Source organism: Castanea sativa, chromosome 4 (genome assembly GCF_040712315.1).
Source record: "Castanea sativa cultivar Marrone di Chiusa Pesio chromosome 4, ASM4071231v1".
Taxonomy (NCBI): Eukaryota; Viridiplantae; Streptophyta; class Magnoliopsida; order Fagales; family Fagaceae; genus Castanea; species Castanea sativa.
The window spans coordinates 1968473-2256830 of record NC_134016.1 but is presented as its reverse complement, the minus strand read 5'-3'; the positions used below and the strand labels follow the sequence as shown (position 1 = coordinate 2256830).

The 288358-nt window shown below is 34.4% G+C and overlaps 20 protein-coding genes and 3 pseudogenes across 22 annotated transcripts; 13 read left to right on the top strand and 10 right to left on the bottom strand.

Moving 5' to 3' along the window:
* LOC142631443 (mogroside I-E synthase-like) overlaps positions 1 to 2614 on the top strand; it is a 3408-nt pseudogene extending 794 nt beyond the window's left edge.
* An 8967-nt stretch (positions 2615 to 11581) lies between these two features.
* LOC142630363 (mogroside I-E synthase-like) lies at positions 11582 to 14111 on the top strand (annotated as a pseudogene).
* Positions 14112 to 18336: 4225 nt separating this feature from the next.
* Positions 18337 to 23205, top strand: LOC142630498 (mogroside I-E synthase-like). The gene is made up of 2 exons (XM_075804495.1): positions 18337 to 19024; positions 22217 to 23205. Exons 1-2 carry the CDS (start codon positions 18374 to 18376, stop codon positions 22934 to 22936), a joined length of 1371 nt encoding a protein of 456 aa, XP_075660610.1. The 5' UTR covers positions 18337 to 18373; the 3' UTR covers positions 22937 to 23205.
* A 3282-nt stretch (positions 23206 to 26487) lies between these two features.
* LOC142631442 (uncharacterized) lies at positions 26488 to 27524 on the top strand. Its single transcript, XM_075805617.1, has 2 exons — positions 26488 to 27136; positions 27256 to 27524. The coding sequence occupies exons 1-2, from the start codon at positions 26488 to 26490 to the stop codon at positions 27522 to 27524; spliced, it is 918 nt and encodes a 305-aa protein (XP_075661732.1).
* Positions 27525 to 28690: 1166 nt separating this feature from the next.
* On the bottom strand, positions 28691 to 35780 carry LOC142630497 (ion channel CASTOR-like; annotated as a pseudogene).
* Positions 35781 to 48632: 12852 nt separating this feature from the next.
* Positions 48633 to 51197, top strand: LOC142630781 (mogroside I-E synthase-like). The gene is made up of 2 exons (XM_075804833.1): positions 48633 to 49365; positions 50394 to 51197. The coding sequence occupies exons 1-2, from the start codon at positions 48733 to 48735 to the stop codon at positions 51114 to 51116; spliced, it is 1356 nt and encodes a 451-aa protein (XP_075660948.1). The 5' UTR covers positions 48633 to 48732; the 3' UTR covers positions 51117 to 51197.
* Positions 51198 to 58071: 6874 nt separating this feature from the next.
* LOC142630796 (mogroside I-E synthase-like) lies at positions 58072 to 60781 on the top strand. Its single transcript, XM_075804847.1, has 2 exons — positions 58072 to 58756; positions 59920 to 60781. Exons 1-2 carry the CDS (start codon positions 58109 to 58111, stop codon positions 60637 to 60639), a joined length of 1368 nt encoding a protein of 455 aa, XP_075660962.1. The 5' UTR covers positions 58072 to 58108; the 3' UTR covers positions 60640 to 60781.
* An 8658-nt stretch (positions 60782 to 69439) lies between these two features.
* On the top strand, positions 69440 to 71916 carry LOC142631315 (mogroside I-E synthase-like). The gene is made up of 2 exons (XM_075805463.1): positions 69440 to 70156; positions 71006 to 71916. Exons 1-2 carry the CDS (start codon positions 69515 to 69517, stop codon positions 71723 to 71725), a joined length of 1362 nt encoding a protein of 453 aa, XP_075661578.1. The 5' UTR covers positions 69440 to 69514; the 3' UTR covers positions 71726 to 71916.
* Positions 71917 to 84189: 12273 nt separating this feature from the next.
* LOC142631314 (uncharacterized) lies at positions 84190 to 159298 on the bottom strand. Of its 2 annotated transcripts, none has more exons than XM_075805461.1 (15): positions 159149 to 159298; positions 157299 to 157938; positions 156873 to 157185; positions 155907 to 156053; positions 155710 to 155798; positions 155444 to 155551; positions 154049 to 154175; positions 153488 to 153552; positions 153227 to 153401; positions 152759 to 152953; positions 152589 to 152636; positions 151321 to 151476; positions 151123 to 151205; positions 150010 to 150125; positions 84190 to 84588 (listed from the first exon to the last, which is right to left on the bottom strand). In XM_075805461.1, exons 2-15 carry the CDS (start codon positions 157892 to 157894, stop codon positions 84500 to 84502), a joined length of 2307 nt encoding a protein of 768 aa, XP_075661576.1. In that variant the 5' UTR covers positions 157895 to 157938; positions 159149 to 159298; the 3' UTR covers positions 84190 to 84499. The 2 variants fall into 2 exon arrangements, with proteins under 2 accessions (XP_075661576.1, XP_075661577.1); XM_075805462.1 differs by lacking the exon at positions 84190 to 84588 and adding an exon at positions 148986 to 149407.
* LOC142631316 (uncharacterized) lies at positions 85286 to 89968 on the bottom strand. The gene is made up of 8 exons (XM_075805464.1): positions 89342 to 89968; positions 88703 to 88767; positions 88442 to 88616; positions 87974 to 88168; positions 87808 to 87864; positions 86489 to 86644; positions 86292 to 86374; positions 85286 to 85581 (listed from the first exon to the last, which is right to left on the bottom strand). The coding sequence occupies exons 1-8, from the start codon at positions 89378 to 89380 to the stop codon at positions 85536 to 85538; spliced, it is 816 nt and encodes a 271-aa protein (XP_075661579.1). The 5' UTR covers positions 89381 to 89968; the 3' UTR covers positions 85286 to 85535.
* Positions 95968 to 97897, top strand: LOC142630740 (mogroside I-E synthase-like). Its single transcript, XM_075804781.1, has 2 exons — positions 95968 to 96689; positions 97550 to 97897. The coding sequence occupies exons 1-2, from the start codon at positions 96048 to 96050 to the stop codon at positions 97895 to 97897; spliced, it is 990 nt and encodes a 329-aa protein (XP_075660896.1). The 5' UTR covers positions 95968 to 96047.
* LOC142630203 (uncharacterized) lies at positions 114777 to 117604 on the bottom strand. The gene is made up of 4 exons (XM_075804164.1): positions 117106 to 117604; positions 116909 to 116991; positions 115771 to 115886; positions 114777 to 115167 (listed from the first exon to the last, which is right to left on the bottom strand). The coding sequence occupies exons 1-4, from the start codon at positions 117268 to 117270 to the stop codon at positions 115151 to 115153; spliced, it is 381 nt and encodes a 126-aa protein (XP_075660279.1). The 5' UTR covers positions 117271 to 117604; the 3' UTR covers positions 114777 to 115150.
* Positions 128317 to 130872, top strand: LOC142631895 (mogroside I-E synthase-like). The gene is made up of 2 exons (XM_075806242.1): positions 128317 to 129042; positions 130123 to 130872. The coding sequence occupies exons 1-2, from the start codon at positions 128401 to 128403 to the stop codon at positions 130840 to 130842; spliced, it is 1362 nt and encodes a 453-aa protein (XP_075662357.1). The 5' UTR covers positions 128317 to 128400; the 3' UTR covers positions 130843 to 130872.
* A 4731-nt stretch (positions 159299 to 164029) lies between the features above and the next one.
* Positions 164030 to 176161, bottom strand: LOC142631290 (integrin-linked protein kinase 1-like). Of its 2 annotated transcripts, XM_075805429.1 has the most exons (12): positions 175426 to 176161; positions 174578 to 174652; positions 174384 to 174488; positions 173426 to 173511; positions 171666 to 171786; positions 170906 to 170985; positions 170615 to 170677; positions 170387 to 170502; positions 168428 to 168513; positions 167912 to 168036; positions 165628 to 165759; positions 164030 to 164347 (listed from the first exon to the last, which is right to left on the bottom strand). In XM_075805429.1, the coding sequence occupies exons 1-12, from the start codon at positions 175882 to 175884 to the stop codon at positions 164341 to 164343; spliced, it is 1455 nt and encodes a 484-aa protein (XP_075661544.1). In that variant the 5' UTR covers positions 175885 to 176161; the 3' UTR covers positions 164030 to 164340. The 2 variants fall into 2 exon arrangements, with proteins under 2 accessions (XP_075661544.1, XP_075661543.1); XM_075805428.1 differs by lacking the exon at positions 164030 to 164347 and having other exon boundaries at positions 165585 to 165759.
* A 2806-nt stretch (positions 176162 to 178967) lies between these two features.
* Positions 178968 to 183705, top strand: LOC142631441 (geranylgeranyl pyrophosphate synthase, chloroplastic-like). The gene is made up of 2 exons (XM_075805616.1): positions 178968 to 179046; positions 183188 to 183705. Exons 1-2 carry the CDS (start codon positions 178968 to 178970, stop codon positions 183703 to 183705), a joined length of 597 nt encoding a protein of 198 aa, XP_075661731.1.
* A 16466-nt stretch (positions 183706 to 200171) lies between these two features.
* On the top strand, positions 200172 to 214272 carry LOC142632107 (acetolactate synthase small subunit 1, chloroplastic-like). The gene is made up of 12 exons (XM_075806525.1): positions 200172 to 200468; positions 201334 to 201547; positions 203060 to 203143; positions 203273 to 203341; positions 204049 to 204132; positions 204249 to 204395; positions 205332 to 205418; positions 206468 to 206572; positions 206679 to 206801; positions 207393 to 207545; positions 213442 to 213507; positions 213837 to 214272. Exons 1-12 carry the CDS (start codon positions 200215 to 200217, stop codon positions 213918 to 213920), a joined length of 1470 nt encoding a protein of 489 aa, XP_075662640.1. The 5' UTR covers positions 200172 to 200214; the 3' UTR covers positions 213921 to 214272.
* Positions 214273 to 215542: 1270 nt separating this feature from the next.
* Positions 215543 to 216376, bottom strand: LOC142631440 (2-alkenal reductase (NADP(+)-dependent)-like). Its single transcript, XM_075805615.1, has 4 exons — positions 216353 to 216376; positions 216162 to 216244; positions 215825 to 215921; positions 215543 to 215683 (listed from the first exon to the last, which is right to left on the bottom strand). The coding sequence occupies exons 1-4, from the start codon at positions 216374 to 216376 to the stop codon at positions 215543 to 215545; spliced, it is 345 nt and encodes a 114-aa protein (XP_075661730.1).
* Positions 216377 to 221893: 5517 nt separating this feature from the next.
* On the top strand, positions 221894 to 225150 carry LOC142632106 (G-type lectin S-receptor-like serine/threonine-protein kinase RKS1). The gene is made up of 6 exons (XM_075806524.1): positions 221894 to 223247; positions 223369 to 223673; positions 223851 to 224061; positions 224192 to 224429; positions 224517 to 224667; positions 224746 to 225150. Exons 1-6 carry the CDS (start codon positions 221969 to 221971, stop codon positions 225046 to 225048), a joined length of 2487 nt encoding a protein of 828 aa, XP_075662639.1. The 5' UTR covers positions 221894 to 221968; the 3' UTR covers positions 225049 to 225150.
* Positions 225151 to 226308: 1158 nt separating this feature from the next.
* LOC142632109 (2-alkenal reductase (NADP(+)-dependent)-like) lies at positions 226309 to 231058 on the bottom strand. The gene is made up of 5 exons (XM_075806526.1): positions 230697 to 231058; positions 229407 to 229584; positions 228421 to 228587; positions 227459 to 227541; positions 226309 to 226902 (listed from the first exon to the last, which is right to left on the bottom strand). Exons 1-5 carry the CDS (start codon positions 230946 to 230948, stop codon positions 226524 to 226526), a joined length of 1059 nt encoding a protein of 352 aa, XP_075662641.1. The 5' UTR covers positions 230949 to 231058; the 3' UTR covers positions 226309 to 226523.
* A 5345-nt stretch (positions 231059 to 236403) lies between these two features.
* On the bottom strand, positions 236404 to 240172 carry LOC142631889 (2-alkenal reductase (NADP(+)-dependent)-like). The gene is made up of 5 exons (XM_075806234.1): positions 239918 to 240172; positions 238710 to 238887; positions 238225 to 238391; positions 237341 to 237423; positions 236404 to 236874 (listed from the first exon to the last, which is right to left on the bottom strand). The coding sequence occupies exons 1-5, from the start codon at positions 240170 to 240172 to the stop codon at positions 236496 to 236498; spliced, it is 1062 nt and encodes a 353-aa protein (XP_075662349.1). The 3' UTR covers positions 236404 to 236495.
* Positions 240173 to 252661: 12489 nt separating this feature from the next.
* On the top strand, positions 252662 to 258391 carry LOC142630747 (2-alkenal reductase (NADP(+)-dependent)-like). The gene is made up of 5 exons (XM_075804788.1): positions 252662 to 253024; positions 255209 to 255386; positions 256063 to 256229; positions 257060 to 257142; positions 257694 to 258391. Exons 1-5 carry the CDS (start codon positions 252767 to 252769, stop codon positions 258070 to 258072), a joined length of 1065 nt encoding a protein of 354 aa, XP_075660903.1. The 5' UTR covers positions 252662 to 252766; the 3' UTR covers positions 258073 to 258391.
* A 1882-nt stretch (positions 258392 to 260273) lies between these two features.
* LOC142632100 (2-alkenal reductase (NADP(+)-dependent)-like) lies at positions 260274 to 264345 on the bottom strand. Its single transcript, XM_075806519.1, has 5 exons — positions 264000 to 264345; positions 262991 to 263168; positions 262117 to 262283; positions 261280 to 261362; positions 260274 to 260935 (listed from the first exon to the last, which is right to left on the bottom strand). Exons 1-5 carry the CDS (start codon positions 264246 to 264248, stop codon positions 260557 to 260559), a joined length of 1056 nt encoding a protein of 351 aa, XP_075662634.1. The 5' UTR covers positions 264249 to 264345; the 3' UTR covers positions 260274 to 260556.
* A 10540-nt stretch (positions 264346 to 274885) lies between these two features.
* Positions 274886 to 276974, bottom strand: LOC142633121 (2-alkenal reductase (NADP(+)-dependent)-like). Its single transcript, XM_075807390.1, has 4 exons — positions 276950 to 276974; positions 276554 to 276720; positions 275656 to 275737; positions 274886 to 275308 (listed from the first exon to the last, which is right to left on the bottom strand). Exons 2-4 carry the CDS (start codon positions 276716 to 276718, stop codon positions 274929 to 274931), a joined length of 627 nt encoding a protein of 208 aa, XP_075663505.1. The 5' UTR covers positions 276719 to 276720; positions 276950 to 276974; the 3' UTR covers positions 274886 to 274928.
* Positions 276975 to 288358: the final 11384 nt, after the last annotated feature.

Here is a 288358-nt window from a genome sequence, read left to right as displayed (position 1 = left end):
GTGTGCATTCATGTTCTCTAACTCAATACCACCAAGAGTTTTATGGTTGAATTAGCATCTCCAAATGTTTTAAATAGATACATTTAAGATTCAGATTCCACCACTCAAAACTATTGATTGAAAAAATCTATAAATACAATGAGAAAATAGATTATTATTAGAAGAGAAAGGAGCATTTACAAAAGATAGTTACTTATATATTTTTGGAAGCGTATTCTAGTTTAAAGGCTCTTAAAGATAATGAATAATATAATGTTAAGAAAATTGAATGTTTTACAAACCAAAAAAAAAAAAAAAAAAAAAAAAAAAAGATATTAACATTTTAAATATGTATTCCTACTTTTTTTTTTTTTTTAATATTTGAAAGTGGCAATTACCAAGCCTGTATAATAAAAAGGAAAAGATACCATATTTTAGTAAATTAAATCTAAAATTCATTCACAATGTTATCAGTCCATGTAAAGTGGTAAAAAATTATATTATTGTCACACTAGTTGTGTAAATTTATAGGGATAATATTTATTTTGCTTTTATATTATAAAAAATAAGTAAATGATGGTTATTATGTAATAAAAAATTAAAAATATTTTTAAAAAAACTGATATTTTAATAAAATATAACGTAAGATCGATAACATAATGTAAAGTATTTAAAAAAAATAAATGTGTAAGTAAAACAGAATAAATTCTTATGTTAAATAGAGAAATATTTTTTGCAAAATGCAACTATTATTCGTAAGATTTTTTTTTTATAGGAATCTTTTTTTTTTATAGGAATCTTTTTTTTTTTAAAGAGTTTCAACCTATGGCGTCCGCTCCTAATGATAACTCTTTATCATCAAACCAAGACACCAATCAGTTTTTGATGTAGGCGAGGATTGAATCTCAGATCTCTTATACAACCATTAGAGACTTTACCAGTTGAGTTAACTAGAACCCACTTATTTATAGATTTTTTCAATCAATAGTTTTGAGTGGTGGAATCTGAATCTTAAATGTATCTATTTAAAACATTTGGAGATGCTAATTCAGCTGTAAAACTCTTGGTGGTATTGAGTTAGAGAACATGAATGCACACTTTTTTTTTTGTCTCTTTGTTCTGTTTTGTCATCCATAAATAAAAGAAAGTTTTTCATGTAGTATAGTTATTTCTATATTTTCTTATATTATATTGTATTTATTAAGGCATATAAAAGTGACTTTTTATATATAGTTTATTTTAAATAAATTGATTTGTATACATTTTTATTTTTTTATTTTATAAAAATGTTATAATATTTTAATGTTTAATATTGTCTAATTTATTTAACCATTGATTTAAAATATTTAAGGAATGTTAACCGTGCTTAACATAATTTAAAATATAATTACACATGACTTAACCAAATAAAATATTGGCCTTGAATCCTATAAAATTGACTCGATGAAATTTTTAATATATAGGAAAATTTGATATATATATATATATATATATATATATATATACACACACACACACGTGCAGGGTTTATTTGTGATATTTTTATTTTGTTGAAATTCAAAACTTTTTGCTGAAAGTATTATAGATAAAGATAAAAGTTAACTAAAATAGTATAATAACACTCATTAATAGTACTACAAAATGCAGTAAAACTCATAAATAGTAGCAAAAATAAGCTAAATAGTAAAATAAGCTTACTTTTTAATTTGGAGTCAAATGTGTCTTTTAAGCATAAATTATACAGGTATTTGTGTTTATAAGTGTTCATTTCGTCCAATAAAAATAATGGAAGGATAAAAGAATGCTATCCACTTCATCATCATCATCCTATTTATTATTTTCAATATTTTTTATCTTATATTTTATTACACATATATGCTTCTACTTTCTAAATACCTTTAGCTAATATTTAGGTAATAAATTGGATGACAAGCCGGTGGCCTTTTAAAACAATTGGACCAGCTATTCCATTAATGTATTTAGACAAGCGATTGGAAGATGACAAAGAATATGGCCTTAACCTCTTCAAGCCCGATATGGACTCATGCATGAAATGGCTAGACACAAAGAAAATTGGCTCGGTTGTTTATATATCATTGGAAGCACGGCAGCCCTTGGAGAAGAGCAAATGGTGGAGATAACGTCCGGCCTAAAGAATAGCAGTTGCTACTTTTTGTGGGTTGTTAGAGAATCCGAAAGGAAAAAGCTTCCTAGTAATTTTTTACAAGAAATAACAGAGAAGGGGCTAGTTGTGAGTTGGTGCCCTCAACTAGAAGTATTGGCTCACAAGGCCATTGGATGCTTCATGACTCATTGTGGATGGAACTCGACACTTGAAGCGTTGAGCTTAGGAGTACCAATGATTGCGATGCTACAATGGATGGATCAAACAACTAATGCAAAGTACATTATGGACGTGTGGAAGGTAGGGGTTAGGATTAAAGTGGATGAAAAAGGCATTATTACCAAAGAAGAAATAGAACTATGCATAAGGGAGGTAATTGGGGGAGATAGAGGAAAGGAGATGAAAAGGAATTTAATGAAATGGATGGAATTGGCTAAAGAGGCAGTTGATAAAGATGGAAGTTCAGATAAGAATATAGAGGAATTTGTGGCAAAAATTTCACATTTGTAATGTTAATGTAAGCAGCAACTCTTCAATCAAATAATGTGAAGAAGAAATGCATGATTTGCACTAAAACTTCTTTTAAAGTTATGTGATTACACCATTTTAGAGGTGGCAAAATTGGACACAACTCGCAAACCCGACATGACATGAAATTAGCAAGTTATGAGTTGAGGCTTAATAAGTTCGTTTCATATTTGGGTTGACATGACTGACCCGTTTAATAAACATGTTAGGTTAGTGTTCAACATTGTATGTTCGTTTAGACCCTTAAATTAGATTGTTTAACCTAATTAATTAACCAAGTAATTACTTAGATTAATTTTCAGATTTAGGTTAAACACAAATATATCATATCATGTAAAGATGCAAAAAGTAAATAACACCACGATATGATGACCTAGGAAAACCGATAAAACTAATCATTTCAAGGTAAAAACTTGAGGAGGATTTGACCTGACTATCCTCAAAGTAAACCAAATCCACTATAAGAGAATCGAAGTTTTTACAAAAAATTTAACCATAAATCTAATGCTACCTTATGTAGTAACTTACTGACACGACCACATGTAAATTCTGAATCTAAGGACTCTTTCTCTTTTTGGATTAACAGCAACACAAGCACACCCTTACTTGAGACTTTGAGATTTCACTCAAAGGTTTCAGATCACCTTTTCTTGTTGATCTTGATGTAGCAACTAATTCTAGCAATCCTTGATTGAAATTTAAGCTCCGATAGAATCTTGTATAGTTAGAAGATACAAAATCTCTCAAATCTCATAAAAAGAAACACAAGTCTTCCAAAAGTCCTCCAAAATGTAGTTAGGGTTTTCTTTTATATACTAGAAGTATTTCATTTGAAACCCAAAACATTTATGCAGAGTTTAGGCCGAAATAAAATTCTGCAGAAATTTCATATCTGCGATTTTCAATTGGTCAGATTTCACTGAATTTGAACTCTCCTTTCTGCAGCTTAAATGTTCTTGTATTTTGACATGTAGTACCATGAGCATTGTCTAATAAACTCTATAAACTCTATAGACTCTAAGATCTATACCTAAACAAGTTTGTGCTCAGGATTTGCCAATTGTTCTAATCTTTTAGAACCTAACAAACATTTAGATTCTGTTTGACCCGTCTGACCTGTTTAATTAACAATCTGTTTGTTTCGATGTAAAATACTTGAAAAAGTAAAATATTTTACATGTAAAACATTTGCAGGAAAATATTTTCATTTTACCGTGTTTGACTGTGTACATAAAAATGTTGTGTAAAATATTTTCCAGTACTTGGCACAATGTAAAATGGACAGAAAAAATTATTAAAATATTTTTCTTTATTAACTTCCAAAAAATACATAGAGATGGAGGGAGCATCAAAAAGTCTACAAGGACTACAAAAAAGACTATCTTAAAACCATTGTGATTGAGGACAAAACTTTTTTGGTTTACAAGGACTACAAAAAGGACTACCTTGAATCCTGAAAGTCAAGTTCAACACTGGAAGTAGAAAAACAAAACAAAACAAAAATAATATACCAAAAATTCCCGAAATCTCTAATCAAAATGAAACATAAACACCCCAATCACTTAATAGAAACTCATGCCCACACCAACAAATGGTGAACTTTGAAGAGAAAGGCTTTGAGGCTTCTTTTTGTTGTTTAAAATGCCGTTTTTTTCTTCCTCTGCAACGATGCAGAATTCCTAAAATTGTAATAACTTAAAAATTTTTAAAATGAATGTATAGAATCATGGATGATTGCAAAAGAAAAGAAAGTGCAAAATACTCAACAGAGTTATCACAAAAATCGTTGTTGGCATATTTCTCACAACCAACCACCACCACAACACAGCCACCACAACAACCCACAAACCATCTTAGCTACCCACCCTCTGCCACCACGAAGCACCACCATGACCCACAATCTGTCCTTACCATCCACGGCAGCCCACAAAAGTAGCCACACTGGACCCAAACGGAACAAAAACCTAGGTTGATCGGTAACCCACTCGGCAACAAAGGGAAAAAAATTAAAACTAAGAACCTGTGGATGAGTTGATGACAGTGGAGGTGGTGAAGAAATGGTGGAGCTGACAACAACAATGGAGGATTACAGGGGGGGAAAAAAAACTCAAGTGAAGCTAGTGATGGGTAGCGCCAGCGAAGGGAGGAGCCGGTGATGGGTGGGGCCTAAGGTGAAGCCAATGATAGGTGGGAGAGAAGGACCATGGTGGACTCAGTTTTGGAGAAAAAACTGATAGTGTGAGAGTGAGAGAGATAGGTAGAGTATCGGGCTAAGAGAGAGAATAAAATGTAAAATGTTTTACCAATATTTCAAGTGTAAAATATTTTACACAAATTTGCCTTGGTTATTTTTGTTGACTAAAAATATTTTACTTTTGACTAAATATTTTACTGAAAAACAAACACGGTAAGATGTGAAAATATTTTCCTAAAAATATTTTACTTTGAAACAAACAGAACATAAATGACGTTTTACCAATATACCCTTCAAACTTAGGTATATAAACTTATTAGTTATTGTGGTTTTTTTTCTTTGACATATTGTGATTGATTATTTGTAATATTGGGATATACTTTAGTTTAAATGATTATTTGTGATGTAGTTACTCGTTAGTTTTGAATTTTATTTTTAAAATATTTATTTGTTTTTTTTTTCATTTTGATAAATTCTAATAAACAAGTCGACACGACTGACTCATTTAATAAATGGGTCGTGTTAAGGTTGAGAAATTTTGACCCGTTTAATAAATATGTCAGGTTAGTGTTGACCTATATAATAAGAAATTCATGAGTTAATGTGACACGAATCCGACACGTGAATACGAATTGCCACCCCTACACCATTTATTAAGGACATACGTTGGATCATCTTCTTTTTCTTTTTTCTTTTTTTTGTAAACTTCTTGTAACAAAACAATAACTTGATATTAAAATAAATAAAGGATTTTGTGAATGAAATTTCCCTGCAATAGGTACCTACCCAAAAACAAATAAAGCAAAGGACTTGAGCTAATCCAGAAAATGTGTTAACTGACAATGAGACATTTAAGGTTATTACATCTACGGAATGAATCATTCGACTTACCTATGCCAATTAACAATACAATGTGTAAAATATCGTATCACATTCTTTGTTGACTTACCTACAAATTTTTGCAATTATCATTTCACATTTGTGGTATACGCACTCCATATACACAATGTATATAATATGAATACCATGAATGTAGGGTTTGTTTTTTGGGAATGTGATACTATCATGATCCCAAATTATTTTAATCATATCAATTAAAATACAACAAAATATGATTTAAGTTACAAAAAAAAAATCTAAATTGAAACAAAATCAATCAAATTAAGACACAAAAGTAAAAATTAGAACAGAACCTGTCAAGGTAAAGGTACGAAAATTATGTTCTCTATAAGAATATTCAAGTTCTTAAGTTCTTTATGGTTACCAATAATTCAAAGCATATGTTTTTCTATTTGACATGTCCCCTCTATAATAGAGTAACCCAACTAAATCGTTGTATGACTTAAATTTGAAAAATCTAGATCAACCCTTATGCTATGTGTTTAATTAACAAATTAATTATTACTTATTTGGAGGTGCTTCACAAGGCTCTCAGGGGATCTATCACACCTCCGGCAACTATACTAAATATCATATTCTCATGCCTCTTGTTGCTTCAAGACTTCAAGTTTGTACAGCTCACGCACATTTGACAAAATGGAAATAAACCAACCCATCTCTTGTCACAATATGCCAAAATCTTAGAAAAATTTGTAATTTGAATTGAAAATAATTCTTCACCTATTGAGTCTGTTTTGACTCAAGATGTATTTTTTTTTTTTTCACATTAATGAAATTGTAGCATTTCTTATCAAAAAAGGTGTCAGGGTAAAATATTGGAGTCTTGTTATTGGAATTTGGATGTTCATAACTTAATAAAATATTAATCTATCTCAATAATTCACTGCCTATTAATAACACAATGAAAGTCAAAAGTTGATATAACTCTATGTACACTACAACAAATTGTATTTTCAGTGACGAAAAAATTCGTCACTAGAAGTCCAGTTTTTCATCACTAAGGACTTTTAGCAAGGAAATTTACTAATTAGCAATGAAACTCATTTCGTTGCTGAAACACCGTTGCTAAAAGTCCTGGCGACAAAAAATTTCGTAACTAAAAGTCCGATTTGTTTTTTTTTTTTTAACTTTTAGCTACGAAAACGTTTTATCGCTAAATGTTTTCCTTGCTAAAAACACTATTCAGTGACAAAAATATTTCGTCACTAAAAACACTTTAGTTTATTAAATCATATTTAGTGACGAACAATTTCGTCACTAAAACTATTTTCGGATACATATAGTGACGAAAAAATTCGTCATTAAAACTATTTTTAAGAAAATCCAGGCACATATGGTGACGAAAATTTTCGTTACTAAAACCATTTCTTACAAAATTCTGCTACATTTAGCGATGAAATATGACATCACTAAAACAATTTTTTGTTGCTATAATTGTAACGAAAAAATTCGTCGCTAAAACTTATTTTTTGTTTATATTTTTTCATGGCTTTGATTTTAACCTGTAACCTGTCATTACATTATTAAAACCTCACATTTGAATAACACATTTATTTCAACAACACATTTACAAAAAAAAGATCCATAGATTAATTAAGCTTGTGCCAAAGTTTTCCTCCGCTGGTGCCCATTTTTTAGATCACAATAGTGATGATCTTTATTTTTCGTCACTAAATGTTATAATTTTTTTTTCATTATTATGAAGAAATTCATATTTTATCGCTAAAGCTGTATTTTTAGCGACGAAAAATATTTCCTCACTAATTTTCGTCACTAAAAATACATTTTATTGTAGTGCACATATTGCATAAAAAATTATTTAAAAAAATAAAGAAAATTAAATATCAGTAATACACCATTGTTATAAATATTTTTTAACAAACTTGTAAGAAACCCCAATCTTCCATTTATTGACATTTGTATTTTTTTTTTTAAATAGTAAAAAAGGAATTGCGAAAATAATGTGAACATGATGCATGTAACTATTGCATGTTTATTAAGCGCACTAGCAATGGGGATGTAAAAACCCCCCCAGTTGCTATTTTAGCAACTAAAACCCAGAAATAGAGCTCCATCAGGGTATGAGAATCCCAAATCTTTAGCATCTGTGAATAGTCAGGTTGTGTATATATATCCAACCTGACTGTTAACGGTTGTAAACATTAAATATAAATATTTTATTTTCTATCTCCTACTTTAATATCTTTCCTTTTCTCTCACACTGACTCCCTCTCTCCTTTTCTCTCATGCTCTGTCTCATCTTTCTCTGGCTCCAATTTCCTCTCCATGGGCTCCGATTTAGAAATCCTCTCCATAGCACTCCAGATTCAAATTTCCTCCCCATAAAATTTTTTGAATCTCACGCTTTCCTTGTCATCTCAAACAATGCTTGATCTTCCACAAACTCCATGGCGGCGGGGCGGCTTTTGATTGGCGGCAAACGGTGGGTTGGTTGGGAGTGGTGGTTGGGTGGTTGAGAGTTTTTTTGTTGATATGGGTGGGTGGTGGGTTTGTGGACTTTTGTTCTGGGTTTTCATGTGGGTTTTTTAGTGGACTTTTGTGGGTTTTCCGCCATGGGTTCGTTGCCGGTGTGTGTGCTTGCTGTGGGTGTGCTCGCCGTGGGCCTGGGATTTGCTTGCTATGAGTTTGGGTTTTTCTTGCCACGGGTCTAGAGCTCGTTGTGGATTTTTTTTTTTTTTTTTTTTTTTGGTGCTGAGTTTTGCACACAATCATGATTTTGGTGGTTGTTCACAGTGGTGGGGTGGGTTTTGATGTGAGATAAGCAAAATGTGGGTTTTGGTGGTTGTTGATGTTTGTGGTGGATGGTGATGGTAAGTCTTTTTTTGTGGTGGTGAGTTGCAGTGGTGGTGGTGGTGGCGGTGGCTGAGTTTTGGTGGTGGTTTGTGACTGAGTTTTGCTAATCCTTGGTGGTGGCTGAGTTTTGGAAGAGAAAAGAAAAACATAATTTTTTAGGCAAAAATGGGCTTTTACCTTTTTAGCGAAAAAAAAAAAAAAAAAAAAAAACATGTTGCCCCATTTCCCAAACTAATTAAGGAAATGCCCCTCTTTTGAAACTTAATTTTCTTAAAATCGAGTTAATCCCTATAATGGTATTTTAAGGAGCCTATAGTGATGTTTTAAGGAGCCTATAGTGGCGTTTTGGAACTCAATCTCCATGAAATCGAGTTATAGGTAAAAAAAAAAAAAAAAAAACTTGCATGGAACTCGAGTTCATGGAGCTCGAGTTCTAAAACGTCACTATAAGTTCTTAAAATGTCACTATAGGCTCCTTAAAATGCCGCTATAGGGCTCCAATTTTTTTTTTTTTGAAACTCGATTTTAAGAAAATCAAGTTTCAGAAGAGGGATATTTTCATAATTAGTTTGGGAAATGGGGCAACATGATGATTTTTTTTCGCAAAAGGGCAAAAGCCCATTTTCCCCTAATTTTTTTATATTATTTGATAGTGTAGTTTATATTATTTTAATAAATTGTGAAATCTCGAATATGTGTAAAAAAAAACAAGAGCTGTTTAGACTCTCAAATTATAAAAAACGGCTCTATCTTAAACTAAGTATGGAATAGAGTAAATGCGAGTGAACAAACAATCTAACTACTCTGGGCCATATTCATCAAAACACAGCTGTAAAATGAAAGCTAAAAGAGTAGAGAAAAAGAATGCAAATACAACATAACATGCCAATGTGTTATCGAAGAGGAAACTGAAGAACTCGGCAAAGAACTTCGCCCTCCAAGCGGTAAATCGATCTACTAGAGAATAAGTTGGAGTACATGAATAACAAAAGACCCTCCAAGCCTAGTATGCCCCATGTACTCGAGTCCTCCAAGCTCCTGCTACCAACTGACTTCGCCAAGCCTTGTCTTCTCTAGCTCTCCAAATCACACAATTCAGCTCGATTGCATCCGCCAAACATATAACTTCTTCCAATGCTTCCCAGCAGCACCAAAACCTTACTTTATACTCAGAATGGGTGTAGTAAGTATTTGGGCTATCAACCTCTCAAGGATTTGGATATGGAGAGGTAGGAGTCGATGAAAACCACAATGGATTGTGTAAAGAATTGTGGGTATGACAATCTTTAACTCTCAAGGGTTTGTGGCTAGAGTTTTCTCTCTAAAAAGCACTCCTCTCAATATGTTGGTAATGATGGTATATATAGTATGTGTGTGTGTGAGAGGATGTAATGGAGCAGATATGAGAAAATAGCAAAACAGACTATTTCGTGGGTATCTTACAAGAAGGCCTTACCCACGAGATACTCGTGAAAACTAGCTGTCACCATCTATCATGACTCTTCGCATTCCAGTCATATGCAGAGCACATGCTTCACTTCACGGGAAGGCTACTCGAGAGATACCTGCGAAAACTTCTTTGGTCTTCAATGTTGCATTGTGTCTTCACACTCCCTCTCACACACAACTTTTACAAATAAATCCCACATAAAATACAGGGTACAAAAGATTGAACAAAATTACAATCAAATTTGGCATGGAATTAAAGTCAACACAAAATAATTGTAAATCACAACTTTACAAATTGTATCTAATGAATAGAAATTGAGATATTAGGTAAGTTGTAAAATGGAATTGTAAAATAGATAAAGTAATTTTTGAGGATGCAAAATAGAACTTTTTTACATCCCCGAATGCTAATGCTCTAAGTAGTATTATGCTTACTAACCATTCCCACCGACATGACTATCTCATATCTCATTTACTATTTTTCATTGAATTTTTGGTCTTATCTTCTGTTGGTTGTTTTTCCTTTATTTTTTATGGATAAACTTTAAGCCTATTGGGTTTAGAGGCATTGGCTTAGGTATAAACTCATTTATAACATATTATATAGACTTTTCTCAAACAATTAAATTTATATAATACAACATGTAAAAATATATATACTATTAAATTCATTAAGTAGCAATAAGTTCAAAATGTACTTTCATTTCTTAGCCTAAATTGAAACTGTATCTAGCATGTTATTGACTCCACTGTTTCGAACACTACTTTATTATTATCCTTAAATTTTTTATTGTTGTGAAATTTATTATAAATTATGTTTCGACTCAGACTTCTTTTTTTTTTCTTTTTTTTTGAGAATCTGTTTCGACTCAGACTTATTGATCAATTATCACTTCTACATTTTTAAAGTAAATTAAATGAATATGAAAAAATGTAATCTTACTCTAACTAATCAATTTAAGATCTATTATCATCCCAAAATTTAGAGGGAAAATGATTACATGAATAGTAGCACGTAAAATGTACCTTTTTTCTAGAGTGACAAATATTGACCATTTATTTTTTTTTACAATATATACTTTACATAATACTATTTATGAAAATAAATAGTTATCCAGTTTAGAAACAAGACTTTGATATTGATATTACTATAGTCGGCAAGTACCTATAGACATGTCGGTTATATACGTGAGGGACGCATTGCGTCTTTACACTCAAATTCCTACCTTATCTATGTGTCAATTTTTTATTAGATTTCATTCCCTTCATGATAAACTCGAATAAAAGAAGTTGACAAAGGATATAGATTTGGACGCAAGGATGGGTATCCCAACGTTCCTCTATAAAATCATGACAATTCTGAGCCTCTGGACACTAATTTATAAGGGTTTTTTTTTTTTTTTCTGCATAATTTATAAGTAATATATGTACAATCAAAAGTGATATGTGGGCCACTGACAGCATTGATTGGTCCTACACTTAATCACTGACAGCATTGAACCATATATGCACTACGACATTTTTAGTTCTTCACAGTGAAGCATTTCTTGTCCAATTCAACTTCTTCAGAGCGTTGAGAGCATTAGAAGAAAATGGAAAGGAAAATTCATATCCTGGTGATTCCTTATATCCTACAAGGTCACATAAACCCAATGCTGCAATTCTCAAAACGCCTAGCTTCATAGGGTCCTAGAGTCACATTTATCGCTACTAGTCGTATTAGCAAGTCTATACAAGCCCATAAAAGCAGCTCTATCAACTTTGAGATCATCTCTGATGCATGGCTATGAGGAAGCCCAAGATTTGGAAACCATATATGAAAAACTCAAGCGTTTCAAGTCTAAAGTCTCACAAAACTTACCAAAGCTCATTGAGAAACATAATAGCTCCAAATGCCCTCCAAAGTTTCTTGTGTATGACTCAGTTCTGCCATGGGCTTTAAACGTAGCTCGACAATCTGGACTAGATGGATCTCCATTCTTTCACCCAATCATGTGTGGTTAATGGCATCTATTACCATGCACATCAAGGAACACTTCAGATGCCCTTAGAAGAAGGGTCTTCAATATCATTGCCCTCGATGCCATCACTAGGGATCAATGATATGCCTACCTGGCTTTGACCCAGATGTGTTAGACCTTGTGGTGAATCAATTCTCAAATTTCCAAGAAGCGAATTGGCTCTTGTGCAACACTTTCGACAAGTTGGAAGATGAGGTAGTTTCAATAATCCATCTTTGTCATATATTCAATTTTCTTCTTCTTTTTTTTGTTTTAGAAGAGTACATATATTTAAGATGCTATACTTAATTTACACTTTCACATTACCAAAAAAAAAAATGTCCGGTGAACGTGTGCATTAAGTTATCTATTTTTGAAAATATTTTATGAAAAATTGAAAAAGTTATAAAAAAAATTTTAATTCCTGACAAAAAAATTTTCAAAAAAATTGTAGAAATACTTATTTAAAATATTAATATCTCTATTTATTTTGGGGATGAAACATTCCATTTTCTTGACATATAATTCATTAACTTTAACAGCCTTTAATGAATGTGCTTCCAAAAATCTACAAGGAAATATCTTGTGTAAAAGCCCCTTTGCTTTCTTAAAAAAAATTCATTTTCTCATTTTGTATTTGTAGGTTTCTCTTTTCTTTTTCTCTTTTTTTTTTCAAAAAATCGATAGTGGTGGGTGATAATTAAGATTTAAATCTTGCATGTTTTTATTAAAAACATCATATGCTTATTGAGCCAAGTGATAATTAAGATTTGAATTTTGATGTCTTTATTAAAAACTTTAGGATATATATATATATATATGACATTTTTTTCTTTTTCAATTATAAGAGATGATGTTATGATTTGTATAAATTTTATATTTTCTAAAAATATTATTATATTTTAATGTGTAATGTTTAGTTTTTTTTTTTTTAAAACCTTTCTCACAAAAAAAACTTTTGATTTAAAATATTTTAGGAATTTCAATCATGATTATTATAATTTAAAATATAATTACATATGACTTAATCAAAATAAAATATTGATCTCGAATCATAAAAAACTGACCTGAATAAAAATTTTTATATATAGGAAAATAATATGTATATGTAATAAATTATGTGATAATATATATTTGAGAAACTTATGTGATATATATATGGTGTAGTTTTGTGTCTCTTTAAGTATAGATTATAGTGTTTATGCTTGTGTGTGATCTTTTTTGTCCAATAAAAATTATGGAAGTATAAAAGAATGATATTCTCTCCATCTTTAGTATATCATTGAACCATGATGGTATGATATGAGTACTTCATCGTCTTCGTAATTATTATTAATAATTTTTTTTACCTGATCCTATTACGTACACATATATGCATCTGCTCTCTAAATTCTTATAGGTAATAAATTGGATGGCAAGCCAATGGCCTTTTAAAACAATTGGACCAGCAATTCCATTAATGTATTTAGACAAGCGATTGGAGGATGACAAAGAATATGGCCTTAACCTTTTCAAGCCCGATATGGACATTTGCATGAAATGGTAAGACACAAAAGAAATTGGCTCAGTCGTTTATATATCATTTGGAAGCATGGCAACTCTTGGAGAAGAGCAAATGGAAGAGATAACTTGGAGCCTAAAGAATAGCAATTGCTACTTTTTGTGGGTTGTTAGAGAATCTGAAGAGAAAAAGCTTCCCAATAATTTTTTACTAGAAACAGCAGAGAAGGGACTAATTATGAGGTGGTGCCCTCAACTAGAAGTATTGGCTCACAAGGCCATTGGATGCTTCATGACTCATTGTGGATGGAACTCGACACTTGAGGCATTGAGCTTAGGAGTGCCAATGATTGCGATTCCACAGTGGTCGGATCAAACGACTAATGCAAAGAATATTATGGATGTGTGGAAGGTAGGAATTAGGGTTAAAGTGGATAAAAAAGGCATTGGTACCAAAGAAGAAATAGAGCTATGCATAAGGGAAGTAATTAAGGGAGAGAGAGGAAAAGAGATGAAAAGGAATTCAATGAAATGGAAGGAATTGGCTAAAGAGGCAGTTGACGAAGAGGGAAGTTCAGATAAGAATATAGAGGAGTTTGTGACAAAACTTTCACATTCCTAATGTTACCTAATGTTAATGTAAGTAGTAACTCTTCATTCAAATTGGTTTATAAGAAATGTATGGTTTGCAGTATAACTTCTTTTAAAGTCGTGTGATTGCACTCTTAATTAAGGACATACGTTGGATCATCTTTTTTCTGTGTAATCTTCTTGTAACAAAAACGATACAACATTTAAGAGTCCTGCGAATCCATGTATCAAATGTTAAACAATAACCTGATTTTAAAATGTAAAAAATTATTTTTTTCAAAAACCCCACATTATGCAAAATGGACCAAAAACAAAAATAAAAAAGATTTTGTGAATGTGGCTGCCCTGTAATACGCACCTCGCCAAGAACAAAATAAAACGAAGGACCCATAAGCTAATTCAAACATATCAAGTTATTTGAACTATAGATTAAATTATGCATTTGTTGACTTACCTATACCAATCAAGACAGTCAATCTTGTACCGGAGGCTGTACTGGTTTGACCAATAAAACGATATATTTCAATACCGATCAATAACGGTGTACCGTTTCGGATTTACCGTTCTATTTTGACGAGATCAAAAGAATAGGATGTTAGGTTTGTCACAAGTTGGATATATAGATAAGGTTCTAGAACGGTTTAGCATGCAAAACTCCAAGAAATGATTACTTCATTTTAGACATGGAGTTCCTCTGTCTGATGACCAAAGGCCTAAGACTCAAGAGGAAGAAAATATGATGAGACAAGTTCCTTATGCTGCTACCGTAGGAAGTCTCATGTATGTCATGCTTTGTACTAGACCAGATATTTGTTATTCAGTTGGCATGGTCAGCCGATATCAATCAAATCCAAGACCAAAACATTGGCAAGCTGTAAAGCATATTCTTAAGTATCTACGGAGAACGAGAGATTATATGCTTATTTACCATTGTGAGGATTTGATTCCCATTGGCTATACAGATTCAGATTTTGAGTCGGATCTAGATTTCAGAAAATCCACGTCGGGCTATGTTTTCACCTTGGGAGGTGGAGCCATAAGTTGGAGGAGTGTTAAGTAATCTTGTATTGTTGACTCCACCATGGAAACCGAGTATGTTACTGCTTGTGAAGCAGTAAAAAATACTGTTTGGCTTAAGAAATTCCTTTCTGATCTTGGTGTTGTGAGAATTGAGCAAGTTTCCATTACATTGTTCTACGACAATAGTGGAGCGATTGCACAATCCAAGGATCCAAGAAATCATAAGAAAGGAAAGCACATAGAAAGAAAATATCACATTATTCGAGACATTGTTGCTTGTGGAGATGTGGTTGTAGCAAAGATTGATGGTGCAAAGAATCTAGCGGATCCCTTTACCAAAGCCTTGCCCCAAAGGACTTTCGAATCACATTTGAAAAAGATGGGAGTTAGGCTAGTGCACAATAGTCTTTAGACCAAGTAGGAGATTGTTAGGATTAGTGCCCTTAAATCCTATTGTATGATACTATATATATTATTATTTATAACATTATGTATGACTTAATGTTGTATCTAATGAAGTTGTTTTATTATTATCTAAAAATAATGGTAATATGAATATTGGGACATTATGATATAGTCCATGAGATACGTTGTATGTGATTTATGTGATTTACTCACAGAAGATGTAAATCACAAGTTCCTTGTAAACTCAAAACGTAGTTCGTAGTCAGTGGTGAAAATTTGGCATTTCATCTGCAAAGACTATAACATATCAACTAAGATGATTTGTTATGATCATGGAAATGGATATTTCTAGTTGGTATGTTGATATGTTTTAAGAGTTAAAACATATTGAACTAAACCGTGTGAGATTTATTATTCTTCCAATGACTGTTAAATGAATAATAAACTCACGACTTATATTTGCATGAACTCTTAATCTTGAGAGAATAATGGACTTGATCATGAAGTGTAGGTTGTTTTGATATATCAAGAGTGAGATCTATAGTATCAGTCAAAATCTCAGTATGTTGAGCAACCACATTTAGTATTAATGGAACATATATTCTTAAGATGGAATTTATTGTCTCTTAACGGAGATACAAAATATTCCCTTGAGATAAGTTTAATGGGTTTGTTATTCAGAAAGTTAAGCCTAACCACTTTAGTAAGGAGTTACTAAAGTATTTATATTTTTGGAATTGGATTTCATAAATATATAATGAATTACATTAACGGATTAAACCAAGTACTCAAGGATAAGATGTAGTGATTTACAAAGTGACAGTCTACATTCATAACTTTGTGTTACTACGAATATTTTATGAACGGGTTGCATGCACAATAAAGTCTTGAGATATAATTATAGATAAGGCCTAGAGTGCAACTATATTTATATAATGGTATTAAATATAGTTAATGGTAACTTTGGACTTGTCAAGAGTTGACAGAAAAGTCCAAGACCCATTGGAGCTAGTATCTTATTAGTCCCTTTTGGTTCCACTCCAAGCCACACACTTAAGCCCAATTAAAAAGGCCCAAAAGGCCAGCCCAATTAGATAATCAATTAGACACAAAGGGAGAAATATACAGAATTTTCTAAAGAGAATTTGTAAGAACACTATTGCGAAATAGTGTAAGAAGTGTTAGACACTCCTTGACATTCTCCCTTTGGAACTGATTGAGAAACCACACATCTTGGGCGTTAGTGGAATTGGAGTGAAGATTGAAACTGTTCCCGAGTGCTTCTGATCTTTGGAAAATTTTGAAATTCACCGCTCCAAAGTATACTCTCATGTTCTCAAATTCTGAAACTTGTATAGTACATGTTAACTTTTATGAATGAAGTAAATTCGTTATTTTTTCGCTGCGTACATGCATATTTCCATCAATGGTATTTTTTTTAAAGTTTGTGTCGTTAGAGGTTGTTCAGAAAATTTCTATACTACTTTTATGGAAGATATAAAGAGTTTTTTTTTTAAAAAGGAAGCTACTTTTATCTTTTTTATAAATTTTTTTTTAAGAAAATATAGAGAATACAGTTAACAAATGATATAAGCATTTGTTAACAGATTAGTTTTAGAAATGTTTTATGAAAGAAGAAAAATACAATTAATTTTTTTGATAACTTTATATATTTCCTATGGAAGTAATATTAAAATTTTCCTAAAAATAGTTCATTAATAAATGTTCTAGGAGCATTCGTTAACTAGACCCATATATATACACACAAAATGTTAAAATTCAGGTAAAACAATAAAATTATTTCAGTATAATATCTTAAGTTTTTCAATTAAATCCAAATATATGATTTTGGGACTTGTAATTAACTACCTATAGTAAGAAAGTGCATTGGTCATATAGTCAATAAAACATAAAATTGTGCTCGTGTAGCACTTAAGAAGCTATAAATAGTTTTAACCCAAATTGTAATAACTGATTGAAATCCAATATTCAACACGCTAAAAATAAAACCAGGCTGAAATCCAACAACAATTTAAATTTATATAAGTAATATATATTCATGCAGGTAAACATATTCTAGAAGGAAAGTATTTCCAGGCTATGATATGTTTCTGTATAATAATTGGATTTTTTTTTTTTAAGTGCATGGTTTGATCTAACAACAAAATATATATATATATATATATATATATTACTAACTTTTATGACTTCTATTTGAAATTATTTTTATTTGCTAAATACTTCTATTTGAAATTCTCGTTTTAACCATTGAAATTTCTTTCGTTTTAGCACACAAATGTGCAAAAAAGGCAAGTCCAACAGAGTTCTTTTTTTGGTAAAAAAAATGAGTGGAGGGAATCAACTAATGTGGCTTTCTTACCTAAAACGTGACTATAGTAACACCCTATTTATTTTTAGTCGATACCTTATACTCTCGATCTATGAAAAACTCACTTATTATTTTTTTGACCGTTTAAAATGAAAATGAAATATAAAGAATACCAATACACAACTCGTTGTTGAGGCACGAATCTCACCTGCTAAGCTACCTGAACGCTGGCAGAGTTTCACAAGCTAGTTCCAATTTTCAAGTGATCCATAAATAGATGCTATGACATGGCTTCAGAAAGCTGCCCCACTCGTAATTATCAAAATCAACTAATCAAACAGGTTACATGTACAATTACGTCATGCATTCTTTTTATAATGTCAATCACCAATCTCTAAAAATATATGCAAACCAATATTTCAAACCTACCGGCTAGGCTACCAGTCAACTTTGAAGCATCATAATATAAATATCCCTCCTTGTTTATTGCTTTTCTAAGTTCTAACAAATACTTTTGTGTGTTCATTGAGTGAGAGAAAATGGAGAGAGAACATGGAGCTACTCTTACCCATATTGTTGTACTCCCTTACCCTTTACAAGGTCACATAAACCCAATGCTCCAATTCTCCAAACGCTTAGCCACAAAGGGTCTCAAGGTGACCCTACTTACCCCCAAGTCCATTGTCAAGTCCATGAAAGGCCAAGCCAGCTCAGTCACATTTGAGCCCATTGATGATGATGATGACGACTCTGGGGAGCTTATAACAGCAGAAACAATGGAAGCGTATGACGAGCGCTTTAAAGCCATGTTTTCACATGGTTTAGAAGGCCTTATTGAGAAAAATAACAGCTATGGATATGCTACTAAATTAGTTGTCTATGATTGCATTTTGCCATGGGCACTAGACATAGCAAAACAACATGGTATAGGTGCAGCTCCGTTTATAACTCAATCATGCACAATTGCTGCCATCTTTTACAACTTGTATCAGGAGAGATTTACGCTTCCTCTACAAGAGCCTGAAGTGTCTTTGCCTTCACTACCGCTGCTAAGGATCGATGACATGCCATCCTTCATTTCCCAGCCGGGATTATACCCATTTCTACTAAAAGTTTGCCTGGAAATGTACCATAATTTCCATGAAGTGAATTGGGTATTTTGTAACTCATTTGATAAGTTGGAAGAGGAGGTAAGTTCGTTCTTTAATTCCAGCATATGTATCTTTTAATTTGCAAGTGCAAACATTCAAAACACAAAATTTTATTTTTTTTTTATACATTAGAAATGGTTGAGAGGGATTTGAACTTGGAGATTTCTCTCAATTAGAAATACCATAATATGTGCCATTTGAACTAAAAGTCATTGGCCAATGCATTCAGTACACATAATTATAGGAAAACGGAGATATATGCATCATAATAATTCCTACCAAGCGAAAAGGTTAGTCTAGTTAGATTGACATTCTTATTATGGGGGTGACATGCAATTTTTGACAATAATTCAGTATTTATCTCTTGAAAATGAAGTTTTAATTATTGTTAGAGAGTAAATATAATTGAAGGACATCAAGGGAAATCGAAACCATGAAGATGATTTTTTTTTTTTTTTCTTTTTGAATTGCTACCATGACAATGACACACACACAATAGGATTTTAACCTATTCAACCAATAGGATAATTTTTTGATATATTTATCATCAATTCCAGAGAATAAATGGTTTTTAAAGAAACAATAAATGTTACATTGTGATATATTGTATCAATTTATGATAAAGAAAGCAATGTCACCTATATATATAAAATTCATCTTTTAATTGTTTTTTATTAAAAGTAGGTGGTTAGAGATGTACTACATAAAAAAAAACAAATTTAAAAAATGTCAACGGATTTTAACCTATTCAACCTAGCTACCAATTAATTTTTTGATATATTTATCATCAATTCCAGAAAATAAATGGTTTTTAAGAAATAATAAATGTTACTTTAATTGTGATATATTGTATCAATTTATTATAAAGAAAGCAAAGTCACCTGACTATATAAAACTCATCTTTTCATTGTTTTTTATTAAAAGCAGGTGGTTAGAGATGTACTATATAAAAAAAGAAAATGTCAACGGATGTACTTAAGTAATTGTTAATAAACCATTTTAAGAAAGTTTTTATGGAAAAACAAAAACAAAAACAAAACAATTAATGTTTTGACAGCATTTTCTATTTCTCATAATAGTGATGTCAAAACTTTTCTAAAATGGATTGTTAATCATTACCCTAAAAATATAATCCATATAAAAATTAAGTTTAATTTCATAATCAAATTAGGAGTGTACAGTTTTTAGACCCCTTAAACACCAATAGATTAACCTAGTTATTTAGCCAAGTGATTAACTTAGGTAAATTATTCAGATCTAAGTTAATACCAGTAAATCATATCATTGACAAATGCGGAAAATAAAGAACACAACGATATGATAACCTAGAAAAACCAAATCAGTAAAAAACCTGGGGAGGATTTAACCTAACTATCCTCAAGATATAATAGATCCACTATGAAAGAATTGAAGTTTTACAACAGCGACTTAAACCACTAACATCCTATTGCTAACTCGAGTAGAAAACTTACTACCACGACCACATCCACAGACTATTTCTTTCTCAGATCCACAACATTCACAAGTACACCACTTGTATATCTTTAAGCTCTTTATGCAGCAACTGAAACGATATTCACAAAGCTCTCGACATCAATCTCGATCTTGATAACCCTAAGTGTGTATGAAGACAAACACCTCTAGATCTCACAAGATATTCACACACACAACATAAACAACATAAAAACGTGGTTAGGATTTTTCTATTTATATGAAACATAAAACATAAAACCCTACAAGTCAAACGGGCTTGGGCTGAGTTGGAAAATTATGCAGAAAAACAATCTGCATGAGTTTCGATCGATCAAGTCTAACTTTCAATCGATCGAGCCTAACAGAAATTGAACAGTAATTTCTGCAATTACTCGATTCCAACTTTACACATACATCACTTTGAGCAGCCTAAATCTAGACTTTACGTTTTGATCAAGGGAGTCGATACCATACCGTACCGGCCGGTATGGCCGGAATATTCCTTACCGGAGCTTAAAACGGTACAGAAACACGTGTTTCGTTTCGGTTCAAATACCGGTGATACCAAGTTGTTCCGGCTATACCGGACGAAATATCATGCTTCGGCCGAAAAAATCATACCGGACCGGAACATGACTTTCAGATCAAAAAGAGAAAAATTTTCAGATCCAGTACATCTCTTCTTTCAGTAACATATTAACTTACAGTCTCTCACTATGCTGCTGCCGCCACGAGAAAGTCATCGCCACGTTGCTGGAATCCCATTTTGCCAATCTTCTTCTCCTCCCCCTTCTTCTTCTTCGTTAAATAACCCAAGCCTCCTTCTTCAGTTCTTGGCTTTTGTTTTGTTTTAGATGGTCTTTTCAGTTTCTTTTGTTTTGTGTTTTTTGTTTTATGTGCTTAACAGCTTTCCCCCACTTTACTTCTAACTTCAGCAGGTCAACCCTTTATTATTATTATTATTAATTTATTTGAATAAAATAATTTATATTTTTTTATTGTTTTGCGTGTTTAACACCCACTCACGTGAAGAATTCGATCTTATCTTCCTTTCATTAAGTTTTTTTATTTATTTCTTATTTATGTATTTTATTTTTAACTTCAACTACGGTACACCAATTACCAAATATATCAATTTCTAATGAATTTATTATTATTATAATAATAATTAATAAAACCTACTACCATGTGTCATCTAAAAAAACTTTGTACTATTAACAATAATAATTAAAAATAATATCAATGTATAATGAATTTTAAAAGATAGTAAAACTTAAGGATCAAAGATATTAAAATGAGTTTTTTATTTTTTTTAAAAGATATTTAAATGAGATGTTTTATAATTTATAAATACTTTTAATAAATTGTGTGCACTTTAACTTTTACTAACATATTTTTTACACTCAATCATTACTAAATTTGAACTCTTTATAAAATAGCGGTTATCCCGAAACGGTACACCGGTACTAATCGGTACCGAAATATTTCGTTCCACCGGCCAAACCGGTACAGTCTTCGGTACAAAATTGACTCCCTTGGTTTTGATCATGATTTGCCAACATTACATATTGAAGTTCTAAAACATTTAAATCCTAAATCCTTAGAACCTAACAGGGAGGGGGAAAAAAATCACAACAAAAGAAAACAAATGATGATTTTATTTTCGATCAACTGTTTTCCAATGAACTTGGGTTCGAGATGTCTAGGTGTAATTTATTCAAATCTATATGCTGTGAATGTTTTGGTGAATTCCATCAGGTGGTGAGCTGGATTTCAAGCCAATGGCCAATCAAGAACATAGGACCAACAATTCCATCAATGTACTTAGACAAGAGGTTGAAGGACGACAAGAATTACAATCTGAGCCTCTTCAAACCAAATGTTGATGCTTGCATGAAATGGCTGGACTCGAAGGATACTGGCACAGTTGTTTATGTATCTTTTGGAAGCATGGCTGCCTTAGGAGAAGAGCAAATGGAAGAACTAGCATTGGGCCTAAAGAGGAGTAATAGGTATTTCTTGTGGGTAGTTAGAGAGTCAGAAACAGAGAAACTTCCTACCAAATTTATAGAGGAGACAACTGAGAGAGGTTTGGTGGTGACATGGTGCCCTCAATTAGAAGTTTTGTCTCATAAGGCTATCGGCTGCTTCATGACTCACTGTGGTTGGAACTCAACGCTTGAAGCACTAAGCTTGGGCGTGCCAATGGTGGTCATGCCACAATGGAGTGACCAAGCCACCAACTCTAAGTTTGTCATGGATGTGTGGAAGGTCGGAATTAGGGTTAAGGTAGATGACAAAGGGGTGGTCACAAGAGAAGAAATTGAACTATGTATTAATGAAGTTATGGGAGAAAAAGGGGAGGAGATGAAAAGGAACACATTGAAATGGAAGAAATTAGCTAATGAGGCTTTGGATGAAGGTGGAAGCTCTGATAAGAACATCGAGGAGTTTATGGCAAAAATTGTACAAATTTGATGTTATGTAAAACAAGGTCATTGTTGGAAACCATGAAAGATGGCTTCTCAACCCCATTATTATTTCCCCACCACAAAACTCACATGCCTCCCAAAATGCTCACTTATTTAGGAGACCGGCAATAGACAAAAGCTTTAGTCATATGAGCAAACATTCCATTTGGGGTTTTGGGGTTGTATTTTGATAGATCTGTGGTTTGTACTTTAATGGCATTACTTGATTTGATTTGTATTAATTTTCTGGGTGTATATTCTTCATGTTTGTGAATTGTGAGAAATTAATACCATATTTTAATCATTTTTTTCTTGTTTTGGGAGGAGAGAGACATAAAATGGTGTAAAAAGACTTATTTACCCTACTTTTTTAATAGAGATGGGTAATAGAAACTAAACGGAAGTAAACTCAGATGGATAAAATATCAAAAATGAAACCACGGGTGAGTAAGTTAAATTAGAGCTAAATCATAGGTGGGTAATCTATAATTATCCCATGTTTTAATTAAAAAATGTAAAATAATTATTTTAATATTAAAATTAAAAATACACCATTTTAATATTTTGCGCTCGCATTACCTATATTTATTGGTCCTTTCATCCCTTTGAAATTCACAAGCAACTTAGACAATTATTTGAAATATCATAATGAATAGTGGCGACGAAATTGCCGACCGACTTAGCGATGATATTGCCGACCGGCTTCGTAACCTGCCGGAAAATGTTCTCCTTGAGATTCTCACCTCTCTCTCCCTCAAAGAATGTATTGCTAGTAGCATTCGTTCTTTAACATGGAGGACACTCTGGACTGAATTACCCAGTATAGATTTTGATGACAGAATTCTTTCAAGCATTGAAGGTTACGAGCTTCACGATATTGTATGGAGTATATTAAAAGCTCGAAGTGAAGCACACAATCTATCTTCTTACGCTCTACCTGTTCATCGATTGAGACTTTCTTGGATTCAAGATTGTCTTCCAATGGACGTTGTTCGTTGCAGAGACGGAGCTATTCTTGGACTTGGGGGGGCAGTGGCCCCCCCCAGATTTTCAAAAAAATTTTTTAGTATATATATAGCATATTATTTTTAGCAATTTTCTTCAATAAAAATTATATTTTGCCCCCCTCTTATAATATTATTGATATTTTCAAATGCTTAAAAAAAAAAATAGCCCAGTAACAAAAATTAAGCCCAAACAACTTCTCAAAACAAACGTAAGCAAAAAAAAAATCAAAAATCAAAAATCAAAAATCAAAAATCAAAGCCGGTTCTAATTAGATATCTACCTAGGCTAGGAGTGGGAAACACCCCCACTTACCTCACACATATAATAAAAGGAAAAAAAGAGAAGGAGATTTCTAACTCTAAGCCATTTAAAAAAAAGAAAAAAAAAAGAAAACCTAACTAACTTACGGCTGAACACAAAGGAGAGGAATTTGGCAGCCAGCGGCAGAAGCAAAGGTATCCTCTCATGTCTCATCTCATATTGAATCCTTGTTTGAGATGATTTACTTTTTGTAATGTGTTGATTGTTGACACTTGATATTGTTGTGGCTTGTAAGTTGTAAAGAAAACTTAAAAGAGAAGTAGAGAACACAGAGCAACTAAGCGCAGGGACTAGAGAGGGAAGTTAGCAGTCAGGAAAGCTGGCCTGGAGGCTGGAGCCTGGAGCCTGGGAGTTGGGACGGAGACGGAAAAACTCTAAACAGAGAGTAAAGAGAGAGTTATAAGAGAGGTAAAATTATTACTCACCTTATTTTTCATATTTGTCTTTTGCCATACTTTATATTCTTTTATACATGAAAAGCTCTATCTGACCATTGACAAACACAATTACACAACCCCACACGCCACATCAACTCCCATCATTAATGTTTTGTAATTTTTTTTTTTAAAGTTTTGTTTTTAGCAATAGCATGTGGCTGTGATGCTTTGTCATTTGTGATTTTTTTCTTCATCTGACAATTGACAAACATACTTAGGCAACCCCACACGCAACATCAACTCTCACCATTAATGTTTTGTAATTTTTTTTTTTTTTTAAAGTTTTGTTTTTAGCAATTGGATGTGGCTGTCATGTTTTGTTATTTGTAATTTTTTTTTTTTAGTTTTGTCTTTAGTGTTTTTGTCTATTAGTTAGTGTCTTTTAAAACATTAAAGTTAAGTAAATAATTAAAAAGATTATTTGTAATTTTAAAATTTATTGGGCCATTGTTGAATGTTTGTGTGCATAGTATTTGTCTATTGTGTGTAATGATTATAGATTATTGACCATATAATAATATAATAATTTCAAATTATATTTTATTTGTAGATTATGAAAAAGTCAACTACCATATTTGATTTTTTCAAAAGAAAAGCTTCAAATAGTTTAGAAGCTAATACTAGCGATGCAACATTGCCAACCACTAATGTTGAGGAAAATCCTGATGCCCCAATTGAGGAAAATCTCAACATCCCAATTGAGGAAAATCTCGATGTCCCAATTGAGGAAAATCTGATGAGCACTTGTTGAGGAAAATCTTGATGTCCATTTTGAGGAAAATTCTCAAACAAAATTTCAAAAGGTTGATATGAGTTCGTTGCAATTAGAACGTGATCTGGATTGCGTAGACAAATATATACTTATCATGTTGATCAACGAGATGAGATCCGGCGACGTTACATTACGTTGGGTCCATACCGACCTCGTTTTAAAAAAATTTTAAAATCTAAGAAGGGTCGAAGCTTTCAAGGTTCTTGGTATGAAGATGATCGCTTTAAGCCATGGCTTGAATATTCTCCTAAAAAAGATGCCGCTTTTTGTCTACTCCGCTTTCTCTTTCATAAGCCAAGCTTGGGCATGATGGACAAAATGCATTCACAGTTAACGGATTTAAGAATTGGAAGAAAGTGAGAAATGGTGAAAGTTTGTTCTTTTAGTCTTCATATGGGGAAAGATCTTAACTCCACTCATAGATTTGCCCATAAAGCGTGCTAGGATTTGATGAACCAGTCTGACTTACATAGATAGGGTAGTGGGCAATTTCACTTCGGAACAAATTGTAAATAATCGAGTACGATTGAAGGCTTCAATTGATGTTGTTCGACATCTTGCCTTGCAAGCTATTGCTTTTAGAGGTCGAGATGAAAGCTCTACTTCAACCAATCGGGGAAACTTTCTTACGACATTGGATTTGATGGTGAGCTATAATAATAATGTTGTTGAAATAATGGCAAAAGCTCCAAAAAATGCCACCTACACATCACCTCAAATTCAAAAAGAAATTCTACATGTTATTTCAACCCCGAGTGAAGAAGGCAATTAGGGAAGAAATTGGTGATGCAAAGTTTTGCATATTGGTTGATGAAGCTCGTGATGAGTCCATGAAAGAGCAAATGGCTGTAGTTTTAAGATATGTTGATACAAGCGGCTTTGTGCGAGAACGATTTTATGGGATTGTTCATGTTGTTGACACTATGATGACCCTTAAAAAGGAGATATATTATTTGCTCTCTAATCGGTTGCTTAGATATCCAAAACATTTGGGGGCAAGGATATGATGGTGCAAGCAACATGCGGGGTGAGTGGAATGGATTACAAGCTTTGATTTTGAATGATTGTCCATATGCTTACTACATTCATTGTTTTGCACATCGTTTACAATTGGCATTAGTAGGAGCATCGAAAACGGTTGTCCCTCTTAATAGATTTTTTAATAAATTGATTTTGGTTATCAATAATATTCGTGCTTCATGCAAACGTATTGAGCAATTAAAAATTGCTAGAGCTTCTGACATTGCATATTTGATTGATATTGAAGATCTTGAGTCTGGGAAAGGACTTAATCAGATGGTCACTTTACAGCGACCTGGAGATACTCGTTGGGGTTCGCATTATAAATCGGTTTCTAACTTGATAAAGTTGTTTAGTCCAACATGTGAAGTTCTACTGAAAATCATGGATGAAGGAAATTCTTCACAAAAAGTAGAAGCAGAGTCTGCTTATGAGGTATTAATTTCATTTGAATTTGTCTTCATCTTGCATTTTGTTAATGAAACTATGGGAATCACTGATAAACTTTGTCAAGCTTTGCAAAACCAATCACAAGACATTTTAAATGCTATGCATTTAGTTTCATCCACTAAAAAGCTTATTCAACAATTTAGAGATGAGAAATGGGATGACTTACTAGCTCTTGTGATATCATTTTGTAAGAAACGTGGTATAGATATCACGATATGAATGCTCGTTATGTTGCAAGATTTGGTCGATCTCGTCATCAACAAGAGGACTTTAAAAATGAGCATTATTATAAAGTAGATATTTTTAATGCGGGAATAGATTCTCAATTACGGGAACTAAATCATCGGTTTAGCGAGCATGCCATGGAGTTACTTACGCTTAGCTCGGCTCTAGACCCTCGAGAGGCATATGAATCTTTTCGAGTTAGTGATATTTGTTCATTGGTAGATAAATTTTATCCAATAGACTTCACGGATGATGAAAAGAATGATTTGAAAAAGGAACTTGATCTTTATAAGTATGATGTAGTTCGGCATTCGGGGTTCAAGAATTTGAAAAATATTTCGAATTGTGTCAATGGATGGTGAGAACTAGAAAATCGAAATCTATCCGCTTATTTGTAGAGTGGTCAAGCTTGTGCTTACTCTTCCCGTTTCTACCGCAACTACGGAAGCGAGCATTTTCAGCTATGAATGTCATCAAAACTGACCTTCGCAACAAAATGGAAGATGAGTTTTTGTTAGACGCTATGATGTTATTCATTGAAAGGGACATTGCTGCGACAATTAGTACGGATTCAATCATAGATGATTTCGAAGATTTAAAAAGACGGCGAGTTCCATTTTCATAAATAATTGCATTGTAATATCTTTAAAAAAAAAATTCTGTATTTTTCTTTGTTGATGGTTTATTAAATGAATGTTTATTTGGAGTTTCATTTTTTTTTTTATACTTCTGCCCCCCCTAACTCCAAGTCCTGGCTCCGTCCCTGGTTCGTTGGATTTCTATGTTGGTAGGAGATAAAATCAAAGAACCTGATGTTTGTATAGAAACAAGATTCCTCTTGGTCAATTGCCTCTTTTCCTGTAGAATTGAAACTCTCGTGTGTTTGAAATTGAAGGGCTTAACTGTACTTGATACAACAACGAATCTTTTTGTGTTTCCAAGTCTTAAGGTTTTGGAATTAATTAACGTTATCTACAGTGAAGAAGATTCTCTCTCTACAATCCTTTCATCTTGCACGGTAGTCGAAGATTTGAAACTTCAAATTGGAGTTCAACCGTTGGAAAGTCTCACGAGTTATCTTCTCCATAAGTACACTGAAACACTTTCAGTGCAGACTTCTTTCCAATGGACCAACTTGTGAATTTAAGATAGAATCCCCGGCTCTTAAGTTTTGTAATTTTCGAGGACGGTTGGACAAGAAATTTGAATGGAACAGTTTTCAGAGGTTACTGAATCAAGAACTTCAAATTGAGACAAATCACAATGTGAAAGTGAAAGAATATGTCAACAGGATATACTGCTTCTTAGAACCTCTTGTTGGTGTCAACTTATTAGCATTAAATTTGGATACGACATTTGTGAGTTTGAATCTTTAATTATATTTCAATTTGTTCTAGTTTTTTCTTTTTAAAGGGTGAAAATGCTATATATATATTCTTGTATGTATTAGCTACACTGTAAGGCATACAATCAAGAAGTTATAATTTTAGATCAACTATCATTGGTGAAATTCTTTGGTGGGCTCAGTTCAACCTACAATCTATATGCTATACGGAAGTTTCTTGCACGGGTTCCAAGATTAAAGCTTCTTTATTTTGCGCTGGCGGACAGATCACCATTTTATGACAAAAGTGACGGTTTTTTGGAGGATGAAGTTCCCGAGTGGAAAATGCCAAATCTTGCCACCTTATCCAACAAATACGCGCGCCAACATTATCCAACAAATTCTATACAAGTATTGGAAAAAGGTTGTAGAATATTTGAAATCTGATCTGATAATTGAGTCCATTGTTGGTCTAGAAATAATGCCAAAACATCCAAAGTATAGAAAGCATTGAGATAGGTGATATTAGGAACAAAATTTGAAGAGCTAAGTTTAAAGCTGATGGATAAGCAGACAGGTATAACCGTATAAGTAGAACTGATCATCATAATCAGAATAACTCATTACTAAAATGGAGCACTCTAATAGGAAATATTAAAGTAGAAGAAAAAATGCAAAAGAGGTAACGATTTTAATAAGGTTCACTAAGTTCCATTAGAAGATCAAATTTTAAGGAAACTACCTGAATGTCATGAATTAATAGTAATGTGGCAAGAGATCTGGAATCGGCTTGAATTGCAGAATCTTCCACAGATTCATCAGCCAGAATCAATATCTGTGAAGACCAGAAACTACATCAAAATACTGTAAACTTAATTAATGATTCTCACAGCCTGATTTACTGCATTAAGAAGGTAAAATTATGGCACTGTTAGGAGAGGTATGCCGTAGACCACTGACATGGTTTCATTAATCCAATGAGTTCTTTCCCATGGGAGATCCTGTTGGTGGTGCCAATACTTCCACAAGAATCACAAGTCCTCAATCTCATTAACTATGAAAATTTTTCCTGAATGCCACCCTAGTGCAAATGTTTATAAAGGAGAAGCTAAAATTTAATGCTACTTACAGAATCAAAAGATTGCAGGGGAAGGCTTTCTAAATGACGCTGTATTACAGCATTTCCCTCGCAATGAACCAAGGATATATTCACCAATCGGTTTATGCCAAGTTCACCATCAGTAAGCTTCTTCTCCCTCTCCTTTTCAAGAACATCATTGAACATCCAAAGCTATGAACCAGGTGCTAGAAATGCATCCAATACCTTAAAACATTGATGAATAAATGAAAGTTGAGCATTTCAATTGTTCTACCAAAGCAGATATAGCAAGTGAAGACAGGGAAAGCTAGAAAAAATTAATTTACAAGTGTCCTGGTTACGAAGATTAAAATAAAAAAACTTTAAAAAGAAAAAAAGTTTTTGACATGACTACCACCATTTCATTTATACCAAGAACTGGGCCCAAGAAGTATTGGGAGCATGATTTTCATGTTACATTACCATAATCATATCCTCCATATCTCGTCGCCAACCACATAAAAGTATTTTTTTTGTAGATTTTGGAACAAAAAAATCTGGGTAGACTTCCTCTCCAAACCTGCAGCATTCAGGCCAAAAGAAGATGGAATTAGGGGCTTCAGTAGAAAGAACTTACCACAATCATATCATCAATGTCCCTCCTCCATCCACAAAGGAGAATCTTCTGCGACTTTCTTGCTGGTAGGGCAATGTTTTTGAATGATGCTTCTTTGATCTGAACGATCAGATTGATCATACTTTTGTAAGTTTTAATTATGGTATGCCTCGTTCCCTCAAACTCCATGGTAAGCATCATTCCAATGTGCACAAATTAGAAGATCTTTTATTTATTGTTTATTTTATATTTATTTATATTAGTTTGATTGGCCTACCTGTGACTTATTAACTTTAATTTAAAAGGAAAATACAAATCATGCTCTCGTATTAGGTTGAAGTTATGACTTCACCCTCCACCAGTTGTCAGTTAAGAGAGAGATGTCATTTGGTCCCAAAAACATTAAACTTGTCTATTTCCTCCTGTATTTAATTTGTCAAATCATATTTAGTAAAATGGAAATGACTACCTTTGCATTAACAATGGGCACCATTGCCAAAGTACAGTTGTGTATACGATACACAATCAAGGCATACATAGGTTGACAGATCCCACAGCATTGCACATCACTTAAGGCTTAAGAGATCAAGTAGGGACAACCCACATGATTATAAAATTTAATTGGTCAAGTAGACGGGCTTGTTTAAACCTTCAAGTGCATTCAAAAGCTCTTTATTTCCTATTAGGTGGTACACCTATCTAATTTGGTTAGGTTATTGTGATGGTATAAGCATTAGCACCTCAATTTTATGGAATCTAACAACAAAAACGGACAATTTTTTTTTAATTGATAAGTTACACACATATCTAGTGGGTTTTGAGCTCAAAACCTTACCCACAGTCAACTCTTGCAAAAAGAGGAAGTGTCATTTGAACTAGAGCTCATTGGCAACAAACAAACAGGCACAACGTATAAATGATAAAACATCTTATTGAAGCTACAATTATATTGTTGCAATAATTATCTTTCTTGCATGTACACTGAACGTTTATGTCTGGGAAATCCTCTTTAGAGGAAAAGATCAGCCAATAACCAAAGACTGAAGTTTGTGAGGGAGAAATAAATTTTTTAATCAATATAATTTGAACCTAACATCTAGCCAAATGCAAGTAACACTCAAATTTTCAATGAAAAAATATTAGCAAAGCTATTCCAGTGCAGTCCAATGGACAATTTCACTTGGAACACTAGAAAAGCATATAGTTCAATAAAATAGAAAATACTGCAATATGCTGAAGCAGATCTGTATTTCCCCAAGAGATTATTGATCATTGGCTTCTTGTAATGTTGACTACTAAATCAACTATATAGCCTATATTTGCTCCTAGCCAAGACATAGAAACGTTTTCCTAATTCCGACAGTTACTTTTTTCTAAGTCTATTTGTTGCTTCCTTTCCCTTTTCAATTGAAGGGTCTGAATATCACTTGATGTGGACAAAAAGTAATCAAAGTATTTCTTTTTCTTGTGTGCATATGCATGGTAAGTGGAGTAAACTAAGTCTCCCACAACAAAATACCCCAACTATGCCACTAAACAAAAACAATTAAAACAAACTAGCAGAATATCAAGCAATTTATTTGAAATCTATATGTTCCAAGGAAAATATAAGTACCGTAGGCAGTGCTGCTGGAGAATAGGTGTCATCATCCTCAGCTATAACAAGAACTTCATCACCTTCTTGTAGGACATAGGAATCCTCAGGATTAAGAACAATTTTACCACCATATGATGCAACCTTGACTCCACAAGGAATGGCATCAGGAAAACTAATTAAGACATCCTCAAATTGCATGCCATCCAACTGTGGCCATCTCTTGATGAAGAACTCACAATTTTCAAACCCAAGAATATCTTCCCAGATCTGCCACAGACAACAACCCATAAGGGGAAAAAAGTACAGATATCCCATACAAGTGGTTAAATGAATCTTTATTATAGAACTTGATTTGCATAATATGATGATACAGGGCAGTAAATGAAACTCAAATAACTAGTAATATAAAAAAGAAATACTAAATTAACATTAAGAAACTATCAAAATAATGTTAAAGAGTATAGAGTAATGGAAATTAACCTGTGCAAATCCTGGCTGCCGAGCACATTGAATCATCAAACGACCAATTACATCATGAGCCACAACAGTTTGTACAAGATCTCCGCCAACAAGTTTAACAAGAACCTCATTGTCAAGATCACTAAGTTCCACAACTATGTGTCCTCTAAGCCCTTCCTTAACTCCAGTTAGACTTAAAACTGTTCTAAGTGCACGAGCATCACTCTGTATCAGATCAAATGTGAGTTAATAGCAATTTAACCTTATCTCATATCAACTATTAAAAATATCAATGTTGTCACTCAAGGAGACCTGGTCGGCATTTCCATCTTCAGCAAGGACAATGATTGCACGGGCCTTGGAGACAGATACCTATGAAGCAAAAGTTGTCAGCAAAATTAATGAAGTTTACATTGGTCTTATCATCAGGTAGCTCTTATCCAACAAAGAATAATTAGCTCAATGAGGATGCAGTACATTGTACATCTGAAATTAAAACAGCTGCTATGTAAAAATAACTGCTCAACAGACTCGACACTGGGGGTAGAGAAGCTAAAATCACAGAGTTGTAAAAAAGTTTGTGAAATAATTAATTTATATTTTCAAATTGACTTTCAGCTTTTGGGCTTTTTTTTGGTGGGTGAGGGGGTGGGGGTGGAGCAGTTATACTTATCTATTCAATTTAGGCAGACCTTTTTCAGGTCAGCTAGAATCAGAGGGCTCCCACTTCGGCATATCACTGATGTTCCTTTAAAATTGAATTCCATCTTAGCAATGTCAAGTTCCATTTCCTCTCTGTCTCGCTCAGCCATCACAACAACAATTCCTCCTCCCAAACTCTCATTGGCTATAGCAAGTTGATTAAGTAGTGATCCCTGAGTGCACAATGGCATCATTAGCAATGGGAAAATTAAAATATAAGCGTAGAAAGAAAGAAAGAAAGAAAAAAAAAATTGTTTTGATAAGCATAAAATTTTTCTATAAAAAAGTATATTTTTAACTATTTGATCTTATATGAAGCAAAGAAACAGAGTGAGATGTCTTCATACAATGAGCTGGTGGAATCCAAATCTTACCAATTTATCACTCCACCCAAGTATCAAAGTGTGGATTTTTTGACCACCTCACTTCTTCCTTTCCTCAATGAGTCAAGCTTCTCAGAAATAGCATCAGAAACAAGTCCAAGCATCATTGCAAATATTATCATCCCACCAAAGCTAATGGAAACTGAAACTAGTTTCCAACCAATACCTTCAGAGTCAGCATGGTTGCCAGAATCAGCTACATATGTCCAAGATAACCAAAGTCATTCTGCTAAGCTACCATCGGTCACTCCATAGAGTGCCAACCCCCCAAGACATATAAGTAATAGAGTTGCAACTAACAAAGCCAACGGCTTAGCATATGGGTGTACTGATAAAAACAAATCCACCCAATATGCTAGTTGTTTGTTAAGAGAAACTTCTTCTGAAATATTGTCCAATAATCTTGATTTAGAGACATAATCAACATACTTGAAAATCAGAAAAGGGACGGATAAAAGTGAGAGAGAGAATGAGAGCTAAAATTTTCAAGTTTGTGCTTGGAATACTATCAATCTCTTGTTCAATGGAGTTGGTAGCACCTATAGAGATATTGCATTTGGAGATCTGGTCCTGCAAGCAGAAACTAGTTCCAATCATTAAGATTTTACTTTATAAATAACACACAAAATTAATAGGTCCCAGCCAAAACATAGACAACAAATTCAAGTCACTGCTTACCCAAAAACAAATCATGCAGAAGTATTTTTAAACAAGATCGCAGACCATTGAATAGTAATAGCTCCTTCAGGCTTTATCACAAACATACAAATTAATCTTAAGCAGGTGTGAAATTTGATCGCTTAATAATCCAAGATTATGCAATGCCAACCTAGGCTTATTCAGGTCTTACCAAATGAAGTAATCATCGTGAGAAAATAAAACCATGACAAAACACTAAAAGGTAGAAAAAGTTTTTAAAGGCATTATGGTATCACAAATGATTTTGTTTTAAAGCAGTAACTACTGGATTAGGTTACTTGGGATATACGTTTGGCTCATGAACAAGTCCAAGCATGGCTCTACATATGAACAAAACTTAAATCTGTTAGCTAAGCCTGACCTCAAGCTCAACCTAAATTCTATCCAACTCCAACTTTAACAATATAAGAGCACGTAAAAACTTCACTCAGTCCAGCTCACCATGCTTGCACGTGCCTAAATTCATGCCTAGGAGGCACGGACACTTCGTTTAAGGTGTCACATCTGTGCTGTACCCATTTCATACCGGTGTCGTACCAGCCATTTCATGTTATAATTTTTCAGAATTTGCTCGTGTCACTGTGTTGTACCTGTGTCCATACCCGTACCTGTACCCGTGTCTGTCTCCTTGCTTCCTTTAGATCAAGTATTTTCACAAGCACCCGTTGGTATTGAACCCATGACCTCACCCTCCAACCAATATAATGGAAGAAGGAAGTGTTGGTTGAGCTATAGCTAATTTATGAAATGAATTAAAACGACAACCTTAGTTCCAAATTTTTTAGGGTCAGCTATGCATCCTCAACAAATTATTAATTGTTGGCCACATTTTTTTTTTTTTTACCACCATTCTATTCTATCTGAAGTCATAGTCTTTGTTACTGCCTTAATCGACCCATCCTTTTTAGCTAGTTCTATGAAATGCATTAAAAACCGCTTCAACTAAAACAAACAATACAACCCATCATAATAGTATAAGCAACAAAAATAGAAATACAAGCCAAACCAGCTTTTAATTTAAAATAAAAATAAAAATGATTAAAGTTTGAAACAAACTTTAATGTACCTGAAGCTCATTGACTTGGTTCTGTAATGAGAAATTCTTGTGCAGCAATGAAGAAAACACTGTTATCAAAACCTACACTCACACACATTCAAATATGCAATTGAGAGAGAGATATTCAGAAAATTTAAAAACTATATAAGAAAAATTAACAAAAAATTAATTAAAAAATCAAAATGATAACACTAAAATTTCATTTCAATGTTAGAGAGAGAGAGAGAGAAGTACCGCTACTGAGACCGCCATGTGCCACCGATTTTTCAAGTCCCGTACCGAAGCCCCGATAATTTTACTCACTTTCTTCACCGCCGAAACGTCCTCAATTTTCGCCGAAACGGCCGAAACTTCTGGCTTCGGCCCCGAAACGGCGCTGCTGGCCTCGTCGGAAACCTTATTCCTCTGGCTCCGTTCAGATACGTCGACTCTCCGGCGAGTCCTTGCATACTTGAAATCCCGATACGGCGTCGGTGCGGTTTCCGAAACGTCTCAAAACGACGGCGTTTTGGGATGAGCAGGAGGAGGAGGAGGGCAATAAGGGAAGGAGTTTCTGGGGTTTGAGGTGAATCTGCGAGGGTATTTTGGGTATTTCGGTGGAGTGGGAAAAAACCAGTCTCTGCTGGTGGAAGGGGGAAGAGTGTCTGAGTCTAGGGACATGATGGGGATTATTGAAAAATATTGAGGGCTTTTTCGGAACTTAAAATTTTGAATTTTTTTGAGGGTGTGTTTTCTGCCGGAGGATATTTGGCTTTTAACCTAAAAAGGGAGGACAAATCGCTAAGTTAACATAAGTTTAAACTCGAGATGTGAGTGAAACTTGAGTTTTAGAGACTCACTTTAAGCCGCTTTGTACTTGATGAGCTGGACAGAAAACGTCACATAGATCTCGAGTCTTAAAAACTCAAGTTCTGCTAAATAGAAAATCAAGTCTCTAAGACTCAATTTTCTGAGTAGAAACCATTTTTTGAGACATAGATCTCGAGTATCTAATTAAAGTTTACCTAGATCTCGAGTCTTATAGACTCGAGTTTTGCTGGGCAAAATATAAAATGCACACTCATATATCAGGTCACAATACCCACACTCAGCTGACTTTGCTTTCACTCTCTCACCCACACTCAGCTTCACTTTGCTCTCACTCTCTCACCCACACTCAGCCTCATACTCCTCACTGCCTCACTCACCCATAACTCTCATACTCTCACTCACCACATTGCCTCTCTCACTGCTCTCCCCTCTCAACAAATTCAGGTAAGGGTTTTTTGAGGACTTTGTCATTGTAGTTGGGTATTATTTGTTATTGGGTGTGGGTTAAAGAGTTTGACTATTTATTTTGTAGATAGTTAACATAACTTAGTTAAGATACCAATATTGTGAATTATAGAACTTTGTTTTGTTAGTGTTAATTTTTTGAGTATTTATTTACATGGTTTTTGTTATCATGATTCATCATTTGTAGGCTCTTATTTTTATCATGATCTTACAAGGGTTTTAACTTTATTCATCATTGTTTTGGGTACGAAATGGGTAGTGAATGAATTGTAATGAAATGAGTATGTAGTTCATGCCCTTTAAATGGGTATATGGGTATAAAATGGATATGTAATGAAATGTGTGACTTACTCATGCCCTTCGAATGAATTGTAATGAAATGGGTATGTAATATATTCCCTTTGAATGTGTAATGAAATGGCTTTTTTTGTATTGGGTGTGAAATGGGTAAGTAAATATGATTAGATAATTTTGGCTTTTTTTTGTTGTATTGGGTATGAAATAAGTAGTCATAGCATGACAGAAAAATGATTTGGCTATGAAATGTGTAACGAATGTGTAATGAAATTTATGTCCTTTGAATGAATTGAAATTTGTACTTTGTGTAGTTTGACTAGATAAAATGTTTTTTAACTAACATAATTACTTTACTCGAACAGGTTCACAATGACTGTAATTGATATAATCTCATACCATAGTGGTCCGCTTAAGAATGTCAATACGGACAAGGAATTTCCATTTGAAGGGCCGGGTATAAATAGACATGGCAAAACAGGCAGGGTCGGGTCAGGGTCAATCGGGTTTGCGGGTCAATCGGGTTACGGGTTGGGTCGGGTTGACCCATATTTTTCAAACAAATTTTTTTTTTTTCAACTACTAAAACAAATCAATGACAAGGTGTTTAGAGAGAATGAATAAAATCAATTAAGTAAATGAATTGCACTTAATGCCACTTGTTAATATCCTTCCAATTCTAACAGTTTTGAGCATAACAAAAATTATTTATTGTCATAAATTCATGATGGAAAAAGTCTTCAATGTTAATAGTTCATTGTTAAAATGTATATAATTACAAGTTTACATCTTCAAAAAGAGATAGATCTTAAAACAAACAAAACAAGTAAGCTAGCAAAATAGCAAGTTATCGGTCTTCTTAAGTGCACATGTTCCTGTTGCATTTAAAATAATAGTAAAGTTAGATTACTTATAAAAATAAACTAAAGAAAAAAAGATTTAAAATTTTTTTTGCTAATGTGTGCCCTTAGAAATAAACTAAACAATAATTATTTATTTTTGGAAAAAAATTTCTCGGGAATTGAAAAAGTATTGACAGCTTTTTCAAATCCCGAGAAAATTTTACAATAAATAGATGGCTTAGTGTGCCCTTAGGGCACACATTAATCGGTCTCATTTAAAAATAAATATAACATATTAAGTAAAGAAGAATAAGTAAATATTTTATAAAAATTACACTTCAATCTCAATCTACTCAACGTTGGTAGCAAATTCAACACTGCAAATATTCATACTTGCAAATTGTAACTCAAGTTGACAATTTTGTAACTTAATGTACTATGAAAGCAAATCAATAAAAAATTAAAATTGTATAATTATGACTATAAAAAATGAGAACTGAAAGACAGAGAGTCAAGTTGAAGAAGTACTGAACTGAGGAAGAGGAATTTCAGGTTTGTAAACTTGTATTGTGATTTGTGAATTTTTTCATTTGTTTAATTTTTTGGCTTTGGAAAATCCAGACTACAGCTAGGTAGCAAGCATTGACCAATGACCATTGAATGAGATTTTTTTTTTTTTGAATGGTTGTGATTCATACAGCCAAAGCCTTGTCAATGTTGTCACTGACTCATTGCGTAATGTGTTGCGTTGGACGGATGGACCTCTTGGTGTAAGGCAAAGGTGCTGTGCAACCTGTGCTTGTGAGTTGTCAATTGTCATGACATGACAATTGATTCAATATTTTATTAGTTTATAATTATATTTATATGAAGTATTTAGGTGCTTTCTTTTATGTACCTAGTATCAGTATAATTTAAATATTTTTTTAGCGAACTTTTTTAACAGGTCGGGTCGGGTCGAGTTGACCCGCAAAAAAATCGGATCAAGTCACAGGTCAACCCATTTTTGCTTCGGGTTAAAAAAATCGAGTTCAGTTCAGGTCAGGTATTTTTCGGGTCGAGTCAAAAAATTCTGACCCGTATTGCCATGTCTAGGTATAAACATGGAGTTCACCCAATTTGATCGTAGGTTGAAAACCCTTGATAAATTGAAGATGACAGTTATAGAAGAATTGTGTGTGAATCATGCTATGCACAAAATACAAATTACTTATCGTATGCCACTTGAAGTCTTAAAGAACCAGATTAATTACAAATATATGGCGATAAAAGTAGACAAACATGTAAAGATCATGTTTGAAAAGTTGGAGATAATATCCGAAGTAAATGGTATTGAGTTGTATATACAATTGGAGCCACGTGCAGAAGTTGGTATTGAGGAATTCCAACAAACAACCATAAGTTTACAGGTTATAGTTTTGGATGCTCAATATGAGTATTCTACACATGTAGAGAATGATTTTCATGATGATGATGATGACGACTACGCCGATGATGACTATGTTGATGAGACTTCCATTAACGGGGAAGATATTGTCGATAGAGATGGGTATGAGGAGAGGATTGAATGAGGGGACTTTTTGGACTTTGAGAGAGACATTGATGACGATGAGACATTTGACGGCAATGAACTTGAAGCAGACAATGTTATTAGTGTCGAAAACATTACGAACACAATCCCTGCTTACGCACCTCCTGTCTTGTCATTTTCTACAAATACTTGGGCAAATATGGTTGATCCTAATCATATTGAGATACCATTTGTGTCTACTTGGAGAGAATTGATGAATTTGTGCAAAGGGTTGACTTTTGCCAATAAAGTGGAGGTGAAGTGTGCATTAACAATTTGTGCCCTCAAGGAAAACGGACATTTTATAATTAGTAGGTCAACAAAGGTCAAACTTTGTGTGAAATGCGTGGATGAGTCATGCAAGTGGTATGTCTGCGCAGTCATGAAGACCGCTTTCCATAGACTATGGATGGGCACCGTGTATGTGGGTCCTCACACTTGTATACGGATTGGGGTGTGAAATGATGGTAGAATAATGAATTGTAGTTTTATTGTATCAGACATCCTTAAGAAGTTACGTGAGGATCACACTACCCTAATTAAGCATCTTAAATCTATGATAGAGGAGAAATATGATGGTCATAAGCCTTCTTACTACAAGGTATGAGATGTGAAACAAAAAGCAATTGGGAAGATATTTGGGAATTGAGAAGAGTCCTACCAAAGGTTGCAAAAGTTGTTGATGGCATATATTGATCAGGACCTAAAAACCCAGGTGTTCTATCTTACCAAACCCATCAATGTAGATGACACCATATATTTGCATTATGTATTTTGTTCTTTCGGTCCACACATTGATGGATTCAGATATTGCAAGCCGGTTATCAATATTGATGGGATCCATCTATATGGTAAATATCAAGGAAAGTTGTTGGTCGCAATGGCAACCGACACTAACAATAAGGTATTCCCTCTCGCCTTTGCTGTTGTGGATTATGAGTCAGGGTCCAGTTGGAGGTGGTTTTTGCAATGCCTCAGAGATACGATTGGCGATGTGATACTTGACGAAGGCATTTGCATAATTTATGATCTACATCTTGGTATAAAAAACGTCATTGCAAACTGGCCTAAAGGGGATGATGGAAGAACGCGGGTATTTCATAGATATTGCCTTCGACATGTTGCTAACAACTTCAACACAAATTTTTAGAACTCGACTCTAAAGTTAGCAGCGTTGAAAGTAGGATATGCTACTCAGACAGTTAAATTTAATACCATAATGGAGTCTATTAAGCAGGTGAAAATTAAGGCTATTAGGAATAAGAATAAGACGATAGGGAAGGATGGCAAGGAAAACGATTATCTTCCATGCACATACCTAATGAGCGAGTTTGTGGATATGTGGACCCAGTCACATGATGGTGGGAAACTTTTTGGGGTAATGACAACCAATATATCAAAGTGCTTCAATGGTGTACTGAAAGGTGCACGGGGCCTTCCTATTGCCGCATTGGTTGAGTTCACTTGGTCCAAACTTGTTGAATATTTCCACGACCAGCACAAAGAAATTACTCATGATTTGTTGGAGGGTAATAAATGGAGTACATATGCCTTCTCCACGTGGTCCGAAAATAGGCGTAAATCTGAGAAACACTATTTTAGGGCATTTAGCAATGAAATATGATATATCAAGTAGTTACTTCACTCAACGTGTGTAGCACTGGAGGGGGAAACCACAGTTACGAAGTTTGTTTACGGGAAAGAACATGCAGTTGTGGGAAATGGCAAAACATTAAGATCATGTGTTCACATGCAATTAGAGTATGTGATGCGCACAAGATTGATTCGACCACACGTATTCACCCATGTTATTGTTTGGAGTATGCCCTTAACACTTACTCACATGAATTTACGGTTCCTAAATTAAAGTCATTGTGGAGGGATCTCATGGGGCCAAAGTGGTTGCCTAATCCAGCATTGTTGCGGGCCAAAGGTCGACCAGTGAAGTCAAGAATAAGGAATGAGATGGATGGAGTGAGGAATAAGGATTGAGTGCCAGGAAGGCAGAGGGAGGACGCAGATTTGATAGAGAGTCAACCCAAGTAGACATGTGGACTGTGTCATGCTTCCGGACATAATCGCAGAACATGTCAGCAGTCCCATGGCACTTCCACAAGCGGTCATGTTCCAAACTAGGTAGGTGAGAGATGGCAAAAAGTTCTAGATCGGTTAAATAGTTGTTGTTCATTCTATGTTTACCTAATATTTACTATCTTGCCTCCTAACGTGATTAGTCTACGTTTTTCAGGCATGCTTCCATGGATGACATTTTTATTGTGCTAACCACCGATCTTAGGAAAATTAACTACGTTGTATCAGCACAATTAACTTCTTAGTTTTTGGCTGAATGTACTTGTAATTTTGTATCCAATGTACCTCTTTGAAGATTGTCATTTGAGTAGTATGATTAGAATTGCAAATTAAGCGTGGTTGGACATATTTAGAATGTTGATATATTGAGAATGCCTTTTGCTATGATTTAAGTACATTTATATTGTAAAACTATGCTTATGCAGAGAGTGTAACAGTTTCTATAGTTTAGTGCTTATTGAGAATGCCTTTTGATGTAATTTAAGTGCATTTACATTCTCAGCTTCTCAACATCTGAAATCACGTTTGTGGATTACATTCTCAGCTTCTAAATGAGTGTTTTTGGATTATGATGCATCTAGCTAGCTTGCATGTCCAGGGGAAAAAAATTCCTAGTGAAACTCGAGTTTCATAGACTTAAGTTTCACTAGTTTTTGTAGAACTCGAGTATATAAAACTCGAGTTCCACTAGTGTGAACGCACAAAAAACAGAGCATGCTCTCTACCTGAAACAGAGGATGCTTGCTTTCTAGAAAAAAAATTTCCCAGTGAAACTTAAGTTTCATAGACTTAAGTTCCACTAGTTTTTGTAGAACTTGAGTGTATAAAACTCGAGTTCCACTAGTGTGAACACTCAAAAAACAGAGCATGCTCTCTACCAAAATGTAAACATATTTAAAAATATAGCAACTAAAAATACATTTTTACCACCGACATACACAAAGTGAAAAACATCATAAGTGCCAACCTTACACAATGGACCTACCTATTTTACACAATGTAGCCTATGGTATTTGATCATCATTGTCATCATAACTTGGGAAGAAGTTTTGTGGTCATAATAACCTAGCAATTCATCCTGTGTTTTGTGGAATTCTTTCAATAAATCAGATGAAAGGATTTTACTAGTTCAGATGGAGTGTTAATAAGAATTTATTAGCACAAAACAACTACAAATGGTAGAAATAGGAAGATATGCATACAAGCATAAATGCCTTTGTATGCTATTTAGGTTCTCTGTTTTATTTACCAACTGGCATTTTATCATTGAATAGAGCATATCCCAAAATCAGAACAACAACTTTTCAGGACTAATATTAATGTAAGCAACATCGTCATTGTAAAAATGGACATATTCAGATTCATGTAAGGAAAATTCTAGAAGAACATAAACTTGTCGATCATTACATGAGTGTATCACACAATGAATAAAAGGAAAAGTAAGCCAACTGCTATTTGAACCACCCTCTGCAAGTTGGCTTGGTGGCTACTGTCTACCAATTGTGGAAGCATAGGAATGGTATTCTACATGCAAGGAAAATATGTACTGAAGAGCAACTTATTAGCATTATTAAAAAAAGGATGCTAAAAGAATGGAAAGCAAGAAGAAGTACAACTATAACTTAGGATTAAATAGAGTACTCTGCTGTAATTGGGGATTCAATCTGGCCTTACTCTTTTCGGTCCCTTGATTTTTTATTCATTTGAGTTAAGCTGAGTGGTACCAAGTTTGTACAATTGACTCTAGATAGTTGAGTTTTACTTGCCTAAAGTAGTTGTTGCTAGATGGGTTAAGCCTGTTGTGGCTTTATGCTTTTCTCAAACATTGCTATGCTTTGTTTATTGTTTAGCAGTTCTGGCTCTACAGTTTGTGTTCTGCTGAATCTCAAGCTTACTGCTCTTGAATCAATGTTTTTGATTTGTTAAATAAAATTCTAACTGATCCATCTACCCAAAATATATATAATGTTGACAAAATCAATTGTAAGTTTCCATTTAATTGCAAAATGACATCACATAATTCTATTTTTTCAACAAGCAAAGATTTTTATCCATTCCCAAAACCTAACTAATTCCTGTAATATGTAAATGCATATCCAAGCACAAACACTTGTTAATAGTACTTCAAAACATGTTCTTGCCAATTGGATAATCTGTAAAGTAATTAGCCCCAAAAAATGAAGAAGATCTAATAAATATAAGCATTGGGCCGACACTACTTGCAATAAGCAATTCGTTTTCTTCTTTAATTTAATCCACATTTACAGTTTCACCAACCAAAAAAAAAAAAAAAATTGTAGCACATTGATAAATATTGTGCTCCCTATTTTTCTTTACTGTCCCTCAGATAATTTTTTTTTTCCTTCTTTAATTGGAACAATCAAGATCGTTCTATAATATAATTTTTCATTATGGGCATTTCATTCAAAAATTCAAAGCTTAAAAATCCTTTTACTTTCTTATCCTACAATTTCTTCCTAACTAAACATTCTCTATAGTCATTCAAATTCAACAAAACCTTCGACAAAAAGCATATCATCTTAAAGTCCATATACAAGTATCATGTTGGAACATCAACCCATACAAGCTCAAAATCTCTCACACACCCATACTCCTATTAAGTTAATGCAAAAAACAACACAGGAAAAAGAATCAAGATATTCAATTCAATCTTCAATGTTAAGACCCCAAAACACTCTTCTTCTTCTTCTTCTTTTTTGGCTTTCCCAACAACCAAACAAAATAGGGAAGTAAAATCAGACAAATACGACAATGAAAAAAGCAAGACAAGTTGAAACTCATGAAACCCATATTCCAAAAAGTGATTTTTGTTGCTATCAGAGAGATGAACTTAACACCCAAAATTGAAAACATTAAACCCATTTTACAAAATTTAAATTAGTTGTTTTCAAAGAGCTGAACTAAACACCCCAAAATTGAGTTTTGAAAACAAAAGGCAAAGCAATTCCAAATCACAAAGTGGGGAAAGAAATAATAGAACCCTTTTGGTTTTGGGAATGGCTCAATGGGTTTGGGGCGCTTGAGTGCGCTCTTAAGGACTGGAATCCTAGGCGGAACTAGCGAAGAAAAAGAAAAAGAATTAGTGGACTCGAAGACGAACTTGAATGAAGATCATTGACCAACACATACCTTAAAGGAGCGTCTCCATTAGAGTGACTGAGAGTCTCCGATGAAACAATGTCTGAATATGTGGCCGTCGGTGCCTGAAGGACGAGAGTGTTTGAAGGAGTGTTTGAGGGTGTGAGTGAGTGATTTGGGTGGGTTTCAGTGTCTGAAGGAGGACAAATTTGGGTGTGTGAGAGTGAGAGAAACTGATTTGGGTTTGAAAGCTTGAGAGTGAGGAGTGTCTAAGAGTGAGAGCTTGAGAGTGAGTGTCCAAGTGAGGCCAGATTTTTGGTTTTAAGTGGTCAGAAAACATGTTTTTGAAACTCAGTGGAAGGGAGTTTAATAAATACATGGATTAGAAATCGAGGATTAAAAACTCGAGTTTGTAAAGCGAGTTTTATAAACTCGATATCCACATGGAAAAACTTTATCCACATCATTTTATGAAAAATCCCGAAATCGAGTTTTAGAAACTTGAATTTTAGACTGATCTCGAGTTTTAGAAACTTGAGATGTTAGTTTCCCACTTTCTTTTAAAACCGGGCAACTAACGAAATTGTTACTTTAGTAAGGTTATTTGGAAAAAAAAATTATTTTTTGCCGTTTTGGGTTGTGTTTGCTACTTTCTAAAAGTTCTTTTTATAACGATGTTTTACGTGTTGGAATTTGAAAGCGACTGGTATTAAAATATATAACACAGTTTATTAAATCATGCCATTGCCACATGGGTTTGCCGCTGGTGGGTGTGCTTGTTGTGGGCTTGAAATTTGCTTGCCGTGGGTTTGGGTTTTTCTCACCATGGGTCTGGTGCTCATTGTGGAATTTTTTTTTTGGTGCTACGTTTTGCTCATAGTCATGATTTTGATGGTTGTTCACGGTGGTGGGGTGGGTTTTGATGTGGGATAAACAAAATGTGGGTTTTGGTGGTTGTTGATGTTTGTGGTGGATGGTGATGGTAATGGTGATGGTAAGTCTTTTTTTTGTTGTGGTGGTGGTGGTGGTGGTGGTTGAGTTTTGGTGGTGGTTTGTGATTGAGTTTTGGTGATCGTTGGTGGTGGCCAAGTTTTGGAAGAGAAGAGAAAAACATAATTTTAATAAGTTGTATCTAAAAATAGAAACTGAAATGTGAGTTAAATTGTAAAATAGGATTGAAAAATAGATTGAGGATGCAAATTAGAACTTTTGATGCTCTAAGTAGTTCTATGTTTACTAACTAATCCCACCGACGTGACTATCTCATATCTCATTTACTATTTTTCCTGGAATTTTTGGTCTTATCTTGTGTTTTGTTTTTCCTTTATTTTTTATGGATAAACTTAAGCCTATTGGGTTTAGCGGCATTGGTTTAGGTATAAACTCATTTATAACATATTATATAGACTTTTCTCAAACAATTAAATTTATATAATATAACATGTAAATAATATATATACCATTAAATTCATTAAGTAGCAATAAGTTCAAAACGTTACACCAATATAGAGTAGTACGTACTTTCATTTCTTAGCCTAATTTGAAACTGTATCTAGTATGGTATTAACTCCACTGTAACGAATATTAATTTATTATCATCCTTAAATTTTTTATTGTTGTGAAATTTATTATGAATTATGTTTCGGCTTAGACTTTTTTTTTTTTTTTTGAGAATCTATTTCGACTCAGACTTATTGATCAATAATCACGTCTACATTTTTAAAGCAAATTAAATGAATATGAAAAATTGTAATCTAACTCTAACTAATCAATTTAAGATCTATTATCGTCCCAAAATTTAGAAGGAAAATTATTAATTTACGTGAATAGTAGCACGTAAAATGTACTGCTTTTTCTAAAGTGACAAATATTGACCACTTTTTTTTACAATATATACTTTACATAATACTATTTATGAAAATAAATAGTTATCCAGTTTAGAAACAAGACTTTGACGTTATAGTCGGCATGTACATATAGAGGGCGTTTGGATCCACGTTTTGTAACTGCGTTTTGCGTTTGCGTTTAAAAACTGCTGGGACCCACGCTACAGTAGACAAAACGAAAAACGCAGAGATGAAAATAGCTGAAGAAAAAACGCAAGCTTTTTTCTTCGGTGCGCACCAAAACGATCATCCAAGAAGGTTCGCCGGCGTCGGACTGGGTTCTTTTTAAGGCTGTACAGGCACCGCCCGCCACCGACGAAACCGGCCGGAGCTGAACCGATCCGGCCACCTCAAACCTCCACCGCAGGTGTTAGGCACGGTGGTTGGCAGCGATTTTCAAGCACCAAAGTCGGCCGGTACGGTTGTCGGCAAAGATTTTTGAATTCCGGTGAACACCGAACCGCACCGATTTGCTTATATATGTACAAAACTTGAGATTTCTACCCCTTCAAGTCGGATCTAAGATTTCCATCCCCACCCACAACACAAAACCCACCGGCGATTTCAACTTTTTATCTTCAAGCACCTCTCGTTTTTGCCGCCACCCGTGTCGATCTTCAAGTTGTTGTCTCTACCTCCATTGCTTGGTGGTCGATTACTCGATTAGACTTCGCAGGTGAGTCAATCGATGGTTAGTCCCAAGAATCTTGAGTTTGTTTGGGTTTTAATATTTGGATCTGTAATGGGTTTGATAGACTTCGCAGGTGGACACCGACCACCGCGCCGACTGGAACCTCCACCGGCGTCGGACTAGATTGTCTTCCTCTGTGGATTTCTCTGTTGGGCGTGGGCTTCTCTTCTTGAAGACAAGCGTTAGCGTAGGCGAGGAGTGAAAAAAAAAAAAATTTCATCTGCGTTTTTCAACTGAGCTACAGTACCCGTATCAAAAAATAATCATCTACGTTTTTTCACTTATTTTCTACAGTGTTTTCAGTTTTCAGTTTCAGCAAAATAAGTTCTATCCAAACAGACCCATAAACAAGATTGGGATGCAATTTCACCGTCCAATTCGCCCAAGTTTCTCACTATTTTTAAAAAAAATTTTTTTTTGGGTAAACTACGTATTTGGTCCCTATTCTATACACCATATTTTAATTTGATCTCTAATCTTTTAATTGTGTCAATTTGGTCCTTAACCTTTCTTTACCGTGTCAATTTAATCCTTACAGTTATCTTTTAGATGAAAATTAATGACATGTCTAATTGCCAAAATAAAAAATTAGCTTTTGTTGATGTGATAATAAACTAAAATTTTATTTTGACTATTTGCTATATAAACAATTTTCATCTAATATATAATGGCAAAGACTAAATTGACACAATATTAAAAGATTAAGGACCAAATTGACACAATTGAAAGGTTAAAGACCAAATTGAAATATGGTGTAAAGGTTAAGAACTAAATATGTAATTTACCTAACTTTTTTTTACCTTACTTTTTAATTTTCTCATTTTTTATATTTAATGATTAAGATTTAAAGTTATTTTTCACAACTTTAAATATCATTGTATCTGATCTCAATCCATTTCATCTTACACCAAAATAGATATTTTGATTATGTGTGCGTTTGAGTAGCAAACACGGCAGATATTTTGTGATTTTTTTGGATCTTATGCACTGTTTACAGACTTATAAATACAAAAAACGCAGTAAAAAACCATTGATTTAAGTTTCACAAGTACTATTTATAATTTAAAAATTATTTTATTACAATATTTTTAGTAATAAATTTTTAATTTTAAGGCTGAGTTTGGATACGGATGAAAATTATTGCGTCCGCGTCTATGCGTTTTTTTTTTTTTTTTTTTTTCTTCTGCTGATGCACGATTCAGGGGACAGCGGTTACTGTTCATGCACTGTGCATGAACAGTAGCCGATTTTGTTGACTTTTCAGCACCTCTGTGGGTCCCCGTGTACTGTTCATGAGACCCACAAACTTCACTTTTTAAATTTTTTAAAATTAAAAATGGGACCCACGGTACTATTCATATATTTAAAAATTATTTTAGTATAGTGTTTTCAGTTTTCAATTTTTAATTTTCAGCAATAAGCTGTATCCAAACGGACCCTAAGCATAAACAAGCGTATCTGCGAGTATGCATTACGTCTTACACACAAATTCGTGCCTTATTTATGTGTCAATTTTTTATTAGATTTTATTCCTTTCACGATAAACTCGAATAAAAGTTGGGCATCCCAACGTTTATAGATTTGGACGCAAGTATGGGTATCCCAACGTTCCTCTATAAAATCATGACAATTCTGAGTCTCTGACACTAATTTATCAGCTTTTTTTTTCTTTTTTTTTTTCTGCATAATTTATAAGTAATATATGTAAAATCAAAAGTGATATGTGGGCCACGTTCACTCTCAATGATACAAACATACAAGACACTTACCAATGTCAGTTTGATTAGTCCGTCACCTAATCACTGACAGCATTGAACAATATATGTACTACGACCTTTTAGTTCTTCACAGTGAAGCATTTCTTCTCCAATTGAACTTCTTCAGAGTGTTGAGAGCATTAGGGTAAGATGGGGAGGAAAATTCATATCTTGGTGATTCCTTATCCCTTACAAGGTCACTTAAACCCAATGCTGCAATTCTCAAAACGCCTAGCTTCAAAGGGTCCTAGAGTCACATTTATCGCTACAAGTCGTATTAGCAAGTCTATACAAGCCCGTGAAAGCAGCTCTATCAACTTTGAGACCATCTCTGATGGCTCTGAGGAAGCCCAAGATTTGGAAACCGTATGTGAAAAACTCAAGCGTTTCAAGTCTAAAGTCTCACAAAACTTACCAAAGCTCATTGAGAAACATAATAGCTCCAAATACCCTCCAAAGTTTCTTGTGTATGACTCAGTTCTGCCATGGGCTTTAAACATAGCTCGACAATCTGGACTAGATGGAGCTCCATTTTTCACTCAGTCATGTGTTGTTAATGCCATCTATTACCATGCACATCAAGGAACACTTCAGATGCCCTTAGAAGAAGGGACTTCAATATCATTGCCCTCGATGCCATCACTAGGGATCAATGATATGCCTACGTTTCTTTCTGATCCGGGCTCGGACCCAGATGTGTTAGACCTTGTGGTGAATCAATTCTCAAATTTCAAGGAAGCGAATTGGCTCTTGTGCAACACTTTCGACAAGTTGGAAGAGGAGGTAGGTTCAATAATCCATCTATGTCATATATTCAATTTTCTTCTTCTTAAGATGCTGTACTTAATTTCCACTTTCACATTAAAAAAAAAAATGTAGGAATACTTATTGAAGATATTAATATCTCTATTTTTTTTTTGGGTGAAACATTCCATTTTCTTGACATATAATTCATTAGCTTTAACAGCCTTTAATGAATATGCTTCCAAAAATCTACAAGGAAATATCTTGTGTAAAAGCCCCTTTTCTTTCTTAAAAACAATTTGTTTTCTCATTTTGTATTTGTCGGTTTCTCTTTTCTTTTTTTTTCATAAAATCGATAGTGGTGGGTGATAATTAAGATTTAAATCTTGCATGTTTTTATTAAAAACATCAGGAGATGCATATTGAGCCAGGTGATAATTAAGATTTGAATTTTGATGTCTTTATTAAAAACTTTAGATAAATATATGACATTTTTTTCTTTTTCAATTATAAGAGACGATATTATGATTTGTATAAGTTTTATATTTTCTAAAAATATTATTATATTTTAATGTGTAATGTTTAGTTTAAAAAAAAAAAAACTTTCTCATAAAAAACATTTGATTTAAAATATTTAAGGAATTTTAATCACGATTATTATAATTTAAAATATAATTACATATGACTTGATCAAAATAAAATATTGATATCGAATCATATAAAACTGACTTGTTTAAACATTTTTATATATAGGAAAATAATATGTATATGTAATAAATTATGTGATATATATATATATATATATTTATAGTTTCTCATATATGGTGTAGTTGTGTGTCTCTTTTAAGTATAGATTATGGTGTTTTATGCTTGTGTGTGGTCGTTTTTTGTCCAATAATAATTATGGAAGTATAAAAGAATGATATTCTCTCCATCTTTAGTATATCATTGAACCATGATGGTATGATATAAGAAAACTACATCGTCTTCGTAATTAATATTAATAATTTTTTTTACCTGATTTTATTACGTACACATATATACTTCTGCTTTCTAAATTCATATAGGTAATAAATTGGATGGCAAGCCAATGTCCTTTTAAAACAATTGGACCGGCTATTCCATCAATGTATTTAGACAAGCGATTGGAGGATGACAAAGAATATGGCCTTAATCTTTTCAAGCCCAATATGGACATTTGCATGAAATGGTTAGACACAAAAGAAATTGGCTCAGTCGTTTATACATCATTTGGAAGCATGGCAACCCTTGGAGAAGAGCAAATGGAGGAGATAATATGGGGCCTAAAGAATAGCAATTGCTACTTTTTGTGGGTTGTTAGAGAATCTGAAGAGAAAAAGCTTCCCAATAATTTTTTATTGGAAACAGCAGAGAAAGGACTAATTGTGAGTTGGTGCCCTCAACTAGAAGTATTGGCTCACAAGGCGATTGGATGCTTCATGACTCATTGTGGATGGAACTCGACACTTGAGGCATTGAGCTTAGGAGTGCCAATGATTGCGATGCCACAATGGTCGGATCAAACAACTAATGCAAAGAACATTATGGATGTGTGGAAGGTAGGAATTAGGGTTAAAGTGGATGAAAAAGGCATTGGTACCAAAGAAGAAATAGAGCTATGCATAAGGGAAGTAATTGAGGGAGAGAGAGGAAAAGAGATGAAAAGGAATTCAATGAAATGGAAGGAATTGGCTAAAGAGGCAGTCGACGAAGGTGGAAGTTCAGATAAGAATATAGCGGAGTTTGTGACAAAACTTTCACATTCCTAATGTTACCTAATGTTAATGTAAGTAGTAACTCTTCATTCAGATAATGGTTTATAAGAAATGTATGGTTTGCACTATAACTTCTTTTAAAATCCTGTGAAACCATGTATCAAATGTTAAACAATGACCTGATTTAAAAATTATAAATTTTTTTTTTTTTCAAAAACCCCACCTTATGCAAAATGGACCAAAAAAAAAATTTTGAATGTAGCTGCCCTGTAATACGCACCACGCCAAGAACAAAATAAAACAGAGGACCTATAAGCTAATTCAGACATATCAGGTTACTTGAACTACGGGTTAAATCATGCGTTTGTTGACCTACCTATACCAACAATACAACGTCTCCTCAAATTATTGGAAAATTATCGTTTCACATTTTTTGGTATACACACCTTGTGTAAAATGTAAATACAATGGGTATGAAGTGTGTTTATCAGGAGCGTGAAGCATTCATGGTCCCAAATTATTTTAATCATGTCAGTGAAAATACAAAACAAAAATATTTAATTTAATTTAATTTACCATAGAAAAGAAAATCTTAATTGAAGCAAAATCAATCGAATTAAGACACCGCACCAATCAAGCTTAGGTACAAAAATTATGTTCACTACTTTAAGAATATTTATGTTCTCTATGGTTGGTAAAAACCATAAATCAAAGAATAGGGTTTTCTATTTGACCTATCCCCTCTATGATAGAATAGCCCAACTAAATCATTGTATGCCATAAACTTGAAAAATCTAGATAAGACCCCTATGCTATGTGTTTAATTAACAAATTAATTATTACTTAATACTATAGGTAATAATAATTCACCAATCAAAGGGGTCATGATAATATAATGATATAAAAATATTAGAACTTTTTAATTGGAATTTTGATTTTGATCATTTAATAAAATATTATTCTATCTTGACAATATTCACAGTCTATTGATAAGACAATGAAAGTCAAAAGTTGATTTAACTCTGTGTACATATTGTAATACTCTAATTTTGTTTTTATGATTATCACTATATCTTGTCATTTTTTAATATATAGTTGAGGTACTATATGTATGTACACAGTAAGATAAGAGTAGGCAATTTTGTGGTGCTACAAATAGGTGAGAAAATTAAAGTTTTAGTGCATACAATTTGGTGTGGCAATTAAAAAAAAAAGAAAAAAAATAGGAAGATGTTTTATGGGCTTATTGGAGATTAAAGAGATAAGCTCAAGTGGGTTTTAAACTCCAGCCCACTATCCCACCAAGCTCACATCTCTAATGCGTTAAAATATAAGGTGGAGGAAAAGATAAATTAGGATTTTCATTAGAAAGGTTTGTTAGTAAAAAGTGGATGCCAAAGAAAATTTGAGAGGGAGAGAGAAAGGTGGCATAATAGAAGAAGGAGGTAAAATTGTTTAGGGGCACAAGGTTTGGCTACAAAAATAAGGTGAAAACCCCATCTTAATATTACTATACTATTTATAAACCTTGATATATATTTATGGTTTTGACAACGTGGTAAGATTAAGTCATGTCAATTCAATTACAATGGAAATATGTTTATATATTAGTGTTATTCAAATAAAGATATGATGGTTATACTCTTATGTTTATGGTAGTGTTGTAATTTATATTGGGTACCCATTGAATTTGAGGACTTTGAGTTTAACAAGAAATGATATATATATTAGATTAAATTGCTAGCAGTACACAATTTCACTAGGCTGCCCACGCTTAGCATTTTAGAACAAAATCTTAGAATTTCAATCTTAAATATGAATATGGCTTTAACGTTTGGGGTTATATATATTAGGACAACTTTATCATTTTCTTTGGATGTATATACATATATTATAGGATGGCTTTAAGTTGTTTCGTTGGGATATATATATATATATATATAATCATAGTTTTAGGCCACTGTATGTAATCCATGAATTAAGTCATGGATCAAGATATTATTAATGGAGATGGCCTTCACGTGTTCAGCAGAGTTATATAATTAAATCCTAGGTTGCCCACTATGTGCCTCTAGAACAAGCCATGGATTACAAATCTCTGTTCATGTATATGGCTCTTATATTTTCATTGGGGTTTTATATATATTAGGACAACTTTATCGTTTTCTTTGGATGTATATACATATATTATAGGATGGCTGTAAGTTGTTTCGTTGGGATATATATGTAATCTTAGTTTTGGGCCACCGTGTGTAATCCATGAATTAAGTCATGGATCAAGATATTAATGGAGATGGCCTTCACGTGTTCAGCAGAGTTATATAATTAAATCCTAGGTTGCTCACTATGTGTCTCTAGAACAAGCCATGGATTACAAATCTCTATTCATGTATATGGCTCTTACATTTTCATTGGGGTTTTATATTAAATCCTAGGTCAATGATATTTTTGGCTACTGCCTTCCTTATGGCAATATGAGTTTCGATTAATGCAAGGGAATATTATTAGTTAGAGAAACTTTAATTTAGTGTTAAAAGTGTTATTAGTTCAGCAAAGTATTTTCCTAGTGAGCCAGTTTGTATAATTTGATAAGTTTTATATTTTGTGGAGAATATTAAGTGATTTTCATAATTGATTATAGGTGCTATTTAAGAGTATTTTGAGACTATTTGGAGGGTGTTTCAGCTAGACTTTCAGAGTGATTCAAGTGCTGTAAGTAATTATACATAATATGCACAAGTTTTGTTCATTAGGTTCTTAGAAGTTAAATATTTTCAAAAGTTATATTTTTTTAACCTTACATTTTTAAAAGTTTATCAAAAAACATTTTTACACTATTGCAAGAGAAATTTTGACTTTTAAATAATGTTTTAAAGAGAAACTTTGAATTCTAAATAACGTTTTGAACATCCGAATCTCATTTAAAAGATGAGTTCTAAACTAAACTATTTTCATAAAATAATTGAGTTTCAAAGTAAGTTTTTTAAAAATGTTCTTGTTCTTTAAATTTCTTAAAACCAAGTCATTTCAAAGTCATATTCCTTTTCTCCAAATGGTATTTAAAATGTTTCTTTTAACAAATTGAATTTTCAGACTTCCTCGACAATTGTAAAAATATTTATATGACTCCTCAGTTTCTATTCGTTCCCCAAGAGAGCCAAGCATCCTTTGATTTATGTTCTATTCGATATTGTGATTTTCGATATGCCTCTATATTTGAAATAATTGTTAATATCAAGTAAATTATTATATTTTGTATAAACTTTGTTTTTGTGATATGTGACTCAAAATAAGTGTTTTTAGAATTGATCAGATCTGTGTAAATTCGCTAACAGGATTGTATGTGAGAATATGTATTGATCCCTCACCAACAGGGGTTAGATGTTGGTATCAGCTTACAGGATTGTATGTGAGAATTAATATGTGATGTGTATATGTGACATTGTGCTCTGATCAATTTTATGCATGTGTTTTCTAATGATTGTGAGATGTGATTATATATGTATTAAGTGATTCATTATATATTTTGGAATAATTATTTTGATATAATTGAATGAGTTTGTGAAAAATTAAAATACTCATGCTTTGCTTGACTCTATTCCGTTGTATATTCTGTATAATTACTTACTAGATGTGTGACTCACCCCATCAATTACTATATTCAGATTAAAGTGTAGTTGAGAATATAGAACCCTTGGATCGCTTTGTAAGGTGCAAGGTAAAGCGTGAAAGTTGTAGGCGACTTCAGTATTACTTGAAGACTCATAGAATTTTAGTTACCTTTGTTTTGGTAATTCACGTTTTATATAGTGAAGATTGTTTCCAATTTGTGGAGTTTTGAAAAGATTATTAGTTATTTTTGCATTTTTGCTTTAGACTTCATAGTATTTTGGAGATTATTATAAATTGTGAACTTTAGTTATTCCAAGAGATTTATCAGTAGCATTGTTTATTTGGAGCTTACTGAACTATGTTTAAATAAATTTTTTTTTTTTGAGCTAGGTAAGGTTAGCAAGTTAGTCATGCATCTAAATTCATGTTTCATGGATTTGGGTCATGACACATATTGTATATAAACTTATTTTTTTAAAAAAATAAAGAAAGAAAAAATATCAATAATATACCATTGTTATTAATATTTAATTTTTTTTTTAATAAACCCCAATTTTAATTAACTCTATGTCTACTTAATATGAAGTTGTAATAAAAATTTATAATCCTAGAGGACAAATTATTAACTTAAAAAGAAAAGAGAAAAAAAGAACAGGACCTAAAAAATATAATTTAAAATCGACTAATACAAAATATAAGATATTTTATAAGGGAAAATGCTGTCTGATTTGGACATGTGAGTCAGGAGACATACAATTACTCTTGTCGATTTGGACATGTGAGTCATGTGGCATAGAATTACTCGTCCCAGGAATATAGTGAATGTTTGGTAAAAATTATTTTCGTCAATTTATTTTATAATTTAAGTTATTTTTATTATTATTTATAAGCTTTATTATACTTTTTAGTATTATTTATAAATTTTATTGTACTATTATAACTAACTTTTATTTTTATTTATAACATTTTTAATAAAAATATTTCAATTTTAATAAAATAAATTAGTCCAAACAGACAATAAAAGGTAACGTGGTTTATCTGAATTTGGCTACTCATGAAATTATATACTATTCTAAATCCTTTGTACTATTCATTTTGTTAGTACATACGTTTACGTAAGCAATGATGTCATCAAATGTATTTTTTTTTTGGGGTAAACGTCATCAAATGTTTGGAAAATTACAAAAATGAAAAAGCAATTTGATCTCATCATTCATCTATGCTAAGTACATTAAAAAATTAAAAAAAAAAAAAATTTTTGTGCCACGTAAAATGACGATATTGGCCACAACTCGTCACATGAGTATAAGAATTACTCAAAAAAAATTAACATTTCTTTCATAACTTGCACCATGCCGAATCGTAAGTAATAAAATTGTGAACTTATCATTTTACTTTTACTATTCACAAAGGAATTTATCATTTTACTTTTACTACTCAAAGCTATTGGAGCAAAAATTGAAACAAAGTTTCTCCCTAAGCTAATTTGGAGAGTAACTCTTTAAATTTCTCATAATTTTTTTTTTGTGTGAATTTTGAAAATCTAACCATTAAATTTCATGTTTTTTATGTTCTTAACATGCATATCAAATTTCGTTCAAATCGAATATTATTTACTATTTGATCAATTAACTTATTTTATATATATAACTTTAGATTAGAAAAACTTGAAATTATAACATTTATTTAATGACATAGCAATTGATCTTTGATTTTCTTGAAATTTTGTAAGCATTAAGGATGTAACAAGAACATGCAATCTAACAGTTAGATTTTAAAAATTCACACTCAATATAAATAAATATGATGAGTTTGTAGAGTTTCTCTCCAAATTAGTTTGGAGAGAAACTTTGTGTGGACCTTTTTTTTTTTATTTTTTTTTGGTGTCCCTAGCCTTTTATAATTTATTTTCTTAATACCTACAAGTCACGTGTACAAAAGTAAGTTGATGAAGTGGTATTTTTTTTAATAGGTGTTTTCCTTGGAGGTTGTTCAGAAAATTTCTGTACTACTTTTATGGAAGATATAAAGAGTTTTAAAATAATAGCTATTTTTTTCTTTTCTTATAATTTAAAAAAAAAATATATATATATATATATTTATATATATATATATATATATAGAATGGTATACATTAAATAGATGATATAAGCATTTGTTAATAGATTAGTTTTAGAAATGTTTTATGAAAAAAGAAAAATACAATTAATTTTTTTGATAATTTATATATTTCTTATGAAAGTAATATTAAAAGTTTTCTATAAAATAATTTATTAATAAATACCTTAAGAGCATTCATTAACTAGACTCATATATAAGCACACAAAATGTTAAAATTTAGGTAAAACCATAAAATTATTTAGGTATAATATATTAAGTTTTTCAATTAAATCCAAATATGTGATTTTGGGACTTGTAATTAACTACTTATAGTAAGAAAGTGCATTGGTCATATAGTCAATAAAACATAAAATTGTGCTCGTGTAGCACTTAAGAAGCTATAAATAGGTTTTACCCAAATTGTAATAACTGATTGAAATCCAATATTCAACACGCTAAAAATAAAATCTTGCTGAAATCCAACAACAATTTAAATTTATATAAGTAATATATATTCAACAGGTAAACATATTGAAGAAGGAAAGTATTTCCAGGCTATGATATGTTTCTGTATAATAATTGGATTTTTTTTTAAGTGCATGGTTTGATCTAACAACGATATATATATATTACTAAATTTTTTGACTTCTATTTGAGTTTTTTTTTTTTTTTGTTGCTAAGTACTTCTATTTGAAATTCTCATTTTAAACATTGAAATTTCTTTGGTTTTAGCAGCTAAATGTGCAAAAAAGGCAAGTCCAACAGAGTTTCTTTTTTTTTTTTGGTAAAAAAACAAAATGGGTAAAGGGGGGCGATGAGTGTGACTTCCTTACCTGAACGTGACTATAGTAGCATCTTACCTATTCCCAGGAGAGACCACATATTCTGGATTTATGAAAAACTCACTTATTATTTTTTGGACTGTTTGAAATAGAAATGAAATATAAGAAGTACCAACACACAGCTCGTTGTTAAAGCGCGAATCCCATTCTTGAGACTTGGTCCAATATCTAACCTACTAAGCTACCCGAACGTTGGTAGAGTTTCACAAGCTAGTTTCTATTTCCAAGTGATCCATATATAGTTGCAATGACATGGCTTTAGAAAGCTACCCCACTCGTGATTATCAAAATCAACTAATTAAACAGGTTACATATTTAATTACGTCATGCATTCTTTTTATAATGTCTATCACCAATCTCTAAAAAAATATGCAAACCAATATTTCAAACCTACCAGTCAACTTTGAAGCATCATAATATAAATATCACTCCTTGTAGATTGCTTTTCTAAGTTCTAACAAATACTTTTGTGTGTTCATTGAGTGAGAGAAAATGGAGAGAGAACAAGGAGCTACTCTTACCCATATTGTTGTGCTCCCTTGCCCTTTACAAGGTCACATAAATCCAATGCTCCAATTCTCCAAACGCTTAGCCTCAAAGGGTCTCAAGGTGACCCTACTCACCCCCAAGTCCATTGTCAAGTCCATGAAAGGCCAAGCCACCTCAGTTACATTTGAGCCCATTGATGATGATGATGACTCTGGGGAGCTTATAACAGCAGAAACAATGGAAGCGTATGGCGAGCGCTTTAAAGCCATGTTTTCACATGGTTTAGAAGGCCTTATTGAGAAAAACAAGAGCTATGGATATGCTACTAAATTAGTTGTCTATGATTCCATTTTGCCATGGGCAGTAGACATAGCAAAACAACATGGTATTGGTGCAGCTCCGTTTATAACTCAATCATGCACAATTGCTGCCATCTATTACAATTTGTATCAGGAGAGATTTACGCTTCCTCTTCAAGAGCCTGAAGTGTCATTGCCTTCACTACCGCTGCTAAGGATGGATGACATGCCGACCTTCATTTCCCAGCCGGGATTATACCCATCTCTACTAAGAGTTTGCCTGGAAATGTACCATAATCTCCATGAAGTGAATTGGGTATTTTGTAACTCATTTGATAAGTTGGAAGAGGAGGTAATTTCGTTCTTTAATTCCAGCATATGTATCTTTTAATTTGCAAGTGCAAACATTCAAAACACAAATTTTTATTTTTATTTTTATTTTTATACATTTTAAATGGTAGAGAGGGATTTTAACTTGGAGATTTCTCTCAATTAGAAATACCATAATATATGTCATTTGAACTAAAAGTCATTTGGCCATTCATTTAGTACACATAATTATAAGTACACGGAGATATATACATCATAATAATTCCTACCAAGCCAAAAGGTTAGTCTAGTTAGATTGACATTCTTATTTTGGGGTAACTTGCAATTTTTGACAAAAATTCAGTATTCATCTCTTGAAAATGAAGTTTTGATTATTGTTAGAGAGTAAATATGATTGAAGCACATCAAGGGAAATTGAAACCATGAAGATGATTTTTTTTTTCTTTCGGAATTGCCACCATGACAATGGCACACACGCCATAGGATTTTAACCTATTCAACCAAGCTACCAATTAATTTAAAAACCATTTATTGTTTGGAATTGATGATAAATATATCAAAAAATTAATTGGGAGCTTGGTTGAATAGGTTAAAATCCATTGACATTTCCTTTTTTTGATTGTACATCTCTAACCACCTACTTTTAATAAAAAAAAAACAATGAAAAGATGAGTTTCATATATTCAGGTAACATTGCTTCCTTTATCATAAATTGATACAATATATCACAAAGTAACATTTATTATTTCTTTAAAAACCATTTATTGTTTGGAATTGATGATGTCAACAGATGTCCTTAAGTAATTGTTAATAAACCATTTTAAAAAGTTTTTATAGGAAAAAAAAGCAATTAATATTTTGACAGCATTTTTTATTTCTCATAATAGTGATGTCAAAATTTTCCTAAAATGAATTGTTAATCATAATCCAAAGGGCAACCGTTAATATAACTCATATAAAAATTAAATTTAACTTCAGAATCAAATCTCTCTCTCTCTCAACAAAAAAAAAAAAACTTCATAATCAAATTGGGAGGAAAAATAAAAGTATAACAAATCACAACAAAAGAAAACAAATGATGATTTTATTTTCGATCAATTGTTTTCCAATGAACTTGTGTTCGAGATGTTTAGGTGTAATTTATTCAAATCTATATGTTGTGAATGTTTTCGTGAATTCCATCAGGTGGTGAGCTGGATTTCAAGCCAATGGCCAATCAAGAACATAGGACCAACAGTTCCATCAATGTACTTAGACAAGAGGTTGAAGGACGACAAGAATTACAATCTGAGCCTCTTCAAACCAAGTGTTGATGCTTGCATGAAATGGCTGGACTCGAAGGATACTGGAACAGTTGTTTATGTATCTTTTGGAAGCTTGGCTGCCTTAGGAGAAGAGCAAATGGAAGAACTGGCATTGGGCCTAAAGAGGAGTGATAGGTATTTCTTGTGGGTAGTTAGAGAGTCAGAAACAAAGAAACTTCCTACAAAATTTATAGAGGAGACAACTGAGAGAGGTTTGGTGGTGACATGGTGCCCTCAATTAGAAGTTTTGTCTCATAAGGCTGTTGGCTGCTTCATGACTCACTGTGGTTGGAACTCGACGCTCGAAGCACTAAGCTTGGGTGTGCCGATGGTGGTCATGCCACAATGGAGTGACCAAACCACCAACTCTAAGTGTGTCATGGATGTGTGGAAGGTCGGAATTAGGGTTAAGGTAGATGACAAAGGGATGGTCACAAGAGAAGAAATTGAACTATGTATTAATGAAGTTATGGGAGAAAAAAGGGAGGAGATGAAAAGGAATGCATTGAAATGGAAGAAATTAGCTAATGAGGCTTTGGATGAAGGTGGAAGCTCTGATAAGAACATCGAGGAGTTTGTGGCAAAAATTGTACAAATTTGATGTTATGTAAAACAAGGTCATTGTTGGAAACCATGAAAGATGGCTTCTCAATATTCATGTAGGTTTACATCACTCGTATTCCTTTAATGTTGTGTTTTGATTAATGAAAAAGTTTTGAATAAATACTTTCTCAAAAAAAAAAAAAAAAGTGAAGGTGAAATAAGAAAATTAATTTATAATAGAAGGTCATCAATCGTAGGATCCAATTTTTCCGAATGTCAACCAATTGCCCACAAAAATCACTAAAAGGTCGGTTTTCTTTTATCAAAATTATTAGCTTGTTGTAGGACAGATGATATTCCGGAAATTTTGTTGTCGATCTACTCTAAAACGAATCTAAATCATATCTTAAAGAATATTAGCTACACATAGTCTTCAAGAATTTTTTTAGGAGGTGAGTAAGAAGATGAATCTTGTGGTCTATGTGATTTCTGTTTTACAAATAGTTCATACTAGCAAGAAAAAAAAAAGTACTATGTCCATAATATTTTTACAATATTTTCACAAAAAATCTTAGATGGTAAAATGTTATTCATTATAAGTTAAACCAACTATTGGAATTACTTTTTTTGCCCATCATTAATAGTAAGTAACAATCTACTATTTAAAATTTGTTACGAAAGTATTGTAAAAATATTGTAAATATAGTATTTCTTATAAAAGATAAATTTTAAGTTCATTTGACACATTGTTTCTTAATACAATGAACACACTAATTATTGCTAGTAAGATTAAATCTTGGAAATTATTTATTATTTCTAAATACAATAAATAGTTAGGTTTTAAAAGTTTAGAACAATTGACAAATCGTGAACACAAATTTGTCTAGATATAAATCCTAGAGTCTATAGGTATTATTACACAATGCTCAAGATGATACAAGTCAAGATTCAAGAATATACAAGCTGCAGAAAGAAGAGTTTAGAAACTGCCTAGTTCAACCGATTGAAAGACAGGCTCGATTGATTGAGAGGCGTATCTGCAAAATTTTAATTAAACCCAAACAACAATTCAAAAAAAAAAAAAGGATTAGGGTCTTAGATCTACTTCTTCTAATATATAAAGGAAACCCTAAGCATGTTTTTGTAAGGCTTTTCAGAGAGAGAATAGTGTGACTTTTTTTGTATCTAGGCTTTTGTACCAAATAGCTCTCTAAAGTCTTCAATCGGTGTTATTCCTTAAAGAATCTCAAGATCCGGTGTTGTAGAAGTTGTTGCATACAAGATCAACATCTAAGGAGATCCAAAACTTTTGAGTGGAGTCTCAAAGTCACAAGTGTGGGTGCTTATATTGCAAAGGCCTAATAGAGAAGGAGTCTGTGGATTCAAAGCTTGCACATAGTTGTGTCAGTAAATTTCGATTCTCTATAGTGGATTTGCTTTTTACCTTGAGGTTAGCTAGATTAAATCCTCCCCAAGTTTTTTACCGATTTGGTTTTCTTGAGTGACCATATCATTGTGTTCTTTATTTTCCGCTGCTTTACATGATATGACTTTATTGTTTTAACATAGATCTGAATAATAAACCTAGGTATTCACTTGGCTAAATAACTAGGTTAAACAACTTGTATTAAGGGGTCTAAAAACGTACAATATTAAGTATTATTGTTAACTGAATTGCAAGTGAGATCTAAATATAATAAAATTGGGTTAATCACAAGTTTGGTTCCTAATCTTTACACTATGTCTCAATTTGATCCTAACTTTTTAAATGGGTCAAAATAGTCTTTACCATTAAGTGGATGAAAAAAAAAAAAAGTAACATGTGATATTAAAATATTAATTTTAGTGCCATCTAGAATTCCATGAAAGATGCCAAGTGGCCTAAATTATAAAAAAAAAAATTAAAAATTAAAACTAAAATAAAATAAAATAAAAACATTTGAGATCTAAAATTCAACTTGGCATGAAAGTCCTGGTTAACTTAATGAATCCATCCCAAATTAGTCGGTGTCACAGCAATTAAGAAAATAATCAAAACCCCCAATCCAAAGGCCTAATGTTGAATTTTAGTCACTGATTTAACAACATTGAAGAAATGGATTTGCCTCAGTATTGAGTTGAGAAAGAAATTAAACAAAGTGCTAGGGAATGGGAGATTGTTGAAGAAATTTTTACGCTCTGTTTGTTTCAGCATAAATGTTTTCTAGAAAATGATTCATTTTCCAAAAAACATTTTCTAGAAAACTGTATCATTTTCCAGTGTTTGGTAATGATCTCGAAAATGAGCTTGAGAATGTTTTCTGGTGTTTAGTATACAAATTTTTATTTTTATTTTTTATATTTCTTTTGTAATTTAAAACATGTGTATTATGGAAACCAACTAATGTAATCAATATAAATAAAATAAAATAAAATAACCAAGAATGAATTTGGTTTTCATCTTTTACTTCATTCATTCTTTCTTCTCTTTTTTATTTTTTATAATTTTTAGCACTTTTATGTGCAAAGAAGAACTACCTAAAATCCATCAAACCAAAAATTTTTAGAGAAAAAAATAAAATCAAGTTTGAAATTCAAAGTAAAGAATTGGGATTTTGGTAGAGAGGAATGAAATAATTCCCGCTGCAAATATGTTCTCATTTGCAAGTTGATAGAAAGGAATGAAATAATTACTGAGCAATGAGGGGAAAAAAAATCTAACCAGAGAACTGTGTTATAAAGGAGAAGAGAAACATGGAGAGAGAGAGAGAGAGAGAGAGAGAGAGAGAGATCTATAGAGAGGGGAGACTAGAGTTGGTGATAGTGAGGGTGTGAGGAAAGAAAAAGAAAAGGGAAGAGAGAAAGAGTAAGAGAGTGTATCGTGAGAGAGATTGTTTTCCAAAAAAAAATTTTGGAAAACAACCTATAGAAAACAAGCCTTATTTTTATTAGGATTTTCCATTGACTAAAAACAGTTTTCCGTTGACTAGTTTTTTTTGTGCTACCAAACACAGGAAAATGTGGAAAACTATCTTTATAGAAAGTTTTCCAGCGAAACAAACAGAGCATTAGTTAGTCCTTACCATCAAGAACGTGAATTTTGTCATTAAACTTACTCACTTGCACTATTCTCCTCTTTTCTCTTACAAACTTCTTTTTGGCCAACCTAATCTATTTATAAGAGGATTCTCCTCTTTGAATTGAACTTGTTTTGTAGTTCAAAAATATACTCATTAATGAAAGGTAACTTCTCTTAAAAATAAAGTCATAAATGTCAAATAACAAATTCCATTTTCAATTAAAAAAGAAAACTCTTAAAATTTAGGATTTTTTTCTTTTTGCGTTGATTTTTTATTTCCTAAAATTTAGCATTTTTTAATTCATTTTTCATCGTATTAAAAGAAAACATCTCATTTTAAAAAATAAAAAAACTAATAAAAATTACCGTTGCTGCTTATATCTAAAATTTATAATTTTTATATGTTTGAAAAATAAAAATATATATTTCAAAATTATAGTTGATACAAATTATTAATCTTTACTCAAAATAGAAGAGCCCTATATAAACGCCTGAAGACACGATGCTTTCTGACTTTCTTATTTCAAAATTGATTGCTTAGTCCTTTTATTTTTTATTTTTTTTATTACATATGTGCATTTATAATTTCTTTTATTTAATTATTTTATTACATATGTGCATTTAGGAAGGTGCAATATGAGGGAGGGTTGGAGAATTTTTTCAGCCCAATTTGATTTTTATCCAACCCTACCCTTCACATATGTAGAAGCACATGCATATGGATCGAGTTGGTTTGCCAACAATGCCAAGTTGCTCTTAAATATTTCATATATACCGTGTAAAAAAATGATCTTTGCCAACTTTTAAATTATTATGCTCCATATAACATACTTAATTATATTCCCAATTTATTTAAACTATTTCTAAAAAAATAACAAAAATCATACTAAAAATTTAAGACAAACGTAATAAAATAAGCTTATATATGTATGTGTTAGATCAAGTGATTTCATTTCATGGCTACTACCATTCATTATTTTTTGGGTAAAGTGCAGATTTGATCTCTATTCTTTATATTATATGTCAATTTGGTCTCTAACCTTTCAATTGTATTAATTTGGTCCCTAACTTTTTTAGTGTCATGTCAATTTAGTCATTCTGTTATCTCTTGGATGGAAAAAATTGATTTGTCAAACCGAATAATATAAAATTACTTTCTAAGCCACATCATCTACCAATTGCCACGTCATATTAAAAAAACACAAACTAAAATGTTCACACAGGTGAGTCATCTTTCCTTCTTTTTTGTAATTGTCTTACTTTTTTTTTTTTTTTTGTTGAATATAATTGTCTTACCTTCTTCACACTTCACTTCACTATTGTATTCCTTACACATCTCCTCTTATTTACCCAGAAACAAAGATCTTCTTAGTTGGTCGTAAAAAAAATTAGGTTTAGAGTGTTCAAGCTTTTATTTTAGGAAGGTCAATTAAAAAAACAAATGGCTAGCTTAGGGTGTTCATTTGAACCCCTAGACACTACCTAGCACCGCCATTGGCTACACATGTATTTCATTGATCCCAAAAATTAAAAAACCCAAAAAAAGAAAAACAAACGCACAATATAAACCTATCAACTTATGCAATGTAGTATAAAAAATTATTTCAAAAATATTAACAAAGAGGCTCAAAAAGATTCATCTGTATATAATTTCGGAGACCCAAAATGGTTTTATCCCTCACAGACTAATTACATATTTTATTTAGATAGCTTTAATTTGAAACCCTAAAAACATATGAAAAATAAACATAAGATGGATTCCACACAAATCAACATGGGCTCTTCTTGTAATTCCTTACGCAACATGGACTCCTCATGCAACTCCCCATCATGCAATGTGGGTTGTTACCTTTGGTCATGATAAAACTTTTTTTTTTTTTTAATACAAAAAAGAAATTCTATTCTAGCATAATCTAAATGTATATATGTGTGAAGTTTTTTCTTGAAGATTTAAATTACAGCTCTTACCTCTCACACCGTATAAACACTTATATTTGTAGAGTAACCATCGCACCAAAGATGCGTGGTGATCATGATAAAACTAAATAGTTGAATATTAACCTATTGAGGCAACGTTTTTTTTCACACAACCCAAAATTGATTATCTCCAATACTGCACTTTCACTCACCTAGTAGCCTAAAATATATGGAACCAACTATTTCTTATGTGAAATTATATTTTCTTAATCTATTTTGGGTAGTGGAAAAATTAGAAATTGGTAGTAGAAGTGGATTTTTCGGAAAGGACGAAGTCGCAACAAAGATATTTGATTGGTAGATTTTTGCCCATGATCCATGAGGAATTAGCAATGTTTTATTCACAAAACATAAAATTCAATTTCCGTAAATGTTTTCTTCAAAATATTTTATGAACCTCCAATCTCACATTCATTGGTATATGTATTTTAAATGACACTGCCACCCTTCTCACACTTTTTTTTTTCCTACCAAAAAATGTTAAAATGCAAATTGCACATTTTAAATTTAACTAAAATTCATATCAGTGCTCAAATTCTACTATCATTCAGGCTGCGTTTGTTTAGGCTGAAATGCATTTCAGAAAATTGTTTTGCATCATGTTGTGTGTTTGGTAGGAACAGAAAATTTGGTCAAACGGAAATTATTTTACAATATGATCGAAAATAACCCTTCTTTGGTGGATAATACTTTCTGTTCTTCTTTTACCTTCAAATATCATTTTCCAGAAAACAGAGAGAGAGAGAGAGAGAGAGAGAGAGAGAGAGAGAGAGAGAGAGCTTGCGCCATCAAGCTCAGACCACTGCCCCAAGCCCAGACGCGCCGTCGAGCTCGCGCTAGTGAGATCGAGTCGCGAGATAGCTACTACCTCTAGATTGAACCACCACCCATCCCTGTCGTCGCTACCGCCTCTAGATCGAACCACCGATCTCGTCGCCCAAAGCCCCAAGCTCGAACTGCCGTCCTCCAGGCCAAATCGAATCTCTCTCTTTCCCGATCTATTTCTCTTTCCCTCAATCTCTCAATCTTGCTCTCTTTGATCTCTGATTTTTTTGTTGTTGTTGTGGTGGAGTGGGTGGTGGTGTTTTGGTGGTTTTTGTGTTGTGTGGTGCTGGTGTGTGGGTGGTGGTGGATTATCTGTGGGTGCTGGTGTGTGGGTGTCAGTGGATTTTCTGATATAAAATTTGTTTGAAAGCCGAGCAAATGTGAGAAATTAGCAGAAAATTTGCATTTTCAGAATGTTATTAAACACTTGAAATTATTTTCTAATATAATTTTTAAAATGCAACCAAATACTAGAAATTATTTTCCTCTCTCGAAAATATTTTCACCTGAAATTATTTTACATTAAAACAAACGCAGCCTCAATTGAATACTTTAAGTTTCCAATTTAATCAATTCAGGCTTTCTATCATTTTCCGTTACAAAATTTTCAAAGTATGCAATTAACTAATGAAAAAAATTCTATAAAATATTTTTATTAATTTTATAGATTTTTTCATGTGAAAATAATTTTTTTTAATAGAATTTTTTTTAACAAAATTGGACAGAAGACCTAAATTGAATAAATTTTAAACTTAAAAAACTCAATTGAATAAAGAAAAAAAAAAGTTATAGGATTGAAATGAATTTCAACCATATTTTAATAATGCAATTTGCATTTTAGCAAAAAAAAAGTAACAATTAAATTTTGAAAAGTACCTATGATCACGATTTTTGTAACTATAGTATATGGCAATTAACTGGTCTATGTCTAAAAATTGATAAATCACATCACATCACACAAATAATGACATCATATGAATCTACATAATCATTTATAGTCCCATAGGACAAATAATTACTTAAACTACCTATCAAGATCTAAGACTAAAACTTTAAATAAATAGAAATGTAAATAAAATATAAAAAATATTTTACTTATAATAGACCAATTCAACAAGCACATGGATTTTCTTTAGCTCCTTTAATATTTTTAGTGTAATGTGAGTCATGTCGCATAAAGAAAATCCATTTACTTTTTTACATTTAAAAAGATATTACAATCATGAGTTTGTCGGGCGTCTGATTTTAGGGATGTGACATAAGGGCGTTTGGATTCAATTGATCTGGGCTGCGTTTTGCATTTCAGCATTTTCAGCTTTTTTTTTTTTTTTTTCAGCCGTAGTTGTTGACCAAGTTTTTTGTGAACAGTACATCCGTGCACTGTTCACGAACTCATAAATTTTATTTTTTAGCAATTTTTTCATTAAAAATAGGTCCCGCGATATTATTCATACATTTTAAAATTATTTTACTACAGTGTTTTCAATTTTCAATTTTCAGCAATAAATTTCATACATAATTTTGTCTCTTGTCTGTCTTTCTATCTCTCTGCACCAATTTCTTGACCCACATATCACGTATGTTTTACCTAAGCAATGATGTCGTCGAATGCTATTGGCTAGTCACAAGTTTTTAGTTTATTCCCTCAGCGCCTACGTAACAGGAGACACATTCAAAAGTTGATCAATTATTGCTCGTGTCCAATAAAAGGGCAAATTATAAGTTTTTTTTTTTTTTTTTTAAAGGAAGTGTGCTAAAATATACGTATACTTTGAAACAAAATAAAAATATACGAGAAACAGTGAGGTTTTAAAAAATTGTGCATAAAAGTTAAAAGCTCAATTTCTAAGCTGATGCCAAGCTAATGTAGAAAAAAATATATTCCCTCCGTCTCAATTTGCTTGTCCTGTTTGAAAAGTCAAAATTTTTAAGAGAACATTATTTATTTTCTTGTCTGTCTTATAAAAATATATAAGTTTACAAAACTATCCTTAAATAAGTTTATCAGTTTTTTTTTAAAAGAGTTATTCTTAATCAGGCAATTAAAAAGGTGCCACACTTATTAATTTTTTTAAATATTTGTTAGTTTTCTTCTTCAAATAGTTTTGAAAATAATGTAGGGGTATAATAAGAATATTAGTAAATTAATTAATTTTATTTTTAGAAACATGACAATATTTTGAGACATCCCAAAATGCAATAGAAGACAAACAAATTGGGACGGAGGGGTAGGTTTTTTCAGTGTTGTTATCTTAGAGAGATACACTTAACCCAAAAGGTTCAAGTTTAATGAGTTTGAGCTTAACTATATTATATTAGCCACACATTTTTTTTTATCGGTATCTAGTATGGAACTTTGTTTACACGTGTATACTCAATAGAGAGTTGATTAGTAAACCACAAGATAAAATAAAATTAAAACAATAAAATTTAATTAAAGAAAAAATATGATTGGGTTGGTAAAATAAATTATATTGAGGAAAACAACAATTTTTTAAAACACTAATTTTTATGGTAGTCTTAGCAATATTTTTATGGCTTTTTTTAGAGAAATATTTTTATGGTTTTAGAGTTTTTGTTGTTGTGTTTTCTATTGATTTTTCATTAATCTAGATAATTGCTTAATTCTGTATAATATTTTGATTTAGCATAGACTTGTGTATTCTCACTATTAATTATTTGAAATCTTCGGAAAAAATTCCAAATACCACATCACTATGAACTATTTAGCCATTGAAATTTCTTAGGTTTTAGTTGCCAACTGTGGAAAAAGGATAGTTCAACGGAGGTTGCCAACCTAGTTCCAACTTCCAAGTGTCTACTCTAGTTACATGCTTTGACTTAGCTTCAGAAATTAAGTCCCAATGCTCATGTAGTTTAGGATTAATCAAACTAATCTTACCTACTTAATTACGTCATCCATGCATTTTATGTATCGCCATTAATGTCTATAAATACGTAACTCATATCTTAAACGTTCCAATCAACATTGAAGCATCATAATCTCCTTGTTTCTTTGCTTATAACAAGTCCTTTTTTGTTCATTGAGTGAGACAAAAGCAAGCTTAAGAAAATGGAGAGAGAACAAGGACCTACTCTTACCCATGTTGTTGTACTCTCTTTCCCTATACAAGGCCACATAAACCCAATGCTCCAATTCTCCAAACGCCTAGCTTCAAAGGGTCTCAAGGTGACCCTACTTTCCACCAACTCCATCGTCAAATCCATGGAAGTTCAAGCCAGCTCTGTCACAATTGAGCCGATTGCTGATGACTCTGGGGAGTATCCAACAGTAGAAACCATGGAAGCGTATACCGAGCGCTTCAAAATCATGTTTTCACGTAGTTTGGAAGACCTTATTGAGAGAAATAAAAGCACTGGATATGCTACTAAATTAGTTGTCTATGATAGCTTTTTGCCTTGGGCATTAGAGGTAGCAAAACAACATGGTGTTGGTGGAGCTCCGTTTATAACTCAATCATGCACAATTGCTGCCATCTTTTACCACTTGTTTCAGGGGAGAATTACACTTCCTCTACAAGTTTCTGAAGTATCATTGCCTTCGCTGCCACTGCTAAGGATCGATGACATGCCGTCCTTCATTTCTCAGCCAGATTTATATCCATTTCTACTAAGACTTTGCGTGGATGAATTCCATAATTTCCATGAAGTGAATTGGGTATTTTGCAGCTCTTTTGATAAGTTGGAAGAGGAGGTAAGTTTGTTCTATAATTTCACCAAATATATCTTTTAATTTGCTTGCGTGCAAACATTCATAACACAATTTTTTTTCAAAAAACATTTTAAATGACAGGGGGATACAAACTTGGAAATCTCTCTCCATTAGAAATACTAGGATATATGTCCTTTGATTTAAAGGTCATTGGTTCATGCATTCAATATACATAATTATAGATGCATGGAGATATATACATCATATTTAATAGATCCTACCAAGCCAACTAGTTAATTGAGCTAGACTGACATTCTTACGGGGTAGCAATTGTTTGACAAAAAATTGAGTATTCAATTCTTCAAAACAAAGTTTTGATTATTGTTAAAAGAGTAAATTCGGTTGAACCGTATCTATGGAAATTGCTACTGTGACGATGATTTTTTCTTTGTGAATTGCTACCATGACCATGATTTTTTTTTTTTTTTTTCCATTAGATATATGAAGAAAAGATATATATATATATATATATATATAGACACACATCAAAAAAAAAAAAAAAAAGTCACCAATTAATTTTTTGATAGATGATCAAGATACTAAATGGTTTTTAGATAAGCAATAAATGTTTCTTGAGAAATATTCTATCCATGTATGATAAAGAAGGTAATGTCATTTGCACATTTAAAACTCATATTTTCATTTTTTTTAATTTATTAAATACCGGTGGTTAGGGATACATATTCAAAGTGGGAAGAAAAATGAAAAGATATAAATACACATGACGAATTTATTTTCGATCAATTGTTTTCCAATGAACTTGTGTTCAAGATGTTTAGGTGTAATTTATTGAAATCTATATGTTGTGAATGTTTTGGTGAATTCCATCAGGTGGTGAGCTGGATTTCAAGCCAATGGCCAATCAAGAACATAGGACCAACAATTCCATCAATGTACTTAGACAAGAGGTTGAAGGACGACAAGAATTACGATCTGAACCTCTTCAAACCAAATGTTGATGCTTGCATGAAATGGCTGGATTTGAAGGAAACTGGCACAGTTGTTTATGTATCTTTTGGAAGCTTGGCTGCCTTAGGAGAAGAGCAAATGAAAGAACTAGCATTGGGCCTAAAGAGGAGTAATAAGTATTTCTTGTGGGTAGTTAGAGAGACGGAAACAAAGAAACTTCCTACCAACTTTATAGAGGAGACAACTGAGAGAGGTTTGGTGGTGACATGGTGCCCTCAATTAGAAGTTTTGTCTCATAAGGCTATCGGCTGCTTCGTGACTCACTGTGGTTGGAACTCGACGCTTGAAGCACTGAGCTTGGGTGTGCCACTGGTGGCCATGCCACAATGGACTGACCAAACCACCAACTCTAAGTTTGTCATGGATGTGTGGAAGATCGGGATTAGGGTTAAGGTGGATGACAAAGGCATGGTCACAAGAGAAGAAATTGAGCTCTGTATTAATGAGGTTATGGGAGAAAAGAGGGAGGAGATGAAAAGGCATGCAATAAAATGGAAGAAATTAGCTATTGAGGCTTTGGATGAAGGTGAAAGCTCTGATAAGAACATCGATGAGTTTGTAGAAAAAATTACGCACACCTAAGGTTATGTAAAACAAGGTCATTCTTGGAAATCTCAAAAGATAGCTTTTATATATGAGTGCCAATTATGTCTGAATGAGGCGTAAAACCCCAGTTTTACACCCATCAATCACATTGCATCACATTAATTGATTGCAAACCAAAGAATAAAACTGAGCACACATTATCTTGCCTCTAAAAATTCATATACCAAAACTGTAATGATTTATTCTTTTATGAATGAATATTCATTTCAAAAAAAATAATAATAATCAACCGTTGGTGGTGACTTCTTCAGCTTCTTTGTGCCTTCGATAACATCACCGTTGCTAACATCAATACAGATTGTTCATTGTTTTGTTGGTTTTTTTTCATTATAATGAGATTTTTAATTGGGTGTTGACATGGCATTATATTAGGTTTATGCCACATCCAGACAAAATTTAAACTCTTTATATATTTCTGTAGATTTACATCATTTGCATTCATGTGTTGCATTCATGTAATTTTGTGTTTTCATTAATGAGAAAGTTTTGAATAAAGTATATTTCAAAATTACCAGAATCTGATAGTTGTTTAATTTTTTTTTCGAAAGTATTAACTTGTTGTTGGAGATGATATTATGAAAGTTTTACTGTCTATTCTAAATACGCATCATATCCTAATAAATATCAACTATACACGTATTGTATTGATCACAAAAATTAGGAGAAATTACATTTTATCATCCTAAATTATGCACCAAGTTACACTTTGTACTCTAAATTATTCAAATGCACACTTTGCACCCTAAACTATCACGCTTATCACACTTTGCACCCCAATGTTACTTTTGCTTTTATGTTTAATGAAATCTAATGTCGCAGAAGCTTGAATAAAGCACACACGATACTCTCTTAATGGAACAGAAACTAAATTATTAGCTTCTGATAATAAATCTCGAATCTATGAGGGGTTTCCTTGAATCCATAAAGAGATAAAGTGGAATCCCCTAGAAAAAGAATTTGACAAAAAGTCTGTGTTTATTGATAATAGTCTAATTTTCCTCTAACGGCTACAAAACATATAAATATTGAGAAAAACATCTAAAACCCTAATTCGCAGTAATTGCGCGATTAGGTGACAAAATACCGAAATTTACCAAAAATGGAAAAATTGAGTTAAATATGAAATCATAAACTACTGAACTTAAGGATCATCTCAAAATAAGTAGATCCTTATTCTAACTTTTGAGATAAAAGTTATTAAGGAAACAAAAATTATTATAAACGGCAAAATCGAAATTTTTCAGGGCCTAAATGAAGAAATTCGTCATTTTTAAGGGATACCTTGTGGCAAAGCAATGACTATGGCTAAAAAGACCGTTTTGTTTTAGCCTGTCAAATTTCATGCGATTCCGACTCTGTCGCCCAAATAATTTCTACTAGTACTTTTTTGGCTTACGTGATTTTAGGCACGCTTAGGACTCAAAAAAGGCCATGGCAGATTATTCTACATTAGAATCCTACTACACATGACAAGCACATGCATCTTGCTTTGGTGGAACAAATTTAAAAGACAAAAACAGCTTTCTTCCAAATCAATTAAAGCAAAAGCCAATTTTTTTCCAAATCTCTCTTCCTGTCTAAAGTGCTTACCAGCCCTCTTCAAATTCAGATTCTTGTAAACCCTAAATCCCCAGTTTGAAAACTACTTTTTACTCCACCACTGCTCCACCATCTCTCCATCATCCCTCCACCACCGCGACACCATCCCTCCGCCATCCCAAATCGGAACCTCGTACTCTCTCACTCTCTCACTTATCATACTCTCTCACTCTATCACTTTTAACTGAAAAAAAAAAAAACTTGAAACCTGAAATTTTTTTCCCCAAATTGAAACCCCACTTAGTCTCTTGTGTATTTTGAGCAAGGAAGAAGTGTTTTCTTAGGTAATTTTTAGTCTCATTCAATTCACTCTCTTGCTTCATTGCATGTGTGTCTTGTGTCTTCAGTTTCACTATCTTGCTTCATTGGTTAATGTATGATCCTATTTATAATGGTTGGGTTGTGTGATGGGTCTGGATGGGTATATTATTGACAAAAAGTGGATTGGGACCAGTAGGTAGACCTTGACTGTTGGGTCACTTTTTTGGAATTGTTAATTATGAGTGAGTGTTTTTTTTTTAAGGAAATATTGTATAGAATAGTTTTTTTTTTTTTTTTGAATTGTTGTATTGAATATTTTACCTTCAATTGGTCCCCACTTGACGTAAGTGTATGTGATAGGCTAAGAATGTATTGATCTTTTGTGAAAAATTAACCAATTAATTAGCCAAGTTAATTAATTAATTCAATTAACATGCAAAATGCATAGTAACACAAACAAATCACCAACTAAGTTAAATGCCGCGGAAAATAAAGTTAACATGGTGATTTGTTTATGAATGGGAAAACCTCCAAGTCAAAAACCTCACCGGGTGATTGTAAGGTCACCACTCCCAAAAATCTACTATTATCACAACAAGTAGTTATAAGTAAAGGAATCTCAGTACCTTATATCAACTTATAGTTGAACCCTTACCCCAATACACAATTAGACTTGTTCTACAGTGACAATCTCTCATTTTCAATGCACAACTCCCAATATATGACTAACCAATCGATGCGCAGATCCCAGTACATGGCTTACTCATTTGCACAAATCTAAGTACATGACTAACAACACCAACTTGAGAAGGATATTGGCTACAAAGTTCTTCAATTCATCAACAAAATGAAGGTCATAAAGCTCTTTGGTTACAAAATCCTATGACGTACAAACACAACAGCTTCTTCAAGAGAAAGATGAACTATGGTATATGTCTCCGGTCACAATATGCTTGATCAAAAACCATTGACTAACACTTGCCTAACTTTTAACGGCTTTTGAAATAATCCTTATATATGTTTAGGGTTGTGAAAAAAGAAAGTCCAAACAAGAATACACGGATATGTGTGAAATCAGATCTGAATAAATGAAAACCCAAATAAAACTGATTTTTGTAAATCTCGATAAATAGGTTATCTATTGAGCAGTTGTCAAGCATTGGGCTGAAGATCCCTTTTAAACCTTGATAGATGCTATCTGTAGAGTTTTAAAATACAGCACTTCTTCACTTGTTTCTTGGACAGATTTGCATGGCTTCAATACTTAGACTTGAACTCTTGTTCTTTGAAGTATTAAACATGAAGGGGATAAAAATAGGAGACGGGTATTTCCATTGAACTTGAAGGGATGGATAGTATGAAGACGGATCAACATCGTAAGTAACGCGAATATGGCGGTCCAATTTGCTGAGTATCCGTCATATATGAATTAATTGCAGATCCCTGGTTTCGTGTCACGTGATATGTTTGAGTCGACTTTTGCTTTATCTCCACGCAAGCGTGTACCCTTGGACTTCTTGCGACACACGTTTGAGAAGACTCCTATATGGAAAGGAACTTGAGAAGGAAGTTATATCCTAAAAGGAAATGCAATTCTACCCAATATAAATACCCCAGAAACCCTAGATACTAAGGTACGCACATTTAATTTAACTTTGGCACTCTAGGGTTAAAAAGAGATTCTAACTTGACCTTCGGAGGGTTTTTGGCCAACACCACACCGGTGCTTTCCTTTAGGTCTCTTTGTTTTCTATTTGCAGGTGTTGACTCGAGTTGGAGAGTGCTCGCAGCTTACTGGTGATTTTTTCGGCATCATCTTGATTAAGGCTGCCCAATTCATCTTGATTAAAGACGTCCTCTACAAAAGAGGGTTCTCTCGACCATATCTAAGATGCCTTGGCCGTGAGGAAGCAGACTATGTGATGAGGGAAGTTCATGAAGGAATTTGTGGAAACCACTCGGGATCAAGGTCTCTGGTGCACAAGCTACTTCGAACGGGATACTACTGGCCGACAATGCAAAAGGATGCTCATATGTACGTTAGAGCCTGCGATAAGTGTCAACGGTTTGGCAATCTCATTTGACGGCCAACGGAGGAACTCACACCTATGACGACTTTATGGTCGTTCGCACAATGGGGATTGGACATCATGGGTCCATTTTCGATAGCGATAAGATAACTGAAGTTCTTGGTGGTTGGTATTGACTACTTCACAATGTGGGTGGATGCAGAAGCTCTTGCTACTATCACGGAGAAAAACATTCGCAACTTTGTATGGAGGAGTATTATCTGCCGATATGGGATCCCAAGAGTGCTCGTTTCAGACAATGGGAAGCAATTCGACAACGATGCATTCCGAGACTTTTGTTCTTAGCTAGGAATCAAGAATCACTACTCGTCACCCCCCACCCATAGGCCAACGGACAGGTTGAAGTCACGAACCGGTCCTTGTTAAAGATTATCAAGACCCGGCTTGAGGGGGCAAAGGGAATATGGTCGGACGAACTACCAAGTGTACTATGGCCATACAGGACAACAACAAGGACGCCAACAGGAGAGACACCGTTTAGATTGGCGTATGGTGCTGAGGCCCTCATACTGGCAAAAGTGGGATTAACGAGCTACCGCGTGGAAAGCTATGACGAGAGCAAGAATAATGAAGCATTGCATCTAGAGCTTGATCTTGTAGATGAAGTCAGGGCAGCAGCAGCACAGAGACTGGCGCGGTACCAAGACATGATGGCAAAATACTACAACTCCAAGGTCCGGCATCGGGTCTTCAAGGTGGGAGATCTGGTATTACGAAAAGTGCTCGGCTCTACGAAGGATGCATCCCTGGGAAAGTTGGGTCCTAACTGGGAAGGCCCGTACAGAATTATCTCCTGGCATAGGAAAGGAACGTACTACTTGGAGACGTTAAACGGAAGGAAATTGGGTCATCCCTAGAACACGGAGCACCTGAAGAAGTACTACCAGTAGTACAGCAGTCATAAAACAATATCTACTGCCTTATGTTCAGTTTAATTTTAAACAGTCATAGTTTTTACTTTTTAGAACTTAAGTTTTCTTTTCCATTAACAATTTGGTCTGTTGAACTGATATGAGAGGAATTTTTATTTAAAAATATGAAATGCATCCTGTTGAAAAACTCTACTAGTCCAAAAAGTGGACGGTTCATCCAACGGATGACACCCTACAAGTCCACAAAGTGGACGGATCATCCAAAAGATGAAACCCTACAAGTCCACCAAATGGACGGATCATCCAATGGATGAATAACCACAAGTCCACAAAGTGGACGAATCACCCAACGGATGAAAATTCTACTAGTCCACAAAGAGGATGGATCATCCAAAGGATGAAAATTCTACTAGTCCACAAAGTGGACGGATCATCCAACGGATGAAAATTCTAAAGTCCACAAAGTGGACGGATCATCCAAAGGATGAAAATTCTTCAAGTCCATAAAGTGGACGGTTCATCCAACGGATGAAAATTCTAATAGTCCATAAAGTGGACGGATCATCCCGAAGGATGAGAGTTAACGATCATAAATTGGATAAAGACGGAAACTGACGTCCAAAGTCCACAAAGTGGACGGGTTTCAAAAATACATCTGAAAGTCCAGCCTAAACAAAGGACGGACATCTAAAGTTCTTCGCAGAAGACGGGTTATTTAAATAAGATAAACATGCACATAATATGCGACGGATAAAAGAAACCAAGCAAGAAATAAAAGATTCGATAAGTGAAATTATACAATTATAAATGATGGTTCAACGTAGTTCACTTACGACGGTAAGAATTTTTACAGATAAAAAATAATAATAATAAAAAAAAACTATTCATTCTTCGGAGAGTTCTCAATTGTCTGGCCGTCGTTTGGTTGACTTGGAGGAAGAGCTTCACCTTCGTCAGCTGGAGCAGTGACGGCAAACACTTCGTCTGTGCTTTCTGAACGGACAGACTGTGCAAGTGTTTGCCCTTGAGCATCAATTGAAATATGGGATACATCCAAATCTGGATACGACGACTTCACCTGACGGATGGCGTCGTCGAATCCGTCTGCAAAGGAGCTCCCAAGCTCTGTCAGAAGGAGGTCAGAGTCGCGATATTCCTGGACGGCTATCTCCTTTGCATTATGGAGTTTAGCCTTTGTGTCCGTCAACTCCTTCTCCTTGTCCTTCAAAATTTCGCGCAAGTGCTCGTTCTCCTTCTCCACCTCACCTCTGACCTGCTCCGAGCATTTGAGCTTTCTGTCCACATTGATCTTGTAGGTCTTTAGCTCGTGAAGCTCATCCTCCATCATCTTATTTTTCTTCCTTAGACGGTCCATTGCCGTCTCGTGATTGACGCAACGGCCCATTAGTCCTTTCATCATCAGCATGGCCTGAAACAAAGTACAACACCGTGAAAATGACGGATAGGCATGAAAATAACAAAGTAAGACAGATTTAAAAATACCTGTGCAATATTGAAGAGCCCCGTCTCTCCCATCGCCTCCGTCGCATGGTTGCCGAGGTCTTCATAGTCGTCAGCCGTCAGGATGGACGAAAGTTTGCCCAGGGCATCGCTTGAGTCTTCCCTGAAAAGAACGGGTGCTTTCTCCTCGGTGGGAGCTGGACCCTTCATCAAGCCTTTGCCCTTTCCGTGCCTGACGGGTGCCTTCTCAGCCTCCAACGCCACGACGGGCTCTGGTGTGGTCCTCTGCTTCTTAGGAGGACGGTCCACCTTCTCTTGTTAAGGACGTTTAGACGGAAGGGATGGAACCGTCCCCTTAGCTTGGCCACCTTCTAGCTTTTTCTTGGCTGCATGCTATTTGATGAAGGCTCTCCTCTTGGCAGCGTCCATCTCTGCAAATCAAAGACGGGCATAAATAAAAGCAAAATGACGACGCTAAAAGGAGACGGATATAAATACAGCTAACTTACGTTTTCTAACTCTTGTATCGTAACGACGGGCGGCGGACAAAGGATCAGGACCGTCACAATACCAGTGTAGAGTATTGAGGGTAACGAGTTGAGCCCAAGTCCTCTCTTGCAGTTTTGTCTTGTTAAAAATTTTCTCCAGAAAACTCCACTGCTCCAAGTTAACTTGTGGACGGTCCCGAGCTGCAACAAAAGACGATTAGACCTTAAAGAATAAACCAACTTCAAAGATTAACTGGACGGAAACAAAAGGAATGCATACCCGACGAAGGCATTATGCCCCATGTGGTGTCGACGGGCATGTAAGTTCTATCCCCTGGACGACACATCCATTCGTCCCCTTCCAAAAAGAAATAACGACTCTTCCAGTCTCTATTTGAGTTTGGAGTATCACAGACGAGCCTCAATAATAGGCTTCTAGCCACAAAACTATATATCCCCTTGGATTTGACAATCTCTGTTGGACGATAGCAGTGGAAGAATTCTTCCACCGTCAACCTTTGGGCACCATCAGACATTGCCCCATACAAAACTTCTACCCCAATGAACACCCTCCAGGCGTTTGGGGAGATTTGGGTGACGGACAGGCCAAGGTACTGAAGAAGACGACGGTGGAGAGAACTTAAGGGAAATCTGAGCCCCGCCTTTAAGGCTTGCTCATAGACGGTATAACCTAAGACATCGACGGATCTAAAGAAAGCGCATATATGTAAGACAATGAAATAAAAAGAAAGACAGAGAAGGGTTTGGAGTACATACCGGATCGAGATGGCTTCTAGTGAGAGACGACGGATAGATTAGCTGAACGACAAGAGTGTACGGTAGTTATGACGGTTGCGCTCTGCTCACAAATTTTTGATAGGAAGAGAAAATGAAGGGAGAAATGGCTGGCTTTTATAGAATGAGGGGCACGGAATACGAAGCGACGCCTTGTTTTGGGGAAACAACCAATCCACAAGGACCACGTGTCCTTCGCCAGAAATGCAGGCCACGTGTTCTCCGTCATGGTATATTAAGACCGTCCCATCTCACTACCTTGCTTTATGAGTCATTCCATGAATCTGTCAGATTTCATAGACGGATCCAAGGACTGAAGGAGGCAACTGAAGGGGATAAAAATAGGAGACGGGTATTTCCATTGAACTTAAAGAGATGGATAGTATGAAGACGGATCGACATCGTAAGTAACGCGAATATGACGGTCCAATTTGCTGAGTATCCGTCATATATGAATTAATTGCAGATCCCTGGTTGCGTGTCACGCGATATGTTTGAGTCGACTTTTGCTTTATCTCCACGCAAGCGTGTACCCTTGGACTTCTTGCGACACACGTTTGAGAAGACTCCTATATGGAAAGGAACTTGAAAAGGAAGTTATATCCTAAAAGGAAATGCAATTCTACCCAATATAAATACCCCAGAAACCCTAGATACTAAGGTACGCACATTTAATTTAACTCTGGCATTCTAGGGTTAAAAAGAGATTCTAACTTGACCTTCGGAGGGTTTTTGGCCGACACCACACCGGTGCTCTCCTTTAGGTCTTTTTGTTTTCTGTTTGCAGGTGTTGACTCGAGTTGGAGAGTACTCGCAGCTTACTGGTGATTTTTTCGGCATCATCAAAACATATCCTAAATCTACCCAATTACAAATAAAGTGCGTTTTATTATAGAATTAGCAAATTCTAAATGACATATATTCTTAATATGATTCACATGTGTCCTAACAGTATGGAATTATGTTTACTAATGAATGTTGGGACTAGTAGTTAGGGATTTTACTATTTGGTAGCTTTTTGAATTTTTTTAATTATGGATGGGTGTGTGTTTTTTTTAACACTTTTGTATAGAATATTATTATGGAGCTATTTGGTAAGGTGTTTTGAGTAACAGTTTTCAGTGTTTAAACAACATTATACATATTTTTACACACTTTTTCACTCACACGTATTTTCAAAAAATACAAACAACGTTACTAGAACAACATTACTGAACGGCCCTTATGTGTTTGTATTGACTTAGCTGTTCTCTTCAATTAGAGCATTCTCATCAAGTGTGTCAAATGCCAAATATTTGGCATTTGACACACCAAACTTTAAAAAACCACTTTCATCAAGTGTTTTAAATGCTCTAATTTTTGACATTGATGAACAATGCAATCTCAAATTTGAGACTACACTCTTTACAAATTGTAAAACTTATATTATTTTTTTATTCAGGTGGGGCCTATTTTCTTTTAAAGAAAGAATAAAAATTGAATGAAGTTGTAAAAAAATGAATAAAAATATTAAAGAAAGAATATTTAAATGAAATTGTAAAAAAAAAAAATAGAATGTTTGATGTTTGGTATGTTGTAAAATGAAGTGTTAAAATTGTAAAAATAGTATTTTGAAATAGTAAATGCTAAAATGAATCAATCAATATATATATATATATATATATATATATATATATATATATATATATATATAAAAGCTGAGATTGAGCGAAGGTCTAAGCTTTTGCCAAGTGGCACTTCCTATGAAATTTCTCTACAATTATCCAACTCTTCCATTAATTGACTGAGTTTACACTACAACTCTCTCTCTTCTTCATGTCTTTTAGTATACCAAATGTTTCAATCTTTTTATAATAATAAAAAAAAAGGATACTAATAACTAATGAGATTGAGATAGATAATCTTCTAGCATTTCTGTTGCCTAAATTACACAAATTCATATATTTTATTTACTATAATCATTATTATTTTATTTTATTCTATGGGAATCCTTTTTATTTTATGGTGATGAATTTACATACAAACATCTCATAAACAAAGTCTCCTATTGTCTTTTTTTTTTTTTTTTGGTACGGCAAGTTTTTACGTTAGTTATATAAAAAGTTTCTACTTTTATGATTGGGTAGATGCATTAATCACAACTTGCCTCCAAAATGATGTTTTGGTTTTCGCCTTTTTGTTTTCAAATTATGTACATTATCAATACTCTGCTATAATAATTAATGTAGGATTTTCTAAACCTTTGACTCCCCAACCTCTCTCTCATGCTTTGCCTTCCCCTCTCAACTTTGACTATATGCATCCATTCTCTTTCTTTCTCTCTTAAAAAAACTCTCTCCATACTCACAATTTTTTAAAACACCAGGCCAATGGAAGAAACCTATTGCTCTTGTGATCTTTTGTTGTACCAGTGGCTATTTATTGCACATTAAGTGGCCTTGACATGTATGAGTTCAAGCTATCTTTTGTTACTTTCAAAAATTTATTTCTTCACTTACAATCAGTAGGGTTAAGATCGTGAGATTCTGTATTTTGTTATTTTCTTTTATAGGTTGTGTTATTGTGTATATCGATTTCCAAAAGATACTTGAAGTCTAGAACTGAGAAGTCAATAATTGTTTATTTAGCGTAAAAGTCTCATTGTCATTGTCCTTTCAAGATTGTTTAATCTTAACATATGGCTTGAGTAGACTGGTCTTTTCAAAATAAACAAAAACTAAACCTACTGCAAATTATAAATTGGATTATAGGGATCAAGCAGTAATCATCTAGGGTGGAGGTTTTTTTTTTTTTTTTTATATATAAATATAAGATAGAAATTCTACTCTAGCCAAATCTAAGTGTATATGTGTGTGAAACTTTCTCTTGGAGACTTGAACCTCGGCCCTTGCCCCCCATACCCCATATCCCACAAGTACTTATAATTGTGGAGTGACCATCACACCAAAAGTGTGCAGTGGTAGGGTGGAGGGGATTTAGTCAATGACAATTGAATTTGCAGAGGAAAAACAACACGACTATTCAATCCGCATTCTTTAGACTCCAAAACTTCTTTCTCGAGTAAATCTCTTCATATTTCAATAAAGAAATACATATTGAATTTTTTCCTACAATAAATTAAGTTTTGGGTTAATGGTTTTTTTTTTTTTTTTGAGTTTTGGTTTAATGATGATTGTATAATGATCTATATGTTGTGTGTGCTTTCTTTTCTATGAATTTCAATAATGTATAAAGCATTGCAATATTATCCGTGCATCGCACGGGCAACTTACTAGTTTTTACAATTGTTGATGAGAATGCTCTTAGTCCCCACACTGTATAGAATATATTTTGTCCCACTTGTTATATTGAAAGCATATTTTTGACTAAAATTAAAATATAATGCAGAAAAAAAAAATACAGCCAAAACACGGAAGAGAGTGATTATACGACATGTATAGGACTTCAGACATGTATAGGACTTCAGCCAGTAGTATGCTCTTCCAACAATATCATTGAGTCTTTCGTCGATCTGCACATAACAACCATATATGGGACAAATAAATTAAAACAAAAATAATTAGCACTTTTAGCCTTCTTCAAAAAGTACCCTCTTTTTTCCATGGGTAGACATCCACTGGAAATCAAATCAATTTATCAAGTTTGTCAAACAATTATTCAGCCAAAAAATGTAATTTCTCCCAAAAATTAAAAACACAAAAGAAATCAGATACTATAGAACTATCTACCTATACAATAGTATACAAAATTATTTCAAAAGTATTAACATAGAGACTCAAACAGATCCTTTTGTATATAATTTTAGAGATCAAAAAATGAGTGTATCCCTCAAAAACTAATTACAGATAGCTTTTAGATAGCTTTTGAAACCCTAAAATATATGAAAAATAAACAGAAGGGAAGTCAAGGCTATACATTGCTTGAACTCAATATGAGGAAGGCATATGAAAGCAGTGGCAATGCCATGTTATGGTTTGGGTGTTCATTTGAAAAACCAGACTTTGAAAAAAAATTAAATTATATATAATATTTTTTAAATATATATTTACCAACAAGTATAAACACAATTACAAAAATCAATAAGTTGAGTAACAACAAAAATAATGTTGTGCACACAACAAAAATGTAACAAAAAAAATTGACTTGATTTAAATTGTTAATAGAGTTGTACCATGGACACAATAAAATTTAAAGTATTAAGAAAAATGGTCCGGTCAATGTGTGTCCTAAGAGCACACATTAAAACATTCATTTTTGAAAATATTTTCTCGGGAATTGAAAAAACTGTCAATACTTTTTCAATTCTTGAAATTTTTTTTTTCAAAAATAATTAATTATTGTATGCCCTTAGGGCACACATTAGCAAAATCCTAAAAAAAATATTATTTTTCACTTTATAAATTCAAAAGATCATATTTTTTACATTAAGACCTTGCGGATGACAAAAATGTTAAACTTATCCTAATCAGATGTTGGATTAGTCAATTCCACAATCCAATTGTTAAAATGACCAAAATGGCCTTTGACTGGTAAATTTTGACCTAATTAACCAAAGGTCAAGTAACTTCAAAATCGCACCCAATCATCAAAATTCATCATTCAACATCAAAACAAATATTTCCCAATCACTTTTCCCAAGTTTGACCCAGTCTAACTTGTAAGCTCAACATTAATTTAAAATCTTGAGACTGATTTCAAATACCACCACTTTAAAACATAACCATTGAAATTTCTTTCGGTTTTAGCAGCCAAATGTACAAAAAATATATATAACGTCAACAACCCTGATAATTATCTCAAGAACTATATTTGCCATTGAGTTACAAGGCTCTAAATTTAAGTTACTACACAACCATAGATCTAATATAAGAGAGGGTTTTCTTTTTCTCATTTCAAGTTCAAAAAAATAGCTAGGATACCCTAGAAGGCCCCAGCATTGTTCTGTGTGTACATATATTGTCTCTATCTATCAGGATGTACTTTTACTATACTAGCAAGCATGTCTTTTGCATCAGACTGCTACAACAGTCTTAAAAACCTTTTTTACAGGAGGAAAAAAAATAGCGACTTCCAAAATAATTATCCATTGGAACTTGAAGCAAAAGGAATTTGGTTCGGAACCATTTTAGAAGTGAGATTTGACAGCATCTATCAGGATCTACAATAGGAAATCAAACTAGAACATCACCCTCTAAAAGCCCCGTCTTCAGCTAAATTTGCATCTTCTGCCCTACTACCCAGCTTGACAATGTCTTCTACAAGAATTTTCCCATCTGTTGCAATGAAGTTGACAATAATTCAGTTACTCTCTTTAATAATGCACCTTTAATTGATCAGAAGCTTTCTTCCTTTTTATTTTTAAATTCACATGTAAATGGAACAAGCCAGATAGCGAATACTGCATAATTACCCTGGATAAAATTATATGCTACAGAGGGGGAAATCAAAAGGCTGAGGGAAGAGTTCTTTTTTTTTTTTTTTTGGTCATTGGTACACACATTTTGTAACCATGCATTTGCTGGGAGTCGAACCCAGTCTATTGCTTGGAAGGCAATTATACTAACCACTAGATGGGGGAAGAGTTCATTTTTTAATGTGTAAAAGTGTTATCTTCAAAACTGATAACCAGTAAAAGAGAAACTTAAAAACGTGCATATGTTGAAACTTGTAAAAAATATTATGCAATAAAGGACTCATGTTCTTCCTTGGAACTCTATTATTACCTGTAAAATAAGGTTATTTGGAGAATTCACGATGCACAAGAACAGTTGATAATCTTTATAAATTAATTATACACATCATAGAACATTACAAATTAAGAGAGGATAAGAAACTGACCTCCATCTTTGGAAAGATTGCTAATGAGTTCTTGGACACACTCTTTGCCCATTGTATCCTTCAAGTACATAGCGGCAGATGCAACCTCCTCCGGAGTTACTTTCCCATCATAATCCCTGCACAAATGCAACATTAATACCATTTGACTACTTGAAGTACCCATATTAAGACAAGATTTGCTCCTTTGAACCCATATTAAGATACGGTGGATTCAAACCCTGACTCTCCTCTTTAGGAGACACCAGGCATTAGCAATGCAAATGAGCTATAAGGACTATGAAGATGCAACAAACTTCTCCCAGATGTCCATATGGAAGTAGTCTGTCACATAAGCAGCTTATCTGATGCAAACAGGTAAATGAAGATAGAGAAAAGGTGAAAGCTACCACCGTAGAAATGCCTTGGAGGTTGAAGTGATGTTTATAAGTCTGGGGTCAAAAGTTGCAATCAAGTTTTAGCTTTAGGGATATTAGAATGAGTCAATGTAAAAGCTCTTCAGAAAATTTATAATAATACTTCTTTCTACTTTAAAAATAATACTAATTCCAAGCAATATCACTTTATTCTCTTGTATTTCTTAAAATCTTTTTCCTCTCTCTCTGTGTCTCAAGCCCAAACTAATTGGCAGTCTCTCTTGAATACATCCTGTGTACTAGAGTTCTGCCCCATTTGCGCTCTTTCAATAATCAATAAATAAATATTAAACAACCACAATGATTTACTTACAACAACTCCGGTTATAAACCTTACCATCTACGAAATCAAAATGTTGTTTGAACCTCTGCCTATGACCTAATAGGAGTTATACATCTTGACTGACAAAATCAAATTACCTTCGCAACCAAACCTCCATTCTTAATCTGAACTCAATGACCTTCATTGCCATATAAAAATCAAAACTCATTAAGAACCATAAGCTTAGCCACAATACCCACAAACTTTCTGTTTCTGAATTAGCCTTTGGTATGCTGCCAATATCCACATACAAGGTTCTACCTCTGGAACTTTACCCACTTGATTGATATGAGACCATATCAATTACTACTAGACAACTTCTCAAGTACCACAGGAAATCTTCATTGTTTGTACACATGGAAAAGAACAACAATGGAAGCATTATCAATAAACTATTACAAACCTGTCCGGTAGTCGCCAACGATCACCGATTTTGGCATCCACATCATCAATTTCCTGTTCAAGATTTTGGAGCATAACATCAACCTAAGTATACAAACAATACAGATAGTTAGTATCATGTTGTGTGCACTGGTAATGCTTATACCAGGAACTGAAGAACACAAGTAAAAAAAATACTTGGAACTGAAATATTCTTACTCTCTCTATGAGTGCTGATGAAACCTCTTCACCTTCAGCCACTTCATCGGCATTAACACTTTCTTCTCGGGCAGCCGCAGCAGCCCTATATGCCTTCATAACATCTTTTTCACCATCAGTAGTCTCTTTCTCTACCATGCTATTATAAAGTTCTATCTGAAACATTAAGGCAATCACATATGACTATGTTAGCAAAAGATAAATAACAATCCTAGGATACATAATCATCTGCATGCACTAATATATGGACAAATATACATGACAGAGCTGGCTATAATAAAGAGCATTAGGTGGTGAATCGTTCAGGTTATCAGAATCAAACAATAAAAGATCATATGTCCCTATCCATAACAAAATTCATATCCACCATTCCACCCTATGAACAAAGATAAGAAAGAAAAACATCATATTACTCAACTACAGATAAATTTAGTTTTTTCCTTTTCGCAAGTCAAGAGATAAATTGATTTTACAAACATTTTAGGCATGCGATACAGAATACAGGTTAACTTGTAAAAAAAAACATATACAGGATTGAAACAAATAACAAAAAGCAATCAAGGTATTGCAAACATTAAACGAGCAAGACATTGAGGAAGAGAAGCATGTCAATAGAGCTCTATGGTTGCTCCTTATGGATAAACAAGCCTAGAGTTTATTTTTTCCCTTGTAGACAATGCTATACAGAATACAGGATTACTTTTTTTTTTTTAAAAAAACATAAATACATATATATACACACACACACATGATTGAACAAATAAAGAAAAGCAATCAAAGGTATTGCAAACATTGAACGAGCAAGACATTGAGGAAGAGAAGCATGTCAATAGTCCGAACTAGAAATATAACTGCTCCTTATGGATGGATAGAACAAGTCCTAGAGTTTTTCTTTCCTTTTCTGTTTTTTTCTTTCGTTTTAACTGCATTCTCCTCTATGTGCAACATCCTTAATAACTACCATGAATGAAACTTTGAAGCCAACATAATAAACAAAAGTGCAGAAAAGATGCTAATATTGATCGAGTTCCACATCATAGATATTCAAAGTTTAAAATAAATAAATACCTCCTTATTGAGGAAGAGAAGCATGTCAATAGTCAGAACTAGAAGTATAATTGCTCCTTATGGATAGATAAAACAAAGACTAGAGTTTTTCTTTCCTTTTCTGTTTTCTTCTTTCATTTTAACATTCTCCTCTATGTGCAACATCCTTAATAACTACCATGAATGAAACTTTGAAGCCAACATAATACACAAAAGTGCAGAAAAGATGTTAATCTTGATCAAGTTCCACAAAGTTTAAAATAAATAAATACCTCCTTATTGACAAGGCTCAGAAACTCTCCACGTTCTCTACTTACTGACTGGAAAAACAGAAAAGGGATGAAACAAATTACAGGTCAACAATACTAGAAAATGTTTAGAAAATAAATTGAAAAACAGTATTTTAACAACTCAAAGCACTTAATTCACGGTCCTTACAGATGCAGAAGCCAAAACAGCCAATGCACGACTGAGTTCACAGAGGTGCTCTTGTTTTTCTAATGTTCTTTCTCTTGCTTGTTCGTGTGCTTCTCTTGCTGTTGGACCAGTCATCTCTTTCAGTGCCAGGTCCTCTTGGCTAGCTTTAGATTTCTTCATTCTGGCTTGCCCTTCTTCCTCTTTCTCTTCCTCCTCCTATAATTCAAGTTAACACAAATCAAGTAATTCAAGATGAGTACTTGAGGCTCAAGAAATTGCTAAGGATTAATCCTCGAGACAGAAGTCTTGTTGTGCACTAGACACCATTTTATTCAGATACTACGCATATTACTGAAAGTTAAATAACCATTTTCTTATTCCTAAATGATTTAGTTAATCTATTACTTATTTTATGGTTCACAAAACCCTAGACAATCACCAAAACTAGCTCATATGAGCATGTGGAGAAAAACATTAACAAAAATCAACCTTGATTAGCTCTTCCTGCATCTCAAGATATTCCAGTTTCCTCCTCCTTCCTGACACAGAATCTTCAGATGGCAAAGCTGTAACACCAACCGTATCTGTAACCTCATCTGGCAGAGAAGAGATTGTAGCTTGGGGAGCTTCCTCTAGCTTCAACTTCCCTGACACAACGAAAGCCCTACATATGTATGAACAAAATATAGATTTCCTAGAGTACAGAATGCAAAGAGGGTGTGCAGATTAAATGGTGAGGCTTCAAATTACCTGGAAAGGATCAAAAGAGAAGATGGCAGAGAATGATTGAGAGACAAATCCAACCAATCACAAAGCTGCATGGAGAAGTTAAATATTCATACAATAATTAAGGGGTGTTTGGTAGAGTAGTTTGAATTATGTTGTTTGGGTGTTTTTGATATACGTGTGGGTGAAAAAGTGTATAGAAATGTATGTAATGTTGTTTAAAATGTGTGAAAATGTGTTATAACATACCTGCCAAACAGACCCTAATAAACTGAACAAAAATATGTTTGATATAATTCAAATCAGTTCATAAGAAGAAAAAGAGCTACTATCTACTTTTGATGACTGGAAATGCTTTTTGAGGATCATGCAGACCTATTACAACCATTTGCTTCAAAAAAAACTTAGCTACTTCAACACAACTATGCAAACTCCCCTGCTTTTCTTTTCTTTCAATACACAACAGCAGAGGGAGTGGGGAAACTTAGTAAACCTTTTTGATAATTCAATTGCTACAACAAGTGGGGGTAGGGTAATTCAAAACCCTGGCTCTCCTTATAAAGTAGATCAGGGAATGTCACTAAGCTACAAGGCTCTTGGTGCATTTAGTATTACTAATATCACCTAACAGTGTAAACATAATTCAGACTCAAGTTTGCAAACCTTACACAACACTTCAGTGACTAAGTAGGAGAATGGCATTATCAATATCTTTCCTCCCAGGAACAAACGCAGTCTGAAAAGGAGAGACCAGGTCAGCCAGGAAAGGCCTTATTCTTGCAACTAATATCTTAGACACTAGCTTGTAAATTGTGTTACAAAGGCTTATTGGCCGGTAGTTGTTGAAGGACTCTAAATTATTGCACTTGGGAACTAAGGTTATAAGAGTTTGGTTCAGATATTCTGGCATCTTGCTGGTTACGAAAATCCGCTTCACTTCATCTCTAACCGATGCCCCAACCAATAACCAAAATCGCTAGAAAAATCCCAGGTGGAGACCAGGGCTTCAAAAGCCTTTAAAGACCACAGACCGGACGCGATTTCCTCATCAGAGACAGTACCCACCAGCTTGGCACCATCCTCTTCGCTAATCCGAGCTTTCCAAAAAGGAGGATTCCAGGCAGCAAGAACAGACTGGTTATGACTAGTTGAAAATAACTCAACATATCTCTGTCTAATATAATCAGCTATCTCCTGTTCTTCATGAATCCAATTCCCTACTTGATCTTTTATACAAGTTATACGGTTTCTCCTCCTACAGACAAGGGCCGATGTATGATAAAATCTTGTATTTCTATCCCCTTCAACAAGCCAGGTAATACGTGATTTCATAGCCCAAAATTCTTCTTCTAGTTTAGAAACCTCAGCAAATTCAGCTCTCAGAACTGTATCCAAATCCACCAAAAAATTATTTGGGTTGGAAGCGAGAGCAACCTGGACGCCTTTAGTTCTAGCCACCACTCTCTTCTTACGCTGGAATAGATTCCCAAACACATTCTTATTCTAGGCCCTCGCTTTCTCAGTAAAATGGGTAATTGCCCGAGATAGCTCGTTTGGTCTCATCCAAGCTTCTCTGACCACCTCTGGGAAGGAAGGGTGAGATAACCACATTGGTTGGAGCCTAAATGGCCGGGGGATCATGATGCCAAGCCTACTATCCAGGCACATCAGGATTGGGTTGTGGTCTGATTGTGATCTTTCGAGACGATTAACAGAAGCTTCCGGGTAAAGCCCATACCAGTCAGCATTTACAAAGACCCTGTCAATTCTCTCTTGAATAAGGTGAGCTAGGGGCCTATGATTTGACCAAGTGAACCTAGCACCAGAAAACCCAATAACGATCATGCGGCACGAATCTAAGCATTCTTGAAACTGGATAGCTCTACTGACATTAATGGGTCTTCCCCCAAACTTGTCTTCTCCCATAAGCACTTCGTTAAAATCTCTAGCAATCATCCACGGCTGCCTTAGGAGAAGAGCAAATGGAAGAACTGGCATTGGGCCTAAAGAGGAGTAATAGGTATTTCTTGTGGGTAGTTAGAGAGTCAGAAACAAAGAAACTTCCTACAAAATTTATAGAGGAGACAACTGAGAGAGGTTTGGTGTTGACATGGTGCCCTCAATTAGAAGTTTTGTCTCGTAAGGCTGTCAGCTGCTTCATGACTCACTGTGGTTGGAACTCGACGCTCGAAGCACTAAGCTTGGGCATGCCAATGGTGGTCATGCCACAATGGAGTGACCAAGCCACCAACTCTAAGTGTGTCATGGATGTGTGGAAGGTCGGAATTAGGGTTAAGGTAGATGACAAAGGAATGGTCACAAGAGAAGAGATTGAATTATGTATTAATGAAGTTATGGGAGAAAAAAGGGAGGAGATGAAAAGGAATGCATTGAAATGGAAGAAATTAGCTAATGAGGCTTTGGATGAAGGTGGAAGTTCTGATAAGAACATCGAGGAGTTTGTGGCAAAAATTGTACAAATTTGATGTTATGTAAAACAAGGTCATTGTTGGAAACCATGAAAGGTGGCTCCTCAATATTCATGTAGGTTTACATCACTCGTATTCATTTAATGTTGTGTTTTGTTTAATGAAAAAGTTTTGAATAAATATTTTCTCAAAAAAAGTGAAGTGAAATAAGAAAATTAATTTATAATAGAAGGTCATCAATCGTAGGATCCAATTTTTTCAAATGTCAACCAATTGCCCACAAAAATCACTAGAATTTGTCAACCAAGGTCAGTTTTCTTTTATCAAAATTATTAGCTTGTGTAAACACAAATTTCTCAATTGAAGAAAAATCAAACAAATTGAAAAAAAATGAGTTCTACAAATATATTTTTTGTATTAATCAAGTAATAAGTACAATCTCTGTTTTGACTCTTTTACAAAAAGTGCTCCTCTGATTCTATCTTCTTTATGGTCTTGACTCAAACGCCAAATTTTCTTCAATTTGGTTGAAAGATGGATCAAATGGTCTTCATAACGAATCTCTGGCTTTGAGCTTGTTAGAGATTTGTTGTCATTCAAGTTCTTCAAGCCCTTCGAATGTTCTTCAAGTGTTCTTCAAGTTCTTCAAAGATTCTTGAGATAAAATTTCTCCAGAGCTTGGGCCTCTTGAAAAACTTCGTCTCCTCCTAAAATGAGAGAGGATGTCCTCTATTTATAGTGATTTTAGAGGATAAGCTCCACTTTGAGTTGATATACTTGAAAGTATGTAGTAGACTTTTGATTGGCCCAAATTCTTCTTAAAGATAATTATCTCTATTTATCTATATCATATTTTGATAAAGATAATAATCAACAAAGATAAATCATTATCTCTATTTAGTTTATTTTAATAAAGATAATTATCCATAAATTTTGAATAGGAAGTTTATCTTTATCTTGTGGGCCAAATGACATGTGGCAAATTTTGATATGCCAGTGTGATGTCAATTTGGATGACACATGTCATTATCTAATTTAATTAATTTAATGACATTAATTTGGAATTTGCCACTAAATTTTAATGTGGCATTTTATAATTGGCTTAAAATTTTGCCTCTTACAGCTTGTTATAGGACAGATGATATTCCGGAAATTTTGTTGTCAATCTACTCTAAAATAAATCTAAATCATATCTTAAAGAATATCAGCTACACACAGTCTTCAAGAATTTTTTTAGGAGGTGAGTAAGAAGATGAATCTTGTGGTCTAGGTCATTTCTGTTTTACAAATAGTTCATACTAGCAAGAAAAAAAAATGAAAAGTACTATGTCCATAATATTTTTACAATATTTTCATAAAAAATCTTAGATGATAAATTGCTATTCGTTCTAATTTAAACCAACTATTGGAATTACTGTTTTTGCCCATCATTAACAGCAAGTAACAATCTACTATTTAAAATTTGTTATAAAAGTATTATAAAAATATTGTGAACATAGCATTTCTTATAAAATAAATAAATTTTAAGTTCATTTAACACATTGTTTCTTAATAAAATTAACATACTAATTATTGCTACTAAGATTAAATCTTGGAAATTATTTATTATTTCTAAATACAATAAATATATTAAGTATTATTGTTAAGTGAATTGCAAGTGAGATCTAAATATAATAAAATTGGGTAAATCACAAGTTTGGTTCCTAATCTTTACACTATGTCTCAATTTGATCCTAACTTTTTAAATGTGTCATTTTAGTCCATCACTCTTCAATAGCATGTCAAAATAGTCCTTACCATTAAGTGAGTGTTTGGATTTAGCTAAAACACTCACTTACATCTGAGTTTGTGTTTTTGTGTGGGCCCCGTACACTGTTCACGGTATCCGCATGTATTTTTTCCAACAAAAACAACTTTAAAATTGTGTCCCATGATACTAGTCACACATTTAAAAATTATTTTGCTACAATATTTTCAATTTTCAATAATAAAAACGGTACCCAAACAAACCCTAAGTAGTTTATGAAAAATAAAACTGACATGTTATATTAAAATATTAATTTTAGTGCCATCTAGAATTCTATGTAAGATGCCAAGTGGCCTAAATTATTTTAAAAAAAATTAAAATCAAAACTAAAATAAAATAAGAACATTTGAGATCTAAAATTCAACTAGGCATGGAAGGCCTGGTTAACTTAATCAAACCATCCCAAATTAGACGGTGTCACAGCAATTAAGAAAATAATCAAAATAAAGGCCCAATGTTGAATTTTGGTTATTTATTTAACAACATTGAAGAAATGGATTTGCCTCAGTATTGAGTTTGTGGAGAAAGAAATTAAACAGAGTGCTAGGCAATGTGACATTGTTGAAGAAGTCCTTAGTCCTTTACCATCAAGAACGTGGATTTTGTCATTAAACTTACTCACTTGTACTGATCTCCTCTTTTTTCTTACAAACTTCTTTTTGGCCTACCTAATCTATCTATACTATTTATAAGAGGATTCTCCTCTTTTAATTGGACTTTTTTTGTAGTTCAAAAATACACTCATTAATGAAAGGTAACTTCTCTTAAAAATAGAGCCATAAATGTCAGATAACAAATTCCATTTTTAAGAGCGGTGCTACGTCCACAACATTTTTACGACTTACAACAAATCATAGGTAATTAGTTGTTACTGGTTCAAATTTGAACCTAATACTAAGATTACTTTTTTACCCCAATAATAACAACCCGCCACTTATGATTTGTTGTAAAAATATTGTTGACATATCATTTCTCCATTTTCAATTAAAAAACAGAACTATTAAAATTTAGGATTTTTTTCCTTTCACGTTCATCTTTTTATTTCCTAAAATTTAGCATTTTTTTAATTCATTTTTTATCCTACTAAAAGTAAAACACCCCATTTAAAAAATAAAAAACTAAGGTTACTCCTAAAAAAAGTAATAGAAATTATCATTACTGCTTATCTCTAAAGTTTGTCATTTTTATTTTTTTGAAAAATAAAATATATATTTCAAAATTATAATTGATACAAATTATTAACCTTTATCCAAAAAAATAAAATAAAAACCCTAAATATATATATATATATATATATATATATATATATATATATATATATATATTATCAAAGCCCTAAATAGAATTGTTACACCTTAAATAAGTAATTGTTAATGCAGAATAAAGGACTACAGAGCAAAAATCAAATTGAATTATAAAAATAAGTCTGGTGTTACAACTTGTGTCACAACTCGCTTATGTGACGAGTTGTGGTTGGTAGAGAGGGGTCCCCACATGTAAATAATCATTTATAGTCCCATAGGACAAATAATTACTTAAACTACCGATTTAGATCTAAGACTAAAACTTTAAATAAATAGAAATGTAAATAAAAAAATAAAAAATATTTTACTTATAAAAGACCAATTCAACAAGCACATGGATTTTCTTTAGCTCCTTTAATATTTTTAGTGTAATGTGAGTCATGTCGCATAAGCCTAAAAATATTTAAAGGAGCTAAACTGCTAAAGACAATCCATTTACTTTTTTTACATTTAAATAAGAGTAAAATCATGGGTCGGTCGGGCGTCCGATTTTAGGGATGTGACATATATAGAAGTAGAATATACATAATTTTGTCTCTTGTCTGTGTTTCTTGCCCCCACATGTCACGTGTGTTTTACCTAAGCAATGATGTCGATCGTCGAATGCTATTGGCTAATCACAAGTTTATTCCCTCAGCGCCTACGTAACAGGAGACACATTCAAAAGTTTGATCAATTATTGTTAGTGTTGCCTAGTTTACTGAGAGATTCTTACATAATACACGATGATTTGATATTAAATTTTTTTTATTTTATATAATATTATCATAATTTAAAATTACAAAATATTTTATATTTTTTTATTTTTATTTTTTTAAATAATATAATATTATATTTTTGTATTAAAATTATATTAATATAAGATTATAATAACTTAATATTACAACGTAATATAATATAACATCATGACGAACTAAATACCATCTAAAAGGAAAAATTATAAGTTTTTAAGTGTTTGTTTGAGAACAGTTTATTTAGTTTTTTACTAGTACTTTAAAAAAATTTGAAAATGCGAGAAAATGCAATAAAAAATATATATAGTCTTTTCAGTGTTGTTATCCTAGAGAGACACACACAACCCAATAAGTTCTAGTCTAATGGGTTTAAGCTTAATTATATCATATTAACCACTCATTTTTTTATTAATATCTAACATGAGACTTTACTTATACTTATATACTCAATAGAGTTGATTAGTAAACCACAAGATAAAATAAAATTAAAACAATAAAATTTAATTAAAGTAAAAATATGATTGGGTTGGTAAAATAATTTATATTGAGGAAAACAACAATATTTTAATGGTAGTCTTAGCAATATTTTTATGGTTTTAGAGTTTTTGTTGTTGTGTTTTCTATTGATTTTTCAATCTAGATAATTGCTTAATTCCGAATAATATTTTGTTTTAGCATAGACTTGTGTATTCTCACTATTAATTATTTGAAATCTTCGGAAAAAATTCCAAACACCACATCACTATGAACTATTTAGCCATTGAAATTTCTTAGGTTTTAGTTGTCAAATATATGTGGAAAAAGGATAGTTCAACGGAGGTTGCCAAGGTAGTTCCAACTTCAAGGTGTCTACTCTAGTTTACCTGCTTTGACTTAGCTTTAGAAAGTCCCAATGCTCATGTAGTTTAGGATTAATCAAGCAGATCTTACATACTTAATTACGTCATCCATGCAGTTTATGTATCACCATTAATGTCTATATATATGTAACTCATATCTTAAACATACCAATCAACAGCATCATAATCTCCTTGTTTCTTGCTTATAACAAGTCTTTTTTTGTTCATTGAGTGAGACAAAAGCAAGCTTAAGAAAATGGAGAGAGAACAAGGAGCTACTCTTACCCATGTTGTTGTACTCTCTTTCCCTATACAAGGCCACATAAACCCAATGCTCCAATTCTCCAAACGCCTAGCTTCAAAGGGTCTCAAGGTGACCCTACTTTCCACCAAGTCCATCGTCAAATCCATGGAAGGTCAAGCCAGCTCTGTCACAATTGAGCCGATTGCTGATGACTCTGGGGAGTATCCAACAGTAGAAACCATGGAAGCGTATACCGAGCGCTTCAAAGTCATGTTTTCACATAGTTTGGAAGACCTTATTGAGAGAAATAAAAGCATTGGATATGCTACTAAATTAGTTGTCTATGATAGCATTTTGCCTTGGGCACTAGAGGTAGCAAAACAACATGGTGTTGGTGGAGCTCCGTTTATAACTCAATCATGCACAATTGCTGCCATCTTTTACCACTTGTTTCAGGGGAGAATTACGCTTCCTCTACAAGTTTCTGAAGTATCATTGCCTTCGCTGCCACTGCTAAGGATCGATGACATGCCGTCCTTCATTTCTCAGCCAGATTCATATCCACTTCTACTAAGACTTTGCGTGGATGAGTTCCATAATTTCCATGAAGTGAATTGGGTATTTTGCAGCTCTTTTGATAAGTTGGAAGAGGAGGTAAGTTTGTTCTATAATTTCACCAAATATATCTTTTAATTTGCTTGCGTGCAAACATTCATAACACAATTTTTTTTCAATATACATTTTAAATGACAGAGGGGGATACAAACTTGAAAATCTCTCTCCATTAGAAATGCTAGGATATATGTCCTTTGATTTAAAGGTCATTGGTTCATGCATTCAATATACATAATTATAGGTACATGGAGATATATACATCATATTTAATAGATCCTACCAAGCCAACTAGTTAATCGAGCTAGACTGACATTCTTACGGGAAAGCAATTGTTTGACAAAAAATTGAGTATTCAATTCTTCAAAACAAAGTTTTGATTATTGTTAAAAGAGTAAATTCGGTTGAAGCGTATCTATGGAAATTGCTACTGTGTCGATGATTTTTTCTTTCTGAATTGCTACCATGACCATGATTTTTTTTTTTTCATTAGATATATGAAGAAAAGATATATATATATATATATATATATATACACACACACACACACACAAAATAGGTTTTTAACTATCCAACCAAGTCACCAATTAATTTTTTGATAGATGATCAAGATACTAAATGGTTTTTAGATAAACAATAAATGTTTCTTGAGAAATATTCTATCCATGTATGATAAAGAAGGTAATGTCATTTGCACATTTGAAACTCATATTTTCGTTGTTTTTTATTAAATACCGGTGGTTAGGGATGCATATTCAAAGTGGGAAGAAAAATGAAAAGATATAAATACACATGCTGAATTTATTTTCGATCAATTGTTTTCCAATGAACTTGTGTTCAAGATGTTTAGGTGTAATTTATTGAAATCTATATGTTGTGAATGTTTCGGTGAATTCCATCAGGTGGTGAGCTGGATTTCAAGCCAATGGCCAATCAAGAACATAGGACCAACAATTCCATCAATGTACTTAGACAAGAGGTTGAAGGACGACAAGAATTACGATCTGAGCCTCTTCAAACCAAATGTTGATGCTTGCATGAAATGGCTGGATTTGAAGGATACTGGCACAGTTGTTTATGTATCTTTTGGAAGCTTGGCTGCCTTAGGAGAAGAGCAAATGGAAGAAGTAGCATTGGGCCTAAAGAGGAGTAATAAGTATTTCTTGTGGGTAGTTATAGAGACGGAAACAAAGAAACTTCCTACCAACTTTATAGAGGAGACAACTGGTGGCCATGCCACAATGGACTGACCAAACCACCAACTCTAAGTTTGTCATGGATGTGTGGAAGATCGGGATTAGGGTTAAGGTGGATGACAAAGGCATGGTCACAAGAGAAGAAATTGAGCTCTGTATTAATGAGGTTATGGGAGAAAAGAGGGAGGAGATGAAAAGGCATGCAATAAAATGGAAGAAATTAGCTATTGAGGCTTTGGATGAAGGTGGAAGCTCTGATAAGAACATCGATGAGTTTGTAGAAAAAATTACGCACACCTAAGGTTATGTAAAACAAGGTCATTCTTGGAAATCTCAAAAGATAGCTTTTATATATGAGTGCCAATTATGTCTGAATGAGGCGTAAAACCCCAGTTTTACGCCCATCAATCACATTGCATCACATTAATTGATTGCAAACTAAAGAATAAAACTGAGCACACATTATCTTGCCTCTAAAAATTCATATACCAAAACTGTAATGATTTATTCTTTTATGAATGAATATTCATTTCAAAAAAAAAAAAAAAAAATCACCGTTGGTGGTGACTTCTTCAGCTTCTTTGTGCCTTCAATAACATCACCGTTGCTAACATCAATACAGATTGTTCATTGTTTTGTTGGTTTTTTTTTCATTATAATGAGATTTTTAATTGGGTGTTGACATGGCATTATATTAGGTTTATGCCACATCCAGACAAAATTTAAACTCTTTATATATTTCTGTAGATTTACATCATTTGCATTCATGTGTTGCATTTATGTAATTTTGTGTTTTCATTAATGAGAAAGTTTTGAATAAAGTATATTTCAAAATTACCAGAATCTGATAGTTGTTTAATTTTTTTTTTTTTTTCGAAAGTATTAACTTGTTGTTGGAGATGATATTATGAAAGTTTTACTGTCTATTCTAAATACGCATCATATCCTAATAAATATCAACTATACACGTATTGTATTGATCCCAAAAATTAGGAGAAATTACATTTTATCATTCTAAATTATGCACCAAGTTACACTTTGTACTCTAAATTATTCAAATGCACACTTTGCACCCTAAACTATCACGCTTATCACACTTTGCACCCCAATGTTACTTTTGCTTTTATGTTTAATGAAATCTAATGTCGCAGAAGCTTGAATAAAGCACACACGATACTCTCTTAATGGAACAGAAACTAAATTATTAGCTTCTGATAATAAATCTCGAATCTATGAGGGGTTTCCTTGAATCCATAAAGAGATAAAGTGGAATCCCCTAGAAAAAGAATTTGACAAAAAGTCTGTGTTTATTGATAATAGTCTAATTTTCCTCTGACGGCTACAAAACATATAAATATTGAGAAAAACATCTAAAACCCTAATTCGCAGTAATTACGTGATTAGGTGACAAAATACCGAAATTTACCAAAAATGGAAAAATTGAGTTAAATATGAAATCATAAACTACTGAACTTAAGGATCATCTCAAAATAAGCAGATCCTTATTCTAACTTTTGAGATAAAAGTTATTAAGGAAACAAAAATTATTATAAACGGCAAAATCGAAATTTTTCAGGGCCTAAATGAAGAAATTCGTCATTTTTAAGGGATACCTTGTGGCAAAGCAATGACTATGGCTCAAAAGACCGTTTTGTTTTAACCTGCCAAATTTCATGCGATTCCGACTCTGTCGCCCAAATAATTTCTACTAGTGCTTTTTTGGCTTACGTGATTTTAGGCACGCTTAGGACTCAAAAAAAGCCATGGCAGATTATTCTACATTAGAATCCTACTACACATGACAAGCACATGCATCTTGCTTTGGTGGAATAAATTTAAATGACAAAAACAGCCTTCTTCCAAATCAATTAAAACAAAAGCCAATTTTTTTCCAAATCTCTCTTCCTGTCTAAAGTGCTTACCAGCCCTCTTCAAATTCAGATTCTTGTAAACCCTAAATCCCCAGTTTGAAAACTACTTTTTACTCCACCACTGCTCCACCATCTCTCCGTCATCCCTCCACCACCGCGACACCATCCCTCCGCCATCCCAAATCGGAACCTCGTACTCTCTCACTCTCTCACTTATCATACTCTCTCACTCTATCACTTTTAACTGAAGAAAAAAAAAAACTTGAAACCTGAAATTTTTTTCCCCAAATTGAAACCCCACTTAGTCTCTTGTGTATTTTGAGCAAGGAAGAAGTGTTTTCTTAGGTAATTTTTAGTCTCATTCAATTCACTCTCTTGCTTCATTGCATGTGTGTCTTGCTTCATTGCATGTGTGTCTTGTGTCTTCAGTTTCACTATCTCGCTTCATTGGTTAATGTATGATCCTATTTATAATGGTTGGGTTGTGTGATGGGTCTGGATGGGTATATTATTGACAAAAAGTGGATTGGGACCAGTAGGTAGAGCTTGACTGTTGGGTCACTTTTTTGGAATTGTTAATTATAAGTGAGTGTTTTTTTTTAAGGAAATATTGTATAGAATAGTTTTTTTTTTTTTGAATTGTTGTATTGAATATTTTACCTTCAATTGGTCCCCACCTGACGTAAGTGTATGTGATAGGCTAAGAATGTATTGATTTTTTGTGAAAAATTAACCAATTAATTAGCCAAGTTAATTAATTAATTCAATTAACATGCAAAATGCATGGTAACACAAACAAATCACCAACTAAGTTAAATGCCGCGGAAAATAAAGTTAACATGGTGATTTGTTTATGAATGGGAAAACCTCCAAGTCAAAAACCCCACCGAGTGATTTTAAGGTCACCACTCCCAAAAATCTACTATTATCACAACAAGTAGTTATAAGTAAAGGAATCTCAGTACCTTATACTAACCTATAGTTGAACCCTTATCCCAATACACAATTGGATTTGTTCTGTAGTGACAATCTCTCATTTTCAATGCACAACTCTCAATATGTGACTAACCAATCGATGCGCAGATCCCAGTACATGGCTTACTCATTTGCACAAATCTAAGTACATGACTAACAACACCAACTTGAGAAGGATGTTGGCTACAAAGTTCTTCAATTCATCAACAAAATGAAGGTCATAAAGCTCTTTGGTTACAAAATCCTACGGCGTACAAACACAGCAGCTTCTTCAAGAGAAATATGAACTATGGTATATGTCTCCGGTCACAATATGCTTGATCAAAAACCATTGACTAACACTTGCCTAACTTTTAACGGCTTTTGAAATAATCCTTATATATGTTTAGGGTTGTGACAAAAGAAAGTTCAAACAAGAATACACGGATATGTGTGAAATCAGATCTGAATAAATGAAAACCCAAATAAAACTGATTTTTGTAAATCTCGATAAATAGGTTATCTATTGAGCAGCTGTCAAGCATTGGGCTGAAGATCCCTTTTAAACCTTGATAGATGCTATCTGTAGAGTTTTAAAATACAGCACTTCTTCACTTGTTTCTTGGACAGATTTGCATGGCTTCAATACTTAGACTTGAACTCTTGTTCTTTGAAATATTAAACATGAAGGGGATAAAAATAGGAGACGGGTATTTCCATTAAACTTGAAGGGACGGATAGTATGAAGACGGATCAACATCGTAAGTAACACGAATATGACGGTCCAATTTGCTGAGTATCCGTCATATATGAATTAATTGCAGATCCCTGGTTGCGTGTCACGCGATATGTTTAAATCGACTTTTGCTTTATCTCCACGCAAGCGTGTATACTTGGACTTCTTGTGGCATACGTTTGAGAAGACTCCTATATGGGAAGGAACTTGAAAAGGAAGTTGTATCCTAAAAGGAAAGGTAATTCTACCCAATATAAATACCCCAGAAACCCTAGATGTGAAGGTATGCACATTTAATTTAACTCTGGCACTCTAGGGTTAAAAAGAGATTCGAACTTGACCTTCGGAGGGTTTTTGGCCGGCACCACACCGGTGCTCTCCTTTAGGTCTCTTTGTTTTCTGTTTGCAGGTGTTGGCTCGAGTTGGAGAGTGCTCGCAGCTTACTGGTGATTTTTTCGGCATCATCAGTTGGCGCCGTCTGTGGGGAAGACTATTTAGCCTTTGCTCCATTCCTAAGACAAAAAGTTGCATGGTACTCACCAGATCGATGGCGACAACCAACAATCAAGGCGAAGAGCTGCATGCTACAGCACTAGAAAGGCAAGTCCAAACGCTTGTTACGGCTGTGGAGCGCCTCACTAAGCAAAACCATGATTTAGAAGAGCAATTGCGACAAGGGAATGCACATCAGAGTGCACCAGAGGAAGACCAGGAAGTCGCGAGCCCGGAAGGGAGGAATGTTGTATGGCCTGAAGGTAGCATTGCACCAACTAGACCGGAGCGGCCGGAGGCAAACCCTCCGTCCGTCTCCGACTCCCTACCACCTCACATCGCGGCTGAGATGCAGCAGATGAGGGAACGTATGGACATGATGATGAGCGCCTTGAGGGGACGAATATCTAGCGACTTGGATGACCTAGTCCACAGAACAGATTCGCCATTCACAACACCCGTGACTTCGTGCCCCCTTCCTGCAAAATTTCGCATGCCGAACATCGAGAACTATGACGGATCCAAGGACCCTTTGGATCACTTGGAATCTTTCAAGACCTTGATGCACCTCTAGGGCGTACCGGACGAAGTCATGTGCAGGGCTTTCCTCACCACATTGAAAGGACCTGCGAGGGACTGGTACAGTAGGCTAGCGCCTAATTCCATCAGCACTTTTAAGGAACTAGGCGCACAGTTTGTCTCCCACTTCATTGGGAGTCACCGACATAAGAAATCCACTGCATGCTTGTTGAACATCAGGCAGCGAGAGGGAGAGACCTTGAGATCATACCTCGACCGGTTCAACAGAGAATCTCTCCAGATAGACGAGGCCAATGACAAGATACTCGTGGCAGCATTTACGAACGGGCTACCGAAGGGTAAGTTCCTATTCTCTTTATATAAGAATGACCCAAAGACTATGTCCGACGTGTATTACAGGGCGACAAAGTATATGAATGCGGAGGACGCCTTGCTCTCTAGAGAAGACAAGCCCAAAAAGAGGGAACGGCCGGAAGATATGCAACCCGACAAGGGGCACAAAAGGGTAAGAACCGTAGAACGACGGGAGGATCGACGACCCAAGCCGTCTACAGGAAGGTTTACAAACTTCACCCCCTCACAGCCCCAATTGACCAGGTGTTGATGCAGATTAAGGATGAAGGAACTTTGACGTTCCCTGGTAAGCTAAAGGGAGATCCTAATAAGAGGCCAAAAGACAAGTACTGTCGCTTTCATAGCGATCATGGTCACGATACGGCGGACTGCTATGACTTGAAACAGCAAATTGAAGCCCTCATTAGGCAGGGAAGATTGCAGAGGTTCGTCAGGAAGGAGAGAATGGATCAAAACCATGAACAAAATCCCCGATGGGAAAACGAACGTCCCAGACCACCGGTAGCAGATATACGGATGATAATAGGGGGTAGTACTTCAGCAGGGTCGTCTAAAAAGGCCAGAAAGACCTACTTACGGACGGTACAAAGCGTCTAGTCGACGGGCTCTTTACCAAAAGGAACGTGATGGAACAGCTCCCGCATCGAGTTTTCGGAAGAAGAGGCCCGGCGCCTTTACCACCCCCACGACGACGCGCTCGTGGTTAGCATACAGGCAAGGGACTTCAATATCCACCAAGTTTTGGTGGACAACGGGAGCTTAGCGGATATCCTTTACTACCCCGCATTCCAGCAGATGGGGATTGCTAAAGAGCGCCTGATCCCGACAAGCACGCCCCTCGTTGGCTTCGGAGGAACCCGGGTCTATCTTCTAGGGTCCATCACGTTGGCGGTGACGGTAGGAGATTACCCGTAGCAAATAATCAAGGATATTTCTTTTCTCGTGGTTGATTGCTCCTCAGCGTATAACGCCATACTCAGACGACCCACTCTCAATGCGTGGAAGGCCGTCACCTCTACCTACCATTTGATGATCAAGTTTCCCACCAAATACGGAGTTGGAAAACTGCGCGAAAATCAGGTGGTTGCACGAGAATGTTACGTTGCCATGATGGAGATGGATGACCATGTACAGGCAATGAGCATCGAGGAACAGAGAACAGTAGTAGAACTCGTGGAGGAGTTGGAGGAGGTACGGCTGGATGATTCTAGGCCAAATCGGACCACCAGGATCGGAACCTCAGTCGACCAAATGGTTCGACATGCGCTTCTGCTATTCCTTAAAGAGAACCAAGACGTGTTTGCATGGAGCCATGACGACATGCCGGGAATAGACCCAACCATCATGGTTCACAAATTGAACGTATCACCTTCTTTCTCTCCAGTTCGACAAAAGAAGCGTGTGTTCGCCCCCGAACGGGATCGAGCCGTAGCAGAGGAAGTGCAGAAGCTGCGAGAAGCAAACTTCATAAGGGAGGTGTACTACCCTGATTGGCTGTCAAATGTGGTGATGGTCAAGAAATCAAACGGGAAGTAGAGAATGTGTGTTGACTTCATGGATCTGAATAGAGCATGTCCAAAAGACAGTTACCCGCTCCCGCGCATTGACGCCTTAGTAGATTCCACCGCAAGACATGAATTGTTGAGCTTCATGGACGCCTTCTCAGGGTATAATCAAATTAAACTGGAGAAAACAGATCAAGAGAAGACATCATTTGTGACGAGCCAAGGGCTTTATTGCTACAAGGCGATGCCGTTCGGGCTCAAGAACGCAGGAGCCACATACCAACGACTAATGAACAAAATGTTCGCGCACCAAATTGGCCAGAACGTCCAGGTTTATGTGGATGATATGTTGGTGAAAAGCGCAAAGGTGTCTGATCATCTGAGCGACCTCCAGGAGACCTTCAACAGTCTTCGAGCGTATAAAATGAAGCTGAATCCAAGCAAATGCGCATTCAGAGTAACCACTGGAAAATTCTTAGGATTCATGGTGTCACAGCGGGGCATTGAAGTCAACCCAGAGAAAGTCAAAGCGATTATGGAACTGTCTCCTCCGAGGACTGTGAAGGAAGTGCAAAGCTTGACAGGGAAGATAGCAGCCTTAAATAGGTTCGTATCAAGAGCGACGGACAAGTGTCTCCCTTTCTTCAGAACGCTAAGGAGATCTTTCAAATGGACGGATGAATGCCAAAGGGCATTCGAAGAATTGAAGGCATATCTTTCTGCCCCACCATTGCTTAGTCCGTCCACGCCAAGAGAGGAACTGTTCCTGTACCTTGCCGTCTCATCAGCAGTAGTGAGCGCAGCTCTCATCAGAGAAGAAGGAAAGATACAAAAGCCTGTGTACTTTATCAGCCGGGCGCTGAGAGGAGCAGAAGAAAGATACCCGCGGATGGAAAAACTAGCTTTCGCACTTGTAACTGCAGCTCGAAAGCTGAAACCATATTTTCAAGCACATACCATAAAAGTCTTGACGGATCAGCCCTTGCGGAGAGCAATAAGCAATCCTGAAATTGCAGGACGGATGGCTTTGTGGGCTATCGAGCTGAGTGAATACGACATCCAATACCAGCCACGAATAGCTGTAAAAGGGACAGATACTGGCAGACTTTATTGTGGAATTCACTGCAGTTGAGGAGCAGGGGGCAGAAGAGACGCCCGAATGGAGAATTCACACGGACGGATCATCTAACAAGCATGTAGGAGGAATAGGGGTTGTACTCTACACCCCGGAAGGAGATATGATTGAATGCATGATCCGTCTGGAATTCCCCACTACAAATAACGAAGCAGAGTTTGAGGCCCTGGTGGCAGGATTGGAGCTCGCAATAGCGGCCAGGGCTAGAAAGGCAACAGTCTACTCCGATTCTCAAATCGTAGCCAGTCAAATTAACGGGAGTTATGATTGTAGGAATGAGCGAATGAAAAGGTACCTCGGGGAAGTGAAGGGTCGAATGAGTGGCCTCCAATTCACAGTAGTTCAGATCCCAAGAGAAGAGAACCAAGAGGCGGATCGACTCGCGAAGGCTGCTTCGGCCGAACCTATGGCCGTCCCAGAACAGGTATTGTCATTCGTCCAACATTCGTCGCTACTAGATAATGTTCGAACGCAGGAAGTAAGCACTAAAGACGATTGGACGGTTCCAATTGTGACGTACCTCAAGGATGGCAAGCTGCCAGATAGCAAAGAAGACACAAGGAAATTAAAGGTTAAGGCCGCCCGATTCATCCTGATTAAAGACGTCCTCTACAAAAGAGGGTTCTCTCGACCATATCTAAGATGTCTTGGCCGTGAGGAAGCAGACTATGTGATGAGGGAAGTTCATGAAAGAATTTGTGGAAACCACTCGGGATCAAGGTCTCTGGTGCACAAGCTACTTCAAACGGGATACTACTGGCCGACAATGCAAAATGATGCCCATATGTACGTTAGAGCCTGCGATAAGTGTCAACGGTTTGGCAATCTCATTAGACGGCCAACGGAGGAACTCACACCTATGACGACTCTATGGACGTTCGCACAATGGGGATTGGACATCATGGGTCCATTTTCGATAGCGGTAAGATAACTGAAGTTCTTGGTGGTTGGTATTGACTACTTCACCAAGTGGGTGGAAGCAGAAGCTCTTGCTACTATCACGGAGAAAAACATTCGCAACTTTGTATGGAGGAGTATTATCTGCCGATATGGGATCCCAAGAGTGCTCGTTTCAGACAATGGGAAGCAATTCGACAACGATGCATTCCGAGACTTTTGTTCTCAGCTAGGAATCAAGAATCACTACTCGTCACCCGCCCACCCACAGGCCAACGGACAGGTTGAAGTCACGAACCGGTCCTTGTTAAAGATTATCAAGACCCGGCTCGAGGGGGCAAAGGGAATATGGTCAGACGGACTACCAAGTGTACTATGGGCATACAGGACAACAGTAAGGACGCCAACAGGAGAGACACCGTTTCGATTGGCGTATGGTGCTGAGGCCCTCATACTGGCAAAAGTGGGATTAACGAGCTACCGCGTGGAAAGCTATGATGAGAGCAAGAATAATGAAGCATTGCGTCTAGAGCTTGATCTTGCAGATGAAGTCAGGGCAGCAGCAGCACAGAGACTGGCGCGGTACCAAGACATGATGGCAAAATACTACAACTCCAAGGTTCGGCACCGGGTCTTCAAGGTGGGAGATCTGGTATTACGAAAAGTGCTCGGCTCTACGAAGGATGCATCCCTGGGAAAGCTGGGTCCTAACTGGGAAGGCCCGTACAAAATTATCTCCTGGCATAGGAAAGGAACGTACTACTTGGAGACGTTAGACGGAAGGAAATTGGGCCATCCCTGGAACACGGAGCACCTGAAGAAGTACTACCAGTAGTACAGCAGTCATAAGACAATATCTACCGCCTTATTTTCAGTTTAATTTTAAACAGTCATAGTTTTTACTTTTTAGAACTCAAGTTTTCTTTTCCATTAACAATTTGGTCTGTTGAACTGATATGAGAGGAATTTTTATTTAAAAATATGAAATGCATGCTGTTGAAAAACTCTACTAGTCCAAAAAGTGGACGGTTCATCCAACGGATGACACCCTACAAGTCCACAAAGTGGACGGATCATCCAAAGGATGAAACCCTACAAGTCCACCAAATGGATGGATCATCCAATGGATGAATAACCACAAGTCCACAAAGTGGACGAATCATCCAAAGGATGAAAATTCTACTAGTCCACAAAGAGGACGGATCATCCAAAGGATGAAAATTCTACTAGTCCACAAAGTGGACGGATCATCCAACGGATAAAAATTCTACTAGTCCACAAAGTGGATGGATCATCCAACGGATGAAAATTCTAAAGTCCACAAAGTGGACGGATCATCCAAAGGATGAAAATTCTTCAAGTCCATAAAGTGGACGGTTCATCCAACGGATGAAAATTCTAATAGTCCACAAAGTGGACGGATCATCCCGAAGGATGAAAGTTAACGATCATAAATTGGATAAAGACGGAAACTGACGTCCAAAGTCTACAAAGTGGATGGGTTTCAAAAATACATCTGAAAGTCCAGCCTAAATAAAGTACGGACATCTAAAGTTCTTCGCAGAAGACGGGTTATTTAAATAAGATAAACATGCACATAATATGCGACGGATAAAAAGCAACCAAGCAAGAAATAAAAGATTCGATAAGTGAAATTATACAATTATAAACGACGGTTCAACGTAGTTCACTTACAACGGTAAGAATTTTTACAGATAAAAAATAATAATAATAATAATAATAATAAGAAAAACTATTCATTCTTCGAAGAGTTCTCAATCGCCTGGCCGTCGTTTGGTTGACTCGGAGGAAGAGCTTCACCTTCGTCAGCTGGAGCAGTGACGGTAAACACTTCGTCTGTGCTTTCTGAACGGACGGACTGTGCAAGTGTTTGCCCTTGAGCATCAATTGAAATATGGGATACATCCAGATCTGGATACGACGACTTCACCTGACGGATGGCGTCGTCGAATCCGTCTGCGAAGGAGCTCCCAAGCTCTGTCAGAAGGAGTTCGGAGTCTCGATATTCCTGGACGGCTATCTCCTTTGCATTATGGAGTTTAGTCTTTGTGTCCATCAACTCTTTCTCTTTGTCCTTCAAAATTTCGCGCAAGTGCTCGTTCTCCTTCTCCACCTCAACTCTGACCTGCTCCGAGCATTTGAGCTTTCTATCCACATTGATCTTGTAGGTCTTTAGCTCGTGAAGCTCATCCTCCATCGCCTTATTTTTCTTCCTTAGACGGTCCATTGCCGTCTCGTGATTGACGCAACGGCCCATTAGTCCTTTCATCATCAACATGGCCTGAAACAAAGTACAACACCGTGAAAATGACGGATAGGCATGACAATAACGAAGTAAGACGGATTTAAAAATACCTGCGCAATATTGAAGAGCCCCGTCTCTCCCATTGCCTCCGTCGCATGGTTGCTGAGGTCTTCATAGTCGTCAGCCGTCAGGATGGACGAAAGTTTTCCCAAGGCATAGCTTGAGTCTTCCCTGAAAAGGACGGGTGCTTTCTCCCCGGTGGGAGCTGGACCCTTCATCAAGCCTTTGCCCTTTCCGTGCCTGACGGGTGCCTTCTCAGCCTCCAACGCCACGACGGGCTCTGGTGTGGTCCTCTGCTTCTTAGGAGGACGGTCCACCTTCTCTTGTTGAGGATGTTTAGACGGAAGGGATGGAACCGTCCCCTTAGCTTGGCCACCTTCTAGCTTTTTCTTGGCTGCTTGCTATTTGATGAAGGCTCTCCTCTTGGCAGCGTCCATCTCTGCAAATCAAAGACAGGCATAAATAAAAGCAAAATGACGACGCTAAAAGGAGACGGATATAAATACAGCTAACTTACGTTTTCTAACTCTTGTATCGTAACGACGGGCGGTGGACGAAGGATCAGGACCGTCACAATACCAGTGTAGAGTATCGAGGGTGACGAGTTGAGCCCAAGTCCTCTCTTGCAGTTTTGTCTTGTTAAAAATTTTCTCCAGAATACTCCACTGCTCCAAGTTAACTTATGGACGGTCCTGAGCTGCAACAAAAGACGGTTAGACCTTAAAGAATAAACCAACTTCAAAGATTAACTGGACGGAAACAAAAGGAATACATACCCGACGGAGGCATTATGCCCCATGTGGTGTCGACGGGCATGTAAGTTCTATCCCCTGGACGACACATCCATTCGTCCCCTTCCAAAAAGAAATAACAACTCTTCCAGTCTCTATTTGAGTTTGGAGTATCACAGACGAGCCTCAATAATGGGCTTCTAGCCGCAAAACTATACATCCCCTTGGATTTGACGATCTCTGTTGGACGATAGCAGTGGAAGAATTCTTCCACCGTCAACCTACGGGCACCGTCAGACATTGCCCCGTACAAAACTTCTACCCCAATGAACACCCTCCAGGCGTTTGGGGAGATTTGGGTGACGGACAGGCCAAGGTACTGAAGAAGACGACGGTGGAGAGAACTTAAGGGAAATCTGAGCCCCGCCTTTAAGGCTTGCTCATAGACGGTATAACCTAAGACATCGATGGATCTAAAGAAAGCGCATATATGTAAGACAATGAAATAAAAAGAAAGACGGAGAAGGGTTTGGAGTACATACCGGATCGAGATGGCTTCTAGTGAGAGACGACGGATAGATTAGCTGAACGACAAGAGTGTACGGTAGTTATGATGGTTGCGCTCTGCTCACAAATTTTTGATAGGAAGAGAAAATGAAGGGAGAAATGGCTGGCTTTTATAGAATGAGGGGCACGGAATACGAAGCGACGCCTTGTTTTGGGGAAACAACCAATCCACAAGGACCACGTGTCCTTCGCCAGAAATGCAGGCCACGTGTTCTCCGTCATGGTATATTAAGACCGTCCCATCTCACTACCTTGCTTTATGAGTCATTCCATGAATCTATCAGATTTCATAGACGGATCCAAGGACTGAAGGGGGCAATTGAAGGGGATAAAAATAGGAGACGGGTATTTCCATTGAACTTAAAGGGACGGATAGTATGAAGACGGATCGACATCGTAAGTAACGCGAATATGACAGTCCAATTTGCTGAGTATCCGTCATATATGAATTAATTGCAGATCCCTGGTTGCGTGTCACGCGATATGTTTGAGTCGACTTTTGCTTTATCTCCACGCAAGCGTGTACCCTTGGACTTCTTGCGACACACGTTTGAGAAGACTCCTATATGGAAAGGAACTTGAAAAGGAAGTTATATCTTAAAAGGAAATGCAATTCTACCCAATATAAATACCCCAGAAACCCTAGATACTAAGGTACGCACATTTAATTTAACTCTGGCATTCTAGGGTTAAAAAGAGATTCTAACTTGACCTTCGAAGGGTTTTTGGCCGACACCACACCGGTGCTTTCCTTTAGGTCTCTTTGTTTTCTGTTTGCAGGTGTTGACTCGAGTTGGAGAGTGCTCGCAGCTTACTGGTGATTTTTTCGGCATCATCAAAACATATCCTAAATCTACCCAATTACAAATAAAGTGTGTTTTATTATAGAATTAGCAAATTCTAAATGACATATATTCTTAATATGATTCACATGTGTCCTAATAGTATGGAATTATGTTTACTAATGAATGTTGGGACTAGTAGTTAGGGATTTTACTATTTGGTAGCTTTTTGAATTTTTTTAATTATGGATGGGTATGTGTTTTTTTTAACACTTTTGTATAGAATATTATTATGGAGCTATTTGGTAAGGTGTTTTGAGTAACAGTTTTCAGTGTTTAAACAACATTATACATATTTTTACACACTTTTTTACTCACACGTATTTTCAAAAAATACAAACAACGTTACTAGAACAACATTACTGAATGGCCCTTATGTGTTTGTATTGACTTAGCTGTTCTCTTCAATTAGAGCATTCCCATCAAGTGTGTCAAATGCCAAATATTTGGCATTTGACACACCAAACTTTAAAAAACCACTTTCATCAAGTGTTTTAAATGCTCTAATATTTGACATTGATGAACAATGCAATCTCAAATTTGAGACTACACTCTTTACAAATTGTAAAACTTATATTATTTTTTTATTCAGGTGGGGCCTATTTCCTTTTAAAGAAAGAATAAAAATTGAATGAAGTTGTAAAAAAATGAATAAAAATATTAAAGAAAGAATATTTAAATGAAATTGTAAAATAAAAAAAAAATAGAATGTTTGATGTTTGGTATGTTGTAAAATGAAGTGTTAAAATTGTAAAAATAGTATTTTGAAATAGTAAATGCTAAAATGAATCAATCAATATATATATATAAAAGCTGAGATTGAGCGAAGGTCTAAGCTTTTGCCAAGTGGCACTTCCTATGAAATTTCTCTACAATTATCCAACTCTCCCATTAATTGACTGAGTTTACACCACAACTCTCTCTCTTCTTCATGTCTTTTAGTATACCAAATGTTTCAATCTTTTTATAAAAAAAAAAAAAAAAAAAGGATACTAATAACTAATGAGATTGAGATAGATAATCTTCTAGCATTTCTGTTGCCTAAATTACACAAATTCATATATTTTATTTACTATAATCATTATTATTTTATTTTATTCTATGGGAATCCTTTTTATTTTATGGTGATGAATTTACATACAAACATCTCATAAACAAAGTCTCCTATTGTCTTTTTTTTTTTTTTTTTGGTACGGCAAGTTTTTACGTTAGTTATATAAAAAGTTTCTACTTTTATGATTGGGTAGATGCATTAATCACAACTTGCCTCCAAAATGATGTTTTGGTTTTCGCCTTTTTGTTTTCAAATTATGTACATTATCAATACTCTGCTATAATAATTAATGTAGGATTTTCTAAACCTTTGACTCCCCAACCTCTCTCTCACGCTTTGTCTTCCCCTCTCAACTTTGACTATATGCATCCATTCTCTTTCTTTCTCTCTTAAAAAAACTCTCTCCATACTCACAATTTTTTAAAACACCAGGCCAATGGAAGAAACCTATTGCTCTTGTGATCTTTTGTTGTACCAGTGGCTATCTATTGCACATTAAGTGGCCTTGACATGTATGAGTTCAAGCTATCTTTTGTTACTTTCAAAAATTTATTTCTTCACTTACAATCAGTAGGGTTAAGATCGTGAGATTCTGTATTTTGTTATTTTCTTTTATAGGTTGTGTTATTGTGTATATCGATTTCCAAAAGATACTTGAAGTCTAGAACTGAGAAGTCAATAATTGTTTATTTAGCGTAAAAGTCTCATTGTCATTGTCCTTTCAAGATTGTTTAATCTTAACATATGGCTTGAGTAGACTGGTCTTTTCAAAATAAACAAAAGCTAAACCTACTGCAAATTATAAATTGGATTATAGGGATCAAGCAGTAATCATCTAGGGTGGAGGTTTTTTTTTTTTATATATATAAATATAAGATAGAAATTCTACTCTAGCCAAATCTAAGTGTATATGTGTGTGAAACTTTCTCTTGGAGACTTGAACCTCGGCCCTTGCCCCCCATACCCCATATCCCAAAAGTGACCATCACACCAAAAGTGTGCAGTGATAGGGTGGAGGGGATTTAGTCAATGGCAATTGAATTTGCAGAGGAAAAACAACACGACTATTCAATCCGCATTCTTTAGACTCCAAAACTTCTTTCTCGAGTAAGTCTCTTGATATTTCAATAAAGAAATACATATTGAATTTTTTCCTACAATAAATTAAGTTTTGGGTTAATGGTTTTTTTTTTTTTTTGAGTTTTGGTTTAATGATGATTGTATAATGATCTATATGTTGTGTGTGCTTTCTTTTCTATGAATTTCAATAATGTATAAAACATTGCAATATTATCCGTGCATCGCACGGGTAACTTACTAGTTTTTATAATTGTTGATGAGAATGCTCTTAGTCCCCACACTGTATAGAATATATTTTGTCCCACTTGTTATATTGAAAGCATGTTTTTGACTAAAATTAAAATATAATGCAGAAAAAAAAAAATACAGCCAAAACACGGAAGAGAGTGATTATACGACATGTATAGGACTTCAGACATGTATAGGACTTCAGCCAGTAGTATGCTCTTCCAACAATATCACTGAGTCTTTCGTCGATCTGCACATAACAACCATATATGGGACAAATAAATTAAAACAAAAATAATTAGCACTTTTAGCCTTCTTCAAAAAGTACCCTCTTTTTTCCATGGGTAGACATCCACTGGAAATCAAATCAATTTATCAAGTTTGTCAAACAATTATTCAGCCAAAAAATGTAATTTCTCCCAAAAATTAAAAACACAAAAGAAATCACGTACTATAGAACTATCTACCTATACAATAGTATACAAAATTATTTCAAAAGTATTAACATAGAGACTCAAACAGATCCTTTTGTATATAATTTTAGAGATCAAAAAATGAGTGTATCCCTCAAAAACTAATTACAGATAGCTTTTAGATAGCTTTTGAAACCCTAAAATATATGAAAAATAAACAGAAGGGAAGTCAAGGCTATACATTGCTTGAACTCAATATGAGGAAGGCATATGCAAGCAGTGGCAACGCCATGTTATGGTTTGGGTGTTCATTTGAAAAACCAGACTTTGAAAAAAAATTAAATTATATATAATATTTTTTAAATATATATTTACCAACAAGTATAAACACAATTACAAAAATCAATAAGTTGAGTAACAACAAAAATAATGTTGTGCACACAACAAAAATGTAACAAAAAAAATTGACTTGATTTAAATTGTTAATAGAGTTGTACCATGGACACAATAAAATTTAAAGTATTAAGAAAAATGGTCCGGTCAATGTGTGTCCTAAGAGCACACATTAAAACATTCATTTTTTAAAACATTTTCTCGAGAATTGAAAAAACTGTCAATACTTTTTCAATTCTTGAAATTTTTTTTTTCAAAAATAATTAATTATTGTATGCCCTTAGGGCACACATTAGCAAAATCCTAAAATAAATATTAATTTTCACTTTATAAATTCAAAAGATCATATTTTTTACATTAAGACCTTGCGGATGACAAAAGTGTTAAACTTATCCTAATCAGATGTGGGATTAGTCAATTCCACAATCCAATTGTTAAAATGACCAAAATGGCCTTTGACTGGTAAATTTTGACCTAATTAACCAAAGGTCAAGTAACTTCAAAATCGCACCCAATCATCAAAATTCATCCTTCTACATCAAAACGAATATTTCCCAATCACTTTTCCCAAGTTTGACCCAGTCTAACTTGTAAGCTCAACATTAATTTAAAATCTTGAGACTGATTTCAAATACCACCACTTTAAAACATAACCATTGAAATTTCTTTCGGTTTTAGCAGCCAAATGTACAAAAAATATATATAACGTCAACAACCCTGATAATTATCTCAAGAACTATATTTGCCATTGAGTTACAAGGCTCTAAATTTAAGTTACTACACAACCATAGATCTAATATAAGAGAGGGGTTTTCTTTTTCTCATTTCAAGTTCAAAAAAATAGCTAGGATACCCTAGAAGGCCCCAGCATTGTTCTGTGTGTACATATATTGTCTCTATCTATCAGGATGTACTTTTACTATACTAGCAAGCATGTCTTTTGCATCAGACTGCTACAACAGTCTTAAAAACCTTTTTTACATGAGGAAAAAAAATAGCGACTTCCAAAATAATTATCCATTGGAACTTGAAGCAAAAGGAATTTGGTTCAGAACCATTTTAGAAGTGAGATTTGATAGCATATATCAGCATCTACAATAGGAAATCAAACTAGAACATCACCCTCTAAAAGCCCCGTCTTCAGCTAAATGTGCATCTTCTGCCCTACTACCCAGCTTGACAATGTCTTCTACAAGAATTTCCCATCTGTTGCAATGAAGTTGACAATAATTCAGTTACTCTCTTTAATAATGCACCTTTAATTGATCAGAAGCTTTCTTCCTTTTTATTTTTAAACTCACATGTAAATGGAACAAGCCAGATAGTGAATACTGCATAATTACCCTGGACAAAATGATCTCTCTCCTAAACTCGCTCCTCAAAAGGATAAAATTATATGCTACAGAGGGGGAAATCAAAAGGCTGAGGGAAGAGTTCTTTTTTTTTTTTTTTTGGTCATTGGTACACACATTTTGTAACCATGCATTTGCTGGGAGTCGAACCCAGTCTATTGCTTGGAAGGCAATTGTACTAACCACTAGATGGGGGAAGAGTTCATTTTTTAATGTGTAAAAGTGTTATCTTCAAAACTGTTAACCAGTAAAAGAAAAACTTAAAAACATGCATATGTTGAAACTTGTAAAAAATATTATGCAATAAAGGACTCATGTTCTTCCTTGGAACTCTATTATTACCTGTAAAATAAGGTTATTTGGAGAATTCACGATGCACAAAAACAGTTGATAATCTTTATAAATTAATTATACACTTCATAGAACATCACAAATTAAGAGAGGGTAAGAAACTGACCTCCATCTTTGGAAAGATTGCTAATGAGTACTTGGACACCCTCTTTGCCCAATGTATCCTTCAAGTACATAGCGGCAGATGCAACCTCCTCCAGAGTTACTTTCCCATCATAATCCCTGCACAAATGCAACATTAATACCATTCGACTACTTGAAGTACCCATATTAAGACAAGATTTGCTCCTTTGAACCCATATTAAGATACGGTGGATTCAAACCCTGACTCTCCTCTTTAGGAGACACCAGGCATTAGCAATGCAAATGAGCTATAAGGACTATGAAGATGCAACAAACTTCTCCCAGATGTCCATATGGAAGTAGTCTGTCACATAAGCAGCTTATCTGATGCAAACAGGTAAATGAAGATAGAGAAAAGGTGAAAGCTACCACGGTAGAAATGCCTTGGAGGTTGAAGTGATGTTTATAAGTCTGGGGTCAAAAGTTGCAATCAAGTTTTAGCTTTAGGGATATTAGAATGAGTCAATGTAAAAGCTCTTCGGAAAATTTATAATAATACTTCTTTCTACTTTAAAAATAATACTAATTCCAAGCAATATCACTTTATTCTCTTGTATTTCTTAAAATCTTTTTCCTCTCTCTCTCTGTCTCAAGCCCAAACTAATTGACAGTCTCTCTTGAATACATCCTGTGTACTAGAGTTATGCCCCATTTGCGCTCTTTCAATAATCAATAAATAAATATTAAACAACCACAATGATTTACTTACAACAACTCCGGTTATAAACCTTACCATCTACAAAATCAAAATGTTGTTTGAACCTCTGCCTATGACCTAATAGGAGTTATACATCTTGACTGATAAAATCAAATTACCTTCGCAACCAAACTTCCATTCTTAATCTGAACTCAATGACCTTCATTGCCATATAAAAATCAAAACTCATTAAGAACCATAAGCTTAGCCACAATACCCACAAACTTTCTGTTTCTGAATTAGCCTTTGGTATGCGACCAATATCCACATACAAGGTTCTACCTCTGGAACTTTACCCACTTGATTGATATAAGACCATATCAATTACTACTAGACAACTTCTCAAGTACCACAGGAAATCTTCATTATTTGTACACATGGAAAAGAACAACAATGGAAGCATTATCAATAAACAATTACAAACCTGTCCGGTAGTCGCCAACGATCACCGATTTTGGCATCCACATCATCAATTTCCTGTTCAAGATTTTGGAGCATAACATCAACCTAAGTATACAAACAATACAGATAGTTAGTATCATGTTGTGTGCACTGGTAATGCTTATACCAGGAACTGAAGAACACAAGTAAAAAAAATACTTGGAACTGAAATATTCTTACTCTCTCTATGAGTGCTGATGAAACCTCTTCACCTTCAGCCACTTCATTGGCATTATCACTTTCTTCTCGGGCAGCCGCAGCAGCCCTATATGCCTTCATAACATCTTTTTCACCATCAGTAGTCTCTTTCTCTACCATGCTATTATAAAGTTCTATCAGAAACATTAAGGCAATCACATATGACTATGTTAGCAAAAGATAAATAACAATCCTAGGATACATAATCATCTGCAAGCACTAATATATGGACAAATATACATGACAGAGCTGGCTATAATAAAGAGCATTAGGTGGTGAATCGTTCAGGTTATCAGAATCAAACAATAAAAGATCATATGACCCTATCCATAACAAAATTCATATCCACCATTCCACCCTATGAACAAAGAAAATAAAGAAAAACATCAATTTACTCAATTACAGAGAAATTTAGTTTTTTCCTTTTTGCAAGTCAAGAGATAAATTGATTTTACAAACATTTTAGGCATGCTATACAGAATACAGGTTAACTTGTAAAAAAAAACATATATAGGATTGAAACAAATAACAAAAAGCAATCAAGGTATTGCAAACATTAAACAAGCAAGACAATGAGGAAGAGAAGCATGTCAATAGAGCACTATGGTTGCTCCTTATGGATAAACAAGCCTAGAGTTTTTTTTTTCCCTTGTAGACAATGCTATACAGAATACAGGATTACTTTTTTTATAAAAAAAAACATAAATACATATATATACACACACACACATGATTGAACAAATAAAGAAAAGCAATCAAAGGTATTGCAATCATTGAACGAGCAAGACATTGAGGAAGAGAAGCATGTCAATAGTCCGAACTAGAAATATAACTGCTCCTTATGGATAGATAGAACAAGTCCTAGAGTTTTTCTTTCGTTTTCTGTTTTTTTCTTTCGTTTTAACCGCATTCTCCTCTATGTGCAACATCCTTAATAACTACCATGAATGAAACTTTGAAGCCAACATAATAAACAAAAGTGCAGAAAAGATGCTAATATTGATCGAGTTCCACATCATAGATATTCAAAGTTTAAAATAAATAAATACCTCCTTATTGAGGAAGAGAAGCATGTCAATAGTCAGAACTAGAAGTATAATTGCTCCTTATGGATAGATAAAACAAAGACTAGAGTTTTTCTTTCCTTTTCTGTTTTCTTCTTTCATTTTAACATTCTCCTCCATGTGCAACATCCTTAATAACTACCATGAATGAAACTTTGAAGCCAACATAATACACAAAAGTGGAAAAGATGTTAATCTTGATCAAGTTCCACAAAGTTTAAAAATAATAAAATACCTCCTTATTGACAAGGCTCAGAAACTCTCCACGTTCTCTACTTACTGACTGGAAAAACAGAAAAGGGATGAAACAAATTACAGGTCAACAATACTAGAAAATGTTTAGAAAATAAATTGAAAAACAGTATTTTAACAACTCAAAGCATTTAATTCACGGTCCTTACAGATGCAGAAGCCAAAACAGCCAATGCACGACTGAGTTCACAGAGGTGCTCTTGTTTTTCTAATGTTCTTTCTCTTGCTTGTTCGTGTGCTTCTCTTGCTGTTGGACCAGTCATCTCTTTCAGTGCCAGGTCCTCTTGACTAGCTTTAGATTCCTTCATTCTGGCTTGCTCTTCTTCCTCTTTCTCTTCCTCCTCCTATAATTCAAGTTAATACAAATCAAGTAATTCAAGATAAGTACTTGAGGCTCAAGAAATTGCTAAGGATTAATCCTCGAGACAGAAGTCTTGTTGTGCACTAGACACCATTTTATTCAGATACTACGCATATTACTGAAAGTTAAATGACCATTTTCTTATTCCTAAATGATTTAGTTAATCTATTACTTATTTTATGGTTCACAAAACCCTAGACAATCACCAAAACTAGCTCATGTGAGCATGTGGAGAAAAATATTTAAAAAAATCAATCTTGATTAGCTCTTCCTGCATCTCAAGATATTCCAGTTTCCTCCTCCTTCCTGACACAGAATCTTCAGATGGCAAAGCTGTAACACCAACCGTATCTGTAACCTCATCTGGCAGAGAAGAGATTGTAGCTTGGGGAGCTTCCTCTAGCTTCAACTTCCCGGACACAACGAAAGCCCTACAGATGTATGAACAAAATATAGATGTCCTAGAGTACAGAATGCAAAGAGGGTGAGCAGATTAAGTGGTTAGGCTTCAAATTACCTGGAAAGGATCAAAAGAGAAGATGGCAGAGAATGATTGAGAGACAAATCCAACCAATCACGAAGCTGCATGGAGAAGTTAAATATTCATACAATAATTAAGGGGTGTTTGGTAGAGTAGTTTGAGTTATGTTGTTTGGGTGTTTTTGATATACGTGTGGGTGAAAAAGTGTATACAAATGTATGTAATGTTGTTTAAAATGTGTGAAAATGTGTTATAACATACCTACCAAACAGACCCTAATAAACTGAACAAAAATATGTTTGATAAAATTCAAATCAGTTTATAAGAAGAAAAGAGCTACTATCTACTTTGGATGACTGGAAATGCTTTTTGAGGATCATGCAGACCTATTACAACCATTTGCTTCAAAAAAAACTTAGCTACTTCAACACAACTATGCAAACTCCCCTGCTTTTCTTTTCTTTCAATACACAACAGCAGAGGGAGTGGGGAAACTTAGTAAACCTTTTTGATAATTCAATTGCTACAACAAGTGGGGGTAGGGTAATTCAAAACCCTGGCTCCCCTTATAAAGTAGATCAGGGAATGCCACTGAGCTACAAGGCTCTTGGCGCATTTAGTGTTACTAATATCACCTAACAGTGTAAACATAATTCAGACTCAAGTTTGCACACCTTACACAACCCTTCAGTGACTAAGTAGGAGAATGGCATTATCAATATCTTTCCTCCCAGGAACAACCGCGGTCTGAAAAGGAGAGACCAGTTCAGCCAGGAAAGGCCTTATTCTTGCAACTAATATCTTAGACACTAGCTTGTAAATTGTGTTACAAAGGCTTATGGGCCGGTAGTTGTTGAAGGACACTAAATTATTGCACTTGGGAACAAAGGTTATAAGAGTTAGGTTCAGATATTCTGGCATCTTGCTGGTTACGAAAATCCGCTTCACTTCATCTCTAACCGATGCCCCAACCAATAACCAAAATCGCTAGAAAAATCCCAGGTGGAGACCAGGGCTTCAAAAGCCTTTAAAGACCACAGACCGGACGCGATTTCCTCATCAGAGACAGTACCCACCAGCTTGGCACCATCCTCTTCGCTAATCCGAGCTTTCCAAAAAGGAGGATTCCAGGCAGCAAGAACAGACTGGTTATGACTAGTTGAAAATAACTCAACATATCTCTGTCTAATATAATCAGCTATCTCCTGTTCTTCATGAATCCAATTCCCTACTTGATCTTTTATACAAGTTATACGGTTTCTCCTCCTACAGACAAGGGCCGATGTATGATAAAATCTTGTATTTCTATCCCCTTCAACATGCCAGGTAATATGCGATTTCATAGCCCAAAATTCTTCTTCTAGTTTAGAAACCTCAGCAAATTCAGCTCTCAGAACTCTATCCAGTCAATTCTCTCTTGAATAAGGTGAGCCAGGGGCCTATGATTTGACCAAGTGAACCTAGCACCAGAAAACCCAATAACGATCATGCGGCACGAATCTAAGCATTCTTGAAACCGGATAGCCCTACTGACATTAACGGGTCTTCCCCCAAACTTGTCTTCTCCCATGAGCACTTCGTTAAAATCTCCAGCAATCATCCATGGCCGCCTTAGGAGAAGAGCAAATGGAAGAACTGGCATTGGGCCTAAAGAGGAGTAATAGGTATTTCTTGTGGGTAGTTAGAGAGTCAGAAACAAATAAACTTCCTACAAAATTTATAGAGGAGACAACTGAGAAAGGTTTGGTCGTGACATGGTGCCATCAACTAGAAGTTTTGTCTCATAAGGCTATCGGCTGCTTCATGACTCACTGTGGTTGGAACTCGACGCTCGAAGCACTAAGCTTCTTGGGCGTGCCAATGGTGGTCATGCCACAATGGAGTGACCAAGCCACCAACTCTAAGTGTGTCATGGATGTGTGGAAGGTCGGAACTAGGGTTAAGGTAGATGACAAAGGGATGGTCACAAGAGAAGAGATTGCATTATGTATTAATGAAGTTATGGGAGAAAAAAGGGAGGAGATGAAAAGGAATGCATTGAAACGGAAGAAATTAGCTAACGAGGCTTTGGATGAAGGTGGAAGTTCTGATAAGAACATCGAGGAGTTTGTGGCAAAAATTGTACAAATTTGATGTTATGTAAAACAAGTTCATTGTTGGAAACCATGAAAGGTGGCTCCTCAATATTCATGTAGGTTTACATCACTCGTATTCATTTAATGTTGTGTTTTGTTTAATGAAAAAGTTTTAAATAAATATTTTCTCAAAAAAAAAGTGAAGTGAAATAAGAAAATTAATTTATAATAGAAGGTCATCAATCGTAGGATCCAATTATTTCAAATGTCAACCAATTGCCCACAAAAATCACTAGAATTTGTCAACCGAGGTCAGTTTTCTTTTATCAAAATTATTAGCTTGTTATAGGACAGATGATATTCCGGAAATTTGGTTGTCAATCTACTCTAAAATAAATCTAAATCATATCTTAAAGAATATCAGCTACACACAGTCTTCAAGAATTTTTTTAGGAGGTGAGTAAGAAGATGAATCTTGTGGTCTAGGTGATTTTTGTTTTACAAATAGTTCATACTAGCAAGAAAAAAAAATGAAAAGTACTATGTCCATAATATTTTTACAATATTTTCATAAAAAATCTTAGATGATAAATTGCTATTCGTTCTAATTTAAACCAACTATTGGAATTACTTTTTTTGTCCATCATTAATAGCAAGTAACAATCTACTATTTAAAATTTGTTATGAAAGTATTATAAAAATATTGTAAACATAGCATTTCTTATAAAATAAATAAATTTTAAGTTCATTTAACACATTGTTTCTTAATAAAATAAACATACTAATTATTACTACTAAGATTAAATCTTGGAAATTATTTATTATTTCTAAATACAATAAATATATTAAGTATTATTGTTAAGTGAATTGCAAGTGAGATCTAAATATAATAAAATTGGGTAAATTACAAGTTTGTTTCCTAATCTTTACACTATGTCTCAATTTGATCCTAACTTTTTAAATGTGTCATTTTAGTCCATCACTCTTCAATATCATGTCAAAATAGTCCTTACCATTAAGTGAGTGTTTGGATTTAGCTGAAACACTCACTTACATCTGAGTTTGCGTTTTTGTGTGGGTCCCGTACACTGTTCACGGTATTCGCATGTACTTTTTTCAACAAAAATAACTTTAAAACTGGGTCTCATGATACTAGTCACACATTTAAAAATTATTTTGTTACAGTGTTTTCAGTTTTCAATAATAAAAGCAGTACTCAAACAGACCCTAAGTAGTAGATGAAAAATAAAACTGACATGTGATATTAAAATATAATTTTAGTGCCATCTAGAATTCTATGTAAGATGCCAAGTGGCCTAAATTATTTAAAAAAAATTAAAATCAAAACTAAAATAAAATAAAAACATTTGAGATCCAAGATTCAACTAGGCATGGAAGGCCTGGTTAACTTAATCAATCCATCCCAAATTAGACGGTGTCACAGCAATTAAGAAAATAATCAAAATCCAAAGGCCCAATGTTGAATTTTGGTTATTTATTTAACAACATTGAAGAAATGGATTTGCCTCAGTATTGAGTTTGTGGAGAAAGAAATTAAACAGAGTGCTAGGCAATGCGACATTGTTGAAGAAGTCCTTAGTCCTTTACCATCAAGAACGTGGATTTTGTCATTAAACTTACTCACTTGTACTGATCTCCTCTTTTTTCTTACAAACTTCTTTTTGGCCTACCTAATCTATCTATACTATTTATAAGAGGATTCTCTTCTTTAAATTGGATGTTTTTTTGTAGTTCAAAAATACACTTATTAATGAAAGGTAACTTCTCTTAGAAATAGAGTCATAAATGTTAGATAACAAATTCCATTTTCAAGAGAGGTGTTACGTTCACAACATTTTTACGACATTTTTACAACAAATCATAAGTGATTAGTTGTTACTGGTTCAAATTTGAACCTAATACTAAAATTACTTTTTTACCCTAACAATAACAACCCGCCACTTATGATTTGTTGTGAAAATGTTGTAAAAATGTTGTTGCCATATCATTTCTCCTTTTTTCAATTAAAAAACAGAACTCTTAAAATTTAGGATTTTTTTCCTTTCACGTTCATCTTTTTATTTCCTAAAATTTAGCATTTTTTAATTCATTTTTTATCCTACTAAAAGTAAAACACCCCATTTAAAAAATAAAAAAAAAAACTAAGAGAACTCCTAAAAAAACTAATAGAAATTACCATTACTGCTTATCTCTAAAGTTTGTCATTTTTATTTTTTTGAAAAATAAAATATATATTTCAAAATTATAATTGATACAAATTATTAACCTTTATCCAAAAAAATAAAATAAAAACCCTAAATATATATATATATATATATATATATATATATATATATATATTATCAAAGCCCTAAATAGAATTGTTACACCTTAAATAAGTAATTGTTAATGCAGAATAAAGGACTACAGAGCAAAAATCAAATTGAATTATAAAAATAAGTCTGGTGTTACAACTTGTGTCACAACTCGCCTATGTGACGAGTTGTGGTTGGTAGAGAGGGGTCCCCACATGTAAATAATCATTTATAGTCCCATAGGACAAATAATTACTTAAACTACCGATTTAGATCTAAGACTATAACTTTAAATAAATAGAAATGTAAATAAAAAAATAAAAAATATTTTACTTATAAAAGACCAATTCAACAAGCACATGGATTTTCTTTAGCTCCTTTAATATTTTTAGTGTAATGTGAGTCATGTCGCATAAGCCTAAAAATATTTAAAGGAGCTAAAGCATGGTTTTAAAAACCGGTACGGTGAACGAACCGGAAAAGCAGCTAATTACCGGTTTTAAGGTCGGACCGGGGTCCGACCGATGGTCGAACCGGTGACGTCATAAATAATTTAATTATTATTTATTTAAATTATATAAATAATTAATAAATTTTTTAAAGAAGTATATAACATTTTTTAAAGAATTTAACATAAAACATTACAAAAAAATCATGCTTAACATAATAAACTATCAACAAAACCAAATAAATAAGTTCCTTAGTCATTATATTTACATCCAAATAGCAAATAACAAATAAGTTCATTACATCCAAATAGCAAATAAGTTTTAAAGTTTCAAACAAATAACTAATAAGTTTGAAAAGTCAAGCATCATTTGTTATGAAGAAAATTGAAATCAATATCATCATGTAAACCAAATGCTCCACCACTAGCATCATTATCATCATCCTCATCCTCATTTTCTTCATCTTCAATAGGAATAGGATGATTTTTATCTCTAAATCCGGGAGGAGCATCATCTTCATCACCAAATGATTCTAAATTGATGTCATCATCATCCTCAATCACTTCATTATCCATATCTATACAAATTCCAAAACCAAAGAACAATAAATGAAATAACGATTCTAATAATCATTTATCATAAATCATAAATAGTCTAATTAAAATATGCAATTAGGCAAAGAATTGTTATAAGCTAACCTCTTTGTACATGACTAGAAGACCCTTCTTCGATTGGATGAGCTCCCTCTTCATATAATGCATTCTCTATCTCCTCATGATCTAGAAATGGAGGTTCCTCATCTTCCACTACCCAAAATTCAGTTTTATTGATACTTGCATAATCAATAGGATCAAAATTGAACTTCTTCCTTTTGACTCTATATCACAAAATGAACATAATGAATAATTGATAACCAAATCACTTATATTTCACAATCACAAAGAACCCACTCAACCAAATTAGTGAATCACTCATATTTTCCCATAACAACGTTAATTAAAAGAGATTATATAATATATACCTTTCTTTCAATCGGTAGTTATAATGAACATACACAAGATCCATCTTGCTACAGCCATATCAACCCTCAATTTCTTTTCTTTGCCAGCAAGAACACTTCTAATAGAAGGTTGAGCTCCCGGTGTTGTTCTAGGAGCGAAGTAATTACCAATATCACCAACCTTTCTCTTGCCAAGATTAGATCTTAATGGAAAATTACTAGGACCACCACTTCTATTTCCCCTACTTAACCCCCTACTTCTAGGAGTAATTTCTTGAACATCTTCAAATTCTGGTGAGTCCTCTAATGGCGAATAATTAGATGCTTCTTGATCTTTTTTTGTTTGTTCTTTAGATTTAGCAATTTCCTTCAAATTCTCAACCATTTTAAACCTAACATCATAAGGTACACCCATACATGCAGCCACATCACCTTTAATTCCAGCTAGATGTCTTTTCATCCTATTAATGCCCCCTCCTTTATAACTTTTCCCACAATGTATACATCTATAGCTACTTTTTCCGTCTTTCAACTCTTCAGTCACATGATCCCATGCAGGATCACATTTCGCTCTCACAGATGAAGAATTAGCATTAGACCCGGTTGTAGAAGCATGTTCATTAGATGGTACGTAGAGTGCGTACTCCATTTCACTCAACAATTTCGACTTGCGCAACTATTTTACCAACAAATAAATTCATCAACACATCAATCAACATAGTGACATACATGTATAATTCTCTATAAAAAAATATTTCACAATCAATAATCACTGTAAATTAAATCCACAACAAATTCACACCATACAGAGAATCCACAACATGATCAAAAGCAAAATCAAAAGGAAAGAATGTTACCTGATGAATCAAGCAGAGAAACAGAGAGCAACACTTCGTAGGAAAAAAACCCGCAAACAAGAATTGAAAAAAACACTTCAGAGTCCACGATCACAACCATAAATTTCTCCTGTAAACAAGAATTGAAGCATGGAAATGAGAAATTTAAGTGTAAAAAGAAAAGAAAAATGAAAAGAAAGAAAGGGAAATTGAAATGAAAATACAAAGGCAAAAAAGAAACCGAACCCATACCCATTTTTAACTATTTGGGGAGGCAGAGTGTGTGTAGGCAGAGAGTGTGATCGTGGGTGTGGCGAGGGGCTGGGGCGAGGGGCTGCGGCTGGGGCTGGGGCTTGCGCGCGAGGGGCGCGAGGGTCGCAAGGGGCTGGGGCTGTGGGCGCGCGCGAGGGGCTGGGCGCGCGCGCAGGGCGAGGGGCTAGGGCGCGCGCGACGGGGCGAGGGGCTGGGGCGCGCGGGCGAGCGCGTGGAGCTTGTGTGTGGGCGAGGATCGCGAGAGGCCGGGCCGGGAGGCCGGGCCGGGGCGCGCGCGAGGGGCGAGGGCCGAGAGAGGCGAGCGCAGCGGGGCGAGGGGCTGCGGTGTGCGCGCGCGCGCGAGGGGCTGGGGCGCGCCGCGCGAAGGGCTGAGCGAGAGGCTGGTGGGGCGCGCGCGAAGGGCTGAGCGAGGGGCTGGGGCTGAGCGGTGAAGGCATGAGAGCTTGAGGAATGAAGGCTGGAGGCGGCTGAAGAGAAGTAAGACTATGAGAGAGGCAGAGAGTTGAATGAATCTGATAGGTTAGGATTTAGGAACTTAGGATTAGGTTTAATTTTTTAGGACAAAACGGCAGAGTTTTGCCAAATAACCGGTTTCCGGTTCGACCGGCCGGTTTTCCGGTTTTTAAGGTTGAACCGGCCGGTCATTACTATTTACAGTTTTTAATAATATTTCCGGTTTTACCTCATAACCGGACCGGATTTGAGGCCGGTTCCCGGTTGAACCGGCCGGTCCGGTCCGGTTTTTAAAACTATGAGCTAAAGACAATCCATTTACTTTTTTTACATTTAAATAAGAGTAAAATCATGGGTCGGTCGGGCGTCCGATTTTAGGGATGTGACATATATAGAAGTAGAATATACATAATTTTGTCTCTTGTCTGTGTTTCTTGCCCCCACATGTCATGTATGTTTTACCTAAGCAATGATGTCGATCGTCGAATGCTATTGGCTAATCACAAGTTTATTCCCTCAGCGCCTACGTAACAGGAGACACATTCAAAAGTTTGATCAATTATTGTTAGTGTTGCCTAGTTTACTGAGAGATTCTTACATAATACACGATGATTTGATATTAAAATTTTTTTATTTTATATAATATTATCATAATTTAAAATTACAAAATATTTTATTTTTTTATTTTTTTAAATAATATAATATTATATTTTTGTATTAAAATTATATTAATATAAGATTATAATAACTTAATATTACAATGTAATATAATATAACATCATGACGAACTAAATACCATCTGAAAGGAAAAATTATAAGTTTTTAAGTGTTTGTTTAAGAACAATTTATTTAGTTTTTTACTAGTACTTTAAAAAAATTTGAAAAGGCGAGAAAATGCAATAAAAAATATATATAGTCTTTTCAGTGTTGTTATCCTAGAGAGACACACACAACCCAATAAGTTCTAGTCTAATGGGTTTAAGCTTAATTATATCATATTAACCACTCATTTTTTTATTAATATCTAACATGAGACTTTACTTATACTTATATACTCAATAGAGTTGATTAGTAAACCACAAGATAAAATAAAATTAAAACAATAAAATTTAATTAAAGTAAAAATATGATTGGGTTGGTAAAATAATTTATATTGAGGAAAACAACAATATTTTAAAACACTAATTTTTATGGTAGTCTTAGCAATATTTTTATGGTTTTAGAGTTTTTGTTGTTGTGTTTTCTATTGATTTTTCAATCTAGATAATTGCTTAATTCCGAATAATATTTTGTTTTAGCATAGACTTGTGTATTCTCACTATTAATTATTTGAAATCTTCGGAAAAAATTCCAAACACCACATCACTATGAACTATTTAGCCATTGAAATTTCTTAGGTTTTAGTTGTCAAATATATGTGGAAAAAGGATAGTTCAACGGAGGTTGCCAAGGTAGTTCCAACTTCAAGGTGTCTACTCTAGTTTACCTGCTTTGACTTAGCTTTAGAAAGTCCCAATGCTCATGTAGTTTAGGATTAATCAAGCAGATCTTACATACTTAATTACGTCATCCATGCATTTTATGTATCACCATTAATGTCTATATATATGTAACTCATATCTTAAACATACCAATCAACAGCATCATAATCTCCTTGTTTCTTGCTTATAACAAGTCTTTTTTTGTTCATTGAGTGAGACAAAAGCAAGCTTAAGAAAATGGAGAGAGAACAAGGAGCTACTCTTACCCATGTTGTTGTACTCTCTTTCCCTATACAAGGCCACATAAACCCAATGCTCCAATTCTCCAAACGCCTAGCTTCAAAGGGTCTCAAGGTGACCGTACTTTCCACCAACTCCATCGTCAAATCCATGGAAGGTCAAGCCAGCTGTGTCACAATTGAGCCGATTGCTGATGACTCTGGGGAGTATCCAACAGTAGAAACCATGGAAGCGTATACCGAGCGCTTCAAAGTCATGTTTTCACATAGTTTGGAAGACCTTATTGAGAGAAATAAAAGCATTGGATATGCTACTAAATTAGTTGTCTATGATAGCATTTTGCCTTGGGCACTAGAGGTAGCAAAACAACATGGTGTTGGTGGAGCTCCGTTTATAACTCAATCATGCACAATTGCTGCCATCTTTTACCACTTGTTTCAGGGGAGAATTACGCTTCCTCTACAAGTTTCTGAAGTATCATTGCCTTCGCTGCCACTGCTAAGGATCGATGACATGCCGTCCTTCATTTCTCAGCCAGATTCATATCCACTTCTACTAAGACTTTGCGTGGATGAGTTCCGTAATTTCCATGAAGTGAATTGGGTATTTTGCAGCTCTTTTGATAAGTTGGAAGAGGAGGTAAGTTTGTTCTATAATTTCACCAAATATATCTTTTAATTCGCTTGCGTGCAAACATTCATAACACAATTTTTTTTCAATATACATTTTAAATGACAGGGGGATACAAACTTGGAAATCTCTCTCCATTAGAAATGCTAGGATATATGTCCTTTGATTTAAAGGTCATTGGTTCATGCATTCAATATACATAATTATAGGTACATGGAGATATATACATCATATTTAATAGATCCTACCAAGCCAACTAGTTAATCGAGCTAGACTGACATTCTTACGGGAAAGCAATTGTTTGACAAAAAATTGAGTATTCAATTCTTCAAAACAAAGTTTTGATTATTGTTAAAAGAGTAAATTCGGTTGAAGCGTATCTATGGAAATTGCTACTGTGTCGATGATTTTTTCTTTCTGAATTGCTACCATGACCATGATTTTTTTTTTTCATTAGATATATGAAGAAAAGATATATATATATATATATATACACACACACACACAAAATAGGTTTTTAACCTATCCAACCAAGTCACCAATTAATTTTTTGATAGATGATCAAGATACTAAATGGTTTTTAGATAAACAATAAATGTTTCTTGAGAAATATTCTATCCATGTATGATAAAGAAGGTAATGTCAACCCAGGGGGTTGGCTGAGTTGGTAGAGCTCTCAGTCTCAAAGTGCTTGTACTGGGCTCGACTGGGTGTGCTCCCTAGTTCGAGTCTTGCTACCTGCACTTTGAAAAGAATTTCCTGGGCCAGTGCTTTACCCCTTCGTAGGGCTCTCCCGGCACGAACAGTGATTAGTCTCTGGTTGAAAGCCTTGAGGATACACTGTGGGCAACCAAAAAAAAAAAAGAAGGTAATGTCATTTGCACATTTGAAACTCATATTTTCGTTGTTTTTTATTAAATACCGGTGGTTAGGGATGCATATTCAAAGTGGGAAGAAAAATGAAAAGATATAAATACACATGCTGAATTTATTTTCGATCAATTGTTTTCCAATGAACTTGTGTTCAAGATGTTTAGGTGTAATTTATTGAAATCTATATGTTGTGAATGTTTCGGTGAATTCCATCAGGTGGTGAGCTGGATTTCAAGCCAATGGCCAATCAAGAACATAGGACCAACAATTCCATCAATGTACTTAGACAAGAGGTTGAAGGACGACAAGAATTACGATCTGAGCCTCTTCAAACCAAATGTTGATGCTTGCATGAAATGGCTGGATTTGAAGGATACTGGCACAGTTGTTTATGTATCTTTTGGAAGCTTGGCTGCCTTAGGAGAAGAGCAAATGGAAGAAGTAGCATTGGGCCTAAAGAGGAGTAATAAGTATTTCTTGTGGGTAGTTAGAGAGACGGAAACAAAGAAACTTCCTACCAACTTTATAGAGGAGACAACTGGGAGAGGTTTGGTGGTGACATGGTGCCCTCAATTAGAAGTTTTGTCTCATAAGGCTGTCGGCTGCTTCGTGACTCACTGTGGTTGGAACTCGACCCTCGAAGCACTGAGCTTGGGTGTGCCACTGGTGGCCATGCCACAATGGAATGACCAAACCACCAACTCTAAGTTTGTCATGGATGTGTGGAAGATCGGGATTAGGGTTAAGGTGGATGACAAAGGCATGGTCACAAGAGAAGAAATTGAGCTCTGTATTAATGAGGTTATGGGAGAAAAGAGGGAGGAGATGAAAAGGATTGCAATAAAATGGAAGAAATTAGCTATTGAGGCTTTGGATGAAGGTGGAAGCTCTGATAAGAACATCGATGAGTTTGTAGAAAAAATTACGCACACCTAAGGTTATGTAAAACAAGGTCATTGTTAGAAATCTCGAAAGATAGCTTTTATATATGAGTGTCAATTCTATTTGAATGGGGCGTAAAACCCCAGTTTTGCGCCCATCAATCACATTGTGTCACATTAGCTGATTGCAAACTAAAGAATAAAACTTATGACACATAATCTTGCCTCTAAAATTTCATATACCAAAATTGTAACAATTCTATCTTTTATGAATGAACATTCATTTCCAAAAAAAAAAAAATCACCATTGGTGGTGACTTCTTCAACTTCTTTGTGTCTTCGATAATATCACCATTGCTAACATCAACACAGATTGTTCATTGTTTGTTGGTTTTTTTTTTTCATTTTATTGAGATTTTTAATTGGGTGTTGACGTGGCATTATATTATTGGTGGTGTAAACCCCTTGTTTTAGGCCACGTCCAGACAGAATTTAAGCTCTTTATATATATATTCCTGTAGATTTACATCATTTGCATTCATGTGGTTTTTTTTTTTTTTTTTTAGTTTTTGTTACATTCATGTAATTTGTGCTTTCATTAATGAGAAAGTTTTGAATAAAGTATATTTCAAAATTACTAGAATCTGATAGTTGTTTAATTTATTTATTTTTTTCAAAAGTATTAACTTGTTGTTGGAGATGATATTATGAAAATTTTACTGTCTATTCTAAATACGGATCATATCGTAATAAATATCAACTATACACGTATTGTATTGATTCCAAAAATTAGGAGAAATTACACTTTACCATCCTAAACTATGCACCAAGTTACACTTTATACTCTAAACTATTCAAATGCACACTTTACACCGTAAACTATCACACTTATCACACTTTGTACCCTAGTGTTACTTTTTCTTTTATGTTTAACGAAATATAATGTTGCAGAAGCCTAAAGAAAGTACACACGATACTCTCTTAATGAAACAGAAATTAAATTATTAGCTTCTGATAGTAAATCTCAAACCTATGAGAGGTTTCCCTGAATCCATAAGGAGATAAAGTGGAATCCACTAGAAAAAGAATTTGACAAAAAGTCTGTGTTTATTGATAATAGTCTAATTTGCCTCTGACAGCTACAAAACATATAAATATTGAGAAAAACGTCTAAAACCTAATTCGTAGTAATTACGCAATTAGGTGACAAAATACCGAAATTTACCAAAAATGGCAAAATTAAGTTAAATGCGAAATCATAAACTACTGAACTTAAGGGTCATTTCAAAACAAGCGGAACCTTATTCTGACTTTTAAGAAATAAGTTATTAAGTAAACAAAAATTATTATAAACGGCAAAATCGAAATTTTTCAAGGCCTAAATGAAGGAATTCGTCACTTTTAGGGGATACCTCATGGCAAAGAAATGACTATGGCTCAGAATGCCGTTTCGCTATAGTTTGCCAAATTTCATGCGATTCCGACTCAGTCGCCCAAATAATTTCTACTAGTTCCTTTTTGCCTGACATGATTTTAGGCACGCTTGGGAGTCAAAAAAGGCCATGGTAGATTATTCTACATCAGAATCCTACTACACATGCATCTTTTTTAGGTAGAACAAAGTTAAAAGATTAAAACACCCTTCTTCCAAATCAATTAAAACAAAAGCCAATTTTTTTCCCATCTCTCTTCCTGTCTAATATGCGTGCCAACCTTCTCCAAATTCAGATTTTTGTAAACCCTAAATCCCCAGTTTGAAAACTGCTTTTACTCCACCACTGCTCCACCATCTCTCCGTTGTCCCTCCACCAGAGCAACACCATCCCTCCGCCATCCCAAATCGGAACCTCGCACTATCTCACTCTTTCACTTATCATACTCTCTCACTCTATCACTTTTAACCCCCAAAAAAAAAAAAAAAAAAAAAAAAAAAAAAAAAAAAAAAAAAAAAAAAAAAAAAAAACCTAAACTTGAAACCCAAATTTTTTTCCCCAAACCCCACTCAATCTCTTGTGTATTTTGAGCAAGGAAGAAGTGTTTTCTTAGGTAATTTTAGTCTCATTCAATTCACTCTCTTGCTTCATTGCATGTGTGTCTTGTGTCTTCAATTTCACTATCTTGCTTCATTGCATGTGTCATGTGTCTTCAGTTTCACTATCTCGCTTCATTGGTTAGTGTATGATCCTATTTACAATGGTTGGGTTGTGTGATGGGTCTGGATGGGTATATTATTGACAAAAAGTGGATTGGGACTAGTAGGTAGAGCTTGACTGTTGGGTCACTTTTTTGGAATTGTTAATTATGAGTGGGTGTTTTTTTTTTAAGGGAAGCAATGATTATTTGTTGAAATATTGTATAGAATAGTTTTTTTTTTTTTTTTTGAATTGTTATATTGAATATTTTATCTTCAATTGGTCCCCACCTGACGTAAGTGTATGTGATAGGCTAAGAATGTATTGATTTCTTGTGAAAAATTAACCAATTAATTAGCCAAGTTAATTAATTATTTCAATTAACATGCAAAATGCGTGATAACACAAACAAATCACCAACTAAGTTAAATACCGCAGAAAATAAAGTTGACATGGTAGTTGTTTATGAATGGAGAAAACTTTCAAGCTAAAAACCTCACCGGGTGATTTTAAGATCACCACTCTTGAGAATCTACTATTATCACAACAAGCAGTTATAAGTAAAGGAATTCCAGTACCTTATACCAACCTACAATTGAACTCTTACCCCAATACACAATTGGACTTGTTCTGTAGTGACAATCTTTCATTTTCAATGTACGGCTCTCAATACATGACTAACCAATCGATGCGCAGATCCCAGTACACAGCTTACTCCTTTGCACGAATCCAAGTACGTAACTAACACACCAACTTGAGAAGGATGTTCGCTGCAAAGTTATTTAGTTTATCAACATAATGAAGATCACAAAGCTCCTTGGTTACAAGACCCTACGGCGTACAAACGCAGCAGCTTCTTCAAGAGAAAGATGAACTAGGGCATACGTCTCCAGTCACAATATGCTTGATCAAAAACCTTTGCCTAACACTTGTGCAACCTTTAACGGCCCTTGAAATAATCCTTATATATGTTTAGAATTGTGAGAAAAAAAAGTCCAAACAAGTATACACAAATATGTGTGAGATCAGATCTGAATAAAGGAAAGCCCAAATAAAATTGATTTTTGTAAATCTCGATAGATAGGTTATCTATTGAGCAGCTGTCGAGTATCGAGTTGAAGATCCCTTTTAAACCTTGATAGATGCTATCTGTCGAGTTTTAAAATACATTATTGCTTTACTTGTTTCTTGGATAGATTTGCATGGCTTCAATACTTGAACTTGAACTCTTATTCTTTGAAGTATTAAACACATCCTAGATCTACCCAATTACAAATAAAGTGCATTTGGTCATAAGATTAGTCAATTCTAAATGACATATATTCTTAACATGATTTACATATGTCCTAACAGTATGGAATCATGTTTACTGATGAATGTTGGGACTAGTAGTTAGGGATTTTACTATTTGGTAGCTTTTTGAATTTTTTTTTTTTTAATTATGGATGGGTGTATGTTTTTTTAACACTTTTGTATATAATATTATTATGGGGCTGTTTGGTTAGGTGTTTTGAGCAACAGTTTTCAGTGTTTGAACAACATTACACGTATTTTCACAAATTTTTTCACTTACACGTATTTTCAAAAAATACAAACAACATTACTAGAACAATATTACCGAACGGCCCCTATGTGTTTGTATTGACTTAGCTATTGTCTTCAATTAGAGCATTCCCATCAAGTGTGTCAAATGCCAAATATTTGGCATTTGACACACTAAAGTTTAAAAAACCACTTTCTTCAAGTGTTTTAAATGCTATAATATTTTACATTGATAGACCGTGCAATCTCACATTTGAGACCACACTGTTCACAAATTGTAATGCTTATATTATTTTTTTATTCAGGTGGGGCCCGCTTTCTTTTAAAGAAAGAATAAAAATTCAATGAAGTTGTAAAAAAATTGAATAAAAATATTAAATAAAGAATATTTAAATGAAATTGTAAAAAAAGAAAAGAATGTTTGATGTTTGGTATGTTGTAAAATGAAATGTTAAAACTGTAAAAATAGTGTTTTGAAATTGTAAATGCTAAAAATTTTACAATTGTTGATGAGAATGCTCTCAGTCCCCACACTGTATAGAATATATTTTGTTCCACTTGTTATATTGAAAGCATGTTTTTGACTAAAATTAAAATATAATGCAGAAAAAAAAATACAGCCAAAACACGGAAGAGACTGATTATACGACATGTATAGGACTTCAGCCAGTAGTATGCTCTTCCAACAATATCATTGAGTCTTTCGTCTGCACATAACAACCATATATGGGACAAATAAATTAAAACAAAAATAATTAGCACTTTCAGCCTTCTTCAAAAAGTACCCTCTTTTTTCCATGGGTAGACATCCACTGGAAATCAAATCAATTTATCAAGTTTATCAAACAATTATTCAGCCAAAAAATACATATCTTATTAAAAAGTAAGGGATAAAAGAGTGTGAATCCCCTGTAGGAAGCACTTTTAGGAAGCATGAAAAGTTATAAACTAAATTTATAACTTCGGTAAATTTATATATACATTTGATAAATATGATTAACCTAATTAAGACCTCCTTCATGTAGGAAGCATGAAAAGCTAAATCATATCAGATGTAAAAAGATAAAATAGTCAAAAACTAAAAGACAAGAGAGAATATAATTTCTATCTAATTAAAAATTGTGGGTTACATATGTATACCTAGAAAAACAGAGAAAAGGAATGAAGACACATGTAAGTGCACAATTGCACCTGGACCCAAGAACAGTTATGGGCTCAGGCCCAATGAGCCTTAAACAATACAAATTTGTAGAATGTGGGCTTGAAACCTAGGTTAGAAGTGTGTGTGGGGATTAAATGACAAACTAAAGATTGCAAATGCTTGGAAATAACAAGGAGTATAGTAAATCAGCCTCCTCGGACATAAGCCAAGAGTTGTTCTTCTATTATCTCTCTCTTTCTTTCTTTTCTTTTTAGGTTACAAAAAGTCCGTCCCCTTTTTCTGTCTTAAATTGCTCTTTAAATACTACTCTTTTGAATGCTTTGTACACGTGTTGCCTCACCTCCCCCTTAGACTAGATATTTCTTTTCTCAGTGCCTTTGAATAGTAACCAAGTTTCTCTTCCACCTGCTCAGTGTCACTTCCCCATAAATGCGGCCAGTGGTGGTAGATGCGGTGGTCTTTAATGTGGGAGGTAGCAGCCTTTATCTTTGACATTTCTTCAACACCGTGCTTCGGGGCGTTCTAGGGTTCACCCCTTTTAACCATTGGCCTTAACCGTGTCATCCCCTAATCTTCACTATGAAATCCCGAGTTCTTCGTGTTCATCCGAGGGTAAGTTCACCCTCGGCCGGATCCTGATCTCCGCGTATGGGCCGACCCATAGCACTAACAATTTCTAACCCTGTGGTCGTGTCGGCCTTCCTTAACACGGCCCAAAAGGCCCACGTTCCCACCAGTGATCTTTTGCCCCACACAATAGCCCCTCAAAACTCTAATTTTCAACGTCCGAGGAGAAAAAATAGGTTTTGATCCGACGAGAACCTACTCTACTCACTTTGCGAGTAATGGCACGTGTGGAAATCGTTTCGCCGTCCCGTAAAAATGCCATTTGGCGGTTTTATTTTGAACAACGCGCGTATTTATTACCGCCAGCTTACACTTTGACCCTCACGTTCAACGGTGAGATGGACATCCAACGGCCCGCCCTCATTACTCCACGAAATTTTAGGCGGGACAAACATAATTTCGAGGCCGCCTTTTCGCACGTCGTGACGCTTCGGAACCTCGCGCCTTCATTTAATTCCTCGGGGGTAATCCCATCAAGACATCAGCCATCATACCTTACTTTGCAGAAAACCGTGGAGATTTGCACACCTTCAACCTTGTAAGTTCTTGCTCCTATTCTTAACCTTTTCTCCTCGATATTTGTCCTCGGCTATCACTACAAACACTCTCCCTTTTAGAGTTTAGTCTATCGTTCCTCTGTAATGGGAAAATTCAAGTGTCTAGTTGATACCACCGCTGGGATGGAAGGCTTTAGAGCCAAATACCATATTCCCAGCGACGTAGGGTTGTAACACCGCTCGGCATCAAACCGTGGCCGGTTCTAGGAAAGAGGAGAGGTTATCATTCCTATGATAGCCTTTATGTAGGTGGGATGACCCTACCAATGAAACCTGTAACTAGGGAGTACCTCCGCAACCATCGGTTGTGTCCCGATCAATGCCTCCCAAACGTTTTTAGAATTCTAGGTAGTGTAGATGCTCTAAACGAGCAGATGGGTTTAAACCTCACATGGCACGATGTCGTGTTCCTATATGAGTCCCATAAACTTTCTAAGGTAGGTTATTATATTAAATCTCGGTCCAGTACCGTTAGACTAATCTCCTGTCTGCCCAAATCAAACAAAGGCATGAAGGACGACTACTTGATAGTGTCCGGAACCGGCACGACGGCCTTCACCGCCCGCCTGGAGCCGGGGGATCCAGGTGCGACGCCGTAGGATTAATCTCCCCACAACTCAACTTCTCTTAACACACACACAGAAATGCGTATTCATACTTGCTTAAATTTGTTAAACATCTATGTAAATCTGACCAAGTTTGTTTGTTTTGATGTCTTTTTTGCAGATAAGCAACACGTGCGTCCTCGTCTGAGTCACTGTAACATCGCAGATCTAAACCGGGTACTTCGCTCCGAGGTGTTCGTTAGTGAAGACCTACAACTCCGGGCTGCTCACCTTATTCTAGGGTACACCCCCCTTTCCAAAGACTTCCAGGAGATAGAGGATGCCATAATTGCGGGCGACCGAAGACGAAAGAGGATAAACGTAGCTCGGCCCCACTTTTTGGACGACCGTGACCTCCCGGACGCTCCTAACACCATTTTGTACAACCGGCCGATAGCAGCCCCCTCGCCGTGCACTCACAAGCAACCGTCGTTCTTAAGAGCATGTGTGTCTTCTTCACACACACTTGACGACGAAATAGACCAATTCCATCTCGAAGACACCGAGAGACCTCACGGGAACCAGCTTTGTGGTACTTTCCGACGAGGAGGAAGAAGCCACCGAGGCCTCTCGGAATTGCGGTGGTTTGTGGTTGCCCTTCCCGAGGACGAACTTGAAGAAGACATGGGAAGAATGGAGGGTCTCCTCACCAATAGGGGCGCTAAGGTTGTAGAGAAAAAGAGGGGACGTCTCAAGTTCCCCCATCCTTACCACCTCCTCCTCCTCCAAACTCGAGCCAAAACTGCCAGCCGAGGATCCCAAGAAGAAGAGAAAGGGGGATAATGAGGGGACTACTAATAAAGACCCCAAGAAACCACGCCAACAACTCCCACCGGCCCAGCAGCAGAAGCTGGACAAGGGCAAGGGTAGCGCCCGCTCGGGTGAAAGCGGGGAAATCGGGGACGAGGCCGAAGGCGCCGAGCACCGACCACCCGGTCCCCGATCCCAAGGCCGGACGGCGCTCCCATCTCCCGGCCCAAGCATAAGGGCGGTTCAACAAGGCCATGCCCACCACCCGGCCGAGGTCCCGGAACGCCCTCTCCCGTCGCCCAAGCTGACATGGAGACCTTGGAAAAAATGGGCCGCCCACAACTATTCCTCTCCCTAAAAAGAGACTTAGCGCCGGTAAGTGTTTCTCCTTTTAACAATATTTATAAGTAAGTTTGTTTTTGTTATTCCTAACTCCATCATACTTTGTTACAAGTGCTATTCAGTGAGGTCTTTGTAGCCGAAAAGTGTATTGAAGACACTCGGAAATAGCCGTAGAGCCGAGCTCGAAATCGTGGTGGAGATCGAGAAGTCCTCGGGGTACAAACCCCTTTCGCCGAGAACGAGAAGCCGACCTCGGAGGTAGCAGATCCGAGGAGAGAGAAAAATGGGGTCGAGTCAAACTTGAAGACTATGAAGACCCAGATAGAAGGACAGCGCAAGCTCCTTCGTGAAAGAGATGAAGAGCCTCTCCCAAGCTCAAAGGGAGTGCTCCTGGACCGAAGAAGCAACCGGCGTCGATGAAGGAAGAAGCCGCCTCCTTCCAACTCTCTCTTCAAGCCGCCAAGCACGCAAGTTTCGATGAAGGGGTAGCAACCACCGAGGAGCAATGACAGAGGAGTTCGCGGCTTTATGCCGCGAATACCGTCAAAAAGTATGGGGGAAGCTTTAAACGTAGCAGAGTTCCCCAATCTTCGGATTTGAGGAAGTCCGAGAACGTTTGGCTTCCCCTAGAAATACAGAGATTGAAGAGGCTCCCGCCGCTACTCCTACCCCCGAGACAACTCTTCCCGCTCTACCTCCAAAGGGTCCCACAAAGCAAATTCGATCCTACGTAACCTTCTCGGTTCCAATAAAGAGAAGGAAGGAGGAGTGGATGCAGAGAAGGACTTGAGCTGCAAAGGGAACCCAACGTCCTTCCAACAAAGACAATGGATAAAGGAAAGCAGTTATGACTCCTTTTGAGCCGGAGTTGAGAAAGACCGAGGGCACTAGTACCTTTCAAAGAAGATCCTCCTCCAACAAAGCCTTAGGACTTAGCTAGGGCTTCTCTTTTTCCATTTTTTGAATTATATATGTACCGCATACTCAACTCGATTAATGAAGAACGATTTCGTTTACTTTTCACTTGGATTGTATCTCGTTTTTACTTTATTCTTTTTGTACTTATTACAAAAGTTTCCCATTAAGTCATATCAAAAGTTTCTCAGAGTATAAAAATCTAACTCCAAGGATTGCACAATCATAACTTCCACATAATCATGCGTATATTATTAAAGATTTAATACAAGGTGACATGGTTAATACATTTGAACAATGCCTCAATTAAAAAGAAGAAAGGACCTCATATAATGATTAAACCTTTGTAATGCATATCACAGTATCTAGTAAGATGTAAGATCCGAGGACCATTCCTTACACAAATTTACTCAACACTTAAGATATAAAACTTAAGATCCGAGTTAATAAACAGTAACGTATTAACATCCAGACACAATCAGAAGTTAACTTTAATCAAAGTCGTAGTCCGAAGACAAATCTCAAGCAATCTTTCGTTTAATTCTTAAAAATTGTAACTGTAAATGTTAATTTTCCCAAAGTAAAGAGGTCCGAGGACCCGCATAACTAAGGCTCTCGTTTAACAAATGATAAGACATCAATTTCCACAAGGTTTGTGGTCCGAGGACCGCACTTAACCAAGGTTCCGTTTTGATTCTTGTAGAACAAGAATCTCCAAATGTTAATTTTCCCAAAGTAGGAGGTCCGAGGACCCGCATAACTAAGGTTCTCGTTTAACAAATGATCGTACATCAATTTCCACAAGGTTCGTGGTCCGAGGATCGCACTTAACCAAGTTTCGTTTGATTCTTTAGAACAAGAACTTCAAATGTTAATTTTCCCAAAGTAGGAGGTCCGAGGACCCGCATAACTAAGGTTCTCCGTTTAACAAATGATAAGACATCAATTTCCACAAGGTTTCGTGGTCCGAGGACGCACTTAACCAAGTTTCGTTTGATTCTTTAGAACAAGAACTTCAAATGTTAATTTTCCCAAAGTAGGAGGTCCGAGGACCCGGCATAACTAAGGTTCGCGTTTAACAAATGATAAGACATCAATTTTCACAAGGTTTCGTGGTCCGAGGACCGCACTTAACCAAGTTTCGTTTGATTCTTTAGAACAAGAATCTTCAAACGTCAGAGCTAGCCATAACTTTGAAGCATTAATTGACAAAAGCTCATTTGATTAATAATAATACCTTCTAATATTATTTACATTCAATGGACGTGGTACAATTCGTTCTTCTAGGTCAGCTATACTATACGATCCTATGCCTCGCTATTGAAACAATGCGATAGGGGCCTTCCCGCTAGGTCCTAGCTTACCCCATGCTGGGTTCTTAGAAGTGCCTACAACTTTCCTTAATACAAGATCACCAGGCGCAAGTGGCCTTAGCTTCACGTGGGCATCATATCCTCGTTTTAGCTTCTGCTGATAATAAGCCACTTGGACCATAGCTGTCTCACGCCGTTCCTCAAGTAAATCAAGATCTTTCTCTAGAAGTCCCTGGTTATTCTCTGGGCTAAAAGAACTTGTCTTTAAAGTAGGAAAACCAGATTCTAGCGGTATCACCGCCTCGGCACCATACGTCATAGAGAATGGCGTTTCTCCAGTGGACCTGCGCGGTGTGGTCCGATATGTCCACAGGACATGAGGGAGCTCTTCTACCCATCTGCCTTTCGCATCATCCAACCTCTTCTTGAGCCCGTTAACTATGACCTTGTTAACAGCCTCGGCTTGTCCATTTCCCTGAGGATAAACAGGGGTGGAATATCTGTTTATGATACCCATGTCACCACAATACTTCCTAAAAGCCTTACTATCGAACTGGACACCATTGTCAGAGATGAGTGTATGTGGTACACCAAATCTAGTAACGATACTTTTCCATATAAATTTCTTTGAATCGACATCTCGGATATTGGCTAAGGGCTCGGCTTCAACCCATTTAGTGAAGTAGTCTGTTCCCACCAGCAGCCATCTTTTGTTGCCACAGCTTCGAAATGGCCCTACAATGTCCAAGCCCCACCGTGCGAAAGGCCAAGGGCCGGAGAGAGGGTTAAGAACCCCTCCAAAGGTTGGTGGATATTGGGGGCGAACCTCTCGACATTGATCACATTTTCGGCATAGTCCCGAGCCTCCTCTCGCATATTGGGCGTCACCAATAACCCCGAGTCGTGGCTCTATGGGCTAAAGACCTTCCCGTGTGGCTCCCACAAATTCCTCGTGCAATTCCTCCAATAATGCCTCTCGTTGATTCAGGGTGTACACATAACAAGTACGGTCCTGAAAAGGATCGTTTGTATAGCTTCTAGTCCTCGGACAACCAGAAACGCGGCGCCTTTCGACGTACCTTTTCTGCTCCAACTTTGTCTTCGGGAAGGATGTCATTTTTAAGAAAAGATATGATCGAATCCATCCAACTAGGACCTGTGCCTTATTAGATGGATGCGAGGTGCGTTAGCAATTACAAGAGAAGGTTCTACCAGATCCTCAACGAGAATAACCCTTGGTAGACCTTGAGCCGAGGATGTTGCCAACGTAGCCAAAGAATCTGCATGAGTGTTTCCACTCCTAGAGACATGAGCTAAGGCAAAGGAGTCGAATTCTGCCTGCTGACACTTGACCTGGGCCAAATATTCCTGCATTCTGGGGTCTCTAGCCTCCATGGTCCCCATGACTTGGCCGACCACTAATTGAGAGTCCGAGAACACATGGATTTCCTTGCCACCCATCTTATGTACCATTTGCATGCCTACCAAGATCTGCTTCATACTCGCCTCATTATTAGTAGCCGAGAAGGCCAATCTCAAAGATTTTTCAAAGACAATTCCTTCAGGGGATATTAGAACAAGTCCAACACCCGACCCTTTTTGATTAGCAGCCCCATCTACATAAACTCTCCAAGCCGAGGGTGATATGGCTGTGATCACACCAACTGATTTTTCACCCATGTGTGCTTCTTTGAAGTTTCTTCTAACAATGGTTCGCAAACTCGCCACCAAATCAGCCGAGTACCCGTCCCTTTACCGAAATGCGAGGCTTGTATTTAACATCAAAGGCTCCCAAAATGGTTCCCCATTTTGCCACCCCGCCGTAATAATCACCGCACTACGCAACACAAATTTCGAGAGGCAACCGGGTCAAAACAACCACAAGAGCGAGATTGGAAATAATGAGGAAGTTTGCGCGTGGCGTGGACTACCCCGAAGTGCTTTTTCCAAGGGCAGATAGCGCACCTCGGCCTCATTCAAGGACTTACTAACGTAGTAGATCGGTCTCTCGTACTCCATTTTCATTCCTTATAAGGACTAGGCTCACCGCGTGAATAGCCACGCCGATAAGAAATAATACCTCGTCCACCTCGTGGCGAGATAAAATAGGTGGCCGAGAAAGGTATTGCTTAAGTTGTTGAAAGCTAACTCGCAGCCTCACCATTGAAACCCTTTCCACTTGTGCAACAACCGAAAGAAAGGACGACACCGGTCACTCGACCGAGAAATAAATCTATTCAACGCAAAGAATCATTCCAAATAATTTCGAATCTCTTTGGGTTTCTAGGCGGCCGCAAATTCCCGAATAGCCTTAACCCGCACCGGGTTTACCTCTATGCCCCTACGAGTGATCATATATCCCAAGAACTTTCCAGATCCCACGCCAAAAGAACACTTGGAGGCGTTAAGGCGCAACTTATACTTCCTTAGCATCCGGAAGGTGTCGGCCAAATCCGTCATGTGCGAAGGTACCGTCTTACTCTTCACCACCATATCATCCACGTATACTTCTATGGTTTTCCCTGTCGTTCAAACATTCGGGTCATCGTTCTTTGGTAAGTAGCCCCGCATTTTTTAACCCAAATGGCATGACCTTATAATGATAGTTCCCGGTTGGAGTAATGAAAGTACTTTCTCCCGATCCTCTAACGCCAAGCGGAATTTGGTGGTAACCCCGGAAGGCGTCCAAGAAACTCATCCGAGGATGTCCAACAAGAGCATCTACCAATTGATCAATCCGTGGCATTGGGAACGAATCTTTAGGACAGTGCCTTGTTCGTATCAAGAAAATCTACACATACTCTCCACCCGCCGTTCTTCTTTTTAACAACAACAGATGAGCCAACCATTCTCGGGTAGAAAACTTCTTTGATAGCCCCCGCCCTTTGAGTTTAAGAACCTCTTCCTTCACGCCCCGAATGTTCTCGGAAGATCGCCGAGGTGGCTGCCTCCTCGAACAATGGCAAGTGATTGACGTTTAAACGATGACAAATAAAGTTCGATCTACGCCCGGAGCCTCAGGGGGTCCCACGCGAAAACATCTAAATTATCCTTCGTAAATTTCAACAACTCCATCTTTCTTGGTGTGGCAAAAGTATGCCAACTTGGAAGAACCTCTCCGGATCATCTCGTTATTACAAACTTCTCTAACTCCTCACAAATAGCCTCGTCTCCCGTCATCGCTCTAGGTGCCCTCCGGAGTCGTTAATTGCTATGACTCCCGGACGGGCAAGGTTGATGACTCACTCGATCGACGAAGCACCGCAGCTCGATATGCATTGCCTAGCCACTACCCGATCGCCGAGGATTTCCTCAACATGCTCCCCGAGGGGAATTTCACTTTAACATGTAAGGTAGAAGAGACAGCCTCAGAGCGTGCGCCCATGGCCCGGCGAGGATGGCCGTATATGGAGAGTACGCGTCAACCACAATGAAATCTACCTCAACCGTTTCCGTGCCGGATTGAACGGGTAAACGAATCCGTCCCTTCGCACAACGGCCCTTCCTTCGAAGCTTATAAGTGGGGAGTCGTAAGGGGTTAAATCTTCCAACTCCAATCTTAGACCTTTAAATAGATCGTGGTACATGATATCTCGCACCGCTGCCCCGATCTATCATCACCCTCCTCACATCATAGTTCCCTATCCCGAGGGTAACCACAAGAGCATCGTCACGGGGCCGGATAGTCCCTACTTTATCCTCCCTGAGAAACCCAAGACATGTAAAGCACATTTTAATCTCTTCGGCTCGCTACCTACATCCTCGGCCCGCGGCGGATGGGAAACCGCCATCACCCTGGGTGGACCCGAGCCGGTCCTACTGTGCAAAAAGCGAAGATAACATTAATTGTTCCCAATGCTGGCCGAGATGAACCCGTTCCTTCCGGTTGTTTGAACCAACTTGACCGACTCCGCCCGCGGGGCTTGACACAAGTGCTGCTTTAACTTTCCCTCACCGACGAGCTGCTCTAGATGGTTCCACAGGGTCCGACAGTTCTCAGTAGTATGACCCACATCCTGATGATACTGACAGAAAAGGTTCTGATTTCTTCTCGCAGGGTTCCCTGCCATCTTGCCGGGCCATCTGAAGAAGGGCTCCTTACAAACCTTTTCCAATAACTGATGCACTGGTTCTCGGAACACAGTATTTACAGCCTGAGGTGCTGCCGAGCCGGATTGTCCGAAGTAATCCCTCCTCGGCTTGTTGTTGTGATATCTGTCCGATCTGAAATCCCTTCTCTCCTGTGGGATAACCTTCTCCTTTCCTTTTCCCTGCTGCTGATCTTCCTCTACCCTTTTATATTCATCAATACGATCCATAAGACGGCGTACGCTGCGGACAGGCTTTTTCGTCAAGGACTTCCTTAGGTCGTGATCGCAGGGAGACCCACCTTAAAGGTATTAAGCGCCACCTCATCAAAGTCGCCGTCTATTTCATTAAACATCTCCCAAAGATCGGCCGAAATATGCTTTCGTTGTCTCCTTCCTTCATGGCCATGGACAAGAACGAGTCCAATGGCCGAGGGACTCGCTACACGTAATGAATCGCGAAGCAAATGCCCTAGTTAGCTCCCCAAATGAGCCTATAGATCCCGATTCGAGACCGTTAAACCATCTCATAGCCACAGTCCCAAGCTAGAGGGGAAGACTTTACACATCAAAGTCTCGTTGCGAGAGTGCACCGCCATCCTCTCGGTCAAGTGACTCACGTGCTCCACCGGACGGGGCCCGGCCATTATAGATGGTAAACGTGGGCCGGGTGAACCTCCCGGAAGCCTCCTCTCAATCCTCCGTGAAAACGGAGATTTAGAGAGTTGGTGCAACGCCCTACTCATGGTATCGTTGCCTAAGCCCCTAGAACGAAACTTCTTACGTCGGCTCGTTGGTTGATCGTCCTCCTCACCGGAGGATGTTGCACTGGTGGGGGAACGTGACCTCGAACTGTGGACAACCCCCCTATCTTTCTCTGAGGAAGAACTAGACGAGGACGGGGAAACCTTACGTTTAGCACGGCGTAACTTCCTCTTCAAACGATTGATTTCCTTCTGCATGGATTTAGAACCCTCATCGTGAGTAGTGCTACCTCCTCCATGAGTATGGCTAGCGCCTGGGTATTCTGTATGGACACTTCCCTCACGATCCCTACGATGTTCAAGACGTTCAAAGTGATCTTCCGGTTGTGATCCTTGTGACTCTGCATGGTGAGAGCCTAAGCCTGCCATAATATCCCTACTTCTTCTAGACTAGATTCTACGTACGCGCCAATTGTAAGTGCACAATTGCACTCCGGACCCAAGAACAGTTTTATGGGCTCAGTGCCCACCGAGCCTTAAACAATACAAATTTGCAGAGCGTGGGCTTGAAACCTAGGTTAGAAGTGTGTGTGGGGATTAAATGACAAACTAAAGATTGCAAATGCTTGGAAATAACAAGGAGTATAGTAAATCAGCCTCCTCGGACATAAGCCAAGAGTTGTTCTTCTATTATCTCTCTTTTCTTTCTTTTCTTTTTAGGTTACAAAAAAGTCTCCGTCCCCTTTTTCGTCTTAAATTGCTCTTTAAATACTACTCTTTGAATGCTTTGTACACGTGTTGCCTCACCTCCCCTTAGACTAGATATTTCTTTCTCGTTGCCTTTGAATAGTAACCAAGTTTCTCTTCCACTGCTCGTGTCACTTCCCCATAAATGCGGCCGTGGTGGTAGATGGTGGTCTTTAATGTGGAGGTAGCAGCCTTTATCTTTGACATTTCTTCAACACCTAAGTGCTTCGGGCGTTCTAGGGTTCACCCCTTTTAACCATTGGCCTTAACTGTGTCATCCCCTAATCTTCACTATGAAATCCCGAGTTCTTCGGTGTTCATCCGAGGGTAAGTTCACCCTCGGCTGGATCCTCGGATCCTCGGCGTATGGGCCGACCCATAGCACTAACAATTTCTAACCCCAGGGTCAGGTCGGCCTTCCTTAACACGGCCCAAAAGGCCCACGTTCCCACCAGGATCTTTTTGCCCCACACAACACACTTTATGACTATGCACTCGTTATTGGCATCCTCACATGCATAGTGAAATTTGAATCAACATAATTCAGCTATGTCATTTACCAACAATTAACTCCGCATTCTATGTGGCGTATTGTAGTTATAAGAAATCTCTTGGTTATTATTTACTTGTAATGACAATCCATAAAGATACGAATATTTCTTATTTTCATAATTAATAGATTTATACGATAAAAGATCATATTTATATTGTTTTTGGTTTGGTAATGGTTATATTTCAAAATCTCTTGCTTTTTTGTAATGAATAAAGTGGGTTTTTTCATATTTATATGACTCACATTTATTGAGATCTTTATTTTTAGTCATATGGTTGAACCTGGTTCGCCATTGCACTTGCACTGCCGTGTGATTGGGACATCGTTAAAAAATTGGGGACTTAGGGATTTTGTCACAATGGGGGATTAGGGTTTCAATTTAGGGAAAAGAAAATTGGTGTTTTAGGTTTTTTCTTTTTTTTTGGTGCAAAGCAAGAGTGAGATGAGTGTGATAGTAGAGGGACGGTGTCGCGGTGGTGGAGGGACGGTGGAGCAGTGGTGGAGCCAAAGCAATTTTAGATTTAGGGATTTAGGATTTACAAGAATCTAAATTTGGGGGAGGCATGCACGCGAGAGGTGTGGAAAAAATTGGGTTTTGTTTTAATTTATTTTGAAGAAGAGTGTTTCGGTCTTTTAGGTTTGTTCTACCTAAATAAGAAGTATATGCTTGTCACATATAGTAGAATTCTATTAAACATAACAGCAAAAATAGCACCAGGGTGCAAAGTGTGATGAGTGTGACAGTTTAGGTGCAAAGTGTAATATGGTGTATAATTTAGGGTAGTAACATGTAATTTCTCCCAAAAATTAAAAATACAAAAAAAAATCACATACTATAGAACTATCTACCTATACAATAGTATACAAAAATATTTCAAAAGTATTAACATAGAGACTCAAATAGATCCTTTTGTATATAATTTTAAAGATCCAAAAATGAGTGTATCCCTCACAAACTAATTATAGATAGCTTTTGAAACCCTAAAATATATGAAAAATAAACAGAAGGGAAATCAAGGCTATACATTGCTTGAACTCAATATGAGGAAGGCATATGCAAGCAGTGGCAGCTCCATGTTATGGTTTGGGTGTTCATTTGAAAACCCAGACCTTGAAAAAAAATTAAATTATATATAATATTTTTTAAATATATATTTACCAATAAGTATAAACACAATTACAAAAATCAGTAAGTTGAGTAACAACAAAAATAATGTTGTGTACACAACAAAAATGTAACAAAGAAAATTGAGTTGATTTAAATTGTTAATAGATGCCAAAATGAGGTTTTGCCCCTTTCAGCAAAAACAAATAGCAAAATGCCTCTGTTCAGAAACTATTTAGCCATATGTCCCCGTTTTAAACTCAACTTTCTAAAATTCGAGTTTTTCAAAATCGAGTTTTAATGAAAAACTTAATTTTTAAAAAATCGAGTTATAGGCAAAAAAGTTGTAAAAAAATTACATGGAACTCGAGTTCCATGTAACTCAATTTTCATTAAATCAAGTTTTTCATTGAAACTCGATTTTTAAAAAATAGAGTTTCAAAACAGGGTCATCTAGCTAAATAGTTTCAGAACATGGGCATTTTGCTACTTGTTTTTGCTGAAAGTGGCAAAACCCCATTTTCTCCTATTAATAGGGTAATACTATGAACACAATAAAAATTAAAGTAATAAGAAAAAGACTAATTTTCACTTTATAAATTCAAAAGATCATATTTTTTACATGAAGACCTTGAGGATGACAAAAATGTTAAACTTATCCTAATCAGATGTTGGATTAGTTGATTCCACAATCCAATAGTTAAAATGACCTAAATGGCCTTTGACTGGTAAATTTTGACCTAATTAACCAAAGGTCAAGTAACTTCAAAATCGTACCCAACCATCAAAATTCATCATTCTACATCAAAACTAATATTTTCCAATCGCTTTTCCCTAGTTTGACCAAGTCTAACTTGCAAGCTCAACATTAATTTAAAATCTTGAAACTGATTTCAAACTCCACACCACTTTAAAACATAACCATTGAAATTTCTTTCGGATTTAGCAGCCAAATGTACAAAAAAATATATATCGTCAACAACCCTGGTAATTATCTCAAGAACTATATTTGCCATTGAGTTACAAGGCTCTTATTTAAGTTACTACACAACCATAGATCTAATATAAGAGAGGGTTTTCTTTTCTCATTTCAAGTGCAAAAAAATAGCTAGGATACCCTAGAAGGCCCCAGTATTGTTGTGTGTGTACATATATTGTCTCTATCTATCAGGATGTACTTTTACTACACTAGAAAGTATGTCTTTTGCATCAGACTGCTACAGCAGTCTTAAAAACCTTTTTTACATGAGATAAAAAGAAAAAAAAGCAACTTCAAAAAATAATTATCCATTGGAACTTGAAGCAAAAGGAATTTGGTTCAGAACCATTTTAGAAGTGAGAACTGACAGCATCTATCAAGATCTACAATAGGAAATCAAACTAGAATATCACCCTCTACAAACCCCCGTCTTCAGCTGAATTTGCATCTTCTGCCCTACTACCCAGCTTGACAATGTCTTCTACAAGAATTTTGCCATCTGTTGCAATGAAGTTGACAATAATTCAGTTACTCTCTTTAATAATGCACCCTTAATTAATCAGAAGCTTTCTTCCTTTTTCTTTTTGAATTCACGTGTAAATAGAACAAGCCAGATAGCTAATACTGCATAATTACCCTGGACAAAATGATCTCTTTCCTAAATCCACTCCTCAAAAGGATAGAATTATAGGCTGCAGGGGGGAAAATCAAAAAGCAGAGGGAAGAGTTCTTTTTTTTTTTTTTTTTGTCATTGGTACACACATTTTTTAACCATGCGTTTGCTGGGAGTTGAACCCAGTCTATTGCTTGGAAGGCAATTATCCTAACCACTAGATGGGGGAAGAGTTCATTTTTAAAGTGTATAAGTGTTATCTTCAAAACTGTCAACCAGTAAAAGAGAAACTTAAAAACATGCATATGTTGAAACTTGTAAAAAATATTATGCAATAAAGGACTCGTGTTCTTCCTTGCAACTCTATTACTACCTGTAAAATAAGGTTATTTGGAGAATTCACGATACACAAGAACAGTTGATAATCTTTATAAATGAATTATACACATCATAGAACATCACATATCAAGAGAGGAAAAGAAACTGACCTCCATCTTTGGAAAGATTGCTAATGAGTTCTTGGACACCCTCTTTGCCCAATGTATCCTTCAAGTACATAGCGGCAGATGCAACCTCCTCTGGAGTTACTTTCCCATCATAATCCCTGCACACATGCAACATTAGTTCCATATTAAGACAAGATTTGCTCCTTTGAACCCATATTAAGATACAGTGGATTCAAACCCTGACTCTCCTCTTTAGGAGGCACCAGGCATTAGCAATGCGAATGAGCTATAAGGACTATGAAGATGTAACTTCTCCCAGTAGTCCATATGGAAGTAGTCTGTCACATAAGCAGCTTATCTGATGCAAACAGGTAAATGAAGATAGAGAAAAGGTGAAAGCTACCACGGTAGAAATGCCTTGGAGGTTGAAGTGATATTTATAAGTCTGGGGTCAAATGTTGCAATCAAGTTTTAGCTTTAGGGATATTAGAATGAGTCATTGTAAAAGATCTTTGGAAAATTTATAATGATACTTCTTTCTACTTCAAAAATAATACTAATTCCAAGCAATATCACTTTATTCTCTTGTATTTCTTAAAATCTTTTTCCTCACTCTCTCTGTCTCAAGCCCAAACTAATTGACAGTCTCTCTTGAATACATCCTGTGTACTAGAGTTGTGCCCCTTTTGTGCTCTTTCAATAATCAATAAATAAATATTAAAGAACCACAATGATTTACTTACAACAACTCCGGTTATAAACCTTACCATCTACAAAATCAAAATGTAGTTTGAACCTCTGCCTATGACCTAACAGGAGTTATACATCTTGACTGATAATTTCAAATTACCTTCGCAACCAAACCTCCATTCTCAATCTGAACTTAATGACCTTCATTGCCATATAAAAATCAAAACTCATTAAGAACCACAAGCTTAGCCATGATACCCACAAACTTTCTGTTTCTGAATAAGCCTTTGGTATGCTGTCAATATCCACATACAAGGTTCTACCTCTGGAACTTTACCCACTTGATTGATATGAGACCATATCTATTACTACTAGACAACTTCTCAAGTACCACAGGAAATCTTCATTGATTGTACACATGGAAAAGAACAACAATGGAAGCATTATCAATAAACAATAACAAACCTGTCCAGTAGTCGCCAACGATCACCGATTTTGGCATCCACATCATCAATTTCCTGTTCAAGATTTTGGAGCATAGCATCAACCTGAAGTATACAAACAATACAGATAGTTAGTATCATGTTGTGTGCACTGGTAATGCTTATACCAGGAACTGAAAAACACAAGGAAAAAAAATACTTGGAATTGAAATATTCTTACTCTCTCTATGAGTGCTGATGAAACCTCTTCACCTTCAGCCACTTCATCAGCATTATCACTCTCTTCTCGGGCAGCCGCAGCAGCCCTATATGCCTTCATAACATCTTTTTCACCATCAGTACCCTCTTTCTCTACCATGCTATTATAAAGTTCTATCTGAAACATTAAGGCAATCGCATATGACTGTGTTAGCAAAAGATAAAAAACAATCCTAGGATACATAATCATCTGCAAGCACTCATATATGGACAAATATACATGACAGAGCTGGCTATAATAAAGAGCATTAGTTGGTGAATCATTCAGGTTATCAGAATCAAACAATAAAAGATCATATGACCCTATCCATAACAAAATTCATATCCACCATTCCACCCTATGAACAAAGAAAATAAAGAAAAACATCATATTACTCAATTACAGAGAAATTTAGTTTTTTCCTTTTCGCAAGTCAAGAGATAAATTTTACAAACGTTTTAGACATGCTATACAGAATACAGGTTAACTTGTAAAAAAAAAAAAACATATACAGGATTGAAACAAATAACAAAAAGCAATCAAGGTATTGCAAACATTAAACGAGTAAGACATTGAGGAGGAGAAGCATGTCAATGGAACTCTATGGTTGCTCCTTATGGATAAACAAGCCTAGAGTTTTTTTTTTCCTTGTAGACAAAGCTATACAGAATACAGGATTACTTTAAAAAGAAAAATACATAAATACACACACAAACATGATTGAATGAATAAAGAAAAGCAATCAAAGGTATTGCAAACATTGAACAAGCAAGACATTGAGGAAGAGAAGCATGTCAATAGTCAGAACTAGAAGTATAATTGCTCCTTATGGATAGATAGAACGAATCCTAGAGTTTTTCTTTATGTGCAACATCCTTAATAACTACCATGAATGAAACTTTGAAGCCAACATAATACACAGAAGTGCAAAAAAGATGCTAATATTGATCAAGTTCCACATCATAGATATTCAAAGTTTAAAATAAATAAATACCTCCTTATTGAGGAAAAGAAGCATGTCAGTAGTCAGAACTAGAAGTATAATTGCTCCTTATGGATAGATAAAACAAAGCCTAGAGTTTTTCTTTCCTTTTCTGTTTTTTTCTTTCGTTTTAACCTCATTCTCCTCTATGTGCAACATCCTTAATAAATACCATGAATGAAACTTTGAAGCCAACATAATACACAAAAGTGCAGAAAAGATGTTAATCTTGATCAAGTTCCACATAAAGTTTAAAATAAATAAATACCTCCTTATTGACAAGGCTCAGAAACTCTTCACGTTCTCTACTTACTGACTGGAAAAACAGAAAAGGGATGAAACAAATTACAGGTTACACAACAATACTAGAAAATGTTATGAAAATAAATTGTAAAACAGTATTTTGACAACTCAAAACATTTAATTCACGGTCCTTACAGATGCAGAAGCCAAAACAGCCAATGCACGACTGAGTTCACAGAGGTGCTCTTGTTTTTCTAATGTTCTTTCTCTTGCTTGTTCGTGTGCTTCTCTTGCTGTTGGACCAGTCATCTCTTTCAGTGCCAGGTCCTCTTGACTAGCTTTAGATTCCTTCATTCTGGCTTGCTCTTCTTCCTCTTTCTCTTCCTCCTCCTATAATTCAAGTTAATACAAATCAAGTAATTCAAGATAAGTACTTGAGGTTCAAGAAATTGCTAAGGATTAATCCTCGAGACAGAAGTCTTGTAGTGCACTAGACACCATTTTATTCAGATACTATGCATATTACTGAAACTTAAATAACCATTTTCTTATTCCTAAATGAGTTAGTTAATCTATTACTTATTTTATGGTTCACAAAACCCTAGACAATCACCAAAACTAGCTCATATGAGCATGCGGAGGAAAATATTAACAAAAATCAACCTTGATTAGCTCTTCCTGCATCTCAAGATATTCCAGTTTCCTCCTCCTTCCTGACACAGAATCTTCAGATGGCAAAGCTGTAACACCAACCGTATCTGTAACCTCATCTGGCAGAGAAGAGATTGTAGCTTGGAGAGCTTCCTCTAGCTTCAACTTCCCAGACACAACGAAAGCCCTACATATGTATTAACAATACATAGATGTCCTAGAGTACAGAATGCAAAGAAGGTGAGCAGATTAACTGGTGAGGCTTCAAATTACCTGGAAAGGATCAAAAGAGAAGATGGCAGAGAATGATTGAGAGACAAATCCAACCAATCACGAAGCTGCATGGAGAAGTTAAATATTCATACAATAATTAATAAACTGAACAAAAATATGTTTGATATAATTCAAATCAGTTTATAAGAAGAAAAGAGCTACTATCTACTTTGGATGACTGGCAATGCTTTTTGAGGATCATGCAGACCTATTACATCCATTTGCTTCAAAAAAAACTTAGCTACTTCAACACAACTACGCAAACTCCCCTGCTTTTCTTTTCTTTCAATACACAACAGCAGAGGGAGTGGGGAAACTTAGTAAACCTTTTTGATAATTGCTACAACAAGTGTGGGTAGGGGAATTCAAAACCCTGGCTCTCCTTATAAAGTAGATCAGGGAATGCCACTGAGCTACAAGGCTCTTGGCGCATTTAGTATTACTAATATCACCTAACAGTGTAAACATAATTCAGACTCAAGTTTGCAAACCTTACACAACACTTCAGTGACTAAGTAGGAAAATGGAATGAAATAAATAGACACAGCTTAAGAATAAAACCTGTTGGCGCATTTCTTCCACTGAACGATTTCCAAGCATGCCTCGTTCCCTACAATCCTCACGAAGTTCAGCTTCTGAAAGGGATTCCACACCCTCCGCTTGAATCAATCTATCATCAGCTTTAATCCTGAAATAATAAACAGGGGAGGGGGGCATTCAATGAATTCACGCTTACATTAAGTAATATAAGCCTAATTTTTTTAGCACATAAAGTTGAATATTCTTGTAATATTTTTTAAAAAAAACCTACCAGGATATTTACATTTAAATATAAAAATATAAGTTTTGGGAATTCACTGATGATGTCAAATGTCAATCATGAAAAGACATCAAAAAGAGTAATAATTATGTAAATATTTTCAAGAAATGATTTTGTAAAGTTTTAACAAGATCCCCAAACAACAAAATGATGACCCAACTCTAATAATAATTAACAAATTATGTATGAGATTCCTTTAACAGATAACTGATGGCCACACATTGCAAAAAATTTTAAAAATTTAAAAAGTTAAAGAAAAAAAGTCTTCATTGCCAAAAGAAAATCACCTGCATTAAGGATTTCAAAAATTTCCCATAGCTAAGGGGTGGGCTAACAAGCTCCCAACAAATGAAGTTATCCATACTCATTATTATGATGTCAAAATTCAACAAAAAGTTGCATCTTAGTCCTATGCTCTGAACCCTTTATTCCATTGACCCTTATCAATATAAGTCACTATGTCCAACTTCAAAACCACATGACCCTTTTATATTTTTTTAAAAAGAAATTAAATAATTTGCTGATTATGTAAAAGTAGGGGTGGCAAAATTTGACACGACCCGCAAACCCGACACGACACGACACGAAATTAGCAGGTTATGGGTTGAGGCTTAACGGGTTCGTGTCATATTCGGGTTGACACGGCTAACCCGTTTAATAAATGGGTTGGGTTAGTGTTGAACACATAGAACCCGTTTGACCCGTCTGACCCGTTTAATTAAATGATATTTTACCAATATACCCTTCAAACTCTTGGTATATAAACTTTTTAGTTGTTGTGATTTATTTTCTTTGACATATTGTGATTGATTATTTGTGATATTGGGATATGCTTTAATTTTAGATGATTATTTGTGATACAGTTACTCGTTAATTCTGAATTTTATATTAAAAATATTTATTTTTTTTGTTTTTTCATTAATTATTATTTTTCATTTTGATAAAAGTTGATAAACAGGTCGACACGACTGACCCGTTTAATAAATGGGTCGTGTTAGGGTTGAGGAATCTTGACCTGTTTAATAAACATGTCGGGTTAGTGTTGAGCTATGTAGTCGAATACTCATGACTTGACACGACACGAACCCGACACGCGAACACGAATTGCCACCCCTATGTAAAAGTGTGTATCTCACCTCTGAAGTCTTTTTCGGAGCATGTAACGTAAGTATGCATCTGAAAAACTAAATTTGAATAATTTAGTGTCGATTCCCATGTATTTGCACATACTGAGTAAACGAGGCCTGAAAGAAGCAAAAGAAGCATAAGCAGAGAAGTCATGATTGCATCTCACACAATAGCCAAATAATATTGATATCAGTTACAGAAAAGGATCTGCATGGGGATATAACTTTAGATATCAAAGTGATCATGATAATATCAAAGTGATCATGACAAAAACCTGCTGATATTATCTAGAGTAAGTTCATCATTAAACAACTTAGCAAAGCCCAAAATTTCTTCATTAGAGACACTGGTACCCCTTCTAACCTGCATTTAAATAAAAGGCAAAAATGTTAAAACATTTACATAAAATAATGAGAGAGAGAGAGAGAGAGAGGGGAAAACCACGGAGGAGCATGAAACTGAGCACCTAACCTTGTTCAAAAACTCATCAAGATCTTCTGCAGTTTTTCTAATTTCCCCACTCCGTGAGTTCTGAACTTCTTTTGCCATTTCTTTTGCTGTGTCCTGGAGAAACTTGGCGTATTCTATTCTTGCATTTAGCCTCCTTTTCAGTGCTTCCTACATATTGGGCAATTAAATTAAACCAAATATTCAATTTAAAGAATTTAATGAACCTAAGTGTGCATCAATATATTCTACAGAAACATATCTAAAGATGCAAGTTCATGTGTCTGCCTACAACTGCACAAGGACATGTCTCCTTAAGAGCTAAGGCACTAATTTTAAGAGACAAGGGGTTCACAAATAAATATGTGTTTACAGACACAAGCAATTCCTTGAAGACAAAAAAACAATAAAGTACAAGCTATGAAAGATGCAGACACAGACAAACAATAACAGAAAAACATGCCACAAGAGAGAGCAAGAGAAGGTATGTTGCCCACTTAAGTTACGGTCGGAAAAACAAAATATTCAACTTTTTTTTTCCTTCCCCACAAGAAATGGTTTAATTTCATGGTTAGCAATGTCATACACTCCAATCATTAGGGGCAAAAGAATCTCATGCACTATAATCAGCTTTTGTTGCATTTACTTAGAGATTAAAGCATAAGCATAGACTCTATGTTTTTCCATGGTCAGTTGCTCAATTCTGCTACAGCACAACAGCTCCCAGAGTTCACAGTTTAACACACACAGAAACATCCTATTGTTGCATCCAGGAACTATGATCTTCATAATTTGGGAATGAATAAATACTAATTCGTAACAAAACTTGACAACTATATTAGATTTAAAAAGAAAAATTCCACAGGAACCATCATAACAAGTTCCAAAAACAAAAAGGTGCAAGAAAAAAGCAGATGAGAAAGTCATAACATCATATGAATTAAGTGAAAAATAAGATAAAACACTAGCAACACCCATCACAATCAGTACCTGCTCCTTCATCTTGTCTTGAAAGGTTGATGGCAACATGTTGGGAAATAATTTAAGAAATACTGGCAACAGAAACTCCATGAAAGGCACTATGATAAAAACTGCAAAAGGAACTAGCCTAAAAATATCAGCTGTTGTTCGCGTTAGTTGTTGTCTCTCCCTTCTGGAGAGACTCTTCCCACCAGCAAGTTTTAATAGCAATCTTGAACTGATCCTCGTATCAGCCCAGAGTAGCTTAGTACCCAACCAGTAATGTTGCAGAGTTGATTTAAATTCATCCTTCCAATGAACAAGCTTCTTCGCCCAATCTGCCCTGCAGGAAGAAATAGTAAAACCAACAAAAGCAGCAGCATTAGTAAAATCATATTAGTTAAAGTTTTTCAGTTGAATAATACAAATAAGCATCATTCAGAAAAAGAATTTAACCTGCTCATAGAAGCTACAGCTTTCAGAGCAGGACCAATCCCTAAAAACGTGGCCCATACTCTTTGCAAAACAGACTTAGCCTTCTGAGATTCTTGCAACCGTTTGGCCTTCGCTTTAGCCTTTGCACTACTCAAACCTTCAACAGCTTGATCACATTCCTCCGCAGATGCTTCCTTTCTCTTTTTATCCATCAGTTCTTCATTTTCTTCATCATCATTGCCCATGTCAGGCAGTTTAGCTGCAGCTGTAGAAGCATTTCGAATCAACAGTGCTGACATTCTGATCCCCATTGGAGAAATGTACTCTGATTTTACATTTCCCAAACCCGAAACCACAGTCCCATAATATCTATGCCTAATTTGTCCTAAACCTGAAAAGCTTAATAATCCCTCTTTTGCCATGGAATCTTTATCCCCACCACTCTTGCCATTCAAACATGTAAAAGGGTAATCCTCACTGGACCTAGAACCCCGTGAATCCGAATTTTGCATAGCATGCCCATGACCGATACATGGGAAACTTTGGATTGAGCGAGTGGAGCCATTCACATAACCAGAAATAAGTCTCTTCCTCCTCAAAATTGCTCGAGAAGCCATTACAGAATACTTTTCTCTTTACAAAGAGAAACAGATTCACATTTCTGAAAATTAAAAAACCACCCAGTTAAGCTGCTAGATCATTAACAACAGTAACGAAAACAAATATATGAAATTACCATAAACTCTTAATCAAATAAAAATTGAAGGCATTGCACTATAATCTCATATAATACATTTCTTTATCAAAGCGAATTATGTAAAATAATCACCAAGCATAATTACATCACTGAGAAGAATTACCATGTTTCAATAAACTCAACAATTTATTCGCCATATATTATAAAAGCTAAATTTGCATTTAGTTGCATTTGAGCTAGAATTCATTGGCAAAAAATCAAGTAGAAGAAATGACATTTTGTTGTACAAATTTGTACAGAATCATTTGTACAAACATCAAAACTACATGCCTCTTTAAAAAAGAACAAGTAAAACAAAATGAAATCGGTACAAACTTGCACATTTTTTTATAAATATTATAAAAAAATGCGTGATTGATTTACATAATTATTATAAATAAATAAAGAAATAAGTGTTAGATAAAATAATAAATACGCGATTATTATAATATTTGAAAAATAATAATCGTAGACTTTATAGTATGCTCTATATATATATATATAAATAATTGTGCGATTTATTTGCATTCGTATATGAAACAGTAATTTATCTAAATAATAATAATAATAATAATAATTATTATTATTATTATTATTATTATTATTATTATTATTATTATTATTATTAAAAATGACATGAAAACAAACAAATATTTTTCTTTTTTCCTTCTAATTTCTAAGCAACCAAACAAAATTTAAAAAACCAATTATATATATATATATATATATACATATATATATATATCAAAAATATGTGCGATTTATTTGTAAAAGAATATGAAACTGCAATTTATCTAAATGATATTATAATAATAAAAACTTAAAAATAACATGAAATCAAAAACACATTTCTTATATTCTCTTTTTCCTTTCCTTCTAATTTCTACGCAGCCAAACAGAATTTTAAAAACCAAAAAATCAAAAATCAAAACTTCATCACGAAACTCAAAAATTAAATTTTTTTTTTTTTTTTTTAAAAAAAACTAAGCGAATTTCGATTATTACATGCACACAAAAACTTGTAATGCAAGAAACATCGACAATTTTCGGTCTTTATACGACACTAAAACGGTGCGTTTTTTTGATGAAAACTGTAAGGAAGATGAAGATGAAGAAGAAGGAGTTATAGACTTACATTGTTGTTTTTCTGGTGAGCAATCAGGGCCGTTGGCGGTTAAATCAGACGGTGGATGATCGATCTCGCGCAGAGAGAGAGAGAGAGAGATTAGGGTCTGAGAGAAGAGAGAAGAGAGAAGAGAGAAGTGCGAGGTTTTAGAAGGGGTTATGAGTAATGAGATCAAAATGAGTGTGAGAGTTTGTTATAGAACGACGTCGTTTTGGGGGGGCAATCGCCTTTTCTTTTTTTTTTCTTTTTTTTCTTTTTTTTGGGGAAACGTACTCGCGTTTATGTGTTGACAATTGTTGGGTTTATTTTTTTTATTGGATCCAGGTGGAAAGTTGGGAATCGCTATATGCTTGTTCTGCAAGAAAAAATTAGGAGAGGTTGTTTCAGTTTGTCTTTGTCACGTGGTCAATGGTGTATGTTTGGTTATCTAGAAAATTTAGGGACACAATTTTTATCACAATTTTAATGTGTTTAATTGTGAGTGATGGAGAATAAATAGTAGATTCATATAAAAATGATGAAAAATATTATGTTTACAATATTTTTTTATAACAAATTCTAAGTGGCTGGTTATTATGGATTGTTATTGGTGAATAGAAATGTAATTTTTGTAACAGCTTTAGGCCTCGTTTAGGAGGAATGAATGAAATGGAATGGAAATGAGTGAAAAAATTAATTTTAGAATATTATTTCTTTCCCTTCCCTTGTTTGGAAGTTTTAATAGTGTGAATGGAAAGTCAATTCCCTTGTTTGGGAATTCAAGGCTCTGCTTAGGAGGAGGGAATGGAATGGAATGAAAAGAATAATTTTAGAATATTTTTCCCTTCCTTTGTTTGAGAGTTTTAATGAAGGGAATGGACTTTTTATTCCCTTGTTTGGGAGTTTAAGTGGAAGGGAATGGAATGGATAAGAGAGAACACTCATTTCTCTCTATTCCCTTAAAACCTCAAATTTGCATTCCCCCGAAATTGAGAGGAATGGAATTAGATTTAATAATTTTTTTTACTAAAACTCTCAAAATACCTTTATATATTCAACCTTTTATTTTAAAATAAGGGTCTAATAGTAATATTGTCATAAAATGATTTCATTCCATTCCTTCCATGTTACTCCCAAACAAGATTACTTACATTCCATTCATTTCCATTCCTTTATTTTAAAACATCCAATCAAGGTTACTTAATTTCATTCTATTCCATTCTTTTCCATTATTTACCCTTACTTAAATACATTACATTCCATTCCATTCCTTTATGATCATTCTATTTCATTCTATTCCCTTCCCTTATCAACTTCCAAGCGGAGCCTAAGTGGGAGAGAATGGAATTGGTATGAGGGAATACCCATTCCTTTCTATTCCCTTAAAACTTCAAATTTTCATTTCTCCCGAAATTGAGAGAAATGGGAGGGAATGGAATTAAATTTAATAATTTTTTTACTAAAACCCCCAAAATACCCCTATATATTCAACTCTTTATTTTAAAATAGTGGTCTAATAGTAATATTATCATAAAATGATTCCATTCCATTCCCTCCATGTTACTCCCAAACAAGATTACTTACATTCCATTCATTTTCATTCATTTCCATTCATTTATTTTAAAACATCCAATCAAGGTTACTTAATTCCATTTTTTTTACTTACTTAAATCCACTCCATTCCATTCTATTTCATTCCCTTATGAACTCCCAAACAAAGCCTTAGGATTTTTTTTTTTTTTTTTTTTTGCATAGTTATTAAAAAATTCAAATTATACAAAATATTTATATATAAAAAAAAATTGAATGTATCATCGTCACGCAAAAAAAAAAAAACATGTGAATATATGAAATTTTATAATTTCTTTTTGTTAACAAAATGGAAATGCAAAAAAAAAAATGTTGAGATAAGAGTACTAAAGTGAGAGAGAAAATGGAATTAAATATTATTTTTATGGAATGGGTTGAATGAGTTATGAAACTCAATTATTAAATTTTTTATTTTTTTAATGAGTTTTTTGTTGAATATTTTGATCATTTGTTGTTATTTGGCCTAATATTGTTGTTGCTTGGGTATTTTTTGTTGTTATTTAAGATAATTTTTATTTTTGTTATTTAGACATTTATTTTTCTTATTCAAAGGGATAAGGCTTATGTTTGGCACTAAAATTATTTTTGTGAAAAATCCTACGTTCACAATGTTTTCACAACAAATTATAGGTGAAAAAATTGTTATTAATAGATAAAAAAAAGTAATGTCAATGATTGACTTAATTTAAAACTAGTAATAATTTTCCATCTAGGATTATTTGTGAAATTTTTATAAAAGTGTTGTGGACGTAATATTATTCTATTTTTGTTAAACTCCAATTCTCAATATTCTCATGTGGGTTAGGAAAAACAAATTAGTTTAAACTTTTTTTTATTGACAATTAGGATGGTCTTATGACCACCCTCACTTACAAGTGGAGCCACTACTTAACAATTTGCATGTTAGAGTTTGTGGCACAAAAGTAATGGTTATAGAAAAACTCTTAAGTTAGTAACTACAATATTCTTCAACCATCAATTCAATAGTCCAAACATATTAAAGCAAAGTATTTTGGGGACGGGAATGGTCAAGAACCTTAAATCTAGAGCCTCATGTATCATATTAGCAAAAAACAAGCTCATGGCTCATATCAAGCTTAAAAATTAACGGAAAAAAAAAATAATGATAGGAAAAAAAAATTTCACAACTTGGTATAAGTTGTGCTTGAGGTTACGTTTGTTTTGGCTTCAAACCATTTCAGGAAATCATTTTACACCTCATCGTATGTTTGGTTGCGCATGAAAAATATCATTTTCGGGAAAAGCATTTCCGTTGACCGTAAAAATAATGAGTTTGACCTGGAAATGGTTTGAAGTGAAAATTTTCATTTCAAACCATTTTCGGACTCAGATGCGCAAAGAGAGAGAGAGAGAGAGAGAGAGAGAGAGAGAGAGAGAGAGAGAGAGAGAGAGAGAGAGAGTTAAGGAGATTGCTCCCCAACCCCAAACGCGCCGGCGAGATTGCACCCCAGCACCGGCGCCGCCTTCTCGATCGCACCGCCTTCGCGATTGTGTCGCCGTCGCGATCGCACAATTGCGATCGCGCCGCTTTGCAATCTCACGATTGTGATCTCGCCTCTCTCTCCTCACGATCGGACTATCGCGATCGCGCCACTTTGCGATCTCGCGATCGCGATTGTGATCGCGCCGCCGTCGCGATTGCGCGATCATGATCTCGCCTCTCTCTCTTCCTTCTTCTCTCCCGGATTTTATGATTTTTTTTTGGGTTTTGTTTCTTTTGTGTTTCCTGCTGAGAAATGGTGTTATATATTTGTTCGGAAGTTGAGAAAATGTGAGCAACAAGTAAAAAATATATTTTCTATAATATTTCAAGATTACAACCAAACACCTGAAAATATTTTTCAAAGTATTTTTTAAAATACCACCAAACATCTAAAAATATTTTCTTTTCCCGAAAATATTTTCACCTGAAATTATTTTGCACCTGAAAAATATTTTACACTCAACCAAACGCAGCCTGAATCAACATTACTTTCATATGAATTTATTACTAACATTATTTTTATTATGTATCAATCACAACATATCACACCAACAATTATGAACATTTTATTTTGTATACCTATATTTATTATTTTTATAAAGGGGCTTTATATAGTTTCTTATTTTTAATTTCCCAAATTGGATGAATTTGGAGGAGGGATATTCTACTTTTTGTTGGTTGGTAAAATAAAGATTCTAGTTTGTTGGTTGGATTGTTACTTCCTATTTTGCCCTTAATATTGTATACCTATATTTACTATTTTTATAAAGGGAAGAATAAAGGCTTTAATATAGTTTTTTATTTCTAATTTCCCAAATTGGAGGAATTCAGAGGAATTCAGAGGAGGGATTCTAGTTTGTTGGTTGGTAAAATAAAGATTTGGTATATTTACTTTCTATTTTGCCCTTAATATTTTATAAGCATAGAGCTCAATAAAAAATGGTATATTTGTTGGTTTCTTCCAATATTAATATTTATCATTTCTTATCTTTTCCACCCTATAATCTTTCTTTTTTTTCCCATTTCTTTCAAATTTTAAAAGATTCAAACACGAGAAGAGTATCTCATATCTATTCCAATCCTCTCTCTCTCTCTTCAAACTTTCAAGTATAGTGTAAATCACAACTAAATCAGTAATTATGCTTTTTTTTTTTGTAAAAACAAAAGGAGTAGATTATACTTTTTGTCAGAATATAAAAGAGTAATATCAAATAAAGAGTTTAAATGAAAAATTCTATTTACCATAAACTTTTTCATTTACCTTTTTAATTTATTTTTTGCCATATAACTTTTTAAAAATTCACTTTTTTCTACGTGAATTGATACTTTATTCAATAATCAATTTCCAGCAAAAATGAAATGACAAAAAGGTCAAATAAGCTAGATATGAACACTTTTTGCTCTACCGAAGTGCTAAAATTGAAAGCCTTGACATGTGAAACAGTACTAATCCTTGATCACATCCAAGAGGATTAGAAGCATGTACTCCAGAAACTCTTACAACTCCTTACCTCGTTCCTTGCTCCTCTATTATCATACATTCTAATGGTTCAACTAAAACCTCTTTCTTTTGTTTTAAGTTGAATTTTAACATCATATGGAGTGAAAATGCAAGTTTTATCAAATTGAGTCTAGGCTGTCTAGGTGATCAAATATGACCTTTTGAGTGTGTGATTAACTTACCAATTGAAAAAAAAAATGATTAAATTACAAATTCTGCTCTTACGACTCCCCCGTCTAGGTTTGAATTTCATAGCAATTGATTAGTATTCTAGATTTTCTTCCTTTAACTGCAAATTATGGTAGTAAAAAGTCTCTGTATGCAACAACATAATTTATTACTATATGTGTCTGTAAACATATGTTCTAAAACAAAGCTCTTTCACACATTATACATAGAAAGGGATTGTCCCAGCTCCTGAAGAGGACAAAGAATGAGGGACTTTTTTTTAATCCCCTTTATGGATCTTTATCCAATCTTCATCCAATTGATTTCTTCAAGCTCTCTCACTCTGAATAATTTTGAAAATGGGAATAGTGCAATAGTAAACTCCAAAACTCTTCGAATCCAATAAAATCCCGTAATGTTTTTCTCGTTTCCTTTTCCTATGGTATTGAGTGCCGCCTCTTATATCCTGCACATAATTGCATCATTACATGTTAAGGGAAGAAATCAAAAGCAAAAAACTCTAGAATTACAGATAAGCTAAAGTGCATTGAGTAATCCACAAAAATTCACATCTTACATCAGTGTTCTATACATGCAATCATTCCCCACAATCTGAATAAGATAAGTTGAAGAACACAACATTTTCTTATCAATAATCATATATATAAGGTTGCTGAAACAGGGGATTCACAGCCTAGAGACAACTACTTCTTCCTGTCATATTTTCCGCATATTATCTTCTTATTTAGGTAAGCTAAACATGCACTTGGTCAGTTTTGAACCCACAACCAAACCTTCCACTGGGAGAAGGTGTCATTTAAGCTAGAGCTCATTGGCCAAATGTTACCAACATCTATATCATGGTTTAAGAGCTCCCTTCCTATGAGAGGATATGCCCTAAGCATGACAATTAGTTTGGTTGAATGAGATAGATAATTTATTGCTAAAAGTCATGGTATTTGGAGATTTTGGGGTGGTAACTTTAGGAATAGATATGAGACTGAATAAGTTAACAGATACCATCTCATTTGTCGTACTTCATTGTACTGTCACCTGTGTATCATGTGAATGAATATTCAATGGGCTCCTTTGCTTTGCTTTGCTTGTGTTTTCACACATTTTATAATATTTATGTTCACCTGAAAATCTGTTAAGCTTATCTTGAAGAGCCTGTTTTAACTTTCAGTAGTGAAATTTGTCATTGAGTAATTTGTACAAGTGGCCCAATTTATCAGGCGAATGACTAGATACCCTCACTTGGGTTTGTTTAAATATATACTGCATCTGCGTATAAACAAAATCCAAAAATACGACTTCCTCACTTCATTCTTCAACTCTAATGCCCCTATAAGTATTGCAAACAAGCTTGATTCTAAAGTACCAATCCTAGAATTTGAAATGCAAAACCCTATTTTTGACCCCTAGCTCCTCCTTCTGGGAGAACGTATTTATTGGAATATTATACATTCCACACCGGTTCTATTATACTGCATCTCAAATTCAATGTGTCACGAAAGGGAGAGAAAAAACAAAAAAGTTTTACAACAAATTGACCCACATCCAGGAGCCTTGGATATTCATTAAGCATGTGCAAGATTTATTTGCTTTTCAATAACTGTGGAAGGCTAATTCTGCCTGTAAGCTCAACAATGGTTATCAAATATTTCAAGATTCTTGATATGGATTAATTATGGCAAAAAAATACAACAAATTAATTATTAGAGATAATTGGAAGGAGAAACATACCAAGGAAGCTTAAAAGTATCTTTCCACCATCCTTGTTTTGACCCATTTGCTACTATTTTGTCCAACCGTACAATGATCTCAGAAAAAGTTGGCCTAACAACTGCTTTTTGATCCCAGCATTCCTCAACCAACCTGCATATGTAAAATTACGTATCAAAAGGCAGAGCTCCATCTCAAATTTAACAAGAAAAAATAAATACCATATGAGGTTCTCAAAGATTATTCATCACATTCATAAAAATTTTATACTGAAAGAAAATGAAAGCTCTGCAAGTTTTCATAATTTGATGCATATATAAGTTGAAAGCATGACTTGCACTGAAATTCCAACACATATTTTGAACTCGTTAAATTGAAGAAGTCAAATTAGAAGAAATCTTCTTAGTGACAAGAAGGATATCAAATAGAACTCCATGAATGGGAGTGACAGAGAATATCCATGAATTGCCAAGCACCCAATGATCTTACTAACTCCATAAACCCTTCTTCTCTCATCCATTTTTTTTGATAGGTAATAAAGATGTATATTCAAGAACACTACCTTATGCAGAAAAACATAAGGCAAAGAGAAAAATACAAAGGGAATAGAAAGAAAAAAAAAAAGGAAAGGAAAAGAAACTAAGTACACAGGAGAGGGAGCTAAGGAACATAGGGAGAAAATCACTAGAAGTGAGTCCCCAAGCCCTAGACCAATCAAACAGAGTGCCACTAAAAGAGGTCAATAGCTGGTCATCCGAACTTTCCATGTCCTCGAACGTCCTCCTATTGCGCTCCCTCCAGAGACACCACATCAAGCATAAAGGAGCTAAATTTCAAATGCTAGACAAATGCTTTCCAGGCTAATTCCACCAACTGAATCGCGTATCTGCAACCGATCCAAGCAAGACCCAAGAAAACCGAAAGGATCTAAACACCAAACTCTACAGTCGAGAAGCTTTTCCACAATGTAGTAACAAATGATCCGCCGTCTCCCCATTACTGCGACACATGATACACCAATCGACAAAATCCAACCCTCTACCCCTCAAATTATCCTCTGTAAAAGATCCTATCCCATACAGCAGTCCACACAAAAAAGGAAACACGCCGAGAAGCCTTAACCTTCTAAACACCTGTCCAAGGGAAAATAATGGGCAAGAGGCTTCTCAACTTATTGTAAAACGAACGAATATCAAAGTCCCATTCTTTGTCAGCCTCCATTGCATACAATCTCCATTCTCAGTAGGAGGAAGATTAGAGCCCAAGGTACGGAGAAAATCATCCACCCAACCCATTTCCCAATCATTTGGTCTCCGATTAAAATGAACATTCCAGCTTCTCCGCTCCTCAATCCCCAACCGTTCAAGAGAAGAGGCCACCGATGCCTCTTTATTGGATGCAATCTCATCCACACTCGGAAAAGACAATTGAAGTGGAGGCTCTCCACACCATTGATTAGTCCAAAGCTTCACTCTATCCCCCACCCCTACCTCAAAGCGAGTATTCTTGCTAAAATCCTCCCATCCCATGCAGATACTTCTCCACAAGCCACACCCATGCAACCCTTTACCTAGCTTGGACTTCCATCCTCCCCATTCTTCCCCAAACTTGAGGGCTATAACCCTTCTCCAAAGCCTTGTCTCCTCAATCCCAAACCGCCATAACCACTTCCCTAGTAAAGCTTTATTAAAAGTAGTTAATTTCCTTACTCCTAACCCACCATTTTTCAAAGGTGCACACACCTTGTCCCATCCCACCAAATGAAACTTAGAGTCTCCCCACAAGAAATCCCTTTGCAACCGCTCAATTTTATTGGTCACACGCGTAGGGATGGTAAAAAGAGATAATAAGTGGGGAGACTAGATAAAGTGCTTTTAAGCAACGTTAGTCTTCCACCTTTTGACAAATACATCTTCTTCCAACCGACTAACTTACGCTCAAAATTCTCCAACATAGGATTCCAAACAGTAAGGGACTTGTAGGATGCCCCCAAAGGCATACCAAGATAGGTCATAGGCAAAGACCCAATCCAACATCCCAAAATCTCTGATTTTCAAGCAACTGTGTACGCAGTTTAAATCCCAATAACAAAGCATTGCCAACAAAAACCTTAAAAGCTTACTGAATGTTCAAGAATTGCCCCAATTTTAAAAGACCCTATTAATGGGTTAACAAATTTCATCAAACTTGCAAAAGAAAATCGATTCTCAAATGCAGAATTATAAGGAAGGGGCATCTCAGTGAAGAAAGTTAAACATCTTGACATATTGCAAATTTGGTGAGTTATCTAGACAATCAAACTTACTCTTTTAGATCTGGAGGATAACTTTTTGCTTTGATCTTGAACGGTGGTCTCTTTCCTTCTAAACACAAAGCTTTTGCAGCTTCTTCTGGAGACCCGGGACAGAGAAGTTGTGTACCCTCAATCATCTAGCCCATAAAAAAAAAAGTAGAAAAAACAGGTGGTTAATAATGAGTAGCCACCAACATAAAACTATGAGACAAATATCCTACTGACACGTTCAACAATAGGGAGGAAAAAAATAAAAAATAAAACCTTCATGTTGTAGAGGCAGATGCATGCCAAACCAATTAAATTTCCCAAAACAGAATCAAATATGTAAACTTACAAAGATATTACAAGTGAAGTCATTCACAGCTAGAAAATGGGTTAAAGAAAAAGCAAAACATACCTGGTATGAAGATATAAGAAACTGAGAAAGTGAAAATTATCTCAAATACTTCTATGGATTTAAGTATTTAAACATGACAACCTATTATGCATTTTAGCAAGTAAGCAAGTTTGTGAAAAGAAAAGTACCTCATACAAAATGAGACCAAAAGAATAGGCATCCACACTTCTGTCAAATATCTCATCTTTGTAAACCTCAGGTGCCATATATAAGTCTGAACCAATTAAGCAAATAATTAATTGAGCCCATAGCAGCTAATCCCAGACTTTCTCAAGTAATTAATGTTTAGTATTGTAAATCAAGTATATATTAACAACTAATATCTACAACCAATTACTCATCAATTAGTGCATACATTAAAACCAAATAGCATTTTCATCAATGGAATTGAAAGAATAACAAAAATTTAAAGAAGGGATATACTTAATATTCCAGGTTGGGTAGATTCTATTAATAACAAATTGCCTGTCTTGCACTGTTGGTAAAGTGTGTTTAACTGTTTATGCACAAGCACATTTGCAAAAGCTCACCTAAAGTGCGCCTTATTGGAGCTTTATTATTATCATTATTATTATTATTATTTTTTGATAAGTAATAAGAAATAATAGCAAAAAGAAACAAGAACTCCTATGTTCACGATGGTGAACACAAAGTATCTAAAACAATTACAACCAAACAAAGAGAGAAACTAATAGAATGTTGGAATCCAAAATGGAAGTACAGTGTGAGAATAATATTATTTATTTTTAAAAAATTAACCAGATGCAATGTAGCTATAAGGTCTTGGTGTTGTTGATATACACCATGGATTTGTCATACACAAGTCAATTTTATGGTATCATATCATTCACCTAAGCCCATCCCTCCACATCTTTACAAATTCTAGACAGTAAAATGCATTCGGGGAACACACTTCACATATGGCTCATCCCAATCAAAGGCGACTCAAGTAGGAATGAAGTCACTAGGGAGGGCAACAATTTCAAGTTTTAGTTCACAACACTCCTCATAAGAGAGAGGCTGTTAATTTAGATGAAGTATATGAGGAAGATAATGAGCATTACAAATCTAATGATGCTAATGATAATGGTCCTATGCTTAATGAGGATGATGATTATATTCTTTTAGGATTGCAACGCATTTCTTTTTTTCTTTTTCTTTTTTTTTTTTGGGCATAGAAATCATTATTTATCATTCTAGTACTCTTTTGCCCTTTTCTTTTGGGTATATTGTATATAACCATGAAATCCACGTCTTGATTTTGATTATGGCTATCAAATAACATATTTGTATATATTGTGTAAAGCACAAGAGAATCATTTAAATATTATATTTCAATTTTATAAGATTATTTGATAACTTGATTGTTATATTGCCCACTAATAATTAATTTCAAATTTATTACATTATTTTTCAAAAATGCGCTCTTCAATTTAATCAGGTACTACGCTTTGTGCCTAGGCTCCAAGAGGCCTTTGTGCTTAAGTGCACCCGGCGCATTTACCAACATTGTAGTCTTGGGTCACTAGATTGGATAAGCATAATTGTTCACAGTTGGCATTTTGGCTACAAGTGTTAAACTGTGATTCTATTCAATTTAGCAAGAACATGCAATATCCATAAGAACATCCATAGAACATTGTTACTTATCCAATAAAAAAAAACAAACAAAAACATAGAAGAAATAGTTTTTCATGACAAAGAACTCCTGAGCAGCAAATGGTAACAATTCCAACTCTTTTAAAGAAATCAAAAAGGACTTTACAAACCATCTTGGTTTGTTCAAATACTTGACTAAATCAAGACACCTCTCTTAGTTCAAATTCTGCTTTCATCTTTCTAAATTAGCTCAAGGAGTGTATATCCTACACTGGGCCAGCAAGATGTTCAAAATACAGAGTCTAAGAAACCAAATGGATTTTGAATCCGTAAAAAGATTACACTCTAATATTCATACTGTCAAAAGAAAAGATAATTTTATCTAGAGTCCACATTATGTTCTGTCCAATAAAGTATACTAAAAATCAAATGCAGGAGTTTCATGATATGGTGTATGCAAGAATGATATGGTGTATGCAAGAACTTACTTGATCGGTCAGCCCCTGGCTGCACTAGTTTTGCTTTGTCTGGTGACATTTTTGACAATCTGAGCAATCCAAATCCAGCAACCTTCAACTGACCCCCAATATCCAGCAAAATATTTCTGGCACCTTACCAAAATTTTTCATATTAAAGTATATCCCAACAAGAAAAACTCAATTTCAGTTTACAATTGCAATACCCATCAAATCAACTTTTGCATTTGGTTGCCTTACTTTGGCTTTAAGTCACAGTGGATGATTGGCTCTGGTTTACATTCATGCAGATAATTCATGCCCCTGATAAGACAAATTTGACCAAGAACATGAATAAGCTGGAAACTTATGTCAAAAATATTAACTATAAACAGTTTGAGAAATTTCATAGATATGTGCCAATTAAAAGCAAAAGGCATCCTTAGAAAATTAGTATGTGTATGATATATGTAAGAAACAGGGGTCACTTTTCTATTCATAAGATAACATCCACAAAGCCTTTAGAATATGATTACAGCAAGATGGACATGCCTAGCAATATCAAGAGCAAATCTTAAAACTTTGGATGGAGACAGACGCCGTTTCTTTAGAAGGTAACATGCCAAGTCACCCTGAAAATCACCACCATTATAAGCAATGTCAAATTTTGATTAAAGTATTTCAATTCAAAGAGACACACAAAAAAATAGAAAGAAAGAAGTGAAAATTTCTAACGAATCAATGCAGCATTCCTCAGAATTTTTTAAAAGTAGGCTAAATCTATTCTGGGTAGAGAAAAATTAATTAGCCCAAGTAAAAACTCCTCCCAAAAGATTTTCATTTTCACAGTAATCCACAGGTGTCCGGGACAAGGAATTATCTGCAACTGCTATGGAATGAATGTTATGGATTCAAAATCTGTGATTTGATCAGGAGAGAGTGAGAGAGAGGAAAAAAGGGAGTTAAACCTATAGTAGGCCACAACTGAAAAATAGAAAACTAGTGCAACATGACAATTAAAATGCAACAATAAAATATCACAACCTCCAAATAAGAAGGCTTACAATTCAAAACAGAAAGTAGTTGTCGAACATGGCAACGATAAGAGTTGAATGTATTAGATAGGCATCCACTTAGCAAGGAAGAGACTATTCAAGTTTCCCCCTTCTCTACTCTACTCTACCCTTCTCCACTCTAGTTAGTGTGCTCATATGCTACCAAAATATAATCTTTACACAGAAACACATGCATATTCCCCATCCTCACCCTAGGAGGGTGGGGAAGAGAGAGAAAGAGAGAGATACTTGCTTACTTTTGAATGATACTCTGAAACAATCATCATGGGTATGTTTTGGGTAACAGCTCCAACAAACTGAACCACATTAGGATGCCGGACCTTTTCTAACAATGTAAGCTCATGTTTGAAAGCACTTCTGTTAAAAGCAAGAAAAAGAAGGATGTCAAAATAATGTCCTACAACTACCTAATAAAAAAAAACCAAGAAATCTAATAATCCTGCCGAACCAAACTCTATTAATTAACCATAAATAAACTTTAACAAAAAAAAGTATAAACAATATAAGTAATGTTATTTGGAATGGTTTGACTGAACAAAGTTGCATACTTTGACAAATAAGATGAAAACAGTCTGTGTGCCATGACACTGGATAGCTAATGTACTCAAGACAAAAATAAAGAGTGTGCTGCGTATAGAGACTTGTAGTACATGTTCAGTCACTTCAAGGTGAAGAATGTGACAATCAGTTAGATCAGGAGAGTAACTAATCTAAAGCTTTCTATCAGTTGGTACTGAATTATTAATAAAAGGCCTAGCAACCAAAAAGATGACAATACTGCCAACTTCCAGAGAATGACTCAAACAACGCCAGAAAAGAATATAAGGGAAAATAAACAGTAAGTCAAGTCCTTAACTGACTCCTAAAGGAAAAATATGTGTCATGATAGCATTTTTTTAGATGCCTAGATGATACAAAAAAACAAGTGGTTGTATGTCCAGAAAGTAACTGAAGGCTTTATTCTCTTCCCCTTCTTCAGATTTTTTGGCCCCAAAGCAAGTTCATATTCATTTGGGGAGGGGGGGAAGAAGAACAAGAAGTAAATAATTTCTTTTACTGTCCCTTGGAAATTCCTTGGGGAAGACAAGATCACCAACACTTAGTCATTAAAAAATCCACATAGATATGTAGTTCATCAGCTTCCATAGCACCAAAGATCCTAAGAATTTGCCTTACCACTTCCATTGATTGAAGGATATATGCATTCACGGTTTGGCTTTCAAAATCTTCCCCAGATTTTCTTCTTTAGAAATCCATACAAACAAGGGAATAATTGTAAATCAAAACCAGTATTTGATTGGTTTAAATGCAAAAATAAAATGTCAAAAATTTTAGTTCCCCTATTCCAGGAGTATCCCACATCCATGCACAACATGAGCAAGTAATCTACTTATGTACATCATCAAGGCACCCTAGTAATCTGAAGAAGCAAGAGAACAAAAATTTCTCATCACTATCAGAAATCAGATTTACACACAAAAGCAGCATTAGCCCATCCTTTGTGACATGTGAAGTCAACTAAGCTTTTCTTTTAAATGATTGACATCAGTTATATGAGTCCTCTGACTAATTGTGTTCCACTACCTGAATTCTATTTTGCCACTCAACTCTATCTAAAGTCATCCACTTGGTTACATCTTTGGTGACCATATCATTTGTAATCACTTCTACCCATATAAACTTTGACCTGCCTTTGATCCTTTGCAACTTAAACCTCTATTAGACCTTCCTACTTCCCAAAATGCAAAATAATTTTGCAATGTACATGAAAATCTAGACAAGAATCAGGGTGCAACACAGAGGTGCTTGTCAGAACAAAAATGAATAATGTAATTATGCTAGCCATAAAGTGAGATCCTATATAGTTTAGAACGGAACAGAAGTGAAGTTGAGTCTTAATAGTTTATATTAGGATTTAAAGAATACTTGAATAAGCTACTTTAAGGACTAATCCTACTTATAGGAGGAAAGCACTCAAAATTGGATGAAAGCATACATGCTCTCAGGGTCAGAATAGCTGTCCTTGTCAAGTATCTTAACGGATACCTTTGTACCATTCCATTTAGCCACTTGATATGTTCCCTGCAAAGAGATAAATGAACAAAGTTATCCATAAAAATATTTCAGGCGGCATCATTATCTCAATTTTAACATAATATTGAAGGGAGAGAATAATTATCACAAACAGAACATTTAAGAAAAGAAGGGATTGAAGAAACATCCAGAGATTTATCAAGATACAAAGCATTCTCCCTGCAAATTTTTTAAAGAATTTTCTATCCATGAACAGTAGAAGTAAGGATAATATTGAAGAAGCAAGCAAACATTATATCATAACACAATATGACTCTGAAAAGGAGAGAATTAAATCACCTATACAAGCAAGATTTTTCTGACAATTTAGCATTGCAGCATACATCAAGCTATTAGGTTCACGCACCATCATTGGCATAGTGGCCTTACAAGTAATAACCAGATACACTCTCAAGGAAGAACAGGTATATATCTCCTAAAGATTCCAGGTTATCATGGACAAGTTGTATACTACATGATTAAAGCAAACAATGACCATCACTTTCTAGGACTAACAAGAGAAATCATTTCTAACATATGGAACATGCTGCACAAGTTAAAATAAATATGATTTCTCAATAGATATCTCAACATATGACAAATTAGCAGCTTGTTAACCACTTACAAAATTTACAAAAAATGATGCAAAGGGTCGTGCATGATATAGAGCAATGCACCAAGAACAAATTATTCCTTGAAAAAATTTTCGAAAGAGCCCCCCGCCCTCACTCAAAAAACAGAAAAAAAAAAAAGAAAAAAAAAAAAAGCAGCCTATATGCATCATTATGCCTCCCATACAAATCAGTGCTGATTAAAGAGAACTACATGTGAGTTTCCAAAACATCACCAATCTACTGATAGTTAAGGGAACAGGACCATGCCTTTGAAATTTTATCACCCTTCCGAATTTGAAGCTCTAGTGGATTAAGCTCATACTCTGGAACTTCTCGAGGATTCGCAACAGCCATTGGTGTCTTCCTGGTTTTCTAAAAGTATGCAGAATACTAATTTATAAATCTCTAACAGGCATAAAGTCTAACATAAAAAGTAAATAAATAAAACATTCATATTGTACCGGTGCTTTGGCTCCACGGGCCTTTAAAATATTGTAAACGTCCATATTTCCATAATACTTAGCATCAGCAGCTGCCTGTCCAGATAAAGAGCGCTTAATATAAAGGCCAAATTGAAAGAAAAGACAGCAGAGAAGACATTAATTTGTACTACATCTTTCATAACGCTGCAAAATTTAGTGCTCCCTCAATCTATAGAATGGCCAAAAGGCGGAAAGTAAAAGATGAAAGCAACTCAGAATAACATACACATGTATGTTGAGCATGTGTGTGTGTGTGTGTGAATAAGATGGTCAATATGCAGTAGCATGAAGACCATAGACACAAAAACCAATTAAAAGTTAAATGTAGTAGTCTTTAGAACCTGAATACATACATGCTCCTTGACCCAATTGTGAAGAATCCAAACTTAGAATTCTATCAAACATATACATATACAAAAAATGCTCATTGAATCCCCCACCCTTTTGTTTTACCCATCTATAGTTTAGCACAAACTTGGTGTGCCAACCTATAATTTAAAAAGATGCACTTTTTGCTCACTCCATCTACAATTCCTTAATAAAAATTAGCTCAAAAACCATTAAAACCCACATTTCAAAGGAAAAATTACCAAAAGTACAAATTTTTAAACCTAGTTTCCACAAAATAATTTAAAAATGTAATTTAAAAAACCCGCAAATGAATGAGCTCTACCTCAAATGACACCTATTCGAGGTTGTGAATTCAAGACTCATTAAATGCGTGCATGCGTGCGCGCGTAATTAATTAATTAATTAATTAATTAATAATCAATTTAGAAAAAAAAATTAATAAAAAAATACTAAAAGATAATGGGAGTAGTTAGTACCGTACTCCCCCAACGATCACGAGCATCAATATTGGCCTTCCTACTGAGCAAGAGCTTAACAACCTCAACATGTCCTTCACACGCCGCAATATGCAACGCAGTCCTTCCATCCAAGTCAATGCTATTCACGTCAATCCCTTCCTCGTTCAACAAATCCTCCACTCCTTTCGCGTCGCCTCTACACGCCATGAACAGCAGCTGCATCGTCGCGTCCAAGTTCTCCGGCACGGCGAGCTCCACGCTCTCCCCGTCTCCGCTGTCGCTCTCTCCTCCTCCTCCTCCCCCACGGCGCCGTATCGGATCCAGCGACGACTGCCGCCCGAAGCTGAACCGCTGGTTGTTCCGCCGCGGATCGAGCGAACTCTGCCTCGTGAACTGCCGGCTCAGCGTCTTCCTCAGCGAACCCGTCGAGAATTGCCGCGATATCCCTCGCTTCAATTGCGACGCTAAATTCTCCATTATTATTATTTTTTTTTAAAATTCCAATTCCAATTCCAACACTTTAAAAAAAATAAACAGCAATTACATGATATGATATTATTTAAGCTCGGGATCGAGAGCTATGGAGGAGTGATTGATCGCTCTCGAGCTCTCGATACCGAGAGAATGGAAGAAGAAGAAAAAAATAGATAAGATTTGAGAAAGTGTGAGAGGTTATGAGATCCAAGTAAAGCGGTTGCAGGAGAGAGAGAGAAATGGTTTTTTTTTTTTTTTTTGGGATGAGTTAGTTCCACACAAATAGAGCGGAAAAAAAGGCCGTTAATAAATAAGGGTTGGTTTTTTGTTTTTTTGGTTATTAGCAGCTGGAACCGGACGTGTAAAACGCGGCAAACGTTGACGTTTGGTTCTTCGGGGGACTTGCAAATGCCGTACTTTTTTCTTTTTTTAATTTTTTATGTATGGGTAATGGGAAGTAATGGAATAATTATTAAAATTTTCAACTGTAGATATGGACATATGGTGTCTCTCTTTTTGTGTGAGTGGAAAACAGTCGTGATTTTTTTTTGTTTTTTGGATCCATATTTTACGTCGACTTTTGTATTGTTTCTTGTGTCACGACAGTTACGTCAATGTCGTTTTTACGGGTTCATTTTTATTTCAAGATTAGATTTTAGGAATGTAAATGGTATACTAGTCTCATCACACGCGCTTCGCGCGTGTGATGAGACTTTTCTTTTTTAGTGGTCTTATTTTGTAGGAAAAAATTGTATTTAATTATTTTATATACATATATGATTTTTATCTTTTTTTTAGTGGTCTTATTTTGTAGGAAAAAACTGTATTTAATTATTTTATATACATATATGATTTTTATTTTAAAAATCTAATTTATAAGTGAATAAATTAATTTAAAATTAATAGGAGAGTTGTCCTATTTTTTAGGTAATATTTTAGTGGGAGTTGGAGTTACATTTTTACAGGATTGTCCTTTAGTTTTGTCTCTACTTAAACATAAAACTGTAGGGGCATCTTTGAACTAAAAAATGAGTTTTTACCGGATTGTCCTTTAGTTTTGTCTCTATTTAAACATAAGACTGTAAGGGCATTTTTGAACTAAAAAATGTGAAATCCAAACAGGAGAAGCCCCTTAAATAGTAGTATAGATATATATATATATATATAATCTGTTACTTTATTAAAATTTTCAGTTCAATAATGTGGGTGTTAGTGGATATATTAAAAAATATTAATAATTCTGTGTCCTGAAATGTAATAAATTCAGTTTGAAATGGACAAGAGGATAAAATATATTTTTGGCCTTTTATCTCTAGTATTTTAAAAGGAAATTCATTTTTGTTTTAATGAGAGACGGTCGTATCATTCAGAAATTAAAATTTACTACCATTTGTCATTGTATATTTAAAACAAGAGGACATGTTCAGTTAAAAAGTACTGAAGCTAAAAGAAACTCTAAAAATTGGATTGTTTTTTCTATCTTTTATCTCAAGAAAAAAAAATCGGATTGTTTTCTTTTTGGCCTTTTATGTTTTAAAATCTTCATTTTTCCTTTTCATATTTGCTTTTGTTTTTCCTTCTAAAAAATAGATTCTTTTGTTTTCATATTGGGTTGTCATCCATTTTTATTAATGATTTGATTGTTGAGTGTACATGTTTCTTTACTTTAGGAAATATTAGTTCTAAAATGTTTTGAAATGCAAAGATATATATATATATATATATATATATATATATGTGTGTGTATATATATATATATATATATATATATATATATATATATAAAATGAACGGTCACTATACACACAGAAATTGACGATAAGGCTAATGTGAAGACGGAATCAAACATTTTGCCTTTTCATATTTGCTTTCGCTTTCATATTAGGTTGTCATCTTAAAGGACCAAAATAAAAATTTTGAAACACAAATGACCAAAGTAAAACAACCCAAAGCTTTAAGGGACAATAGTGTACTTTAATATTTTTACTAAAAAAATACATTTTCGAAATATATTTATTAAAATAATAAAACTTAAAAGTCAATGTATGTTTTAGTGAAACCCGTCTCTTCATATTTTGTGTAACTAGTAATTCAATGTTATAAAGATTATATGTCAAAATAGTTTTAAACTGTCTTAATTAATAAAATAATTTATGAAATAGTATTATTAAACTAAAATATTGTCAAAAGTGTTGTGTCCTATACTTATCCTTTTTATAAATCCTTTAATTGATCCGCATGGTATAAAAATTACTATTTCTCTGAGTTACGAATTGTGACATTTTTGTTCTCTGCAACTACATTTTATGTTTATAAAATTAAAAACAATTATTTTAATTTATCCAAATAGTATTATAATAGTACCAATCACGGTTATATTATGTCGCCTGCTGAGTCAGGGCACATGGGTCTTACAGAATTAAAGTTCATGTTTAATATCTAATTAAGATTTTAATGGCGGTCACATTGTTTAAAAGGTAAGAGATAAAAAAGTGAGAAAGAAAAAAAAAATTTGAAAGGACACTAGGGGAAAGAAAAAGAAAAAGTAATTAGGTCAACAATTCTTTTTCTAATAACCTGCAAACTTCATTAAGGCTGAGTTTGGTTAAGTGTAAAATATTTTTCGGGTGTAAAATATTTTTCGGGTGTAAAATAATTTCAACTGAAAATATTTTCGAAAAAATAAAATATTTTTAGGTGTTTGGTAGCATTTTAAAAAATATTTTGAAAAATATTTTCAGGTGTTTGGTTGTAATCTTGAAAATATTATAAAAAACACATTTTCTACTTATTTCTCACATTTTCTCAGCTTCCAAACAAATATTATTTTTCAATACAGAACAACAAAATCAAAAAAAAAAAAAAACTCATCAAACCCGGTCAGAGAAGAACGAAGAGAGATTTCTCAATACAGAACAACAAAACCCAAAAAAAAAAAAAAAAATTCATCAAATCCGGTTAGAGAAGAATGAAGAGAGAGAGAGAGAGAGAGAGAGAGAGAGAGAGAGAGGCAACTAGGTTCGACGTTAAGGCGAGATCACGCGGCGGAGGCGAAGGCGAGCACGATCAGACCGGGTTCATCGGAGATGGGTTTGAGCGTTGAGCATCACGAATCAGATCGGCGATGGCGATGGCAATGGCAAAGGCATGATCTTGCAGGCACGGGTTGGGGCGCGATCTCACTCTCTCTACTCTCTCTTCGTGCTCTCTCTCTCTCTCTCTCTCTCTCTCTCTCTCTCTCTCTCTCTTCGTGCTCTATCTCTCTGTTTTCTGAAAAATTTCTATTTGAAGGTAAAATAGAAATGAAAGTTATTTTACGGGTGGGAAGGGGTTTTTTACAGTCAAAGGTAAGTGATTTTCCGGTTGACCAAATTTTCAGTTGCTACCAAACACACACAAATGCGGAAAATAATTTCTGAAACTGATTTACCGTTGAACCAAACGCAGCCTAAGTCAAACAAAGACACCTAGAATAATGCGTTCAAGTATTCAAGATGGCTTTAGGGGCTTCATGCTTATAACAACAAGTTTAGCAGTAGTATGGATTGCAAAATTTAGGATTTGTTTGGTAATGTTGTTCTAGTAATATTGTTTGTGTTTTTTGAAAATACAAGTCAGTAAAAAAAATGTGTAAAAATACGTGTAATGTTGTTCAAATATTAAAACTTGTTGTTCTAGTAATGGTAACAAACGGGCCGTTAGTTTTCTCCTAACCCAACCAAACTTAATTACAACTAAAGAAATATTTTTTAGGTTCAAGTGAATTATAAATAATAATAATAGGTTAGGTAAGCAATTACTAGTAATAATTATATGTCACTTGCATGTCAGCTTACGAGTTAAATTTGAGATATTATTGAGAAGTCCCATACTTTGTATCAAATTAAGATTTATTGTCTCCTACCAAAAAATGACGATTTATTGCGGAGAGGGGAGAGAGAGTGAATTCCACGCACAAATTTAAGAATTTCACAATGACCAAACATGAAATAAAGTCAAGTGCATAATTAGTTGAAATTTGAAAGTATATCTAATAAGAGTTGATCTAGTTGATTTGGTCAAGTTTCAAGATTATAATAATGATAAAAGCAATTGATACAATATTGTCAACTATAAATTCACCCAATTAACGTTTTTGGAATTAAAATAGAATACTTTTTAACCTCTTATGTCAAATCTTAAAGAAGACATTCCAAATATCTTATTAAGATTTAGGGCACAATGGCACATGGTTTAGAAAGTCTAAGATAGACTGATTTCTCAGCATAAGTGAAGTTTAATTATTATTATTTTTTTAAAAGGATGACAGAATAGTGAGAAGAAAAAAATGGAAAAACAATAAGTGTTTGATAAAAAGGATGGAAATATAGAGAGAAAACAACGCCTATGTATTATATTACATTTTAAATATTTAGCTATTTAATATATTTTACAATGATGAAAGAGTATTACATTTTTTTTTTTTATATCCCACGTTGAATTACATTTTTTTTCTTATACCATCTATGCTTAGTGTCTGTTTGGCAAAAATTATTTTTGTTAACTTATTTTACTATTCAACTTATTTTTACTACTATTTATGGGTCCCACTGTACTTTTTGGTACTATTTATGGATCTTAATGTATTATTTCAATTAACTTTTATCTTTATTTACAGTTTTTTTTTGCAAAAATTTTTCAGGTTTAGCAAAATAAGCGGATCCTAAACGGATCCTTGGTGTATAGGTTAAAAAAATAGAATGTATAGTCCATATAATAAAGTTTAAGCATCTATCTCTATCTCTAGTGTATAGGTTAAAAAAACAGATCCTTAGTGTATAGGTTAAAAAAATTGAGTTTAAGCATCTATCTCTATCTCTAGTGTATAGGTTAAAAAAACGGATCCTTAGTGTATAGGTTAAAAAAATAGAGTTTAAGCATCTATCTCTAGGGTCTACACTATATAATAAAGTAATTAGTGTGATTTTTTTTTAAGAATCATCAAGTAAGTAGTGTTTTTTAAGAAGAAGTGATTAATATAACTTGAGCCTAACTCATAGATGAATATGTTTATGTATTATTTAGCAACAAAAAATGTTAATTGAGTAGTTAAGTCTCATATTTTACTAGCCACATACTAAATAGTAACAATATTGAGTGATTAATTAATACAATATCATTTTGTTTTAACTCATCATCAAATTAAATTATAATGTATTGTATTAAATCCTCACAAAGAGACTCCTCTAATCATCAAGAAATTAATGTTCAAATATATACTTTTGATTCAACATGTTGAGCATATATGATAATGATACTCAAAATGCTATTGCAAACAAACTATCTTGATAAATAAGTGTGTTTTTTTGTTTGTTAAATAAGTGTTTTTTTTTTGTTAAATTAGTGTTGTTGTTTGTTTGTTTTTTGTTAGGAGCTGGAACCATACGTGTAAACGCGGCAAACGTTGATATGGTGTCTTTTTGTGTGAGTGGGAAACAGTGGTGTGATTTTTGTTTTTGGATCCATGTTTTACGTCAACCTGTGTATTCTTGTATCACAACAGTCACGTCAATATCGTTTTTTACGTTCATCAAAAAATGAATAAATAAAAAATCATTTTACGGATTCGTTTCTATTTATTCAAATCTTGTCTAGTTTTTTAATCTATGGTCAAGAATCAAGATTAGATTTTAAATGTATAATCTGTGATATTTTTTTTATTGTACTATGCATAAGTCATACAATATTAGTCTTGCATGTCGGCCATACTTAGTATCAAATTAAGATTTATTGTGGGAGGAGAGGACCAAAATGAACATTTGTCTCTTTCGCCAAAACTTTTCAGCAAAGTGCTCAATATCTGAAATTATTTAGGGAAATGTCCCGATTTTGAAACTTGATTTTTAGAAAATCAAATTTCAATTTAAAACTCGATTTTTAGACAATCGAGTTATAGTAAACTGAAAATTAAAAAAAAAAAAAATTGTAGAACTCGAGTTCCTTGAAAAAAAAATTCTTGAATGGAACTCGAGTTCTAGAAATTTTTTTTTCTAAGTCCAAGTTTGCTATAACTCGATTATAAAAAATTTGAATTTTACATTTGAAACTTGATTTTCTAAAAAAAAATCGAGTTTCAAAATAAGGGCATATTCCTAATTATTTTCAAATAGGGGTCATTTCACTGGAAAGTTTGTGAGAAAAGGGTAGATGAATATCTTCAATAGTAAGTGTTTGATAGAAGGAATAATTAATGTAACTTAGGCCTAACATGTAAATGAATATGTTTTTGTATTATTTAGCAACAAAATTTTTTAATAAGCATCTTTGAAAGTTTTTTTTTTCTATGAATGTCTTAATTAATTATTTAAAAAAAAGAAGATTTTTTTTAATTAATTGAGCAGTTAAGTCTCATATTATATTAGCCACATACTATGAGTGAGTAATTAATACAATATCATTTTGTTTTAACTCATCAACTTAAATTTTAATGTATTGAATTAAATCCTCGTAAAGAGAGTCAAGAGACTCACTTCTCTGATTATCAAGAAATTAATGTTCAAATATATATATAAAACTACGTCAAAACCAAAAGTGCATGCACCACTTAGTCCTGTGGAGTAGCATATAAACTCACACACCTCAATACACGCACCTGATGTGGGACAATGCCCAGACTTTTTTTTTTTTTTTGGCTTAATATATATGTATGTATGTATATATGTATGTATTTGCAGGAATTGTATACAATGTGTAACACAAATCTAGGGACCCGCTTGGGTCCGTGCACAAGAACATTGGATTTGTTAAGAAGCTAACTCATATTAAATATAACGTAAATGCACTTTTAGTCCCTATATTTTGGGTCAATTTTTATTTTGGTCCTTACTTTTCTATTTTACCGTTTTTAGTCCCTAAAATGAAAAACACGTTCCATTTTGGTCCTTATCGTTATCTCACTAACGGAAATTACTAATGTGACAAACAGAGTGTATTGTTGACACAATAAATACTGATATGACCATTAAAATAATATTAAAAAATTATTTGATATTTAAAATATGTCACTTCAACATTTTAATTTAAAATTTTAAAAACAAAGAATTTCTAATTTATCAATTTTAATTTTAATTTAAATAAAAGAATTAAAAAGAAAAAGAATTCACTTCTGAATTTTAAAGATTGAGATATTTTTTGAGTAATTTCCTCAGTTTCTATTAAACTTTGTTCGTAACCAAACACAACATAAAATTTAAATTTTAAAAACTCAAAACAAAATCTCCAAGCTCTCTCTTTCTTTCTGTGAAAATCTCAAGCTCTCTCTCTACAGTCTCCAAGCTCAAGGTGAAGGTGGAGGTGACTGAAGATGGGTTTCGGGTGGAGGAGGAGGTCGCGGTTCTCGCCGATGATGCGCTATTAGCCTTCACTTTCGAGCACATAGCAGTGTCTACTGTGGATGTGCCGCCAGCGAGAGTTATTAGAGCCATCGGAGAGCTCGCGAGGTTGATTGGGATAGAAGGACTTGTTGCAGGCCAAGTGATTGATATATGTTCTAAGGGACTTTCCAATGTGGGTTTGGAACACCTTGAGTTTGTCCATTTGCACAAAATGGCAGCGTTGCTTGAAGCAGCTGTGGTTTTAGGACCAATTCTAGGAGGTGGGTCTCACGAAGAGGTTGAAAAGTTGAGGAATTTCGCAAGGTATATTGGGTTGTTGTATCAAGTGGTGGATGATATTCTTGATGTGACAAAATTGACTCAGGAATTGGAGAAAACAGCTGGGAAAGACTTGGTGTCTGGTAAGGTCACTTATCCAAAGCTAATGGGTATTGAAAAGACTAACGACTGAGATAGAGATGAAGAAAACAAAAAAGACAAAAGATTTAGACGCGTTTTTTTTTGTTTTTTTTTTACTTTTTCAGTTTTATTGTTTGTTGTTTTTGGTATGCTTGAGGATTGAGCTGAGTTCGTTAGAATTTGTAGGTATTTTGTTCATGATGTATTGATTAAATTTACGGATTTAAATCTATTTTTTCTTTTGGATATTGTTTATATGTATATATGTGGATTGATTTTGTTTTGCACGATATTCATTTATGATTTTCTAAGTTTGATTTTCTTGTGTTTGATTTTCTCAGTTTGTGCTCATGTGTTCTTGATGAAGAGTACATTAGATCCGAATTCATGTGTTGTTGATTTTTAATCATGTTTTTTCCTTTTTTTTTATTTTGTTAAAATTGATAAATTAATTTTTAAATTTCAAAGCTGATGTGGCATTTATTAATTGCCAAATAATATTTTTTAATATTATTTTAATAGTCACCTCAGCACATTATTGGGCTAACAGTGCACTTCTTTTGCCATATCAGCAATTTTTGTTAGTGAGATAACGGTAGGGACCAAAATAGAACATATTTTTCATTTTAAAGACTAAAAATGGTAAAATAAAAAAAATAAGAACCAAAATAGAAATAGACCCAAAATATAAGATCAAAAATGCATTTACGGCATCAAATATTTGCCACTTGTCAACATTCTAACAAATGCTGTGTATTGATATTTTTATCTATAAAATAAAAAATAAAATAATCCAAAAGAACCGTTAGTAATAATTTTTGAATACCGATTAGTAGTGTAAAACGCGGCAACGTGTACGTCCGGTTCTTGGTGCTGAAGTTTGTTTTTCTGCACTAAGAATTCCATTCATTTGTCCGCGTTGTGGTATCCAGCTACACTAATTTCTGTCATTTGCATGTCGGCTGACGAGTTCATTATAGTTGAGAAATATTTTTCAAAAGTCCCATGCAATACATATATTTAATCAACAGTAACGTAGTTGATTTAAGTGGTCAAGTCTTTGCGGTAGACAAGTAATAATAATTAGAAGCAATTGATACAATATTGTCAAACTCTAAATTCAATTACTTAAAATGAAAGTTATCTTCAATCATTTGTTGTTTGGGAGTTGGGATAAAACATGTTTTTCGTAAAGAGAACTTCATTTTCTCACATCTAAGAAGTCTTTCATTGTTTCTCTCATCCCCTCTTGTGTGTATATTATAAATTATAGTGATCCATCACATTGAAATGGAACGAGATTGTATTTTATTATTATTATTGAAGTGACTTCAACATTAATAAGGTAAACACGAAAGGGAAAGATATAAAGGAATAATTATGAGAGTTCTCAAAGAAAGAGAAAGAGAAAACAAGTATTTTGATGAATGGTAATACTATTACAAATTATATATAAAATAATAAAAAAAATTAATTTATACCTATTAAATAAAAAAATATACATGTACACATTCGTAGTCCACATGAGACAAGTTGGAAAAAAAAAAAAAAAAAAAAAACAAATTGCATTCTATAACTTCTTCAAGATGAGAAAATTAGCATTTGAGCGGCATAAGACGAGATGAATAAGGTAAAATTTTGTCATCATTTCTAAATGATAGACAAGATTAACATAAGTCGAACTCATATTTATATGTAATTGTGATTATTTTTTATTATACTATGCATATAAATTGTTATACACAAATAATCTTGCATATCCGCTTATAAGTTAAATTTGAGATATTATTGTGAAGTCCCATACGGCCATACTTGGTATCAAATTAAGATTTATTGTGGGAGGAGAGAGAGTGAGTTCCACGCACAAATTTAAGAATTTCACAATGACCAAGCATTAAATAAAGTCAAGTACATACTTTGAAATTTGAAAGTATAAAACAAAAGTGATGTAGTTGATTTGGTCAAGTTTCACGGTATGTAATAATGATAAAAGCGATTGATACAATATTGTCAACTCTAAATTATTGACCTAATTACCGTTTTTTGGAATTTGGATAGAATACTTTCCAACCTCTTATGTCAAATTTTAAAGAAAACATTCCAAATATCTAATTAAGATTTATTGGAGGGCACAATGGCACATGGTTTAGAATGTCAGAGATAGGCTAATTTCTCAGCATAAATGTAGTTTTTAAATTTTTTTTTTAAAGTAAGTGTTTGATACATTACAAAAAAAATTAGGGCTATAGCAGCATTTTTAAACCACGGCTACAACTCTAAAAACTACTAATATAAGTTTAAAGGAGCTATCCCAGTAATTTTTTTTCCAGCGCTTCCTAATGCTATCCAACGAGTATGACAATAGGTCTGGCTGAATATAGAGAAAAAATAACACATACGTATTATATTAAATTTTAAATATTAAGCTATTTAACATTTTTTTTACAATGATTAAAGAGTTTTTTTTTTTTTTTTGGTATCCCACATTGAATTACATTGTTTTTTTTTATACCATCCATGCTTAGTGTGTATGTTAAAAAAAATGGAATGTATAGTCCAATAATTGAATTAGAATATTAATGCCATAAACAGGTTAAAAGTGGTGTAACATAAGTAATAAGTTTTCTTTTTTAGAATAACAGACAATAGAGTTTAAGCATCTATCTCTATAATCTACCCTATATAAAAGTAATTAGTGTGACTTTTTTTTTTTTTTAAAGAATTAAGTAAAGCTGAGTTTGGATACAGCTTATCTGCGTCTGCGTCTGCTGCTGCTGCGTTTTTTTTTTTTTTTTTTTTTTTTTTTTTTTTCTGCTGATGCACGGGTCAGGGGGACAGCGGCTACTGTTCATGTTACTGTGCATGAACAGTAGCCGCATTTGCTGACTTTTCAGCACATTTGTGGGTCCCGTATACTGTTTACGGGACCCACAAACTTCACTTTACAGAATTTTTTTTATTAAAAATGGGTCCCACGGTACTATTCACACATTTAAAAATTATTTTGGTACAATGTTATCAGTTTTCAGCAATAAGCTCTATCCAAACGGACCCTAAGTAGTTTTTTTTTCTCTCTCTCAAAAAAATAAAGTAAGTAGTGTTTTTTTAGAAGAAGTAATTAATGTAACTTGAGCCTAAGCCATGGATGAATATACTTATGTATTATTTAGCAACAAAAAATGTTAAGAAGCATCTTTGAAAGTTTTTTTTTCTATGAATTTTTTAATTAATTATTTAAAAAAGAAAAATAAAAAATGCCCTAATTAATTTAGTAGTTAAGTCTCATATTATATTAGCCACACACTAGATAGTAACAATATGAGTGACTAATTAATACAATATTATTTTGCTTTAACTCATCAACTTAAATTTTAATGTACTGTATTAAATCCTCACAAAGAGAGTCAGGAGACTCACTCCTCTAATCATCAAGAAATTGATGCTCATATATATATATATATATATATATATATATATATATATATATATATATATATATTTTTTTTTTTTTTTCTTTTCTTTTTTGCTTAATAGTACTACATGCCAAAACTAAAAGTGCATGCAACACTTAATTCCGCGGAGCAATATATAAACTCACACAACCCAACACACACTTGATGTGGGACAATGCCCAGACTGTATTTTTAAATTTTTTTTTCATAATATATTTATACTTTTGATTTAACTTGTCGATCATATATGATACTCAAAAGCCAAATAGCGTGCAAACAAACTACCATGAGTAAGATTCTTAAGTTAAAAGGATAGAGGTAACAAAGGTCAACTGTATGGAGTATACTATTATAAATTATAATTAGAATAAAAAAAATTTAAGTTATACCTATTAAATAAAATATATACATGTACACATTCATAGTCTACATAAGACAGGTTGGAAAAAAAAAAAAAAAACTAATAGCATTCTATAACTTCTTCAAGATGAAAAATTAGCATTTGAGATGCATATATAGGACGAGATAAGTAAGGCAAAAAAATTTTGTCATCCCCAAATGATAGTCAAGATCAACATAATATATAGCCAGACACAGTTGAATCCATTGGGGAAGGGATCAAATATCCTAAGTAAAGTAAAAAAAAATAAAAAATAAAAAGTAGAAAAGTATGTCATTGAATTGACTTGTCTGGTATAGTACTTTAGAAATTTTAAATCTTTAACAAATAGGTTAGAATACAATTAATATTCCAAAGGTTTGGACTAATGCTAATAAGGTCTAAAACTTTTCAAAACTGATCAACTTGATACCTAAATCCAACTTGGTTCCTAAATTGTTACTCATTTTTCTTCTATTTCTCATGGTGATTAGGAACCAAGTTTTTCAGTCTTGAAAAGTCTTAGACCTAGCTTTCTGACAATAACCCAAGCCTTAAGAATGTTTACTGTATTTTTACCCTAACAAATATATTCTCAAGTTAAAAGAAAAGAAATAAGATTTAGAGGGTGAAATATTACTTGTCACTATCCTGCTTTTATATGCGCATGAATGAGGAATCTAGTAATTCAGCAAAAGAGAAGAAAAGGAAAGAAAGGAATCTCGAATACAACATTTAATAGCATTGCAAGATTTTTTTCTAGGGGGTCAGTAAGAACTAAGAAGATGAATACTAAGTAATGGATGGATTTTGTGGTTTACCTGGTTCTCTTATTACAAATTTGTCCATAGTGTTGACAAGAGAACAAAAGACAAACTACAAATTCATTTTATATATTGTTTCTTAATACAATAAACATACTGATTATTATTGCTAAGATTAAATTTTATAAATTATATATTGTTTCTAAATATAATAAGTATATTAATCATTTTTGTTAAGTGAACTTTAATTTGCTTTTATTTATTAGTTTAGGTCTTTACTTTTACAATTATTTTATTTAGCAATTCAACTCAACTTTGACAACTATTGGTCTTTATAATTGCATTAAGAAAATTTTTATAGTGTTAACATTTTCTTTTATCTTCACTTAATCACTCTCTTGCCTCATGCTCCTTGACTATTTTTTATTTATTTATTTTAAGAATCACCATTGTCTAATTATTTAATTGTCTTTTAATCTAACATTTGCTACCCACTGACCGACTGGCCCATGACCCCAGTCCCCACTCAACAAATAACATAATTAAATTTATAAGTTAAAGTAAAGAAGTCATAATTAATTTTTTGTCAAATTTGTTAAGATCTAAATAGGTTTTTCTTGAAATTTAAGATCAACAAATTTCTAATTTGATGTTGGGCTTACTATTATTTTCCTTAGATTTTAGTTCAAATTGTTTTTGTAAGTGCACAATTTGTACTCGGACTCAATCGCGTGATGAGTTTAGACCCAAAAAGCCTTATACAATCAAATTTGTAAAGCGTGGGCTTGAAACCTAGGTTATATGGATATTGGACAACAAATATGTGGGCTAGATTGCCACTATCTACACAACCAATGGATAAAAATAACAGAAATTCTCCTCGGACGTAAGTCGAGGATAACTTGTATTGCCTTTCATTCTCCAAACAATAGATTAAAATTGAAAATGATGTGTACAATGCTTTCTTTCTTCTTCTTTTCCCCCCTCCCTTCCTCTAATGCCTTTCTCTTCCTTTTATATCTCCTTTTTTCTTCCCTCTGTCTTCCACGTATGGCACAGATCATCAATCCAGATACTTGTCCCATCTACCACCCTCTTGAAGTCTTCAAATAATAGCTGTAAGGCTGATCACTACTGTTCAGAGGTTATTTCCCCATTAATGCGACTAGAGAGGTAGGTGTAGAGTCTTTAATGCGGTGGTAGTAGCTTTTTCCATAATATTTCTCATGAGTTCTTCCTCTTTATAACCGTGTGGAACATATCTTTACCCAATAGACCTTCCAACATTCTCCTCTATACATCATGACACATCGTTCGACCTCCACTTGACTTGGCTGAGGAGATACCCCTCCTCGGACAACCCCACCAACCCTTCCAGCAAGAGATTGCTTATGCACTTCAAGGCTCTGTTCAGACGAATTAATACCTCTAAATCAGGCCTAAGGTCCAAAAGTGTATTTTGACAATTCTACTCCCACAGTTTTTTTTTTTCCATTTCTGTTTAAAAAGGCTAAGATATTGTCAAGGTTATTATGTTCAAGCTTATTTCAATTAGACTTTTAAAAAAATTGGGCTATGAGGTTCAAAATTTTATTTTAAAGGGTCAAAACAAAATTATTTAAAAATTAATATACATAATTTTTTTGGGGGTGCTTGCTCAGGGGGTTCATTTGAACCCTGAAAGCTTCACTTACAGCCGCCCTTGATTTGATCCCCAATAGTTGGCAATCTCTTTTTCACTAATTCGAACACATAAGTCATAATCTTAATTTTTAATAATTATGGACTCATATTTTATGATAAAATGTTCTTGATTGTTACATGTCTTTTGGAGATAAAGAATGAAAATAGAAGAAAACAAATAGTTTTCTTGATTGATAGGTTTTATACCTTACCCTAAGATGAAAAAGAGAGTAGTTCCAAAATCAAGTGGGGCTCAGGGAAAGCATGAGGCTGCTAGAAAAGGATATAACCACACATAGTTGAATCCAATGGCAAAAGGATCAAATATCCTAAGTTTAGTAAAAAAAAGAAAAGAAAAAGTAGAAAAGTATGTCATTGAATTGACTTATCCGGTATAATACCTTAAGAAACTTAAGTTTTTAACAAACATGATAAAATATAGTTAATATCCTTGAGGGTTGGGTTAATGCTGATTAAGTGTAAAACTTTTCAAAATTGATTAATTTAGTACCTAAATCCAACTTAGTATATAAACTGTAACTCATTTTCCTCCTCTTTTTCATAGTGATTAAGAACTAAGTTTATCAATTATAAAAAGTTTTAAACCTAGCTATTTGACAATAACTCAAGCCTCAAAAGAGTGTTAAGTACTGTATTTTTACACGAACAAATATATTCTCAAGTTAAGAGAAAGGAAATAAGATTTAGAGTAGGGAAATATTACATATCACTAACCTGCTTTTATATGCGCATGAATGAGGAATCTAGTAATACAGCAAAAGAGAAAAGGAAAGAAAGGAATCTCAAATATTACAACATGCGACATCAATTATAGAAGGTAGTGCGATACATCAAACGTATGTGTACACCATTCATGCAACTTGTTTTTTTTTTTTTTTTTTTTTTTTTTTTTTTTTTTTTCTTGAGAGAACCATTCATGCAACTTGATGTGATTGATATGACAAAATCCATTATTAAAGTTGATCCATTTTGAGCAAAACAAATATGCTAATAAATGCAATTTTTTGTATTATCTTCACGTGAATGGATCTCTCTCTCACCATAATTAATAAAGAAAGGAAAGCAGAAAAGGCAAATCCCAGTACAAGAATTAAAAAAAAAAAAAAAAAAAAAATCTATTGGCAAATGATTAAATTATAGCTGTAATCATATGCATCATCATATATGGATTTATGATGTTATGGGCCTTAGGTCTTTTAGTCAAGTCATGCATGTTCCAAAAACCATGTGTCAAATTGCCAAATTGATGCATAGAGATAGGGTTAAGGTGGACCATCTTCAAGGGAGCTTCATACCCACCAATTCAAGAGTCCCAAAATGCTCTGGCAAGTTTTTTTTTTTTTTTTTTTTAATCCAATTGAAAAAAAAGAGTCCCAAAATGCTGGTGAGGAAATTCATGGAAATAACAACCCAAATTATTTAATTTCAAAAATTGAAGCACCAATATTGCACCATGATGTTTTGCTTTAATTTCAAGTGAGTGAAAAGGAAAATTTTAAATATGAGTAGATGAGATTTATAAGATATTGGTCTAAAGTCTATCTCAAATTCAATACTTTAAAATATATGATAGTTAAACACTTGAAAACATGTGTGAGTTTATATGTAAACTACTCTATTTAGAATTGTAATTTAAGTTATTCAACATAAACAAAAAAAAATAAAATTACCAAAAACAAAAAAATCAAATCAATTTAATTCAAGAGTATCTTTGGATTAAAATACAAATTTGTTTTTGGAAATTTTGTATTTAGAGATGTTTGAGCATTTGACTATCCTCTTAGGTGTGCGTAATGTTCCACTTCACACAAATTAAGTAATTATAAGGAGAAATACAAGCATCTTATTATCTCCTAACTATCATGGTGGAACAGTCCAACAGTTTTTGAAACCTTATTCACATTGTTGCTCACTTAGAATAACCTCCAAGGTACTAACCTCCAAGTTCAACATCATAATGGGAAAAAGCCTATGTAAGAAACTTATGAATTTGGAGGTGCCACTGCCATGAAAGCATTATCCAATGCAATTAATTAATCCCATGGCCGGAAAGGGTCCAATATTCTACTAATCTCTAGTACATAAATTTCTCATTTTTTATATTATCCCCGAGATCGCAGGATCTCATTATACACTATAAAAGTGCACAATATTGTTGGTGATACGTGTACCAGACTAATTTGTGATGCTTCACAAGGTGGGAACCTTATATTTGATGTTTGATTTGATTATGTGGCTGTTTCAAGAATTTTTTTTTCTAGGAAGTCGGTAAGAACTAAGAAGATGAATTTTGAGTAATAGATAGATTTTGTGGTTTACATGGTTTTCTTATTATAAATTTGTTCAGTGTTGGCAAAAGAACAAAAGACAAACTATAAGTTCATTTGATATATAGTTTCTTAATACAATAAACATATTTATTATTATTACAAAGATTAAATTTTAGAAACTATCTATTGTTTCTAAATACATTAAACATATTAATCATTGTTGTTAAGTGAATTTTAATTTGTTTTTATCTTTTAGTTTATGTTTTTACTCTTTACAATTATTTTATTTACTTATTCAACTTAACTTTGACAACTATTGGTCTTTGTAATTGTATTAAGAAAATTTTTATTGTGTTAACATTTGCATTTATCTTCACTCAATCACTCCCTTATCTCACAACCCTTTTCTATTTTCTTCTTTTAAAAAAAATATATCACTATTGTCTAATTATTTAATTGTTTTTTAGTCTAACATTTGTTACCCATTGACTGACTAGCCTATGGTCCTAGTCCCCCCCACTGAACAAATAATATAATTAAATTTATTAGTCAAAGTGAAGTTATAAGTAATTTTTTGTCAAATTTATTAAGATCTAAATAGGATTTTCTTGAAAGTTAAGATCAACAAATTTCTAATTTGATGTTGGGCTAACTATTTTTTTCCATAGATTTTAGTTCATGTTGGTTTTTTTCCCTTTTTTGTTCAAAAATGTTAAATATTGTCAAGGTGATCATATTCAAACTTATTTCAATTGGACTTTAAAAAAAACTTGGGCAAGAGGATTCAAAGTTTTATTTTAAAAGTTCAAAATAAAATTATTATACATAATTCTTTTCTTTTTTGCAAGCTACCACCGCCCCCTATTTGATCGGCAATCGTTAGCAATCTCCTTTTCACTAATTCAAACTCATAAGTCATAATCTTAATTTTTAATACTAATGGACTCTTATTTTATGATAAAATGTTCTTGATTGTTACATGTCTTTTGGAGATAAAGAGTGAAAATAGAAGAAAACAAAACATTAAAAAAAAAATGGTTTTTTTGATTGATAGGTTTTACCTAACCTTGAGATGAAAAAGAGAGTAGTTCCAAAATCAAGTGGGGCTCAGGGAAAGCATGTGGCTGCTAGAAATAAACCTTTCAAAAGCATAGAGCTTTCCAATCAAAATCACTGCTTTTATTATTTTTGTAACTTTAATGAAATACCATTACGCTAACAAATCTTCAACGTTGATCGGTAAACATGACCGTTCTGATTGAGAGAGATTTGAAAATTAAGTTGAAAAAGAAGTTGCTGTACATGCGTGACTCAACACGACATGAGTCTGTGAAAAAGTGTCAAAGTGTGACTGTGTGTGTGACTACCAAAATGATAATAACAGTCAAAGTGACAAAAATAAAAGGAAATAAGAGAGAGGAAAAAAATTATGAGTAAAAGTCAAAATAAATTATGATCATTTTCCCTATGAGTAAAAGTCAAAATTAATTATGGCTAATCTAAATTGATTATTTGTATAGGCAGAATTTGCTTTTAAATTTAAAGTTTTAACTTTTAAGAGAGAGGAAATAAGAGATAAATTAGCAACTTTTTATTTATTTGTAGTGTTTTAATCTATAGTATTAGTTTCTGATGAGCTAACTGTAACCCACAATTAACAACTCTTAATATTCAACAAAATGTGTAAGATTTAAATCTCCAACTGAAAAAGAAAAATATTTTAAAATTGATTAATTCATAGTATACATTATTTATGGTATTTATTTTGCTAAACTTGAAAATTTTTTTACTGAAAATATTGTAGATAAATGTAAAAGTTAGCTAAAATAGTGCAGTAGAACCCATGAATAATACTAAAAAATACAGTAGGATCCATAAATAGTAGCAAAAATAAACTAAATAGTAAAATAAGCTGGCAAAAATAATTTTTGCCAAACACACACTAAAAACCACCATGATCCTTGAGCTCTAAATTGATTTTATGTAATTAATAAAAGAATTAGAATTCGTGAGAATATTACTAATTATTTTCCACAATTGTCGCCATAGTTACACTTTGGTTAAAGAATATGGTTGAACTTTTCAAATCAAGTTACATTGGCATGTTTAACTAGGCCAGACTCATTTGGGCAAAACAAAGAGCTGATCTCGATTCAGTATTTATCAATGCCTTTTTTTTCAAAATGATGAATTTTCCACCATTGAAAAATTGCAATCTCTCTCTTTCAGTAAAATAGCAGACTTGTACTGGGGTAGAGTATAAGTCAAATTATAACCCAAAAAAGCAAAATCAAAGCCAATTAACTGCAACGTTTTCAATATGTGCAGTCAACAAAGAAGTATATATTGTTTTTGTATGGCCAATATTTCGCAAATCAAAATGGTTCATTTTCAAGAATCAAATTAGATGAGGAAAATCCAAATGTTTTGGTTCTCAGTGCTTGTTTGATTTAGAAAGTACAGTGGCGGGACATATAAGTAGCAGACATTTCATCCTCAACAAAGATGGTGTAGAAGCACTTATTGCGGAGGTTGGCATAGTTTGTGACTCTTGCTTTGTGGAATTTGCAAGTCAAAGAAAAGATTTGTGAGATATTGTCTCAAATTCCTATTTTGACTTAGCTTGGGTTTTCTTGGTGTGAATAAGGCGGCTTTACCCATAGGTTTTCTCAAATGGGGAGAGACTTTGAATTAGTTTACGAAAGCTCTAGATATATTTTATTATTCATGAATTCTCATTTTTAAGTGTGTTAGAATTTTGTAATATCCCTTTAATAAAGTGCACTAATTATTTATTTTTCGTGAATGTATGTTATTGTTAAATCATGTAAATCCTTGGTATTTTCTTTTGTGCATTTGTGTCCTTTTATTTTATTCTTGCAGAATTTCTTCCTTCTTGTTAATTGCAATATAATAGATCAAGACATTTTTACTAAACCCAAAATTCCAATACACCCAAATAGTTATCTCTAAGAACAGAGACTAGAGAACAATATATCTTCTCTAGCTCAAATTGCTACACACCACACAATGGGATCTCTCACTATACTAATTGCAAGTTTGTGACACACACACAAAATCAAGGTTGCAACACACAAACTAAGCAAGATAAAACAAACCTGCATCACAACTTAAACCAGTACACAAGCCACTTAAGTAGAAGCAAAAGAGATCTTTCTTATTCTAATTATTGCGGCATTGAACACACAAGACTCAAGGTCGCAGTCCCACCTATACCAAAACCATTTAGTATATTGACCCAATGATAAAAAACAATCATCATGGAGCGAATATAATAGATTTATATTTCTAAGATCATATTTATCTATTAGTATATATGTCGGCCAAGGTAACAAAAGTGCCGTCACAAAACCAAAATGAGTGCAAGAATTAGTCAAATCTGAATTGATAATTACAAACCCACTAGCATGGACTATGGTCCTATGTAGCAAGATTAAGATGTATTTAGTTTACATATTCAAGCAATTGACTAATATAAAGTTTATAAACAATATAAAACTCAAGAGTCAAGACCCGCTGACACCAAAACTCAGCTCGTAACTTAACTGGTTAACACATTCTGTTTTTCGTTCGAAACGTGACTTACTAAGTTAAATAATTGCTTCTTTCATTTTCCAACAGGATTTAGGAAAAAAAAAAGGGTTTATTTTCTTTTTCTTTTCCTCCGTTTACTCAGCAACCAAACAAACAATTTTGCATTTCAAAAAGACCGCGTCTTCTCCACTGCGCAGTCTTTGTCTTTCTGCAAATTTTCATACAGAATGACACGTTAGGTTTAGTGCCACTAGGAATATATAGCTAGATGGCAGATACCAACAACTCGAGTCTAGGTCGAGGATCAGGGTGATCCGTCAAAGTCGTCCTTTGTCCATTGCAAATAGCTAGTATTCTTGACAAAGTTTGGCCTTATGTTCAAGTTTTTTCTTACAGGACAATGATATTCCGACCCCAGTTGGTTGTCTGATGCTTTCAACTTAACTTGGAATTATCGATTGAAGAGAGAAAGTAGAGTTGGTGCCAATGTTATTTGGTGGCAATTGTCTAGACTCTATTATTTTATTTTATTTTTTTGGTGTGTTTCTAGTTTAAGAATTATAGATTGTTACCTTTTATATCAAAAATTAAATGATATAAAAATTAATTGATATTTTAATATGACAGTATAGAACAATTATTATAAAGTATAAATAAATAAAAATATTATAAATTCAAGCTATATGTTATAAATATTATTATTATTATTTTTTAAAAAAAGCTCAATGAAGTTTTTCGTATTTCTAGTTAATTAAAATTAATAATATATAAAAAGAGATTTGAAATAAATTTACTCAAATATGGATTTATGCTGAAAAGAATGGGTCAAATTGGACGTTAATTATGGAAAGCATATATCATGACTAGTAAAAGGACCTATCCTATCTTAATTCATTCTACATGCCAGGAAAAAAAAAAAAAAAATGCTACATGAGCATATCAGGTGGCCTCTTCTTCAAAACACATTTGGACTTAGGATCTTTTAAGTGTCATTTAAAATTTTAAATGACGTGACAGTTTGTACCCTGTCAAACTCATAAACTAAATAGCTCTTCGATGACTACAACTTTTATAACAACTTTTTTTCACAATTTGATGAACTTTTTAACTGTAAGCGATGGACAATTACTTTCACATGAATTTATCATTTTTTTTTTCCATCCACAGTTAGCCATTTGAGAGTTGTGGCACAAACATGGTGTCTTTGACTTTCTCTGAAATTAAATCTTAGCAATAATTTGGTCTCTTTTTTTGAGATGGAGAGAATCATGTTCTAATTTTTTTTTTTGATCAAATGTTCTAAATTTCTAATAGCCAGACTACCCCGTTCACCTGATTACAATTGGAGTGTGGGCTTGGGCCACTCGTATGAGTTGGCCATTTAATGATGGATCAAGCAACACTGGAAAGGCCTGAAACTAGGCAACATATGCTTTCCCTGTGAAACTTGAGTTGTTTGCTGGTGACGTAGGTGATAGGGCCCATAAGATTGAATGAACTCGGCTTGCTAGGTAAGTAACCCAACAGCATGTAGTGAAGTCCTTAAATTTTATTGGGCTTAAAAGGTCCATTGAGGTTTAATCCTACCCATTATATTCATTGGGCTTGGAGGCCTAATGTCTTGTTGTACCATCAGTAATGATATCGAGCTTAGGACTAATTATTTAAAGCCTGCACAAAATTGTTTCCATCATGAATATGATAACTAAGACATCTTAAACTTGCCAAAAATTAGCTCAATTTTTATAATTTTTAATGAGTAGTGTTACTTTCATTACATTTTCATAACAAAACTTAGATGACAATCTGTTGCTAGTTTTAAATTGGGTTTGTCACAAACATTACTTTTTTACTTACAACTAGTAGTTTGCCACTTAAGATTTGTTATGAAAATATTATTATTATCTTTACTCATTTTCAATAGGAAAAATAACATTTTATATCCTATAGTTTAGGGATATACAAAATTAAACCCTAAGGTTTCAAAAAGTTACAAATTAAACCCTATCAAAGACAAATTAAACATTAGTTCATTTAAGTGGAGTGACATTGTATTTGAGGTTAGCTATGATTTGAGAGTTTAATTTGATAAACTATAGAGTTTAATTTGATAAACTATAAAGTTTAATTTATCACACTCCTAAATTATAGGATTTAAATTGTAATTTTCTGTTTTAATTTTATTATCTAGGAACTTTATACTTCATCTATCCCATTTTATTTGTCCATTATATATTTGAGAGGTTTTAAAACATTGTTCATTTTAAAAAGTAACCAGCACAATTTTAATAATTTCCCTGCTATGTTTTATATTTTCATAAAAAGATTTTATTTTATTTTATATTTATATTTTTATGGGTAGATAGTATGGGAGGCGAAAATGTGGTTCAAACTGCATACATGTGGCACCCAAAAAAAAAAAAAAATTGCTATTAGCCTATTACCACTAAGGTGTCACATAAAATCTGTACGGGCCCTACTCCCCTGCCAAGCCCAATTGCCCTAAGGCCCAATTGCCCTAAGGCCCGTAAGGACTAACTCTTATAGAAGTCCCGTGCCGACCACACGTTGTAATGCTCGTACCATCCAAAGGGTCCGATCTAGGAGCACTTAAAGCAGCCTGCGGCCAAACACATACTCACCTACGGGGTATGTCCCGGCGCCACTATCATTTCCTCCTACCCGCCACCCGACGTCCACTTAGATGAAACGGTATTGGACCTCTTTTCCATTGCCTAGGGAATGCCCTTGTCGAGCATCAAACCCAGCGGTGGAGCTAGTTCCAATGCTACTCGTTTTTCTCCCACTCCCAACTAAACCTCCACTTAAGGGTAATAGTATTGGACCCCTTCCTTCATCCATCAGGAAAATAATCATGACCAGTCCACTAAATTGGGCTATAAATAGACGAAGAGGAATCAGTGAAAAGGGTTGGCAATTTCAGGAAGAGAAAAAACTAGAAATTGAGAGCGGTGTCAGTTCTCCCCGAGGAAGAGAGGGAAGAGACAGTGAGAAGTAGGGGAAGGAAGCCCAGTACACGGGCCTGCCGGGCATAACATCACACTTTGTAAGAAATCCATAAGCATACTATATAAATAGATTGTGAGCCCAAATCCCTGCGAGGCCCACGAGCCCAATTCAGGGGTGCACATCTATTACTTTTCTATTCAAATATGTTAAAAATGAGCTTGACCTCTCATGAATTTAAGGGATCTTAATATTTTATTATTATTTTTTACTAGTTTGTTCTTTGAGAAATGAAACGTTTTAGAATACAGATACAATTTTCTTTCAGATTGATTTGGAGAAAAAAAAAATATCTCCTAACCCAGTTACTTGTTTGAGTAACCATATTTCAATAAAAAAAAGAAAAAGAAATGACTAATCATATGTATTTCTAATAATAAGCTACTTATTTAGATGACTAAATGACTTATATAATTTAAAATAGGTAGATAGTCATATGGTCACTTTGCAAAGTCAATAAAGGCAAGTATAACTAATTTACTAATAGAGGGTATTGCACTAATATTAACAAAATTATATCATTTTATTTATCATGATTGGCAGTGTTTTCTCTTAGAATCTTTACGAGGATACCTGGCAATAGATAAGTTCATTAGTCTAAAATATTATGTAAATCTAAAAATTTAAGTTCAATCCAGTATTGCTATAAAATAAATAAAATATTCAATCCACCCCAATATTTGTTCATAAAATTTATGGATGGTTTTATGTACACGTCATCTTGTATGTTTCAATATTAAAATTTTTTAAATGAATTATTTTCCAAATTATTTTCTATATTTAGTAACACTTAAAAATTAATAAAAAAAAACTATCTCTTAATTTTTCTTATTTAGCTTCATTTAACCTGAAGTCATTTTTGAGAAAGTTAAATGATATTTATTGAAATTTTTTTTACTACTTTTTTTAATGTGATTTTTTTTACTACTTTATTTTTTTATTTTTTATACAATATAGAATTTCTTCTAGTGTATATATATATATATATATATATATATATATATATATATATGTGTGTGTGTGTGTGTGTGTGTGAAGCTCTTTTTTGAAGGCTTGAACCTTGACCCTTACCTTTCACACCCTACACCCTACACCCATAAGCATTTATACCTGTAGAGTGACCAACACATCAAAGAGGAGCGGTGGTGAAATTATTTTTTACTACTTAGATATTGAAAAATGTGAAAAAATAATTTCAAATAAGAGTTTCGAAAACCAAAATCTGTCCTTCTATAATAAAAAAAAAAAAATAGATTTACCCGAATCCAAATGGTACGACCCGATCACCAATGATGCCACGTCCAAAATACGTGTAGCTGTAGATTAGCGAGGCACTATAAAATTCTATAACTGTCACCTTCAACATCGTTTTTTCGTATCTTTTAGTCTTCTCTCTCTCTCTCGTTGAACATGGCGACCATTTCAACACAACCCTCAACATTTCACACTCTGAACCCTCGTTCAGCCGCTTCTCTCAACCCAGCTTTCTCAACAGCCATAGCTTTCCCATCAAAGCTTTCTGGGTTTCTCTCAAAACCTCTCAAACATGAGCCAAGTTCAAGGAGGAGCACGGCGGTGTTGGTCTCTGAAAGAAACGTTGACGAGAATATCGCTGACTCTGCATTTCCATCTAATGGCTCTTCTCCTTCCTCGACCCGATCAAAGTTCGTACAATAAAAAATTTACACTTTTTGCTTTGATATCAACTATTTTTTTTTCTTAATCTTTTGGTTTTTTTGGTTGTGGTTGCATGTGTTTGAATGTGATTGGTCATCTGGGTTTTGATTGTTTTTGTTGAATTTTTCTTGGTTTGGTTTGTGGGTTATTTATTTTCTGTAATCTCTATGTATAAGTGATGTCAATTGGTTATATGGTTGTGGTATATGTGTGAGTGTTCAATTGGATTGTGCTGATTTCTATTGAATTTTGCTAAATTTAATATATTTGCCATTATTCTGTATTAAATTTGATATCTTTGCCATTATTTTCTATTAAATATGTGGTCAAAATTTGAAAAAATGTATATATTTAATGTGTTGGCTCTGAAAATATGTTTTGGCTTTTGCTTCCTTTGGTGGGTCGAGCTTCTCTCTCTCTCTTTTTTTTTTTTTTTTAAATAATTTTTTTATAATCCAAGAATATCTCTTTTATGTATGAGGGTGGCACTATCAAACTTATGAAAAATAAGAAAGATATGATTTTCAGTTTCTTTTACTATGGTGTGGTACAAATGTAACAATATTAAATTTTACCTCATAAATAATGGATTTATCTTTTGTGTGTATGTGTGTGTGTGTGTGTGTTTTCCCTCTTTGATAGATTCAAAATGTAAAGGTTTTTGTCACTTTACATAGGAAGCTTTCACTTCTTTTAATCTTTTGCTCTCTATAGAAGTTGTATGATATACAATGTCATTACTCATGTTCTGGTTGAAATGGAATCATTAGGCAGTTAAGTTCTGCTTGTTTGTGATACACTTGAATTGATCTCCTTACTTAATTACACTACTGCGTTCTGTACTTGATCCAGGGTGAGACGGCACACAATTTCAGTGTTTGTTGGAGATGAAAGTGGAATGATAAATCGGATTGCAGGGGTCTTTGCAAGGAGGGGATATAACATTGAGTCCCTTGCTGTTGGTCTGAACAGGGACAAAGCACTTTTCACAATAGTTGTGTCTGGAACTGAAAGAGTGCTACATCAAGTTGTGGAGCAGCTTCAGAAGCTTGTGAATGTTATAAAGGTTAAAACTTAGCTCTTGAATTTTACTTTGCACTTTGTCATTTAGCAAAGCTCTTGCCCAAATGGCAGCTCTTCCCCTTTTAAAAGCAATGTGGACGGGAGGTCATGGGTTTAAGCACCTGGGTTTTTGTAATTACCCATAAAAAATCATTATCTTTAGAATCATATATAGATTTAAGATTATCCTTTAGAATTATGTGTAAAACTGGCTTCCTGAGATGTAAAATCATGTTTGGCACAATCAACCCCTAATAGTTGTCAACGTTTTCTGTCAAATGGAAGATTTGTGAATTGATTCAATCTAGAGTTTTGGAAATTAGGAATCTGGTCATGTTTAACCAGGCATTGATGTGGGAATGGCTAAGGCTTAAATTGGTGGGGAAGAGGAGTAGGGTTGTTTCAAATGTAGCTAATGGGAAATATGGGGTTAGCTTATGACAAAAAGAAGGCAGGGTTGGGAAACTTTTCTAGGTTCAATAGATTTGAGGTGGGTGGCAACACTAGCAATAAGTTTTGGCATAATTATAGCGTGGGGAGTAGGTCTAGAAGGAGGCCTTTTTGGAATTATTTTGAATTAAATGGAATAAAGAGGCTTCAGTGGAAGATTACATGAAACCTTCTATTGGAAATCTTCATTGGGATGTCATTTTTATTAAAGCAATGAACAATTGGGAGTTAGAGTCTCTAATCTCTTTTCTAGACACTCTCTACTCTACTAAGTGGGGAAGAGTGGAGGGGATACATTATGTTAGTACTATTCAAAACACTGTGTGTTTGAGTTGAAGACTCTCTGTAAGTCTTAAACACTAATGGAGGTTGTCTTTTCCTTGGAAAGGCACTTGGAAGACCAATGTCTCAACTAGAGTGGCGTTTTTAGTTGGACAATGGCATTGGGAGGAAAATCATAATGATGGTTGATTTGAGGTATCGCCTGACTATTGTAGTAGATTGGTGTTATGTGCAAGGAAAATGGAGACGCTACTGATCTTGCACTCCTCCATTGTTCTGTTTCTAGACAGTTATGTGCTATGAATTACATTCATTTGAATTCAGTGGGTTATGCCCAGAAGTGTGGTTGAGTTATTGGCTTCTTGGAAAGGAAAGCGGTTGACATCATAATGTGTATACACGGAATGCAATCCCTTTATGTTTTATGTGGTGCGTTCGGCGAGAAAGAAGAACTCATAATGTAAAGCTTGTGTTCTTGAGGACTTTATATTATTGGATGACTTCCACATAAAATTTTATCTTTTTTAAAATTTACTTGAATTTGTTGATTTTTATAGTTTTAATTGATAATTTTTGGTATGTTTCTTGTATATACCCTGTGTATATGGGTTGTGCCCCTTTTACACTTTTCTTAAAAATTCCTTATGAAAAAAGGTAGCTCTTGACTTATTTGTTTTATCTGTTTTTTTCTCCATCTTTTATTGCTTTACTTTTTTGCTCTTCAGATTATTACTTGTATCAAATCCCAAAATTCTTAACTTGTGGCTTTTGATTTGATAACCAGGTCGAAGATATATCAAATGAGCCACAGGTAGAACGTGAGCTAATGCTCATAAAAGTTAATGCAAATCCAGAGTACCGTGCTGAGGTAGTTACATAGTAATTATCTAAATGCTGAACATTGAGACTTTTCTTGAATCTATAGAAGTTTTATGCTTTTAATTGTTACCATTTTCTTTGATAACAAAACCTTGTTACATACATGGTTGATCTTCAGATCATGTGGTTAGTGGACACATTCAGAGCAAGGATTGTGGATATCTCAGAACACTTTCTGACAATTGAGGTGAAGATTGGCGTTATTCTACTCTTCCTTTTTATATCATATATTATCTATACATTGTCTGAGCAGTCAAAAACTTGAACCCTTACATTGTTTGACATTTATAATTTTGTGTGCTTGTGTGTGATAGAGAGTGCATGTCAATGTGGTTATTGGTTAGTAGGCTTTGTTTAAAACTTGGAAAATCATAACTTTAACATTTAAAGTTTGAATATTGTTAACAAATTGGAACTGGTGGGGAAGTTCTTGGGCTGCCGCTCTTGTTAAATGATCCTCTCTATGGAATCTTAGAAGTTGTGCTTCATGATTTGGGAAACGTTCATTAAATTACATCCGGGACAGCTTTTATTGTCAGTAGTGCACATCAACTTAGCAAATGAAACCTTGAGGTATTTTGTCACTGGATATACAATAATATTACAATTGAATGTTTGCAAAATTTTAAACTTGGCATGATGTGATGGGAGCGTAATTCTGTATCTTTGGTCTTGATCTCATTCTATTGGGCTCATGATGCTTTTTGGATGCCTACTTTTTTTTGTGTAACTTGTTTGAGGTTTTTAGTGGAGGTAGACAATGTCAATTGTGTGTGCATCTTTTTGGATCTAATTAGATCTCATATTTAATTGAGCATCTGTATACAGTTTTGCTTATTTTCATTTCTGTTATAAGGTCCTTAATACAAATTATTTATTCTGAATGTTACATAGGTAACTGGAGATCCAGGGAAGATGGTTGCTATGCAAAGGAACTTAAGCAAGTTTGGAATCAAAGAAATTGCCAGAACTGGAAAGGTTCAGAACTTCCCTAGAAAGTCATTGTTCTTTTCTCTTTTCTTATGAAACATTGGTTTTTTATTATTTGAACATGCATTCCATGTCTTAATTTTTGAAACCGTTCCACTTAGTAGATTGCATTAAGAAGGGAAAGAATGGGTGCATCTGCTCCATTTTGGCGATTCTCAGCAGCTTCATATCCAGATCTTGAAGTAACAATGCCTGCCCGTGGTCCTCTTGAAAATGCAGAACTCAATGGTGGACATGACATATATGCAGGGGTATGAGCTTGTCTAAGCTTTACATTTTTTTGGTTGTTGCGGGGGTGGGGGGGGGGGGGGTAGGGGGTAGTACCTAAGAAAGAATAATTTTGGTAGTTACCTATTTGTTGTTTGGGGTATGGTGTATGATGTTAGCTTGAATACTTTGCATAGATGATTTTTAAAATCTGAAATTGGTACAAAGTTGTAATAATTAGAGTTTCAGATTGGACTTTATGATTTGATTTGTGGTAAGTAGTGGTTCTAAGCATTATTTTTTATTACACTGTTATTGGTTATATATTTATTATCCTTAATAGAGACTATTGTAATTGATTTATAAATATATCTTTACATATGCCTTGTTAAGCACACTATATAGTGTACAATTTTTTTTTCCCTATATTTATGTCCCTGCTTGAAGGCCTTGACACTTTTTATTATTATTTATATTTGTACATCCAAACCACAGTCTTGACACATTTATCATGGCATAGCTACTAAAGAAATAAATTATTTGTCCTATCATTCTGAATTTATTCCTTTTCCTGCTCCTTTTTGTTTACTTATTGACTCCTCCCATCCCATAATGAGTGGCTCAATTGATAATTGCACAAATTTTAATGACAGCAATCAAGACTAACTCAAACTTTTAAATAAAAATTTCCTAAATTTTTGATATTAGGATGTAGCCTAGTGGTTGGAGGCTTGGGATGAGCTATACATGGTCCTGGCAGGTGGGATTGGGTATCTATGGTTTACTCCCTAGAGGTGGATCCAAGGGGCCTTGCCTTGATGAGGTTCCATGTCGTCACAAAAGAAGTAATTTTTTACCATTGCATGTAGACATACGTAATGGGCAAGCAAAATGCAATGAGCCACTAATTATAGGAAGGAGGGAGTCTTATCATTTTAAATTTTTATTCAGTATCTCATATGTTTTTTTTCTTCATGAAGGGTGATGTTTATCCTGTGGAGACATCTGATGGATTTGCATTCAATCAAGTTCTTGATGCTCACTGGGGTGTTCTCAATGATGAAGACGTAAGATAATTCATAGATAGTTGTGATCCTTTTCTTTTCTTTTCTTCATCTTCTTCTTGGAATCATAGTCCAACTTGGTTAATACTTGTTTGTGTTATCAGTTCTTATTGTTTATTTTGGAAGTTAAAATGTAACAGTTGATTTCTTAATTAAAGGCTATTAATTTTAGTTTTGAGTGATATTTGCCACCTTAGTTTAGTTCTTGAGAACTGAAGAATGGGCCAGTTGGGGAACTCAATTAATCACAGTTGTGTAGTCTGACTTGAATTAATTAGTTGAGTTGAACGCATGGTAAAGCTGCTATGGACCACTTCACTTTAACTGCTGCACCGCATTCTAGAGCCATCAAATTTGTTCTTGGGCCTCCCATAGAATTCCTAAGAAAATATGATTATGGTGCTTCTTGGCATGAAATATGCATTTTATTGCATTGTATTACACCTTTTCATGCCTGCGAAAGACAAGATTTCTCCTGAGCTTTCTGGTACCTTCTGGGTGAATCTAGCTGCTGATGCTTGTGGGATGTTCTGTAGATGACATTATCAACTTTGAATTTGATTTTTATTTATGTATTACAAGTAAACTATCAAATTGTTGCTTGAGTTTCTTTACCTTTGTCTTTCTAAGGAACCCTGATTGCAATGGGTAGTTTGCTATGTGTACCATCTAACTTGAAGAAACGCCAAGTTGAGTCTTACTGATTCTAGTTGGAAGCTCATACATAATCTGATACAATATTTGGCATCTTAGTCAACAACCTTGGTTGCTAAAAAACTCGTGATATCATAATTTGAATTTGAAAGGTTTATGAGCTTTTTCAGGAATTTACAGTGAGGCTTAGTGGAACACTGTCTTCTACAAGTTTTGACTTTAGCTTTGAGTGGTTATTCATATTTGTATTTGATGTCAAAATATATATTGCATACGGTTTTTGCCTATTGCTTATGACTGAGACGTGGCCATGTGACAATTTGTCAGTTGGTGATATTGAAATGGAGTGGTTACTAGTTGTTTTATGTCACACAATTTAATTCCGGGGCTGTTTTCAGACAAATGGACTTCGATCGCACACCTTATCCTTGCTTGTAAATGACTGTCCTGGAGTTCTCAACATTGTTACTGGGGTTTTTGCTCGAAGGGGCTATAACATTCAGGTAATTTGCTTCTTTTTCTTACCTTTTTTCTTGTATAATTGATAATGCTTTTGTTTGCAAGATTTTCTCATTTGCTTACTCACTTTCCTTTATTTCTTCATATTAGAGTTTGGCTGTCGGACATGCTGAAGTTGAGGGGCTCTCTCGCATTACAACTGTTGTTCCTGGAACAGATGAATCAATTAGCAAGTTGGTGCTGCAGCTTTATAAGCTAGGAGATCTTCATGAGGTGAGGACACTCAACTATGATGAAGGATGCATTGCATTAAATATGTAAATACCTATGTAATATGGCTTAGTTTTAACATACAAGGAAGGATTGCATGTAATGCCGTAGGTTCCCAAAGCTTTGACTACTAAGCGCAAACTAATTGCTACTAAAACCCAATAACCTAATAAAGCACATATACTATATAAACTTAAGTATGCTGCACATATTTGATGATGTGGGACCTATCCACGATCTTCTGAGGAAGAGAACTTGCCCTTGCCTTGCTATGGTGATTTAAAATTTTCACCATTACCTTCTAGATCCCAAGTTAAAGTATGCATATATGTCTTAGATGAGGTTAATTTTCTGTAGGTTCCTGTTCTTTTTACTTGTATGATAAATGGCCAATCATAGTGGATCACTCTATATCTGACAAATTCCACTTGGAACCTTTGTCCTGATGCTTTTGTGGTTCTTGCTGGTCTTGTTATCTTGGTAATTTGGACTAGCTGTGAGGAGGTCTACTTGAAGGATTCATAAATTCAGCCTTTCTGTACTCTGATGGCATGATTCCTTCAATGTCCAATTTCTAACTAATGCTGCCTTCAGGTTCGTGATATTACCAACTTGCCATTTGCTGAGCGCGAATTGATGTTGGTAAAAATTGCTGTCAATGCTACTGCTCGACGGGATGTACTTGACATTGCCAACATTTTTAGGGCCAAAGCTGTTGATGTGTCTGATCACACAGTAACCCTTGAGGTAATTTTTATAATTTCTACAGCGATTTCCATTCAAGTATTATGTTATTGTATCTCTTGACCATATATGTTGATGCCATCAAGTATTTGATGAGAGAATGTGAGATTTTTTTGTTAAGCAAGAGTTGCACTGAAGACCTTGCAAGTTGCATGCTAATTAGGATAGGGTGAAGAGGTGGGGTTGTGGACTCTTTGCATTAGTCCATGTCTGTAGCTCGTTAGTTCCTAGTTGGGAGGTAATTGGTCAAAATTCAGAGTCCACAGTTATGCCCTACAGTTTATTTAAAAAAGAGTAATCTGCAGCTGTTGTACAGATGTAATGACAGAGAAGTCTCTCTTCTAAATTTTCAAAAAGTATTTAATTTTTGACTTAGTTATTCTCTAAGGGCCTCCAAACAACACTCAACGCTCAGATGCATGTGCAGAGATCTGATAGAAAGCATAGCTATCCTATCACTCTTAGCTGCAATGGCTTTTTTTTTTATAATAATTTTTTAAAGGTTAAGTAGAAAAGGTCCAAATTAAAAATAAGACGAAAATACAATGTCGGACCTGTCGGTCCCTGGACTTTACTAGGTGAGCACTATTAGTCCCTGAAGTCTTAAAAATGATCGTTGTTGGTCCTTTTGTTAACTTCCGTTAATCTATTTACCTATGTGACTAACAAAACATTGACATGCCATTTTTTAAGTGACATGGCACCATTTTTAATATTAAAAATTATCATCATCCACCACGTCACAAATCACATGACCTGGTAATTAACCCAAATCAAACCCATTTTTCCCCAAACCAAAATCAAGCCCACCCACCTCCTTTCCAATCTGGACATCCAGCTATCACAATCATACATGTCAACCCAGGCCCTCCATTACAGACTGAGTACAAGACAACAAAAGTCTGATCTGTGTAACTCACCATCCTCTTGTCGTGCACATCATTTCATCATTATAGTTCTTACATCAACCAAATTCGAAAGAGAACAAAAACAAAAAATAAAAAGAATTCAAAGAACTAAGAACCACTTGGGTATTTTTCGTTAGATCTTACTTTGCATTTCTAAGAAGAATCACAATCAGGATATGAAGTTACAAGCTTAAGTTGTAAATTACTCCGCAGATAATTATTTTTGAATTTAAAACAATTTAACAAACAAATCAATAAAATCATCTCCATTGAAACAAAAAACAAAAACCTCTCCCTTATCCATATCCTTCTTCCACCAACCTCTGTACCTCAGTAAATCAAATTTAATTAAATTCCAGTTATCCCCTTCTCTAGAAACCCAATTCATAGTTGGGTTTTTTCGTATATGTGTGACAGTTGGAGGGGGAGGATTTGCTATCACTCCGGCTAGAGATTTGTCAGAGGTCCAGATTAGGAGGAGCCACTACCAGAGTGTGGAGCTATGAAGCAGGGGTGCGGATTTGGATTAGAGTGTGGGTATGGATGCGGGTGCGGGACTCGGAAATTTTTTAAAAAGTAGGGTGTGGATGCGGCGATTAAAAAATTATTAAAAACATTTTTATTTATATTTTCTATATATTGCTAAGCATATTTTTTTATATAATGGTAAACATATACCAATTTAAGAGTAATGGTAAACATATATTAATAAATTTAAAAGCATATTTATATATATTATTATAATGTTTAAACAACCCCAATTTTAGCCCAATAACATATTTATAATATTAAATTATTGTCCTTCAAAAAAAAAAGTAATGAGGTGATAATATCAAAGTGTTAAAGAATAATAAAAACTGATGGGTAAAGGTGATACAATCAAAGAATCAAAACCTGTATTTTTACTGTTTTCACAAGTTCCAACTTTTTCTATCTTTTTGACTTTTTAAATCCTTATCTCTTATACTAATACACCTATTCTAAAATCTATCCACATTCTACAACTTTCTCCCTTTCTCTCTCTGTCATGTGAAGCAGTGGCATCCTTATCTCTTCTTCCTTCTCTCTCTCTCTCTTTTTTTTTTTTTTTTTTAAATTTTTTTTCTCTCACAAGGCCACATGAAGTAGAAGAATGGAGGCCGGCGACATGGTGGCGGCCTGTTTTGGCCAGAATCGGGCCCGCACGAACAGCGGTGTCATGCACCGCACGCCACGTCGGTGCGCATCTGGTGCAGGTGCGGCAGCCTTGAAGCCGCACCCGTGCTTTCTAGGTGTGGAGAGGGTTGGTGGGTTTGATTTGGATTCTAGAGAAACTGGGTTTTATTTTGGTTCATAAATGGGTCATGTGTTTTATTACATGTAACAGAAAGACCGACCATGCTCATTTTTAGAACTTTAGAGACTAATAGTGTCAAGACCCAAATCCATGAAACATGAATTTAGATACCTGATTATCTTGCTAACCTTACTTAGCTCAATAAACCTAATTTATTTAAGCTTAATTCAATAAAACTCCAAATAAACAATGCTTCTGATAAACCTCTTATAATAAACAAAATCCACAATTTCCATAATAATCTCCAAAATATTGTGAAGTCTAAGCAGAAAATAAAAATAATAATAACTATTAATCTTTTCAAAACTCCACAAATTGAAAATAAACTCCACTATATAAAATGTGAACTACAAAACAAAGGTAACTAAAATTTAATGAGTCTTCAAGTAACACTGAAGCCGCCTACAACTTCCACGCTCTACCTTGCACCTCACAAGCGGTCCAAAGGTTCTAATTCCCAACTATACTTTAATCTGAAAATATTAATTGATGGGGTGAGCCACACATCTAGTAAGTAATTATACAGAATACACAACGGAATAGAGTCAAACAAAGCACGAGTTTGATTTCACAATTTCACTCAAAATATCCAATATAGTTTTCAAAACATGTAAAGAATCACTTAATACACATATAATCATATCTTAAAGTCTTTTGGAAACACATACAAATAATTGATCGAGCACGGTGTCACATATACACATCACATATTCTCACATACAACTCGTGAGCGGATACCAACATTTAACCTGCTTGGTGAGGGATCAACACATATTCTCACATACAATCCCGTGAGCGGATTTACACATATATATCGATCAATTCTAAAAACACTCATTTTGAGTCACATATCTCAAACAATAAAGTTTATACAACATATAATAATTTTCTCAATATTAACAATTGTTCCAACAATAAAGATATATTAAATATCACAATATCAAATTGAAACATAAATCAAAAGATGCTTGACTCTCTTAGGGAACGAATAGGAACTGAAGAGTTTATATAAATGTTTTTACAATTATTGAATAAGTTTGAAAATCCAGTTTGCTAAAAGGAACGTCTTAAATACCATTTGAAAAACAAGAATATGATTTCGAAATCGTTGGTTTGAAACAATTTAAAGAACAAAAATCTTTTTAGAAAACTTACTTTGAAACTCAATTATTTTCATAAAATAGTTTAGTTAAAAATCTTCTTTTAAATGGGTTTTGGACATTCAAATCGTTATTTAAAATTTGAAATTTCTTTTAAAACATTATTTAAAAGCCAATTAAAATTTCTCTTTCAATAGTGTAAAACAATGCTTTTTGATAAACTTTAAAAAAAATGTAAGCTTAAAAATATAACTTTGAAAATCTTTAACTTCTAAGAACCTAAAGAACAAAACTTGTGCATATTATGCATAATTACTTACCGCACTCAAATCACTCTGAAAGTCCAGCCAAAATAATCTCCAAAGAGCCTCAAGACACTTTTAAATCGGACCTATAATCAATTATGAAAATTACTCAATATCCTCTACAAAATATAAATTTTACTAAACTATAAAAATTGACTCACTAGTAAAATACTTTGCTGAACTAATGATAGCACTAATGCAAAGTAATTTATCAGAACCCAGAGGCAGCAGCTAAAGTTTTAGAGTTTAAGTTAATATACATAACCCCAACCAAGCCATATTATATATATATCTATCATAGAAAACTTTACAACTATCCTAATATCCTAATATGTATATGTATATATATACAACACGGCATAGCATAAGTCCAGAGGCAAAGAAACCACAGCCGAAATATTTGACTTCTTCTATTCATTATATATATATATATATATATATATATATATATATATACAAATCCAACTAAAGATCAATAGCCACCTTCTTTGACTTCTTCTTCAACCAATATATATATATATATATATATATATATATATACACAAATTCAAGAAGAACAATAACCACTTTCTTTGACTTCTTCTTTAACCTTTATATATATATACACAAATCCAACGTAGCCCCTTCTTTGACTTCTCCTTTAACCTTCTTTAACCATTATATATATATATATATACCAATTCAATGAAAGAAGGAGGGCCGAATTGTTTGACTTCAATCTAGGATTATATGTACAGATCCAATGGAAGACTTAAACAAAAAAAATTGATTCGTGAAATTCCACTGGCTCAAATCTAATATCTAATCCAACGGAAAATCTAAACGTTAGAATATAAATTTTAGGATCAAAATCAAATTTCTAAATAACCTAATAAAATTCTAATTTTTTCTTGTTTCTAATTGAGAGAAATCTTACCTTGAACAATCTGATTGTCTCTTCAATTGTACGTGTACTAACTCCAAGGAAAACACCTCTTAGCCTTTTAGATAAAACCCTGACTATCTCTTCCTCTATTCTGTAGCTTGTATTATAAGATGTGGGCTTAGTGGGTAGTGGGCTGCAATAACAATTAAAAGAAAGCCTATAGCCCAACAATTATATTTTAAAGAAAACTCTAAAATAAAAAAAATTATGTGGGGTATTACAAATAGTGCTCATTTGAAACTTTAGAGACTAAAAGTTTTTAAAACTTTGGTTTCTTGATATTTTTGCCTCTTTAGTACATTTCCTATGTATGGGGCTGTGTTCTTCTCTAATATATTTTTTTCGTTACTTATCAAAAAAAAAAAAAAAAGTGCTCAGTCGCTAACTTTAGGGACCAGTACTATATTTTTGGCCTAAAAATAATTTATTAATACTTGCCAAACCCACCTCTCCATATATTGGTCAAATTTGTCAGCTAATTCCCAAGGATCCTGAAGAAAGGCTAGAAATTTATCTTTTTTAGGGTCCAATTCACCTTCAATTGGAAGGTATAAATATGATAAGGGTCCAGTTAACGGGTGTCCTTAGGGCATTTTTTAATGGACTATTTTAGGAAAGTTTTGATATCATGTTCATGGAATTATAAAAAGCTATCAAAATAATTAGTTGATTTTCTCTTGTCCCATAAAAGTTTCTAAAAGTATTTCCTATCCTTAGGTCATCTGGTAACTTTTCCCAAATGATAATATTTGCACACTCTTTAGTCTTTATGTACCATTTTCCCTGGTTAATGCAGTTGGCAATTATGTGAAATTTTCTTCAAGGCTATCATAGATTTTTTCCTTGGATAAGTATGCAATCATTAATTAACACTTGCCAGATCCACCTCTATGATTGCACACACTTTATGTGCCATTTTCCCCGGTTAATGCAATTAGCAATAATATGCATTATTCTTCAAGGCTATCATAATTCTTTTCTTTGGCTAAATATGCTATCATTTATTCCAAAATGAAAATTATTTGATTTTCTGCATAAATTATTATTGTAACTAGCATGGCATGTTTTGCAGTTCCCTACTCTTCTTTTTCTGTACTTTTCTGCGTGTTAGATGAATCTAGTGGCCGTTTTGAAGATTTACTACATAATATATGTGATTGCTACAAAGAAAATGGATGTTAGTTTAAAAAAGGTGTTATTGGAGTTTATCTTCCTGCTGTTAATGTAAAATGAATCTTCTACTTTTTTTTTTGTTGCTTCTACTATTTTTAGGCCCTTTTATCCGTTGAAACTAATAAAATTTGCTTCTGGTACTTGAATATTAGCTTACGGGGGATTTGGACAAGATGGTTGCTCTGCAAAGATTATTAGAGCCCTATGGCATTTGTGAGGTTTGTCTTCCAATCTTTAAACTTTAGGTGTATTCTAGAATTTTCTTGGGGCCTCAAATTTTGACATTATTATCTGAGCCGTTGTTCTGTCTTAAGTGGCCAAGATCGATTCCTTTACAACATCTATGGAAAGTGTTGGTTCCAAAAATCTTGATTTCATTTGGATCCACTTGAGGTCATAAATTTTATCAACTGGAAATGAATTTTCAGTGGGAGTTTTATTGATTTTGGGGAGTGTTATGATTTTCTGTTGTATCTTTACAGTGTGCCTTCGTGCGATGTGACAAATTTATACTGATTTTTATGATGTTTCTTCCTCTTCTTTGTAGGTGGCACGAACTGGGCGGATAGCACTTGTCCGGGAGTCAGGTGTGGATTCCAAGCACCTTCGTGGATATTCATTTCCATTATAATTTGAGAACTTGGGAAAGCATCTCTGGCAGTGTTGGAGAAACTTGAGTGAGGTATCCATCTGCACATTCAGTATCTGTATATATTTGTCTGACCAAGGAAAGGGTGAAATGGAAAGAAGTTGGGGCCAAAGGAATTCAGCCTCAAGGTACTAGTGTTAAGCTTGTGTGTATTGGATTAATATGTTTTAATTTTTTTGTGGGGGTTTGTATTGGCTTCCCGTCAGGGCTGTTTGTTCTCATATATGTCATGTCAGACTGTCAATTTTGCTTTGCAACAGAAAATTTTGTAAGAGAACAGGCCAGAAATTCATGTTAGGTCTCTTGTACGTGATTGTTTTGATTTGTTTCTTCACTCTACCATAGGTGGTCTGTCCTAAAAAAAACTCCATTTTTTTTTTGATGAGAAAGAAACTCAAATTTTTTTTTTTTTGATAAATAATGTAAGAATATTATTAATAATAATAAAGAAAATGCCAAGACGAGTACATTGGGGATGTACTATGGGTACAAAAATCAAGAAACAAAAGAACAACGGTCAAGAAAAATAGAAAAGGAAGAACAAGAAAAATGAGAAAAAACCACACTCCATTCAAAGAGTGTGTGTAAGAAAAAAGACTTAATCTCCAGCAAAGATTGTTTACAGCTCTCAAAACTTCTAGCATTCCTTTCTCGCCAAATGCACCAAATCAAGCAGTGAGGTACTAATCTCCAAACATCAATGTGACAATGACGCGCAAACTTTTCTTGCCAAGCTTCAAACACCTCAATAACAGTACGAGGCATAACCCACTGAATGCCAAACAAACAGAATACCAAAGACCACAACTCCCAAGCTATGGTGCAATGAAGTAGAAGATGATCCATCGACTCCCCACACCTCTTACACATAGAGCACCAGTCAAGAACTATCACTCGTCTTTTATGAAGGTTGTCTGTTGTTAAGATCTTACCTAAGGAAGCAGACCAAGAAAAGAAGGCTACCCTTGGAGGCGCCTTCGATTGCCATATCATTTTCCATGGAAAGGAAACAAGATTATGAGGGTAGAAGGAACTGTAATAACTTCTAACCTCAAATCTTGTATTCCTTGCAGACTTCCAACAAACCTTATCTGGACCAAACCCTCTCACTGACGAGGAATAGACTAGCCCCATAAACCGGTCAAAGGCTTCCTCTTCCCAATCTTGTGGTGGACGACGAAATTGGATAGTAAGCTGGCATTTCACAAGATAATTCTATGCAAAATAACAACAATTAGTCTAGAGACAATTTTTGCAGTCTTTTTGATAACTCTTGAGTTGACATGGTGTGATTGGTTTGGCGTTAATAAATGTGGTTTCAGCTGTGGACTCATGTAAAAATGATATTGCTCTAATCACAAATCATCCTTATTTAGAAAACTAGATCTAAAAGGACCTTGATACTTCCAATGTGAAAGTATCATGGTTGAAAGATTGAGCGCTAGTTCTAAAATTTAACATTTGCTGAGGATACATATTTCTAGTTCACACAGTAACAAAACACTACTGTGCAAAACTTTTGGAAGTATAAGTGCATACTTTTACAGGTGATAGCATTCCAAGGACCTATAGCTTTAGGGGAATGAAGATGTACATGAAGTGAGTTACTCGCGAGCAACTACAACAACTTGTTTTCCAACATTGCGGCCTGTGAAGAGTCCAACGAGAGCTGCTGGTCCACTCTCAAGGCCTTCAGCTATGTCCTCCACATATATAACCTTCCCTTCTTTGATGTAAGGTGGAACCTACTCCAAAAACTTTGGATAAAGGTGATCGTAATCGGGAACCAGGAATCCTTCCATGCAGATCCGTTTCTCTATCAGTTGCAATAAATTGTGCACACCTTCAGGATACTCAAGGTTGTATTGTGAGATCATCCCACATACAGAAATGCGGCCACCAATCCTCATGTTTAGTAGCACTGCATCAAGCATCTTACCCCCAACATTCTCAAAGTAGATATCAATACCTTGAGGAAAGTACCTGACAAAACAATGCAGCATGAATATTGGCCATAGAATCAGAGACCTGAAAAATTGAAATAGAAGAAAAAAAAAAATTAAAACCTTCATATATTCCTAGCCAAATAAAATTCAATGCATTTTATATGATTATTAGTCCATCCAAATTGGTGATCCTTTAGTTCACTATCAGTCTCATAAACTCTGATTAAAGCTTAGACAATGGTGCTTTATGTTCTGCTTGGAAGATGAATTCACTGACCTTTTCAAAGCTGCATTCAAGTCAGGCTCTTCTTTATAATTGAAAGCATGATCAAATTGAAACTTGTTCTTCAGTAAATCAACCTAAAGTTACAAAGTAAAAACGAATCTGGTTAATGAGATTGTACACTCTGGTAAGACAATCAGTATCTAATTTGATGCCAGACAGGAGTTTTGTGTCTTTAAACAAACATTACTCAATTGTATAATGTCCATATTTGCAAATTTATGACATTAAAAACACACACACACACACACACACATATATATATATATATATATATATTTGTCTAAATTGGGTGTGTCTGCATGTAGTAATATATTGTAAAACTAATATGTGAATTATATAGGAACAAAAAATCTTGGATTACTTTTTGAAAAAAAATGGAAATTGATGTATTTGTAATAATAAGAATGTTACAATTAGAATACTCATGAAGAGAGAACCACAATAAATGCAAATAAAAGGCATCTTTCAACTGGTAGCAAAGGGTTTGAACCAAGATTTCCAGATGAGGGATAGGGTATTAGTATATTTGCCAAATAATTTAAATATGGGAATCTTAAAAAAATCAATTGCTTGGACTCCAAGTTGTTTATTTTAAAAGGAGTTGTGAAATTCAACACGTGGTGCATACTAGATTTGAGGGTAGAAAAGCATAACAATCTTGTTACTAATAGATCTTATAATTGAAATGGATTGAAGTGGACCAAAATAGACTAAATAGGCTGAAGTGAATTGAAATGCTATGTTGATGTAGTTTTACAGGAGCTTAGCAATAATAATTGCTACCTTTAAGCTTTTAGATATTGTATAGATGATGTCCAAGTAATTGTATGCTTGTTTTGTTCCCTAGGTAGATCGACAAACTCTAGCATGCACAAGGGAAATATTAGAGACAAACTTGTGTCATTTGCCTATATGGATGAGATTTATATAGGCTGTTGGTGGACTTCACATGTTTAGAATTGTAATCTAGCCAGTTGCAGAGAGTAGCTCATTGTTCAAACTCAAATCATTAACATTACAAAAGATCTCAGACAAGTATATTATTGAGCAAATCTTGAGTTAAGAAAATCTGGCCAGATCTCGTTGGTTGTTCAAGTTTTGTTTGATAATCTTTCAAGCTGATTAGTATTTAGTAAGGGAAAACTCTGATTACAGCCACAGTTACCGATTTGCAAGTGTAGTCAACACTCTTCATTGATAAAAAGGACAAGTAATTGAGATTTAATAGGGTAAGAACCATAAAAAGGAAAACAAATGCTGCTGGAACTTAATATGTGGAAAATGAATTTTTAGTTAGAAAATGATATTTGTTTTTAGTATTAAAAATTTCATTGAAAACATTCCTAAGATGCATTATTTAAAAGATCTTAATAGTTTAATTAATATTAATTTAAAAAATTCTTAAATGACTTCATGTACTAATAGATTTGGACAAAATAATTAAATTAAGTCATTTAAAATATTTTTAGTTTGACCAAAAAATCCATTGTCAAATTGTTGGTAAAACAATTTACAAATTGGTGAGCCCGCACAACCTCCTCCCTATTTAGGAAGACGAAATGTGTTTTTTTTTTTTTTTTTGGGAAATTTCAGAGAGAGGATAAGATTAAAAGGAAAATATTTTTATAACAAAAGTTTCCACCTAATGCTTTAGCAGTAGTTTACCTTACAAAATACTTCCCAAAATACTTCACAATAAATTATTTATTACAACCTTTCCCATTGAGCACACAACTATGAAGCCAAGATTATCTATGCAAGTAATATTGTTTTTTCTCCTATTTCAAAATCCACTGCCTGTGGCGAAACAACTCTATACCTTCGATAATGAGGCTCTGGAATCTAACAGCTACATAAGGAGACGACATCGTTTTTGGAACAAAACTTTTTTTTTTTGGTTGAGAAACAGGTACAATACATTTAAATGGCTTTTATTAAATGTCACTTTTTGCATCAGTTAATCATGTGGATTGTGGACACGTCACAGTTTCATTTGAAAATAAATAAGGACCAAACTAGACCAAATGGGACCGAACACACTCTCAATCTTACCCTTTCCATCTCTCTCACTCATCACCGTTGCTCTGGGGCCTCGATATTGTAAAAGTTAGCATGGGTACTAAGTTATTCTATAGCTACTTAAACACACATTTTTAATTTTTAAATAATATTATATGCATTTTTATACACTTTTTTATCCACACGTATTTAAAAAAAAACTTAAATAACATTACTCAAACTCCTCTTCTAAATGGGCCCTTAATCACACTATTCTTTAATTCATATTTTCTTATTATGTTTATTGCTTGAGAGCTACTGGAGAATTTTTATTTTCCTTTTTTGTCTGTTTGTGTTAGTGAGTGTGATTGCCATTTTTTTTAAAAAACTTATTCTTACTTTACATGTCCGTTTACAATGTATGGAAATTACTGCTAATATTATGCTTCCTATCTACCAATACACTAGGGAAAGAATTTTTTTTTTTAAAGAAAAAAAAAAAGTAAAAATGCCTGTTTTATGAATTTCTCTATATCTGCATTTTTTTTTCATCATATAGCAGATTTTGCATTGGATGCAAGATATTGTTCAACAAATGAGGTGACTATATATACATTTTGTTTTGGATAATTCACTAGCTACAACAACGAGAGAGACTTGAACCGTTATAACACTATTAAAGGGTCAACAAAAAACATTATGAACACATGTTTTGGTTGTGCAAAACAGTTTACCTTGTACTTAAGCCTTAAATGCCAGATAAAATATACATTGATCTCATATATATGATTGGTTGAGAATTCAGAGAGTTTTTTAAACTAAAATTAATGACCCGTGTGGTTTTTCCCTATTTGTCCTATTTGTACTTTAGCCTTAAATGCCATAGTCTGTAGTAATTTGTAAATTGGCTGCTATACCTTCATATATCATGCAATGTACCCATTTGCCCGGAAGAATTTTGAATGGGCTAGATAGAGTTAACCGAAACTTCCTTTGGGGATCGTCGGCTTCAGTCAAAAAAATGCATTGGGTTGGATGGGATAAGGTGATAAAGTCTAAGGAGGAAGGGGGCCTTGGGTTGCAATCAGCTAAGGGCAAGAATATAGCTCTCCTTTCAAAGCTTAATTGGAGGTTTCATACTGAAAAGGAGGCCCCTTGGGCTCGAGTTTTGAAGCTGAAATATTGTAATCAGAGAAGAAGAATTGCTGCCAATGCCAATAGACTTCCTTGTTCTTCCATATGGGCTGCAATGAAGAAAGGTATGGATACTTTCAATAAGGGTAGCAGGTGGCTGGTTGGTAGGGATAGTGGGTTTAATGTGTGGCAAAATAATTGGATAAATGAAGGCTCTCTTAGAGGGCTGATCCAGGGTCCAATTACTAGGGAGGCTAGCCTTTTACAAGTTAAAGACTTTATGATGGATACGAGTTGGGATTGGGAAAAGATCATTTTTGAGCTTCCCTTAGGAGTTAAAAGATTGATTCAAGCAACCCCCGTGGCGCTTTTGAGTAGAGTTGGGGATAAGTTGGCATGGTCAGGGTCTCTGCAAGGCACTTTCGATTTGAAAAGTGCTTATCAGATTGCTATGGGGGCTGAATGCTCAGAATCGATTTCCGCTAACTGGATTTGGAAAGTGGGTACTCTTCCTAAAATTAGAACCTTTCTTTGGAAATGCATCCATAATAGCATTGGAGTTAAGGTTTGCCTGGAGAGGAGGGGTGTTATTCAGGATACTACATGTCCAATATATCAGGTAGGAGTTGAAAGTATTCTGCATGCCCTTAGGGACTGTCCTATGTTAAGAGGGTTGTGGAACCAGCTGGGGGTGTTATCTTCCAATCAAGCCTTTTGGAGGAGTAACCTTCAGGAATGGCTAATGTTAAACAGTAAACTTAATTCCAGTTTAGGTGCTTCTCACCCACCTTGGAGAGTTGTTTTTCCTTTTGCTATTTGGAATGTGTGGAAGAGTAGGAACAATTTGGTTTTTGATGGGAAGAGCAGGAACCCGAAGCTAGCTGTGGTGATAGTAAATCAAGCCTTAGAGTTTGTTCATTGCGTTGCCTCCCCTAGGCTGGTGACTCGAAAGACTTTGATGAGGATTAGATGGGAGAAGCCGATCCAAGGCTGGTGGAAACTCAACACAGATGGCTCCTCTTGTGGTAATATTCGCTTGGCAGGTTGTGGAGGGGTAGTGAGGGATGATGCAGGAAGATGGATTGTTGGTTTTAGTAGGCGTATTGGCATGACAAGCAGTTTTGCTGCTGAGCTGTGGGGATTAAGGGAGGGGCTTCTTCTATGCAACAACCTAAACATTTCTTTTCTTGAGATTGAGCTTGATGCCAAGGCTATTGTAGATGCCTTAGGAAATCCGTCTTACGTAAATAACATCATTTCTCCTTTGTTGGAGGATTGCAGGCTTTTGATATCTCTCATTCCACAGATATGTATTAAGTATTGCTTCTGGAAGGCGAATAGATGTGCGGATAGTCTTGCTAGGATAAGCTATTGTTTAGATGCTGATTTTTCTACTTTTGATAGTCCGCCTGTGAACTTAGTTGATGTTTTAAAAGATGACCTCAATGGGGTGTATCTTAACAGACTTTGTATTGAGGCTGTTTTTTCCTCTTAGTTCCACCAAAAAAAAAAAAAAATGTAGTAATTTGTAAATGCTATAGTCAACTAGGAATACGTTGACTTATGAAAGCGACCGAGTGCCACAAACTTCATTGCAAGCAAGGGTGGCCTATTGCGGCTGAATTAAATTAATACATTCTCTCTCTCTCTCTCTCTCTCTCTCTCTCCTCGATGTTGTGAAAGTCAGCATGGGTCCTAAGGTATTCTTTAATTCATATTTCTTACTTCATATTTGTGATTTTCCTTTTTGTCTGTTTGTGTTAGTGTGATTGTCATTTATTTTATTTTATTTTATAAATTGTTCTGATTATTTGTCAATAGATCGTGATTTCAGCTCTTGATCACCAAAATACCAACTCCGTTGTTGAATAAAGACTTTTGAAATGGTTGTTGTATAAAGTTCTATCGTGAAAATTAGGTGAAATAATTTGTTTACACAAGGTTAAAAAGAGAGGGAGAGAAAATATAACACAAAGAATTTACGTGGTTCGGCAATATGCCTACGTCTACGGGAGGCGACAGAATAAATTTCACTATTACTGTGGAGATTACAATAACAACTTTAAGACACTTTCTCATAACCCAAATCCTAAATACACCCTTAATTCTCTCACAAATAAATAGAGAACACACTATTATATTTAGACAAATTGCAGGACACTAACTTCCTATGCAATCCGTAGCTTACATGCTCTCTGAACTCATTTGCTCCACCTCTATTTATAGCTACACTTCAGCCAAAATATCTCCATCAAACTTATCAAGTCAACAAAAATGGATAGCATTAATTGCCAATGGAGTCACACATTTCGGCTAGCACAATTGGTTTGCTCAGGTGTAGTTCCTTGATAATTCATGAATGCCAATTAGTCATACATTTCGGCCATAAAGGTAAAGCATGGCATGTCAAGTGTTCCAACAGAAGAGAACAATGCAAGACTTCTATCAAAGAAGTCAATATATTCGGCTATGAGTCATTGCAACATTAAATGCAACTTCTTGCATTTCTTCACGTATGAAATACTTCCTTTGTTGGCTAATGTCAAGCCACCAAATTTGGCAATTCAAACCATTCTAACAAGTTCTCTCTCGGACTTTTCACTTTTGGTAGGAAGACTTCATAATCCTCAATCAAACCACATATCAATACATTTTTCCCCCAAAAAATGGTCGTGTCTTTGATTCTGAGCATTCTTTTCTTCCCATTTTGCATTTCACTTGACACCTTAACACCAGACCAATTCATCAAGGATGGCCAATCTTTGGTTTCCAAAGAAAAAAATTTTGCCTTGGGCTTCTTCAGCCCTGGCAACTCTAGCTATCAGTATCTTGGTATTTGGTTTGTCAAAGTGACAAAACAAACTGTTGTGTGGGTTGCAAACAGGAATAATCCTATCAATGATTCCTCTGGAGTTCTCTCCATCGACCAGTTTGGAAACCTTGTCCTCCATGACAGTTTTAATCGTCTTCTTTGGTCTACAAATGTTGCTGTCCAAGGGACAATCTCCTGTGTTGCTCAGCTTCAAGATTCAGGAAACCTGGTATTGATCCAGGGCAATAACAAAAAGGTGTTATGGCAAAGCTTTGATCATCCTACAGACACTTTGCTTCCAAACATGAGGCTTGGGTTCAATCGGAAAATTGCGCTAGACAGGTTCTTGACATCTTGGAAGTCACAAGATGACCCTAGAACTGGGGACTACTTCTATAAGATGAATCCTACTTATGGCTCTCCACAAGTCGCCTTGTATAAGGGTTCGACCCTGTATTTGCGGTCAAATCCATGGCCATGGCAAACATCATCACCATCTTCAGCAACGAGTGTCTCAAATATGGGTTATAAGACTGATTTTGTTAACAACAAAGATGAGGTATCTTTCGCCTTCTTTTTTGATGACTCCTCCATCATTTCTAGAGAAGTGCTTGACAACTCAGGATTGCTCCATGGCCTTATGTGGAATGATGGTGATCTTCAATGGAAGGAATACTATTCAGCACCTAAATACCGGTGTGACAACTATGGACACTGTGGTGCGTATGGAAAATGTGGTCCGCAGTCTAGTGACAATATTGATGATTTTGAGTGTACGTGTTTGCCAGGGTATGAACCCAAGTCTCCGAAGGATTGGTATCACAGAGATGGTTCTGAGGGTTGTGTAAGGAAGAAGTCGGGGTTGTCGATGTGTGGGAGTGGAGAAGGGTTTGTGAAGGTGACACGTTTGAAGGGTCCTGATTCATTCAATGCAGCTTGGATGAACATGAGCATGAGTAGCTCAGAATGCGAGCAGGCATGCTTGAATAATTGTTCGTGCACAGCTTTTATCAGCATGAATATTGACGGGATGGGGACCCGTTGCTTGGCATGGTATGGTGAATTGATGGACATTGTGGAGTATTCATATGAAATGTGGGATCTAAATGTGCGTGTTGATGCAAAGGAGTTAGGTAGCCTTCTCTGGTTGCTAGCATTTTTTTTTTGTTGGTAAACTTTCACTTCTGCTAATCTCAGTTCTTGGACCGTGGACTCACCGTCTGTTTCTTTGTTTTATGTTTTTTTTTGGTTCAGCTACTTACACTAAGATGTCCAAAGGTTTTCTTGGCAATAAGAGGAAACTGGTTATTACAATATTGTCTGTTGCTATGCCATTGTTTCTGGCATCCTTGGTAGCCTTTTCTTGGCTAATGAAGAAGAGGATAAAAAAAGGTGATAAAATGGCTTCCATTGATTTCTCTTTGGAGGGTAATGAGCTTAAGGACAGTAGTAGACATCCAGATTTGTTGATTTTTGATCTAAGTTGCATAGTTGCTGCTACTGACAATTTCTCTCTGGCCAACAAACTTGGGCAGGGTGGTTTTGGCTCTGTTTTTAAGGTACAGTTAAAATTCATAATGACTCCCCCCCCCCCCTCTTCCCTAAATTTTTAAAATTCATGGGGGAAAATGAGTTTCATAAGGTAAGAGCCTAAGACATAATAGGCATTGAGCTCAATTGCTTAAAACTAATAGTTATGACTTACTATTATGCTTAATTTTGAATCATGAATTCAGGGTCAATTATCTAATGGACAACTAATAGCTGTAAAAAGGCTATGCAAGAATTCAACACAAGGAATAGAAGAATTCAAAAATGAAGTTATGTTGATTGCAAAACTTCAACATAGAAATCTTGTCAAGCTTTTTGGCTGTTGCATTCAGGAGGAAGAAAAGATGTTGATTTATGAGTACATGCCCAACAAAAGCTTGGACTCCTTCATTTTTGGTATGACTTCTTTCTAAAGATCTATTGCATTCATTGATCTTATTTTCCTTTATTATATAAGTTCAAAGAATAATTTTGAATTACATAAAACAATGTATTTTGAGTACACTAGAGAAAATTTTTGTTGTAGATCAAACAAGAAGTTCATTGTTGAATTGGAGGAAACGCTTTGAAATCATCCTTGAGATTGCACGTGGGATTTTGTATCTTCATCAAGATTCAAGATTAAGAATTATTCATAGGGATCTTAAAACCAGCAATATTTTATTAGACACTGAGCTAAACCCCAAAATTTCGGATTTTGGGATAGCCCGTATATCCAAAGGGGATCAAATTCAAGATAAGACAACTAGAATTGTTGGAACATAGTAAGTATCAAACAAACACATGCTAGTCATACAAAAATAATGGCATACACAAAATTTAACATTATCTTTAACATTGTTTACATGCAGTGGCTATATGTCACCGGAGTATGTAATTTTTGGGAAATTTTCAACCAAATCAGATGTCTTTAGTTTTGGTGTCATATTGTTGGAGATCATAAGTGGCAAGAGGAACAATAATTCTTATCAGAATCACCCTTCCCAAACTTTAATAGGGCATGTAAGTAACAGAACACAACAATGTTTACCATTTGCTTTTATAACACAACCCTTATGGATAATGCTATGAATCACACAGGTCTGGGAACTGTGGAGAGAGGATAAAGCCTTGGATGTAGTTGATTCATCAATAAATGAGACATTTGTTTCCCATGAAGTCTTGAGATGCATTCAAATTGGGCTCTTATGTGTGCAAGAAAATGCAATAGATCGACCAACAATGTTAGCAATTCTTCTCATGCTGAGTAGTGAAACAACTCTTCCTTCTCCTAAACAACCTGCTTTTATTTTTAAAGGAACTACCAATGATTTGGAATTAGTGAAAGGGGGAGACTTTTATTCTATAAATGACGTGACAATTACTAAGGTTGAAGCTTGCTAAAAAAGCTTCTAGTCAGCTGCATCTAAATGGCTTTTGTAAGGATTTGTAAGACTATAACATTTTAATCTTTTTGTAATAAAAAACATATGTAAGTTTGTGTTACTGCTTGTATTCTTACTATTAGACTGAATGCTCCTTAACTTGATTAGTGGGGTTCGAATTCTCCCTCCCCATTGCTGTAACTATTGAATTATTATTAAAAAAAAAAAAAAATCAAAACTTGGTCATTGCCATAAGATCTAATAATTGAGACGCATACTACTTTTCTATTTGTTTTCTCCTAGTTTGACTCCCATATGTAAAGTGCATATAATACGTCTTTTCTTTCATTTAAATCTGATGAAATGAAAAAAAAAAAAATTGTTCTCTTTTTTTACCAAGTGATCCAAAAGTAAGATATAATTGTGTAGGGTCTAATTGAGTAGGGTCTCATCCTTCGTGATTAAATTTAATAGCTCCACAAATGTAGCTCAATTTAGTTTTGTACATCTCATAAACACAGGATTGAATAAAAAATCCAAAGAAAAGATTGAAATGATTAGGTTATTCTCTTTGATTGTTTGAAAAGAAATTTCTTCTTCTTCTTCACTCTTTTGTTTTGTTTTTTGATTTTTTTTAAAGATTATGTAGATTTTTTTTGAGAAGAAAAAGACTAAAGAGGGAGAACTTGGGCGAGAAAACAAATTACTCATTTTCTTTTCGCGACTTAACATTAACTCTGTTTTCACTCACTTTCTCTAGTCTCTACCAACTGAACTCCCTTCTTTCTCTGCTCTGTTTGCTGATGTAGATATTGTATAGATGATGTCCAAGTAATTGTATGCTTGTTTTGTTCCCTTGGTAGATCGACAAACTCTAGCATGCACAACGGAAATATTAGAGACAAACTTGTGTCATTTGCCTATATGGATGAGATTTATATAGGCTGTAGGTGGACTTCACATGTTTAGAATTGTAATCTAGCCAGTTGCAGAGAGTAGCTCATTGTTCAAACTCAAATCATTAACATTACAAAAGATCTCTGACAAGTATATTATTGAGCAAATCTTGAGTTAAGAAAATCTGGCCAGATCTCGTTGGTTGTTCAAGTTTTGTTTGATAATCTTTCAAGCTAATTAGTATTTAGTAAGGGAAAACTCTGTATAGAGTAGATCTCATTAATTACACCACAGTTACCGATTTGCAAGTGTAGTCAATACTCTTCATTGATAAAAAAGGACAAGTAATTGAGATTTAATAGGGTAAGAACCATAAAAAGTAAAACAAATGCTGCTGGAACTTAATATGTGGAAAATGAATTTTTGCTCTGCTAGTTCTGAAATTCTTGACTTCAACAACATAACATTTATTTAGGGAACACAATTTCTGGTGAACACTAAGACCTAAACACTGACCCCATAAATGGTATGGACGTATAAGGTGTATCTGCAGTAGGAATCTTCCAGGGGACCTAAAGCTTTTGGTCATGAAAACATTCATTCACGAGCAACTAAAACAATCTGTTTACCAACATTGCGGCCAGCGAAGAGCCCAATAAGAGCTGCTGGGCAATTCTCAAGGCCTTCAACTATGTCTTCCACATATACAATCTTCCCTTCTGCAATGTAAGAGAGCACCTGCTCCACAAACTTTGGGTAGAGGTGATAGTAATCGAAAACCAGGAATCCTTCCATATGGATGCGCTTGGAAATTAGATGCATCAAATTGTGCACACCTTCAGGATTCTGAAGGTTGTACTGTGAGATCATGCCACAGACAGCAATGCGGCCATGGACCCTCATGTTGAGTAGCACTGCATCAAGCATCTTTCCCCCAACATTGTCAAAGTAAATATCGATACCTTCAGGAAAGTACCTGGAAAAACAATACAGCATTCACACTTGTAAATTAAGACCAGAAAATAAGATAGGAAAGTCAGTGATTCTCTAGATTTCCCAAGTTAATAGGGTAAAACATCATATATCATAATCCTTCCTGTTTCCCTATCTTTTTTTTTTCTTTCTTTATTTTCCATTTCCCCCATTTTTACCTTTGAAATTGAATTAACAAAATAGAAAAGTTTTGTCAAAAGGTCTATCACCAATGGGGTAGTCAAAACCCAAGAAATTTCTTCAGTAAACATATTAGAGAAGCCCAGTATTTCTTGACATTTCTAATGAAGGCATACAAAGGTGAAATTAATCCTCAATATAAAAAATGTTTTTTTTTTTTTACCTTAAAAAATTTCAAACGCACTAACTACGAAGGGATGTCCAATTTTTATTTCAGTATCAAATTAGAAGCCATGTTAAAGCTGTTTTTCTTTTTTTTAATAAGTAGAAGCCATGTTAAAGCTTGAAATGATATTTTTTATGTTCTGATTAGAATAAACACACACACACACACACACACACATTTGATTGCTACTAACCTTTTCAAAGCTGCATCCAAGTCAGGCTCTTCTTTATAGTTGAAAGCCTCATTGAACCCGAATTTGTTCTTCAGTAAATCAACCTTATGTTGCCGAAAGTATAATGGAAGGAAACAAAATAAAACAGATAGATGCTTGTTAGCAAAGCGTCCCACTCTGGGTTGGCACACCAGTAACATGTCGAAGTGTGCAATCAGTAATAGTTATCAATATCTGTTATGATTTGTGGAAATTGATAACTGACAAAGGTGTCATATTTTGACCTGAACATTTGATCTCTGGCAGTGACTCCAAAATATACAGACATGGGACAGGTGTATTATTACCATTAAACATATATGTTTATAAATTTCTCCAAAATATATGTGTGTGTGTATACTTGTTATGGTGTCTATTTACATGCATACAAACCATCATAAGCAAAAAAAATTTCAAATTTATAAACATACATATACTTACCAACAAAAACACATAACAAACCAAATAGTTCTGTACTTAGGTAAAGAAAAGATAATTTCTACACTCTTCAAATCAGTGTTAGAAATGACTAATGTGTCCTGTCCACTCGTCTACAATGCTAAATTTTCTTGTTCCTATTTTTAGTTTTTTTTTTCCTGTTTACTCACTAAGGACAAGAAAAATTTTATGAGGAAAAAAAAAAAAAAAAGAATCCTATGACTATCTAACATCTATTGGAAGAAAAGATTTGAGTTAGCTTGCAATGGTTCACTAATTTTTTGTAAAAATATATATGTATTTATAGGCATACAAATGCCAATATTCAAAATCCATTAGAGAAGAGAGTTGTTCAATAAGGAATTAAGATACAGTCTATCAACAGTAGAACTTCTTTGGATGGAACAAAGATTAGGCACAGGATACAATCAATTGGATCGAGCACATTATGTAGAGTACAATATTAATTGAATTGAACAATTGGGCATACGTGTTCAGCAAGTCACCTTTTCTTTGCTTCCAGCACTTCCAACAACATAGCACCCTAACAGCTTTGCAAATTGCCCAACAATCTGACCAACTGCCCCAGAAGCTGCTGAAACGAAGACGTACTCTCCTTTCATAGGAGAGCAAACCTCATAAAAACCAGCATAAGCAGTTAAACCAGGCATACCTACACATAATGAAGACCATAAATGAGCTTTTAGCACCAATCAAAACATAGCATTAAAAAAAAAAAAACTAGCTAACCAGAAGTATGTGATCTTTAATGGTAATAATGACTATGGGATGGCCTCAATCTCCATATATAACTTCAGCTTAGCTTGGAAAGCCTATATTGCCAGTTAAAATAAGTTTCCCACTTGCAACTTTTTTAGATTAGTTCTTAGTTCTACAATCAAACACACCATAAGAATCAACAGTAGATAAGTTTTATTTTGGACAACCAATTGAACACTTCAGCAAAATGGATAAGGTAAACAGGATTGGATGTTTGTTTTACAATTGTGTGAGACCAAGAATTTTAAAAGCCATCTAGGTAGGCTACACCAAATAATTGGGTTTTACGAGGTTATCTCATGAAGGTAGATCATTTAAAAACAAAAAAAACAAAAAAAAAACAGAAGCTTGTAGCAACCTACACATATGGTAAGTGTTTACTAATTATCAGAATCATACTTTGATCATTAAGAACATGATCATGATTATAATGTTTTTATGGAAGATGATTTCCAACATGAAGAAAAATCCTTCGGTTGCTTTGTCTTACATAAAATCATTACTGCAACAATGTAGGTGAACTTAACACTGAAGGAGTTACCTCATATACTCAAATCAGTTTCCTAGCATTCTGTATTGCATCTCTCAAGTACATTAAAAAAAGAAAAAAGATGGTGACCAAACTTCTTTCTGTTTTACGACTGCTACAAATCTACTATGAAAAACAATTTATGAGCAGTAAAAAAAAAGGAAGAAAAGAAAAAGAGACTACCAAGAATTCCCATATAGTACGTAGGAGGCACATCAGTGTGTAGTACTTTATTCAGAAGCACTAAATCTGTAAGCAAACTGTATTCTTCCCACCCAGTTCTTCCCCAAAACAAGTCGCCTTTCTTGAAGTCTGGATGCGTTGAATCCAAAACTTTAGCCACTCCATATCCACTAATGGGCTGCATAATTTTAAATCAAAAGCACACAATTAAGAAAAGATCAGTCTGAAAAACCATAAATCAAAGGAGATGAAAAGTTAAGCTTCCGGTTGGCTCAAAGATCTATGATAATCTATATGTCATTATACGTATTCTGCTTAAAAACTTTTTTTAAGAAAGAAGACAGTGGCCTGCAACTAATTACTGCAAATTGCATAAAATGAATGTTGACAATTCTAAAACAGAAATTCACAACAAATTGTCACCTCTATATCTTATACGGTAAAAATGGCCATATAGTATTCTGAATATATGTGATAGGCATATGACTTTGTATCCTCCTATTGCTTATCATGCTTGGACATTAAAGAGCTCTCTCATCCATAAAATCTTCATAATTCTTTTTTTTTTCCTCTCATTAATTTACAAATTGATAATACATATATGTGTGTGTACACATATACACATATATACATACATATAAATATAAAATTAGATTCATGTTGCAATTAGTGTAAGTGTGTAACTCTTATCAATGTCACATCACTCAATACTAGGTATTGGATGATTGTTTTGATAATCCATTATTGAATTACATTGTCTTCTTATAGCCTTTATGTGCAAAATATCTAGTTGATCATACATCAATAACTACCTCATCATGAAATAATAAATTTTGATTTTGATTTTATTTAAAATTATCACATAAAATAATAAACAACATTAATTTTTTTAAAAACAAATATTTACGTGAAATTTAGAGTGTATGTTAACAACAAATAAAATTGGATAATCCATCGGTAGAATGATATAATAATTCCAAAGAATTACACCACATATAAACAATGCACACCCAATTTGACAATATGTTAAAATGAAAGCAGTGGCGACACTCACAGGCGTCCATTCTAGAATGTTGTGAAATTGCGTATGACTCTAGATTTATCGTACACACAAATCCAATTTCTTTTACACAAAGTTCTCTAATTTTACCAACAAAAAACAAAAAAGAAAAAGTGGGAATTGGGAAAGTTTCAATTTTGAATTGTAGCCACACAAACAGGATAAGACTAACAAAATAACCATAGGTAGTAGAAAAAGGTGGGGAGTCTCGTCAAACTCATCAAACTCACCGAACCAGGCTTGAAGGATTCGATGTAACTGCCAGCAACGGCCTTCTTCATACGGTTACTCATGTAAGGATCACAGGACAGGTACAGATTCTTCACCACAACCCCAATGGAACCTTCTGGGACCTTCAATTTTATTGTACCGTTGGTGTTAATGTAAAAGTCTGATTCTTTAGGAAAACCAGACACGTAGTCCTTGAGGATCACTTGCTTGTTCCTCACTTGCACATCATCATCACCACTACCACTTGCCATCGGTAATAAAATATAGAGAAACTCGTTCAGACAAGACAAGCCAACTGTGAAACTATATGTGGTTTGTTTTAAGGTTGTCTAAATTCTTGTATACAAAATGTTCCGACAAGGTTGGGTTTTGGACTTTTTATAGTATTACTTCGGGAGGCAGTAAGAATTAATGCATAATCCGAAATTTTTGGCGTAATAGTAGATATTTTTTAAATGAGGTTTATTTTTTTAACCACAACCTATTTTATAATATATTTATAAATTATTTTTTCTTTGAAAATTTATTTTTATAAATTATTTTATAACAATTTATAACATTTTTGTAAATTGTTGATGTAAGTAATTCTTACTGGTTCTGATTTGGGCTTACTACTAACATTATTTTTTTACTTAATAGTATAAATTTTTTAAATGAGATTTTTTCTTAATCACAAACTATTTTATAATATTTTTATAAATGGTTGATGTAAGTATATTTACTGGTTCTGATCTGAGCCCATCACTAACATTACTTTTTTACTTATTAATAACTACTTATCATATTAGCAGTTTGTTAAAAATGTTGTAAAATGTTGTTAACTACTTATCACATTTTTCATATTTTAATTATTTCAAATCATTCTCAAAAAGGAAAATACTAAAATTATTACGAAATTATGAAATTATATCTACAATATCTTTTAATGATTATGAATGTGATTAGTGTCACTTTATCAACTTATAATAAATAAATTTCAAATTTTTTAAAGGTGGGATGATAGAAAATGGTGAGAGGATGAAAAGGTGGGAAGATAGAAAATATTTTAATTTTCCTTATTTTTGTTTGGATGAGAGTGGAAAAATAGAGGAATGGAAAAAGTGAGTTTATATAAATTTATACATATACCCTTATTAAAAAAATGATGCCCAATTAAAATCCGAAAAGTGATAAACAACCAAAAAAAATCAACCACCTAAATTTATTAAAAAGTAAAAATCATATCCATAAAAAAATCACATCTAAACAAAAAAAAAAAACAAAAGAAAGAAAGAAAAAATACTAGACAAGCCTGCCCTGTAAATCAAAAGAAAAGGAAAAAAGAAAAAAAGACAAAAAAAGAAGGAAGAAAGCAGGCAACGCCTGCCCAGTAAACCAAAAGTACAAAGCAAAAGAAAAAGAAAAAAAGAGGTAGGTACTAGGTAACGTAGGAAAAAAAGAAAGAAAAAAAAGTGAAGAAAAGCAACGTGGGTGAAGGTGCAATTGTACATGGGCATTTTTGTTAAAAAATGATGTCTAATTTCTCTCTTTAGTTTTCTCTCCATTTTGGAGAGAAAACTTTTTGGTAGGTCAGGAGAGAAAATACTTGGATCCCACTATTTGTTTTCCATTCTCCTCATCCAACCAAACATATTTCAAAAAAGTTTTCGTCCTTATTTTCTCTCCAAAATTTTTCATCCATCCTATTTCACATTCAAACAAACACACCCTAAGTGAGGAAGGATGAAAATGTTTCCATTGAAAACACAAGATACTGCTATTAGGTTACAAGACTCCTAAAAAAAGAATTTAAGAGTTTTTTATAATAATAAAAAAAAGAATTTAAAATTTTATTTTTTGTGATTGGTGACCTATTAATTTATAAAGTTTATGTCGTAAAATTTACAATATCCTGATATATCCATAGGATCACCCATCTTAAAATCGTTTTCAGATATAATTTGAAAAGGGTATCACTTTCCAAAGAGTTTTATATTAACACAAATTTTACAAAATAACCTGCCCAAAAGCCCCTAAGTGATGGATCTTTGAAACAAAACCTAACTAGAAAAATTGAATCTGATCATAACTCATCCTGTCAACCGTATCAGGAGAATAATCATAGGTAAGATTTTTCAAATACCAGATTCTCCTCATGAAAGATCGAACAATACTATTAACCTATGAAAATCCTGACACAATTATATATTTGAATTTTGGTAAGTTCAATAAAGAGACATAACAAATAATCATCTTCCTAGAACGAAGATTAAGGCACTTATGAGTACATTGTAATTAGTAAGGTGAAACAAAAGCTTGCAGGATGGAAGGCAAATCTTTTATTTAATGCTGGTAGATTGGTTTTTATGGCTACACCAGGGTCCAGAATAGAGTGATTTCCAAGGAATGAATATTGATTATAACTTTTGAAATTTGTTGCTTTAAGGTGGCAGAGTTCTTTCCTTTTTGGGCCAAGTTGCTATTGCAGTGAAATATGCCAAGCCAGTGGAGGATTGGGTGAAAGTTAAGCACAAATGGAGCATCATTCAACAATCATGAGGGACTGCAATGGGATCTGGCTCATAGTTTTTCTAGAGCCAGTGGCGTGACAACCAGTGTGATGACGAAACTTTGGGTTCTCAGAGATGGCCTTAAATGATGATTTGCAACTTACAAGTAGAAATGGACACATTGGAGGTGGTTAACCTAGTCAGGAACTCTCACTCACTGAATGTAATAATTAAAGCTACTGTTTCTTGAATTGAATGCAGGAACTTGTTGAACAATTTCCCTATATTGAACGTGTGTTCAGGGTGGCAAGCAAAGGAGCCAATGCTGGGCACTAGAAATTTTTAGAAAATATGGTCCATTTTCCCATCTCCCAAACAGGTGTCAAGAAAATGAAAAAGGTCAAGATTCAAGAGTAACACTTTCTTTAGGTGTTAGTAACAGCTTTGTGCACACTTGAACAATTGTCTCTGCCTTTCCAAACCACGCAAAACAACCAAATAGCCCGTAACTAGCAGATTCTTTTGCTTCAACTAAACCTTCCTCCTACGATCCTTTCAAACAATCTAGTAAAAGAAATGACAGGAATCAGGACTCTGTCAAACAAAATGGTTTTCAAGAAGTTGGACTGTAGGAGAGGAGTGTGATGTTGGAAGTGATGAAACTGATCATATGAGTGAAAAATGTTAAAAATAGGCTGGCTACTCAGGACAGGTTGTTGCAATTGGGTTATAATGGAGGTTCTATGTGCCTATTCTGTTGTAGGGTGATGGAGAATAGTGATCACCTGTTCTTTGAATGCTTATTTACTGGTAGGATTTGGAAAGAAGTAATGAGATGCAGCTTGATGAGTGATCCAAAGATTAGCTATGATGTTGTTAGTTGGGGTCTGCATAGTTCGAGGTTACTAGTTTCAGAGCTTTAAGCTGCAAATTGAGTTGGCACGCGGTCATGTATCACATTTGGATCTGAAGGAATGCAACGAGCGTACTTCATTTTAGGAAACTTAACCTTGAAGGCAGAATTTTGTTAGGTCCCCAATGAGGTGAGACTGGCCTTGATTCTATCGATTCATAAGCAGTGAAAGGTGCACGAGTAGTTCCAGGTGCACCTCATCAGTCGGATTGATAAATTCAGTATCTGCTGTTATGCAAGAGTGCATACTGGCCAAATAAGATCAGAGCAGTACATTATCCAAGTTGTCCTTTTTCAGTTCTTAATCTTGTTCACTGAAAGTAATTGTAGCTCAATTGTTTTCTCAGGTGTATTTTGTCTCCTTTGTTGTGAGTAATGGTGATTCATTAGTTTTGATTATTTTTTGATGAGCTGTGTCTGCAACTTTTGGTTGATGTTGCTCTACTTTCTGTCATTTGTAATTTTACATCTGCTATTTGTAACTTTGTGCTTTTTCAATGAAAGTTTGCTGTAAAAAAAAGTCTCTCAAATAATGAGAATAACTTAGGTATGTATTTGGCATCGCTAGAGATGCTGCCCACTATATAAAAGCATATACATAGGATTACTATTTGTTCTGGACTGAATAGGACCGAATGGACCTTATAGGATCAAAGTGAACCGAATAGAACCAAAGTGGACCGAAGTAGATTGAATAGGACTGAATAAGACTAAATTAGACCGAATAGGATTAATCGAGACCGAGTTAGACTAAAGTGAACAGAATAGACCGAATAGGACTGAATAAACAAAAGTACAGAATAAGACCAAAGTGGACTGAATACGACCAATGCGTACTGAATAAAAACCAATGTGTACAGAATGGACCGAATAGGATCAAAGTGGACCGAAAAGGACTAAAATAAAACGAATAGAACCAAATGGACTGAATATGACCAGAGTGGACCGAATGAACCTAGGGGACCGAATAAGACCAAATAGGACCGGGATTTTTTTTAAAATTTTAAAATTTATAAATCAGTCTTTAGACACCTAAAGTAGTTTCCTTATATATATTTCCTAAGAAGTATCTTAGTATAAAAAGTATTATTAAAGGGTTTGAATTTTATTGCTTTTTTTTTTACTTATGCTACTATTTTTTTTCTTTATGGTTTACGTGTATGTTATGTGCATGACTCCAGTGCAATATGCAGGATTTTTATTAATATGTGAATTAGACAGTATAATAAAATGTAAAAAGTTAATCTATAGTGAGTAGTCTACTTATTCAATATTTTGAAACCAAATGGGTTGTAAAAGAACCACTTTTGTATTAAATTTAAGTTCTATAATAATTTTTTTAGAAAAAAATGAGGTTTATATTAACATAATTTTGTGAATTTCACGACTTTCATATGACAACATTTTGTCAATACTTCTAAAATGCTTGAATCTGCAAAAGGTGCCCTTAAAAATTAGAACTAGTAATCCTATTCTGGTTTTTTCTTTTCTTGTCATTCATGCACAAAAGACAGGAAAAATAATAAGGCAACTCTTTGAGCTCTCATTGTATTTGTATCTATAACAACCTCTGCATATTGAACCTGTACAATTTCTTACTATTGGTTGATACACAGGTGGAAAATTTGCTCCTAACAACTATTATCAAAGTGCTCTTTTAAGTAATTATACTCCTTTTTTCTAAAATTTTTTTAGCTTATTTTCTTTTTCTTGCCTTGGAAAGAATGACAATCCTGGCATATAGAAAGAAAATATTAGAGACGAACAAGTCATTTGTCATGTATGTATGATATTTATCTTGGCTGTTGGTGGCTTCCATGTGTTTTAGAGTTATAATCTGGACAGTTTCAGGGAGACATTGGTTGTTCAAAAGATCTCGAAAAAGTATTTTATAGAAAAATCTTGACTTAAGAAAACTCTAGCTGAGAATAGTTGAGGTTGTTCAAGTTTTGTTAAAAAAAAAATCTTGTAGGTCACAAACAACTAATTGTTGAGTAGAATGGTTTTACAACCCTACAAATAGTAGCAAGAAACTCATGAATTATAGCCATGATCATCAATTTGCCACTGTAGTCACATTCTTCAATGATGAAAGACATATATGATTGAGTTAAATAGAGTAAGACCATTAAAATCAAAATTTTTGGCAGCAACCAAATATGTTTAAGTAAATTTGTGGATGCAAGGTTAATAACATCTGTTAGTTTGTGACCTCAATGACAAAACATTTATTTTGGGGAAGAAATCCTTTACCTCAATGACAAAACATCTATATAGGAAACACACTTCCTGATGAACGTGGATACCTGACCACATCCTTAAAAGGTATGGAAGTACTAGGTTTATTTGCTGTAGGAATCTTCCAAGGGACTTTAGCTTTTGGTCATTGAATTCAATCACTCCTGAGTAATAAAAACTACCTGTTTACCAATATTGAGGCCAGAAAATAGGCGAATAAGTGCTGCCGGGCCACTCTCAAGGCCTTCAGCTGTGTCTTCCACATACACAATCTTCCCTTCAGCAATTTGAGGCAGAACCAGTTCCAGAAACTTTGGGTAGAGATGATCGTAATCAAAAACAAAGAATCCTTCTATACGAATCTGTTTGTAAATCAGATGCATTAAATTGTGCACACCTTCAGGCTTGTCAAGGTTGTGCTGTGAGATCATGCCACAAGCAGCAATGCGACCATGGGCTTTCATATTGAGTAGCACTGCATCAAGCATCTTTCCCCCAACATTCTCAAAGTAAATATCAATACCTTCTGGAAAGTACCTGGAAAAACAGTACGACATTCATACTAAGACAGAGACCAGCAAATATGATATAGAAGAAAAAAAATACTCCTGGTTTCCCGAGTAAATAGACTAAAACTTAATATATCATACGCCTTATTGTTTCCCTATCCTTTCCTTTTCTCTCCCCACTTTTTTCTTTGAAACAGAATTGGAAAACATTTGTCAAAAGGCCAATTGCCAATAGGGTATTCAAAAACCAACACAATTTCTTTAGTCAGCCTATTAGAGAATTCCCGTATTTCTAATGAAGGCACAAAATGGACAAATTTATCCAAATTATAAACAATGTTCTTTTACTGCAAAATTTTAAAAGGCACTAAATATGAAAGCATGTCCGCTTTCTTGAGAATGGGATGTCTGATGTTTACTTCAGTATCAGAGAAGTTGCCTTGTTAAAGACTGAAAGTATATTTTGTATTCTGATTAGAACATATATTACTGACCTTTTCAAAGCTGCATCCAAGTCAGGCTCTTCTTTATAGTTAAAAGCCTCATTGAAATTGAATTTGTTCTTCAGCAAATCGACCTTGTTGCAGAAAGGATAAAGGAAACAAACAAAAGCAAACAGAAAAATGCTGGTTAGTGAAGCTACCCACTCTAGTCAGGCACACCAACTCCTAAATAAGATCTAAAATTGCCAAAGTGTGCAACCAGCAAGAGTGATCAATATCTACTATGTTTTTTGGAAATGGACAAGGGTGGCATATCATGACCTGAACCTTTTATCTTTGGTATGGTGACTATCAAATTTTTAGACACGGGACAAGACAAGAATGTTAATTTTCTTAAACATACATGTTTATACTTGTTATAGTGTCGGTTTGCATGCATACAAATCATCAACTCCAAGAAAAATTTAAATTTATAATCATTAATACTTACTTTACAAAATTACAACCAAATAGTTCTGTGATAACATTAGGTAAAGAAAAGAGTATTTCTACAATTCAAAGAGTCTTAGGGATGACTAAACAACCGTGGCCTGATAACTCTTGTGAAACATGCCAAATTTTCTTGTTCCTTTTTTTGTCTTTTGGTTGCCGAAGGACATGGAAAATTTTAGAGGAAAGATTCCTACTATTTATTATGGAAAAAAAATTTGCGTTAGACGCTAGTGTTTTGTACACTTAAACAAAAGCAATTATGCTCTAGCCATATTAGAGAAGAGAGTTATCAGTTAGGCATTAAAAAGTATTCAACAATAGAACTGATTCAGATGCAATGCAGATTAGTTGAAGGACACAAACCAATTTTATCAAGCACAAAATGTTATAAACAGAACATATTAATTGAATTGTAGCATCGACACTCATATTCAGCAAGTCACCTTTTCTTTGCTTCCAGTACTTCCAACAACATAGCAACCTAACAGCTTTGCAAACTGCCCAACAAGTTGACCAACTGCCCCAGAAGCTGTTGAAATGAAGACATTCTCTCCTTTCTTAGGAGAGCAAAGCTCAAAAAAACCAGCATAAGCAGTTAAACCAGGCATACCTACATATATTGAATACCTTAAATTAGCTTTTGGCACCAAGCAAGACATAACATAGCATATTAGAAAATCTAGCTAAATTGCTACCATTATGTGACCTTTAATGGTAATAATTACTATGAGATGGCCTCAAATCTCCAGATATAATTTCAGCTAGGTGAGTTAACACTGGCAGTTGAAAGAATTTGTCCCACTTGCAACATATAGTTCGACATTCAGACTCACCATAAGAAAGGATATACCTCATATGCTTGATTAGTTTCCTAGAATTGTGTATTTCATCTCCCAAGTAAATCAATATGGAAAGAAACTCGGCTTACCAAGAATGCCAGTATAGTAGGACATAGGCACCTCAGTGTGTTGGATTTTAAACATATTCTGAAAATCTGTAATCAAACTATATTCTTCCCATCCAGTTCTTCCCCAAACTAAGTCACCTTTCTTGAAATTTGGATTCCCAGAATCCAAAACTTTTGCCACACCAAGTCCAAGAATGGGCTGCATAATTTCAACATCAATGTCATTATAAAGTACACAACCTCTTCATAAATCATAGTAGATGTAAATTTAGGCTTCGAGTTGGCCAAAAGATCTACAATAATCAAATCATTATTTTATACAATTTATATAATGATTTTATAAATTGACAATGACTTGCAACTAATTACCACAAATTGGACAAGTGCAGCTTGACACATTTTTTACACAAATTCACTACATATCTTTATCTCTATATATAGCATAACTTAAGGTAATTTGAATGTATTTGATTGAACTTTACAATTCATAAGAATCTGAAGTAGATTTATGTCACTATACTATAACACTTTATTAGTATTAATTATCAGTACTATATCATGATTTTCTGTTAGAAAAAGAGATAAGCTTTTTTTTTTTTTTTTTGAGAGATAATTACAACATGCTGTTAAATTTGCAGCTCGAACCCTTTCCCCCCCAGACCCTCAAGCACTTTGTGCATGATGAGGTGCCAATTCAGCTACAAGCACTGTATTTGTTACTTTGAATATCTTTATATCTATAAATATAATTTTTGTTGGGGGAGGGGGGGGTGTATTTTGAAATTATACAAAGAATATGAGTTATGGACTAAGGTGGTGTGCAGTAAGAAAGAATATAACATGTAATTATGTTATCAATGAATATCTAAAGTTATTAGACAGTATGACATTAACAAATAGCTAAGGTACGACACAATTTTTTACAATCATTTTCATAACTGTTAAGGTGACATGTGATTAATGTACATAAAAATGGTGTTAAATTGTTTATAATGGGGTTATATGAAATGAATACTGTTTGAAACACAACTTACCATTATTATTTTTGGAGAATGACAACTTACCATGTTGAGATGACAAGTAGTGATTTATGTTAATAAAAATTGTTTCAATGATGGGACTATGCGAAAGTGATATTATAAAATGTTGTGCAGAATATTGTGAAAAAAGAAAAGAAAAAAGATTAGTATAGCTATATAAGTGGAACAAGTGTGAGTCTATTGACTTACTGAACCAGGCTTGAAGGAGTCGATGTAATAATTGCCAGTGATGGCCTTGTTCTTAATCATACGGCTACGCATGTAGGGATCACAGGATAGGTAGAGGTTCTTCACCACAATCCCGTTGGAACCTTCTGGGACCTTCAACTTCATGGTACCATTGCTACTCACGTACATGTCTGATTCTTTAGGGAAACCAGACACATAGTCCTTTAAGATCACTTGCTTGTTCCTCACTAGCTCATTATCATTACCACTTTCCATTTCTAATAAAGCTCCAACTAGACAAGACTACTGTGAAATCAAAATGTGGTTGGTTTAGGCTCTATTCCTTTGTTTTCAAAATTAATGTTGCAACAAAGTGTTTTTTTTTTGGTTTGATTAAATTGTTGCAACAAGGATGGGGTTGTTTTATTTTATAGTAGATAGTGATGTGAGTGAATGCGTCAGGGTTAAGGAAAAAATTGAAGTGATGTGAGTGAATGCGTCAGATAATATTTGCATGTAGACTCTTTTGAGTTTAATTTGTGGTATATTTATATTCTCTTCAACTTTGGTCAAAGAAAAGTCATTAATTAATCACTACAGCACTTTCCAGCGGCGGTTCCATGTATACTTTGGGTCTAAGAGATAAGTAATTAAGTTGAGGCCTTTTTATTAGTTTGTATATTTAAATGTCAATTAAACAAAAAAATTTTAACTTAATAAAATTATATTTTTGATTCCCCTATTAATAATTAGTATATATATTATTACTTCGTTGCTTTCTATAATATGTGTGTATATATATATATATATATATATATATATAATTTTATTATAAATTTTTGGTGACAATAATTAACTAGTTCATTATATAATTCACAGTTCTCAATATAATATATCAAAGATCTTATAATTTCACATCAAATGATATTTTGTGTTTAGATACATTTTGGTCACCATTTATATGAAGTTATCTTGAAATTAGTTAATAAAGACTCACTGAGAGTGCAAATTAAAACAAATTTTAAAGTTCATGGTTTTATTTTAATTTATTTTTTTGAAATTTAAGGTTATATTTGTAATCATGCCAAACAATAGGGCATTGTAATTTACTTTTTATGTAATCTATTTCATTTATATTATATCTAAAATCTAAAGTGTAGTATATATTGTTATTACGCTTCTGTTGAGTTAGTAGAATTTCGATTCATTTCGGTCCATTCCGTTCTCTTCGGTCCATTCGATTTACTTATTTTGGTCAACTTCTATCTATTTGGGTCCACTTTGGTTATTTTCAGTCCAATTTAGTCATTTTCGGTCCAATTCAGTCTACTTCAGTCCACTATGGTCCATGTTGCTAAACTTCTGTCTACTTTGCTCCATTTCCTTCCATTCAGTCCTTTTGGTCCACTTCGGTTCTTTTCGGTTCACTTCATAATTTGAACTTCGTGATTAAGGTGCAACAAACAAAAGATCGCAAGATGGAAGGAAAATCTATTTAACTAGTAGATTGGTGTTGAATCTGTTTCTCAAAAAAAGAGGCTGCCATCTCAGCCATCCTAGACTATACTATATTATGCAGCATGTCGCTCTACTTTAAAAATTTCTAAAGAGTTGGATTGTCCTAATAGAAATTTCCTATATATGGGATCACTTCCTGAGAAGAGTAAAATGCATCTCCTTAGTTTAAGTATAGCACATCACTTGTTCCTCTCAGTAGCTCATAATCACCACCACTTACCATTAATTGCTAATAAATTAAGCTCTAACGTACAACTACTATCTCTTTTTTTTTTTTTTTCCTTTTTTTTTTTGTTGAGAAAATACAACTACAGAATTACTACCTTTGAGTGTTAATAGACAAGATTACTATAAAATCAAATTAATTATTGTGGTTAGTTTAAGACTTTCTTTTCTTTTCTTGTCTTCAAAATGTTGCTATTACGTTTGAGGTAGGGATGAAGTTAGAACTTAGAATCACGGGGGTGGCTTTGTTGTTGGTTGTGTGCAATGACTTTGATTTCTAACTTTGCTGCTACTTAGTCGCTTAGTTACTAATTGTTTAATTTTTTTTTAAAGGATTAGATTTTTTGTTTTAGGTAATATTGGTTGACTAAGCTTTATTTTATTTTTTATTTTTAGTTTTATTGGTAATTTTTGTTGTTGTACTAATTTTATGGGTTTATATATTTCTTTTTTAGATTTTAGACTTATAAATTTTTTAATGGTCTTTAAAATGAGGAAAATTTTTGAACTACAAACTTTTTTACAAATTGTTGATAATGTAAATGATAGGCTCAAATGCAAACTAATAAGAATTTACTACCTTAACAGTTTGTAAAAATGTTACAGAAAAATTTGTGACTATATCAATATCTATAAAAGAATCAATGATATTTTTAAAGAGACGAAAATATAATTTTATAAAATAAAATTGCTAAAATTGGTACTCATATATATAATAATATATATATTTTTTAAATTTGGGGGTCATTGCCCCAAGTCCAACCATGGCTCCGTCCATGGTTTGAGGTTGTTTTATATAGTATGGAAAAATTACTGATGTGAGCGAATGCGTCAGATAATATTTGTATGCAGACTCTCTTGTGATGAAAAATGTACATTTTCTTCGACTTTGACCGGAGAGTACTCGTTTTTTGATAAAGTGACCAAAGAACAGTCTCGGATAGTCTTTTTTTTTTTCCCCTGATAAATTGGGCAAAGAATAGTCATTAAAATCTATTATCTACAGTACTTTCTAGCATATTGTACCCAACGTTTTTTACTACATTCAAAATTATTCATTTGTTTGGCAAGGCCCGTTTGAGGTTGGAATAAAATGATTTTAGGTAATTTATTATTAATACTTTTTTTTATTATGTACTGCATACCGACCTCAATATATCATGTCATGTGAATCGTTGTGAAAAAAAGAAAAAAAAAATGGTACCCTAATAAACTTGCAGTTTTATTAAAAAAAAAATTTCTCCTTTTTTACTTTAAAATGAAGAAGGTGATGGAGTTCCATTTGTAATGAAGTTTTGGTTTTTTATGCATTTTATATTTTATTCATATATATATATATATATATATTTAATTAACCCGTTGGCTTTTCTTGAACCCCAGATCTCTTATACAATTATCAACTCTTTATCATCAAACTAAGACACCAATCAATTTTTAGTGTAGGCAAGGATTGAACCCTAGATCTCTTATTCAACTATCAGAGACTTTATCGGTTGAATTAGCTGGAACCCACATGAATGATAAGTAAATGATATAACATTATGTATACCTTTAAATGCGTAAAAAATCTAAAACGAAACTCTAAAATGAAACTCTATCACCTTCATTTTAATTAAAAGAAAAAGGAAAGAAATTTTTCCAAAATGAAACTCTTTCACACTATATATACCCATATTACTCACATATTGTGAGGAGTGCTTTTCAGACAGAAAACCTTAGCATACACACTTAAGAGTTAGAGATTGTTATACCCACAATCATCTACACAATCTTTTGTGGTTTTCCTCATACTCCTACCTCTCCATATCTATATCTTTGAGAGGTTGATAGCTCAAACACTTACCGCGCCCAATCTGAGTGTCAAGTGAGGTTTTGGTGTTGTTGGGAAGTATTGGAAGTAGCCAAGTTTTGGCGGATGCAATTGGGTGCATTGTGGGATCTAGAAAACTAGATACAATACGGTTTCGAGAAGCCTTATTGGAGTAGGTACTTGGAGGGCTTAGGTACATTGGGTAAATTATGCTTGGAGGGTCTCTTGCTATTCGTGTATCCAAACTTATTGTCTAGTGGATCGATTTACCACTTAAGGGCGGCGGAGAGGTTTTTTGCTGAGTTCTTCGATTTCCTCTTCGATAACACATCGGCGTGTTATCTTGTATTTGTATTTCTCTTCCTTACTCTTTTAACTTTCATTTTACTATTGTTATATGATGAATATGGCTTAGAGTAGTTTTATTATTTGTTTGCTCGCATTTACTCTATTCTACACTTAGTTTAAGTTAGAGTGAAATCAACCAAGCTGTAATCTTTTAATTTGGGGTCTAAACAGCTCTTATGTTTTTTACACAAATCCGAACTTTCAGGTGTGAATAGAGAGGTAACTAACCTTGACTCTCAAAGTTCCTACAGATATCAGGATTAATCTCATCTAGTATGACTTTTCTCTCAGCCCAAACGGACCTAAATATGTTTAATTTCTCATAGGCATCCTAACAAGACTTAGACTGAAACCTAGTGCTATCTACATTAGAAGCAAAAGAGGAGGAAGTGTTTTTCTTTGCTCTTGTTTTCTTAACTATGATTATAAGAATAGGAAGGAAAAAATAAAAATAAAAACAAAACACAACACAAAAACCAAGGGCAGACTGCATTACAAAAGGTTAGAACACAAAAATATCAAGAAATTGAAAAACTATATGATGCATGTAATGAATGCACATATGATGCATGCTCTAATGCACAAAAACTTGTTCAATTTTACCAAAATTACCACAATTTGACTTGAACAAAAGAGTTTTTTAGAAAAACCCCAAATTTTGAAAAACCCACTTTTCAAAACCACAACAAATTGATCAATTAAACATTATATCAATTAGAAAATATTTTATAATGTACTTGTAAGTGCACAATTGCACCTGGACCCAAAGACAACTACGGGCTCAGGCCCAATGAGCCTTAGACAATAAAATTTGTAGAGCGTGGGCTTGTAACCTAGATTAGAAGTGCTGAGAACTTGATAACGGGCTAAGAGTTACAAACACATGTAGATAACAAAAGATAACTGAAAATAGGCCTTCTCGGACGTAAGCCGAGGACCACTTCTGTATTATTGCTATTTCTTCCTTAGAAGTTACAATTCTTAGTTTCTTTCTTTGTTGCTGATCTCTCCTTTTTCTCTGGCCTCCACCCCCCTTAAATACTTTATTCCCTGATACTTTTTGGACAGTGACTAGAAGTTTTAGCCCTATTGTTCAGGGGTCACTTCCTCATTAATGCGGCCAGGGAGGTAGGTGTAGAGCCTTTAATGCGGAGGTGGTAGCCTTTGCACTTGATATTTTCTTTAACACTGGTGCATCTAGAAGGTTCAGGGTGTCCCCTTTTAACCATTAGTCTTTCCAGAGTTATGCCTTGACCTTCATAATGAAGTCTTGAGTTTTCTTGGATCTGTCCGAGGAGAAGCTCGCCCTCGGCTGTACCCTCGGATCCTCGGCGTATGGGCCAATTTGTAGAGTTTAATTCTAGAGTAGGTCGGCCCTCCATGCTACAGTCCAAAGGCTCATATGCCCATTCGGGTCCTTTTACTCCCCACAGTACTAATTAACCAAAATCACAAGTCAATTTTAACCAATTAAGTTCAATTGAACAAAAACCCCAATTTTGAAAAGTTTCAAGCCCTAGAATTTTTAATTCTTCTCAAAACACAAAATTAATCAAATTAAAGCATGGAAAACATGTATATAAGAACAAAATCCCAATGATTAAATTTGAACAAAAACAACCCAAAAATCCACAAATTCAAAAACCTCTTTGTATGACATTTTCAAAATATCTCATAAAAAATGCATGAAAATGTGAATAAAATGAAAAAGGAAGGGTATTTAGGTCTTACCTACACTTGAGGACAAAAACCCTTGAAGATTTGAGGAGGAAAACGACAAAGAAAACTTGGATTGGATCGGTTGAGAGAGAATGTGACAAAAAGATAAGAAAAAGTTTTGAAACATATGAAGAACACATGAGAAAAAGCTTTTTATTTTTCTTCTCTTTCGAAATTCGATCAATTGAGTACCAATGGGGTACCAATCATGCTAGGCAAAAAGGTCCCTTAAGAAAATCTTAAGTTTTCGATCGGTCGAAAAATACATTCGATCGATCAAAATTCTAGAAAGTTGAAAATTTGAAAAACCGCAGAAGATTATGCAGAAACAATTCAACCTATGTAATTTCATGAATGAAATGCATGAGAATGAGTTTAAAAGTTTTTCAAAAACATGAGTTTGCAACCCAATATTTCAAAACAAGATTTTTCACACTCTTTACTCCAAAATCTTCAACCCTTGAACATATTTTGTATCAAAATCATGGAATATATAGTCTTGGAAGGTCAAACCAAATTTACACACAATTTCATGTACTAAGTTTAGCAAAGAATAACTTGTGAAGTGTGTGTAACTAGTAACAGCATGAGATACATGTGAGGTGATTTGTAGATAGTAATCAATCACAATTTCTACATTATTCATCACATAAATTTGAAAGTGACTATCAACTAAAGAGTTACATCATATAACTCCCACGTCTCCTAGAAAACAAGCTTGCAATCATGCATTTTTATTTTATTTTGCCTTATCATATTTTATTTATTTATTATTATTTTTGCATATTTTCTTTTTCAACTTTTTCCTTTTTTTTTAAAGGCAACACCGTATGATTTTTTATGTGCAAGTTCTACACTTGCTCGAGTACAAAAACTTTTTGATGCACTAATATGTTCATGATTGGCTAGTAAACAATGGTGAAATGGTTATTTATGCATTTCTCTTAGGATTTTTTAGCTCTTACAATAAAAAACATGTGACTTCAAAATCAAGAGCACGTGATCAAAAACTATAAGCAACTCACACAAAACATGCACTACATAGCTAAAACTAGTAAAGTGCAGAAAAATAAGCCCATCTAAGCTAAACAAGGTACATAAGCATGTTATGCAAAGATAATAGGCCAATCTCAAATACATATCCATGATGTGTAATACAAAACACATCTTTCCACTTTCCTCTTTTCCTTTCTATTTTATTTTTTTTATTTTAAATTTTCAAAAACAACCTAAAATGAATTGTATGAATGTAATGCAATGCAATGCAAATCCTAGAAACAAAAGAAAACAAGAAAGCACAAAAAAAAGGTCACAAAAGATTTTGAGATGAAGCACAAGGACCATGTCAGAAAGACTCAATTAGATTGAGCCTTTTGCATCCAAAACTTCTTAGATGCAACTTTGGCTTTGAAGTTTTTATTCAGATTAGAATGATGAGCAACTCTAGCATTGGAATAAAAGTTTAAAGCCTTTACCAATTCACCTGTAAGTACCATAGGATCTTGTGCTTGATGCACAAATACTTTTTGCTTAGTTGCTTGCTTAACAGCTTGCAACTTCAACAGTTTGGGTGAGTATGCCTAGCTTTTCCATAAAAATGACAAACTCACAAAGGTCTATCATGCTTCTTACCCTTAGGTAAGTTAGGATTCCTAGGCTTAGGCTCTTTACGATCTATCCTAATCTTCCTAGGAGCAAAAACTTCTTCTTTTGACTTAACAACTTCTATCTTAGATGGTTCAGAAGAAGGAACAAATTTTGTGGAACGAGTTTCAGACTCAAAGATGCTATCAAAAAAACCTAAACCTGATTTGTCTAAGGGAGACTTCTGAATACTCAACATGTGATTAAGTTTAGAACTAACAGACCTATTTGACTGTTCTCTAACCACTGACAATTCTAGTTCTAGGTTCTTAATTTTTTAAACCAACTTGATATTTTCAGCCTTCACCTTATTTACCAATTCATTAGCATCAAATAGATTCAACAACAAGGTTTTCTTTTCTTGTTCAAGAATGGCTATCTTCTTTAGCCCTAAATTCACACACATTGCATCCTTTGCAGCAACTTTGCATAGCTTGTTATAAGCTTCTTGCAAGTTAGCACTCTCAAAGAGTTCCCCATCAGAAGAGTTCTCTTCAACCAAATCACTTTCATTAACAATAGCAGTAGCTGTGAAAGCAAAAAAGTTTCCATCTTCATCACTTCCAGACTCGTGATTAGAAATTTCACCATTACTAAGGGTTACAGCCATAGCTTTATCCTCTGTTCTAAAAAATGTTAGACATTCTGATTTCACATGACCATACCCTTGAAAACCAAAATATTGTTGACCTAGAGAATTATTAGAAGATTGACCAACTTTTTCTTTTGATTTTTTAGAATTATTGGTTTTAGTCGGTTCATTTTTCTTAATGTTCTTAGGTTTAGCTTTATTTTTACTTCTTGCCCTCCTATTATTATTCTTGAGAAAATTTCTAAAGTTCTTGGCAAGATAGGCAATCTCTGTAGAAGAAAGATCATCATCAAATCCATTATCATCAACATCATCAATTGACTTAAGAGCCATTGATTTGGATTTGTTAGTCTTGGATAGGTCTAACTCATAGGATTGTAAGGATCCTATTCATCAACAGGGATGAAGTCCACATCCTTTCTTTTAGTAATGGTAGTTACTTTGGGTCTAAAATCCTCAGCTAAGGATCTAAGAATCTTCGTAACTATTTTAGGTTGATCATTGATTTCACCTAAATTGAATGCAGAATTAACAATATCATTTAGTTTAGCATAGAATTCATCAAAACTTTCATCCTTAAACATTCTAATGCTTTCAAACCTAGTAGTTGACTGCCGCAACTTGTTTATTTTGATTGCCTTTGTGCCTTCATGCATAGTTTGAAGAATTTTTCAAGAAATATGAGCAACCTTAACATTTGATATTCTCCTAAACTCCTCCATAGAAACAGCATTAAAAATAGCATTCATAGTTTTGCTATTAAAAGCGGCTGCTTCTTTTTGGGCCGATGACCACTCATTGACAGGAGTAACCGGTTTCTCCCATCCGTATTCAACGAAGTTCCACACTCTCTCATCTATAGATTTCAAGAAGACTTTCATCCTAACCTTCCAATATGCATAGTTATTCCCATCGAAGTGTGGAGGGATCACAAGAGAGTGACCGTGTCTCATGACAGCGACCGTGTTCCATGATAGCAGGGGTCAAGGATCAACTCTTAGATCAAGAGATCTAACACAAGAGTTAACTTGCTCTGATACCACTTGTTGAGTTTTAGACCCCTTAACACAATATGTTTAACCTAATATTAAGCCAAGTTGATTAACAAGATTGATATTTCAGTCTAGGTTAAACAGTTTAATAGGCCAAGAATGTATTAACCCATTTGGTAAATTAATCAATTAATTAGCTAAGTTAATTAATTAGATTCAATTGCATGCAATAAACGTGGTAGTACAAATAAATCACCAACTAAAGTAAATGCAGCGGGAAATAAGTTTGACACAAGTGATTTGTTTACAAATAGGAAAAACTACCGAGACAAAACCTCACCGGGTGAATTTAAGGTCATCACTCCCGATAATCCATTATTATCAAAACAAGCGGTTACAAATAAAGGAATCTCAATACCTTATACCAACCTATAGTTGAACCCTTACCCTAATACCCAATTAGACTAATAATGTAGTGACAATCTCTCATTTCAATGCAAGACTCCTAGTACGTGACTAACCAATCGATGCACGGATCCAAGTATGTGACTAACACACCAACTTGAAGAAGATGTTGGCTACAAAGTTCTTCAGTTCATCCAAACGATGAAGATCAAGAAACTCATTGGTTACAAAACCCTTGGCGCAAAGATGTAGTAGTTTCTACAGAGAATATGATGAACTAGGTCAACTTTTGTCTTTGGTCACACAATGCATGAATGGACGCTCTAATTCCCTGTGTGATAGCCTTTAAAATAATCCTTATATATGTCTAGGGTTGTGAGAAAAGAAACCCTACACAAATACACTTGGATATGCTTGAAAACGAATTTGGAAATCTGAATTTCGTAATTCTCGATAGGAACTGTTTCTATCGAGTAGCTGTTGAGATTCGTCATTAAATCTCGATCGATATCTATCTGTCGAGATACCTATTGAGCTTTAATGAACAACACTTCTTCACTTGATTATTGGACAAATTTGCATGGTTTCTGGACAAATTTGCATGGTTTCAATGCTAGACTTGAACTCTTATTCTTTAAAGTACTAAACTCATCCTACATCTACCCAATTACAAGTAAAGTGTGTTTTATCAAAGGATTAGCCAATTTACATAACATATGTTCTAACAAATCCACATATGTTCTAACACAATTGTGAACAATATAATAATAATGCGAAAAGTAAAGAACACAAAAATCTGATGACCTAGGAAAACCAAATCGATAAAAAACTTGGGGAGGATTTAACCTAACTATTCTCAAGGTAAAAAACAGATCCACTATGAAAGAATTGAAGTTTGTACAATAGGACTTAGACCACTAACTAACTAATGCTACCTAGGCTGCGTTTGGTTGAGTGTAAAATATTTTCCGGGTGTACAATAATTTCAGCTGAAAATATTTTCGGGAAAAGAAAATATTTTTAGGTGTTTGGTAACATTTTAAAAAATACTTTGAAAAATATTTTTAGGTGTTTGGTTGTGATCTTGAAAATATTATAGAAAATGCATTTTCTATTTATTGCTCACATTTTCTCACATTTTCTCAGCTTCCAAACAAATATCATTTCCCGATATAGAACAACAAAACCCAAAAAAAAAAAAACTCATCAAATTTTCTCAATACAACACAACAAAACCCAAAAATAAAAAAAGCTCATCATCAATTTTTCTCAATACAAAACAACAAAACCCAAATCCGGTCAGAGAAGAACAAAGAGAGAGAGAGAGAGAGAGAGAGAGAGAGAGAGAGAGAGAGAGAGAGAGGCGACTGGTGATGGCGAAGGGGAGATCGCGCAGCGTGGCGATGGCGAAGGCGCGATCTCGCCGGCGCAGGTTGGGGCGCGATCTCACTCTCTCTACTCTCTCTTCGTGCTCTCTCTCTCTCTCTCTTCGTGCTCTCTCTCTCTCTCTCTCTCTCTCTCTCTCTCTCTCTCTCTTCGTGCTCTCTCTCTCTCTCTCTCTCTTCGTGCTCTGTGTCTTTGTTTTTTGGAAAATTTCAATTTGAAGGTAAAATAGAGATGGAAAATGTTTTACGGGTGGGGAGGGATTATTTTATGGTCAATGCTTCTGATTTTCCGTTTGACCAAAATTTCAAGTGTTGCCAAACACCCGCAAACGCGGAAAACATTTTCTGAAAGTTATTTACCGTCGAACCAAATGCAGCCCTAGTGTAGAAAACTTGCTACCACGACCACGTGACAACTCTGAGTCCATAGACTACTTCTTTCCTTAAATCTGCACCAAACACAAGTTCACCTACTTGTGACTTTGAGACTCCACTCAAAGGTTTTGTACTTTGAAGGATCTTTGTGTAGCAACTGAATCACCATCAAATCTTGATTGGAAATCTTGATCTTGGTAAAGCTTTTCTTGTGTTTTAAGGTAAACGCCTCTCAAATCTTACACTAGAGAAAACACATAGCTATTTAGAGACTACTGAAACGTGGCTAGGTTTTTTCTTTTATACTTGAAGTAAAACACTTAACCCTACACGTCATATGGGCTTGGGCTGCGTTTGAACTTTTTGCAGAATTTGCTGATCCATGATTCTCAATTGATCGAGCCTAATTTTCGATCAATTCAGCCTTGCAGATTTATACTATAAATTCTTGCAAAACACTCGATTCAAACTTACACTTGAACACGCTTTGAGCAAGCCTAAACCTAAATTCATTGTTTTGATCATGGTTTGCCAACATATACAAAATGAAGATCTAATGCATTTAGTTCCAAAAGTCTTAGAACCTAACAGGAACTAACCCCACTGGGCATGCCTTTGTCGAAGGCATTCAAGGATTTATCAAGCAAAGGAATTGTGAGGCCATTGGATCTTGGAAGGTATACTCCAAATTACAATGCAAGTGAGTATTGCAATTACCATGAGAGCTATGATTATTCTACTGATAAGTGCACTTGTCTTTGTCATGACATTAAAGACTTTATTCAACGTGGTAAAATCCCTAAGCCACCCATCAACTTCCCAAACATCAAGACTAATTCTCTCCCCAACTACCACAGCACCCCCACATTCTTGAAATCCCTTTAGATGAACCATCAACAAAGCCTCTAATTTTGAAACAATTAACCACAGTTTTCCTTATCTTGACTTCTCTGTCTAGATAAAAAGACACTCCAAAAAATATCTCTGTAAATAAGAAGACATCTTTTCTCTCACATCAACTGTGTTACCAATGTTTACACACATAAAGCGAAGATTTTATTTATACACCAGTACCCTGACAATAGTAATAGGTTCATAAAAGAAAGGAACAAAAAAGTTCATAAAAGAGTTTTTTTTTTTTTGAGAAGAAAAACATAAAAGAGTTAACCAAATTTTATGAAGTCCTGAATTAGCATAATAAGGTTATATAAAACATTTCTCATATCTTACACTAAAAATTTAATAATTTACTTTTTATTTTTGCTTAATGATATACTATATATAATGGTTATTTAGCTCAAAATTTCTCATTCTCAAAAAAAAAAAAAGAAAAAAGAAAAAAATATCATAAAATATCTATATTTACTTTTGAATAATATTGAGAACAATTAGTAAACGAAATACAAGGCCACGGAATTCAGTGGTGAAGGAAGGAACTAATTACCAGGAGCAATAAGAAGACAAGTTTGACGAACACCTTCCCACCAAGACATGGAAGCATATAAACCACCAATAAACGCTGTCAATAGGTTTGAAAACTGTATAATCGTAGAAACTAGAAGGTACGCATTTAATGACTATTCTTTGGCCAAAGTTGATAAAGATTGCAAAAGAGTCTAAATGCAAAATTGCCTGACGCATTCGCACACATCACAAAAAAATAAAAAAATTTCCTTACCCTTGAGTCCTTGACATCACTAATTTTTTCCTACTATAAAACAACCCCAAATGTCGTTGCGTTCAACCAACCACAGATTGATTTGATTTCACAGTAATCTTGTCTAGTTATCTCATAGTTTTCTCTCTCTATATTTAACTCTCAAGAGATAGTAGTAGTAGGAGCTTAATTTGTTAGCAATGGCAAGTGGTGGTGATGATGAGCAAGTGAGAAACAAGCAAGTGATCCTAAAGGACTACGTGTCTGGTTTCCCTAAAGAATCAGACATGTACGTGGGTACCAATGGTACCATAAGATTGAAGGTTCCAGAAGGTTCAAATGGGGTTGTGGTGAAGAATCTCTACCTGTCATGTGATCCCTACATGCGGAACCTTATGAAGAAGCCCATTACAGAAAATCATGACATGGAATCCACTGACAGCTTGAAGCCCGGTCTGGTGAGGACGCATCACTTCTTTTACATAATTAAATAATGGCATGCCTTCTAATAACTTTAGCTAACCATCAATTACAAAATTGTATGTTCTATTCAATCTTACCACTCACCTAGGGGTGGCAATTTTTGACACAACCTGTGAACATGAAATGAACATGACATGGATTTTTGAGGGTTACGATGTAGCCTTAAAAGTTCAGGTCAACATGGAACTGACACTATTAGACATGGTTATTTATTCATGTCGACACAAAATGATCCATTTTAACACAACCTGTTTCGCTAGTATAATAATTAAATATTGATGTTATGAGTTATAGGTATCTTGATGCTATGAGTTATGTCTTTGTATAATAAATTTTGTTTATTAAATTTAAAACAATATTAATTAGGTCAAAAATGTTGAAATGGGTCATGCTTGAAGTGGGTTAAATGGGTTGTATTTATGTCAATCCAACACAACTTGTTTAATAAGCAGCGAGTTGAAACGTGTCATGTTGCATTCATGTCAACCCAACATGAGTTCTTTATTAAGCATGTCCAGTAGGTTGTGTTGTGCTAACCTGTTTCATAAACAAGTTGTGTTAGGGTTGAAAGGTCATGACACAATTATTAAGTGGATTGCGTTTGTGTCAAACTATTTAGTTGAATACCCCTAACTCAACATGACAACAACACAAATTCCCAAGGCTCAATCAATCGAGCGGTGTCAAGCCAGGAGTCGAGCTGAAGTGAAGTTGGATCAGTAGAGCTAGTAGTTTTTTTGGGTAGTTCATGAGCAGACTTTGTAGTCTTTGTTTTGGTCTTCAAACTAAACTCTTAGACCCCATAGACTTACAAATGTACTCAACACAAAGTACCATGGAAAATGTTTGGATACGCTGCAAAAATCACTTGCACGGCAACACATGTACTATATATCGAAATTAGAATTGTATCCACAGGTGCCCCTTCTTTTAGTCTATCTACATTCCAGGAAATTCATATGCTCCATGGATGGAGCAAAAAGTGGAGTCTTGGTCAGAGCAACTCGCCCCAATCTATTACTAGACATAATTGGGAGAAGCTCGTCCAAAACTGAATCTAGAAGTGACATGAATCTAATTCTTATGAATTGTAAAGTCATTAGTCAATCAAATACATTCCAAACACCATTTAATTTACTATATATAGAGATAAATATATGTTGTGAATTTATGTTCAAAAAATGGTCAAGCAGCATTTTGTCCAATTTACAGTAACTAGCCATGGTCCCGCGCGATGCGCAAATAATACTTTAAGCTATTATGTGAAAATCTTATATAGAATATCCAAAATATTTTAAAGTAATAACATGAAGTAATGTTATAATAACATGAAGAGATTTTTATTAAATTAATGATATAATACAAAATTAAGGAGCTGAAGAACTTAAACTATAGAGAAAAAGCTACATAAATTAGAATTAGTTATTATGTGATATAATATCTTATAAAAAAAAAAAGTGGCATAATAAGTTGATTGTTTGTTTAATCATTTATTTTTTTGCTGAAATTTTTAATAATAATTTTTGTTTCTACATTGGCTTGGAGTTAGCATAAAAAATTTGTAATTTCATGTAAATGTTTAGTTAGCTTATGGAAATATCATCTAAAATTTATAATGTCACGTTTATGTTATTAAAGTATGATAGTAGTAAGTTAAATACTCAGTGAAAATAGAGACATTCTATTAATGAATTTTGTTATAATCCAAATATGTAAAGAAGTTGAGGTGTAAAGCTAAATGAAATATTACTCTTACAAAGAGCCACATGACAGAATTGCATAGTCTTTCACGTGATGTTTTTTCTTCCTTTTATATATATATATATATATATATATATATATATATATATATATATATATATATATATAATTAGTGCATACTTATAGATAATTAATGTTTCACTTCATTGACACATTTAATGAATTATAAGTTTTACATAAATGAAAATTTTGATGAGGTGGAAGCCTAAATAAGAGAAGATCAATGAATGTGCCACTTGGCAGAACCTCATGCTCTCCCACATAAAGTCTCTACTTTTATATATATATTGATTAGTTGCAAGTCATTCTCAATTTTTATAATCAATTTATTGAATTTGAACAAATATAATGATAGGTTTGTGTGCATTAATAATGACCTTAATGTTGAAATCATGCAGCCCATTATTGGATTTGGCGTGGCTAAAATTTTGGATTCTGGACATCCAAGTTTCAAGAAAGGCGACTTAGTTTGGGGAAATACTAAATGGGAAGAATATAGTTTGATTGCAAATTCTCAGTTCTTATTTAAAATCCAACACACTAACGTGCCTCTCTCCTATTATACTGGCATTCTTGGTAAGCTGATTTCCTTTCCCTTTTGATATACTTTAGAGATGAAATAAACAATTTTATGAAACTAATCAAGTATGTATATGAGGCAAATCATTGTGTGTTATGTTCACCTAAATTATTATAGTTATGGTGATATGTAGAAGGGATTTTCTTGATGTTGGATTTTGATCTTCATTTAAATAGCATAATCATGACTGCTCTTGTTAAGTTTGTGGTCAAGATGATTTCGATTATCAAAAAACGGGTGCTATATGTGACTGGTGATACACACCTTTTTCTTGTTTGATCTCCCTTCATGAGATAATCTTGTAAAATCCAATTATTTGAAGTAGGCTACCAGCAATGGCTTTCCACATTCTTAGAATAATTAAAACAAGAATACAAAATTTTCTAATCCTTAGTACTTCTTTATACATTATAATCAAGTGGTTAGTTTTATATCCAAAAGAAAGCTTAATTACAATTGATTCTTGTAGTAAGTTGCAAGTGGGACATTATATACAAAATTTTCTAATCCTTAGCACCTCTTTATACATTATAATCAAACGGGACAAATTCTTTTTAACTGCCAGTATTAACTCATCATTAAAGATCACATCTTCCTTGCCAAGTTTTTTAATATGAAATGTTATGTCTTGCCTGCTGCCAAAAGCTCATTTAACATTTTCATTATGTGCAGGTATGCCTGGTTTAACTGCTTATGTTGGGTTTTATGAAATATGCTCTCCTAAAAGAGGAGAGAATGTCTTCATTTCTGCAGCTTCTGGGGCAGTTGGTCAGCTTGTTGGGCAGTTTGCAAAGCTGTTAGGTTGCTATGTTGTTGGAAGTGCTGGAAGCAAAGAAAAGGTGACTTACTGAATGAGTGCTTGATGCTTCAATTCAATTAATATGTTCTGTTTATAACATGAAGTGCCATATCTATTTGGTTGTGTCCAACTAATCTGCATTCCATCCAAAGCATTTCTACTGTTCATAGACTCCTTAATTCCTAAATGGACAACACTTTTCTCTAATGGGTTGGCATAATTGGATTTGATTAGATAAATATTTAAGTTTAAGTGTTCAAAATACTAATAAACCATTGTAATCTAACTAAAATTGTTTTCCCCAATAAATAGTAAGAATTTTTCATACATAATTCACCATGTCCTTAGGCAGCCAAAAATTAAAAATAAAATATAAGGAAAAAAAATCTTGGCATGTTTCACAAAAGTAATCAGGACACTTTTGTTTAGTCAACTCTAAAACTTATTTTTCTTGTAGAAATTCTATTTTCTTTACCTAAGATTAGCACAGAACTATTAAATTGTAATTTTTTATAGTAAGTATATATGGTTATTAATTTGAAAATTGTTTTGCTATTGATGATTTTTAAGCATGCAAACAAACATTATAACAAGTGTAAATGTATATGTTTAACAATATTAACATCCTGTCCGGTACACTGTCTAAATATGGTAAGTCACCATGCCAAAGAAAAAGTGTTCAGGTCAAAATAAGTCACCCTTGTCCATTTCCACAACCCATAAAAGATATTGATCACTCTTGCTGATTGCTCACTTGGCAATTTTATATCTTATTTAGGAGTTGGCAAGCCTGACCAGAATGGGCGGCCTCACTAACCAGCAGTTTTTGATTTTCTTTTGGTTTTCTATTTTATTTTTTTCTGTTACAAGGTTGATTTGCTGAAGAATAAATTCAAGTTTGACAAGGCTTTCAACTATAAAGAAGAGTCTGACTTGGATGCCACTTTAAAGAGGTTAGTAGTAATTTAGTTTTTATCAGAATTCAAAATATCATTTCATTCTATAACAGGGCAACTAGTTTGATACTGGAGTAAACATTGGACATCCATTCATAATTTCAGCCTTTGAAATTTTTGTGTTACAAAACATGGTTATATTTTGATTACCAATTATCCTAACCCTCACTTGTGAACCCATCTCCCCCTTAATAAATGGGGCCAACACATTTGATTCTATGCTTTTATAATCTAATACCCTGGTAAATTACCAATTGTTCCAAGAGTTTAAGTTATTAGGAAAGGTTGAATTTAATCACTTAATTATTTTTGTAACATATTGTTGATTAATTTGTCTTTGTCATTCCTTCTTTAGAAATATGGGGATTCTATAATAGGGTAACTAAAGAATTTGTGTTGGGTTTTGACCTTTTGACAATTGATTTCCAAATCGGTTTCAAAGAAAAAGTGGGGAAAGAAAAGAAAGGATTAGGAAACAGAATATTTTTTTACTTCTTTATCACATCTGCTAGTCTGAATCTACTGTGAATGCTGTAATGTTTTTCCAGGTACTTTCCGGAAGGAATTGACATTTACTTTGAGAATGTTGGGGGAAAGATGCTTGATGCAGTGGTACTCAACATGAGAGGCCATGGTCGCATTGTTGGTTGTGGCATGATCTCACAGTACAACCTTGACAAGCATGAAGGAGTGCACAATTTAATAAATCTGATATACAAACGGGTTCGAATTGAAGGATTTATTGTTACTGATTACTTTCACCTCTACCCAAAGTTTCTGGAGTTTATTATGCCTCACATTGCTGAAGGGAAGATTGTGTATGTGGAAGACATAGCTGAAGGCCTCGAGAGTGGCCCATCAGCATTTATTGGGCTATTTTCTGGCCTCAATGTTGGTAAACAGGTAGTTTTAGTTGCTCGGGAATGATTCACTTCATGACAAAAAGCTACAGGTCCCTTGGATTCTACTGCAAATAAACCTTGTACTTATACACCTTTTAAGAAGTGTTCATCAGGAAGTGTGTTTCCTAAATAGATGTTTTGTTCTTGAGGTTAAGGATTTCTTTTCCTAAAATAGATGTTTGTTATTGTGTTTCTTAAATATATTCTGTCATTGAGGTCACAAACTAGCAGATGCTATTGATCTTGCAAGCACAAATACACAGTCATGTGGATTGTGTTTTGATTTAAATGATCTGGGATTTTGATGAAATTTATACTTGTTATCTATACACTATATAAAGGGCCTAGGATTTGACATATCCTCTTCTCCATTTTTTTATTTTAAATCATCACTGAATTGTAGAAAAAAAAAAAAAAAAAAGCTGAAAAAGCACAAAATATGGGTTAAGACTAAAATTACCTTTCTAATGTGGTTCAAGCAATAGTCCAGGGTACATTAATCAAAAGTAATAGCTCAGTAGTAATGACATTCTTTGTAATGTTTTATATTAATAGTTTTCAAATCTCACCTCTCCCTCCTCCACTCTTTATCCCTAAAAAATAAAAAATAGCTTTGCAAATAGGACAGCACATTAGGCATTTGTGTGAAGTGTGATAGTAAGAGATGACCAGGGACAGACCATTGCCACTTTGAGCAAAAAATTCCAAGGACTTCTCCAAGCGGTGGAGGCAGAAGCCATGACAATGAAGTAGGCTGCCTGCTTTGCATGGGAAGTAGGAGTATGTGATATCCAACTAGAGGAGATGCCTGATAGATTATCATTGTCACTTGGAGAAGTCCTCTGATTTTCTTGCTCATGGAGGCAATGGTATGTCCCCATTCATCTCTTATTTACAGACCAATCCAAAGATTAGTGATAAAGTTATGAGTTGCAATTGGCATAGCTTTAAGTGTACTTGTATCGAGCTTTAATTTGCTAATTGAGTTGGCATGCGGTTATGCATCACAATTGGATCCGAAGGAATGCAAGAGTGCATACTGGCCAAATATGATCATAGGAGTACATTATCCAAGCTATTAAATGGGAGGTTGGTTTTAGAATTCAGTTCAAAGAAGGATTGAAGAATTCAGTCCTTAACAGAGTTGTCTGCTGCAATTGGGGAATTCCTCCTTCAGTTCTATTCACCGAATTAATGGTAAATTCTGGTGTATTTTAGCTCAATTGTCCTCTCTGGAGTATTGTGGCTCAATTTTTACATGTCTGTGTTGCTCTTATTCTGTATGCTGTGGTTTGAAGTTTAAGTCTGCTAGTTTGTAACTTTGCGTTTGTTAATGAAAATTAAATGTTAAAAACTTAAAATGGCTCTCAAAGCTGCCTGAGGTATCTTACTATCTATTTGGCATTGGTAGAGATGCCCCCCCCCCCCCGCCCCCAACAACTATATAAAAGTACATACATATGATTGCTATTTGTTCTAGTTTTTCTTCAATTTTCCTTCTCATAGAAAGGCTCAAAAGATGGGAAAAATAGTAAGACAACTCTCTGAGCTCTCATTATATCCATAAAATTCTCTCCATATGAAACCTGTTGGATTATCTTACTAGTGGTAGATACGCATGTGGAAATTTAGCACTTAACAACTATTAGCAAAGTGCTCTCTTAAGTAATCATACTTTTTCATCAGTCATGTATGTATGAGATTTGTTATCTTGGCTGTTGGTGGCTTCCATGTGTTTAGATTTGTAATCCAGTCAGTTGTGGCAATGGTTGGTTGTTCAAACTTGATTCATTGACATTTTGAAAGATTTTGGACAAGTATTTTATCAAAAAATCTTAAAGAGTTGAGAATTTCTAGCCGAGTTTAGTTGTAGGTTGTTTAAGTTTTTTTGAAAAATATTTTCAGGATAGTTAGTAGGGGGAACACCTAATTGTTGAGTAGAATGGTTTAATAACCCTACATATATTAGCATGACACTCATATTACAGCCACAATTACTGATTTGCAAGTGTAGTCAACACTCTTCAATAACAAAAGAAACACATGATTGAGATTGAATAAAAAAGAACCTATAAAATGCAAAAGAATTGTTGCATGAGCTTAGTATGTTGAAGTGAGTTTGTGCTTGTAACATCAATAAGATCTTCTATTCATGAAATTCATGACATCAATGACATTACATCTACTTATTAAACTAAATTCCTTATTAACACCAAGACCTGAACATGTCCGCATCAATAAACTCTGCTATTTATAAAATTCATGACATCAGTGACATTACATCTGCTTATTAAACTCAATTCCTTATGAACACCAAGCCCGGAACACATCCACATCAATAAGATCTGCTATTTATGAAATTCTTGACATTAATTACATTACATCTACTTATTGACTCAATTCCTTATGAAAACCAAGACCTGAACACGTCCACCAAAGGTATAGATGCATAAGGTTTATTTGCAGTAGGAATCTCCCTGGGACCAAAATAGTTTGGTCATGAAGTCAATCATTCTTTAGAAACTAAAACTACCTGTTTACCAACATTGTGGCCAGAAAATAGCCCAACAAATGCTGCTGGGCCAAGTTCAAGGCCTTCAACTATGTCTTCCACATATACAATCTTCCCTTCAGCAATGTGAGGTAGAACCAAGTCCAGAAACTTGGGGAAGAGGTGATAGTAATCAGAAACCACAAATCCTTTTATTTGAACCTGTTTTAAAAGCAGGTGCATTAAATTGTGCACACCTTCTGGCTTGTTGAGGTTGTACTGTGAGATCATGCCACAAACAGCAATGCGGCCATGGGGCCTCATGTTGAGTAGCACCGCATCAAGCATCTTTCCCCCAACATTGTCAAAGTAAATACCAATACCTTCAGGAAAGTACCTGATAAAACAATACAGCATTCACACTAAATTAAGAGCAGCAAATTGATATAGAAGTCCAAAAGACTCTTGGTTTCCCAGGTAAACAGAGTAAAACTTAGCTGCTACCTTATTGTTTACCCCATCTTTTCAATTTCTAATGAAGGCATGGAATAGACAAATTAATCCACAATATAACCATGTTGTTTTTTCCTGTAAAGTTTTTGAGGCATAAAATATATATATGAAGGGATGTCCTCTTTCTTGAGAACAAGGATGTCCAATGTTTACTTCAATATCAAACGAGTGACCCCGTAAAGACTGAAAAAAATTTATATTCTAATTACAACATATATTACTACTAACCTTTTCAAAGCTGCATCCAAGTCAGGCTCTTCTTTATAGTTGAAAGCCTCATCAAACTTCAATTTGTTCTTCAGCAAATCGACCTAGTTGAAGGGAGGGAAAAATAAAATAAAATAAAAAAGAAAGAGAGAGAAGACAAATTCTGGTTAGTGAGGTTCCCACTCTGGTCAGGCACATCAACTCCTATATAAGATTTAAAATAGCCAAAGTGTGCAAGGTTGATCAATATCTATTGTGATTTGTGAAAATGGACAACGGTTGCATATATAGACATGAACATTTTTTATTTGACAGGACAAGTATAGACGCATGGTAGGACAAGTATGTTGATATTGCTAAACATATATATTTAAACTTGTTATAGAGTCTGTTTGTATGCATTTGAACCATTAATTGGAAATTTTTTTTCAAATTAATAACCATATATACGCACCATAAAAAATTCATAACAATCAAATTGTTCTGTGCTAATCTTTGGTAAAGAAATAAAATGTATACACTGAGTGTTAGAAATGACAAAAAAAAAAAAGTTACTGTCTACTCTTATGAATCATGCAAAATTTTCTTGTTCCTTCTATTTTTTTCCCTATGTACATGGCAAATTGGGTGAAAATATTTGAGTTATACTGCAATTGTTCACTAGTTTTTGTACACTTACATATGTAGTAAGATGAATGCAATATATCAACACTAGAAATGCTTTCGATCAAATATAGACACGGTATAAACAGAATGAAATATATATAGATATATATATATATATATATATATGTATGTATGTATGTATGTATATATTAATTGAATTGAAAAATCGAGCACTCGTATTCAGCAAGCCACCTTTTCTTTGCTACCAGCACTTCCAACAACATAGCAACCTAATAGCTTTGCAAGCTGTCCAACAAGCTGACCAACTGCCCCAGAAGCTGCTGAAATGAAGACATGGTCTCCTTTCTTAGGAGAGCAAATCTCGTAAAAGCCAGTATAAGCAGTTATACCAGGCATACCTACACATAATGAATACCTTAAATTAGGATTTGGCACTAAGCAAGACATAACATAACATAACATGTTAAAGAAACCTAGCTAAAATACTAGCAATATGTGACCTTAAACGATAATAATTACTATGAGATGGCCTTAATCTCCATATATAATTTCAGTTAAGTGAGTTATTACTGTCAGTTTAAAGAATTTGTTCCAGTTGCAACTTAGCTCTACAATCAGAATCACCATAAGAATCAATAGTAAATAAGTTTTATCTTGTCTGAACAACTAATCACTTCATTAAAATGTATATAGAGGTACTCAGGACTGGGAATTTTTGTATTCTTGATTTATTCTGAGACACAGAATTTGAAAGCCATCTAGGGTAGCAAACTTCAAATAATTAGTTTTGCTAGATTATCTTATAAAGGTAGATCAAATGGGAAAAAAAGTGTGAATCAATAGTAGCATATAGCATCCGTTTACTAATAATCAGATTCATCCTGACCACAAAGTTAACAAGAACAATCATGAATATGATGTTTTAATGGAAAATGGAATCCAACATCAAGAAAATCCGTTCTGTTCTGTTGAATCACATATCACCATAACAGTAATAATTTAGGTGAACTTAAAACACAACGATTTACCTCATACACTTAATTAATTTCTAGAATTGTGAATTTCATCTCTCAAGTATATCAAAAGGGGAAGAAAATCAGCTTACCAAGAATGCCGGTATAGTAGGACAGTGGCACATTAGTGTGTTGGATTTTAAACAGTTTCTGAAAATCCGTAATCAAACTATATTCTTCCCATCCTGTTATTCCCCAAACTAAGTCACCTTTCTTGAAATTTGGATGCTCAGAATCCAAAACTTTAGCCACGCCATATCCAACAAGGGGCTGCATGATTCAACTTCAAGGTCATTACTAAAGTACACAATTGAAACAAGATCAATTTGAAACCCCTTCATTGATTAATAGTAGATCTAAATTTCAGTTTCTAGTTGACCAAAAGATCTATTATAAACAAATCTAGCATTTTATTTATTCAATTTAAATAATAATTATAGAAATCTGACAATGACTTTTCACTTGCAACCAATTACAACAAATTGGATCAAATGCAGGTTGACAATTTTAGGACACGGATTTACATCACAACTTTATCTCTATGTATTATGAATTAAATGGTATTTCTTTTTTGCATTTGATTGACACAAGGCTCTTGACACAATTTAGAAGAATTATATTCATGTCAAACCTAGTATAACACTTTTTTAATATTATGACACTCGATGCCATAACATTTTTTCCCTGTTAGAAACAAAGACCCATTTGGTTCAAATTATTCCAAACGTAACTCTTGCAATTAATAACTATCTCATCTATAAAGTAAACAAAATTATTATTATTATATTTTTGCATTTAAAAATAATATATAGCATATAAGCTATGATGCCTACACTAAATAAAATCTTATTGAAATGAAATTTGAATCACCTATCAAATTTCTTCTCCCCAACTATAAAATTAAAAAAAAAATATATATATATATATATATATATATAATCTTATTGACATGAAATTTAAATCACCTATCAAATTTATTCTCCCCAACTATAAAATCAAAAAAAAAAAAAATATATATATATATATATAGGAAGAAAGTTACATTTTCATAATTTGTACTGCTGCTACTACTAACACCCAAACAAACAAGAGTTGACTTACCGTAATCGAGGGCTTTGAGTTGGTGTTACCAGCACCGTAATTCTTCATATTGTTAAGGTGAAGCATGTAGGGATCGCAGGACAAGTAGAGGTTCTTCACCAATATCCCACTGGAACCCTCTGGGACTTTCAACTTTATGGTACCATTAGTACTCACGTACATGTCTGATTCTTTTGGAGAACCGGTCACATAGTTCTTTAAGATCAATTGCTTGTTGCTCACTTGCTCATTTTCGCCACCACTTGCCATCTTTTTCTTACAAAGCTCTTACTAATACTACTATCTTTGGGTATTAATAGATAAAGGCTACTGTGAAATCAAATGTGGTTGGTTTAAGGAATGTTGCAACATTTAACGGTATTTGGGGTAGTTTTATAGTGTGGAAAAATTGTAGTGATGTGATCAGCCTATGCGTCAGGAGATTTTGCGTGTTGGAAAAGTACAGTGAGGTTAGCGAATACGTCACATAGAGATAGTACTGTTACTGCATGCTGGCTTTATCTGCGTTATGTTCACATTTGCATAGACTTTGGTCCTAAAGAAAAAATGTTAATCCTATCATTGTTCCGTCAAAAAATAATTATAATATTTATGATGTCAATCTCTTTGACTTTGGTCAAAGAGTAGACTTTTTTTAAAGATAGTTTTAACTTGTGATGCTCATTCTTAATGATATAATGATAGTTTTTTTATCATTAGACAAAGACATCAATTATTTTTTAGTGTAGACACTAATTAAACTCCAAATTTTTTATTCAACCATAAAAAACATTATTAGTTGAGCTAACTGGACCACTGGATTCTATGGCCTTTTATTTCTTTTACTTATTGTTCTAAATATTATTCAAAAGTAAATATAAAATTTTTTATGAACTAATCATATTAGTATATCATTAACAAAAAGTCAACTACAAGTATAAACAAAAATAAAATGTAAATTATTAAATGTTTATTATAAGATATGAGAAAAATTTTATAATAACGTTATTATGCTAATTCAAGACCTTCACAAAATTTGGATAAACTTTTTTTGGTCTTCTATGCTTCTAGCTACTTTATGATCACTCTAGAAACTCAGAAGCAAAGCTTCTTTGGAGGTTGAACCTAGCTATTACTGAGGTAGTAAGTGCTATATATATATATATATATATATATATATATATATATATATAGAGAGAGAGAGAGAGAGAGAGAGAGAGAGAGAGAGAGAGAGAGAGAGAGGTGTTGACTTTCCTGCAATAAATTTTGTTACTTGAAGGAAGTTTTGCTATAACTAAGTACATCATGAGACATCAAGAGGGTGTGCTCAATAGAAGGTACCTAAAAGGGTTAGAGTGTGTTCCTAATAAAATCAAAGAATGTGTACTTAGAATGTCAAATAGAATCCTTGGTCTAAGGCACCTCAGCTAAGTCAGAGAGGTACCTAGCTAGGAAGGTTTGAAAGGGTGCTCCGAAAAGTCTCATTGTCCAAGTCAAAGGGAGTACCTAGGAAGGTCTGAAAGAATGCTCTGGAAAGTCTCTTCGGCCAAAGAGAGTTCTTGGCCTAATGCACCTCGGCCAAGTTAGAGGGGGTACCTAGGAGGGTCTGAAAGAATGCTCTAGAAAGTCTCCTCAGTCAAAGGGGGTCTTTGACCTAATGCACCTCGGCCAAGTCAGATAGATTACTTAGGAAGGCCTGAGAGAGTTCTTGGGAAAATCTCCTTGGCCAAAGGGAGTCCTCGACGTAATGCACCTCAACCAAGTCAAAGAAATTACCTAGAAGGGTCTGAGAGACTACTTTGGAAAGTCTCATCGGCCAAAGGGAATCCTTGGCGTAGTGCACCTCGACCAAGTCAGAGGGGGTGCCTAATAGGGTTTAAGAGAGTGCTCCAAAAAGTATCCTCGAGTGCACCTCGGCCAAGTTAGAGAGGGTACCTAGTAGGGTCTGAGAGAGTGCTCCGGAAAGTCTCCTCCACCAAGGGGGTCCTCAGTCCTAATGCACCTTGGCCAAGTCAAAGGGACTACCTAGGAAGGTCTAGGAGAGTACTTCGAAAAGTCTCCTCAACCAAAGGGAGTCCTCAGTTTAATGCGCCTCGGCCAAATCAAAAGGACTACCTAGGAAGATATGGGAGAGTGCTCTGGAAAGTCTCCTTGGCCAAAGGGGGATAATCCCTCAAAGGGTTAGAGCTCTAAGAGAATATAAAGAAGGAGAGAGAGAGCAGCCGACATTGCAAGCAAATAGAGAGCCCTTGCCCATTTGAGTCATTGCTGCACGAAAGATATTTACATCAGCCAGGTCAACGAGAGAGAGAGAGAGAGATATTTTCCAAATGGTTTCTCCCCCTTTTATAATGAAAATATTTGCATGGCTGGACATGTGGCCAATTTGGTATTATGTGTGCCTAATTTAAATAGGCTTAAAAAAAATTGTAGTTACGTTCACCTTGTTTAAAAATGGGACCACCCAAAACTAGTTTTGCATGGCTAGCCATGTGGCCAATTTGACTACTAAAAATATATTCTGTTAGGATATATGTGATTTGATGTTAGGAATATATGTCAACATTTAATGTATTGGCTAATCCTTTGACAAAACACACTTTACTTGTAATTGGGTAGATCTACGATGTGTTTAATACTTCAGGAAACAAGGTTTCAAATTCAAGTGTTAAAGCCATGCAAGTCTGTCCAAGAAACAAGTGAAAAAGTGTTGGATTTAAATCTCGACAGCTAGCTCGACAAATAGTATCTATCGAGGTTTAAAAGCTGCTGAAGCCCGTGGCTCGACAGCTAGCTCGGTAGATGGTTATCTATCCAATCCGTGAGTATGTGTTTAGACTTTATTTTCTCACAACCCTAAACATATATATGGATTATTTTAAGGGCCATCTAGGGTTGCGCAAGTATTGAGCAAAGTCATGTTTATGCAAATTGTGACCGAAGACAATATTTGCCCTAGTTCATCTTCAAGAAGCTGCTGTGCTTGTACAATGTAGGGTTTTGTGACCAAGCAACTTCATGATCTTCATCGGTTGATGAATAGAAGAACTTTGCAGCCAACATCCTTCTTAAGTTGGTGATCAAGTCGCATATTAGAATCCGCACATCTTTTGGTTAGTCACGTATTGGGAGCCATGTAATACAAGAAAATATTGTCACTACAGAACAAGTCCGATTGGGTATTGGGGTAAGGGTTCAACTGTAGGTTGGTATAAGGTATTGAGATTCCTTCACTTGTAACTGCTTGTTTTGATAATAGTGGATTCTCGAGAGTGATGATCTTAAAATCACCTGGTGAGGTTTTTGCCTCGGAGGTTTTCCCCATTCGTAAACAAATCACCGTGTCATTTAATTTCTACTGCATATTTAGTTATTTGGTTCTTTGTTTGTGCTGCCACATACATTGTATGTTATAATTTGATTAATTAATTAAACTTTGCCAATTAATCAATTAATCCATCACAATAGATCAATACAGTTTTAGCCTATCATATTCTAATGTAAAAAATTCGATACATGTAACTACAAGACTCATTATAGCACAATTAGTATTTTACATTGAGGTGTTATAATTTTATATTTGATGATTGATACATTAATACAATTTATCCTTTTGTTATTATATATATATATATATATATGTTGGTGCAAATACAATGATAATGGAAATACACAAAGAGAAACTGAATAATACTTCTGAATTTTTTATTAATTTAAAGAGAGAAATTACACAACACTATTTGGACTGAGGCGCGACACTCGCTCTCTTTAAGGAGATTCAAGCCCTTGGTTGGCTAAACTTTGTAACCGGTGCAGACCGTCTTTGACTTGTCTCCCCCAGGATACAACAGCCCAACAAGTGTCGTATGGCTAGAACAACCTCTGCACAAAGTGTTCAAGCCCAAAGCTCCACCAGAAAGAACACCCTTCCTTGCCAAGAATCTCTCTATTTTTTCTTTGTGTGTGTATAGCAGTAATCTGGATTGTGTCTGAATGGGTCTATTTATAGGCTCAATGGGCCTCACGAAATTACTACCCAAATTAATCTGATTAATTAAGTCCATTATTATGATATAGTGGGTGTTACAAGATTAATTGTTGGATATTATTCTGATGGGCTAGAGTTACACAATTAATGGTGAGATAAGGAGTTTTCTGAATAATGAAAGGCCCAAACGGATAGTCCATTAAGTGGGTTAATGGCTCATTATTTTCCATAATAAAAATGGAATATTAATTCGGGCCATTTACTCACCAACAGATATGGTAATTACTCTGAATGGGCTGTCAAGTAGGAGGATCCAAGGTACTGATTCATTTCCAAATTTGACACCTCCACCCTTCACCTCCCCCTTGCGCACGTATCTGGCCCAATATTTGAGACAATTCATATTAGCCCATTAATCACCACAATTAAAAAGAACAAAATAGTCTCTCTCCTTTTCAATGTGGGATTAAACATTTTCACTAACTCCTCATCTTCCACATTCACTCCCACATCTTTACATTTATTTTTATCACATTTATTTATTTTAATTATTTAATATTAAAATGCTCCAACAATCCCCCACTCATTTTAATATTAAATTTTTAGTTAAAGAGAGATTACCAGGCAAAGATGGGTCACTATGCATCATGAAGGTGTGCTCTGCATTGAACCTTCACTTAGTAAAACAGCGATCTCAACTCCAGAGTCGTAGTGGTCTCCGACTTGAACTAGGACTGCTTTTGGGAAATTAAGCGTCACTGCTTACACATGTGTTGACATGAGATTTTATAGCTAGCACTTTACGGCCATGTGCTGATCCCGGTTTCATGAGTGTATTTGAGATTAAGTCCAAATCTCATAGGGAGCGGCCCCACCCCCACACTCACATAGGTGAAATTTTGTCAAGGGTGCTCCTGTAATTCTGACACCCCACTCATACGAGCTACAAATTTCATTAAGAGTTTTTTACTCAACCTCTCCACATTACAAGATAAATGCACTTACATCATAGGGATGAACAATTAAAAAATTATTTACAAAATAAATAATTAAAAAAAATTGTGCATTTCTTACGACCATCGTATGATTCGTTTTTCCCATTGAACCCAATTCTCAGGATCTCTCGGTCTGGGTCGGGTATCCTCATACATGGCTCATGATTCTATGGACTTTAGTCCCATCCCCCTCGATGTATTCCAGACTCTATCTTTTGCCAAGGCCTTGGTAAATGGATCTGCAAGATTATCATTAGATTTAATATAATCCACAGTTATGATGCCACTACTCAAATAAGATCGCACTCGCATCGTGCTTTCTTCTTATAGGTCTGGATTTACCATTGTAATAACGGTTTTTAACTCTACCAATTGCAGCAGTTGCTATCACAATGAATTAATATAGGTGGAATTGGCTTTTTCCAAAGTGGAATTTCATATAACAAATCTCTAAGCCAATTTGCCTCTTCACTAGCTGAAGCTAATGCTATTAATTCAGCTTCCATTGTTGAATTAGCAATTATTGTTTGCTTTTTAGATTTTCAACAAATTGCACCACTACCTAAGGTAAAAATATAACCAAGGTGTAGAGAGAGAATCACTCGACAAAGTATTCCAATCGGCATCACTAAAACCTTCAATCACAAACAGGTATTTTTTATATAACAAGCCATAGTTTTTGGTACCAATTAAATATCTCATGACTCGCTCAATAGCTAGCCAATGATCTTTACTAGGCTTGCTAGTAAATCCGCTTAGTACTCCTACCGCATATGCAATGTCGTCTAGTACACCGCAGCATAACGCAAACCGCCAATGATGCTAGCATAATCCTTTTGATTAAAAATCTCATCATCATTATTCACAAGAAATAAATGAACACTAGAATCAAAAGGAGTAGCTACACTTTTGTGATCATGAAAATTATATTTTATCAATATTTTATCAACATAATGTGATTGATCAAGATATATTCCATCACATGTTTTTGTAATTTTCATGCCCAAAATAAAATTAGCCTCATCCAGATCTTTCATATCAAAATGGCTTTTAAGCATATTTTTTGTCTCATTTATAACATGCATATTTGAGCCAAAAATCAACATATCATCCACATAGAGGCTAATAATAACATGTAAATTATTCCATGATTTAGAATAAATACATTTATCACATTCATTTGATTTATAACCATTCTCAATCATGCAAGAATCAAACTTTTCATGCCACTGCTTAGGTGCTTGTTTTAAGCCATATAGGGATTTAGTTAGCTTACATACCTTGTTTTCTTGTCCAGGCTCTACAAAGCCTTCGGGTTGATCCATATAAATTTCTTCCTCTAGGTCCCCATTTAGAAAAGCAGTTTTTACATCCATTTGATGAATTTTTAAATCAAAAATTGCAGCAATAGCAATTAACAATCTAATAGATGTAATTCTTGTTACCGGAGAAAATGTATCAAAGAAATCAAGATTAGCTTTTTGTTTAAAGCCTTTTGCAACAAGTCTAGCTTTAAACTTATCTATTGATCCATCCGGTTTCAACTTTTTTCTAAGGACCCATTTACAACCTATGGTCTTACAACCCGGTGGAAGATCTACTAATTTCCAAGTTTTATTAGAAATTAGAGATTCCATCTCATCGTTTACAGCCTCTTTCCAAAATATAGCATCAGGTGATGTTAAAGCCTCTTTTAAATTTTTGGGATTTTCCTCAATGTTAAAAACATAATAATCAGGACCAAAGTCCTTTTCAACTCTAGCTCTTTTACTCCTTCTAGGTTCCATTTCAAAATTTTCTTGATTTTGTAAATGTGAAGTAAAAGAACTAGGTTGTGACAAAATATTTTCTTCACCCCCACTATTTTTCAATTTAAAAGGAAATTTTTCTTCATGAAAAATTGCATCACCGGATTCAAAAATTATTTTGTTTTCAAGATCAAAAAATCTATAGGCTGCACTATTAAATGCATAACCAAGAAAAACACAGGTAGTAGCTCTTATACCTAATTTAGGTATTTTAGGGTCAGTAAGCCTTACATAAGCAAGACAACCCCATACTCTCAAATATCCCAAATTTGGCTTATGTCCTTTCCACATCTCAAAAGGTGTGGTGTGTGACTTTTTATGTGGCACCCTATTTAAAACATGACATCCAGTTAAAATAGCTTCACCCCAAAAATTTAAAAGTGCACCAGATTCAATTAACATGGCATTTGTTAACTCAATTAAAGTTCTATTTTTTCTTTCAGCCACACCATTAGAAGCAGGTGAATATGGTGCAGTAGTTTCATGGATAATTCCCAAAGACTGAACAAATGAGTTGAATGCACTTGATTCATACTCACGGCCTCTATCACTTCTTATTCTTTTTATTTTTCTACCGAATTGGTTTTCAACTTCTTTTAAAAAATCTTGAAATTTTTCAAAAGCATCACTTTTATTTTTCAACAAATAAACAATTGTATATTTTGAGAAATCATCAATAAAAGTGATAATATATCTATTTCCTCCACGAGTTAAAATTCCCTCAAATTCACATAAATCGGAGTGAATTAACTCAAGCAATTCGGTATTTCTTACAACACTTTTATGAGGCCTTTTTGTAATCTTAGCTTGACTACAAGTTTCACATTTTTCAAAATCTTTTGACAATCTTGGAATTAATCATAAACTATTTATGATTCCCACATATCTACTATTTATATGACACAAATGAGCATGCCAAAAATTAGTAGAAGAAAGCATATAAACTGAATTGCTAGATGCATTATTATTCTCAACATTTAATTTAAACATTCCATCACAAGCATAACCCTTGCCCACAAATAATCCCATTTTAGTGATTACATAATTATCAGATTCCATAATTTGCTTGAAGCCAGCCTTGTTAAGCAAAAAGCTTGACCTCAAATTCTTCCTCATAGACGGAGTGTAAAACACATCTTTCAATATTAGCACAAGTCCAGAAGTGAATTTCAAATCGACCTCACCACTCTCAAGAGCCTTGGTTTTGCTAGCATCACCAAGCATAATTGTTTTTTCTTCTTCAAAGGAGTGTACAATTTGAACCAATTTTTATCATAGCAGACGTGCCTATTAGCACTGTACCGCCCACCACCCTTCAACATATAGCACCAAATTCATCTAAGTAAACATACCCACTAAAGGCTCTTCGGTTACGTTAGCACTCGCGGGACAGATTCACGTTTCCGAAATTTGCAAAATCGAGCAATATGCCCACTCTTGCCACAGACAAAACAGGATCTATTAAATTGATCTTGTGAAGGGGGTCCTTGGTTCTTATTGTAATTTTTATTCGGGTTTCCCCTTCCTTGAGGTGATCTATTATTTTTTTTAAAGGCTTTCTTTTTTGGCTTCAATTGACCATTTCTAGGAAAATGATTTTTGGGCATATTATTATTAGATGAAATAAGGTTTACCTTTGTGGTGGAATTACCATTGCTCTCTTGTGTCATGAGTACTCTTCGGTTACGTTAGCCTGCGGGACAGATTCACGTTTCCTAAATTTGCAAAATCGAGCAATATGCCCACTCTTGCCACAGACAAAACAGGATCTATTAAATTGATCTTGTGAAGGGGGTCCTTGGTTCTTATTGTAATTTTTATTCGGGTTTCCCCTTTCTTGAGGTGATCTATTATTTTTTTTAAAGGCTTTCTTTTTTGGCTTCAATTGACCATTTCTAGGAAAATGATTTTTGGGCATATTATTATTAGATGAAATAAGGTTTACCTTTGTGGTGGAATTACCATTGCTCTCTTGTGTCATGAGTGCTCTTCGGTTACGTTAGCCTGCGGGACAGATTCACGTTTCCGAAATTTGCAAAATCGAGCAATATGCCCACTTTTGCCACAGACAAAACAGGATCTATTAAATTGATCTTGTGAAGGGGGTCCTTGGTTCTTATTGTAATTTTTATTCGGGTTTCCCCTTCCTTGAGGTGATCTATTATTTTTTTTAAAGGCTTTCTTTTTTGGCTTCAATTGACAATTTCTAGGAAAATGATTTTTGGGCATATTATTATTAGATGAAATAAGGTTTACCTTTGTGGTGGAATTACCATTGCTCTCTTGTGTCATGAGTGCATCTTGTCCTCTAGCCTCCTCCTCCACACGGATGCGGGTGATCAAAGTCTCCAAGGATGTCTCCTTTTGTTTGTGCCGCAACGTCTTTTGGAACTCCCTCCAAGATTGTGGTAGTTTGTCAATTATGCCAGCTACCACCAAATTGTCTCCGATCTTTATGCCTTCGGATCTCAACTCTGCTACAATCATTTGGAAGTCTTGTGCTTGATCCACCACCGATTTTCCATCCACCATTTGGTAACGGAAAAATCTACTAGCAGCATACTTCTTTGCACCTGCCTCTTCGATATCATACTTGCTTTGTAAAGCTTTCCAAATTTTTTTAGCAGACTTGTAAGTAGTATCATAATAATCATAGAAATGATCGGCAAGACAATTCAATAGATAAGAGCGACAATTATATTCATCTTTTGTATACTTATCTATTTTTTCTTGATGGAGAATATATTCTTCGTCACTCATCTCATCGGTAGGAACCTTTGACGGATTCTTCTCAGTGAGAATGTAGGCAACTTTGAGAAGGCTCAAGTAGAAGAGGACTTTTCCTTTCCACCTCTTGAAGTGGGCTCCCTTAAAGCGAAATGGCTTGTTAAGATCTCCAACAGGCTCATTTGGTTTCTCTTATGTAGACTCCATGTGTGTGAATCTCCTTAAAATTGTTGGTGCAAATACTTGGTGCAAATACAATGATAATGGAAATACACAAAGAGAAACTGAATAATACTTCTGAATTTTTTATTAATTTAAAGAGAGAAATTACACAACACTCTCCCCAGGATACAACAGCCCAACAAGTGTCGTATGGCTAGAACAACCTCTGCACAAAATTCATTTCCAAATTTGACACCTCCACCCTTCACCTCCCCCTTGCGCACGTATCTGGCCCAATATTTGAGACAATTCATATTACATTAATCACCACAATTAAAAAGAACAAAATAGTCTCTCTCCTTTTCAATGTGGGATTAAACATTTTCACTAACTTCTCATCTTCCACATTCACTCCCACATCTTTACATTTATTTTTATCACATTTATTCATTTTAATTATTTAATATTAAAATGCTCCAACAATATATATATATAAAATAAAACCATGCAACGAACGCGCCATTAACTAGTTATATACTAAGATGAATAATGGAACTTTACTTAAATTTCTAGAAACTCTTTAGTGGTTCATTTGTTTTGATTTTCAGTTGTGTCACTGTCTACAACCTCGTGTTGATGTTGTTTTGAATGTCTGCAGTTAAATATGCTAGTTTGTAACTATTGAGACATTTTTGGCACAACATGGGCTTATAAAATTAAAAACACTAATAGACAAAGCCCATAAGGTCCAACTCCAATTAATGAAGAATTTTCAATCTAACTTTATTTTTTTAATATTCCTATCTGCTACATTGACCAGGTCCACATGGGAAAGGAAGAACCCAACAAAAGGAACAATTTAGGAGATGTGGATTGGAGGGCAAATGAGTCATTTCATACGAATTTTGGGCTCATTCCATATCTTTTTGTTTTTTGTTTTTTTTTTTTCCAAAGGTCTCTTGGTGGGCTTGGAAGTGTAGTCAACACCCTTCGGTGGTAATAGAAGCATATGATTGAGATTGAATAGATAAGATTCATAATGCAAAAGAATTATCGCATGAACTTAGTATATTGAAGTGAATTTGTGCTTATAACATCAATAAGATCTGCTATTTCTGAAATTCTTGACATCAATGACATTACATCTACTTAGTAAACTCAATTCTTCATGAACACCAAGACCTGAAACGTCCACTAAAGGTGTAGACGCTTAATGTTTATTTACAATAGGAATCTCCAAGGGACCTAGAGCTTTTGGTCATGAAGTCAATCATTCTTGAGCAACTGAAACAACCTGTTTACCAACATTGAGGCCAGAAAATAGCCCAACAAGTGCTGCTGGACCACTCTCAAGGCCTTCAGCTATGTCTTCCAAATATACAATCTTCCCTTCAGCAATGTGAGGCAGAACCAAATCCAGAAACTTCGGGTAAAGGTGATAGTAATCAGAAAACACAAATGCTTTCATATGAACCCGTTTGTAAATCATGTGCACTAAATTGTGCACACCTTCCAGCTTCTCAAGGTTGTACTGTGAGATCATGCCACAAACAGCAATGCGACCATGGGTCCTCATGTTGAGTAGCACTGCATCAAGCATTTTTCCCCCAACATTCTCAAAGTAAATATCGATACCTTCAGGAAAGTACCCGAAAAAACAATACAACATTCACACTAGATTGAGACCAGCAATATGACATAGAAGTCCAATAGACTCTTGGTTTCCCTAGTAAAGAGAGTAAAACTTAATATACCCTGCTCCTACCTTATTGTTGATCTATTTTTCCTTTTTTAATGAAGGCTTGAAAGACAAATTAATCCACAATATAACCATTTTTTCCCATAAAAAATTTCCAAGCCATAAAATATATATGTAAGGATGTCCTCTTTCTTGAGAACAAGGATGTCCAATGTTTACTTCAGTATCAAACCGGTGACCCTGTTAAAGTCTGAAATGATATTTTATATTCTGATTACACCATATATTATTACTAAACTTTTCAAAGCTGCATCCAAGTCAGACTCTTCTTTATAGTTGAAAGCCTCGTCGAACTTGAATTTTTTCTTCAGCAAATCAACCTTGTTGCAGAAAAGATAAAGGAAAAAAAACAAAAGCCAACAGAAAAAAGCTGGTTAGTGAGGCTGCCCACACTGGTCAGGCAGATCAACTCATAAATAAGATTTGAAATTGCCAAAGTGTGCAAAGGTGATCAATATCTATTAAGATTTGTGAAAATGGACAAGGGTGGCATATTTTGACCTGAGAATTTATCTTTGGCATGTGACTTGCAAATATTTTGACACACTATAGGACAAATATGTTAGTATCGTTGAACATATATGTTTATACTTGTTACAGTGTCTGTTTGCATGCATATGAATCATTAATAGGAAAAAAAAATTCAAATTAATCACCATAATACTTACTTCAAAAAATGCATGACAAGCAAATAGTTCTGGACTAATCTTAGGTAAAGAACAGAGAATTTCTACACTTCAAATGAGTGTTAGAAATGACTAAAAAAAAGTGTCCACTAGTTTATACTTAACACTTCAAATGTTTATATTTGTTCCTTTTATTTATTATTATTATTTTTTGTCCCTAAGGACATGGCAAATTGGAGGCGAAATTTTGAGTTACATTGCAATGGTACACTAGTTTTTTGGACATTTATTATATGTATTAAGAAGAATGCAACTACGCGCTAGCCAATAGAGAAGAGAGTTGTTCATTTAGGAATTAAGATGAAGTATCTCAACAGTAGAACTGATTCGGATCAAACCCAGATTAGTTGGACACAACCAATTGAATCAAGTACATCAAGTTATAAACAGAATGAAAAAAAACAATATTAATTGAATTGAAACATTGAGCACTTATATTCAACAAGTCACCTTTTCTTTGCTTCCAGCACTTCCAACAACATAGCAGCCTAACAGCTTTGCAAACTGCCCAACAAGCTGACCAACTGCCCCAGAAGCTGCTGAAATGAAGACATACTCTCCTTTCTTAGGAGAGCAAACCTCATAAAAACCACCATAAGCAGTTAAACCAGGCATACCTACACATAAGGAAAATGTTTAATGAGCTTTTGGCAAAAAGCAAGACAATTGTTAATACAGCATACCAAAAAAACCTACCCAAATTACTTGCAATATGTAATCTGTAATGTTATTAATACATCAGCTAGGTGATCCAATAATGGCAGTTTATTGCAACTTAGTTGCTACAATCAGGCTCATCATATGTAAGAGTTAATAGAAAATAAGTTCTATTTTGGATAGACTTGCCAAGAATACCAGTATAGTAGGACAGTGGCACATCAGCGTGTTCGATTTTAAGCAAATTCTGAACATCTGTAATCAAACTATATTCTTCCCATCCAGTTGTTCCCCAAACTAAGTCACCTTCTTGAATTTTGGATTCCCAAAATCTACAACTTTTTCCACACCAAATCCAAAAATGGGCTGCATAATTTCAACATCAAATTCATTATTAATGTATACAATTCAAACAAGATCAATCTGATACCCCTTCATAAATCAGAGTAGAAGTGTTTTTTTTTTTTTTTCATAAAAATAGTTTATATAACTTTAAACTTAGGGCCTGTTTAGATTGAGGGGGGAGGGAGGGGGAGTGGAGGGGAGTAGAGTAGAATTGGCTGAAAATAAATTAGTTTTGAGCCAATTCTGTACGTTTTTAGACCCCTTAAAACACAACCAGATTAACCTAGTTATTTAGCCAAGTGATTAACTTAGGTAAATTATGCAAATCTAGGTTAACACATATATATCATATCATGCAAAGCAGCGAAAAAATAAATAACACAATGATATGATGACTCAAGAAAACCAAACTGGTAAAAAACCTGGGGAGGATTTAACCTATCCTTAAGGTAAACTGAATCCAATATAAAAAAATTGAAATTTACATAATAGCGACTTAGACCACTAACATCCTATTGCTACCTCGAGTAGGAAACTTGCTACCTCGAGTAGAAAACTTACTACCACGACCACGTGACAGCTCTGAGTTCACGGACTACTTCTTTCTTGGATTCCCAGCAAGCACAAGCACTCTCGCTTGTATATCTTTAAGCTCTTGAATTTGCAATTGAATTAATTACCAAGCTCTTGACATCAATCTAACTCTTGACATCAATCTAGATCTTGATAACTCTAAGTGTATATGAAGGCAAATACCTCTAGATCTCACAAAAGATTTATACACACAGCATAAAAAGCATCCATAAAATGTGGCTAAGGTTTTCCCTTTTATACCTAGGGAAAAACATAAAACCCTACACGTCAAATCGGGTTTGGGCTAAGTTGGAAAATTCTGCAGAAAAATAATCTGCACGAGCTTCGATCAATCGAGTCTAATTTTTGACCAATCGAACCAGGCAGATTTACATAATAAATCCTATAGAACACTCGATTCTAACTTTACAACATAAACATACTTTGAGCAAGTCTAAAACAAAACTAAACGTTTTGATCATGGTTTGCCTACATTACAAATTGAAGTTCTAATACATTTAAACCTAAAGTCTTAAAACCCAACAAACTCCCCCTTTGGCAATTCATGTCAAAACACAAACTTAACCAAATTCTCAAAGTTACAAACAAAACAATCCTTTACAAAATCATAACCTAACACAACAAATTCAACCTAACTACTATCCATTAGCTACAAGTGTAGACAGCAGTACAACTGAATCAACCTGTATATTCTTGTAACACTTAACAAACACATAAACACATGTGTGGAAAATACAAGTAATCAAATATAACTTCTTGATTTCACATAACACACAATAAAGACATATATCATGAATAACCTCATAACTATAAATCAATAAACAATGTAAAGCAAGAAACATATATAAACAAAGTATCTCCCCCTATCATGGATAACCCATACACAATACCTCATGAGCCAAAAATGTAAATACAGAATGAAGCACCTAGATATAATCTAAAAACACATAGCTCCAAAACATCAAAAATCTCCCCTTAACATCAAAAACTCCTCTCTATAGCATATGTACTCCCCCTTTTTTGTGACGAATTGCCAAAGGACCCTCACTTATCATCAAAAGGAGGTGGTGGTCTAATACTCTCCAAATTTGCTCACAAAGCATGAAACTCATCAAGCATGTCCACCAAAGGCTAACCATAAGCCGCCTAAACGGTCATTACAGTCTCCAACATACGGTGAATATCGGAATCATCCGAAGTAGAAGGTGGAGGAACATCAATAGTAGCAGCAACAAGATCGACAGACGCCTCAGTAGAAGTATCACCTGTAGAGGAGGGAGGAGGAGGAGCAACACTAGAAGTCTCAACCCTAGGACGTTTAGAGCTTGCTCTTATCTGCGCAGCCCTCTGCCTAAGAAAGGTGGCACCTATAGGAGCAACTATATGAATAAGCTCAGACGCGAGAAAGTTTTCTAAACTCAAATGCAAAAGAATCTGATATATAAAAATAGGGAAGAAAAGAGCATGAGAAACAAAACTACTCCGATGAACCTCAATCAAGGAGCAAATGAAAAGATGAGGAAAATTCATAAGAGCATCAGTAACAGGGGCATTCAAAAATGCACATCTCTCGATAGGAATGGTATGCAAATGAGAGATAGGCCACAATGAATGACAAGCAATCTGAAAGAAAAGATAATGAATCTCAATCAACTCAGCAGACGTGATCTGAGGATCAGAACCCCACTGGATAGAAGTACCAGTGATGCATGACATGATGTTATCAAGAGGTGGAGACTCATTATAAGGATAAATAGGATGATGGACCAGTGGCATCCCAAGAGCAGCAGCCACTACTGAAGGAGTAATGGTGTACTCATCACCCTATATCTAACTTCGCACAAGAGTGATGGAATCATAGGAGTGGACCGAGAGGTTTGAGTAAAACTCTCTGATCAAGGTAGTCGGAGGGGGATGAGAAATATTCAGCAAAGGTAACCAACCCCTACGCTCAAAGTTTCTCCTAATCTCAGGATCAAGCTCATTTAACACAACCTTTCTCTCAGCCCAAACATTTCTAAAAAGGTTCAAAGTCTCATACATTTCCTAGTTCTTTTCACTAAGAAACCTATCACTCTTAAAGAAAGGAGCAGAAGAAGAAAAGGCTTTCCTATTGGCTCTAATCTTCCTAGGCATGGTGCTAAGGATAGGATAAGAAACATAGAAGAAACCAAAAGAAAACAAAACAAAAACCAAGGGTAGACTGCAAGTTAGCACAAAACAATATAGAAAAATAACAATCTATATGATGCATGAACAGTACAATTGACTGATGCATGATCTAATGTAGTGAGAATAAGTTCAATTTAACTTTAAAAACACAAAATTTTGCTGATCCATGATTCTCGATCAATCGAGCCTAATTTTCGATCGATAGAGCCTTGCAGATTTACATCATAAATTATTGCAAAACACTCGATTCAAACTTACACTTAAACACGCTTTGAGCAAGCCTAAACCTAGACTCATTGTTTTGATCATGGTTTGCCAACATATACAAAATGAAGTTCAATACATTTAGTTTCTAAAGTCTTAGAACCTAATAGGAGCTAACCCCAATAGGCATGCCTTTGTCGAAGGCATTCAAGGATATATCAAGCAAAGGAATTGTGAGGCCATTGGATCTTGGAATGTAACGACCTAAGGCAAAGTACTAGCCACATCTGCATTATATCTCAAAAAGACTAGTCATAATTAAAGTTCCTTATATTTGTTAATAAAGCTCAAATCTACCTAGTAAATATCCGATGTGGGACTCATCACACACCCACACACATCACAAAATTAATCAAATTAGGGCATCACAATCTCTCCCACTTATGTCCCTGACGTCCTCGTTAGGGCCCACTTTGTGGAGTAGTGTCTCTGAGCCCACATGGGATTACCGGACCAGCTCTAATACCATATGTAACAACCCAAGGAAAAACGTTAGCCATATCTACGCTATACCTCAAAAAGACTAGTCACAATTGAAACTCCTTGTAGTTGTTAATAAAGCTCAAATCTACCCAGTAAATCGCCAATGTGGGACTCATCACACACCCACATACATCACACAATCAATCAAATTGGGGCATCACAATCTCCCCCACTTAAATCCCTAACGTCCTCGTTAGGGCCCACTTTGTGGGGTAGTGTCTCTAAGCCTACACGAGGTTACTGGGCCAACTCTGATACCATATGTAACGACCCATGGAAAACCGCTAGCCATATCTGCGCTATACCTTAAAAGGACTAGTCGCAATTGAGGCTCCTTGTAGTTGTTAATAAATCCCAGATCTACCTAGTAAATACTCGATATGGGGCTCATCACACACCCACACACCATCACATAATCAATCAAATTGGAGCATCACAATCTCCCCCACTTAAATCCCTAACGTCCTCGTTAGGGCCCACTTTATGGGGTAGTGTCTCTAAGCCCACACGGGATTACCGAGCCTGCTCTGATACCATATGTAACGACCCAAGAAAAAGCATTAACCACATCTGCGTTATACCTCAAAAGGACTAGTCACAATTGAAGCTCCTTGTAGTTGTTAATAAATCTCAGATCTACCCATTAAATACTTGATGTGGGACTCATCACACATCCACACACATTACACAATCAATCAAATTGGTGCATCACAATCTTCCTCACTTAAATCACTAACGTCCTCATTGGGGCTCATTTTGTGGAGTAATGATTGTGATACCCCAATTTGATTGATTGTGTGATGTGTGTGGGTTTGTGATAAGTCCCACATCGAGTATATACTGGGTAGATCTGTGCTTTATTAACAACTATAAGGAGCCTCAATTGCGACTAGTCCTTTTGAGGTATAGTGCAGATGTGACTAGTGTTTTTCCTTGAGTTGTTACATATGGTATCAGAGTTGGCTTTGTAACCCCATATGGGGTCAAAGACACTACCCTACAAAGTGGACCCTAACGAGGACGTTAGGGATTTAAGTGGGGGAGATTGTGATACCCTAATTTGATTGATTGTGTAATATATGTGGGTGTGTGATGATTCCCACATCGGGTATTTATTAGGTAGATCTGAGCTTTATTAACAATTACAAGGAACCTCAATTGTGACTAGTCCTTTTGAGGTATAGCACAAATATGGCTAGCGCTTTTCCTCGGGTCGTTACATGGAAGGTATACTCCAAATTACAATGCGAGTATTACAGGTAGCATGAGAGCTATAATCATTCTACTGATAAGTGCACTTGTCTTTGTCATGACATTAAAGACTTTATTCAATCTGGTAAAATCCCTAAGCCACCCATCAACTTCCCAAACATCAAGACTAATTCTCTCCCCAACTACCGTAGCACCCCACATTCTTGAAATCCCTTTAGATGAACCATCAACAAAGCCTCTAATTTTGAAAAAATTAACCACAGGTTTCCTTATCTTGACTTCTCTGACTAGATAAAAAGACACTCCAAAAAATATATCTGTTTAAATAAAAGAAATCTTTTCTCTCACATCAACTATCGCACCAATGTTTACACGCATAAAGCAAAGATTTTATTTATACACTAGTACCCTGACAACAGTAATAGGTTCAAAAAAAAAAAACTCTTTTATGATTCTTTTTTTGTGCAAAAAAAGGTTCATAAAAGATTTTTTTTTTTTTTTTTTTGAGAAGAAGATCATAAAAGAGTTAACCAAATTTTATGAAGTCCTGAATTAGCATAATAAGGTTATATAAAACATTTCTCATATCTTATACTAAAAATTTAATAATTTACTTTTTATTTTTGCTTAAACTTGTAGTTGACTTTTTGTTAATGATATACTATATATAATGGTTATTTAGCTCATAAAATTTCTCATTCTCACAAAAAAAAAAAGATCATAAAATATCTATATTTATTTTGAATAATATTTAGAACAATTAGTAAACGAAATACAAGCCATGGAATCCAGTGGTGAAGACAGAAGACAAGTTTGACCAACACCTTCCCACCAAGACATGGAAGCATATAAACCACCAATAAACGCTGTCAATAGGTTTGAAAACTGTATAATCGTAGAAACTAGAAGTTACTCATTTAATGACTATCCTTTGGCCAAATTTGATAGAGATTGACAATGTAAAAATACCGCAAAAGAGTCTGAATGCAATATTTTTTGACGCATTCTCACACATCACAAAAAAATAAAAAAATTTTCCTTAACCTTGAGTCCTTGACATCACTAATTTTTTCCTACTATAAAACAACCCCAAATGTTGTTGCATTAAACGGACCACACATTGATTTGATTTCCCAGTAATCTTGTCTAGTTATCTCATAGTTATCTCTCTCTATATTTAACTCTTAAAGAGATAGTAGTAGTAGGAGCTTAATTTGTTAGCAATGGCAAGTGGTGGTGAAGATGAGCAAGTGAGAAACACTTCTTTTACATAATTAAATAATGGCATACTTCTAATAACTTTAGCTAACCATCAATTACATAATTGCATGTTCTGTTCAATCTTATGGCTCATCTAGGGGTGGCAATTTTTGACACAACCCATGAACATGAAATGAACATGACATGGATTTTTGAGGGTTATGATATAGCCTTAAAAGTTTGAGTCAACCCACAACTGATACTATTAGACATAGTTATTTATTCATGTCGACACAAAATGATCCATTTTAACACAACCTGTTTAGCTGGTATAATAATTAAATATTGATGTTATGAGTTATAGGTATCTTGGTGTTATGAGTTATGTTTTTGTATAAAATTTTTTGTTTATTAAATTTAAAACAATAGTAATTGGGTCAAAAATGTTGAAATGGGTTAAATGGGTTGTATTTGTGTCAACCCAACACAACTTGTTTAATATTTAGCGAGTTGAAATGTGTCATGTTGTATTCATGTCAACCTAACTTGAGTTCTTTATTAAGCATGTCCAGTAGGTTGTGTTGTGCTAACCTATTTTATAAACAAGTTGTGTTAGAGTTGAAGGGTCATGACACAATTATTAAGTGGATTGCATTTGTGTCAAATTATTTAGTTGAATACCTCTAACTCAGCATGACAACAACACAAATTCCCAAGGCTCAATCAATCGAGTGGTGTCAAGCCAGGAGTTGAGCTGAAGTGAAGTTGGATCGGTAGAGTTCAAAAGAGCTAGTAGTTTTTTTGAGCAGTTCATGAGCAGACTTTGTAGTCTTTGTTTTGGTCTTCAAACTCAACTCTTACAGACTTAAAAATGTACTCAACACAAAGTACCATGGAAAATGTTTGGATATGCTGCAAAAAACACTTGCACGGCAACACCTGTACTATATATTGAAATGGTTTGTCGGTAGAATTGTTTCCACAGGTGCCCCTTCTTTTAGTCTATCTACATTCTAGGAAATTCATATGCTCCATGGATGGAGCAAAAAGTGGAGTCTTGTTCAGAGCAACTCGCCCCAATCTATTACTAGACATAATTGGGAGAAGCTCGTCCAAAACTAAATCTAGAAGTGACATGAATCTAATTCTTATAAATTGTAAAGCCATTAGTCATTCAAATACATTCCAAACACCATTTAATTTACTATATATAGAGATAAAGATATGTTGTGAATTTATGTTCAAAAAATGGTCAAGCAGCATTTTGTCCAATTTACAGTAATTAGTTGCAAGTCACTCTCAATTTCTATAATCAATTTATTTAATTTGAACAAATATAATGATCGGTTTGTGTACATTAATAATGACCTTAATGTTGAAATTATGCAGCCCATTATTGGACTTGGCGTGGCTAAAGTTTTGGATTCTGAGCATCCAAGTTTCGAGAAAGGCGACTTAGTTTGGGGAAATACTGGATGGGAAGAATAAAGTTTGATTACAAATTCTCAGTTCTTATTTAAAATCCAACACACTAACGTGCCTCTCTCTTATAATACTGGCATTCTTGGTAAGTTGATTTCTTTTCTGTTAGGTTCCAAGATCTTAGGGACTAATGTATTAGAACTTCAATGTGTATTGTGTTGGCAAACCATGATCAAAACATGTAGTCTAGGTTTAGACTTGCTCAAAGTTTGGTTTAATGTAAGTTTGGAATCGAATAGTTGTAGGAAATTACTGTTCTATTTCTGTACGGCTCGATCGATCGAAGAATAGACTTAATCGATCGAGAATCGTGCATCAGGAATTTTCTGCAGATTTTTAAGTTGGCCCAAACTGCAGTTCGAGCCCATTAAGGATTAGGATTTCAGATCTACTTCTCCCACTATATAAAGGAAACCCTAAGCACATTTTTAAAGGCTTCTAAGAGAGAGAAGAGTGTGCCTCTTTTTGTATCTAGGGTTTTGTACCCAAAAGCTCTCTAGAGTCTTTGTTGCTCATATTGATGTTTGTGTGAATCTCTTGTGAGATCGGAGATGTGCTTGCCTTCACACAAGTTTAGGATTATCAAGAAGGAGATTACTTCAAGAACTTGATGATCATTCAGTTTCTACCATAAGAGCTTAAAGGTACACAAGTGGGAGTGCTTGTACTTGCTGGAGAATCCAAGAAAGAAGGAGTCTGTGGTCTCGGAGCTTGTACGTGGTCGTGTCAGTAAGTTTCTACTGGTGGGTAGCAATAGGATGTTAGTGGTCTAAGTCACTATTGTACAACTTCGGTTCTTTCATAGTGGATTCAGGTTTACCTTAAAGATAGTTAGGTTAAATCCTCCCCAGGTTTTTACTAGTTTGGTTTTCCTGGGTCATCATATCTTTGTGTTTTTATATTCCGTACTTTATATTGATATGATTGTATGATTGTGATAACCTAGATTTGGAATTTTGACTAAGTAATATCTTGGCTTGTTAACTAGGTTAATCCAATTGTGGTTTAAAATGTCTAAATAAACTCTACAAGTGGTATCAGAGCGGGTAGCTCTTCTATTGTAAATCTTTTGATCTATAAGCTGATCCTTGACCCCTGTTATTATGGATAACTCTAAGTGTCTTATTGTTTTTTATTGTGATGTTTTGAATAAAAAGGACACTGTTGTTTCTGTTGATTTTATTGATGCCTGTGAAACTCTTCGTAATAAATTATCAAAATCTTTGAAAATTGCTAAGAAATTCAAAGAAGAGTTAAAATTGGCTAATCTTGAAAAAGAAGAATTAGTTGTTAGATTAGATGAATCTAATAAAAAGAATGAATTTTTGAGAAATCAAATTTCCTCTCAAGATGAGAAGATGAAAAGCTTGGAACAAGAGTTGGTTGAATCTAAAACTAAAATTGAAAATTTGACTAGTACCAAGCCTGTTGTTGATAACAGAAGTGTTTCTGTTTTTCTTAAGCCTAAAGCTGAAAAAGTTTATATTCCTCCTTTCAAGAGGAATAATAAAGAAAGTGCTTATTTTGCTAGGTTAGACAAATGTAAAAGTTCTGATGTAAACGCTGAAGTTTCTAAACCTATGTCTAAACCTACTGTTAGAAAGCATAAGAAATCTGTTTTTGTGCCTACCTGTCATCTTTGTGGTGTTGTTGGTCATATTAGACCAAATTGTTCTTTGCTAAGGTAAAAACCAAAATCTGAGACTAAATTTGCTATTAGGAATACTGATATTTCTAAATATGTTCTTGTTTGTCACTTTTGTGGTGTCTTTGGTCACATTTGTCCTAATTGTCATAAATTGAAATTTAAAAATTTTGTGTTTCAATCTAGGATATGTGATGATATTTCTCCTACCATAAGTCTAAATAAATTGTTTCATATGCTTTTGAAAAATTTAAGCTTGTTGGCTTGTGAAAGGAATTTGCAGGATTTTAGTCTTTCTCAGAAGATTGGTGTAATCCCTCAATTACACTCTAGTTGTCATGGTTTTTCACCTACAAAGCCAAAGACTCGTGCTATATGGGTGAGAAAAGATTCTCTAAAGTGAGTGTTGTTTACTTGTCCTTAATTTAATTCTTTCAATTAATTGTGGACATGTTTTCTTTTTGTTTTTGGTTGTTTTATTTTCTTAGGTTGTTTTGATTATTCAAAAATCCAAAAACATTGAAAATTTTCAAAAAGACAAAAATATTTTATTTTGTGTCTTGTTTTATTTGTTTTGAGGATTACATGAATTATAATATCTCTCTTTTGATTTAGAACATGAATGACATTGTGGAGAAACTTGAATAGTATGTGTTTTATAAGTGCTAAGCTATTTTTGATTTTGTGTGAGTATGTACTAGTTTGTACATGTACTCAAGGGTTAATTAAGATATTGATATTTCTTGTTTGTGTACCCACTATAGCTTAATTAAGCATTGTCATGCATTGCATTTACATTTTTAATTATTTAGCATAATGTGTGCTTTTAGTTTTGGTCATAAATTGTTTTTTTAACAAAAAGATTTTTATTTGTTTTGTATTACATATCATGGATTTGTAATCAAGGTTGGCCATATTCTCTTTACATAACTTATTTATGTACCTTGTTTAGCTTGGATGAGCTTATTTTATTGCACTTTACTAGTTTGAGCTTTGTAGTGCATGTTGTGTGGAAAGATGTTTATAGTTTTTGATCACTTTGTCTTGATCTTGAAGTCACATGCCTTTGATTGTCGAACTTCATCTTAATGAGAAAGGCATAAATACCCATCTCACCACTGTTTACTAGCCAATCATGAACACCTTAGTGCATATCGTAAGATTTTGTGCTCGAGAAAGTGTAGCACATGCATAAAAAGAACATAAGGTGTAGCCTCGGTTAAAATGCTTAAATTGGTGTGTACATTATCTTGGCTATTCTATTAAGTTTCAAATCAAATAAAATTGGTGTGTACATTATGAGGCAAATTAAGAAACTTACATGATTGCAAGGTTTTATTCTAGGAGACGTGAGAGTTATATGATGTAACTCTCTAAGGGATAGTCTCTTTGAAATTTATGTGATGAATTTTGTAGAAATTGTGATTGATTACTATCTACTTATCACTTCACATGTATCTCAAGTTTTTGCTAGTTGCACACACTTCACAAGTTACTCTTTGTTAAACTTGGTACATGATATTGTATGTGAATTTGGTTTGGCGATCCAAGATTATGTGTTCTATGGTGTTTGATGCAAAATATGGTTAAAGGTTGGCAAAAATTGTGTTTTTAATGATTAAAACTTTGTTGTGAAGATCTAGGTTGAATTTTAATGTTTTTGAAAAACTTTTAATCTCATACTCATGCATTTCTTTCATGAAATATTATGCTTTGAGGAGTTTCTGCATTACAATGCTCTGCTTTTCAAAAATTTGTTTTTTCCAGATTTTCGATCGATTGAATCTGTCTCTCGACCGATCGAAAATGCGTTAAAATTTTTGGTTAGCTTCTGCCTGACTCGATTGGTATTCGATCGATGCTCGATCGATCGAAACTGAAAAATTTTCAATTTTTAAGTATTTGATCAAATTTTTTTCATGCATCATTTGTGTTTAGGATTCACATGCATTGCATTGATTTTTGTATCCATCTTGCAGTTTTGCAGTCATATCTCTCATTGTTTTCACACATAACATGCATACACTTTGCTAAATTGGGTACTCAACTTGATTTAAAAATTGATTGATTAATTTTTTAGTCCTTTGTACATTCTAATATATGCTATTTTTTATGTGTAAACTGCAGAAAATAGCATATATTAGAAGATCAAAGAATTTGAATTATATGAACAAAAAAAGATAACCTAGTGTGAATGATTT

Excerpts from the sequence above, each read along its gene's own strand:
- LOC142631290 (XM_075805428.1), bottom strand. The coding sequence starts at position 175,884 with ATGGAGAATTTAGCGTCGCAATTGAAGCGAGGGATATCGCGGCAATTC. Across the intron at positions 170,678-170,905 it reads TTTGCTCTTGATATTGCTAG|GGGCATGAATTATCTGCATG; the intron begins GCATGTCCATCT and ends TTGTCTTATCAG. Across the intron at positions 165,760-167,911 it reads TATCCTCCAGATCTAAAAGA|GTTGGTTGAGGAATGCTGGG; the intron begins GTAAGTTTGATT and ends TTACATATGCAG.
- LOC142631441 (XM_075805616.1), top strand. The coding sequence starts at position 178,968 with ATGGGTTTGAGCGTTGAGCATCACGAATCAGATCGGCGATGGCGATGG. Across the intron at positions 179,047-183,187 it reads GCATGATCTTGCAGGCACGG|TCTCCAAGCTCAAGGTGAAG; the intron begins GTTGGGGCGCGA and ends CTCTCTCTACAG.
- LOC142630781 (XM_075804833.1), top strand. The coding sequence starts at position 48,733 with ATGGGGAGGAAAATTCATATCTTGGTGATTCCTTATCCCTTACAAGGT. Across the intron at positions 49,366-50,393 it reads TCGACAAGTTGGAAGAGGAG|GTAATAAATTGGATGGCAAG; the intron begins GTAGGTTCAATA and ends AAATTCATATAG.
- LOC142632107 (XM_075806525.1), top strand. The coding sequence starts at position 200,215 with ATGGCGACCATTTCAACACAACCCTCAACATTTCACACTCTGAACCCT. Across the intron at positions 203,342-204,048 it reads AACACTTTCTGACAATTGAG|GTAACTGGAGATCCAGGGAA; the intron begins GTGAAGATTGGC and ends AATGTTACATAG. Across the intron at positions 206,802-207,392 it reads AGCTAGGAGATCTTCATGAG|GTTCGTGATATTACCAACTT; the intron begins GTGAGGACACTC and ends TGCTGCCTTCAG.
- LOC142633121 (XM_075807390.1), bottom strand. The coding sequence starts at position 276,718 with ATGCCTGGTTTAACTGCTTATGGTGGTTTTTATGAGGTTTGCTCTCCT. Across the intron at positions 275,738-276,553 it reads GTGCTGGAAGCAAAGAAAAG|GTTGATTTGCTGAAGAAAAA; the intron begins GTGACTTGTTGA and ends TTCTGCAACAAG. Across the intron at positions 275,309-275,655 it reads CTTGGATGCAGCTTTGAAAA|GGTACTTTCCTGAAGGTATC; the intron begins GTTTAGTAATAA and ends ATTGTTTTTTCG.
- LOC142632106 (XM_075806524.1), top strand. The coding sequence starts at position 221,969 with ATGGTCGTGTCTTTGATTCTGAGCATTCTTTTCTTCCCATTTTGCATT. Across the intron at positions 224,062-224,191 it reads CTTGGACTCCTTCATTTTTG|ATCAAACAAGAAGTTCATTG; the intron begins GTATGACTTCTT and ends TTTTTGTTGTAG. Across the intron at positions 224,668-224,745 it reads CCCAAACTTTAATAGGGCAT|GTCTGGGAACTGTGGAGAGA; the intron begins GTAAGTAACAGA and ends TGAATCACACAG.
- LOC142631440 (XM_075805615.1), bottom strand. The coding sequence starts at position 216,376 with ATGGACATTATACAATTGAGTAAT. Across the intron at positions 215,922-216,161 it reads TTGAATGCAGCTTTGAAAAG|GTACTTTCCTCAAGGTATTG; the intron begins GTCAGTGAATTC and ends TTGTTTTGTCAG. Across the intron at positions 215,684-215,824 it reads GGATTGGTGGCCGCATTTCT|GTTCCACCTTACATCAAAGA; the intron begins GTATGTGGGATG and ends TTTTTGGAGTAG.
- LOC142630747 (XM_075804788.1), top strand. The coding sequence starts at position 252,767 with ATGGCAAGTGGTGGTGATGATGAGCAAGTGAGAAACAAGCAAGTGATC. Across the intron at positions 255,387-256,062 it reads CTATTATACTGGCATTCTTG|GTATGCCTGGTTTAACTGCT; the intron begins GTAAGCTGATTT and ends CATTATGTGCAG. Across the intron at positions 257,143-257,693 it reads TTGGATGCCACTTTAAAGAG|GTACTTTCCGGAAGGAATTG; the intron begins GTTAGTAGTAAT and ends ATGTTTTTCCAG.
- LOC142632100 (XM_075806519.1), bottom strand. The coding sequence starts at position 264,248 with ATGGCAAGTGGTGGCGAAAATGAGCAAGTGAGCAACAAGCAATTGATC. Across the intron at positions 261,363-262,116 it reads GTGCTGGTAGCAAAGAAAAG|GTCGATTTGCTGAAGAACAA; the intron begins GTGGCTTGCTGA and ends CCCTTCAACTAG. Across the intron at positions 260,936-261,279 it reads TTGGATGCAGCTTTGAAAAG|GTACTTTCCTGAAGGTATTG; the intron begins GTTAGTAGTAAT and ends TTGTTTTATCAG.
- LOC142631314 (XM_075805461.1), bottom strand. The coding sequence starts at position 157,894 with ATGGCTTCTCGAGCAATTTTGAGGAGGAAGAGACTTATTTCTGGTTAT. Across the intron at positions 153,553-154,048 it reads TGGAAGAAATGCGCCAACAG|CTTCGTGATTGGTTGGATTT; the intron begins GTTTTATTCTTA and ends TTCTCCATGCAG. Across the intron at positions 153,402-153,487 it reads TCTCTTTTGATCCTTTCCAG|GGCTTTCGTTGTGTCTGGGA; the intron begins GTAATTTGAAGC and ends ATACATATGTAG.
- LOC142631315 (XM_075805463.1), top strand. The coding sequence starts at position 69,515 with ATGGAGAGAGAACAAGGACCTACTCTTACCCATGTTGTTGTACTCTCT. Across the intron at positions 70,157-71,005 it reads TTGATAAGTTGGAAGAGGAG|GTGGTGAGCTGGATTTCAAG; the intron begins GTAAGTTTGTTC and ends GAATTCCATCAG.
- LOC142630203 (XM_075804164.1), bottom strand. The coding sequence starts at position 117,270 with ATGTTTCTGATAGAACTTTATAATAGCATGGTAGAGAAAGAGACTACT. Across the intron at positions 116,992-117,105 it reads CATCAGCACTCATAGAGAGA|GTTGATGTTATGCTCCAAAA; the intron begins GTAAGAATATTT and ends TTGTATACTTAG. Across the intron at positions 115,887-116,908 it reads CGTTGGCGACTACCGGACAG|GGATTATGATGGGAAAGTAA; the intron begins GTTTGTAATTGT and ends GCATTTGTGCAG.
- LOC142632109 (XM_075806526.1), bottom strand. The coding sequence starts at position 230,948 with ATGGCAAGTGGTAGTGGTGATGATGATGTGCAAGTGAGGAACAAGCAA. Across the intron at positions 227,542-228,420 it reads GTGCTGGAAGCAAAGAAAAG|GTTGATTTACTGAAGAACAA; the intron begins GTGACTTGCTGA and ends CGGCAACATAAG. Across the intron at positions 226,903-227,458 it reads TTGGATGCAGCTTTGAAAAG|GTACTTTCCTGAAGGTATCG; the intron begins GTTAGTAGCAAT and ends TTGTTTTTCCAG.
- LOC142631316 (XM_075805464.1), bottom strand. The coding sequence starts at position 89,380 with ATGCCATTCTCCTACTTAGTCACTGAAGTGTTGTGTAAG. Across the intron at positions 86,375-86,488 it reads CATCAGCACTCATAGAGAGA|GTTGATGTTATGCTCCAAAA; the intron begins GTAAGAATATTT and ends TTGTATACTTAG. Across the intron at positions 85,582-86,291 it reads CGTTGGCGACTACCGGACAG|ACTTATAAACATCACTTCAA; the intron begins GTTTGTAATAGT and ends TTTTGACCCCAG.
- LOC142630498 (XM_075804495.1), top strand. The coding sequence starts at position 18,374 with ATGGAGAGAGAACATGGAGCTACTCTTACCCATATTGTTGTACTCCCT. Across the intron at positions 19,025-22,216 it reads TTGATAAGTTGGAAGAGGAG|GTGGTGAGCTGGATTTCAAG; the intron begins GTAAGTTCGTTC and ends GAATTCCATCAG.
- LOC142631889 (XM_075806234.1), bottom strand. The coding sequence starts at position 240,172 with ATGGAAAGTGGTAATGATAATGAGCTAGTGAGGAACAAGCAAGTGATC. Across the intron at positions 238,888-239,917 it reads ACTCCTTCAAGCCTGGTTCA|CCCATTCTTGGACTTGGTGT; the intron begins GTAAGTCAATAG and ends GAAATTATGCAG. Across the intron at positions 238,392-238,709 it reads CTACTATACTGGCATTCTTG|GTATGCCTGGTTTAACTGCT; the intron begins GTAAGCCGAGTT and ends CAATATATGTAG.
- LOC142630796 (XM_075804847.1), top strand. The coding sequence starts at position 58,109 with ATGGAGAGAGAACAAGGAGCTACTCTTACCCATATTGTTGTGCTCCCT. Across the intron at positions 58,757-59,919 it reads TTGATAAGTTGGAAGAGGAG|GTGGTGAGCTGGATTTCAAG; the intron begins GTAATTTCGTTC and ends GAATTCCATCAG.
- LOC142631442 (XM_075805617.1), top strand. The coding sequence starts at position 26,488 with ATGCGGGGTGAGTGGAATGGATTACAAGCTTTGATTTTGAATGATTGT. Across the intron at positions 27,137-27,255 it reads ATCATTTTGTAAGAAACGTG|ATTCTCAATTACGGGAACTA; the intron begins GTATAGATATCA and ends ATGCGGGAATAG.
- LOC142630740 (XM_075804781.1), top strand. The coding sequence starts at position 96,048 with ATGGAGAGAGAACAAGGAGCTACTCTTACCCATGTTGTTGTACTCTCT. Across the intron at positions 96,690-97,549 it reads TTGATAAGTTGGAAGAGGAG|GTGGTGAGCTGGATTTCAAG; the intron begins GTAAGTTTGTTC and ends GAATTCCATCAG.
- LOC142631895 (XM_075806242.1), top strand. The coding sequence starts at position 128,401 with ATGGAGAGAGAACAAGGAGCTACTCTTACCCATGTTGTTGTACTCTCT. Across the intron at positions 129,043-130,122 it reads TTGATAAGTTGGAAGAGGAG|GTGGTGAGCTGGATTTCAAG; the intron begins GTAAGTTTGTTC and ends GAATTCCATCAG.